At 41.4% G+C, this 288,358-nt stretch overlaps 2 protein-coding genes across 2 annotated transcripts; one reads left to right on the forward strand and one right to left on the reverse strand.

Moving 5' to 3' along the window:
- Window positions 1-16,960: 16,960 nt before the first annotated feature.
- LOC121866042 (mothers against decapentaplegic homolog 6-like) lies at window positions 16,961-48,263 on the forward strand. Its single transcript, XM_042365661.1, has 5 exons — window positions 16,961-16,981; window positions 17,918-17,969; window positions 19,047-19,139; window positions 45,265-45,462; window positions 46,919-48,263. Exons 1-5 carry the CDS (start codon window positions 16,961-16,963, stop codon window positions 47,254-47,256), a joined length of 702 nt encoding a protein of 233 aa, XP_042221595.1. The 3' UTR covers window positions 47,257-48,263.
- A 15,224-nt stretch (window positions 48,264-63,487) lies between these two features.
- Window positions 63,488-139,473, reverse strand: LOC121877179 (proteasome assembly chaperone 2-like). Its single transcript, XM_042382821.1, has 7 exons — window positions 139,305-139,473; window positions 122,973-123,044; window positions 117,103-117,252; window positions 100,147-100,325; window positions 83,729-83,830; window positions 73,702-73,807; window positions 63,488-63,810 (listed from the first exon to the last, which is right to left on the reverse strand). The coding sequence occupies exons 1-7, from the start codon at window positions 139,365-139,367 to the stop codon at window positions 63,733-63,735; spliced, it is 750 nt and encodes a 249-aa protein (XP_042238755.1). The 5' UTR covers window positions 139,368-139,473; the 3' UTR covers window positions 63,488-63,732.
- Between the last annotated feature and the right edge of the window lie 148,885 nt (window positions 139,474-288,358).

The following is a 288,358-nucleotide window of genomic DNA, read 5'->3' on the forward strand; positions in this document are numbered from 1 at the left end:
CAATACTGTATACTTTTTTTCCCGATATTGTCTCCGTTTGATCTATTAACAAGGGTCAGAAGTCACCTACAAGTATTGTACTGTGAGGCCGAGACTTGTTTTATTTGGTTGTGATTGTTGACCTTTTATTATTATTATTATTATTATTATTCATCATCATCATCATCATCATCATCATCGTCATCGTCGTCGTCGTCGTCGTCGTCGTCGTCGTCGTCGTCGTCGTCGTCATTGTTATTATTGTTCAATTTTCAATTTCAATTTCAATTGTTTATTCTTTGATAGAGGAAGCGGGATCCTAGTGCTGTCACTAGGTACCCCTGTACAATGACACCAGAATCATCTGGCAAGTGTGAAAAGTATATACAGTATAAATATTATAAAGGGGCTTACTAAAGCCTAAGGAAGGAAGGATGTTTTATTATTGTTGTGGTTCCTTTTGTTCATCATCATTGTCATTGTCTTCGTCATTAGTAAAGCGAAGAATATATTGTAGTTCTGATACACGGCTTCTCACCAAAACTAACAAATAATGACCTCAGACACGCTAGACCTTTAAATAATATTGTATTCTTTAATCCTCGTAAGAACCTTGACGAGGGGAGGGGAAGAAGGCGACTTGGGACTTTCCACCAAATTTCCCGGGTACCTGGTAAGAGGGGGAAGGGTATCGGAGGAAGGTGGCAATCTGGGATTTCCCCCTTTTTACTCTTCTCTGTTCCCTTATTTTTTTTTTTTAGGTGGGAGGGTGGGGAACGGAGCCTCTAACCCCCTCTTGTAGAGACGATGGAAAGTGGGGGGAATTGGGGAGATTAGGGGGTAATACCTGCCCACTTGTACATTAACCTGTTTACATACATTACACTTACCGTGTTCATTTATCAATGGTTGACAGTGTTGCCAGGTAGGGGCATCAATGTTACCAGGTGGGGACATCAGTGTTGCCAGATAAGGGTATCAGTGTTCCTTGGTAGTGACATCGGTGTTGTCAGGTAACGACATCATTGTTGTGTTGCGAAGGTAACATCACTGTTGCCAGGTTACGACATCGGTGTTGTCAGGAAACGACATCAGTGTTGCCAGGTAACATCAATGTTACCAGGTAGGGGCATCCGTGTTGCCAGGTAACGACATCAGTGTTGCCAGGTAACGACATCAGTGTTGCCAGGTAACGACATCAGTGTTGCTAGGTAGCGACATCAGTGTTGCCAAGTAGTGGCACTGGAGTTACCAGAATTGACTAGTGATGCCAGGTAGGGGCAGTGTTGCTAGGTTGTGATAGGAGTGTTGCCACGTCATGGTGATGTGTTTCTTGCATAGTGGTGATAATCGCCTGGTGGTATTGATAGCGTATATATATTGCTTCACTTGCCAAGTCATGTAGGCTAATGAGACTTGCTAAATGATGCTAGGACAGTAATACCAAGTATACAGTAGATGACACTTGCCAAGTAATGGTATTGACAGTGTTGCCAGATAATGGAATGAGAGTGGTGATAAGTACACGTGTAAACATAATGTAACAGTGTTGCCATAAAGGATGTATCGACATTGTCTCCAGTTATTGAAGTGACAGTGTTACCAGGTAAGAGCTCACAACACAGATGACCTTGAGGCTTAAAGCTGTGTTTTCCTCGCCTCCCTGACCTACTTAAGTTCCATTTTCCTGTTGTCGTTTTTTCTTCCAGAGATTCTTAAAGATTATGAACACACACACACACACACACACTCTCTCTCTCTCTCTCTCTCTCTCTCTCTCTCTCTCTCTCTCTCTCTCTCTCTCTCTCTCTCTCTCTCTCTCTCTCGGGGCAGGAGGAGGGAGGAAGAAGAGGAAGATGATGTTGGGGAGGAGGAGAGAGAGTAGGAAAGGGGATGATGATTATGACGAGGAGGTGGAGGATGGTGATGAGGCAGGAATGGAGGGGTGTGATGGGGCAGGAGGAGGGGATGGGGCAGAACGATGGTGATGTGACGGGCGGTAGGGGTGTGATGGGGCAGGAGGAGGGTGATGGGACAGAACGATGGTGATATGACGGGCGGTAGGGGTGTGATGGGGCAGGAGGAGGGTGATGGGACAGAAGGAAAATTTTTTAACGCTTGACAGTTTATAGAGTGGTGGGGCAGAGGGAGAAGTTGGAGGAGGGAGGGTGACGGAGCAGGAATAGGAAAAGGGTGACGGGGCAAAAGGGCACAGGGTTGGCGCCGCACCTACCCGCCACTGCGGCACCTTAACCACGTCTGGGACACACTCGGTGCCGACGCCCCTCTCACCCGCCCATATAGGGGCTCTGGAGCCTCGGTGGGGGTGGATGGGGAGGACGCAAGGTCAGGTCAGGGGGCACGGGTAGTTGACAGACACAGTAGGATGTAGGAGTCTTGGGGTTACTGAGGGGAGGAGGCAGTTTAAAGGTCGTGGGGTCACCTGGGAGGTGTTCTGAAGGAGGGAGGAGAAGAAGGTTGGCTGGGCGTATGTCTAGGGGGAGAGAGAGGTGATATAAAATCAGGGCATGAGGTAGGAAGGACTGGGGGAGGATGGGGTGACGAAAGGTCAGGTGGGAGGAGGAGGTCACCTCAGGCTGGAGGGACATGAGAAAACAGTTTAAATAGACGGGGAAAGTACCAACCACGACGCGAAAAGACCACCTAAAAAGTTTTAAAGATTCTTAGAGTTTCAGGTTGTTGTCTGGCGCTGGTCAGAGGGGACATCATGAAGTCAGTTCGTGTTGGTAGTTTTGAAGGGGACAAGGAGATGGGGTGGGACGGGGACGAGAGGATAGGAGGGGACGGGGGATGGGACAGGGACGAAGGGATAAGGCAGGGGCGAGGGGATGGGAATGGAACGAGGGGATGGGTCGGGGACGTGGGGATAGGACGGGAACGAGGGGATGGGATGGGGACGAGGGGGTGGGACGGGGACGTGGGGATAGGACTAGGACGAGGGGATAGGACTAGGACGAGGGGATGGAACGGGCACGAGAGGATGGGACGGGGACGAGGGGTTGGGACGGACGGAGAAACTGGTCGAGGATTGGCAAGAGGACGAGATCGAGGGCAGTGAACGGAACGAGACAGGAAGGGACGGTGACGGTGAAGGGGACGGGACGGGGGAGGTGAAGGGGTTGCTGAGTGGTGACCTAAGGGAGGGGGGGCAAGAAGCCAAGGACGCGGCCGCTACAAAAGGAAAAGACGTGGGCGATTCGGTGGGACTTTTAAAAGATGACTGTCGAATCTCTTTTTGGTTGAGTCGTAAAGGATATTTTTGAATCAATGTGTTCATCCTCGTACACCAGATCTGAGGAAGAGTGATGGCGAGATCCGCGATGCGTGGGGGTGGGGGGGCAATAGGGGAAGAGGGTAGGGAAATGAACGTTGTTAGTGGTGGGGACAGGGGGTGATAAACAGGGCAGAGGTACACGCAACGTAAAATAAGAGTGGGATTTGATTTAGTGGTGGGGGCATAGTGTGGGTCAGGAAGGGGGCGATAAAGGGTACCGGTAGGGGATAGTAAGAGCATACAATGTAGTACAGGGCAGAGGGAGGCCAATCCAGGGCAGGAGAGGACGGGCCTTGGTAGGGGAGAACGGGTCGTTGTATGGGAGGACACGGGGAGGATGGGCCGTTGTATGGGAGGACACGGGGAGGACACCGGGAGGATGGGCCTTGGTAGGGGAGGACAGAGGGCAAGGCAAGGGGCGGAACATAAGCGCTGGCGCCAGGGGTGTGTGCTAGAGGCGCCGCGGATTCCGGACCCTCTGCCTTTTTTGTGGAACATTTTGATTGGCGCTGTTGGTTTATATGGTCTTGGGGGTTGCCAGAGATGGTGCTGGAGACTAGTTGAGGAGGGAAAGGGGGGTATGGGGAGCCATTGACTTGGGGAAGGGAGGGTAGGGGTTGGAGAAGAAAGGGAGGTGTGGGGGTAGGATGATGAGGGTAGGGAGTGTGTGCCCTGGGGTTAAAGGAGAGGGGGAGGGTGGGGGGGACTTGTTTAGACGGCATCACGCAGCGAAGTCATATACTGACTATTGATGGTTGATGCGAGTGTTTTGGATGATGGTAATGACGCTGTGACACAGGTTTCACCCGGAGTCAATTAGCTAAAGGGGCCTTGGGTACGGGTGGAGCCGGGGTTCAGTCTCGGGTCACTGTCCGGTCACCTGCTGAATACCTCACTGGGTGTTCCGCGAGATAATCTGGAGAACTTATGGTACATAACTTAAAAATTAAACTTTCTCTCCTCTGTTTACTCATCCAAAATAGGTCCCTTGATAATGACTGTACTCAACTAAGAGTATATCATAAGTGCTTCCTCACGGCATGTGTGTCTCCTACGTCACAGTGTCAGCCTTTAATATCAGTCATGAATGTCAGTCATAGGCACCAGTCACTAGTATATTGGCCACGAGCGTCAGTCACGTTATCAAGCACGAGTGTCAGTTGCGAGCGTCTGTCATGAGTGTCAATCACGTGTGTCAGTCATGCGTGCGTCTCCCTGGTAGGCGAAAAGACGAACATTGGCTGTGACATCCTGAGAAGTGTAGACGTCCTCCTTGACCATTCGCTGTGATACATCATTATAAACAAGGAACTACTCGTGTCAGTGTCAATACAACACCACCACCCATGAGTGTCAACACAAGACCACCCATGACAGTGGTAACACAAGACCACCCATGACAGTGGTAACACAAGACCACCCATGACAGTGGTAACACAAGACCACCCATGACACTGGTAACACAAGACCACCCATGACACTGGTAACACAAGTCCAACGGTAACAGTGTCAACACAACACCACCCGTGACAGTGTCAACACAACACCACAAGTGAGTGTCAACACAACACCTCAAGTGATAGTGTCAACACAACACAACCCGTGACAGTGTCAACACAACACCACCCGTGACATTATCAACACAAAACCACCAGTGACAGTGTTAACACAAGACCACACGTGAGTTTCAACACAACACCACCCGTGACAGTGTCAACAACATTACCCGTGACAATGTAAATACAATACCCGTGACAGGGTAAACACAAGGCCATTTGGCTATGGACAGTGTAAACACAGGTACACGTGTAAACACTAATGCGCGTGAACAAAGCGTCGTGTTAATAATACAAACAAAGAAACCGTGATCATGAGATAAACAAAATATGATAGCGTCATGATCTGGTGTGTGTGTGTGTGTGTGTGTGTGTGTGTGCTGAGAAACAACATCTAACGTGCTTTAATACCAGTGTGAGGTGTGCTGGCTAAATCCTGCTTCCAGGCAAAGACAGACAGACATTACGTATCAGACGCACATTAAAAACACCACCATTAAACATTATTAACAGTAACCTGTGCCTGGGTGGGCTAATGCCCGTAAAAAAAATATATATTTATCGTCTTGCTCGTTAATTGAATCTAACCCACAAGTTTGGAATTAGAGAGTTTAGAGACAATGGTAATCCTTTCACGTTCACCGTCGGCTGTCGCAACAACGGGAGGGAAGGTAGCATTAATAGCACTTATGGTGCTTCTAGTGTAACCTCTGGAAATACCTGCAGCCGAGGGTGGTGGTAGGCGTCACCAATAATATATGCAGTAGTGAATGGAGCGTGGATAGTACCTGTCATTAAAATGGTGGTAGTAGTAATAGCGGTGGTGGTAGTAGTAGCTGCAGTAATAATAATGAAAGTAACAGTAGTAACTGAAGTAGTAATAACAATATCAACATAGTGGGAACAGTAATGATGATAAAATAATTTGGTTAATGTTTGTAATAAAAATATTGTGTAGTAATGGTAGTGGAAGTATAGTAGTAATAAAGAAGTACTTGTTACATCTACAATAAGAAAACCTGTCAAAACAAAGTAGACAGAAACAATAGCACACTATCATTAACACCGAGAGCAGCATTAGCAGCCTCCTCATGACACGCAAGCGGATGAGCGTGACGGACAAGAGAAGAAGACAGGAGCGTGGCGTCAGGGTGGGAGAGATAGAGAGGGGTCGGGTCGCGGGGGTCCTGGCGGAGCTACAGCCAGTATCATCCACGTCGTAGCTCCGAGAGATGAAGTCAGCAGTCCCCGGTCATCACAGCCACCGCGCGCACGCCCCCACCTCACCCCTACTCTTCCTCTCTCTCTCTCTCTCTCTCTCTGTCTCTCTCTCTCTAAACATACACACACTCGCTCACTCACTCACTCGCACGCACGCACACAAGGAAGCATTGCCCACCTTACTGTGGTGTTGTCAGCACGCGGACGGACGCTGAGCGGGGTCTTACCTCAAGCTCTGTGGCAAGGTCATTTGTGGTCTCGACTAGCTTGGTGACGCACGCCACGGATGCTCGCTTCAACCTGTGTTACCACCATATTACTTATGGGTAAAAATATCTCGACATATATGAAAAGTTAAACTTTTTTTTAAGACTCTTGTAATTCTTTGAGACATTGGAGGAAACAGTGAACTTGAGAGTAATGGCAACAGAAGACAGAACAACCAGCAGGTTGAGTTGCGTTGTGGATAAAGCTCAGCATTTCCCGCGTTTCCGGAAAATCTCTTAACTTACTTTTAAGGAGACACATGTCAGGAAAAATCAAATTGTGTAATTGCTCGTGTGTTTTGTGCTCTGGTATTAAGTGTTTGATATATTGGTGTAGAGATAGCTGAAAGGTGAGGGCGGAAGTGCAGGATGGCGTAGGAGAAGAGTCAGTCCACGTGGTTGAGTGGTCACTGGGTCTCCACCCCATACACACACACAACACCCGCTCCTGTGTCAACCCTCATCCTTCACCTCGGCTGACACACACTCACCACTGTGCCACTTTTAACCTTTGAAATTGTAAAACAAAACAAAAAGGAACTCAATTACTCAAGGAGCTTGCATGTCAACGTTTACAACCTACTGTATCTTGTGTCAGTTTGGACGTTTGGTGGAAGGTTTATTTTTGCCGAGTTTAGCCTACGCGTTTACGTATCCCGTTTTCTGTACCGATGCCTTAGTGTGTGTCTGTCAGTGCTAAGCTTAAGGTGGTAAAGAATGTATTTGCAGTGGCCATGGTTTCAAGATGTTTATAATAGCCCCTTACCAAGGTCACAGCAGCTATTTTGAGGACAAACTTCATGACGTCCAAGATGGCTAAGCAAGCCAAATTATTTTCGTCGTTTTTTATCCCACCATTTGAGGCAAGATTTTTACCCACTTGTCGATGTGGGTCGAGGTAGTGAGTAAGCAGATAGAGCTGTCACTCACTCCTGGCAGCCAAGTTGGTCCCACATGACTGGCGAGAAGTGCTCACCTCCCCTCCTCCCAAGTAATGCGTTTAAGTTTCTGTGGCACTGGCGCCGAGGGAGGCGTCCACTGCGTCTGTTGGGCTGAGGGGGGGTGGGGGTGGTTTTGGGCGTATCTGTCGTGTGTGTGTGAGAGAATTTGGATGGTGGGTTGGTTACGCTAGCTAGGGCCGAGCATATTTGGAGGTGGTGAGGATGTGTGTACTTTTGCCATTCGGTATCTGAGGGACAGGTTTGTAATGATTGATTTGTCCCGATATATTTGGTAACTATTTTGAAACACACACAGAACCTTCAGATATAATTTCCTTGAAAACTAGAATATATTACAGAGATCCTTGTAAGGTGCCTCTTGACTGAAATTTAAATGTCTCTGGTCGAAGTGGTAGGTGAGATTTGGAAATGTATTCCTTATCTAAGGAGTTCACTGGTGTCTGAATTCTCAAGCCATCATTTACGTGTCGACACACCTGTGCTGTGTTGGACCCGCCACCCCACTTTCCCATCGTCAACTTCCTGCACACCTTCCCTAGACCACCCGGGCGTGCGGGAGAGGCGGATGTGGGGGGCGCCTATCTGGTAATCTGACATCGGTATCAGTTCTGACCTACGGCGACAATACCTTCTCTTGTTCCTAGTAAATCCTCAGCTTCCCCCACCCCTCCCCCACTCCCTGCGCCTTGATCTTTCCTGATCCTCCCAATCCCTCTCTCCCTTGTCCCCTCCTAAGCCCCGTTTCTCCTCACTCCTCCCCCCCCCCTCTTCCTCCCCGCCCTCCCGCAGAGTGACGTGTGTGTGTGCCGCTCTTTGTCGCTCTCCCGACGAAGGCATCCGGGTGATGTCCAGGTATTGTTCCTGTGTTTGTTGACATTGCCGGCCAATTTGGGTGTAATGTTTGGCCCGGTGGCAGTCTCAGGTTGCCCCGGGGATGAGAGTCGTGTCTGTGGTCCAAGTGGCTCTCGCTACCCCACTTATCAGTCTAGCAAGAGTATCTGAACTCCTCCACTTGCCGTCTCAGGAGAAGTTCCTTTTAAAAAGATGGAATGTAGGTTTATTGGGTGAGGGTAGAAGGTAGGAGTTAGGAAGTAGGATGTCTATTAAGTGGGATGTACAGTAGCTAAAACTATCTGTGCATACTTTGTGGGAAACTAATATGATAACATAGACGATAAATTTTGGTATATGATGGCTGTCACGAGTCACGTAAAATTTCGAAGCATATCGACCCCCCACCAGCACAGATAGTTGTTTTAGCTACTGTACGTAGTAGTGAATGATATAACAAAGGTACTCAAACTATCCAACCAGGAGCGAACTCGTAACAATGGTTTTAAATTAGACAAATTTAAATTTAGGTGCGAGATAGGCAAACATTGGTTTGGAAATAGAGTTGTGGATGAGTGGAACAAGTTACCAAACATCATCATTGACTCGAATGCGCTGAATAGCTTCAAACTTAGGTTGGATGGGACTGTCCAGTATGGGCCAATGGGCCCGCTACAGTTTCCTCCATTCTTATATTCTCATATTAAATAGGAGTAAGGTGTAGGAGGTTGTGGGTTTTATGTATTAGTAGTTTGTTTTGACTGTAATAAACATAAATAATGAAGGGGGAGGGGTAGCGTGGTGTTTGCTGTGAGGGAAGAAGGGAGGGCGTGGGCGTTAAATGGGTGGAGAGGGTTATGGATAATCTGTCTGGCGTCATCTCATGGGCGACAGTGGTTACGATCTGTTTGTATACTGTACATGTTAACGTTATTTGTTTGTTTACATCTGTCTCAGTTTCCGTCGTTAGTACTTTGTCGTATAATGTTTCAGAGCGCACAACACACACACACATATTCTCTGTAACAACAATATCATTTTCACCACTATAACACAACAATAATCCCACCACCACCACCACGACAACAACAATAATAATCCCACTACCACCATCACCGCCGCAACAACACCATCACCACTCTATACTCCAGTCAGTGAGCGGTGGGGGTGAGGGAGGTCATCATCATGTGGCGGGGTACTTGGCCTTCGCTCTAGGCCAGTGTGGCGCCGCGCCTTACCTGCACCTCCTCCAGACTACACTGTTGTGGCTGCCCCGGAGCCCGCCTGCCACCCCTCCTCCCCCTTCTTCTTCTTTCTCTCTCCAGAAAATGTTTTATGTTGAAAAAATTGATAGAACTAAAGCGGAAATTATTTTCCCATTTTCAGGTAACATGACCAAATCTTATTTAACTCATCGTCGATTTTTAGGTCTTTTTCATGTTATTATTTTCCTAATTATTGGCCATTTGCTCCTTCCTCAGTTTTCAGTACAATTTCACCCTGATGTTGATCCTGTAACTAGGTCGTTTCAATTACTCTCATTGCCACTATGACCTAATAATCTAATCTGACCTTACCTAAGTGTTAGATGAATTCTACAGTTGAGGTTTTGCTTGTGTGAGTTGTTTTAAAGGTACCGAGTCTTTTAGGTTCACCTGAAAATTTGGTTCCCTTGCTCATTAGTTTACAGTACACATTACGATTGTTAACCATCCTAACCCTAACCTAGTCTAATGTAATCAACCATAGCCTTATCTAACTTAAAACTTAACTGATCTAACTTAACCTAATCTAACTCCCAAGTAGCGTTAAGGTGTTAAGAGTGAAAGTCCATTTACGTGAAGGATTATTTTTCACTAAGTTTTAGATGACGTGTTACTGAATAATAATAATAATAATCGTGAAAATAATAACAATGAACCTGTCCCCAGAGGTTACATTGGAGAAGTTGTTAATACTTTTCTGAAGTTGTACAGTATATGTTTCGGTTGTTTGGCTTATAAGGTATCGTGTTTGTTTTATCATAATTCACTCACAAATTGATTCTCATTGGTCCATGTGATGTTAAATGCAGCTGTTATGTTCTTATCGATACTCGTACCCGAAACGTCTTATTGGCACCAGGTCCAGGTGATTCGTTTAACTGGGCGTTATAATTTGAGAAATGGAAAAAAAAGATTGATTTATTACATTCGTTACAGTGCATTTTTTCTATTTGTGACGATACAGTAATTATAAACTGTGGTTAAAAAAGTCCGTATACAGTAAGCCAGTCACCTTGTTTTTAAGAGGGAATTGTGAATTCACTGTTGATTATCATTATCAGTACCTGGATGATCCAAGCGGTTGGTTCCTAACTAATGTTAGGTTGCAGATCAGCAGATCACTTGGGGGACCCTCAGCCTACTGAACCATTATCCGTGGGATATTATTATATTATTAAGACAGGAGCTCCATATGAACAATAATTTTATATTCGATTCTTTTAGGGGAACCAATAATAGGTTGGTAGTGCTTGGTGGGGGGTGCGGTTGGCTCGCCCGTGTCGAAATAGTTATGCGGAAGCACTTGAGAAGCGAAGTGGACTCAAGATGTTATGAAATGGAAACGGATCCCGCCATAAGGAAGTTGTGTTGTCTGGATGGGTGGCAAGAAAGGCGGGGGTCAAGGGTTAGGACCTACTTCCCGAACAGGACACAGTGTGTTCGCGGGGCAAATTATATACATACTAAAAAAAAAAAAATTGTGTTGGTACCTGAATGTGAGGCACAAAGAAGCGGAGAGAAAAAGATACAGATTTATTTGGAACTGAGAGATAGGATAAATCTACCAAGCGAAAAAGAGACAAACAACCGGACCACACCAAGATAGAGGAAGGAGCGTTGGGTGGGTTGAGGGGGTGGGGCGGATTAGGGTACACCTCCGGGGCCTCAATAAATACGTCAGGGGGATAATGAAGCGAGAGTATCAGAGGAGAGCTTAACCCCAGATAAGCGGTAGTGGAGCTAGTGATGCGTCACTCCTGTCAGCCCTGCCATCACGGCGCCAGTGATAACGCCTCCCCTCCTCCCCCACCTGCACTAGCATGTCTCCCGACAGTTGTACCTAGCACGACCGACTAGCTACAGTTGCCTGTAGCGTGTCCCCGGCTCCCAACAGCTGCTTGTAACGTATCCCCGGCTCCCTACAGCTGCTTATAGCGTCCCCGGCTCCCAACAGTTGCTTGAAGAGTGTACCCTGCTCCCTACAGCTGCTTGTAACGTTCCTAGCTCCCAACAGCTGCAAGTAGCACGCTACTGACTTTTTACGCGTTGTTACAGTTACACGTAGCTTCAACTGAATTAAGCATGTCTCCTGTTGGTCATAGCTGCACGTAGCGTTTCCTCGGCTAGCGACAGCTGCAGCGGCAGGTCCCGGAAGGGGATGAGTGAGTGGCGTGGGCAAGGGTAGCCTAGCTGCCTAGGTGGTCAGGTAGTGGGCAGGCGGCGGCACGTGGCGACGACAGGGCGCCTCAGATAACCTACACCACCCGTGGGAACAACATTGTCTACGTGGTGCCCACAGCTCACTCGTGTTTACCTTCAAACAAAACATTTATCCCATTTCATGGTAGTCTTTACCCTGGTACAGCACCACCACCCTACCCACCCAGTCCTGTTCTCACTGTGTAAATCCCCCCAGGGTGAGAATTATGAGGCAGGGCGGGGAAAATGGGAGCAGGTGGTGCGCGGGGCAGAGGCTGGGTTATCGGGGGTGACGGCCGGTATGTGTACGCCTCTCCCCACCGACTGACTCCCGGCCCGAGGTCGGACAACTGGCGCCCAACTCTGCCCCGCAGCCCACCCCCAGTCGGCGCCTGTACTCGCTCTGGGCTCACCGTGTGGGCTCTTAGTCTGTCTGTTGGCCAACCGGGGTCAGTGGGAGGCCCTTCGCCTTGGGTCACTTACTGGCTGCCAACACCGAGCTGGAGCAGTTGGCTGGTGGTGTTTGTGTAGATCGGTTGAACGGTTCCCCGCAAAGAACTCGACCTGCGGTTAGTTGGTTTTATCTCTTCCTGAGCTGAGACAGTGGTGTAACTCGGAAATACATAGCCAGTGAATACAGGTTTTGGATGTCAAGTTGTGGTTTATGATATCGTGGGAAATTACTGTGTTATACCTCTTGCAGGGAGTATATAAGAGGAAGAGTTCAGTGGAATCAAGTGCAGTGCATTGTTGACAACTTTGACAGTCGGGCTGTGTTGTGCATCGACGTCAGAAAATGAGCTTGACTTATTGAGAGAAAATTATCATACACGAACAAGGTTAAAATATAAAATTGTGGATAGTTAAAAGGGATTCCCGACTTCAAGATTGTAAATAGAGAGATTTTAGAGTGTGGGTAAGCGTGACACAGTGAAAACGAAGGACGTGTGGAGGTCGAGGCGGCGCTGGGCACAAGCAGCCGCCATGGAAATCTTTGACTGCGTCGACTGTTTCCAGAGCAGACCAAGGCTCCGGGTCCGGCAGCCCCGGCCACCCAGTGGTAAGTATCTCCTCCTGACCTCTTCATTGTTGTTGTTAACCAGCTCACCAGTGGGGGCACCCTGCTCCACTAGCCAGGTACTGGGGAGGTTAATTTTCTTGCAGGTAACCTATTTGTTAATATTCCTTGTACATTGGGATATAAAGTTTAATGTGGTACATTTTAGTATGCGCTTTAATGTATGTTGTTTACAGTATCCTGCATTACACCACGTAAATAGAATGACAATCAAACACACCAGGAAGACTTGTGTGGTGAGATGTTGCTTTAATGATGTCATTCTTCACATTCAGAGTTTTCTTAGAGGGTAAAAGAAAATCATTTATGTACATAGTGTAGTTTTTATTATAAATTTGCATTCATTTATTTATATTTTTTTGCGAAGGAGGAATAAAATAATTAAATATTATTGGCAAAGTTGTGACTTGTGAGTGAATTATTGGATCAAGCAGACGTTGATGATAAAAAGTTTGATGATGGGGAGGATGTAAAAGGGAATAAACATAAATAACGACAAGTATGTAAGGGTAAAAGTGAGATGATTGAGAGAGTTGCACCGTGAAGGGGGTAACGCCAGAGTACTTGTTAATATGGAGTACATGTGGTGATGCAGTGCGTGTGTATGTATTCCTGATTCACCTGACACCCTCACCTACACCCTCCCTTATCCCTCTTACCTTCACTCGCCCCATACCCTCCCCTACCCCCCGTGCCTTCACGCATCCCCCCTCTCCTCCCACTCACCCACTCTTCCCCTCTTGCATACTCTTACACTCTCTTTTCTCCCATCCCCCACCTTACTCACCCACACCCTCTTGTCCCCCATCCCCCCACCTTACTCTTCCACTCTCTCTTCCCCCATCCCCACCTTGCTCACCCCACACTCTCTTGTCCCCCCCATCCCCACACCGACACCACCCACACCCTCTTGTCCCCCCATCCCCCCACCTTACTCACCCACACTCTCTTGTCCCCATCCCCCCACCCTTACTCACCCCACACCTCTTGTCCCCCCCATCCCCCCACCTTACTCACCCACCTCTCTTCCCCCATCCCCACCTTACTCCACCACACACTCTCTTGTCCCCCCCATCCCCACCCGACACCACCCACCCTCTTGTCCCCCCATCCCCCACCTTGCCTCACCCACACTCTCTTGTCCCCCCATCCCCCCACCTTACTCACCCACACTCTCTTGTCCCCCATCCCCCACCTTACTCACCACTCTCTCTTCCCCCATCCCCTGTACTCACCCACACACTCTCTTGTCCCCCCCCCATCCCCCCACCTTACTCACCCCACACCCTCTTGTCCCCATCCCCCCACCTTACTCACCCCACTCTCTTGTCCCCTGACCCTTGACACACCACCCCACCTCTTGTCCCCATCCCCCACCTTACTCACCCACACCCTCTTTCCCGTCCCCCATCCCCCACCTTACTCACCCACACTCTCTTGTCCCCATACACCTTACTCACCACACTCTTGTCCCCCATCCCCCCCACCTTACTCACCCACACTCTCTTGTCCCCATCCCCATACTCCACCCACCTCTCTTCCCCCATCCCCCACCGACACCACCACACCCTCTTGTCCCCATCCCCCACCTTGCTCCTCCACCCTCTTGTCCCCCCATCCCCCACCTTACTCACCCACTCTTGTCTACTTACACCACCCACACTCTCTTGTCCCTGTCCCCACCTTACTCACCCACACCCTCTTGTCCCCCATCCCCACCTTACTCCTGCCCACACTCTCTTGTCCCCCCATCCCCCCACCTTACTCACCCACCTCTCTTGTCCCCCATCCCCACCTTACTCCTTACACTCTTTTCCCCATCACTTACTCCACCCCACACTCTCTTGTCCCCCCATCCCCCCCACCTTACTCACTCGTCCCCCATCCCCCACCTTACTCACCCCACACTCTCTTGTTCCCCATCCCCCACCTTACTCACCCACACTCTTGTCCCCCCATCCACCCACCTTACTCACCCCACACTCTTGTCCCCCCCATCCCCCCACCTTACTCACCCACACTCTCTCTCTTATTCCCATCCTCCCCCTTACTCACCCACACTCTCTTGTCCCCCCCATCCCCCCACCTTACTCACCCACACTCTCTTGTCCCCCCACATCCCCACATACTCACCCACACTCTCCTTGTCCCCCATCCCCCCACCTTGCCTCACCCCACACACTCTCTTGTCCCCCATCCCCCACCTTCCTCTCTTGTCCTCCTCACCTTACTCACCCATACTCTCTTGTCCCCATCCCCCCACCTTACTCACCCACACTCTCTGTCCCCATCCCCACCTTACTCACCTCTTGTCCCCCATCCCCCACCTTACTCCCCACACTCTCTTGTGCCATCCCCACCTTACTCACCCCACACTCTCTTGTCCCCCATCCCCCTTACTCACCCCCTCTTGTCCCCCATCCCCCCCTGCCTCACACCTCCCTCTTGTCCCCCCCATCCCCCACCTTAGTCACCCATACTCTCTTGTCCCCCCATCCCCCACGTTACTCTCTTGTCCACATCCCCCCCACCCTTACTCACCCCACACTCTCTTGTCCCCATGCCTTACTCACCCCCTCCTCTTGTCCCCCCATCCCCCCCTTACTCACCCACACTCTCTTGTCCCCCCCATCCCCCACCTTACTCACCCACACACTCTCTTGTCCCCCATCTATACTCACCCTCTCTTGTCCCCCATCCCCCACCTTGTCACCCACACTCTCTTGTCCCCATCCCCCACCTTACTCACACATACTCTCTTGTCCCCCATCCCCCGTTACTCACCCCACACACTCTCTTGTCCCCATCCCCCCTTACTCACCCACCTCTCTTGTCCCCCACCCCCTTACTCACACACTCTCTTGTCCCCTGTCCCCCACCTTACTCACCCACTCTCTTGTCCCCCCATCCCCACCTTGCCTCACCCCACTCTCTTGTGTCCCCCATCCCCCACCTTACTCACCCCTCTCTTGTCCCCCCATCCCCCCTTACTCACCCACACTCTCTTGTCCCCCCATCCCCCCTGCCTCACCCCACACTCTTGTCCCCATCCTGCTTACTCACCCACACTCTCTTGTCCCCCATCCCCACATACTCACCCCACACTCTCTTGTCCCCCCATCCCCCACCTTACTCACCCTGCCTACTTCCTCCCTGAAGTGCTCCATTGGCAGCATCTCTCCCACCGATATTTTTTATTCCCCAACAAAATCTGCAGTGAAAAAAGTCATAACCTAACCTAACCTGCTTAGCTTAGGATAAGGGTATGGTTAAGGTAATGTTTAAGTCATGATTACGTTAACGTTTGGTTAGAGATTGATTTTACGATTTGTTTAGTAGAACAAGAGATAGTTTACAATATAACTGTGTGCATTTTTAATAGTGGTTATGTTTAGAGTTATGCTATTGCATTTTCCTCCTTGAAATTCTGTTGAGAAAAATGTCGCCTGTCCATACACCCACACTTTCTCCGCCACCCACCCACGTCAATACCCACTTCCCTGTCGTTGCTGTTACTTTTATAATTTTGACTACTCCTCGTTACTACTTTCCTGTCACTGCTACCTCCTACTTAGTGCTATTTCTTTGCCATCGGTATTTCCCTGTCACTTTTACTTCCCTGCCTTCCCCCTCCGAGCAGGGCTGGGCGGGTGTGCGCGTCACGGGCCAGGGGTCAGTGGGACGTTATAGAGTCGTATCGGGTGACTGAGGTCAAAAACTTGTCCCTCCCCACCCTTCCCTCCTCCCCCCCCACTCCCCTTCCTCCCTCTCTCCCCCCTCCCTCCCTAGCGCCTCTGTATACTCTACTGCCGCCACATGGGTACTGCTACCCATGTCATTGCCTAACCGCATTGGTAACACTGCATGCCACCACCATTGCCGAGAGAGAAATCTGTGTCTTTTTCTTTTTTATTTAAGCGGCAAATTCACATTTTCCGTCACATTGGTACCGCTGCGACCGTCACGATCGAGAGGTTGGTAACACTGCAGCCTTCTGCTTGACAGCAAGCTGGTAACATTCGCCCCACACTTTATTTAAGCTTGGTCGCAATCCTTCAATTATATCATTTAAGTGAGACTATTCCTATCCTTTTCACCCCTCCACCACTCTAGTTGTCAGGCTGCTCCCGTACGGTTGACTTGTTATAATACATTTGGCAACACGATCATTCAAGCTTTATATTCCGTGTGGTAACCGAACCCTCTTTACGGCTTTATTACTCGGTCTAGTCAGATGATATTTGATGGTGTGTTTTTTATGTCTGAAGGTGAAGTGCCAAGGAGGGTACTGGTCTCTATACTGTAAAGATGTCGGATGGCGAAAATAAGGTACAAGTTAAATAGCAAGGCCACGGTGTAGTGTTGCTAGGTGACGTAATCTCTTTCACATGTTTTGCCAGCCTTTGGGGGAGTACAAAAAAATCCATAAGTCGGGCATTGGAGTTTTCGACGTGATTTTTTTTTATCAGCCTGGCGTGGGGTTGCTTTGTTCTCGTTGAGAGCGAACGACCTTAAACTGTGACCACACAACCATTGGGCTTGTTTGCTTTGGTGATTGCGCGATTTATTTCGATTCGAGCGCATGTTTCCATTATCTGTGACTGGTTATTTGTGAATTTTGACGAGTGTTGTTATTTTTGCAACGAACTTGTTTAAAGATGTTTTGTGTCTTTGCCATGACAGATATAACCAACGGCTGCTCTTAGTGTTCATCTCCCAAGATTGGCGGGTCATCAGGGATAGAGCCAAGATTAAATACTGTGCAGTTTACGGCCAGGTTAAGATTATTAGTAGGAAAAATGATGTTCATTGAAAGGCTTGGGAATGGACCTAACACTCAAATCTCGCTAAGACGAATTTAAACATTACTTTTCACTTTGACCCATTGGTAGAACGACTTAAGTGGGGTTATTGAACTATTCTCTGTGCCAATTGTTTTGTGTAATGTTTACATTTTGTTAGTAATTGTGCAAAGTTTGGCCTTGAAGAGGTAAGTGTGGGCTCAAGTTAAATATTGGAATACCTGGGATACCAAGCCTCAAGTAGCGGAGAGATAGCCTCGCCACCTTTGTTTACACTACTGGAATTGGCGCCTATGTCAGTTTCCAGGTATAATCAATATTACAGATAAAAATGGGAACGTATTTTTTTACACGTAAAATAAACCAAGAATATCGTAGCAGGTAGTCAGTGAATTGTCGTGTAAATTATTTTTTATTTTACAATGTTGTAATTTTTTAGTGGCATGTATTGTTTCTTCTTTAGATCCCCGCCTCCGCATATACTAGATTCAACGTAGAACTCCTTAGACCAGAAGGTAAGTGAGTACAGTACACGTTGCCACCCACTGTCATGTCGTGCTTTTGTTTATAGCCAGAACCATCAAGTAAGATTGCGTTACTGTATCTGGAAGTGAGAAAAGTAAACCACATTAATACATATCGTCAGCTTTGATAGGTTTTGTTAGTTACAGTTTTGTTGTTTGATCTACTTACGATGTGCTGGCTTGAACAGAAGTCGTCGAACAGTTTGTTCGATCAATTTTTTTGTTTTGCAGGGTCTTTTCTGAGATTGGTGAGTGGATGTTGTGTTAAATGATGTTTTATAGTGCATATCATTATTCGAATTTTTTTTACATCCTAATTTTGGTTTGTTTTTGCACTTGAGTAAATTATCATAATTGTGTTTAATACATAAATTGTATAGTAATAGGTTTTAATCTAGCTTATAAGATATATTATAAACAGGCTACATGATTTATGTAAGTGAGGTTCTTAAGTACATTCCAAGTAGAGTGCTAATAAAGGTCAGGCTATGAAACAAGTGTGATATATGAAGACTTAGGTGAATACTGTGCAACAGGTGCGGAAATGTGTTCCTCCACCCCCTGTGGTAACCTGTCTCCAAACGGCACCGTCGCAGTAGTACTTTATGAATGAATGGAACGACGGACATTATTGGTGGATAGGTTTGCTATAGAGGTACAGTATATGTCATATAGGTTTGCCGTTTGGAAACGGTTGCAAGAGGGGTGTAGAAACATTTCACCAACTGTAGAATTATTATATTTTAATTAAGTGATTAATGTGATTTTTTTTAACAATCTATCATCAGTTAGAAAAGGATAATAATGGTGTTATTTCATGAAATATTCCACTACTAAGAAAACTCAGGAAGTTAGTTTGGTGAACTTACTCCTCCGGAGAAGTGTGTAATATTCAGTCGTAATACTTCATACCGAACCTAGGAAACTGTTAGGTAAGGTTAATACACAGTAATATAAAACTGTGTGATAATACTTTGTACTGAAATTTAGGAAAGTGTAAGGTAAGAGGACTATGTAACATTGTAGTAAAGGTTACTAACTGGGCCATTGTTGGGTTGGTTCTGTCAGATGCGGCGCCGAGCGAAGAAGTGGAGTGTTTGGTGGAGTCGCAGGAGACTGGAGGAACTCATCAGTACGCCACCTACTCCACCCACGGGACTGGTGAGTACACACTCAATACCTTTCCAAAATATAGGAGTCGACTGTACAAGCACCCCCTCCCCTCCCCCTGGTGCACAGCGACTCTGGGTGCCCATTTTTTGACGACAATTAAGATGTGCTAACCGACCCTAACCAAGGTGATCTAATTTAATCAGCCTAAATAATATAAAAAAGTAATGTGATGAGGATCAAACTCACCATGAATATATAATGAGAATTGCCAGTAGGAGGGATTGGTTAAGTGAGGAAAATGTAGCGTGGTCGCCTGTGTCAATAAGAATTTGGTCTTGGGAGATTTTCTAAACACAAGACTAAGTATATCTTATTTATTATATACTTAATAAACACGGTTAACTACTTCTCACGGGAAACATGCATAAGATCAATGCTGTGTCGTTACTGGAGAACAGATTACACTGGTTATGACCGACAATTTACCCCTAAACTTAAAACATCAAATAGGTTGCACTTCCCACTAGTTCCCTCCAGGACCATGACACTACACTGGATCAGACTTATTTGTACCCAGTGGGAGACCCAGCAAAATGGGGGCCTCAGGACCTGCTCTTGTTACTGCTCGCAGTAGGGCAGTGTGAATTGGTTTCTCAGTCACGGGCCCCGTACCGCCACAAATATGAAGGCAAGAAATGATTATCCCTTTGTGTGACGATCTGTGGCCCATTACGATGATATGTCCTAAGTTACTGTAGGCCCATAAATTGTGTACTCACTAGTTACTGATATATGTGTATTGTTTCTGTGGCTTGAACAGCATGGTCTGACAGAAAGTCATTATGGTAAACACAAACACTACTGTAATTTAATCTAAATTCAGATGGAGGATTGTACAGTTTGGTTAAAGCTCATAAGTGCGTTTTTTGCATACCGTATAAAATAGACTCAGTAATTCAGGATAGTGGAGGAGAAATGATCATTTCCTCTTTACATCAGTCAGATGTCCATTTAGTCAATGTCCAGGGTGAATCGCCGTCGTTGCTTATATGTCTGCACCTCGGTCATTATTTATTGGTGTAATACAGTTCTTTACCTTTGTTATCATTACTACTATTAAAATAAATAAATAAATATATATATATATATATATATATATATATATATATATATATATATATATATATAATCAACGACCTCACCAGCCAGGACTCGAACCCTCGACCTACTGTGTGGAACCAGGGAATGCTACTGACCATGCCACAATTATAAGATTATATGTTCAAAGTCCGCGAGTTATTTGGACTAAAAATGATATATATATATATATATATATATATATATATATATATATATATATATATATATATATATATATATATATATAAAACATCTTAACGTGTAATAACGAAGTCTGCTTATTCGAGACAAATCCAGGAAGTGTAAGGTATTTAATTTTACTGTTAAGATGCCACAAATTCGCCAAAATGCCGTAAATATCCTAAATATTTCCGGAGGTCCGGAGGAGGTGAGGTGAGGGGGGGAATGTCATTGCCCCGCTAGTCTAGTTCCGCGTCCTTGGTCTCCCACCAGTTGGTGCTTATACCCACTTGTCTTTGAATATAGACTTCCACCGTACCTTATCTTTGCTGTCACATGAAAATAAAAATGCTTACCACACTGAACACGAAACTTTAGCGCTAAAGTTTACACTATAAAGTTTTCGGGACATTGATCTATATGAACTTGATACTCGCAGGGACTGAAGAGTTGGGGGATACCTACTTGTCAGTTGTGGCCAGGGATCGCCGAAACTGTCTCATTGTGGGGTATCCTTCCAGTGGCAGATAGCCTCACTCTATTTTTCCCTCTGTGCAATTACATTCCCACGTGGGGGTTGCTAATATATATATAAATATTCAAATGGTAAATTTTAAGTAGATGAATCTTAAGCCGTATAGCCTGGTGGTTAAAGTTGGCAAAGCATGATGGGTCTCTGCGGGGAACTAACTCATCCTTACGTAACTGTGAAATACGACTGAAAGCAGTGTACCTTCACGACAGGTTTTAAACTCTGGAACGAGCATATGCTCAGAACCTGCGCAGTTTAGTTTTGGACAAGTTTTTCGCACGATCCCATGACCTGCGCGTCATAAATGGGTGGCATTGTAGATACTGATGGCTGTTCCTGGTTTACTAAGCTCAGCTCAGGATTCTTCAATTCCAAAACATAGGGGGGGTGGGGGTCAGGTGGTGCCCTTGACCGTCGTATTAAGCGGAAGGTCACGAGAGGTGCCCCTTGAACCGGCCTCCCTACGACAGACGTCAGGGAAACCCTTGGAGAGTGAGCACCGCTTTCGAAGATAATGTTGTTGCAACTTGTTCGCTTACTCTGTTTTCCTTATTTCATTACGTATTAGCCAGTATTCGAATGTTGTCAGCTCATTACACGTCGGAGGTAGATAAGGGTAGGGTGAGGGGAAGGGGTGCTGTGGGGGTTGGCTAGGTGAGCTGGGGTGAGGGCGCGCGTCAGCTGAACGAACACTTTCAGACACTATCACCAACGCCGCCAAAGATGACCACTACCGCCGCCTTCTTGTGGCGTTTTGGGTATCGTTCCGCTGAATACTTTCGCAGGATTTTAACGCTTGGAGAGAACTTTTAATACTTCCGTTTTCACATGAAAATATAAGCGTCAAAATCCAACAAAAAGTTGGTATGGTGGATTATATTTGGGAAGACATTTTAATTGTGGTAAACGGGAGTGTTTGATACTAAGCGGAGATGAGGTGGAGCCAGGGCGTCGTGGAGTCTGCCCGCCCACGCACACATGCGCCAAGTCACATACACCAAAATACGCTGTCTCTGTCTTACATTATTGCCTAATGCACCTTAATACAATGTGGCTTTAGGTCAGGTCTCGAAGGGGGAGAATGAATGGCCCTTCAGCTCACAGATGGAGCGCCTGTCTTGCCCTTGACTGTCTAACCTTATCACTGCGCGCCCTGGTCATCACCTAAGCTTGTTAATGTAAACACAAGCGTATCTCGTTTACGATAACTGTAAATACATTTTGCAAGTGTAAACAAAACGTTCAGCACGATGACGAGTAACCCCGTCTCGGATATAAACATTTATCTTATTGTCCGTGAACACGACCTGGTTAGTTTGAAATTGACGTCACACACTCATTTACAAATGCAGTCCCCATAACTGTCCTCTTCACCGCGTCACGTCGTTGTGCTGAATGGATTAAGAAGTAGGAGTCCTGGATTTTTTCATCGAATTCAAGAGGATATCTCATCTTACAGGCTGTCATCTTATTCAATATACAATGTTGTGTTGTGGTTTCTGTGGGATCCGGAGAAAAGTCCCCCAGACTAAAGCCCCCTGGACAAAACCCCCTCAGTTAAAGTGCATAATAGGTTTGGTTAGGCATTGTAGTCTTATAATTTAATAAATGTAATATTTTACATGTCAGAGAAGTGTTCATAAGCTGTAAATAATAAGAATAAAAATAATAATTACATTTTTGTAGTATTATTTGTTCTATGGGGGATTTTGTCCTGTACTGTTTATGTAGCGTTTTTACGAACCTGTAATTAGTCAGGGTACTCTAGGGTAAACAACACCGTGGCAACAACACGGTCATCCGAATCGTCACCGCCATTACCACCAGTAAATCCATTAGCGGTGGCGTTTGCAGCACTTGTGCCACTATCGTCACCAACAGCTACTTTCTTCCTTGGCATCGTTGCCACTATCATTCTAATTTGTTCCACTTGAATGTCACTGATTCACTTGTCTTCCCTTTCTAAACTATCATCGTGAATCACTTTCTCTCAATAATTATCACTAACTTTCTTACCTGTCTTTATTACGATCACTTCCCCCGTCATAACGATCCTAATTATCACCATCCACGTCCTCTTCTTTAATTAGCCCCTTCTTCCCTCCCAACATCTTGTTGACTTCGCCCATCCTCCATATAATGTACTATCTCCATCATCCCTTTCAACCTTCCCCAGCATATCACCACCTCCTGCATACTTCTACCTCCCCCTTCTATTACAACACCACCACCACCAACAACTCCTGCTCCTGCAGCACCATTACCTTCGCCTCCTCCAGTACCACCACCTCCTCCACCATTGCCAGTACCACCAACCCCACACCATCACCTCCTCCTCACCTTCATCATCATCATCATCATGGTGGCGAGGAGGGGCATTAATATCATGTGAGACGCCCCCGGACCAAGTGTGGGGCAGGTCTCACTGGCGCCTGCTTGCCTTTGTTACGAGGCGCCGCGAAGGAACAAGCTAAATATACCAAAATCCTTTATCTTCAGCTCACTTAAGACCCGTCCTGCCCCCCGTTCCCACAAGCAAGCCTCTTGTTGCATTAGCTGTTTTAAGGGGAACACAGAGCCTCGGTGTTCCTTATTTTATGTAGATGACTTTGTTTTGGAATCTGGAGGAGACATGTATGTGATTTTCTATCGGAGTGCGTGGCTTTTTTATGGATTACACACACACACACACACCAGGACGTTTAGGACGTTTAGGATGAGGTGCTCCGAGTTGTGGAGACAGTAAACCTTACGTCGAAGTCATCCATATATATATATATATATATATATATATATATATATATATATATATATATATATATATATATATATATATATATATATATATATATATATATATATATATATATAATTTTTTATTTTTTCATATTCATTTTTTAGGATTTTATAAATACATTAGAACAGTACCTGAATTTGAACCCACCAAGAACACTGTCGTCTCGAGTTTTGCGTCACATCTGGAGAACACTCATTAACAGTATTGTTTAACGGTAGTACCAGCCAATTAGACTCTTGGAAGCATTTGGTCCAGCATCCAATCACGGCCCTCCGGTAGACGTACCTTGACCAATCCGGTTGAGAAGTGGAACAGTAGCCGGGACGAAGGTTGCTAGACGTACATATCCTTGATCTTGCAGCCCCACTTAGATTCTTTAACCTGGAAATATCCGCATTCTCCAGTAGATGGTTTATTTGTCTTTTCTCAAGGCTGGCGGCACCTCCACCTTTATTAAGAGGGTGTGAGGAGGATCCTGGGAATCCGTTGAATTATGAATGAACTACTTTTTTGTCTATTCCGAAAAGCAGCGGGGCTCTGGCTCTGTCTGGTCAGTAACAGTAGTATACTGTAGTTGTGCTCCTGAATGACTTCAAGTGGGTGTTTTCAGAAACGTCCAGCTCAGAACCGATCGCTTGTTGAGGATACAGTACTCTTCTACACACGAATATCTTTCTCCATCAGTTGAAATATTCGTGGTCAAGGCCTTGGGTTTCTATCAGACCGCATCTTCTTCATATAGATAAATTTGACTAAAATAGGCCCATAGAGTTAGATTTTGAAATCTGTGGTGTCTATTGTAGAGGAAGTGTGCCCTTTTGATATGACTAGTCTTACGGCTACATTTTAAATTGTTCTTGATAGAGTGATGAGGTAATTTACTTTTTTGGCGGTGTTCTGGCAGTCCAGATCATGAGTGACAATGGGGTTAGGCTATATGACGCAGGTTTCCGGATGCCTTGGACATGTACACCTAATTGATAGGTAGTTCGCTATGCTCTAACGGCTGAAGTAATTACTAAGTACCAGGGAATTAAAGTGGAGAAACTGGCATCCACTTATGAATAGAACGGTTAATTAATCGTATTCTTTTCAGGAAAAGAAACCGGATCATTCAGGGGTTGGGTAAAGGAGTTTGCGTTGGAAATTCAAGAACATACAGTGTGAACACGGTCTGTATAGGATCTTTATATAGACCTTGCGTGTGATGAAGTCGAGGCTAACTTATACGAACACAGAAAGGACAGACCCGAAAAGTGACGGAGGAGAGTGTAGTATCAGGAAGATGTCGGGAAGAGGTGGCAGGAGGCCGATACTCAGTGAGAGATGTGTGGAGGAATACATAGATCAAGATATTTGTAGCTTAGAAGAGGCAACAGGTTACTGGGAAACCTAGTATTGGATTTCAGTACAAGGCTAGGCTATCACAACTGGTACCACGACTAGACAATCTATCACGGCTGGTAGTGATGGTAGCACACGCCTGGGGTCCGAGTGTAAGGTGTCACATCACATACTGACCAGGATGTAGTGTCTGTCCTTACAAAAAGCGTGCCACGCTTCACTACCTAGTCGCCACGCATTGCAATCTTCATTTGTTTCACGAGGGGGGGGGGAATTGTTTGTCCGGTCACTTTGTTTCCTTTCCGTGCACGCGACAGCTCCCCCTCTCTCTCTCTCTCTCTCTCTCTCATTATCCTTTACGGAAGAGGATGGCTCTTACATTTATTATTTCCTCTTTCCATTTCTCACTTATTTCTCTCTCTTCTCTTTCCTCCGTGCTCTCTTAAATCACTCTTTTATTTTCCTCGCGATTCCGCATCTCGGCTTTGGAATGTCTTTCCCTCTTGCCAAGGTAATATAGTTGTCATATTCGTGATGTACATCTTGGCGGCCCCTACCCCTCCTGCCCCCCCCTCTTCCCTTACCATCGTCCCTTACCTCCCCATCCCTTCCCTTACCACCGTCTCCCACCTCTCCCTTCTTCTCCCCCCAGCGACCTCCGAGTAATATAAGGTCCCTTCCTTTACCTATTTCGCTTCAAGGCCAGACCACCAATCCTATATAATATACCCGAGTTTTATTTTATGCATTAAGGACCCGAATCTCTTGGCTTATGACTAAAACAAAGTAGAGTTGTTCCTTAGTACTAAACTTTTCAAGGTAAATTGAAATGCATTTAACCCATACTTTCACCTTTTCTCGTATGCAGACTCGGCTAAGTGTCTTTGATGAAACTGTCGCAGGGAAAAGTGATGAGGAGTGTATCAATTATAAGCTCTTAAATGCAACAGTGAAACACATGATAGTCCGGAAAGTGTTGGTGTTAGCGATGGCAGGTGCCTTCTGAAGGTATGCAGCAAACTGTCAGTTTCTAATAAGTAGGGCGAGGTAAAGAGCTGCAGTAAACGATTGAGTGGAGGTGACTGGAGGCATTTAGTACAGTGCTACTGTGACTGGTTTAAGGCCAAGATCTAAGACCTTGTGGTGAAGAGTTGTGGTAAAATTTGAAGTTCCAGTGACTTGAGTCCCAAAGTCATGCCTCGGGCGTCTTGGCAAATGGTCAAGCATGGATAATATGGTGTAAGTGGGTGGGCACAAGTCCTCTGGGGAACTGGCCCATTTGGCCATATTAAGGGTCATGTAGGGCAGCCCCCAAGGGCATTCCTCAAGTGGGTCTGTGTTGTCCCTAAGGACCGTGTCATAAGGGCGTGCCGGAGCCGATGACGAGGCAGAGCTACTGGTGTAGTTCTACGTTGGAGATGAAAAAAGTTGGATGCATGTTTAAGATTCTAACTATCTGAGTCAGTGGACTCTTCAGTACCGATTAGATTATTCTAAATTAAAGAAAGACAACTGATGTGTTGGTAACGAGTTTGATGTTTGACATGTGAAAAAGTCAGTTAACTTCCTCTAGTAAAGTTTAAAATATATCAACACAGAAGTAAGACTCGACTTCTTTTTTTTAGGGGGGGGGTAATTTTCAACTACTGTTCTCATATTCCAGCAAAAGCTTATCGAGCTGAACACAACTTGAAGAGATATGCTATACTTGTTGAATTAGGTGATAGAGAAATATGTGATGGCCAAGATGGAAACAATAACTACTAAGGGATTTATTAGAGACAATTGCAACTAAGAGACAATTATGTGTTAGTGTGATCCGACCTGGTGGATACTGTATGCCTGTAACTGAAAACAGGTGACACCGTTCGTTGAGGAGGAGGAAGAGGTCCTTCTGTGTGAAGGTGTTTCCGGTAGTGGCAGGTGACAGGAGATGCCGCAACATCATTGTCACCGTGCCAGGCAGTGGCACAGTCACTCGTCACAGGCCAGCCACATGTTCTTCCCAGAAAGTGCTTGGACTCGCCCTCTAGTTAGATGACTCTTTGCGTCAGGGTGGTCACGTAGCCCATTGAACCTTCAGTCAAGACGGACAGCGATGTGTCTAAAAACGACGATTTATATCATGTATTTTAACACTGTTTTATTGATCCTTTTGGTGAGGCTTTGAGTATATTACTGTTTGTATAAAGAACTTGACTGATGACTTGAAGAATCCTCGCACAGTGTGAGTGACGGGTGAAGGAGCTACATGCCAGAAGGTTACTGCACCCAGCTAGCACCAGGACCAAGCAACGTGTATGACTTCTCTAATATTTTTTGTTCTTCTTTATTCTCCCTGCCATTTGTCAGCTTACCCAGTCGAGCTAGATATATATTTACCTCGTGTGTGTGCACCACCACGACACCCACGGCAGCTTCTCAGTGATAATTCTCGCAATTTGATAATGTTAGAGACTGATGGGCAAAGATGTGGTGGGAAAGGTTGTCATTACTTTAACTCTTCAAAGAGATGGGGATACTGCAAGGGAATATGTACAAGAAAACAAGTCATGTTACACCCCTCTAGCGTTGCGTTTCGAAACCCACGACGAAGTTTTCCTTTTGTTAACTGCTACAATTTAAAAACAAAAAAGAATAACAAACAGCCAAATAAAACCCACGTAAAATAAAATTGCTGTGAAACTAGACTCACTTTCGTACCCATTACTGAAGAGGATGTCTGTGGGTATCGAACCTGTATTGTTTGTTGTACTATAAGTGTCTTTTTATTGTGGGGGTTTAATTTCCCAAGTTGATAATCATGTTGTGATATTTTTCCATAGACATTTGAGTTGACAAGACATGCTCATCTCTATCTGATCTAGTCGCGGGAGTAAGAGAACGTTGTGGAAGTTTACCTACTGTAATAAGTTTCATCATCCTCCGTCATGGCATATCTTTATTCATATACATTCATCCCAGCAGCAATAACACAAATTAAGTTGAGTATTCTCGAGGACTTTTCATTGTGAAGTTAATGGCGCTCTTTGGAGGATGGCAATGTTATGGTCTCTAAGAATTAACAAATGGTGTCCACATCAGAGTCAGATGTCAGCTAGACTCACTAACACTAGCGGGTAAAACAGGATCTGATTATGTTCCCCGAAAGGAGGGTATTTAGTCGTTGCATTGTCCATCTGCCCGTCTGTCTTGCATATAGTGTCAGCTCAGCCTTGGAATCAATGAAGGAATGTTGACGACATTTCACAAAAAAAAAGATAATGCCAATAAGACGGTGTGTGACGAGGAAGGTTATGAAAGTCTGAAAAAATGGCACGGGGAAAAATAGTACAGGGAAGATGGTACAGGAAAAATGGCACAGGGAAAAATATTAGAGGAAAAATATTACAGGAAAAAATGGCACAGGGGAAATTGTACAGGAAAAATGCCACAAGGGAAAATGTTACAGAAAAAATGGCGTAAGAAAAAAAAGAAGGAAAAATGGCACACCTATCAACTAGGAAAAAGAATGCCACAAGATATAATTATTATTGTTTCTGAAGGTCAGTAGACTTGAAGACTCTTCTGGGTATATAATGATTCTTTTTTACATATTTGTTAGTAGGTTATCAAGTTAAACATTTACGCAATAATGCAAAATACACAATAATGCAAAATACACAATACTGATTACATTGGATATGCAGTTTAACAATAAGGTAATACAAAGTTTCAAAGGCATTATTTAGTGTTCGGGCCATGTACGGTCAGATTAAGGGCACCTGATTAACCAATGACTATGTTTTCGTGTCCGCAGGGGTCATTTCCATGCTGGCCCTGTAATTTCGGCGCCGACACAACTCATGTCCCTTGTGAAATCAAATAACCAAATTGCGCCGTCTTGGATCCGCCACTGTTGTGATTTACAGTATTTGTTTAATATGATCTAAATACAATTATAAAAGGTGAAACACAACACGTCAAAGAAAATCCTCCCCAGAGTGTCCACAGCATCAGGTGAAAGTAAAATGAACTCTAAATGAACCTGAGCACTTAATGAACTCTGGAATATTGTGCTGTATTTGTTTGCTGACTTTGGCCAGTTCTGTATGACGTTCATTATTATGGTATGTTATGCTCCGGTATAATAGTTACTTATTTATAATGCTTGTGTTAATATACTCCTGTATAATATTTAAAATATTTATTTTTTATATCTTTTAATAGAACAAATGTAATATTTTGCATGTACCAGGGGGGGAGTGCCAATTTTTCATAATTTGAAAGTTGTGCCATATTTTCCTACATTTATTAGGAATATAATGTCAAAAGTGGGTGTTTTTTTTAATGTGAGGTGAAGAATTCCCCGTTTCACCACTTTCCTCATTCTATAGTTTCACGCGAGCTATTTGCTTCTGGAGACGAAGGTTCAGGGTCACCACACAGTTGGTCGGTGCCATCTCCTTGGTGGTCGCGTCACACCGTCGCCAACACATTATCCTTAGCATGGTACCTTCCCCCCTCCCCCTCACTTGTAAGTGTGTCAACAAGTCCAACTATAATTAGGCAGTCTAACCTTGACTGATATCTTGTGATACCAAACAACATGGTTACGGAAATAGTCCATGGTTTTCCTGGCACCATTCCTTGGATATTAGTGTTATGATATTTTCAGGTGATTGTATATGATTGTTTGGGCTGGTGGTAATCTTGGTGTTGACATGAAAATAAGGTGCAGATTCACGAGGCTTCCTACCTGGCGGGCCCTCGAGTTGTGTATCACTGGAGTTTGACCTTGATGCTGTCTCAACCAGACACCCCGGGTGTAACACACAACCAAGGCTACGATGAATCACATCTTTTACTCAAAAGCTTACATATTAGCAGTACTGCTCAAATCTCACCGAGTCTCTCCTAACATATTGTTGTTTCCAAGATTAATTTGTTTTAAGATAATATATAGCCGGATTCGTTTATGGGTAATGCAGAAAATAAGGCCAATTGTTGTGTATATTTGTTCTGGTTCTTTAGCAGTAATTATATTGGTCCCGTTAATTGACACGCGTTTTGAGGATACCGTGAAAAATATTGATGTATGAGATAGACGGTTCGTTACTAGGGCCCTGGACACACATTAGGAAAGGGTTGCAAAATGATTAACTGGGAGGACAGGAAATTAATAGTTAAAAGAAAGAACAAGAGGTGAAATATGAGCGAGCAAGAAATTAAAGAATATTTGAGGGAAGGAGAAAGTGCAATGTACGAGGGCCAAAGATATTTATCGAGGGGCAATAGATAAAATATATGAGACACGATATAGAAGATAAATGAGCATATATATATATATATATATATATATATATATATATATATATATATATATATATATATATATATATATATATATATATATATATATATATATATATATATATGTGTGTATAAAAAGGGAAACAACAGAGCACCGTTGTTTCCTTTTCCTGTGATTTTATCAAGATTTATCTTATCCACGTTTTCATTGTGGATCTACATGATATATATATATATATATATATATATATATATATATATATATATATATATATATATATATATATATATATATATATATATATAAGGTAAAGTTGCACGGTGGAGATGTGGTGATGACAGTGAGATGGTATGGGTAGAGATGGTGGTGGTGCGGGAGAGAAGTTACAAGACGGCAGTAATCTAACTCCTCCTCCCCACTCACTAGAAGAGCCTCGTACCTCTGCGTGAAGGATGGTTAACTTTACAATTCATTTTTCGAGGCAGGACTCCCAGCATCACTTAGCACGGGGATAAAAACCCTCTTAGCCACACGACGGACGACTGGGAGTCCGTGTTACACGCGCTGTTTGTTATGTTGACAGACACACCAGTAGAATCTCTCCTCTACTGTCGTTCTTAAAATTTAATGTATTTAGGTGCTGCAGACAGCCAAGGTCTTTAAACACCGATGAGTAAGTCTTAATTACTACTCTAAACAACTTAGACAATAAAGAAAGATATACCTTTTTTAATATTACACACACGCACATTTTAAAATTATTAAACTGATGACCAAGTAGGTTTTGTTCTTTCCACAGTATGTACGTTAATAAATAAGGATAAACGTGTATGAAAATATGCACTATAATTATATAAGGTGTGTTTACTAGAATTTTTCTGTTAATGATATTTGTTTGTGGTTGGAGTGATGTGTAAGGCAGGGGAAAGTGAAAGTGTGGGTGTGAAGGTCGGGTCCACTCAGTACAGTATTTTGTGTTGCGTCTCCGGTTGTTGGTTTTTGGTGAGGTCGCCTCCCTCTGGCGCCGACCTGCTCCACTCTTATTATTTACTAGCTCTTTTTCTTCCCCCACCGTGATTGGCGTCAAGTGTCAGGGCGCTGGCGTCAGTGGGTCGGTGGTGAGTATGGCGAGGCAGAGGAATGCCACTTGGCGCCAGGAGGTTGTTGTTTCATTCACGTAGGGGTGGCCTTAACGTTGGCGCCAGGCGGGGTCAGTCGCCTGCCAAAACTGCTACTACGGCCGCTGCGCGTCTCACCTCCTCCAGAGGGGAAGTATGGCTCTTTTCCCCAGAAGCTTTTCATGAGTAAATTTGTTGTGATGTGAGGTTTGTGAAATTAAGGTCCGTGAGTGTAATTGAGTGTAGTGTGGGTGGGAGCGCGGATGACGAGGTTGGCGCCACACGGGTCCCGGCGACAGACAGGTAGCAGGGGCAGCGGCGGCGTCAGTGGCGGCACCCCTGGAAAGCCAGTGTGACGCCGTCGCCTGGATGTCGCCGCTGGTGTGCCGTCACCGTGGCCGCCTGCCGTAGTGAGGCCAGGACGGCGTTACTCCCGCCGGGGCCCTGCCAAGACCTGCCATCAATTTTATGGGGGCGACGGCTATGGTAGTGGCGACGGGCAGGGCGACGCCAGCCTTCCTTTCCCTCAGTTCTGGCGCCGCACCCCCCCTACTCCATCCTACCCCTCCCCCCACACCCTTCAGCCCCATAGGACTGTATTTAATGGGGCGTGCGGTGTCTTGTGTATACAGTCACCATGTGTGCGTGTTTATGCGTGTGTGCCTTTGATGTGGGCGTGGCCTCTTCCTCGGTATGGGCTTGTTTACGTGGTGGTGTCACTAGCCGGGGTCCTCCTGGTCAGCTGCCCGGTCCAGCCAGCAGTTTGTTGACGTCCACACATGCCTTACCCCAGGGGAGGTTACAAGGGGAGGGAAGGGGAGACTCCTCCTCTTGGGACTAGGGGTGAGGGTTGAGAGGACAGTGGGGGAATGATAGTGTTGCATGAAATGTGTGTGGCGACGCAGGGTCAGCTGGCCATGACTCCAGGCGCCACCACCACTACACCCTCCACCACGAACCCTCTACCCACCCACTATCACTTCCCCTACATCCACCCACCACTACCACTTTCCCTACGCTCGCCCACCACCACCATCCTACTTCCATCCGCCCCACCACTATCCCCTACGGGCCTACACCTATCCACCCACCACCATAACACCACCCACCATCACCACTTACCCCTACACTCACCCACCCACCCACCACCACCAGTACCCATCCACCACGACTCACCACTATGTCTACACCCACCTTTACAACTATTACCCTTTGTCCCGATTCGTGAACCACTACACCCACCACTCTCTGATCCATTCCTTAATCCCCCTCTCCCCTCACCGCCCACCGACAATTCCTCTACCTCCCCCTCTTATCGTAGTAACCCGGAAAGCATCAGGATGAAGTGGTGAGAAGGTATTGTGTGTAAATCCCCTGCGCTCGGTTCCTCCAGTCTTACCGTAGTTTAAATCTACCACTCTTCTAATGACCCCGAACCAAGTCCCTCAGTCCCCACCCTCCCACCTCCGACCATCAACCCCCGCCCTCTCAGCCACGACGCTCAGTCCCCTTCCTCCCACCTACGACCCTCAGTCCCCACCCTCCCACCTATGACCCTCGGTCCCCATCCCACCTACGACCATCAGTCCTCACCCTCTCAACCACGAGTCAGTCCTCATCCTCTTACCTACGACCCTCAGTCCCCACAATTTTTTAATTACTATTGTAAAATTGTGGGGACCCCACCCACTCAACCACGACCTTGTCCCTACTCTCTCACCTTACCTTCGACCCTTAGTCCCCACCCCCCACCTTCGACCCTCAGTCCCCCCCCCCCCACCTTCAACCCTCAGTCCCCACCTCAGTCCATCCTGGGCCCTAGGTCCCCATCTTCTTACCTACGACCCTCAAGCCCCCCCCTCCCCACTACTTCCCTCTTCATCGTCGTCTTGTTTCACCGTAATACAACCCGTGTTGTACTGCTTACCTTCCTTGTCATATTTATGTATATCAACATCACTGTAAAATATGTATATACTTATAATATATATGTACAAAAAATAAATAAAATGAATAAATAATGGTGATAACTGTGGTAACTTTCTGATATATTCTTACTGCCGCCATGTTACATATACTATTCCAGATGATACTAAATGTTACATAATAATTCCTTGGGATAAATGTACAGTATATATATATCAGGTGCCTTCAAGAGGGCTTAGCCATGTTAATATTGTTATTATTATTATCGACTCTGTATCTGTGTTTTTCTGACTAAATAAACTGTTTCAATATCAATATCCACCCACTCCACTCCCCTCCATTGTTACCCAAGTGACTGACCTAAGTTGTTTAGCCAAGGAACCGTGTTTAGATCCAAAACTCCGTGGTTGAGGAATAACTGCATTTGTGATACTGTCTCGTGGAAGGTGGGGATTGGGGACGTTTCTTCACCCACCTGCCACAGCAACAGATTAGTATCACCCACAGTAAACCTGGTATGTCTTAACTAGCCACCGAAGCCAGTTATATAGTTCATGGTTAAGCGCACACACACACACACACACACAAAAGGCAATGAGTAGCCCACGTAAACCAGTCATAGATTCATGTCCAGACACTGAAGCCAGTCGTAACTCTTGACTGGACACGAGACATACCATGCTTAAACACTGACTGCAATCTGATGTCAAATGGTGTGCGTACCTTTTCTTGGTTTAAATTTTTAATTATTATTATTATTATTACACCTGAAACTTATGATTTGCCCTGCATTCACAGGTGAAAAAATTCATCTTGGTGTGTTGATTTGGTGAGAAATTCTTACCTTGCACGGGCAGGACATGAAGGTCGAGCTGAGGTGTCGCAGGTACTACTATATTTTGTCTTCAGCCGAAGGTGTTAGTGGTATCTTGTTCTCAGTAGTGATCCATTCTCACCAAAGTGGTACAGTTGTTCCTTCTCACCAAAGTGGTATAATTGTTTCTTCCCATCAAAGTTGTAGAGTTGTTCCTTCCCATGAAAGTGGCACAGTTGTTCCTTCCCATCGAAGTGGTATAGTTGTTCCTTCCCAAAAAAGTGGTAGAGTTGTTCCTTACCATCAAAATGGTACAGTTGTTCCTTCTCACCAAAGTGGTACAGTTGTTCCTTCCCATCAAAGTGGTACAGTTGTTCCTTCCCGTCAAAGTGGTACAGTTGTTCCTTCCCATCGAAGTGGTACAGTTGTCTCTACCTTCAAAGTGGTGATGGCCTCACTGGAGATGGGTCTTTGTGACTCATCCCAACTTCCAGTGTCTGTCTTCTTCCTCCCTCTGACGACCTGCAGTACTGTAGTTTGTTTCCTTTTCCACTTTATTCCCTCTACGTTCTTCCACTTTGTCACCCTCTCTGCTTCACCCCTTTCCAGTTTACCCCTTATGTCTGTTACCACCTGTATCTCTTATGTTTCTTTCTTCATCCTGGACCCCTTCCACATCCTCTCCTTTTTTGTTTTTTGCTCCACCTGTCCCTCCCTTCCCTAACCCATTATGTGCCTCATATGTATCTTTACCCCTTCTGTGCCTTCTTCCCCTAGCCCCCTTGTGCCCCATCTGTACCCCGATCCTTGGTAGTTAGTGAGGCGGCGTCCGTTGGAGAATTAACAAGGTAGGTACAGTCAACTTGTGGTGCACAACACATACATCGGGGCAGTCGCCAGCCCCCTCCCCCTCATTGGCGCCAGTCCCGTCATTACCACTTCTCAACCTCCTCCACCCAGCCCCTTTCTTGTGCCATTTCCCCTTTCTCTTTCGTTATTCCTTTCCGCTACATCCCTTTCTTCCACCTCCTCGTATTTCTCTTGTCCCTTAACGTCTCTTACATAGCCTGTCTCTTATTTTAACCCTAGCAGGATTTGGTCTCCTTTTTATGGTATCGCCTTCTTCACTGCTTTCAATCGTGAATTGTCTCGTAAGTAAGACATAAAATTGAAACGAAAATAATAGTTATTTGTTCAGATTTCCGGAAGGGTATTTGGGAGGATCAGATAGCCAGTGTTAAGGAGGTGAGTCAGACTATACGTGCTTCCGAGTGAATCTTGACATTGTAACTGAACAAGTGTTTGGTTATGAGTGTAGAGATCGCTCATGAAAGAGTTCCATTGAGACTCGAACAATACGGCCAATTCCGCTGCTGGATTGTATTTCACGGGGGGTTAGTGTAAGCTGCTAGCACTGAGTACAGGTTAGCTTGTGGGGCTGAGTTTTGTTATGGCTTAACTCTTACATCATGGCTTATTTATGTATTACGTAGTTGAAGTTTACTCTGAAAGCGTAGCGAGTAACCCAAGTACAGTACTTGAAGCACCGAAAACGGGAACACAAATGTAAACCTGCACATCGTGTGTGTAGCCATGTTTATGTATTTGCCAAATAGCCATCAATTGTCTTAAATCTGTCAGTGTTTATTTATATAAATACAGCAAAGTGTTTGTTTATATATTTATCATGCACTGTGAGTCTGCAAAGATAGTTAGGATAAAAAGCTCAAGCTGGATAGTTTGCTTTAGTGTGTCCTCACTCAACAACGCACGTGGAAACACTTGGTGTTTGGCTGTGTGATTCTTATAGTAAACTTCTCCAATAATATTTATCAATCTCCCTAGTGATGGATGATATTGATGTTCGTGTAATAATTTTGGTGAAGTCGTCGAGTGTTCAGGAGAGGAGGAGCCGGTACAGTACTGCGCACATATCACGTCCATTGTAGGAAGAGACAGTAGTTGCCAATAACCGCGACATTATTTTTATCATCTGACATTAGGTAATTAGTTTCTTTTGCTGTAGTATTATGCACCTTGAAATTTTATCGTAGCCATAATTTGTTATTGTAATATTTTATTGGGTAACAATTTGATGCAACGATGGTCTGGGCATCAAATCTTGGATTACATCCCTGGTACTGCTTGGGCGCTCGCTTGAGTCCTTCAAGAATATTAATTACGAGACGGACAAGACCAGAGTCCCTCTTCCAGTCATGAGGCCCCTCGTCCATTCTTGCTGACACCTAATATTTCTATGTACAAATATTGTCAATAGACTCTTCCAATACAAGATGGTTAAAGTTTCTCAACAGATTACGATGGTTGTCTTAAATCTGATATATCCTTGTACAGTCAAAGAAAAAAGTCGTGTTACACCCCCTAGCGTTATAATCCGAAACCCGTGACGAAGAATTTGAGGAAAGTGACACCGAAGCTTCGAGGTTTGAATCTGAACGGGGGAATTTGACCAAAATTCTTTGTCATGGGTTTCAGAACATATGACACTGTAAGTGTAACGTTACTTTTTTTAAATGACTGTACAAGGACCTGTCTAAGGTCAGGGTTTTCAGTTTCTCACACACACACAAAAAAAAAAAAACTGCCAAACTTTTTAAACTTAGGTGGCATGAATTAAATAGCGAATTTATCCCGTAAAATGTGACTACATTGTATGTTACGTTATTTTGATTATCTGAATTCCAGGTGATGGAAGAGCAGTGTTGAATTATGTCATGTGTCAGCCTCACTGTGTTGCGAATAGAAGATGTGGATGTATTCTTTGACACATGTGTTATTGGTGACAGAGTTGGGGTTGTGCTAGCACGTTTGGGACCCTTGAACATCACAAAAGAGATATGCGAGAATGCTGCATGTAATACAAGATTATATGTTAGAAAATCATCTATAAATTACGCATTGAATATAAACACTGGTGTCATGTTGGTGAATGGATCTAAACTTTGCTTTGACATAATACACTTGCATCTTTCCTGCATTACTTATAAGTGCTATATATGTTATCAGTATTATGAACTATATGCCAATATACAAAAGGAGGAAAGATTGAATGCAAAGGCGGAAAGGACATGAAAGGGAGGAAAGAGGTCAAAGAACTAGCCTAATAGGGTTCAAGGATGTGTGACCTCATCATATGAATCCTGATTCTTAATTCAAAAACAAATAACAAAGTGGGGCATGTCAAAGTATGAATTATAAATATAAAGTGAAAGGCGAGTATAATAAACGTCTTCAGCAAACACGGACAGACTGACAGCAACAACAACGTCAAGACCATCGCCAGCATCACATCATACTAAAGCGTCCTTGTTACTCGCAAATGTCTGTTCAAACTACTGCTTCCCCACACAGCACACAGCTTTACGACAGTGAATCATAGTTAAGGTGTGTTTGACTACACTGTTTATTCAGTAATCGTATTCCCGATGCCTTCAGCTTGGGAGCATAAGTAACAGCATCTGAAAAGCGAATAATAATGAGTGTAGAGTTTTACATTTATATTTCGTCCAGCTAGTATAATGATTAAGCTCAGAAGGTTTTTACAAATGATACTGTGAAAGACGCTATTTTTACTCGATGTGAGTAAATTGGAGAATGTCTGTAAAACAAAATGCATGAAATACAGTATAAAAGATTCTGAAACGTGTGTCTGCTTGCGACAGAGGCGGGATTGTTGAGTGTGTAGTGTACGTGCTGGCTGGCTAGAGCTGGTTCCAGAGAGAGAGAGAGAGAGAGAGTGGATGCTGCTAAGAGAGCTGTCCACCATTCATAGTTTCCAGCAAGTTGTGGACCTGAGCGCTGCTCTCTTCCATTCATGTGGGTGAGGACGAGAGTAGACGCAAGGAGAGAGGAGTACGCATGTGACCGTTTTTTGTCGTGTTTGAATAGTGTGGGTGTACTACATACATACACCTGGAGTTGCTGTATACAGTGCAGTAAAGATAGGTGTGAAATCATTGTATCGTTTTACGCTTGTTTTGAAGAATCAAAGTCCTCGAGTCCATAACTAAGCTGCAAAACGCATGAGCAGAGGAAACTCGAAGAGGCGGGTTAGAGGGTACAGCGGCGGCAGCAGCAACAGCATCGAGACGAAAGTATGCACGCACGAACACCAACCTGGCGCCTCGAAGACCATTTGTGGAGCCACTCGGAGGATTCTACCTAACCTATGTTGACACCGCGGCCTTCGTTAGCTCGACGCCTTACCTGGCTTGCTTCACCCCCGGCATTATTTCTTGTTACCTCGACGCTGTCTTACCTGGGCGTTGGTGGACGCCTTCTGGAAGGAGGAATTTTAACACGTTTAGGTCATAGGGGATAGCTAGAGGTCCTTGTGGACTAAGTAGAAGCGAAACCATGCTGGAAGTCGTAAAAGGATCTAGGTGTCCATACTGCACAGCTTGGAGGTCATTCCACCGTGGTTGCCAAAGGTTACTAGGCTACATTTCCAGGAGGTCATATGGTAATTTCTCCGAGGCCGCGATGATACATATCCTGAAGGCGGCAGTGTAACATCTGCTTGAGGTCGCATCGTATTTCCTGGAAGCCTCAATGTTACACTTCCTGAGGTTCATTACTTTGCATTTCTTGAAGACTATTCTTGATTTAAGTGAAGGTCAAAGAGCACCGAGGCGAGGGTAGTGGCTGGCGTTCAGCTGCTCCATGTAGCGGTTACCAGAGACATTTGGTATTCGTCTGGATGCATCAAATACCATGCCCTTCCAAGAGTGTGTCTCGCCAGGCCTGACGGGTCGGAATGATATACGAATCTCTGGGGAAATTGCCCTTATATTATTCGCTGGCTTTCATTTTCTGGTTTTGTTCGTCATGCACGGTGTGGTGAGGCGGCAATGAATGCACATTAAACAAACAGTAATGTCAAAAACTAGTGATCGTTTTTTCTTCAGTTGTGTGACAATTCAGGGGAACTTAACCAATGACCGTCATTGGTGGTGTAGCGGCTTTTAAAATAACATTAAAGAAAATTTAATTTCCTTCTCTAATTCCTAACCTAGATGTCTGCAAGATGAGAGTATTATGATGTATGTTAACTATTAAAAAATTGACCGAAGGAAATTTCTGAGAAGCTCTGAATGTATATTTTCCATACGTATACGCATTGTCACGTACGCCCGTTGTCATAAACTGCCTGCTATCCCGTGACGCAGGTTTGTGTGCGCCAGGCTAATGACCATGCCTGCTCCTCCATCTCTGGCTCCTGACCGGTGAGACCGACACTTCCCTCAAGTCATGTTTCCCATGTAAGTGGGAGGGAAGTTTCCCTGGGTAGTGGGGTGGCGGCCGTAAAAGGTTTAGTGGTGGCGTGAGGTTGTGAGTCACGTGGCAGTGGTGGTGGGTGGAGTCTTGGAGGCAGCGGCGGCGCCGGTGAGTCGCCTGGTGGTGCTGGTGTCGCCCGCCGCACCAGCCTCTCAACACACATTTCCTAGCCACTTCGTCGGCGTCTCGTATATTTTCGCTTAGATTGGACTCCTTCCTTGCGCTCCTTAATATGTTTATTATAAAAATTTCTTGTTGCATATTGAACTTATATATATTTATTTTGTATGTACAATATTGTAAGATTTTAAGATCGCCGTGTAACATTTTATGTGTTAGTGGTACGTTTAGGGTACACGGTGACAGGTTCTGTAGGCCTGTCTTGCTTCACCGCGATGACTGATATGAGACAGGGTCGTGTCTCAACTGTCTCCTGCACGTCACATTTCTCCCACTAAGAGATTTGATGCCATGTAGATCCGTTAAATTTAATGATGTAAAAATGGAATATTTGTTGATGCTCAGATCTAGATGTGTTCAAATATAGACGAGGCTCTTGCCGTTATTTTGAACAGCATATACGGTGAGTGAGGTACATCATGTTCTGGTTGATAACAACATTGGGTCACCTACTTAAGATACTGTGTTGGCAGAGTACAATTGAACCTCCGGTAGGGCATCTGACGACGTATTACAATTGTCCAAGCATACATAGTTTGTGTCAGACGCCAGTTGGTATTTAGGGCAATGAGTTTTCGTCGGTAAAGGTCATGATTGTTGGCAAGCGAAACTGCCATGCAGACGATAAGCGGTGCTGATCTGAGCGGCATCTCTTTGTGCTAGTGGCCTAGGTATCGGTGTGTGGATGAATCATAGGGAAGGAGCAGACCTGCCATGTACATCATAAAAGTTTATCGCAATCGTGTGTGGCGAGAACAGGTTCATCCCGTCATACAAGGCGCCATTATGCTGTCATGTAGCGTCCGTGTGAGGCTGTTGGCAGCGATAAGTCTTGAAATAGCAGCCTGCCGATGCTGTAAATTATTGTGAGTGTACCTATCAAGACGCGCGCCGTATATATATCGCCTCTATGCTGCAGGAAATTTTGTCAAATGGAATTGTCTTTGTGTTCTTGGATTTTTTCGATTCTAGTTATTTCTATAATTAGCAATGATGATTGTCTTGAGATATTTCGTTCTCTTTCTCTCATTTGGGTTCGTTTGTCTTAGCTTAGTTCTTAGCAACCGGGCAATCAACTTTTTACACAACAGCTTTTGTCAACAAAAGAAAAAAGTATGACGTTCTTGTTATAAATGATTGCTGAATGGACAGCCTAGATGGAGATCACGTCAACCATTACTGAAACAGAGGCGTTTTGTCAATCAGCATGACCTTAATGTGGGGTCCAGCCGTATGTTGAATTAGATCTTTGTATTGAAGTTATAGAACCATACAGCCGAGGTTCCACCCCTAAGTGGAGGCGCCAAGGGAGTGGTGGAGGGAGTGGCAGCCGTGTTCAGCTCTCTGAGTCTTGGCTTGTCCGCTGCTCACCCCCACAGTCTAGACCTATACAAGGAATAGTAGGAATTGATTTATTCAGTATATCACAGTTGTTATATGTTGGGTTCAGGAAATATCCCCCAATCGAACGGAGGGAGTAAACATAGCGTGTTGGTAAATTTGCTTCTTTGTATTGATTAGGTTACTAGTGTTATGGCTTGTTAATTGACAACACAGATTGAAATGATGTCGCTGGGAGGTACTTATATTTATTTTTTTTTCATTTCTAGGTTAACCAAGGTTACACTTAAAGATGTCAGATAACTAACTATCAGGGGCAGTGAAGACGTTTGCCAGCACACGACATAGTGACGCCAAGTAGATAGACTATCACCCGCTTCTCGGAGCTGGGGATGAAGGACGTAGAGATACTCGACATTGCAGACATAGTTGTTGCTGTAGAACCCCAGAAAACTGACAGATACCAGCCTCGGTGATTCCTATGTCCTACCTCACCTCCGTCAGAGATTGATTAGGCCTTGAGACCCGGATGCCTGAAGTACGAGAGGTCTTGCACTTGAACTTACGATACACCTAGTTTAGTCTGTCCTGCTATCCCCCAGAGCCGTTCAAGGAACTCCCCTAGGAGCCGGTGGATGAACGTGGGATAAGTACATGTTCACTAGGGACGAAGCGGGCGATGATGTGGGGAGAGGTGGTGAGAGATCGTCGCGCACCTGGCAACGGTGTCGGCGCCAGGTAGTCGGGGCGGTGTGGACGACAGCCTGATAAGTTTTCACGTACGGTTCCGACGCATGGCTAGGTAAACAACCTGTCGGGGAAAATTAATATAAAAAACACATGTTACCTCGCCTGAATACTTTTCGTTTTGTTAATAATGTAGTTTTGAAGTTCGTAGAAGGGAGGAATGTGTTTGGGTGTGTTTTAAAGAGCTGCATGGCATTGCTTCAGGTATCTAATCAAGTTTATTGAATACCTTGGCTCATTTACGGGACAAACATTCCGCCAGGATATAATGGTTACGTCATCTCTAAACACTTTTAGGATTTTTACACTCGTACTCTATCATGTAAACGAAAACTGAGTGTTGGTTGGCAGATTTCCACATTCACTTTGCTCCTGCATAAACAACAGCACATGCAAACAATGCGAAGTGAGTTGTGTTGTGGCCTTAGCTTGCTTACCGTGCATTCATACAGCCACACGCGTACACTTACACACGCAGAGTCACGCGCACACACTCTAGAATGTGCACAACACACAAACATTCATAGAAGCACTTGCACACAGAGGATAAGTACTTTCAGGTTAGTATGTACAGTATGTGGTGGTATGTGTACTCCAGGCATACATGTCCAGCTTCAGTTTGTAGCACACCTCCATCCAGCGATCAGGGTCAGAATTGGTTATACATCGTTACTGTGTCAGCTCCTATACTTAACAATTAAATATGATACAAGTGTGCAACTTGTGTAAATATAACATGCAGCGTGGTGATCCATTACGTTCCTCGTAGCGAGAAAGCAGTCATTGGATTATGGATAGCTAGTGAGATGAGAATTTAAAACAACATGAAGGATGGAATAGTTAAGCGTGAATTAATTCGTCGGTGATTAAAGATTTGTTGAAAGAGAGAGAGGGGCATACTGAAACTGTGTGTATAAACGAATATGGATGATGGATACTTCTCTGGTTGGCTACTGATGGGCCGAGGTACCCATAACAAGGAACACTAGAGATAACCTGGAGAGGGAATCGCCTGAATGGGGGGTTAGGAAGGTTGCCAGGGGGACAGGTAAGGGAGAGAGGTATAAAACTTGGGGAGGGGGTTTGGGAAGGAGGGGCATATAGGAATCAATTTAGGTAGGGGAGAGGTTGATTACTGGGCAGAACTAGGGGTAGGGGTTGACTAAGGGAACAGGGTCAGTGGGGTTGACTGGGGGTATGGGTTAGTGGGGGCGGGGCTAGCGGGAAGGGTTGAATGGGGGTGGAGTTGACTTAAGGATTGGGACTTGCAGGGAAATTTAGTTTAAGATACAGGGTTGTTTGTGGAAGAGGTTGTGTGCGCGGTAGGTTAGGGTTGGGGGAACGATTGCTGAGGAAGGGCTGTGAAGGGTAGAGGTTGACTGGTTGGACCCGGGTTTGGGAAGAGGGTGGGGTTGAGAGGAGGCGAGACACGGGGGTTTGTGCAACAGTTCCGGGGGAGGGGTTGGCAGGTTGAGGCGACTCATTCATTAGGCCTTGAGTGAGCGGCGCCGGGGAGTCGGGCAGGGAGCTACACGCTGGGCTGATCCACCCCCACTATTACAAAAGGTGGATGGTTGTGACTCGCTCTCTCTCATTTGGTGCTCACCGACAGCCACGGCACAGACAGCGCGGTTGTTGCTCAGTTTTTGCTCAGATATGAGAAAACCGTAATATGCTGCTAGCCTGGACAATACTGTTGCCGTCAGCTACTGACTATTACATAAGCTATGTACTGTTACTTTTATTGTAGCGAGGTTAAAGTGATTAATGACCCGGAGAGAGAGAGAGAGAGAGAGAGAGAGAGAGAGAGAGAGAGAGAGAGAGAGAGTGTGTGTGTGACAAATATGCAGTGAACCTGTTTAATCTTAGGGATATTTTAATTTTAGCGCTATTTGCATTTGATATTGTTAAAATAGTTGTCAAGTTTGACTTCTCCTGAATGGAGGTATAAAATTATAGTTGGTCAGGAATTGTTAAGATTAAGTTGGTATTACAGACAGTATCTGTGGAGGGTGTAAAGGCGTCGAGCTAAGTAGTGCGTAGCGGCCACCGGCCCAGACTTAGTTGATTGACATCGTGTTGATGGCGGGGCGACGCGTTGTATCTCGCCTATGACTTACCCAGGGCAGCTTCCTGGCTGGGGATGCTGGATCGCTCGGAAGGTTTGGGAGGTGCGTGTGGGGCGGCGTTAGCCAGGCTGCTCATTAGGCCTTGAGGCGCGGCGCCGCTCAGTCGGGTGACGGTGTTGGGCCCGCCCCTCGTCCACCCGCTACAGCTACACCATGTGGCAAGAGACGCCCCACCGGGTACACTGTCTGCACCTCTCGCGCTCATCACCCCACTTTAACTTGCCAGGCGTCATGCACAACACACTGACTTCCTGGCGTCAGACACAACTCACTGACTTGTGGTCATGAACCGTTCACCTTGGCTCATATTGGCGTCACTCATCGCACTGCAGTATATCAATATACTGGCCTGGCATATACAGTAGTTGGCGTGATATTGTTGAGCTCTTGCTGGTGTCATCTTAATTTTCCATTTTCTCTCGCTGTTGGTATCGTAAACAGTAATCAATGAGACTCATGGTGTACTCGTTTAAAACTTTATGGACCTAACTAATCGTAGGCCATTTTAGCATTATACATACCGCTTATTCTGTCACTTCATAACCCGCACAATGACTCGGTGAACCTAGTGTCATAGGTCATACTAGTGCTACACATAGCTAAGTCTGCTAGCCTCATACATAAGTCTGCCAGCCTCATACATGTCTTGTCGCAAAGTAATCATAAAATCACCGCAAAGTATAACAGAAGCTTAATTGTATTCATACTCACAACATTGATGCATCGAGCGGGTTGTGTTTTGCTTTACTGTATTTGTTTCCATGTTTCCCAATCTGTGTTTGGGGAACTTCACTCGCCTTACAGGTAGGCCCTATCACTTCCATCCATACCAACAGCTTTCAGAAAGAAGGTTGTAACTTAAACAACCATTTCAGAAACTGATCATTAAGTAATAAATTTAAAGAAATTTGACAAAGGCATAAAATATACTCAGATAATATAAAGGTGTACCAAAATAGATAGAATGGTTGATACAGTATTAAAAAAAAATAAGCAAAATGAAGTTTATAATTCCCTTAATGATGTAGGTTTTCAGTGAAAAAAAAAAAGTAAAGACAAAAATTGTGTTATGTTGCTTTAAGATTTCCCATGGCACATGAATATGGCATGGCTATATCAGAATTTAAAAGGTCTTTCTGCAGATCTTGTTTGTACTGTACTTTATCTTGCACATTTTTTACAGTATTGTACAGTATATGATTGAATTTTTCAAGAACATGACAATTCTTATTTGTTCAAGAGTAAATATCATTATCCACTGTACACAGGTCAAAACTTTAAATAATTCAATGATGTTTGTACAATGTGGCTCTAATGCTCATTTTTTATTACAGGTTCAATTCCTTGGTGCCAAGTAGCATACTGGGAAGGTCGAGAGCGGGTGGGTCGCCTGTACCCAGTATGCACACCTTCCCTCAACATCATGGGTAACACTCCTCATGGGGACGGCCTTTCTTTAGCTTCCCTCTCTGCCCATTCCCACACCTCTCCTTCTGAGCAAGTCAAAAGAACCAGGGAAAAAATTGGCCTTGGTAAGTATTGGTGTGTGACCTCCAAGTGGTTTTTATTTTTTGTTAAGTGATTTTGGAATGCATTTCTAGTGTGTATGCAGTTGCCTAGTTCTATTTTATATTAAAGTGAATATTGTACTGTATTATGTGCTTTGCAGTTTTATTTTTTTCTAAAATCCTCTGTATTCCTTGATCAGCATTATAAAATAAGGTATAACAATCAGAGTACCGTCCTCATATCTGAGGGTTGGCGACCACAGTCCATAAACATTGTTGGGCTGTATTTACCAATTCTCCAAGGTTTTGTATCTCTCTGGGGACCCAGGTTTAATTTCTTTCATCCAACCCAGTCTCTGCCTTCCCTGCCCCCATAGCCTTAACTTTGCCCATTAATATTTGTTATTATTCCCTTATCCCCAATTATATGACCAAAGTATCAAATTTTTCTTATATTTCAAGTATTTCTCTTGAATTTTTTGCTAATCTTCGCACTTCATTTGTTTTAGTGTCAGTGTAGCTTATTTTTAGCATTCACTTTAAACACCACATTTCAAAGGCCTCCTACCTCTCTGTTGTCTGCTGAATGTGTCCATGAATCTGACCCATACAATAGTCCTTGCCATATAAAGCTTTTCAGCAGCCCTTTTCTCAAATTGAAGTTAATGGCTGTTTTTATTGGGTTTACAGATTATTAATTGCTGTTTTACTTGTCCTTTTCTTGTTTTCATTTCTTCTTTACATTTACCACTACAACGACAGTACAACAAATGCACAACATTTTCCTGTTAAAGTTCTCTGTTGCCAACCATAAATTTTATTTTAGTGTTCACCTTTTTCACTAATTTAACAAGTTTTTGTAATGCCTCCATGGTCTCTGATAATAGTAAATTAAAGAAAACGCAGTACTGTACTGTATACAATTTATACAGTATATGATTTTTTTTTAAATTTCATATACCCTGTACTGTATACAGTAATGAGAACCAAACAAGCATAGAAACAGGCTATATTGTATCAAATGACCAAATTTTTAATGTTGTGATATACGTACTGTACAGTACGAGTACGTACTGTACTGTGTTTATAAAAAAGGATTTAAAATAAAAAATCCTACAATTTACGCAGCCCAAAGAAATAAGTGTGAAAAATGTGTGGGAGCAAATTTGCTGAAGGGGATGATGTGTTTTTAGTTTTTCATCAGTCGGAATGATAAGCAGTAAATTCAAATTCTAAAAGTAATCATGAAATGCAGTATATATTATATTAAGGATAAATAAATCTAGGACAATAAAGTTTATTTTATAGTAATGATGTTTTTTTTTTTATTGCCCAAAATGTAGTAATTTACAGCACAGGTATATTGTATACAGTACATTTATAAATGAAGATTTTATACATATTCTTTATTTTATAATTCTTTTAATACTTATGACTTACAGGACAAATTGGAGATAACATGTAATTGTTGTTATTGCAGGTTTGGTGCTGTATCAGGAGGGTGACAGAGTGTGGGTGTACAACCGGGCAGATGTGCCACTCTTCATCAACTCTCCAACATTAGATGGGGGATTACACACCCGCGCCCACTTTATTGTCCACAAGCTTCCTCCGGGACACATTCTTAACATCTTTGACTATGACAAAGCCCGGCTGTATCAAAAACTTCCTGTTCACCCAGACTTGTTGCATGAGGGGCCCATTGATCAGAACGCTGTGCGGATATCCTTTGTAAAAGGCTGGGGGCCTAACTACCACCGTCAAGTGATCACTGAATGCCCATGCTGGTTAGAGATCCTTCTTGTGCCTGCAAGATGATGGCATCACTGCCTGGTGCTCTCTCACTGCCCGCCCAGTCTTGACTCCCTTTGGTTGGCTGCTGGCCGGTCCAGCAGCTCATTCAGTAGGGGCAGCAGAAACAGCCCTCACATTGATAAATATGTGTAGTGGATGTGTTAAACCCACATGTTGAAGCAGCAGGAAACAAAAGCAGCACAAAAGGGGCAGCTTTGATATTGTGTTGACCCAGCCAAGGCTAGTGTGTAAAGTTTATCTGAGGACTGCTGTAACAAGGTGCACTTAGGTCCTGAGGAAAGCATTGGTAATGGATCCTGTGCACCAGGAACCTCTTGACAAGTGTTACAGTGCAAGATATTCAGTAATATTGGGATATATGAGTTATTGTGACTCTTGTCACTGCGCAGAACAATGTAGGTGGGTGTGAATATTTAGTGTGAGATTATTTCAGATTGCAATTAACGGGTCACAGTTTTGTTGGACATTTTTCTGTGGTTATCTTGCCAGTGAATTGGGGCACCATGTGTTAAAAGATTTTTATTGTAATGAAATCTAGTCTGTTTGTTATTTTTGTTACTGTCTCCTATCACTGTCTGTTTTATATTTACTAATACAGTATCCTCAATATGTAATAAACAAAATTTCTAAATGAAGGTTGCCTTTACAAAAGCTAGAATGCTTAGATACAAAATGGAACACCCTGTTTAACTATTCCAATATAATGTAATAAGCTCTTCAAATTTAGAGCTTTACCTCTACCTTTTGTGAATGTGACCAGAATGGCTTTTGTCCACTTAACTACAGAACTCGGCATCTTGCATAATGTTTAGGTGTACTGTACAGACAAATGCCGAAAATATTTTTATATGAACAAAGTTAGTGTGACAGTGAAACACAACACTTTCATAAAGTGTATGATGCTTAGCATATATAATCCTGCCTCTTCTATGCATAAAGGTCTTTGTATGCAATGTGTTCCATAAGAAGTAACAAGAGGCATTGCTTTTAAAATTAAAAAAAAAAAGAAAGGTCAAATTAAAAGTTATATGCTTGCCCTTTGGATCCAGTTCCATTTGCAGCAAAGTAATATGCTACCTAGTCTGTGCTGACTGCATGTGGCATTCTAGCCACACATGGACCTGTGCACACTAGAGTCCATGTCCTGAAGGTGCTACTTAGGAAAAAGGATCTTTCACTCTATTGAAGTACAAATGGCTTCCTTGCAAACCCTGGTGCCCTCATACAGTGTTTTATACCTACAGTATATCCATTCTTTGGAATTCTAAATCTGCACATGCTAATATGAACCAAAATTTCAAGCATTTGGATTTTTTTAAAGCTATTTTTCACAATAATCAATCTTTCCCTTTATGTACAATATTTACTGTGATGTGATTAAAGCAAACATGCAGTAATTTAAACTCTTCAATGTGCCATTTAGTATATATATATATATATATATATATATATATATATATATATATATATATATATATATATATATATATATATATATATATATATATATATATATATATATATATATATATATATATATATATATATATATATATATATATATATATATATATATATATATATATATAATATATATATATATATATATATAATATATATATATATATATATATATATATATATATCTCGATCGATGTGGAAACTTTACCAACAGCACTTCTTGTAGTTAGGAATTCTTGTTTGGTTATCAAATAAGTGCCTATTGTCAATGTCTCCAAATTTTTTAAAGAGTTATTATCGTAGTATGTATTCACCAAATGAAGTGGTTCCACATGTACAGTACAGTACTGCATTGAGATTTAAATTCTCTGTATGAGTAAACATTGGAAGTATTTATTTATACATTAATATACAGTATAATAAACATTGGTATGTCATAATTTGAGGGTACCATAGTTGGCCTAATATCAGTAAACTGTCTTTTTGCCAGGAAGTGCCTAAGCGTTTAACAGGTTTTCACATAGCTACTGTATAATTAAATGAAAGCCTTCCATTCTTTGTTTTAACTTAATTTAAAATAAGCTTTGGGTTAAAGTCTGGTACATCACTTTATTAAATTTGTAAATCTGTGAAATTTGTTTAAGAATTTAACCAACGACTCCTGCAAATCTTTGCAATCCAGTTACATGACAATCAAAAATGTCGTAGTTGTTTTATGAAGTGAATTTAAAGCAGTCTGGAATTCAAGCTAAGGATCTTAGTATTAGAAAACATATTTTCATTTGACAAATTTTTTATAATGTAATGAGAATTGTTAAAACTTAACATAGTTTTGCAAGAATTTTACTGTGCAAAAAAAACAAAGCAAACATTCAGAGTTGTGAGGAATGTTTTTCTAAGATCAGCAAAGTTCAGTAAGTCTATTGCTGGTACATTAATGAGCCTTACATTACTCCAGTTGGAGTGAAAATTTGAATCTTTGGAGTGCTCTCACTAAGTGGGAAAATGGCTGACCCAGGACTGAATTCTCTTTGTACCATTCTGTGATTTTCTGGTTGAATATATAATGTAAAATGGTGAATATGACGATTTAAAAAAAATCATTTAACCTGTTTCTTGTAACTACTACACAAAATTATTTTTTGTTGGAAATACTGACAGTGTCAGAAAGTGTTCTAGGTTGCTTGAGAATTTGGAGCCGGGTTACAGATAAATATTGTGGGAAGGGATGGGACCAAAACATGCAGAAGTGCCTCATAAGGGATAATACAGGGTCATTTGAGGTAGGCTTTTGACCTGTAGCATGTAAAGTTTAACCTTAAATGTGAGTCTAATGTGATACACTTCCAATGGTTATATAGAGTTAAGCCATGGAAAAGAGGATTGTGTGATAGCTGATGGGATGGCTGTTAGGTTTGTAGTTTGGATATTAAATTAGTGTTAGAGGTTAGGAGGTAGGCAGTTCCTTTTAGTGACAGAAGGATAACGGTAGAGTGACATTTAAATGTGATGGAATATCATGGATTTTTTCTGGTACATCAAGATTCTTTCATTCACCATGAAGAAAGGAGCCTTTTGTAACTGGTTATGCATCTTCATGTCTAGGCATCACAATTATGGTGTTACCTGTGTAAGAAGGTAGGGGTAGCATCATCTTGTTAATATGGTGATAAAAAAGGAAGTTATGTGAATAATAGAATGATTGTCATTTAAGTTAATGGTATAAATGTGTTGGCATTGAGTGACTGAAATGGGATTTGTATTTTCTTTCCAATATACTCTAGAGACAGAAGCAAGCATTGCTTTTATTACATGCCAGACTTTCTGGTTATCTGTGAATACTGCAATGATGAGCTTTACCTCTCAACTCCAATATGGCTCCTTTTTTAAATACTGCGTGCAAGCTTGCAAAGTGAACCATATTGAAGTGTGCCATTTGAGGCTATAGAAATGGCCAATCACATGATGTGTTGTTTCTGTCTTGTCAGGATATTGTGCATTTAAATGTGAACATCTCTTGCCATCACCGCAAGATCCTGGATAAGCCCAACACATCCTCGATTGCCGGTGTAGGTGAGAGGCAATACATGTCAGTTATTTACTGTGGCAACCTGACTCCCTTAACCCACCTGAGAGTGACTGGCTGTACAATGTATCCACACCTGTACATAATGTATATAAGAAGTTACTAAAGTTAATTGGAGAAGCACAGGGTGGTTGCTATTTTAGAGGAAAGATATTTCCTGCCTTATATTTTTGTTAACCTGGCAATGCTACCTACCACTGCTTCACCATAGCATACTATGTAATAATTAATATGGGTCAACCATGTTAAGAACATGTACATTTGATTTTTATTAAAAATTTTAGATTATATATATGCATCTTAATCTTTGTGTACCTAAGTGTGTTATGGAATAATCTACATGACATTGATTTTGTCTTCAAAATAATTATTATATTCAACTATTATCAACCATCACACCTGAACTGTACAATGCCAGTTTATGGTGTGATACATACCATTGTGCAATACCATCTGTAGGTGTGATGCTGTGCAATGCCATCTATGGATAAAGGGTTCGGATACTCGAAACTCTTAAGTCAATTACAAGCTTGTAATTGACTTACAGCATTCAAACTTACAAACTGCTAACAATATTGTATAAACCCCTCCATACTCAAAACTATTATGCAATGTTATTAGGGTCAAGCACCAAAGCGTAAAGATAGGAAAATAAATGACATGTTTATTTCCAAATCTTTCTCAAACTGAGTCTCAATATTATGGTTGTCCAAACAGGATCTTTTAGGCTTAAATATTAGCCCAGCATGACCTACCGAAAGAGAATACGTTCAGCCGCTCTTATCCCTACAATCCATTGCAGGGATAGTAAATGGGCTGAAAATATATCCATCCAACACCATGATCACTTTCTTCCTAATCCACACAAGTATTGTCAACATGGACTTATGGTCCACAGACATAATGTTATAAGGATACAGACCTACCTGGCAAGTATCTGAGGCAGGGGATGACCCGCACTTCTCTTCCTGTAAACTCTGTAACTGTCCCAACGCTAACACCCTTCAACACTATTGCTTTGACGGTTCCACTGTCAGTGACCTCCTACCACAGGGAGGGCGCCAACCACTAATGTCACCACCTACTTATTCATAATAATTTAGATTTAATTTTTGTCTGCTACCCACGCTCTGGTGAGTGCTAACTTCCATTGTCCTTAAATCATATAAATATTGTCTTCATATCACAAGTCATAGAATATCCTGCTAGACAGGAGTATCAATGTATTGTGTCTGACCACTTGGTCTTGTGACTAGGCTTGTTGCCCCCTGGGATGTTAAAAACAGAGTTGTAAAAAGCATTGGACTTGTTACTAAAGTAAAAGTATTGTTACATTGGCAAAATGTTACTCAAGTAGAAGTAAAAGTATCCAAATGTCAATGTACACAAATAGAAGTAAAAAAGTATCTCATTCTTAAAGTACTCGCATACTGAAAGTAAAAATTAAAAAAAAATATATATTAATTGTCTCAAACATTAAAATAAATCCACAGTAAATTATAAAAAAATAGTTGACTAAAGATAAAATAAAAGACAGCATTAATCAATAACTGATTCTCAAAATTATGGTTGTCCAATCAGGATCTTTTCGGCCTAAATATAAGCCCAGCACGACCTAACGAAAGTAATATTCAACCACTCTTCTCGCTACAATCCATTGCAGGAATGGCGAACGGGCTGAAAATGTATCCATCCAACCTCACCTAACCTTGCTTATCCACTCATGTATCATCAACATGGGCTTATGGTCCACAGACATAATGTTGTCTCTGCTTGCATTAGGTTAGGATATAAACCTATCTGGCATGTACCTGATGTGGGGAATGACCCGCACTTCTCTTCCTGTAAACTCTGTTACTGTCCCAACACTAACACCCTTCAACACTACTGTACTGTATTGTCTTGACTGTCCCACTGTAAGGAACCTCCCACCATAGGGACAGTCACTAACCACTATATGTCATCATCACCTACTTATTTGTAATAATTTAGATTTAATTCTTATATGCTTCAAGCATTAGGTTAGGATATAAACCTATCTGGCATGTACCTGATGTGGGGAATGACCTACTTCTCTTCCTGTAAACTCTGTTACTGTCCCAACACTAACACCCTTCAACACTACTGTACTGTATTGTCTTGACTGTCCCACTGTAAGGAACCTCCCACCATAGGGACAGTCACTAACCACTACATGTCATCCTTATTTGTAATAATTTAGATTTAATTCTTATATGCTTCAAGCATTAGGTTAGATATAAACCTATCTGGCATGTACCTGATGTGGGGAATGACCCGCACTTCTCTTCCTGTAAACTCTGTTACTGTCCCAACACTAACACCCTTCAACACTACTGTACTGTATTGTCTTGACTGTCCCACTGTAAGGAACCTCCCACCATAGGGACAGTCACTAACCACTATATGTCATCATCACCTACTTATTTGTAATAATTTAGATTTAATTCTTATATGCTACCCATGCATTGGTGGGTGCAAACTCCAATTGTCTCCACATCACAAGTCATAGCATGTCCTGCGAGACATGAGTACCAATGTATTAGTGTATGACTGCATGGTCTTGTGATTAGGGTTGTCGCCCCCTGTGATGTAATAAATGAATTAAATAATAAATATTATGACCAGCATGACTAAACATGCTCACAAGCAGCACAGGCAGGTAGTGGGGTGTTAAGCTTCAGAGATGAGTCATAATGTCAAGAAAGACTTCAGTAGCTCCATTCCATCCCCTAGGCATTCCAAGTAGCTATCAAGCTCCTTCAGTTGAGGAGTTTGTGGACGATTGTTGCCTCCATAGTGACCGAGTCTGATTAGACTCATTGTGAATTGTCCCTCTAATTGGGAGCGTGGCTGTGGTGATGTCACTTTTCGATTCTAACTGATGAGCGGCTAAATTTTTTGTACCACTTAACATCTGGCGGGTCTGGGGGGCAGGCCGGGGGTTACTTAGTTATCTAAGCAGAATTTTAAATACATTCAGGCTTCATATCTAAGATGTGATTATGTAAAGTATTTAAGAATTACAGCCTCTTTGAAATTCATTTTAGGTACAGGTATATGCAAAGAGCAACTAACATCTAATGGGAAGACCAAGCCCCTGAAGGAAAGGTGGGGAAGAAGGTAAGGGATTCAATGGGGAAGAGGGGTTAAGAAGGTAGGCTGGATGAGGTGGGTGGTGAAGGTGCTAATGGACACAAGAAGATCGAAAGGAAAGTCTGCTGTCATGGCCACTGCCATCTGACCTGATCTGATTTCACCTTACCTCACGAGATCTCTAGGTATGTGACCGAGTGGTGTCTTCCCAAACCCACACCGTACCCTTCACGGCTCCACCCACACCATACCCACCATCCACAAAACTCTTTTACTATGGTTAATAATTAATTAATTAATAAAAAAATATATTATTAGTTTGCCACAGACATTAAAACTCTTTGTTTGGGGAATGTAATGTGTAAAGATTTTTGTTTTTTCAATTGTATTGGAGTAAAAGTATTATAAAACCATACTTCAGTAAAAGTACTAAAAAAATTGAGTACTTTTTAAAAAGTTCATTCAGTAAACCCTTGTTATTCACCGTTCAACTATGGGCACCGTAGGGGGAGGTCACACACGCTCTTCGTCCTCTGACCTGACTTGGCTTCAGCATTGTATGAAGCTTGGTACAGGTGTGAGAAGTTACCTTGTGTGCCTTAGTTATCTCAGTACCTCGGCCCTATAAACGTGGACTGTATAATTATGTACCATAACCAAATTGTATTGAGGAAAATACAGCGTGATGTGATACAGTGAAGGTAGCACCCAGTCCCCGCCATTAAGGTTGAGGTCAGAAGTCAGACACTGAGGTGCCAGGCCAGCATTCTGCCCGCTGCCGTCTGCCTACCTACTTCCCTCTTATGTATGGGACTATAGAGGTCAACTTACCTCCCATCATAAGAGGGAAGTGCCTCCCAGCCACCGTTCACCACCTGTGTGCTACACACCACACACACTAAGGATAACCAAACTAACTTATACAGTATTTTGCGCATTGTGAAACAGAGTGTTATACTTAGTGACTTCACATCAGTGTCAATGAGCTACGACCATGTGTAAAGTGGTATTTGTGGGTGTAGTGTAGTAATCAATGTGATAGGTTCTGGCATCTACAGTGCCCTGGTGCCCACGAAGCCTACTCCTGGGCCCTAGCCATGTGGCTCCCAGCCCTCGCTCCGCTGATGGTTGGCGCTTACCACGTGTTAATGATTTAATGTGGTGTCTCACGTGACTACGGTGGTTATACTGGGCTGGTGGGAACAGGAATTTAACAGTAAGTTGGTGAATATTGGGTGTAACTCCTTTCAGTGTTACTCAAAGCACACTTCAAACAACTCAGCCCATTCACACAAGTCCCTGTTACCCGGACACCGCTGGCCTACATATCACCTCTCTGCCCCAGTGTATAAGACCTGGATTACATTTAAATTTAACCATGGCAGGCGTCGACGCCGGGCGGTGCTCTGCTGATGTTCTTGACGAAGGAAACGAAGGAGATGAGGAGGACAGTCATGGCGACACTGAAGCTGGCTTTCATAAGTTTAAGACTTGTCAGCAGAACGCAAAATGAGGACCCAGGGAAGGAAGCAGAGTAGCGCCAATAGGTGCATCCCTCTCATCGCTCCCCAGGTTAACTACATGTGCCTTGCCTTCCCCGAGAACACAACCAATTTGATGAAGATTAAGTGGTTGAGAGCACTGAATGACGAATATTGCACGACTAGGCTGAATGTTGTCATGCCAGGTAGTGCCCTTCGTTTCGTTTATGTAGGCCGAGAGGAGACGGGTGCTATCCAACGCTTCATTGATGGAAAGGTCAGCTCACTACATCTCATTAAGCGAGATGAACCTGTCCGACCCCAAAAAATGAAGGAATACCTTGTCACCCACTTCCCCAAGGGTATTCCCTCCAGTGGCGCTCTGTCACTTCCAGGCGTCCACAGAGCAAGAAGACTTTATAAGGATGGTGCACAACTTAGTAGGATCATCATTGTTTGGAAAAGGAAGGAACCACCTCCTGAGGAATATTGCTTCTTCGGCAAGTATGGTACCTCTAGTAGCATCAGTCGGTGGACTCCCCTGTGGTGTGCTACAACTGCTTCAGGGTCAATCATGTGGCAAAATACTGTCACAAGACAGCTACCTGCGGCATCTGCGCAGGTATGCATAGCACGAGGAGCTGCCCCACCAAGGAAGCTGCCTCTCGGGAAGGGAGAGAACAGGCTTCCCCACCTGGGAGGCAGTGTCCCAGGTGCAGAGAGGAGGGTGTGATGGCCTGGCACCCCGGTTGCCCTGGGAGGCCACCTCCACCGACAACAGCAGTCACACTCAGTGACACCAACACTGCCAGGTCACCTCCATTGCCTGAAACCAACAGCCACACCTCCCCACCCAGGAGGCAGTGTCCCAGGTGCAGGGAGGAGGGTGTGACGGCCTGGCACCCCGGTTGTCCTGGGACCCCGCCTCCACCCACAACAGCAGTCACACTCAGTGATGCCAATGGCAACACTGCCAGGTAACCTCCATCAACTGAAATCAACAGCCACACCTCCCCACCCAGGAGGCAGTGTCCCAGGTGCAGGGAGGAGGTGACAGCCTGGCACCCCGGTTGTCCTGGGAGGCCAGCTCCCCCCATAATAGCGGTCACACTCAGTGATGCCAATGCGGCCGGATCGCCTCCACCACCTGAAGTTAACAGGCACAGTGACTCTCCTTTGTTAGCCAATGCAAGTCAGGTTAAAGCCTGCCAAGTAAGTGTACCAGTGAACAAAGGCAGTGATAGTGTCAGTGGAGCTGCTGAAGGAGCTGGTGCCTCCTCTCATAATGATGCGAACTTGAGGGTGAGTAGCCAGAGCATGACCGATAGTGACGGAAGCATGAATGGGGAGAATGAGCCCCAGACTGCCTGTGTGGTCTCTTTTTTTTTTATAACCCCAGGTCTGAAAACTGTCCATAACCCTGTACTTCCAATATTTTCGGAGGAGGAACTCACGAGACTAATGAAGGAACCTGTGTATAAAAATCCTACTGGAATAAGGGCTGTGAGACGCATTATCAAGTACTCCAGGGGTGATGAATTTGAAACGATTAACTTAATGGTCAGGTTGATCTATGAAGCCAACGCTCGACTCTCTATACTAAGTTCAAGGGGGAACGAGTAACATGAACGCTTAGGTTCATTTCATGGAACATCCGGAGTGTTAACCGCAGAATTAATGACCTACAATGGTTTGTTAAGTTTTTGACATTGATGTAATTGGTTTACAAGAACCTTACACGTCCAGCACCCAGAAGAAAGCTGCACCCAGGATATCTGGGTTTACAGCATACAATAGTGGAGCAGGAAGTGGCCTGCTCATTTATGTAAAGAATGGTCTGGTCTGTAAATGGATCAAAACTCACAATGATGAAAGTATTCACCATCAACAATTTACAGTAGACAACAAACAGTCAATTTTCGCTGTATAACATCTATGTTCGGTGTAATGAGCTGAGAGTGGACGTGTTACCAAAGCCATCAGGTAACAATGCTATGCTGTGTATGGGTGACTTTAACTCTCGTCACACTGTCCTCGGTGATGTCCAGTGCAACTCTAATGGGAGGGTGTTCGTGAATTACATCAATAATCATAATATCACTGTACAGTATACAACACAGACAAAGTGACACATCTGATGGGGGGCAGACTTGATTATGTGATTGGGTATAACCTAGTAGACAGTAATGTCAAGGCTAAGGTCATCTCAGACCACCTAGTCAGTGATCATTATGCAATACTTACTGAATACACTGTTGCTGATGTCAAGTGTGAACCCCATCCTAAGCTCAGAATTAACATCCCAGATAATCTTAAACTGCACTTCAAGGCCTACATCCACAGATGGTATGCTGGATATACACCTGGGTCAGTGGATGAATTTTGCTGTGATCTTGTAAATGTCATTACTACATATTATACCACCTGGGTTAAGTCAAGGGGGAAGGGGGGCAGCACTAAAACACCTCTGTGGACACATGACCCCAACCTCAACAAAGAAGGAGAGAAGGTAGAACAGCTTGCCAACACTTATAAGCAAAATAAAACTAGTGGTAACCTCCTGGCATTCCTCAAAGCTAACAGAGCATTTCATGAACTCAAATGTCAGGTGAGAAACACCTATTGGGAACAATTCTTACAGGGGATTAATAGAACATTCACTCTAGCAGAAGTGTGGAACAAAATTAGAGCCATTATCAAGTCACCCACCCCAGTCCAACTTCATCACAGCCCTGCAGAATATGCTGACATGCTATTAGACCAATGGTCTAGTGTGTCACAAATCACTTCCCTGCCTTCTGACATACAGCAATATCTTAAAACCACACACATTAATAGGGGTTTCAATATTGAAATAGCCTGTTCCCCACAAGACCTTATCAACCAGTTTCCTATAACGCACCACGAACTAACAACAGCACTAATAAAAGGTGAATCATCCTCCCTTGGTGAGGATGGCATAACCAATAACACCCTGAGATTGTTAAATGAGGTCCCTAACCATCCACTGCTTGACTTCTATCAAATGAGCCTCACACAGGGTATTCTGCCTAAGACATGGACTCAAGGAAATATAGTACCAATCCCTAAAGCTAACTCTCCAAACTTCAGGCCCATTTCACTCACATCCTGTATGTGTAAAGTCCTTGTAAGAGATGTTTTCAATCGTCTCATGTTTCAAGTCAAAGACAAACTGGCCCCTAATAAATAATAATAATAATAATAATAAACGGTTTATTAATACAGTTGCAGCCGGTGGCTGAAAATATACAAACTTACATGTGATTTAGACATAATGTCATGCGTTCAATACATTTACAGGGCTGTACAGTACATAAATCAGGAGTTTTTTATTATTTTAACAATAGATGGGATGGTGCTATTCTTATATCTATCAGAGCGGACTCTTATGGACTGAATTTTGTTGTAGTGGCGGACTGCGCGAAGTGGGTGGGGACTGCCGGTGGCAGGAGGTGGCGATGACGAGGAGGGTGCAGTAGTCCACTGCCAAACCTTGCTAGTGCTTGGTGGTGGAGGTCACTGAGGGATGGCATTTCCAGGGTGGAGAGAGCGTTGTTGTAGCCGGAGTAGTCTGTGCCGAGCATGATTCTGCAGGCCCTTTTCTGCACCTTCTCTAGCTGACATTGTTGGGTAGAGTTGAGAGAACACGACCAGGCTGGTGACGCATTGGTTAATTTGGGGAGAATAAAGGCGAAGTAGATAGTCCTCAGCTCTGGCGTGGGTGTCCCAAGTGACCTGAGTCGTTGTAGCATGTAGAGTCGGTACGAGGCTACCTTGATTGTGTTGTTTACATGGGCCTTCCAGTCCAGTTTGTGGTCTATGGTAACACCCAGAAGTTTGGCAGACTGCACTAACTGGAGAGGATGGGCACCCACTGTGACTGCTGGAGCTTGCACTGGAGTGGTGGCGGTATTGATAGGCATGACTAGTTTTGGTGTGGTTGATGGTGACCTTGTTCTCCGTAGTCCATGCCTGTAGACTGTCCAGGGTGCCTTGTAGCGATGAGTAGTCCGGTGAGGTGTTGTCCACTGTAACCCCCACAGTGCAGTCATCCACGTATTTCCACCTGTGAGGAGTGTCTGATAGAGCGTCATTGATCAGGATTAGGAAGCACAGTGGTCCCATCTTCGTCCCCTGGGGAACACCGCAGGTGAGGTGTTGGAATGTGGAGACAGAACTCTGATACCTGACTGCCTGACGACGCTCACTCAGGAAATCAATGAGCCATGAGACCAGGTTGGTGGGCAGCCCTAGTGCAATGGCCTTGTTGATAGCAGTGCAGTGATCAACAAGGTCACAAGCCCTCCTGAAGTTAACAAGGGTAACGGCCAGTGATGTCTTACGTTTCTGCAGGTTTTTGTGCAGGAAATCCAGGAAACTAACTAAGCAGTGTGATGTAGAGATCATCCTCATATTGCCAAATTGCTGTGGATCAATTGACTGATAAATCTGTATGGGTTCAAGCCCGAGTGCAGCACAGACATGCTTTGCAGAATATCTTGTTCACTCAAAAGATAAGACACAAACAGAGAGCATTTGAGCTTGGCATGCCTCAGGGAGGAGTGTTAAGTCCTATGCTCTTTAAAATACTGATGCACAAGCTTATTGCTGACATTCCAGTACAGCCAAATGAGGCTGTAATATGCTATGCTGATGATATCTGCATTATGACACAGACCAAGCTCAGGCTCCAATCCTTGCTGGATGTATTTGCTCGGAGGACTGTGGAATGTGGTCTCATATCTGTTGACAAGACGAGGGTCCTCAATCCTCGTCCTGCTCACCCTCTGCCTCTTCACTTTAACATTAACAGCATGCCCCAGGAACTATGTAGCTCTTATAAATATCTTGGAATTTGTGTGAATGATGCAAACTTTGTCGGCAACCTTTGTGCCAAACTAATGCAGCCATTAAACCCCTCAGAACCCTTGTTGCCAAGGGCTATGGAATTAACATCACTTATGCTCGTACTTTTTATCTTCACATCATTCGTTCTGTAGTTGACTATCATGCTCTCCATCTTGTGATTATTATGCCTAAACAACTCAACAGCCTTGAGGTAGTGCAAAATGAAGCCATGTACATCATTCTAGGATGCCCAAAATCAACCAGAATTGTAAACATGAGGAAAGAGCTTGGGCTGCCCTCCCTATCTGAGAGGATAGCTCTACTTAATACCATGTTTTGTGTCAAAGTTTTGAAGAACAATGGTCCCCAACCTACAGCTCAAACTGAGTTGATGCTCTTTCTACTTGTAAGTAATCCCGACTGTCTCGCTAACCTTCCATAACAGACTCTCTTTGGGGCGTGGCTTCATAAAAGTGTTGCAGATCTCTTGAAACTGAATGTCCCAATCACCCCAGACGAACCCATTAATGCCATTCGTCCTTGGTTGGATATATCAGTTCCTATAAATTACACTCCTGTTGGTAGTAATCACCTGTTAAACACTGATGTAATGAGATGTGTCACACTAGAAACTATTAACAGACACATAGAGAGTACTAAATCGAGTGAATGTTATGCTTTTACTGATGGATCTGTGCAGACAAACACAGGTAGAACAGGCTGTGCAATTGTAATATATAAAGAAAAAGAGATGAGTGTCAAACAAGCAAAGGCTGAACAACTGGACCAGCACAACACAAACTGAACTAACTGGAATCTACTTAGCCACAGACTACCTCAAAGAAAATGGAGGTGGGGTGATATTCTGTGACTCTCAAAGTGCTTTGAAATCAATGAACAGCCCGTCAGGTTCTATGTCTAAAGTTGTATGTGATATTAAAAGAAATGTGATAACTGCCAATGAGAACAACTCTCGTATCGAATTTGTGTGGATTCCGTCCCATGTTAGAATTAGTATCATGACCGTGCTGATAGACTGGCCAATGAGGCATGTAAGAAAGAAAATGTTGACCGTGACCTTGGCCTGTCCAATGCTGTACAGTGAACCCTGTAATGTAATAGAAGTAATGGTAATGTAATAGAAGAAAATTATCTTAAAATTAGATGTCTTTCTCGGATTTGATAATAGATTTGAGGTAGGAATGTTGTGTGCACTAACGCAAAAATTCTGAAAAAAGCAGCCCAAGGACTTTTATTTACACTTGTTACCTATTTTCCACAAACTATTACTGTACTGTATATTTCACACAAAGATTACAAACTAAATTTAAAATGGAAAATACAATACAGTAATACCCCGATTTACGCGGTCAATTGAACCCACGGAGGCCCGCGTAAAACGGGAAACGCGTAAATGGAACAACAGAACATATGGGATTAATTGAAATAGAGATTGGGCCAACCCCCAAAGTCCACTTTTTCAGACACAATACCTACGTTGTAGTAAAAATAACTTCTTAATTTTATGATGGTATGCACACACAATTAATAATTAAGAGAAATATCAATAATATTAGGTTTTTTAACACTTACATTTGTAGAAAAGATGGCTGGTTCCGAGACAGAGGGCAGATTATTGGCCCTCACCTGTATCACTTGTATCACTATCCACCACAGAGGCTTGCAGGGCATCTTTGTCAAACCCCTCAAAGTCCATATAAGTCCATACCCTCACTATCACTATCACTATCACTGACTTGGGCCGGCTGTGGTGGGTGGCAGGTGAAGAACTCGGTAATGTTTTGATGACTGGGCGACCTTGTGCGCACCCTGCCCATGCCGCTTCCCGCGTAAAGTGGGAATTCCGGTTCTGGCGGGGTACCGCGTAAATGTGGAAACGAGTTAAAGAGAACCGCGTAAAGCGGGGTATTACTGTATACTATGTACAATTTGCAATCAAAAACTTTATAAACACTACTAAATGATTAAGAAGATAGTAGCACAGTTTATAATAAAAAAATTATGAAAATTTAGAAGTACAAATATTAATAACAAATGGGTGAAATTCGGTTCTGTACAGCCTACCTGTGACTTCTTTGTTCTCTGCCCTAAAAAGGTGTCTAATTCCTTGCATAGCTTCAAAATTTCACACTGAAGATATATGAAGAACTTCAACAATTGTTCATGACTTATGTTAGGGTCCAAAGGATCTTGGTAACCCATTTCACGTCACAAAGCTTGATCGTTTAAATATATATCGACCAACCCCATCTTGCCTGCTAAAACATAAACAAAACACATCTGCTGTTTATAGGATAATTTTTAAAAGATTACAATTTATCTTTTAAAAATATTTTTTCCATTAAAATTATATTTGAAACCAATTTTCTGAAGTATTCTCTGATACAACAGCTTTAATAAGGATTATCATAGTTTGGAAAGATTATATTGTTTATGCAATCTGGAAATACACAGTGTGCCTGGATTTATTCCGTTACATGAGCTCTGAAGGTCCTGTAAGTTACAGCCTCCAGATACAATGTGTGGCATCACAAGATGGTGGATATTTTGTTTGAGTATTGCTACAGAGAGAACTTACAACCTTGAGGATTGACTTACAGCATCAACTGAGAGGTACAATATTGTAGATACTTTTGAGTATCCAGCCCAAGATTGTAACTCCATACAGTGACGTCTATGAACGTAAACTCACAAGACCCATGTAGTATTGAATAACACCCATAGATGGTGCTGTACAAAGTTACACTTCATACCCATAGGTGGTGCAGTATAATCTGAATTACACCCACTGATGGTGCTATTCTGTATAAAGTTATTCATACCCACAGATGGTGCAGTATAAAGTTCTGAATTACTGTACATCCATAGATGACACATATAAACAAATAGTACTGTACAAAGTTGTCACAACTACAAAAGGAACAGTATAAAGTTGCAAAACACTCTCATTGTCGAATCTGTACACCTGAAATTCGTACCCATACTTGACACCATACAATTATGAATCACACCCACTAGTACTAGTATCCATTAATATTTTATTGCTATTGTAAACGTGAAAAAAATGCATGATGCCTCCTTGGTGTTGACAATGTCTGTTATGTAGGGAATTATTTAATGTTCTGAGGTTTGAGTAGTGTGGCATGTGGGAGAACAGAGGCAAGTGGAGGAAGAGAGAATTACAAAATAATAAGCACAGAAAAATCATGAAAATTTATTTAAGGAATATAAATTCCATCTTACATGAGGAATAAACATGTGTTGAGAAATAGTCGATAAAATTTCTTTATCTGCAAAAAAGTACAACATGAACCGGAATATTGAAATATGTATACAAAGTAAAATTCCCTTAAAATTCATTTATGATCATTACATAATACCTGTACAATTAAGTAAAATAAATGTACAGTGCTGCCTTTACAAAACCAAAATGTTGATACAATACCCTTAATAAATACTGTTGGGTGCTGGGCCTCCAAACATGTTTTTCCAAGAAAATGGTGCCTTCCATGTCGGATTTGTAATCTAAAAGAAAAAGAAAGCAATAAGTATCAGGCATACATTCCCACCATATTCTGAAATGATGAGGGCAGTTTTTGACCTCCACATTGGTGTTTTTGAAAATTTAAATTTCTTGAAAATTCCCAAACTTTCATATTATTCCTAGGTGGTCCAGGTCTTTCTCTCTCTCACACACAGAGTAGTCTCTGGTTATTTCATGACTGTACTTTGTTTAAAAAATTTTTATTCAACTAAATCAGAAATAAACAGTGTTATCTGTGCTATCAAACAGTGTCATGGTGATATACATTAAGTTGGTGACACTTGGTACATGGATTTTGATACCTTAGCTATGGGGTTCTGAAACTGGGGTTCACAAAGCCACAGGGGTACACAGGAGGGTTTCCAGGGGGCACATTGAGAGCTGGCAAAAATCAATATGGAATACTGTACACTAATTTCACCAGATTTTAATTCATGAGGTGATATAAATTTAATGTTATATTTATAATATGGAAAGTACCTTCTCTCCAAGCACCAAATATATTTTAACACTGCCATTCTATTTTGAAATAGTGTTTATGTAGTACAATTCTATATTCAGTGTCTCAGTACTGGGGTACGGGTCGATGATCTGATAACTAGGGGTACCTGGTGAAAAAAAGTTTCAGAACCCCTGTCTTAACTAAATCAGATGATGCCACTAAATCATCACTACCTCATATAAATAGAAGACAAATTAAGAGATCTAACATGCAAGCAGTTCTGCCCAAAGAATTTTTCCATCGCACCATCACCGTTCCTATCATTGACCATTTATTTTGTGAACTTGAAACCCATTTCTTGTCAGCTCAGCTCAGTGGGGTTACTCATGATGCTATTGATTTTGCATATCGTATCACAATTCATCCTATTTCATTACATTATGTAGAGAATAGTTGGTATACTGTAGATATCATGATGATTATCAGGTGCAAGAAGAAAGAATGAAAGGTGCAACTCACAATCAGAAATATCAACTGAACCGAGACTGCTGTGCACGTGCTATTGTGTTCATTTCCAAATACATCAGGCCCAAGGGGGATGATACTTTTTTGGGAGAGTGCACATATACTGAATTTAGAATTTCTTGACTGTGTGGAAGTCTTTGTAACATGGAATGTACAAGGCAACTCCATATTCCTTGCACCAAGTTGCCATATCTTTCCACCATGATACACCATGGCTGGCAGGGTCTCTACTGTCCTCACTGTCTCAGCAAACTCGACATCATCTGGGTTCTGTTTCCTCCCCATCATTGTCTTCATCACCCAATATTAGATCAATGCCACTCACATCAAGCAAAGCAAATCTTGATGAACAGCACTGCTGTCAAGCAAATGCCTTTGCTTGTACTTAGGTGTGGAGGAATGAGGTTGGAATCCATATCAGGGAGTGTGACATCACTTGAGGCTGACATCAAGAGGGCTGCCCTCATCAGAGAGGTTTAAGGACGTGCATCCCTCACAATATCCAATTTTTTTTTTACGGAGTAACTGACCATGAAGCATGAGATTTGAGACAAATACACGCAATTTGAGCTGCCTTTACACAAATATCCCATATAAAGTATTTCGTCCCACCTGGACATTCAAAACCGTCGCAAAAATTAAGAATGTTGAGGAACATCACCCAGGGTTACCTTGGCAAACGTTCAGGAACGTCACCTGGAGTTTAAGGGATAAGCTTGGTTTAGACAATCTTCTTACAGTCTACAAGGAGATTTTTGCCAAAAAGTAACGAAAAGCAAAACAGACCATCTTGTTGCAATTCCTACGGCCTTCCACTTCCATTCCACTTGCTTTTCCTAAACCTTCCACCTTCACCCATGACCCCTCACCTCATCCTCTAGTACAGGGGTTTTCAAACTATGGGTCCCGACCCTTCAGTGGGTCGCGAAATAAATAAATTGGGTCGCAAAATAAAAATGGGTCGCGAAAAAAAATAAGAAAAAAAAATAAAATGGGTCGCGAAAATAAATAAGAAAATAAAAATAAATGCACCATAATTTAGGCTTGGTTATTGTAATGTTCACTCCACAGTCTAGGAAGCGATTGCAAGGAGAGCAGTGTTTGTCTTTGATTTATTCATTTCATATCATTACACTTAGGTTTAATGGGTCGCAATTCAAATTGTTGTTCTGGCTGTGGGTCGCAGTAAAAAAAGTTTGAAAAACACTGCTCTAGTACACCCTCACCACTGGTGGTGTCTGATGAGGGCAGCCCTCTTGATGTCAGCCTCAAGTGATGTCACACTCCCTGATATGGATTCCAACCCTGATGACCCTACAGTTGTCACTCTACTACCACCTCCATCATCTAGTCTACCCAAGCTGATGAATCTGCTTTTATTGGTAAGTACACTGTACACTGGGACAGTTTCAATAATATGCAACTTCAGTTTATGTGAGGGTTTACAGGAAAGCATCCGTAATATATAACGAGGACCTATGTCATCATGACTTTGAATAATTTCATTTGTCTTGAAATCCTAATTACTGAAATTTTTTATGATGACTTTTGGTGTTGTACTGATCACAATAGTACAGGTTAGTTATCTGTAGAGTAGAGGATTTAAATTATTCTCAAAGGCCCATAAAACATGTATAACTAGTTTCTTGAGTCACCCACTGAAATCTATGTTTTCTCTCCTGTCCCAACATCCCGTCCCCCCAAGATAAAACCTCGATAAATTGGACTTCTATATACAGAGTATCGGAATTTGCCTTTTACGTACTCTCCAGGGTACTTTCAGGGGCAGCTCCAGGAATATCAAAGGTGAGTGGGGAAAAATAGCGAGCACAGCGAGCCCACCCAGCTGGGGAGTTTTGAAATCAAGACCAACATTTTGGGCATTTTGAGACCATTTTGAAGCCATGTACACTTGATATTAGGAGATATTCTGAGGCCAATAGTAATTACATTTTACTTAACAAAAATGCCTGAGTACAATGCTACATTAAAGAAAAAGCATTGGAATTTTCTGATTAAAAGGGGGGGGGGGGCAGATCTGGACTCCCACTCTGGACTTGCCCCTCTATTTACCAGAATTTAAAATAAGTCCGGAAAATCGTGCACCAGTCCAGACAGTTTGTGTTCATATGTGTGTGGGTGTCATGTGGCACGTACCTCAGTCTGCGTCCCACATTCATACCTACCACCAGTGCACTGCACCTCGCTAGCTACACTCATTTATAAGCACTTTAAGTGGTTTACTACAAACTTGTGTTACGATGGCTTCCCCTACCCCATCAATGTCTTGTCTCTCTTTTGTAATATTAATTTCGTACAGTTAACAATAAGTATAGTTTGCTAAGTGAAGAGAACCACATACAGTACTTGTACTGTATTGTTTAAATTGTAAATAGAAAATGATTACAATCCAGCTAAAAATTGAAGTACCAAGCAATCAACATACTGCTCTGTAGAAATACCTCAAAATAAATTGTTCCTGAACATCTTAAGTACATCATCTACTTTATCAGTTTTATACATTTTGTTCTGCTTAACCCATAAATGATGGCTAGTGTTTTATGTAGAGTATGCACAGGTATTGTCTTTAATGGGGATAGTGTACAGTGGTTGAATCAGATTTGATAAAGGCCAAACTAGAGCTAACCTAGGCACAGAGATGACACTTCACTTCACGTGTAAATGTGTTAGAGGTGGAGGGGGACTGGCCATTATCACGTTCACCAGCTTGTTTTATTTATTCTCGTATGATTAGACTCTTATGGTGTATGTTTCTTTATAAATAATATGACATATTAAATAATAGAAAATTACAATACATAATTTGTAATTTGACTTCAAAATAATAGGGCAAGCCAAATCAGAAGGTAACCTCTTCCTGACCTCTCACCCCCTCCTGTCATGAAGGTGGGATGGGAAGGTGGGGGGAACTAACCATTGCTGTGTTCCCCAGTTTGTTTCTATTTATTCATTATTATATTCTCATATGATGAACCCTTTATGGAGTATGTTTCTTCATAACTAATAAATAATGTAACAGCAAAAAAAAAGGGTTAAGTAATTTGTAATTTTACTTGAAAATAAAAGGACAAGCTGTATCATTAGATAATCTCTTCCCTAACCTCTCTACCACTCCTGCCGACTGCCGTCAAGGTCAGATTTTGACTTGGTTCTTATTGATTCATAATTGTTGTACAGTATTCTACAATTGCCATCGCCGCTGGCTTCAGGTGCACAGTTCTGGTATTTGTTGCCTGCCTCCTGTACACTTGTTGGCAGGCATGATGAATCTAAATATTATCCATTAGCCCACAGAAGTTTACACTTGCTCATTATTGTTTTTGAAATGTGTGTGGATATCTTTTAAAATTCTAAAAGGCAGAAACAGTGGCTCACAAAATGGATACATCTGGTGGTGAAGTGCGGCTGGTGTGTGACATGGATGATGCAATACACGCTCGTCTTCTGCTATCTTTCTGGGAAGATTACCATCATCATTGTTTTAAATATCTTATCTAAAATCTTACCATTTTTCTGAGGTTGAATGTGTGTCGAACTTAAAGCCTGGGCTGACATTTTTTCAATAATAATCTACATTTATTCAAAGTGTACAATATTAATCACTACACATCCACTCACGATCTTTTCCGGTGTTGGTGGGACACTGATGAGTCAGCTGAGGAGTATTAATCAATATTTAAGTATTCTCATGACTGATCGAAGAACTGTTCATAACAAAAACGTTTCAAAATTGTAGGATCTACTTAGGAGGTCTCCTTCACTTTTGCATGACACAAAATTATCACTCGCCTGACGGACTCATGTAAGGATTTTTCCCTTGCCACAGGCGAATAAAATTGGTCAGCCCTGGTTGGTGACACACTCCTACCCAGTACACATGGAGAAGCACTTCTACTATTTATACTATGGGTAAACATTTTACAGTACGAAACAGTCATATCAGTGAAAGCAGTTATCAACAACCAAATTTACGTCTGATTTTCCATAAACATTCCAGATAAGCAGGGTTATGTTTGGACTCCCATAGATTCGCTTTTTTCAGACTTTCTCATTTTTGGATTGGGGTCTGCCCAATTAGTCCAATTTATTGAGGTTCTACAGCATGTAAATTTAAAATTACGATTGAATGCGTATGTGTAGCCATAAGATATGTATATCTAATGTTAGCTGAAGCATTCAAGATCCATTGAGTGTTATGTTGAAAGCTTCAACTGTATTTAATTTTAGTGAGAATTGTACTATAAACTAAGTATCTGAGCTTGCAAAACTGAGAGATCCACTGTTTTTGCCTCAAGTGAAATTATGAAGTGTCAGCTTGTAACCAGAGTTAGATTTCCTTGATTTAAAGAATGCCGAGAATGTCATGAACACATTGAATGTTAGTCAATGTTCTGAAATGTTGCAACTGACAAAGCAATTAATCATTTGAATACCAGTTCCAGTAGAAATGGCCGCAAGGCCTAAAAGTGTATCCAATCCATGTTTTGTAACTGACTTCTTGTGAACTAGTGAGAGCTCAGATATTGATTAAATTAGAACTGCTAAATTAAGCAATGAATGTAGACCCTTGGCAATGCTACTTGTCATAGAACGATGTGTATCTGAGAAGGATAAACTGTCTTTGAAATCCCGACAGTGTAACCTCTACCTGATATACACTCGGGACATAGGGCCAGCATCTTCCTTCCCTCCTGCATTCCATATGTGTACAAAGAAATGTATATTCCCCTTATGTGTTTGCTCTTAGGACAATTATTTCTTTTACCTGTATTGTATATGTGTGTGTGTGTAGACACACACACACTCAAAACACACACAAATAAATAATAATAGCAAATACTCTCACAAATAATAAGAAACAAATTTATTAAAAGTGAGAGTCTACCCTCAAGTCCAAGCTTTATTACTTTATTAATAAAGCACGGACTTGAGGGTAGACTGTCACAATTTTAATAAATTTGTTTCTGATAACTTGTGAGAGAATTTTCCCAATATTATTTATTTGAATTTGTTTTGTGTGTGTGTCTACACACACATATTTATAATACAGGTTAAGGAAATTACTGTCTCTAGAACGAATGGCTCCCTGTCCCATCTGCAAAAATACCAGCAACTTTAAAACTACCCAGAGACATTATTGGGTACATCCAGAGTGTCATCCGCGAATAATACAGAACCTTGAAATAAAAATCTGCGAATTTGGGGGGCCCCATTTATTCATAATTCACAGCCGAGCGCTGGCTGCCGCAGCGTTTATTTACACAAGAAATGATAAGGCTGTGGAAATATCATTTCAATCTCTTTTGACTTAGAAATAAAAAGATATAATAGAAATATCCATTCAGAAAATATAATAAAAATCTATAAAATAAGAGAAATGAAAAAGTGGAGAGTGAATTATATGTGGGAGGTGTAAGGCAGGGAAGTTGAGTGGAATGAGCTTTCTGCCTCCCATTCCCAAGCATTTGGTGCACCTACAACCTTGTTAATACAACATTATGCAATTTCACCAATATTATCATATTATTTAGTTATCCCCCCGAAAAAATAAAAAATCTTACACTCGACCCCAGCTAAAGTATTATGTGGTATTAAATTCCTGGTGTTTTGTTTACATAGTGTGGTCACAGCAAGCTTGGCACCTGCCTGTCTGGGTGTTGTTGCATTGGTGTAACCCACAGGATGATTATGAGAAGGGAAGGAGCTGTTTATGTAATGCAGAGCTACTGTTTGGACAATATCTATGTGTCACCGTATTTTTTGATGTACAGGTGTGGGACCATTTATCCGGTGTCCCATTATCCAGAATGCTCCGAAAACCGGCTATGCTGTGGCACAAATTACTGTACCGGTATTTAAAATGAGCACAAAAAGTAATTCTCGAGCCAAGCGGGGATATTTCCAACCATTCCTCACCTGCGAGCTATACAGTATGTTATGGTTATCTTTCAACTAATAATTTTGATAAATATTGTACATATATGTAATTTTCTTCATTTTCTTTACTGTACTCAGTTACATACACACTCAATCTTACATACAGAAAGTGAAAAAAATATATATCATACCGCATAAAATACAGTATGTTTCAACTCGCAATTTTGGGTAGATAATGGGCGGATCCAGGAGGGGGGTTACTGGGGGTGTGGATTGTATTCAGGCATTTTTGTATAGTAGAAAGTGTTTTTATTTATTTATTTACTTTTATATACTTTTCTGTCGGGCTCTACGTACAGATGGAATCTCTTGACTGATATTGTGAGCTCAAAAGGGATGCAAGTGCTTCAGTTAAAATCAGTCTCTGACAAAAGATGGTCTGCAAGGTATGATGCTGTAAAGGCACTCAGGGTGAATTCTAATGCCATAATTGATACACTGAACAATTTAAATGACGATGTCACTCAGAACAGTGACACTCGAGCAGAAGCAGAAAACATTTCTACTAAGCTGTGTGAACTGGAATCAGCCTTTCTCTGTGTATTCTGGACTGATGTTCTGGAACGTATCCACCATTTAAATTTATTGATGCAGACTGAGGGACTTCCACTGAAGAATGTTGTAGAACATATGAGGCACTCCGCATTAGAAGGGGGTGAAGCGCCAAATTAAAAAAGCTGAGAAAAACGCATTTTAAGTTTTTTGAAGTTCAAACAACCATAACTTTTTTGTTTTTTAAGCTAGAGGGTTAATTTTCTTTTATCGTGCAGCTCAATCCCTCTCCAAGCGAACTGTGAAAACTGGAAGTTATTACTGTGAATAGTTATTACAGGTGATTGCGGGCACGAACCCAGTGAAAGTTTGAACGCTCGTGCTTGGCTAGCGTACAGCGAATGAGGGTGCGCCAAGTCCGTAGACTTGCATCGTTTTTCCATAGTAAATAAAATGGTTAATTAATGCCTTCCTAAAGAAACCATTGACATGGGACCAGGTTTATTCCACTCTACAAATTTTTGAAGAATTTTCCAACAAGTTTGATGAAAAACGATTGTGCCGTTTCGGCTGCCCAGAACAGACAGATAGACACACGCCTAGTCCTATAGTATATTAGATTTTATCGAGAGTTAAATGAGAATAACTACCCGTGATGTACAGTTGTTTGATCTTCAAACCAACAATAATCACATTTTTCTGCAAAATATTCTTATTATTGTGGGCTAATACTGTAAAACAAGATAAAGATCACCAAAAACAGCACTCATCTTACACCCACCCCCCCAAAAAAATGAAATAATAATAAAAAACTCGTTTGCCTACGAGTATTTATCTTTCCGTTCATATCATGAGCCAAAGATTTATAATATTAAGTATAATAGTGTGTAATAATAAGGAACACCACTACACTCATCCCCCCCACCATTAACCTCTCCCCCCCCAACGTAATTATCCCTGAAGATTGTAATAACTTGAAGTTACGTAAATCCTGAGGAGTGCGTATAACTTTAATGACTTCGTCATAATCACATACTGTACTGATCAGAGTCTTTCTCTGCCCTCTCTAAAAATCACTACACAGATTTTCTATCAACTAAATCATTGATTACTGATGCCGGCAACAGTTCAGTTTCATTATAAGACTGAGTTATGGGCTCACTTTCACTAGCATTCATTGGGTCAGGCTCACTTTCATCACTATCAAGGTCAATACATGTCTCGTCACTGTCCACTTCTACCTCCTCACATTCTGTATGTTCTTGTTGTGATACATTAGTGTCACTGTTTGTGTTACCATTAGACTCACTTTCATCATTTTTATCTTCACTTTCACCATCACTATTGCCGTCAGGGCATGTCACGTAACTCTGTACCAGAACACAGTCTGCAAAAAGGTCTTGTGATGCATAACAGTCACTTTTTGTATTATGAGTATAACAAAATCACTATCTCTATCACCAAGCATTCCTGGGGTGTCCACGTGAGCACTCTCGTCACTAAACACACGCTCAGGAATAATAGGCTCCTGAACCCACACCAGAAGGCCTGGCCTCACTCGAGTCTTGCTCAAATATCGAGCAGATATTGCACAGCTCCTCTCACACTCACGGAACACGAATAACGTCACTGTTACGCCGAAAAGCTATAAAAAATAGCAGTAGAAAGTACACTGAACCTCCTCATGCAAAACAATGTGCCAAAACTAACAAGGAGGCAGCATCTGGGTGCGCGGATTGGCCGAGCAGCTGTGACTTAGCAAGGCAAAATCCATTGTGATTGGCTGCCTCATGGGGTATGGTCCGAGGGAGGCGCGCTGTCATTGGCTCGCGCTCCTCTCGCTCTGAACAGGATGTTGCCACCTTCTTTGACTGTGCGCACAGCCAGATACGTAGCTCCAGGCCTGAAGCGAAATCACACCGTATTTTTGAAGGACTTTCTACCATATTTCAATTTTAGCTAGAGGGTTACACCCAATGCCAACATGTAGAGGAAGGGTGAAAATAGAGATATCCATAAAAAAAAAAAAAAAAGCATTTTGGCCGGGGTGTCGCTTCACCCCCTTCTAATGCTGAGTGCCTTATATGCAGTCTTTAACAGGGTTTCTAAAGATTATTTGCAATGATTTCAATCACTTCGACAAACAAGCTAAGCAGATAATAATAAAGATCCAGAATGATGAAACTGAGCCACATTATATGACTGAACAAGAAAGAAAGGCTAAATGTAAGAAGCAGACAGTATAGACTTATTAAAAGTATCAAAGGATTACAGCTGCAGATATTAAAAAAAAGACAAGATTACCAAAACAGATAAGAAGCACAGCACAATAGCCATGAAGATGTTATTTGTGTAAAGAGAATAATAGCCAGTCAGAATGCAACTATGGTCTCACCATGTGCGAAATTCCAATGCTGTTATTAACAACACAAAAATAATCCATGAATAGTCATACCTGTGAAAGTTTTTTCCAAGCATCAAGGAAGTTGATGAGGACAATAGCATCATTGGTGTTATCTCCTTCATCAACAAACTTGAATAATGTTGTCATTGGGAGGTCACTGTTGAGAGATATAAATACAGATTAGTCAGCATGCTCCATTGTACTGCAGTTTCAATAAAGAAGGCATAGTATTGTATACTGATGACAGTGATGAGTGTTGACTAATATCATGTACAGCTCCTCCCCAACTTACGGCGGGGTTAGGGACCCAAATCCAGGTCGTAAGTCGAAAATGCTTAAATAATACATAGAAAATCTAAAATGGGTGTCTCTTTTTCTTCCCAGTACCAGAAAAACTCTCACTTTTAAGTTTGCCAGCCATTTTAAGGTGAATTACAAACGAAAATTTTGTCTGTGTACTGACGTTGGGACTCAAAAATAGGTAATTTGACAAAATTTTGGTACGACTGAGGCAGGTCGTAAGTGTGGGTGGTCGTAAGTCGAGTAGTTTGTAAGTTGGGGAGGAGCTGTACATAACAGGCATCTCCCTATTTCAAACACTTCTGGGCTCTACCCTGTCAATCTGGCCAGTGTCCACATTTGGTTAATGAATTAACATATTTTATCAACGTTGTGTTTTTTTTTCAGCAACTTAAGTGGGTGACTCAGACAGTACAGAAAAGCAAACTAAATTTTGATTTTTGTTGAAACACAGAGAGAGATGCCTTTTTGATGTCAACACTTGACCTATTTTGTTTTTTACCGATGATATTACCCTTTTTTTGGTTAATGGTAGTTATGTTTAAATACAGATTGACCATCTCTTATCCAGCATTTCATCAACTGGCAACTCCCAATTAATAGCACCATTATAGAAAAAGCATCTTCCAGCCAACTTCACAATTAAACTGCATATTCAACCAACACATAATTGTTCAGTTGGCTACAGAGCCATTTCTACCATCATTTAACCCCCTCACTACTGGGAGGCCACCTTCAGTATTTTATTTGGTTAACGCAAGACAAATGTATTCAGCTCAGAGGCAACATCGTACACAAGGGGTTAATGACATTCATTCAATAATCACCTCATAAAACAAAATAATAATTTTTACCACCATATATGCTGCTAGTGAGGCAGGGAGGGAGGTGGTGGTGTGCCATTAGGCCTAAGTTGGGAGGGGTCATGCATACCAGGGTGTTGGCAGCTCACAGGTGCTGTGTGTTAGTTTATCATGGGGTTGACTGAAAGGACTGGCGTGCAAAGCGTGGCAACACCTCAGTCGGCTCCTTATGTAGTTTTATGCCGGCAACCCACCTTTAGAGCGCATTAGAGCTTAGGGGTAGCACAGATTAAATGACGAGAAAATTCCAAATCAACTTCTACTCCCTTTGGCACTGAGGGAGGGGAGGGGGGCACCACAGGCATTGCCAAGCTATGCTGGGCAGGAAGGTGGGAGTGATAGTCTAGGGCCTCTAGGTCTCGGTGTACATAGTAGGATCTACATTGGGGCATAAAGAGAGCATACATGAGTACTACAGGCATTGCTTCATTGACTACAGTATACTGTAGACACTCAAGTGCCTCATCAAGCTTGAACAAAAGTGAGTGCAATATTATTGTGATTATATTGCCACTGAGGCACTGTCTCAATACACATGTTAAAACAGTGATATCCCTGTTAGCCGGAACAATTGGTGTAGAGCTCTTCGGGGGGATGAGAAATTTCTGGGTAACAAGACGACTCTCTCAAACCTGGAAAAATTCCATATCCCTGAAATTTTTCCAGGTACAGGTATCCCTCGTTAAATGATCGTTCACCTAGCGATATAAATTTTTTAGCACCATTTGTTGTTTAACGGTCATAAATTTTTGGTTTAGCAATCTTCGACTCACTGGAAAAAATTTGGGATGGTAGTCTGAAAAACTGGAGATACTGTGCTCCAAGTGCGCACGTCTACTGTCATCTGTTTATGCTACCCGTGTACTACTAGTTTTAACCACCTGTCATTTGATAGTTGTCTTCTGTGCTTTGCTGTTATCGCTGCGTACATTATTGATCGCTGTGCATCGCTGTTATTGTTGTCACTTTTGCAGGTCATTGAGTACTGTAGAGACTGTTCATATACCCTGTGATATTGTATAAAGTGAGTGAACTTTGTGATAATGTCGGGTGCCCATCAGCAAGTTTTTCAAGCCAAAGTAAGAGCCAACGAGACCAGTCATCACTCTCGCACCCAGCACCTTCCACCTCAGGCATCACCCACTTCAAGCCTAAAGCTCTCATCCTGCCACCCACCTGAGACAGTGCAGACTCTCCAGCCTCATATTCCGACTCTGAGTGACATGCTGGCCCTTAGTCCTACAGTCTTGGAGAGGACACATGATGACTTTGCTTCTGACGTGAGCTTGGCGAGTGTTACTTTACTGTAGTTTATTATTATAGCAAATTCTATGTTTTTTCCTTCATTTTCCCATTTGGCATTCATTTCACTCCACACGGAACATGACATCAAACTGTTGGCAGGTCCCCACTACACTCCCCCTCTCCAATTGTGTGAGCTAACTACAAGTTGAACAATAACATAGCTCACAGCACAACCTCACCCGCTCTGAGTGCTACTGTGTCATCCCAAGGATATTATTCCTCATTATCCCTTGTACAGGATATAATTTCTCATTATGCCTCGTTTAGCAATCATTTCGCTTAATCATCGTTTTTTTAGGAACATATCCCAATCGTTAAATAAGGGATATCTAAAAAGTATTGGGGAAAGTTTTTGGAGAGTCTAAACTAAACATATCACCATGCACGGACAAACACTCTCCCATTACATTTAGACTTCAGGTACAAGTAAATATACTTACAACTTGCAAAAAAGTGTATAAATTTTTATTCAGAGCATCTATTCTAATTGTGGTAGAGATGAATTTGATACTATAATGATCCTGAATAAATTCACTACAAGATGTTTGCAATAAAAGATCCTTAAACAAAATATTTTGACTCAATATAATGATAGGGACTCGGTTGCTTAATGAAAAAAAATATGAAGTGTTGATACCAGTCAATAAAATCAGTTCAAATTAAGTTAGAAACATCTTTTTTTTTTTACCCCAAATAATTCTGAATAGTTTACATAAAAGTCTGGTTAAATAAATACAAAAAAAAAGAAAAAGAAAATACAGGTACAGTGATATCTCCGTTAGCCGGAACAATTGGTGCAGAACACTTCCGGGTATGAGAGATTTCCGGGTAATGAGATGACTCTCTCAAAGCCAGAAAAAATTCCTAATCCCGAGAATTTTCAGGGTAACGGAAAAATTTTCTCGGAAGTTCCAGAAATTGCCCATTACACCATAACTCGAACCTGGAAAAAATCCCTCAACACCGGAAATTTCCGGGTAACGGAAATTTTGTCCGGAATTTCCAGAAAAAGTGTCTGATTTTCATCTCTCAAACCCAGAAAAAACTCCCCCATCCCCGGATTTTTCCGGGTATCAGGAAAATTTTCTCGGAATCTTCCGGAAAATCGTTCCCAAAACCAGCAACGATTTTCCGAGAAAATTTCAATTCCAGCTATAGGAGAGTTCTGGGTTTGAGAGATTCCGGCTAATGGAGATATTACTGTATCCTCCGATTTACGCTGGGGTTATGTTCCTGAAAGACCCAGTGTAAGTCAAAATATCATAAATAGGGAACATTAAATTATGGGGTTCGATGGGATGAGTTCCCAACCAGTCCAACACCCACATGTATCATTGAAAATAAAATTCCTACAACAATAATATACGTAAAACACAATTAAACAACACTCACCACATCCTGGTCGTCATCACATGTCGCCTTTGAGGGAGAGGGGACTCAAGAAGGTGGGGTGGAGATGTCACTCTGACTCACACACAACCCCTGGGAAGTCAAGCTTTACCTCCAGAAACATGATTTTCCTAGGTGTCTTGGCCTTCCCAGACATTTTCAAAGTTACACTGCTCGCATGACAGTCACAAAAATAGAGCGAATGATGATAATGTAAAAACAATGATAGCAGCAGGAGAGGGGTGCAGTGTCAAGACCTCAGCCTCCCCCTACCAGGCCAAGCTGTGGACTTCATTATTATTCTTTTCAAACCTATTATTTCAGGTAGCTAAAAATATTTTTGTTTTTTACTGTTACATACACACAATCATACATACAAAATATGCAAAATAATAATAATTATATCATAAAGCCAAAAACATACAGGGAATAAACATTTCTTATGTGCACTGGGGTCAGCCCTCAGAGTGGGAAGGGGAAGGGGGAGAGGTGAGGGGGGGGATATCTTGGCTGTTCTCTGTATCGTGTCCCAAATGGCAATGCAGTATTTTTTCTTTTGTTTTACAAGCATCCCCCAGGTTACGGAAGGGTTCGGTTCCTAAAAATATTTCCGCATTATGAAATTCCGCAACGCGAAACCATTTTTCCCATTGACTCATTACAGTGACCCCTCGTTTAACGAACACCTCGGTTAACGTAATTTCGATTAACGAACTGCCTTCCATAAGGATCTTCAATTCGGTTAACGAAAAAAAATTCGGTTAACGAAGTTCTTACGAACTGACCTCAACATGTTTTCGCTTGCACTGACCGGGCAACCAGCTTTAGTATCAGTCCTCCAATACATTAATCGGTTCTAGGAAGCTTAATTTCATACTATTTTAGTAAATATCAAGAAGTTTATACTATTCAATAATTTTAAAAGGATTTAATATTCAATTTTTTAGTCATTTTAACAATTATTGAACGCAGGTGGTAAAGTGAAGCTAGTTTAATGCGTGGCATCAGCCTCTTAACACAGCAAACAGGTGTTAGTCTCTCTGTTTTCACAGGAGGTAACATCTTGCTCGAGACTCTCTCTTCAACTAAACCTTTTTCTGTGTTTCCAAGCAAATTATTGGTCATTTTGAAATATATTTTACATATTGACAATATATAATGCAGTGCAGTGTTGATTTAAAGAAAATAATCTTGAATTACACCAAGAGAGCTAAAATTTTATGGGTGAAATGGCGCCATGGGGTGACTTCTCTTCCACCCCAATGCCTTCTCTTCTTCCTTCTCCTCCACCCCCATTCTAAATCCCATCATCATCATCATCATCCAAGAGCCTTCTATGAACACACCTCAAAGTAAGTGAACTTTTCTACCATTTTTTTTGAATTTAGGAAATTTTCGGTGGGCTGGAACCAATTACCCAAAAACCCATTGAAACAAGGGTTTCGGTTAACGAACTTTTCGGTTAACGAACGACCTTCTGGAACGGATTGAGTTCGTTAACGGAGGGGTCACTGTATTTAAGTTGAGAAGCGTTCCAACAGAAATTTTTTAAGGTCCAAAAACGTAACTCAAGCACATATACAGTATGTATGAAAATAAGACATGATAATAAATGCACAAAACACTTGAGGTGGTGCAATCGGGGTTACCTCCTTAAAACATCAAGTTTAATGTCCAACAATGTCTAACTCATTTCCTTTATGGAATCTTTAATCACCACTGCTTTAACTTGAACATGATGATCTTTTTCCACTCATCTTGGATAAGGGTACACCGTAACACAGACATATAACTGAACACAAACTGGGGAAAGAATTTAAGATGATCAGTGCCTTTGTTGCTGTGGTGGCTGCTCCGAACTGGAGAGCTGAGCCACCAGCCAGTGGTCATGTAGCTACCACCAGAATCCACAGGAAATAAATTTTAAAATTTTGGTGAAATTTTCTGTGGAGATGTCACTCTGACTCACACACAACCCCTGGGAAGTCAAGCTTTACCTCCAGAAACATGATTTTCCTAGGTGTCTTGGCCTTCCCAGACATTTTCAAAGTTACACTGCTCGCATGACAGTCACAAAAATAGAGCGAATGATGATAATGTAAAAACAATGATAGCAGCAGGAGAGGGGTGCAGTGTCAAGACCTCAGCCTCCCCCTACCAGGCCAAGCTGTGGACTTCATTATTATTCTTTTCAAACCTATTATTTCAGGTAGCTAAAAATATTTTTGTTTTTTACTGTTACATACACACAATCATACATACAAAATATGCAAAATAATAATAATTATATCATAAAGCCAAAAACATACAGGGAATAAACATTTCTTATGTGCACTGGGGTCAGCCCTCAGAGTGGGAAGGGGAAGGGGGAGAGGTGAGGGGGGGGGATATCTTGGCTGTTCTCTGTATCGTGTCCCAAATGGCAATGCAGTATTTTTTCTTTTGTTTTACAAGCATCCCCCAGGTTACGGAAGGGTTCTGTTCCTAAAAATATTTCCGCATTATGAAATTCCGCAACGCGAAACCATTTTTCCCATTGACTCATTACAGTGACCCCTCGTTTAACGAACACCTCGGTTAACGTAATTTCGATTAACGAACTGCCTTCCATAAGGATCTTCAATTCGGTTAACGAAAAAAAATTCGGTTAACGAAGTTCTTACGAACTGACCTCAACATGTTTTCGCTTGCACTGACCGGGCAACCAGCTTTAGTATCAGTCCTCCAATACATTAATCGGTTCTAGGGCTTAATTTCCTTACTATTTTAGTAAATATCAAGAAGTTTATACTATTCAATAATTTTAAAAGTTTAATATTCAATTTTTTAGTCATTTTAACAATTATTGAACATAATTGAAGGTAAAGTGACTAGTTTAATGCGTGGCATCCAGCCTCTTAACACAGCAAACAGGTGTTAGTCTCTCTCTGTTTTCACTGGAGGTAACATCTTGCTTGAGACTCTCTTCAACTAAACGCTTTTTTTCTGTGTTTCCAAGCAAATTATTGGTCATTTTGAAATATATTTTACATATTGACAATATATAATGCAGTGCAGTGTTGATTTAAAGAAAATAATCTTGAATTACACCAAGAGAGCTAAAATTTTATGGGTGAAATGGCACCATGGGGTGACTTCTCTTCCACCCCAATGCCTTCTCTTCTTCCTTCTCCTCCACCCCCATTCTAAATCCCATCATCATCATCAACATCCAAGAGCCTTCTATGAACACACCTCAAAGTAAGTGAACTTTTCTACCATTTTTGTTGAATTTAGGAAATTTTCGGTGGGCTGGAACCAATTACCCAAAAACCCATTGAAACAATGGTTTCGGTTAACGAACTTTTCGGTTAACGAACGACCTTCTGGAACGGAATGAGTTCGTTAACGGAGGGGTCACTGTATTTAAGTTGAGAAGCGTTCCAACAGAAATTTTTTAAGGTCCAAAAACGTAACTCAAGCACATATACAGTATGTATGAAAATAAGACATGATAATAAATGCACAAAACACTTGAGGTGGTGCAATCGGGGTTACCTCCTTAAAACATCAAGTTTAATGTCCAACAATGTCTAACTCATTTCCTTTATGGAATCTTTAATCACCACTGCTTTAACTTGAACATGATGATCTTTTTCCACTCATCTTGGATAAGGGTACACCGTAAATACAGACATATAACTGAACACAAACTGGGGAAAGAATTAAGATGATCAGTGCCTTTGTTGCTGTGGTGGCTGCTCCGAACTGGAGAGCTGAGCCACCAGCCAGCGGTCATGTAGCTACCACCAGAATCCACAGGAAATAAATTTTAAAATTTTGGTGAAATTTTCTGTTATAAGGCACAGTACTTCCTCTTTATCGACGGGGTTACGTTCTGTAGACGGCCGTCGATAAAGAAACCGTCGATACCGTGATGGTTACGTAATTTTTCTAACTATTATTAGCATATGTTGAATAAATGTACCTTTAAGCATTAATGCGTTTCCTTTACACATAACCTTAAATAATAGTGTATAAATAATAATATAATAAGTGGACAAAAATACTAGCAAACTTACGATTTCATTTATTGAAGTGAACATCGGTCCTTACAGTAAACAATACAGTGTACAGTATATACAAGTCACGCCACTAGTGCCGCCTAGCGGCGAAAGTACAAACAAGGCCCGCAGAGTTCAAATAAAGCCAAAATAAAAATCCGTCTAAATAATCCGTCGATAATCGAAACCGTCGATAAAGAGGGAGTACTGTATTGCAATTTTTCTTTTAAAAATCAAAATAAATTAACCATAATTCCGTAAGGGTGAATACAGTTCTGAACACAGACACATAACTGGCAACTGGGGAAGTGAGCGACCTTCCAACCACCTTGTGGCTGCCACAGAGAATCAACAGGAAATAATTGTTACAATTTGGGTAAATATTTGGGTTAAAAACTGCAATTTTTGTTTAATTAAAAAATTTATCAAAATTTCACAAGGGCGATTTTTTTCCGTATTCCAAATTTCAGGTCATAATTTAAAAAACTCTGTAGCCCGGGATTCCGTAACACGGGGATGCCTGTATTTATTTATATTTTTTTTATTTATTCCTCACATTTACTGTGATTGGAAAAACCTTTTGCTCTGCTTTTGTAACTGTGAAGTGAGCAGTGTAATTTTGAAAATGTCCAGCAAGATGTTGCTGAAGGTTCCTGCATCTGGGAAGGCCAGGTTCTCAGGAAAACCGTATCTCTGGAGGTGAAGTGGCCAGGCTTGATCTTAATCATGTGGTCAGTGTTGTTTAATTGTTTTCTATTTAATAGTATAGGATTTTTTTTCCGATAATACAAGTGTATGTGTCAGACTGGCTGGGAACGTATCCCATTCAACCCTCATCATGTTATAATGAACTTGATTTACAACATTTCGATTTGTGATGGGGTTTTCAGGAATGTAGCCCCATCGTAAATCATGGGATGCCTGTACAGTGGAGTCATGATAATTCACAGGTTAGGTCCCAGGAGATGTCTTCAATTATCAAATTGCAAATTACAGTATTTCAATTAATTTAAATGGCAATAAATAATTAGGTTCCAGAGGCCCAAAATTACAATAACACAGATTTAGTAAAAAAATAGTTTTATATTACATACACAGCACCTTCCTTTCTAAAGATAGAAAAAAAAATCATACCATTCACGGAATCCTCCCAACAACTGAAAGGGGTTAAGTGAATTAATCCAGCATTCAAAGGGTTAATATGAAGTACAGTCATCCCTTGGTTATAGCGCACTTGGTTATCGCGATTTTCGTTATCATGCCTCCATCAAAATCTGCATACCTGCTGTTATAGTGCATTTTTCAAGCCGAGAATTTCGTTATCACGCAGTTGCCTCCAGGTGTTTTTACCCATTTGCTTCACCTACATCTATTGAGGATAAAATCTTTCAACTACAAATTGACAATAACACATTTGCTGTAATCAGACATATCTAAGTTGCCTCAACAATTGCAACCCCAGTTGCAATTTCAAATTCTGTGTCATTACTAAGGAATAACGAAGTCTCGGGTGCACTCTAAGGTTGAGAGAAAACGGAGGACTCAGGCGTCCTGAAGCGATGAGAAAACGGACTCCTCAGACAGGGGATTCAAATAAAGAAAGCATAGCTACATGTTTTGTGGACTACAGTATTGAGCGTACCCTTTTCATCTCTTTGTAATAAACCTAGCCATGCCTGTGTGAGTTTCTGATACTTACCATAACATTATCTATATCTTTAGTGGGTCTAAATGGTCAAAAATGGGAAAATTGGGGTTGGGTCTTGGGTGCCTGGAACCAATTAGAATAAATCCCATAGGTTCTGTACTTTCGTTTTCACATTTTTCGTTATCACGCACTTGGCGCGGTCCCAATGAGGCATGATAACCAAGGGATGACTGTATTTCGCTTATTGTGTTTAGTTCTAGCTTACAATTATTGTGTACACCAAAAATTATCATGGAATACATGTTTTGTAGTATTTTATATTATTTTATTTATATATTTATCTATCTCTTTTTGTAAAGAACATATCTCATAATCTATAATGAAAGTCTATGGGAAAATGTGATCAGATTTATGAAAAATCAATTCACGAAAGGCTTTTTAGGAATGGAAACCTTTTTAAATTGGGGCGTGCCTCTACAATGAAAAAATATACAGTGGGCTACTAAGAGTGTACAGTAGATTACACTTACCAAGTATCCATAAACTGCTTCACAAATCCTGCTCCAGATAAAAAACGATGCTTCATCCCAAATTCATCAGTGCGTTCCTCCATCTCTGAGGCACCAATAGATCTGCAATACATTTATTTTTCACATAAAATAACTGGAGGTACCAAAGATGTAGTTTCCCTGAATATAAACCATATAACACGGATTTATTATGGTTTTAGTCATGCTGGGAGGGAACCGTCAAAATAAAAGGGCTCTTAATTTTATATCCATCAAAAATTCCTTTGTTCATCAGTCTATTTAGACAAATTTTGCACTAATTAGTCGTTAAGTTTTCAACAAAATTTGCACGGATGTTAGGCACTAACTGAAGATACAAATATTGTACTGTAATGTATTGTTAAAAAACCTCTTATATGTTGTATTAATTTTCACCAGAGTTACAGCCATTTACAGACTTCCTTTCATACCAATAGGTCCTTATAAATGAAGCTAGTTTTGCAATTTTCAACAAAATTTAACAAAACTATATATACTGTACATGATGGAACATACTGTATACAGTAATATAGAGTAAACCCTCAATAACTTAGCATTTGATAACTCGGCATGGATATGGTCTCTGAATATATTATAGTATAACCCGGGAAATACTGAGATATATAAAATTATCTGGGAAAATCTCGGCATATCTGGCCACCTGCATTACCTACCATGCCTCTGTGTCACCTAGAATAATGCTTCATTCTTTGCCTGCAGTGCTGTTAAGTGTTACCTTTTTACATTATTAATTACATGTACAATCGAAGACAAAAGTTGTGTCATGGTTTTGTCCGAAGATTAAATATAACTTGTGAAACATTATGAGAGCCCCCTACCACAAGGCAGAGTGCACCAAAAGTTTTAGCCCTTCGGCATATGTTTTCACCAAATTTCACAACACGACTTTTGTCTTTCATTGTACACATGGGTCGATATTTTGTTATTATTTTATTTTTGTAGAAGGGGGAAGTGCCACGATAAATTGGAATTTGGGATAACTCGGCAAAGCCAGAGCCCCAAATGTGCCGAGTTATTGAGGGTTTACTGTAATATTCGTGAGTATAAAGAACTATGCTACTCAAGTAGGAATAAGCGGTTGTGCGGTCACCTTGGTGTAGCATTACACAAGGTGGGATGCGCCATCCCCACAGTCTTTGTCTTTCTTCCATATGCATCAGATGTGTTATGGAGAACTGTGCTTTGTCTTAGAAAAGTACTTATCAACTTTATTCCTATTACAGTAATTTCAATGAGTGGCAAAGGTATGAAGCATTCTGGGAGTGGAAGTGAAGTAAAATGAAGAAAAGCTATTACATTACTACTCTTGAACAAACACTAGATGTGATAAAACTGACCTCCATTGTCAGATGATTCCATCTCCTCCACCACTAGTCTAAAACAACCATCTGCTCTTCTTGTGGTGAGCGTTAAAACATTTTTATAAGTTTATATAAATTTCTTATGGTTAAAAATGTTATGATTTCAAAGGGTTTTATCATTAAAAGCAAGTCAGACTCTACTACATATTATTTCATCATTTTCGTTCTGCACCCTCCTCCATGGCTCCGGTTTCGATAGCGTAACAAAGTAGACTAACACACTGTAACTAGCAGTTTTCCCCCTTTACATGTTTTTATTCTATTAATGAATATGATCATAAAACTAAAACACAGGAATTATAAAAGAACACATAAAAACTAACAATAATATAAGAAACTGTAAAGAAAATTTGTCAGTCATGTTGGTGTTCTCAAACCTATTACCCCATAACCCCTTAATTCCTATTGAATCAATGGTTACAGTGGTCCCTCGGTTAATGAGCACAATCCGTTCCAGCAGGTTGCTCGTTTACCGAAAATCTCGTTAACTGAAACCATTGTTTCAATGGGTTTTGGGTAATTGGTTCCAGCTCGCCGAAAATTGCCTAAATTCAACAAAAAAGGTAGAAAAGTTCACTTGCTTTGAGGTGTGTATGTAGAAGGCTCCTGGATGATGATGATGTGAATTTGAAGTGGGAGGTGGAGGAGGAGAAGGGAGAAGAGAAGGAAGTGGAGGTGGAAGAGAAGCATTTTACTGCTTCTTGGAAGGTGAGTCACCTTCCATGAAAATGTCAGGAACCTCTGGACTGACAGATTCTCCACCATGAACATCCTCTCTCCTTCTTGAAGTGGAAGGCTTAGGGCTAGCATCATCCTCTCTCCTTCTTGAAGTGGAAGGCAGAGGGATAGCATCTTGTTCCCTCTGCCTTTTATTGAAGAAAGTGTCAATTGTGGTCTGTGTTCTCTCCTCCTCACCATTAACTTATGTTTAAAGAAGGAGACCAGTGAGTCCTCAACATGACACAAAGTTAGTTCAGTTTTTTCCACATCTGGGTGCTTCGAAGCCAGTTCCCTGAACTTCTCCAAGTGGTAAATCACATCTTTCAACTCTTTAGTTGACATATGGTCATCACTTTCAATTTCCTCCTCACCACTGTCAGCCTTTACCTGTAACATCTCATCCAGTTGCTTCAAGTCATCAGGAGTAAGTACCTCCTCATGAGACATCACAAGCTCTTCCACATTCTCCTCCTCCACTTCAAGACCCAATGACTGACTAATGGACACAATCTCCTGGTCCAACTCTGTTTCTTCCTCAAATACCTCAAAATCATGGACTACTGATGGCCACAGTGCTTTCCATGAAGAATTGAGGGATCTAGTGGAGACTTCTTGCCATGATGACACAATCAATTTTACAGCCTCCAGGATGTTGAATTGTGTCTTCCAGAACTGTTTCAGTGTTAGTTCAGGATCATTGGAAGTTGCCTGATGACACCTCCTAAACATTTTCTTCATGTACAATTTCTTGAAGTTGCTGATCACATTCTGGTCCATTGGCTGTATGATTGATGTAGTGTTTGGAGGCAAAAACAACACTTTCACAAAGTCAAATTGATACTCCAAATTTCTGGCAAGTTCAGGGTCATGACCAGGAGCATTATCCATGAGGAGAAGAGCCTTTAAAGGGAGTTTATTGGTGGTTAGGTAGCTCTTGACACAAGGGCAAAACACATCAACAGCCCATTCATTAAAGAGCTGTCTTGTCACCCATGCCTTACGGTTGGACTTCCAATAAACGCCAAGCTTTGTTCTTACCACTTTCTGTTGCTTGAACACCCTGGGGTTTTCAGAGTGGTAGACAAGCATAGGCTTCAGTCGGAAATCCCCTGAAGCATTGGCACCAAGCAATAGAGTGAGATGGCTTTTCATGGGTTTATGCCCAGGTAAAGAGGCTTCATCTCTGGTGATGAATGTTCTTTTGGGCATCTTTTTCCAGAACAGCCCAGTTTCGTCCACATTGAACACTTGCTGTGGAAGATAATTTTCTTCTTCCATCAGTTCTTTAAATTCAACTAAAAACTTTGCTGCCCCTTCCTTATCAGCACTAGCAGCTTCACCATGCCTAACAACACTGAAAATGTCACTTCTTTTCTTAAATTTTTCGAACTAGCCTTTGCTGGCCCAAAAATCTTCAAATTCTGTGCCTGAAGAACCAGGTTGATCTGTCTTTAAATGTTCGTAAATCTCCCTGGCTCTTTCACAAATGAATTCAGTAGAAACTGAATCACCTTTCATCTGTTTTTCCCTACTGCAATTAGGGATCTACTTTTAAACACTCTTGTAGATTTGTCTCTCACTTTCACTTCTTTAAATTTGTCTTTCTGTGCAAGAATTGTCGACACAGTTGATATCGACATGCCATATTCTTTGCATAGCGCATTTGTTCTAATGCCTTGTTCATGTTTTTTTATAATTTCCTGCTTGGTTTGGATTGAAATCGCTTTTCTTGATCTCTTAGGCCCCATGCTGGATTTAAACAATGTCAACATGTGATCTTTTAATTATAAACTTGCTGTAAATAAAGAATATTTTCTTTAAAATAACACTGCACTGCGCTATATACTGTATTGTCAATATGTAAAATAAATTTCAAAATGACCAATAATTTGCTTGGAAACACAGAAAAAATCATTTAGTTGAAGAGAGTCTCAAGCAAGATGTTCCCTCCACTGAAAACAGAGAGACTAACGCTTGTTTGCTGTGTTAAGAGGCTGGATGGCGCGCATAAAACTAGTCACTTTACCTTCAATTATGTTCAATAATTGTTAAAATGACTAAAAAATTTAATATTAAACTTTTAAAATTATTGAATATTAAACTTCTTGATATTTACTAAAATAGTAAGGAATTTAAGCCCTAGAACCGATTACTGTATTGGCGGACTAATACTAAAGCTGGTTGACCGCCAAGTGCAAGCCAAAACTTGTTGAGGTCGGCTCATAAGAAACTCGTTAACCGAGGGATTGCTCGTTAACCGAAGTTAAGAATCTTATGGGAGGTAACTCGTTAACCGAAATCTCGTTAACAGAGGCGCTCGTTAACCGAGGGACCACTGTAGTACAATGTGTTTTTTCTATAACGAGGTGTTATTTTGGGAATGCAAGTACAGTGGTCCCTCGGTTAACAAACAATTCGGTTTACGAAATTTCGGTTAACGAATTACCTTCTATAAGAATCTTCAATTAGGTTAACTAAAAAAAATTTGATTCACGAAATCCTTACGGAAATCACGTTTTGTTGTGAGCATCAGCTGATCAGCTGATGGGGTACTCTGCCAATTCAGTAATCTGTTCTATGTTTACATTCGTTTCCAATGGAGTAAATATCAATAAAGTTGTGCTCTTTAATATGTTTGCATGTTTTATGTTAAAATTATTAGTCATTTTAACATTTATTTAACATATTGATAATATATGCAGTACAGGGAACTAGTTTGTTGCATGCCCATCAGATGCGTGAGTAGGTCACAAGGCATCAGTTGAGTTTTGAAACCAGGGAAAGAGCAACTACCTGTATTTTGTTGGTGTCTTGAATATTTTTGCATTTTTCATTGAAATTATTGGTCATTCTGAACTTTAATTAACATATTGATAATATATAGTGCAGTGCAGTGCAGTGTTGATTTAAAGAAAATAATCTTGAATTACACCAAGTGAACTTAAAATTTTATTGGTGAATTGACGGCATCAAGCATGGGTCCCCTGAAAGGTGATTTCTCCTCCATCCCCACTTCCTTCTCTTCTCCCTTCTCCTCCACCCCCACTTCTAATTCCCATCATCATCATCAACTAGGAGCCTTCTACATACACACCACAAAGTAAGTGTACTTTACTGCAGTTTTTTTTTACTATGTATGTACTTTTCGGTGAGCTGGAACCAATTACCCAATATCCCATTGAAACAATGGATTCGGTTAACGAACGACCTTCTGGAACGAATTGTTTTCGTTAACGGAGGGACCACTGTACAGTACCACGTTATAGAAGAACTGACTATACAGTACAATAAAAACATGCTTCAAACTTTACATAAATATGCCCTTATAAGTGACATCTTAGATCTGCAGCATGGGACTGCCAGACACAGCAATGTTACCGTCCTGCAGTTGACAGCTAGACATTTGTTTTCTAATTTATTATTTCCACCACTTGTCAGCTTGCTAGCCATTTCGGCAGTTGGTCTATTCTTTATTATGACCTTCATTGTCCTGTGCTAGTATAGGAAAAAACCTTAGTATGTACCTCTAGAAAACCTGCCAAGTAACACCTTCTCAAATCTGATCTGCGTTGTGAGTTTAATTCCCATGACGCAGTGGGGCAGGCGCAGTCCTACTACTGGTGATGTGTTTATAGATATTTAATATTATTTTACCACCAATTCACACTACATAATGTCTTATAAGCTAATATTAAATACTCTTAGCTCAAGTTCTCCCAAGAGGAAGACACACACAATGACTTAAATATAAAAGTTCTTTAAAAAATTTGATTTTGTTCACCTAAAGTGTACAACTGAAAAAGCAGAGAGGGAAACTACATTACCTTTATACATAGATTTGTCTTCATATATTACCCTTGTTAATGAAATACTGAAGGTTCCCTCAGAAATATGAATGTTTTTCATTTTAAAATACAGTACCTGAGATAAAACTTTTAATCAGGCACACTTGACTAGAATCTTTTAGATGCACAGATGCTTGTAATGAGAGTTGTTTGCATATGTAAAAAAAATATTTCTTTAGGAATCACCCCAAATTATGCATAATGAATACAAAAATAACCTTCCAGTGCTTCATCAAGCACACCTTTTACCAACAAATAGTGAAAGAGGTGAAATTTAGATACAGTATTACTGTACTAAACAACATGAGAGGGAGAGGGGGAAAGGAATAACAGTTGATAATCGGACATGAGAAGGGGAATACAGTGCACAAATTCTCAAGAAATCATTCATTACCACAACTGATATACAGTACAGTAAGGTCTTGTATTTCGCAAGTAATATACAGTAAGATCTCATATTAAGCGCAATTTCATTTCGTGAGCACTACCTAATGTAACCAAGTCTTATATTTGGTGTAAAATATCGTGAGTTTCGCGAGATCCAGCAAGCTAAATGCTGGCCACCGTCTTGAATGACATCACAGCCCTCATACCAGTTACAGTCATTTCTGCTACAACGTGTATTTTGTCAACGCGAATTGGTTGTAACGCGATTGATGAATAGGGAAACACAGTTTGTAAACCGCAAACGTTTGCATACGAATGTTGGCTATAGCGCGATTCCATCCTCGACGTTTTAAGCGTGGAGCGCAATTATGCAATGTTTACAGTTCATGTTCGACATCACATTCAATTGATTCGTGTCTTTTGTTTATGAAGTGTTTTTTGAGAGGTACTCTGTAAAATTCGTTTTTTTTTTTTTTAAATTTAGATGTTACCCATAAATACTGTATGAAATGAATAAGTAAAACCGACCCTCCTTCCATTGGATGGTGAGATCTTCCAACATAGGACTTCAAACACATCTAACGAAGCCCGTGTTGACGTCAGTGCTCGAGGATTCTGGACGCGGGGACAGCGAGCTTTCTTCGACATCAGGATTTTTGATCCCATGGCTGCATGTCACCGTAACCTAGCTCTCGATGCTGCACAAAGGAGGAACGAGAACGACAAGATAAGGGCATATGGGGAGAGAATCCAAAACGTTGATCAAGGCAGCTTCACTCCTCTAGTGTTCACAACCTCTGGTGGGATGGGACCAAGTGCAAGATGTTTCTACGCCAGACTCGCAGAGGTGATCTCCGAACAGAAGCAGCAGCCCAGAAGTTCTGTTACAGCCTGGATGAGATGTCGACTGTCTTTCTCTCTCCTTCGGTCGGCTTTGCTCTGCCTCAGGGGAACGAGAGCTTCTGCCCCAATTCCGACAACTGCTGCAGATATCGACTATGAGGCAACAGTCACTGAATGCTGCATAGATCTGCGGCTCAACTAATTTAACACAGATAGGATAGCTACATATGTATTAGGATATTTAATATTAAGGTAATTAAATGGTGGCGAAGGTGTGGCTAAATAAGTGATGCTTATATTCAAATTAATTGCTAACTTACAAGAACTCTAGCAATACTGTACAAGTTATATTCTCGTAAGTCAAGTCAGTGAAATTTTATGAGCATTAATATATCTTCTGGCGGGGGGGGGTTAAAAGTGACCGCACCACGGGTTGTGCCACTGTTTGTCTACTCTTCATGATACAATATTGTTTAATTGTTTTTCATTAATTAGTACAGATACCTTACTGTAATAATGTGTGATTATTAATACATGTACCCTTCATATACAATACACTACAGTACTATGTATATACCTCATAGGTAAAAAATAATGCCATTCAAAACTTATTTAGGTCATAAGATCCACTTATCCCCATCCCAACACTGGGTGACCTGACGTTACAAAGGTCAGGTTAGTAACGTGACCCAATACTCTCCCACCCAACCTTCATTGCAAGTGTTAAGACATGATTAGTTATGTATTACAGTCATTTGAGTGAAGTGTGTAACAGACACATAACAATCGCCCAAGCGACTAACAAGCCGATCAGTGTTGAAGATAAAAGAAACAGTTCTGTTCACGCCTGTATCATATAGAGCTTTTGTTTTTTTAATATATTTATTTAAACAAACTTATAGATGAAGTATTGAGGATTATTTTGATAAAAATAAATGGTGTGTCTAACAAAATTAGAACTGATTTTACTGACTCCGGTATCAACATTTCTTACTTAAAAAAAAAAAAAGTATGGAATTCCCATCTCTCTATCACAATTTGCCACGCTTAAGTGAGGAAGGGGTAAGGGGGGGGGGGTGGGGTTAGTGGGCATGCGACCCTCCCCGCCCAAAAAGGTCCATCTACCACACTCTTCAGCCACACCCCACCATCACAGCCTCCAACACCACTCACATAACCCTAACAAGGGAATTAAGACAGCAGACATAAGGAGTGAGGGTCTTATTGTGTGACAAATTTATGTGTGTGACTGCGAGTTAAATATCAGCTGTTGGGGAGTGCTTGCCAACACCCATTTTCACAACACCCATTTTCACTCCACCTCTCTAATTACCCACACCGCTCTTCTTTCTCACTTAATATTTTAAAATGTCATGTAATGTAATGTTGAAGGGATACAACTTTGCTCATTTATACTTATACTTATCACAATCTCTCTAAAAATACTTTAGGTTTCGTGTTTATTCAATACATCTTCAGGTCATGAGACCCACTAATCCCTGGCCAAGAATGGGTGACCTGACATTCCATCAGTAGGTCAGTAATATGAGACCACTAATCCCACACCCTACCTCCACTTGACAATGCATCAGGTCAGGTACACGAGACCCACTAATCCCCCACAGCTCCATGGGAGTGGAAAATACCAGTCTTTGCTGTAACACACAGTTTCATTAACGCCCATATCATATAGATTTTTAATTTTCAAATATATTTATTTTACTGGATTATTATAGTAAAGAAATGGAGGTTCTAACTTAATTAGAACTGCATTTACGGACTCCGGTAGCTTAGACTTAAAAAACATCCCCAGCACCCAGAAACATTCTGGGGAAGTGGGCTAGTGTCTGTGTGTGCAAGATGTGTTGTTTAGACACTCAGAAACTTTTCCCAGTAACAGGTATATATTCCGGGGATAAGAAACTTTCCAGGTTTGAGAAAGCCGTTTGGTTAGCCAGAAATCTCTCATCCCCAGGAGCTCTGCACCAACTGTTCCGGCTAACAGGGATAGCACTGTATAGTGGTCCCTCGATTAACGAACACAATTGGTTCCACAGAGTCGTTTGTTAACCAAAAATTTTGTTAACTGAATCTATTATTTCAATGGAATATTGGGTAATTGGTTCCAACACACAGAAAAAGTACATACAAAGTAAAGCCAAAAAATGCGTACGGTAGTCAGAAACAATCCTAAAAATCCCCTAAATTGCCCTTAAATTACTATACTGTATATATAGTCTCTGTGATATTATATAAGATAAAAACTTAAAGCCTACTGTATAACCACCAAACCCTGGCTGGGACGGGGGGTTGACAGTGACATGTTTGACAGTTGGCGCTGAAGGTCTAGTGAAGTATTTATTTGTTTATTTTTGTCTTTTAGATTCAGTTTTTGTTTTTTGCTTACAAAATGTCACAGAAGTGACCGGGGAGAATATAATTTACATTGCTGGAATTCTTATAAGACAGTGATTAATTTGAATATAATCATGCTATAGTTTGCACAAGACAAAAATTTTAGTAATCATTTAGTACATTATTTTGAGTACATGTACAGTACAGCTTTGCCCTTAGGACAGTGTGTCCATGTAAATGAGTAAAAATAAATGAATAAAGTTATATACAGTATATCGAGCCAAAAATATTAATTGAAAAACTTTATGTAGACAGAGCTTGGATGGCTAAATTTTAGAATGACCAATAATTTTAATATAAAAAATGCAAAAATATTCAAGAACACAACTTTCTTGATATTTATTCCACTGGAAACGAATGTAAACATTGAACCAATTACTGTGTTGGCGGACTAGCTGATCAGCTGATCGGCTGATGTGCACAACAAAGCATGTTTCTCCTAAGGCTTTTATTAATCACAGTTTTGTTCGTGAATGGAACTGAAAATCCTTATGGGAGCTAATTCGTTAACAGAAATTTCGTTAATTGAACCGTTCGTTAATCGAGGGACCACTGTATTACTAATTACGCAATCAAAATACGTCAGCAGACAGCCATAGGCAACAGCTTTCCTCAGGAATTTTTCTGAATATTTTTGTAATTTTCCAATTTTCATTGTATTTTCAGCAGGACGCTCCCCTTAATATCATTGGGTGGAAACAATGGGTGTTAGGTGATAAGTACGAATGGCAGTAAGATGGATGTTATGCACATACCTTTCTTTGTACAGTACAATGGTAAATTTCCTGGAAAATATTTACTTATATTATCAGTGATTCTGTACCATAAATTTTCTTTGGGAAGGCATGGCTTCAAGAATTGTACAAAATTGTTTAAAGACTTCAGATTATGAGTGTCATGATTACAGGTGCTCAGCTATGACTGATCATGGCTGAAGATTTTATTTTATTTATTTATTTTCTAATTTTTAATTTTTTTACGGGGAATAGCCCACCCAGGCACAGGTCATCATCGACCCACAACGGGGCCTAGGGAGCAAAAAAATAAAAGTAAAAAGAAAAAAAAATGAAGAGAAAAAGACTATGTTAATCTACACCACAAAGTAGCCAGAACCCAGCTTTTTGAAGCGAGACATTCAAAGAGGATGGAAACACAGAAGAAGGAACAGCATTCTACAGTTTGGCTGTGTGAGGAAAGAGGGATGTACTATCATGGGTTATTCTAGTGTGACCGACGACATCCACACAGAAACAGTGTGCACCGCAGGCAAGAAGAGTGTTACGACATCACTGCCTTACAGGAGGTACACAAGATGCCATATCTACTGAACATTGCCAGTTAAAGTACCTGTATAAGAGAGAGTGAAGCAACATTGCAACGAAGAGAAAGGGAAGAGAGATTATCGACTAAAGGAGGAGAGCTAATACAACAAAATGCCTCTGATTCCACCCTATCTAACAGTTGGACAGAAGAACCACCCTAGATATGAGAAAAGTACCTGTACTCCAAGTTAGGACGTATGAATCCCTTATAAACCTGAAGTAACTGCTCAGGAGTGAAGTAGCTACGGCATCTGTACAGCATTCCCAGCTTTCGGGAGGCAGCTTTAGCAATGTTGTGGATGTGTGGCTTCCATGACATATTAGAAGAAATGGTGAGGCCAAGCATATCTATTTTAAGATTTGGCAAAATGACTGCACCCTGAAATGTGATTGGTGCAAGATCTTCTATTTTGGAAAGTGTAACTGTGTTTTATCACGATTCAATTTGACGCAATTTTTACCTCCCCATTTGGAGATGCTGCAAGATATGCATTGATAGATGAAATGATATCAGCTCTAGAAACAGATCTAGTGTGAGAGTTAGGGGGAAGGGAAAAAATGTGAAGAAGAGTGAAGAGTAGAATCATCAGCATAAGAATGGATAGAATTTGTAGTAGTGTGAAGTAAATCATTGATAAAAAGGAAGAGAGTAGGTGAAAGAACAGAACCCTGTGGAACACTACTATTGGTAGTGGATCAGTTCTCAAGGAAGCTAAAAATTAGAAAACAAAGTGGAGGAGAGAAACTATAAGAGGGAAGTTTAGAAAGCAAAGACTTGTGCCATACCCTGTCAAATGCTTTGGAGATGTTGAGGGCCATGACGAAAGTTTTCCCATAATCCCTAAGAGAGGATGACCAAAGAGGGGTGCAGTAGGAGAGCAGATCACCAGTAGATTTCACCTGGTGAAAGCCATACTGGTAATCCGACAAAAGAGAAAGGCAATCAAAGTGACGGAGAAAATGAGAGTTTAAGATAATTTCAAAAATCTTAAGAGAGGGATGAATTTAGGGCAATGGGGGCGATAGTTAGAGGGATTAGAATGGTCACCCTTTTTCGGAATGGGCTGAACCGAGGCATGCTTCCAAGAAGAAGGAAAATTTGGGTTTTGAGGCAAAGCCAAAAGAGGCGAGTAGGCACAGGGGCCAGAACATGAGGAGGTATTCTGTCTGATCCATGTGCCTTACTCACATCCAAATTGGACAACACACCAGCAACCCTACGAGTGGAGATTATAGGAAAGTGCATAGGTTCAATAGGAGTAGGAGGGGTAGAGTTGGAATCATCTATGTTAGGGTTAGATATAAATAAGGTGCCAAAGAGATTGGCTTTATCAGAGGGAGAGTTGGCTATAGAGTCATCAGGTTGGAAGAGAGGAGGAAAATAGGGAGCACAGATGTTATTACAGATGTTTTTGGTTAAGGACCAGAAGGATTTACTGTATTTTATGGAATATAAGACACACGTTTTTGCCCGAAAAATGGCAAAAAAAAAAATCAACCTGTATCCTATATGTTGTGGGCTCCTGCAAGCTAATGAATCCCCCAGTTGCTGTCTCCAGTAGCTAAATTCTACCTAACCTAATCCCAGAATTAAAAATATGTTATTGCTTACTTAAACACATTATTATTATTTTTAATTGATACATTTTATTGTAAATATAAAAGGTCGATCTAAAACCACTCTGTTCTGTAATGATGAGGATAACCTGAGACTATTAACGACCATATGGCAGACACCCAACTCCTTAAAGGTAGCTAAGCGGTAACCATTTCTGAACTCTTACAAGCATTACAATCTATTAATGCCATACCTGCGAACATTTATTTTTCAATCTACAGTGGGTATGCTATAACGAATCTAATTGGTTCTAGAACCTCGTTCGTTATAGCATTCGTTCGTTATAGGATTAATCCGTTCCAGGCCCGCAAATACAACCACTTAACACTGAAAAAATTCTGTGGAAAATGTAAAAAATACGGTACTTTATATTACCTTAGTGTTGTTCAGCATGCAGGACAGGAGGCAGAGGGGGAGGGGGGAGGAGAGAATTATGGAGAAGAGGTGGAAGGAGAGGAGTCATCCTTCCTTGCCCTTTTTGGTGACTGTCTCACAGGCACTTTGTCTGTAGGTTCTTCTGTTACCCTTTTAAAGGAATCCAGGGTTGGCTGCTTCAACCTTGATTTCTGGACCTTCCAAAAGTAGTTCATAACATTGTCATTAAACACACTGATGGCCTTTTGCACAGAACCAACATCAGGATGATAATCCTCAGCAAGTTTGGACAGTTTGCTCCAGCAAAAAAACGCATCCTTGAGATTTTTGGCTGGAATGATGCGGCTTTCCTCCTTGTCCTCATCCTCCCCTGACTCCTCAGAAGTTAAGCTCTGCTTCAGTGTCTCGTTTTCTTCTTTGTGAAGTTCAAGCAACTCCTCAGTGGACAGTTCCTTACTGTGCTCTTCCACCAACTCCTCAACATCATCATCATCCACTTCCAGGCCCATGGAATTGCCCAGAGACACAATTTCATGAACAACAGCCTCTTCTTCTAACTCTTCGAAGCCTTCAAAGTCTCTTTGAAGCACACATTCAGGCCACAATGGCCTCCAAGCAGCACAAAGACACCTCACAGTAACCTCTTTCCAGGCTGAGGTAATTAAAAAAACAGCATCTGCTATATTGAAGTGACTCTTCCAAAATTCCTTCAAACTAACATCACTGGAAGAAGTGGACGCAAAACATTTTCTAAACAGTGCCTTTGTGTACAGCTTCTAAAAGTTAGATATTACCTGTTGATCCATGGGCTGGATGAGAGGTGTTGTGTTGGGTGGCAAGAAGTGCACAGTGATGAAGTTGAACTCCTCTGGCAATTCAACCATCATATTAGGAGGGTGGGCTGGTGCATTGTCCATCACCAACAAAGCTTTCAGTGGAAGATTATTCTCCCCGAGGTATTCCCGAACACTGGGTCCAAACACCTCAATCACCCACTCAAGAGAATAAATTCCTGGTCACCCAAGCCTTTGGGTTTGACCGCCACATAACACCAAGGCAGGTCTTCCTAATATTTTTGAAAGCTCTGGGGTTTTCTGCATGGTACACAAGGAGTGGCTTTATTTTGCAGTCACCAGAATCATTAGCACAAAGAAGGAGGGTAAGCCTGTCTTTCATTGGCTTATGGCCAGAAGTTTCCTCCTTGGTAATTTATGTACGGCAAGGCATTTTTTTCCAAAAAAGTCCAGTTTCATCACAGTTGAATACTTGCTGAGAAACAAAGCCTCCCTCTTTAATCACATTCAAAAAAATGTCATGGTGTTCCTTAGCTGCTTCCTTATCTGCACTAGCAGCATCACCATGTTTCACAACACTATGTAATTTATTTCTCCTTCTGAAACCAGTAAACCACCCCTTGGTACCCCTAAACACTGGCACATCACTATCACTTGCACTGGGAGTCTTGGCTATAAGGTCCTCAAACAATTGTCTGGCCTTCTCACAAATTTTAGCTTCACTAATGTTATCACCTGCCATTTCTTTCTCCTTTATCCACACTAAGAGTAAATTTTCTGTCTCCTCAATCACATTACACCTTGCTTTGCTAAGTCTAGAGATTCCCTTAGCCACTTGCACAGTTTTCAACTCCTCTTTATTTTCTAAAATCGTACATATAGTCGATTTAGCCATCCCATACTCATCACTAAGTTTTGCAATGCTTGTTCCATCCTCACGTTTCTTTATGATTTCTTTCTTAGTTTCAAGAGTTATAAGCTTTCTCACTCGCTTTGGACGATTCATTGTTACAATTGTACACTTGTATAACAAAATATTTATACAAATAACTCTATTTCCACATCAAAAGACGAAATTTCAACAATAACAGTGGTGCACTGGCTACACAATGAGACAAAGATGGCGCCTGACGCTCTTGTTGTGGGTCGCGGTACAACAATATTCATGCGCCAGGCGAAATAGTCCCGTATTCATCCGCATTCGTTATAGCATTCTCAATTTTATAAGTAAAACCGTTCGTTATAGGAATATTCGTAGTAGGATCCGTTCGTTATAGCATACCCCATTACAAATAACTGATACAAAGGAAGATTTACAGATAACTTTCTTTTCACATTTGCATCTGTTAACATCGCTGGTAGCATTGTAGCCAGGTTAGACCCGTCTCTGTAACCAGGATACTGGGCCAAGCTGTTGTTTTCCAACTCGTATTTTTGGGTATATATACGTAACTCTCTTCATTTATTTTTACTGATATACATGCACACACCATCCTACATACATATTGTGAAAAAAGTAAAAGAAATTATTGTCCTAAGGGCAAACACATAAAAGGAATATACATTTCTTTGCACACGAGTTAGTTGGCTTAGTGGAGGAGGGGGAGGACGGCTGGGCGGTTGGTGGTGGTGGGGGGAGCGTTGTTAGGGAATCAGCGGAGGTGGAGTCGCTGTTACTATGATAAAAAGGGAGTAAAGATAGACAGTATTGTATATGCAGAAGGCGACTGCATTAAACTTTCATTTGGCTTTTATTTTCTGGTTTGGAAATTGAGTATTTTTTGTTGTAACCTATTTATTGGTATTATTTTTAATTATTCTTCACATTTACTGGTACGTACTGTATATATTGTTTTAAGAAAACTATGGATACAGGAGGAAAATACAAAAAAAAAGTTTTGCTCCTAAATACTCCCTGCTAAAATAGGGGGTGCGTCTTATACATGTATGGCCGTGCGTCCAATATGCTTTAAAATATGGTAATATAAGAAGAGTTTGTCAGGTCAGCGGACTTTCTTTTTATAAAATCTGCTTGGCCGTACGAAGAATAGCCTTACAATGATTCCTAAAAGTAATGAAAGGAGTGACTAACAGGAGAAGGAAATAATTTCATAACTTGATACGCCCTATCTCTCTCCCTACATGCAAGAGAACAGGAGCGATCATACCATGATTGTACAATAAAGTGAAAGTTTTGGTAGAAGATGAGAAAAATGCGCTCATACCATCCAGTATAACCCCAGCAAAGCTGTCAGCACATACCAAGGCATCCCGAGTGGAAAAGCAATATTCATCCTAGGGAAAATGTGGCCTCCGATAGTACCAAAATTGGCATTTAGAGGGGGTGGGGAAGGTGGTAAATTCTACACACTTATCATTCACTATTTTAAAATGCAATTTCTTTTATACTTATTATTCACTTATTAAATATTATTGTAGCATTACTTGTTTATTTATTAAATTTATTCACTGTGGTGTGCCAAATTTGTATATTGTACAAAGAAATCCATAACCTATAGGGCATTAAGCCAAGTGTAGCTTAGGTTATTGTAAAATTAGTTATCAACATTCTATTCAACAGGAATTTATCAGAAATGTCTGACAAAGTCCTGATCTCAAGGTTGCTGGATAAAAGAGGGTCAACCTGTTGTACAGGTACTGTACAGTTCAGTACTTTATAACCACAAGACTGTACTAACTTGAGGATTTCTACATCTTTCTGTGGCACCTTAGAGGTGAGGTATCGTAGCTGTGAGCCTGTGATTTGATTGTAGTCCCAGCGTTCGCAAGCATTGCAAGAGGCCAGCATCACTATATCATGAATTCCAACTGACTTGCACCAGGATACAAGCTCGGAGAGAAGGCTGTCTCGCTCACTCTGAAAGTTAATGTGTCACAATGATAAGGTAAATGTAATAAGGAAACAGCCTAGAGTGGATTTATGGGGATGAAACCTCCCTGAAATTATAACAATAGCTCTACTCAGTCAAATTCATAATTCTATCTTGATTTTTTCATATGTAGGGATGTACTGTACAGCGAATACATGGGGGTTGGAGATAACGCTGCGTATCTGAACTGTTTAAAGAAAACCAGTTTTGTTATGTTATTACTGCGCTTCAACAACTAAGGTCTTTAAGCGTATAACAGGGTTATTAAAAGAATATTACATCAACAAGAAAAAATATGAAATCAAACTCTCTAGGTTGAAAATCAGACATATAAGTCTGGTTGTCAACAAGAGTTGTGAACGAGATGATTGTTATTTACTGTAAAGTGTTATATGCAAAAAAAAAACCCACAGAATTTGTACACTGTACAGTACTATAAAGATAAAAATAAGAACAAATAAGTGTAGGAGCATATTGTATGTGGAAGACAAATGTTTATCTGGGAGCAGCTGGGAGAGGAGAGGGAGGAGGGGGGGGGGAGCATGGGTGGGTGGCTCCCTCCCCCTAACTCCCACAAGACTTCTTTAACACTTTTTTTGTAATTCCACCACAATTCTCATATAATTTAGGATCATTTGGTGCCAGGTTGATAAAATATTATCCTAAAAGAATCAGCTTTCCTGAAAAAAGAATCCCACACTGAAAAACATGAGTCATTTGTTTACAAAGAACAAACAGCTGATCGGATTACGACAATGTTTGTCTTCAACACTTAGTAAATTAGCACAGGACAGTTGTGTATTTATCATCGCTTAATAAATACTAATGCAGTGTATTTATCACCACTTAATAAATGCTGTGCTATAGTAGTGTATTTATCACCACTTAAATGCTTTGCTATTGTAGTGTATTTACAGAGTTGTAAAGCAACGAAATAAATTTAATAGAGTACAGGTTGACAATCCTTTATCCGAAATCCTTGGGGCCAGAAGCATTTCGGTTTTGGAATTTTTCGGTTTTCAGAATGGTTAGGTTTTTTTTTTTTTTTATATGTGTATTAGCCCACCCAGGCATAGATCACTGACCCACATTGGGGCCTGGGGGTCGAAAATATAATAAAAATAATAATAATAATTCATAGGTCTAGGTCGTGTTTCTCACTTTTGATCTTTTTTCATTCTTGTATTTCCTTACTGTATTATTATTTTATTATTACAGTATTATTGTTATTATTATTATTAATTTTATTATTATATTTTAATATTATTATTATTATTATTGTTATTGTAATCATTATTATTTTATTTTGGTGTATTTTTATTAAAAATTTTATTTACTATGAATAATTATTATTATTATAATTATTATTACTATTACATTTTTGCCCCCCAGGCCCCGATGTGGGTCAGTGATCTGTGCCTGGGTGGGCTAATAATCCCTGTTAAAAAAAAAAAAAAAAAAAAAACCCACAAAAAAACTTTCGGTTTTTAGAGCTTTTCGGTTTTCGGAATTTCGGATAAAGGGTTGTCAACCTGTACTCTACTCAAGTAATATTTTTGGGTATCTACTTTTAAAAAATTACTAAATTTTTTTAGTACTTTTACTTAAGTATGGTTTTCTAATACTTTTACTCTAATACAATTGAAAAAAAATATTGTTACTCGTTATTTGTCCCAAACAAACAAACAAAGAGTTTTAATGTCGGTGGCAAACTAGTCATATATTTTTTAATTAATTGATTAATTATCAACCATAGTAAACGAGTTGTGTGGGTGGAGCCATGAAGGGTATGGTATGGGTGTGGGGAGACACCACACGGTCACATACCTAGAGGTCTCGTGAGGTGACGTCAGGTCAGGTGCGATAAAAGGCAATGTTGTTTAATTTTCGAAATTTAGAGCTGCAGCAATATTTATGTTGAATACTGTACAGTACTAGAAAATACAGTGAAATCTCCGTTAGCGGGAATAATTGGTGCAGAGCACTTCCGGAATGAGAGATTCCGGGTAACAAGATGACTGTCAAAGCTGGGAAAAAATCCCTCATACCTAAAATTTTTCGCGTAACGGAAAAATGTTCTCGGAAGCCCCAGAAATTGCCCATTACATCATCTCTCAAACCCGGAATAATATCCCTCATCCCCAGAATTTTCTGGGTAATGGAAAAATGTTCTCGGAAATTCCAGAAATTGCGCTCATCCCTGGAATTTTTTTGTAATTTTCCGTAAAATGTGCCCCTTCGGAAAATCGTTCCCAAAGCCGGAATTTTCCGGAAAATTCCGGCTTTGGGACTGATTTTCCGAGAAAATTTCAATTCATGCTATTGGAGAGTTCCGGGTTTGAGGATTCCGGCTAATGGAGATATTACTGTAAATTTAAAGTTGAATTTGATGTTACTTTGGTTGATTAATCATGAGTGAGTCTTCATTTGATATCAATGAGGTAACAAAATATTTTTGGTCCAAGTCATGTAAACCAGACATACATCTGTAAAGGGCTTGAAAGTAAAAGAGTTTTTGTTATTTATGAAAATTTAAAACAAAATGAAAGAATTTGTTCTCTTATTTTCATGTTTTCTGTCTGTCTATATTTTTAACATGTTCCATAATATGGGAAATGGAGTAAAATTAGAAGGAGCACATGAAACTAATATAAATGATGTAACTAATATACATTTATATAGGTACTTGCTAGATATAAAAGCTTTGGAGAGGCATCAGAGTTTTGGCTAGATCACCATACTGACATTAATACCTTATACAGGTAAATATGAAATTACAAAGATAAATTTCAAGTAATCAGCCCGATTAATCGGCCAAAAATCTGATTACCGATTAATTGCAAATTGGCCGATTAGCTACCGACTAATCGGTTCAACCCTACTAAATATAAATGACACATAGCATTACACATGTTTATTTGCTAATCTTTCTATTGAGATTAATGAATTACTGATTCTCAAAATTAAGACTGTCCAATCAGGATCTTTTAATACTAAATCTATGCCCAGCATGACCTACTGAAAGAAAATACGTTCAGTCGCTCTTATCTCTACAATCCATCGGAGAGATAGTAAACAGGCTGAAAATATATCCATCTAACAATATGATCACTTTCTTCCTTATGCACACAAGTATCGTCGATGTGGACTTAGGGTCCATAGACATAATGTTGTCTCTGTCCACATTGGGTTAGGATGCAGAACTATCTGGCATGTATCTAGGGCAGGGATGACCCGCACTTCTCTTCATGTAAACTCTGTAACTGTCCCAGTACTAACACCCTTCAACACTATTGCCCTGACTGTCCCACTGTCAGGGACCTCCTACCACAGGTCAAGCCACTAACCATTACTGTATATGTCACCACCTACTTATTTTTAATAATTTAGATATAATTCTTGTATGTTACCCAAACTTTGGTGGTGCTAACTCCCACTCTCCATCTCACAAGTCATAGTGTGTCCTGCGAGACACGATTACCAATGTATTAGTGTCTGACCGCATAGTCTTGTCGCCCCCTAGGGTGTAATAAATTAATCAAATAATAAATAATAAGCCCAGCCTGACTAAACAGATGATCACAAGCAACAGATGCAGATAATGGGGTGTTAAGATTGAGAGATAAGTCACAAAATGTTGGAAAAGACCTTAGTAGCTCCATTCCATCTCCTGGCCATGCCAAGTAGCTATCAAACTCCTTCAGCCACACCCCTCTAATTGGGGTGTGGCTGTCATGATGTCACTTTTCGATTCTAATTGATGAGTGGCTGAATTTTTTGCACCACTTAACATCTAGCGGGTGCTGGGGAAGGGGGGGGGGTAGACAATGGTACTTAGTTATTTAAGCAGAATTTTAAATACTGTGCACTCAGTCTCACACACATGTATAGATACAGGCTTTATATCTAGGACAGCATTATGTAAATTATTTTAGAATCACATCCTCTTTTAAATTTATTTTAGGTACAGGTAATGTTTATGCAAAGAGCACCTGACATCTAACAAGAAAAGCAAGCCCCTGAAGGAAAGGTGGGGGAGAAGAGAGGGGATTCAATGGGGGAGGGTGGGACTGGGATAAGAGGGTAGGCTGGGAGAGGTGGCTGGTGAAGGTGTTAATGGACACAAGAAGATCAAAAGGAAAGTCCAATGTCATGGCCACTGCCACCTGACCTGACCTGATGTCACCTTACCTCACCAGACCTCTACGTATGTGACCATGTGGTGTCTCCCCACACCCATCCTGACTCCACCCACCCAATTATTTTATTATCGTTCATAACTAATTAATTAATTAATTAATTAAAAAATGTATTATTAGTTTACATGTAATGAGTAAAAAAAATTGTTTTTGCAATTGCATTGGAGTAAAAATATTAGAAAACCATACTTAAGTAAAAGTACTAAAAAAATTAAGTACTTTATAAAATGTAAATGCTTGTAATTACAGTAACTTAGTTTTCTTAAGTAGTTATTGTTCTTATACAAAACTATTCCCCAAAAATTCACAAAGGGCCTCTGTTAAAGATATAATGAAATGCCTTGACTTGTTTAAAGATTTTTTCAACACCCGAGGGATTCTCTGCTGAATTTTCTGTATGGGAAAGAAAAAAAGAAACTGGGAGAAAGGTACAGTACAGTATCTCAAAAAAGTACTGTATCTGCCAGGATGGGTCCGATGACTTCTGAAATGCTACATGCAACTCGTGATGTCCCGGGAGGGTTGGTATGTGTGGCTCTGTGGCATACTGATCCTACTACATTTGGTAAGCGAACATCATATTAATTATATACAGTACCAAAGTAAATCCATGTCCCAATATCTATCACCTGTCGTCTCATAATGTTTCACACAGTGTGCGGATAGATACTTTTTAGATATGTACAGTACAGTATAGTCTGGATTTACGCGGTCAACTGAACCCGTGGAGGTCCGCGTAAAACCAGCACTGCATTAATGAAATAACAGAACATGTGGGACCAATTGAAATAGAGACAGGGCCCAGCCCCAAACTCCACTTTTTCCGACACAATACGTACCTTGTAGTCAAAATAACATCTTAATTTTATGATGGTATGCACACACAATTAATAATTAAGAGAAATATCAATAATATTAGGTTTTTTAACACTTACGTTAGTAGAAAATATGGTTGGGCACACAGGGTTGGTTCCGAAGCAGAGGGCAGATTATTGGCCCTCACCTGTATCACTTGTATCAATTGTATCACTATCCATCACAGAGGCTTGCAGGGCCTCTTTGTCAAACCCCTCAAAGTCCATATTCTCACTATCACTATCACTGACTTGGGCCGGCTGTGGTGGGTGGCGGGTGAAGAACTCGGTAATGTTTTGATGACTGGGCGACCTTGTGCGCACCCTGCCCGCGCCGCTTCCCGCGTAAATGACCAAATTTACCGCGTAATTAAAACATTTTATTCTGGCAAGGCACCGCGTAAATGACCAAACGCGTTAACAAAAACCGCGTAAATCCAGACAATACTGTACATGAAAGAACATTAACTTTAAATGCCATAGATACTATACCAACTTTGAATGTAATAAAGATTTTTTTCTCAAATATCAAAGTTCTGACTTTACCTGTTACAACAGCAACAGTAGAGCTCTTTCTCAACCCTAAAGAGGCTGAAAACCCACTTGAGAACTCAACTGGAGAGGAGAGATTAACCAGACTGAACCTCGTCAGTCCACAGGGAACTAGAAATTGACATGCAAAAATGTATTTCAAATTTTGTGAAATATCGCCCAACAGCAAAAATTTTTCCTATAATTTTGCTAGTATAGGTAAACCTTTATTTACGATATCCCAATCTATGACAATTCATGTTAACGCTCGTGATATATTAAGACCACATTTTTACTTGTGTACAAAGAAATGTATACAGTACAGGTAGTCCCCGACTTACGACTGCTTGGACTTACGTCCATCGGTACTTACGACCTGCTCTGACCTTACGACCATCGGTACATACGACCGCGGCAGTCGTAACTAAAAATATTTTCAAATGACGCACGCATTTTCAATACCGAAATGTTTCTGTCCCGGGCGAGAGCGTGGCGGGCTCTGGTCGCCGCGTGGGTACACTCACTCAGTGGAGCGCTTAGTTGGTGTTTAGCTATCGTATCCTATACTGATCGCGCTGTGAACTTTCGTTATTATCGTATTTAATTGACTTTATAATGACTGGAAAGTGTAAAAGTGAGAGTGCTGGTGGTGCTCCAAAGAAAAGGAGACAGGCAATTACTTTTGAGATGAAAATGAAGATAATAACTCAGCATGAGAATGGAAAAACTGTAGCAACAATCTCAAGTGACCTAGGTGTCTCACACTCGACCATATGCACTATTCTGAAGGACAAGGAATGTATTCGTTATGTAGTGAAAGGAACAACACCTATAAAGGAAACTATAATTTCAAAGAAAAGACAAGGTCCTTTTCAAGATATGGAAAAATTATTGGTGATATGGATAGAAGACCAGATACAGAAGCGTGTACCCTTAAGCCTTCTAACCATACAGGCTAAAGCAAGAAGCCTGTTCCAAAGCTTGAAGGAGCAGGCAGGAGATGAATGTGATTAAACCTTTACAGGAAGTTATGGGTGGTTTGATAGATTAAAAAAACGCTACAGTCTACACAATGTTAAGGTGAGTGGAGAGGCAGCTAGTGCCGATGTTGGTGCTGCCAAAGCTTTTAAGAAGGAGTTAGATGGTTGGTGCTGCCAAATCTTTTAAGAAGGAGTTAGATGAAGTGATTGTGGAAAGGAATTATTTGCCTGAGCAAATATTCAATGTGGATGAGACTGGATTATTGTGGAAGCGCATGCCTGAGCGGACATACAGTTTCAAAGGAGTTAATGAAAATGAAGTTATTTCGGATATTAGTAACAAGATAATGAAGTTAGCTAAACAGCTGGAGTTAGAAATTGATAATGAAGATGTTGAACAGTTGGTTGAGAGTGTAGCAGAAGAGCTCAGTAATGAGGATCTTATTGAACTAGATGCACAGAAAATTGCAGAGGAAGAAGAGAGACAAAATGTAGAAGAAGAACCTGCACCCCCCAAAAAGTTTTCAGTGAAACAAATGGCAGAGGCATTTGCTACAATTAATAATGGAATGCAAATGTTTGATGGCATGGATCAAAATTATGAGCGTTATGCCAAAGTTGACAGAATGACCCAAGATGCACTTGCTTGCTACAGAGAAATTTATAATGAAAAGAAAAAACAAACTGTGCAGTCTAAATTGGACATCTATTTTAAAAAGTCCCCCAGTGCTGTCTCCTCACGCCCCACCAGTGCTGCCTCTTCACTCCCTTAGTTTGATCCAATACCTTCAACCAGCAAGTTTCCACAGCACATAAACCTGTTTGAAGAAAGCGACATTGATGACCCACCCAGCCCTGTCTCCTCTTCTGCTTCATCCAATTAATATAATCTCCAGGTATCCTGTAAATAGAAAATTATGGGGGCCCCGTGTGCATTCAGCTGACTACATTAAAGGTAAGTGCTCAGTCACACTGTATCCATTCCTCATTATTTATCACTTTTACTGCACCTGTATTCCCTTTACAGTATGTGTTTGCCCTTAGGACAATTATTTCTTTTACCTGTACTGTATTGTATATACTGTATGTGTGTGTGTAGACACACACATACAAATAAATAATAATGGGAAAATACTCTCACAAATAATAAAAAACAAATTTATTAAAAATGTGAGTCTACCCTCAAGTCTGTGCTTTATTAATAAAGTAATAAAGCACAGACTTGAGGGTAAACTTACATTTGTAATAAATTTGTTACTGAATATTTGTGAGAGTATTTTCCCATTATTATTTATTTGTATGTGTTTTGTGTACCGGTATGTGTGTGTGTGTCTACACACACACACATATTTACAATACAGGTAAAAGAAATTACTGTCCTTAAAACGAATGGCTCCCTGTCCCAGCAGAGAAAATGCGGGCAAATTTAAAACTACCCACAGACATTCTTCAGTATATCCAGGGTGTCGTACGCGAATAATAGAGGACCGCGAAATAAAAATCCGAGAACTTGGAGGGGCCCCCTGTACGTGCTAATTATACTGACGTAATTATAATACAGTAGTTCTGCTATAAACGATAATTGTGTTCTTGTAAAATATCGTGTTATAGAAAATCGCTGTAATAAAATAACAGGCTTATGGAGAAAATAGGGTTAGGTGCAGATTACTCGAAATCGAAAAAATTTAGTAGTTAGCCTAACACAAAGGATAGCACAGTCTAAATAAATGTTACATTCATATCTAATAATGAAATCATACAGTAAATGTAACACTTTACTTGATGGGGGAGAAGGGTGATTTTGAGGTTGATAAAATCGAGCTTCTCTTCAAGTGTTATATCCTTTCTTTTACGATCATCACCGGGAATTCTATCACCAGAACGCTTCTTGTTGATATTCTTCTTTACTATATTCACAGTTAATACAGTGGGGTATGCTATAACGAACGGATCCTACTACGAATATTCCTATAACGAACGGTTTTACCTATAAAATTGAGAATGCTATAACGAACGAAACTCCTACAACGAACATTATTTAATTTTTTTTTTCTAATTTATTGTTTTTTTATTACAAATATTAATGATATTCTTTATTTCAGGGGTTTAGATGCATATTTATGCACTTTTTTACAATTTTTACAATTTTATATTATATTTTTCAGTGTTAAGTGGTTGTATTTGGGGGCCTGGAACGGATTAATCCTATAACGAACGAATGCTATAACGAACAAGGTTCTAGAACCAATTAGATTCGTTATAGCATACCCCACTGTACCACAAAATTGGAGAAATAGTAAGCAAAAATCGCGTTATACAAATATCGTTCCTAATTCATAAATCGCGTTAGAGCAAATTCGCGTTAAAAAACACGTTATAGCAGAAATCACTGTACACTGAAAATCACTTTATGTGCATTCACATTTATGCAGCGACTTTTATTTCTACCCACAATTAATTCTCTGCGGAAAAGATTCCCTATTATGCGTTCTGTAGAAGAATTGGTGCACTAGTTCTGTTTTATATTAACGAGTGCCTCAGTTAACAAGATTTCGGTTAACGATTTACCGTCCATAAGATTCTTAACTTCGGTTAACGAGCAATCCCTCGATTAACGAGTTTTTTACAAGCCGACCTCAACATGTTTTTGCTTGCATTTGGCGGTCCACCAGCTGTAGTATTAGTCCGCCAATACAGTAATCGGTTTTAGGGCTTAAATTCCTTACTATTTTAGTAAATATCAAGAAGTTTATACTATTCAATAATTTTAAAAGTTTAATATTAAATTTTTTTAGTCATTTTAACAATTATTAAACATAATTGAAGGTAAAGAAACTAGTTTCTGGCGCGCCATCCAGCCTGTCAACACACAAACAAGCGTTAGTCTCTCTCTCTTTTCAGTGGAGGTAATATATTGCTTGAGACTCTCTTCAACTAAACGCTTTTTTTCTGAGTTTCCAAGCAAATTATTGATCATTTTGAAATTTATTTTACATATTGACAATATATAATGCAGTGCAGTGTTGATTTAAAGAAAATCATCTTGAATTACACCAAGAGCACTAAAATTTTATGGGTGAAATAGCACCATGGGGTGACTTCTCTTCCACCCCAATGGCTTCTCTTCTCCCTTCTCCACCCCCATTCTAATTCCCATCATCATCATCATCATCATCATCCAGGAGCCTTCTACATACACAGCTCAAAGTAAGTGTACTTTTCTACCTTTTTTGTTGAATTTAGGCAATTTTCGGTGAGCTGGAACCAATTACCCAAAAACCCACTGAAACAATGGTTTCGGTTAATGAGCAACCTGATGGAACAGATTGTGCTCGTTAACCGAGGGAACAATTGTTTCAGAGCACTTCCGGGAATGAGAGATTTCCAGGCAATGAGACGACTCTTTCAAAGCCGGAAAAAATCCCTCATCCCTGGAATTTCCCGGGTAACAGAAAAATTTTCTCGGAAGTTCCAGAAATTGTCAATTACATCGTCTCTCGAACCCGGAAAAATATCCCTCATCCCCGAAATTTTCCGGGTATCAGAAAAATTTTCTCGGAAGTTCCAGAAATTGTCCACTACACCATCTCTCGAACCCGAAAAAAAATATCCCTTATCCCCAGAATTTTGCAGAATTTTCAGGGTAATGTTAAATTTTCTTGGAATTTCCAGAAAATGTGCCAGATTTTCATCTATCAAACCTGGAAAAAACTACCCCATCCTCGGAATTTTCCAGAAAATGTGCCCAAAGGAAAATCATTACCAAAACCGGAATTTTCCGGAAAATTCCAACTTTGGGAATGATTTTCCGAGAAAATTTCAAGTCCGGCTATTGGAGAGTTCCGGGTTTGAGGGATTCCGGCTAACGGAGATATTACTTTTATATTATATTATCTTTATTTCTAAGCCACATTAGAGTACAGCTCCTCCTCGACTTACGACGGGGTTAGGGACCCAAATCCAGGTCGTAAGTTGAAATGGTCGTAAGTCGAAAATGCTTAAATAATACATAGAAAATCTAAAAGGGGTGTCTCTTTTTCTTCTCAGCACCACAAAACTCTCACTTTTAAGCTTGCCAGCCATTTTAAAGTGAATTACAAAATATTTTTTTGTCAGTACACAGCGCAATCACTGACGTCGGGACTCGAAAATACGTAATTTGACAAAATTTTGGTATGACCGAGGCAGGTCGTAAGTGCGGGTGGTCGTAAGTCGGGGAGGAGCTGTATTTAAATGATTTTTCTACAACTTTTATAGCAATAGTGTTCCAGAAATGGTTGTGAAATGTGGCACAGTGTGTGTGTGTGTGTGTGTGTGTGTGTGTGTGTGTGTGTGTGTGTGTGTGTGTGTCTACTGCGCTGTATCACGGGACTCGGCTGGAGTGGTGAGTCAACTATTGCACACACTTCCACTTTCCACACAAACACCCATGCTCTTCATATGTCTTAGTTTATAGTTCTATATTATATTTTATAGTTTTATATTATATTATCTTTATTTCTAACCCACACTAGAGTAATGTAATGATTTGTCCACAAATTTTATAGCATTACTGCTGACTTTTAGTAGTTGTGAAACATATCCAAATTTTCCCCATAAGATTAAGTACAGTATTCACTACGTATATGCGGATTCCCAGTATGTTGTGTTGTCGCAGAACACAACCACAGCACAAAGCTAGGGTCAGGTATACATGTAGAGTGGTCCCTCGGTTAACGAACGGTTCGATTAACGAATTAGCTCCCATAAGGATTTTCAGTTCGATTAACGAAATCCTTACGACAAACACGTTTTGTTGTGCGCATCAGTTGATCAGCTGATCGGCTAGTCTGCCAATACAGTAATTGGTTCTTGTTTACATTCGTTTCCAGTGGAGTAAATATCAAGAAAGTTGGCCTCTTGAATATTTATGCATTTTTTATATTAAAATTATTGGTCATTCTGAAATTTAGTTAACATATTGATAATATAGACAGTACAGGGAGCAGTTTTTGTGCGCTCATCAGCTGATTGAATCACTCAACGTTGCTTTTCAGTTTAACTTTGTTTAGTGGAGTGAACATCGATTTTGTCGGTCTCATGAATATTTTTGAATTTTTACATTAAAATTATTGGTCATTCTGAAATTTAGTTAACATATTGATAATGTACAGTGCAGAAATTATTATGAAATATGAAGAAGGCATTAGAACCAATGCACTCTGTAAAGAATATGGCATGTCATCATCGACTGCCTCTACAATCAGCTGTTTGATATGTAAACAAAGCAGCCGGGAATATGACATACATACCTCAAAGTAAGTTAAAATATAGTATTCTATTGTTTTTTATTTATTATTATACAGTAGACTGTACAGTATAGTATTGTATCTAGTTTATATTTAATGTTTTGTTAATTCTATTACCGGTATACAGTACTTTGTATGTACTGTATACTTTTTCTGTGAGTTGGAACCAATTATCCAATATCCCATTGAAATAATAGATTCGGTCAACGAAATATTTGGTTAATGAACGACTCTGTGGAACGAATTGTGTTTGTTAACCGAGGGACCACTGTATACTGTATGTACTTTCTGGATGTGTACCAATAAAAATATATGTACTGTACAGTAATTCTGCGATTTTTTTATCACGGTTTTGACCATTCGCGTGTTTTTTTTATTAAAAAATTATATATACCGGTACTCCTCAACTTACGACCACCCAGATATATGACCGCTGCAGTCATAAAATTTTTTTTTCAAATTACGTATTTTCGAGTCCTGACGTTAGTGATCGCGCTGTGTACTGTACTGACAAAATTTCCATATGTAATTCCCTTTTTCCCTTAAAAATGGCTGGCAAGTGTAAAAATGAGAGTTTTTGTAGTGCTGAGAAGAAAAACAGACACCCATTTTATATTTTCTGTATTATTTTTGCATTTTCGACTTACGACCAATTCAACTTAAGACCTGGTCGTCGGTCCCTAACCCCGCCGCAAGTCGAGGACTGACTGTGTATATATATATATATATATATATATATATATATATATATATATATATATATATATATATATATATATATATATATATATATATATATATATATATATATATATATATATATATATATATATATATATATATATATATATATATATATATATATATATATATATATATATATATAAAATAGCCTTTAAAAACAAAAATTTAAATTTCGCGCCATTTTCGATATTCCCCTGTGCGGTGCGGCAAACACACGCCACCCTTTCCCGCCTCAGACATCCGCTGCTCTGAGAAGCCTCAGTCCACACGTGCCTACCGTACTGCGAATGCTACTGTGATTACCTCTTCTGTTTGTCCTCCCACGTGCATTCCACATGGCTCCGGGACGTAAGTCAGCCTCATCAAAGGCAAATATTACTAGCAAAGACTCTAAAGTGACCAAGAGATCAAGAATAGTGATGACCTTAACGGAAATAACAGTTTTATTGGACAAGCTCAGAGGTGGTATGAGCTATGACTCGAGATGTGGTGAAGACTGACAATTCATTTGTGTCTTTTGTCAGAATACAAGTCTTCAAGTGGAGGAATGTGGGTGGAAGAGGACTGGCTGACTGGCATGACTGCGTGAGGGCGGGCAGACGCCGGGACAGCAGGGAGAGGCTGGCAATGCGGGTGTTGCTGACCTCAGCGAAATAATGTTTTTTTTATTTGCTTGTAAACAAATTTTTTTTGTATATAACTGGGTTTACGTTTTTCCATTATTATACTACAATATGATTAGTTTCAAATAATGATGTTAGTACATGCCTGTACAGTGCCTCAGTGAGATCACCGGGCCGTGAGTGGAGAGCAAGGAGTGGTTAAGTGCATGACATACCTGAGCTGTTTGGTGGCCACAGGTACAGTGATTCCTAAAAGAGTATTCGCGGTTTTGGCTTTTCGCGGGGGTTTCAGGAAAGCCTCCGATAACGACGGTTCTAATAACGACGATTTATATTTAAAACCCTGGTTAATTTAGGACCCAATTCAATTTACACCTTTATTTTATTCGTATTTACGAAGAAAATAGAAAAATTAAATCAATTACATTTTCATATAAATAATAACTAAATCCCAATATGTATTATACAAATATGCATATACAGTACATATATATAAAAACCAAAACACGCCTTGCGCATGAATGCTGCCGGGCAGGTGAGTGGTTATGCCAGCATCACTAACATAAACAGTTGCACTTTAGTGGCATTTAGTTTTCACGTATCTGAACAGGAGAAAAACTTTCTTAGGTATCCTACGGCATTTTTGTGCCCCTATTCAACATGAACAAGAGAGCAAGTGATGGTTTAAAAGCTAAAAGAAAGTGTATAAGCTTAGCCGAGAATCTAGATGTGTTAAAACAATATGAAAAACGTGAGAGGTCTGTTGATATTTCATGCGCTTTGAAGATGGCAGAATCAACATTGAAAACTATCTGCAAGTGTGAAGAAAAAATGTAAGAAATTGCTCAATTGATGAAGAGAATGTTCAGGAGCTATTAAACAGTCATGGAGAAGACCTAACAAATGAAAAAACTAATGCAACTTGAACAAGAATATGATCGGAGCACAAACACACCAACAAATTACCCCTACCTCACCTTCTCACAAATTTACGACAACATTGGCTGTGTCCATAAGTTTTCGACTTTTCCACCATTGGTGAGTATAATTTTTGTTTTACATTCATAAACATATTCCTATGTGGAGAAATAATGCTATGTTTTCATGTGGTGGTGCGTAATCCATTAGTGGTTACTTCTACTGTACATTAACCCCTACGCCCCCAGGCTAGGATGCCGCTGGCCGTATCCCCCAAACGGGGTAAATCGAGAAAATTCAACTTTTCCCAAAATATTTTTTAACCTTTTTAAATGATAAAACAATAAAAAAGAAGTAAAAAAAACTATATATTGATCTGCTGGAAACTTCCCTGGGGCCACAGTGGCGAGGGACATAAGGGGACAGTGTTGTTTTGACGGCCAGCACTCGTGGTCACTACGCACTTACCGGCCATTTTTTTCTTGCCTTTGTGTCCGGGATGGCCAGTAATGCATATATTTACTGATCATAATACTTATTTCCCATAAATAATTCATTTAGAATATTTTATTGCATTATTTTTCATAAAAAGTGCTCGGCAACACACAGGCAGTCTGTCTGGCTGTCTTTGTGTTTGGTAGAGCAAGTAATGAATATAAATGATTATCGGAATAATAATTCCACAAATAAATACCCTGTACATTTATAACATAATCATGGCATTATTTTCCAGTAATACAGTACAATACTACAATACAATTACACTACTTTTAGCAATATTACTTTGATACAACTTGATAAAATGGACAAACAATGAAAATTAAACAAACAAAAGTAGGTACAGTACAGGTGCTCCTCTACTTAAGAATGTTCAACTTACAAACTTTCAGAGATACAAACATCATCACTGAGGGGGGTTACCTGCCAGAACAGGTGTTTAATGTGGATGAGACTGGATTATTTTGAAGGAAATTCCAGATAGAACAAACCTTACCTTAGAGGAGAAGAGTGAGCCAGGTTTTAAGGTTGTATTAAAGGGTATAGCTGGACTAAATCTCCATAATCTTTTCATTTTTTACAATATGTTTGGTATCTACAAGAGTAAAGTTGGACTTACAAACAAGCCTCAGGAACATAACTCGTTCGTAAGTAGAGCAGCACCTGTACTTACATTCAGGAAGCTTCCCTGTGGCCGAGCGTGTGGCGTCACAGGCAAATAGTCACACTGGAACGTAATAACCCACGCTGGGCATACAAACAATGCCGCGAAAAGGAGAGCGTTCCGGAACGTCAACTGGAGTGTAGGGGTTAAATAACATTACTGTAATTAAAATATTTTTTTTTACATTAATTTTACTACAGCTATAACCAGGGTCTTATTTTCTTCCATTTCATATGTAGAACCATCGTCATGGGTATGAACACAAACGAAAACAATGCCATCTCGTCTCCTCTTGTGTTTTAATATTCTACGTATTATTAATGAATAACTGCATTGTTCATTTCACATACATAAACATTAATTCAATCAAAGAGATATTCAGTCATAAACGATAATGAATCTTTTGTACATATTCTTAATAAGATAAATGACGCTAGGCTTCCACGAGTGCTCAAATACATACGTTGTCGTTCCACTATCTGTCTCTCACTTTTTTCTTTACCATCAGTGGTTACTGCTACTGTACATTAAACAACACTAATTAAAACATACATATTCTTCTTACATTAATTTTACTACAGCAACAACCAGTATCTTATTTTCTTCAGTTTCAGTTGGAGAACTGCCATCCTGGGTGTAAACACTGTCAACAACAATGGCGTACAATCTCCTCTTGTGACCATATTATTATTATTATTATTATTGATTTACACTGTATAAGGTGCATTCATAAACATTATTTAAATATTATAGCTTTAATTTTTCATGAATTTTATTGTTTTTTTGGGAAAAGGGAGCAAAATTCCACACAAAAGATATGAAAAGGTCACACTAGGAATGCATCTCATTATTATTGCTTTATTTTAATGGTAATTAATGATTCACCTCACACTACAATATTGGAGGGCATATTACTGTCAATATTCGAGGGTTTACTGTATGTAGTGAACAACAAGGGGCCCAATGGGCCTTGAGGCACTCATCTGAGTATGTCATTGTGGATGGTTTATGGTCATGTCAGATTTTTGAAAGGGTGTAACTGTAACCCAAGGAACACTTACACTTTAAATCAAATAATTCTGACCACTAAATTTGGATGAAATGGTGCTTTGTGTATTTAGCATTTTTAGTAATGACAGCCATCTAGAATAGTTTGAAAAAGTGAACACAGTATTTTGAAAAAAATTCCCTAAAAGGCAAGATACTGTACAGGTATTAACTCTTTAAAGAACAGCGGCGAACTTAAGATTTTTATTCTGGTTAACACCATATGATTTTAGTCAGCTGAGAAAAATGCCTGCCCTCTAAAGGGTTAAGTAAGGCATTTATTTCTTCCAATTGGAGAGTACAGTATCCTTTCCTCTATTCTCTTCTAGATGTACTGTACTGCTCCATCATTCTTTTCCATAATGTTGGAAGGTCCCTTTCTAACAAAGTTATATACGTACATAGTACAGTACAGTACCTTGATCAAGGGGGCTCTGATCTGCATGATAACAAGAGAGCAGTGAGACACAAGATGTAGGTCTGCACTTGTGACAACATCATTGCTGTTTGGATCATATGGATCACCTCCGACAAGTGGATAAATAGCAGGATGGTGTACTATACCAATCTGAAAAAAAAAAGATACTGGATTAGAGTATCTGTTTTGATAATGTATGGCAATTATTGGTAATTAAGTAAGACCCCTCTAAGTAAGACTTCTATAAGTCGGAAACCTCCATAATAAGTCAGACACACTCTGTCTTTGGAGTGGCAGTTGGGAGAAGAGTCAGCTCCCACATGTTTGTGTTGTGACCACTGGTCATTGTTTTTTATTATATTATTTAGTGCTTCCTTGGTGTATTATTATGTCATCTAAAGCAAATAAAGGCAAAACAACACCACTGAGGACCACTGGGAGAAAAGGAATGGTGCTCAGAACTCTACTAATTTGAAAAGAAACTGATGATATTGTAGTGGACTTCTCCCCTACAACTGCGTAGCCGCAGCCACCAGCTGCTACCATCTTCCCTAGCAACCAAACGAGCGGCAAGGCGGGGGCGTCACCAGATGTCACAGTATCTTAGCAACGGAACCAAAGACCGGCGACTTTCTCGGGTTTTCCCAACATGACTCATAGATGACTCACGGCTGCTGGGTATATAAACTCTGTCTCTCCATTGAGACTCATTCTGGCCTCTCTTCCTGAACAAGCAACACCTCCTCCTCCGCCGCTGCCTGGCGGTCCTCGCTCCCGCCAGCGAGCATGGCGACCCACCAGCTGTCCTTCTCTGAGCTTCCTCACCAACCAGCTCTTTCATTCTGCTCTCGGTTCCTGAACACGCAACACCTCCTCCAGCAAGCTCCTCGCTGTCCAGTTTTCATTCAACCAGGAGGCCAGCAACAGGCAACATCTTCTCTAACGAAGCTCCTGCACATTTACCTCCTTCAACACGCTACTCACCGAACGTCTCTACTGAGCAGCTCCTCACCACACGGCACCTCCAGCACCAGACTGTCTACCATATAACTTATATTATATAAGAAAACCACCTTAGAGTTTCCATCCATCCTGAGTGCTAGGCAACATTATACCACGAATTTCTACAATATGATACAGAATTGATGGTGGGTCTCCATGAATATTATTATCTACCAGGTTTAAATGCATACTTGATATAAGTACAGTAGACTCGCAACTTATGCAGGGGTTATGTTCCTGGGACTCCGCGTAAAGCCGAAAATCACGTTTTGTTGTGAGCATCAGCTGATCAGCTGATGGGGTAGTCTGCCAATTCAGTAATCTCTTCTATGTTTACATTCGTTTCCAATGGAGTAAATATCAATAAATTTGTGCTCTTTAACATTTTTGCATGTTTTATATTAAAATTATTAGTAATTTTAACATTTATTTAACATATTGATAATATATGCAGTACAGGGAACTAGTTTGTTGTACGCCCATCAGATGCATGAGTCGGTCACAAGGCGTCAGTTGAATTTTGGAAACAGTGAAGAGAGCATCTATTTTGTTGGTGCCTTGAATATTTTTGCATTTTTCTTTGAAATTATTGGTCATTCTGAACTTTAGTTAACATATTGATAATATATAGAGCAGTGCAGTGTTGATTTAAAGAAAATAATCTTGAATTACACTTAAAATTTTATTGGTAAAATGACGGCACCAAGCATGGGTCCCCTGAAAGGTGATTTCTCCTCCATCCCCACTTCCTTCTCTTCTCCCATCTCCTCCACCCCCACTTCTAATTTCCATCATCATCTTCAACCAGGAACCTTCTACATACACACCTCAAAGTAAGTGTACTTTACTGCATTTTTTTTTTACTTTGTATGTACTTTTCGGTGAGCTGGAACCAATTACCCAATATCCCATTGAAACAATGGATTCGGTTAACAAAATTTTCGGTTAACGAACGACCTTCTGGAACGAATTGTGTTCGTTAACCGAGGACCACTGTATATTCTTTTTATAAGTGTCTTACTTATCTTTTATATAAATATATAGATAATGAAGTAATTACAGTCAGTATTAAGTTTCTCTTATTCATTTATTGATATTTTACTCATTTTACTAGTAAAGTTATTTACTGTAAATGAAAGGCAAGAGTATTTTTAGGATATTTTTTTATGATTATTTAAGTATTAATGGACAGTTTTTCTAAGTCATCGTCTTGGGACATTGCCGACTTGGCGGAACATTATAACAGCGATTCAGATACTGCTGATGATATTAATGTCACTACTGAACAAATAGTTACAGTAGATTCACATGAAACACAGGTGCAATCCAAGCTAGACATTTCTGTCAGTAGTAGTGAAATTTGATAGAACACTCAGTTGACGATTTAAATCGTAGAACCCTAAGGTCAGGTAATAAGTATAATACGTCGCTTGATTACAGGCAAGTTCTCCTTTCTCCTACCCAGAAAGACAATGTGTCAGACAAATTTTTATTACCTCCTCCTTTAACTGATCCTCAAGTTAGGATTAATTTGAATAGCATAGCTACTTCTAACACCGGCATGTCTACTAACCCTTCTAACGTTATTCAGGTGTTACCGCGTGGCGATTAGGTCTGGGATTTTACAGGGGAAGATGAATACCGGGTAACCACATTTATAACAGCATGTGAGGATACCATTAAAAATGTTCAGATCACAGGAGATGATGAGAAGAAAGCATTTGTTCGCTCTCATATCAAACAAGGTAGTTTTTCAAGTGAACATTTGGATGCCAGTGGTCTTGCTGACCCGAGGTATGAATATTCCAAAAGGCTCTAATTGGTATTTTTGAGTCTGGGCCACAGCAAGGACAATTACATTGGTTGTTTAGTTGGATAGATCGTAGAACAAGTGCGGTTCGCGCAGAAACTCCTATGAAGAGTGTCGCCATTGCTGGTGATGTCTGTCAGGATCTTCTTGCTAATTTTGGTGTCACCGTGGTTTGAGGATGATGGCAACATGTTTCCAGAGAATGTTTCCAAATTGATTGAACTAGTGGGTTTTCTTGTGACAGTTCGAGACCCTATATATTGTCGTGCATAGGAACATGAGTATGCACCAACTGATCTGATAATAGACTACAGGTACTCAAATAAAATTGCTCTCAAGTCAGCTAGTACTCCACTAGCTAGGACAACTACGTCTGTAGCACCAATGCAACAACGAGATCCTAACAACTTAGGTAACATAAGTTAAACAAATTTTAGTATGTACCCATTGTAAGAAGAGGTCATACAGTGGACTTTTGTTACCAGCTCCAGCGTGGTGGTGTCAAGAACAAAGAAAAGAGACATCCAACCACCAACCCACATCAAAGACATGAACCACCCAAAACATATGCTGAGGCTGCAAAGACTACGTCTGTGACAGAACATAAAGCTGATATGTGGTGTGAGCACCATTAGTCTGACTCTCACAACACAGATGACTGTATCACTATGCAAAGATTTCGGAGCATAGACGCAGGATCACCCCAGGTAACACGGCAGCGTACAGTGCGTTGTCATCATCACAAGACTTAGGGGGAAGACCAGCGCCCAACAACACTTCTGTGGCATTCTCGTTAATAGCGGAGCTCAACCAAGCGGAAGTGTTGTCAATTCCGGCGATAGTTGGGTCTATCAAGTTGTCTCTGGATATTGATACGGGTGCGTGCGCAAATGTATCAACTTTGGCATCCTATCGAGAGTTACAACCTACAGTGGATTCCCTAACCGAGATATTTCATTTCGACCTACTGACACCGATTTCGAAGGAGTTTCCGGGACGCAACTGAATATTGCAGGAATGGTAACTACCGCTACGCTTTTCTAGACGTGGTATTTCCTTTTATGCAAATTTTTATGTAGAACAGGAATTTAATTTACCAGCTGATGGGTTAATAGGTCTACCAACTCTTAGAAATTTTTTTATAGATGTTCGTCCAAGTAATAATTCTATTACATTTAATGGAGTTTCCTACAATGCTATGCACAATTCTGCACCGTTACTTTCCGCAAGGTTGGAAGTGTCATCCACCATGCCCATTAGGAGGAAGGTGGATAACGAGTCAAAGCGAGCTCAAGACCTCGCAGACTCACTTTCCCAGCGTGATTATAGCAGCAAAAATTGGAAGATTGTACCTGCAGTATTAATGGGTACTCTCCAATATCAGAATGAGGAAATCACCACAGCCACTGTTGTTTTACCTGACGTGTGCACGGGGACTGATGTACTATGTCTTACGGAACATGCAAGGTTAAAGGCTTATCGTGTGAATCAGCATTGAGCACGATTCGACCTGGTGGTTTAACAGAAGCTCTAGTTCTTAACAGAACAGGCACTCTTAGAATATTGAAAGAGGGATGTTATTTGTGTGATTTTCTAGTTTATCATAACAATGTTGCACCACAGCCTATGCAATTCCCAATTGGTAGTATTTCTTCTCCACTTGAACAAATTTGACATGAGAGGATAGATCAATATCACCACATGTTAAGGTGATTGATCATCCTCAAGGCAAGACTAGACTTTTAGAGCTGCTTGCCGACTACAGAAACATTGTAGCTTTACCAGGGGAACAGTTGGGGCACACAGATCTAACCTCACATCACATATCCTTAAAAGAGGGCACGAATCCAATTTACATACCAGTTTACCAACTACCCCATAGCCAGCGCACTGTAGTTCAGGACATGGTTCAGGTTATGTTGAATGAGAAGGTTATGACACATTCTAAATCTCCTTTCAATAGTCCTTTAAAGTTTTTAGTTCCAAAGAAGGATGGCGGTTGGGGCCCAGTTATTGATTTTAGGTGCGACAATGAAAATACTGTCCCAGATAGGTACCCCATGCCTGTCTTGAGTGATATTTTACAGTCCTTAGGCAAGGACAATGCTGTTTTTAGCAATTTAGATTTGCTTAGTGGTGTATTGGCAAATACCGCTCGATGAAAAATCGCGAGAGGTTACTGCTTTTAGTACTCCTATGGGCCATTTTGAATTTCTACGGATGCCTTTTGGTCCCAGAAAAGCCCCACTGACTTTTCAAAGGATGATCAACACATTGTTTGCTGGATTGATAGGTACCAGTCTGTGTTTACTTAGATGATCTCATAGTAGTCAGTAAGAATGTCGATACCCATCTTGTCAAACGTGAAGTGTTACAAAAACTTTCTACAGTAAAAAGTTTTAAAATTAGTATAGAATTATGTAAATTTAAGTTGTTTTATGTAAGTGATGTCTGAAACTCACTGCAGCATATTTGCTGTACAGCAGAGGCTGCTCTTGAAGTTGCATTCCATTTAGATACGCCACATGTAAGTAAATACAAAAATTATGTTTGAGTTCCATTTTTCTATTCACCTACATACCAGTATTATATAATCACAAGTCTAGTATAAAAAAGGGTGGAAATAACAAAATACTGTAAAGAGGTATAAAATAAATTCAGAGTACAGTTATTATGTCTCCCAGGTCATGCAGAGATTGTAGTAGCTTGGATTTAAAATGCCGGGGCTGGTTCCCATGGAAACGGAGACACTACACAACAATTCCTAAAATTCAGCCAACATGAGACTTGAGTTGCCAGTTCACATGATTTTAGACATGATTATCTAGCCTTTTCAGCAAAAAACAGAAATTAACATTTTGGTAACCAGAGGAAAGTATCTAGGTTTATTATATGGAAACAACATAGGGGTCAATGAGAATTCATCCAACAAATACTTTTTCAACAAGTCACTTGTCAAGCAGGACATTACTATATATACAAAACAATACTGTATAAGAATATTCCTCATGAACACAAGTGGTGATATAGTAAAGTAAAATACAGTACAGTAATGTACCTTCTTTGTGGGTAGGTTGGTGATGAGGAGATCCACAGCAAGCTGACCTACATTTCCCACACATACTGATGGCTGAAAATATAGATTAAAACAACAGTTAATTACGCAGAATTAAAATTCCATTACTGAAGAGTTCATGGTGATTTCTGTAAATGTTAAGTTTAGCTCAGCCTAGACTTCCCATGGATGTGTCTTAGGACCGTTTTCTCAATCGTCATGCCCAATGGTGACCATACACTTCTGTAGAGCGAGGTCATTCAAGAACGTGCTTCGGGCAATACAATGGGTCAGAATCTCCACGAACTGGGCAGGGCTACCACACATTTCCAAATCAGCTGGATGGCTCATTGTTAACACAACCCAGGCATTGAGAACCCCAAGAATATTCCCCCCACCCCCTGAAAAAAAAAAAATATATACTTATATATATATATACAGTTGGGTCTCACATTACGCGGTTAATGTAACCCAGAGGGTACCGCGGAAAGTGAGGAACGCGTAAAGTGAACAACATAACATATGGGATTAATTGAAATGGAGTCCAGGCCGATCCCCAAACTCCACTTTTTGACGACACATAACTATGTTGCAGTAAAAATTTTATCTTAACTTTATGATGGTATGAAAAAACAAGTAATATAGAAGAGGTTAGGTTAGGAAAGATAAAGGTTAACATAGGAAAAATAAAGGTAAGGTTAGAAAACTAAAAATTATGTGGAACACTTACGGTAGTAGAAGAGATGGGTCGGCATACGGTGATGGAGGCTGGTTCCGAGGCAGAGGGCAGATTACTGGCCCTCAGGTGAATCACCATTACTAGGTGAATCACCATTACTAGGTGAATCATCATCACTGTCACTTACAGTTGTCAGGGCTTCCCTGACAAATCCCTCAAAGTCAACTTCACTGTCACTATCACTGGCTTGGGCTGGCTGTGGTGGGTTGCGGGTGAAGAAATCTGTTATGCTTTGCTGACGGCTGGCGTTGATGTTGTCGTGATACACCTTGATGTACGGCTCCATAGTCTGCACCAGCCGGTTATGGAAGACTTCATAGCGGTCATCGTCATTGTCGCGGGAAAGGAAGGACTTCATCTTCTCTGCACACTCCATGGCACCCTTAATATCACTATGACTTAAATTGTGTTCTTCGGAGACTGATGCACCTTCTTCCTCCTCTTCACTGACGTGTTCTTCTTCCAACATCTCGTCGGCAGTCACTTCAGGATCTCTGATCACCTCCAGGATGTCGTCGTTGGTCTCGGAGAAGCCTGTAACTGTAACAGTCTGCGCAGCTTCTCTGGCAAGGTCCACTGCTACTGCAACATTCTGAACCTCACCAGTCACAGATTGACTCCTCCTCTCACCTGGTATTCCATGCAACACATGTCTCCATGTGTGACGAATTGTAGCAATAGACAGCTGATCCCATGACTCCACCAAGATGTCCACAGCTTTCTTGATGTTAAATACTCTCCAGAATTGTTTGAAGAGTATTTTTTGCTGTTCTAACCGTTGTTCCTCATCTTCGTCGCTCTTGCTATCGGTGGTGGTGTCACTCAGGTCACGCAACTCTTCCCTGGTGTTGGTGTAGTCGTTCAGGAGCTGGAATTTTTTTGTTGAGAATGCAGCTTTCACATTGCAAATCAGCTCCTGGTCCATGGGCTGGATTAAAGACGTAGTGTTGGGAGGAAGGAAGACCACTTTTACGTTGGGGTGACGATCTAACAGTAGGGGCGAGTGTCCTGGTGCGTTGTCCAGCAGCAACAAAATATTAAATAGGACATTCTGTCGCTCACAGAATTTCTTTACATCGGGAACAAAACAGTCATCAAACCAGGAGAGGGACAGTGTAGAGAACATCCATGCCTTACGTGCTGTCAGCCAGTGGACATTTAGCTTGGTCATGTCCATGCTCTTGTAGGCGTGCAGCTTGCGGGCTGTGTGGATCACCGATAACTTGAGCTTACAGGTACCGGAGGCATTGGTGGTAAACAGGACGGTGATGCGTTCCTTCTGCATTTTCCGGCCCCGAATCCTGCTGGCATTCTTCACAACGAAGGACTTGGAAGGTAGTTTTTCCAGAAAAGACCAGATTCGTCCATGTTAAACACCTGGTCGTCACTGTACTGTCCTTCCTCCATAATCTCACGTAAAAACGGAGGAAATTCCCGAGCCGCAGCACGATCAGCACTCGCTTCTTCACCACCAATGTTTATATTGGTGATCTTGTCCCGGATCTTAAACCTCTGTAACCACCCAGAGGAAGCAGTAAAGGGTTTGGGCTCTGAAGTTCCCATCTTTCGTGCCACTGCCATGTACAGTTCACGTGCGTAGTCCTTCACAGAGCGCGTGTCGACCGCCATGTTCCGTCGCGCCTGACGCACCAAGTACCTCACAAGTAATTTTTCTGTCTTGAGAAGCACCTGGTTGTGAAAATACTTGATCATAGAAGCACCTGTAGACTTTGTGATCTTCATGTGCTCCTTTATCTTGGCTGAATCCTTCTTTATAGTCCGGATCGTAGATTCGTTCACGCCATGCTAGCGCGCCAAATCAACCTGCCTTGTTCCTTTCTCCAACTCTTGGATGATGCTATACTTCACCTCGTAGCTTAAGGAACGTCGTGTCTTCTTTGGTTTAGTGCCGCTGGGTCCAGGTAAGGAAAGGTTTTTCTCTGGGGGTGGTGGTCCGGCGGAAGCCATTTTACGGAACAATGGATGCGCGATAACACGGAGTGGCCTTGAGGGATGAAACTGTCGCGGCTAGGTCAAGCGTCGTCTCTCCTCCCTCCCTCCCTGCCCCGGGTGGACACGTCATAATACTTTAAGCCAATTACAGCTAGCAGCAGAGGAGGGTAGGGATGCATGGCCAATCACAGGTCTGATACGTCATATGACGTCAGTGATAACGCAACAAAGACACACACTGCGCAACCTTACCGCGCCGCTTGCCCAAGCGGAGGGAGGAGGAGGGAGAGGCAGGCAGGCGGGCGGGTGGGTGGCGCGTGGGGCAAATCTAAAATAGCGTCGGGCCGGACACTCTCCGCGTAATGGCGTTCACGACCTTCGCCGGAGATGTGAGCATGTTGAGTTCTGGCAGGCACGCGTTAGCGGTGAAAGCAGCGGAATCTTGGACATGTGAGATTGACTGTGTGTGTGTGTGTGTATATATATATATATATATATATATATATATATATATATATATATATATATATATATATATATATATATATATATATATACTCTATATATATATATATATATATATATATATATATATATATAATACAACTCCCGACTTACGACCAACTCGACTTACATCTACCCGCACTTACGACCTGCCTCAGTCGTACCAAAATGTGGTCAAATTATGTATTTTTAAGTCCCAAAAATAGTACACAGACAAAATTTTCATCTGTAATTCACTTTAAAATGGCTGGCAAGCTTAAAAGTGAGAGAGAGAGGTGGGAGGGATAAAAATGCCATTTTTCCATCTGAATACAGTAGTGATAATGACAGTTTGGTGAAATGCATAATTATTGAATCATGATCCTTCCTACCCTGTCAATCTTGACCCCCACCACAAGTGGGCAGGGCTTTGAAGCAGAGGGAAAATGTGGAACTAAAACATAACTAGATGAACCTAACCTAACATAATCTGGGCATTGTACTGTAATTACCTACTAAGTAATTCTTCTGCAAACACTGGCAAACACTTTAGAGTCAAAACCCAGCACCAGCATACATTTAGGTTTGCAAGCTGGTGCTTGCAGAATAATGGCCAAAAATATTCCTCTAAGTTGCTCCATCTCACAAGATGGTTGTCTAAAGTATTACCGGAGTGTGAACTTGTATACAGTAAAGCAGTGGTACCCAACCTTTTGTAGGCTCTGGGCCACATTTATCATTACAAATATAGTGGAGGGCGCCAAAACTTTGAGTCAACATTTAAGAAAAAAATAAATCATATATATACTGTACAGTTACTTTCAGTTTTACACGTCTAACTGTTACCAGTTAGATACACTGTATATTTACTCTTAGAGAGAATGTGTATTTACCCCAGTGAGAAAGTTGGCTCTCTCTCTGAACCCAGTCTGGGGTAAATATACACACGTCCTGTACACGACCAATAGACTCAGGACAAACGCACAGTTCCCCTCTCTCTCTCTCAAACTATAAAATTGCATCAAGTTATTACATATTTTCATTAATTTCACTCTTACAAACAATCCCAAATAATTCAAAATATTCTAATGAACCCTTGTGGGCTTCATAATGTGGTTCTAGGCGCCTGCTAACTACAGGATGGGGACCACTGCAGTAAAGGCTTTATTGAATAAATACTGTACCTAGCTAAATATTCCGTAGTAACCATGCACAGATATCTATACAGTATTTATTTGCACAGTACACTATACAGTATAAGGAGACAGAGGAGAGATTTTTTTTTACGCTATAGAGTTTTTGTCAAAATGTATATTTTTTTTTTTTATTTTTTTTTTCAATTTGACAAAAAGAAATGTAATTTTGATCACTGAAAGTGGGTAGGGCTTTAAAGTAGAAGGATATTGAAGGGTAAAAACTCGTAAAAAACTGACAAAATCAAACCAAACTACTGTACTATCAAATATCGGTGTACATACAGTACATACCTAACCTAACCTGACCAGAGAAACCATTAAGCACATGAGTATCACGTGACATCAACACTTCTGCTGATTGGCTGAGTAAGAAGTAAAAATGTATATATCCCGCGAACTAGTACTCTCCTAAATAAAAACGAGGTAATAGTGGGAAAAACGTTTATCACCGGAAGAAGTTTAAAGAAATGGTTTATTTTTCCACAGATCTTGTTTAGATGACAGTAAGTGATAAAAGTGACACGGCAACCTTTTCCTTTAATTTTAAGTATTTTTCCTTTTTTTCCCACCACTGATCTTATGGTAGTAATAAAATGTCTCTACTTGATTTGTAAGTGAAGGAATAAATTATTTACCGTAAAAATGACTGCAGCAATTCTCCTGCGGTGACCAATGCCCTGGTGCACTCTGTGCAATAGGTTCAAAACTTCTTCAATGTATACAGGATCAGCATCATATGGTTGAGATTGAATTCCATAATAGGGGTTTAGATACCATATATTTTAATTTTGAATTGCATTGGATTTGAAGTCAACTCTATGTTCCTAGTACTGTACAGTAACATTGTTATTCCACAAGAAATATTGCCTCATGAATGCAAGTATGGTGTCGTCTACAGAAAATCAATGTTATCACAAGCCATCTGTTTCTTGAGGATCAAGACCATGTTAAAGACTTAATAATTATGTTGTCATGGACTTCGTAGAAGTGTCTAAAATGTGGCAGGGAAGGGACATTCAACAACCGACATTATTTGTTTCAGTGTAATACGCCACCTCAATGTATTAGGTAAGTTCCTTCTGTTGTTAGGGGGTCCAGGTTAGGTTAGTTCTGCACATTGTCATATAAATTTTCTTATTAAGTACAGTACCCCACAATACAGTAACACTTCTAGAAAGTTTGGTGCAATTCTGTATGCTCTTTTGGGTGATAACCGTTTTCTCCACCTTTACCAAAATCAAAAGGTAAAAATAACTCAAAAAGGTTGACCACAATAACAATGAACAAAAATGGGTTTTTCTAGTGTATTTTGTGATGTTTCAAGCTAATCTGACCTTCATTTATGTCGGAAATGAGCAGTTATGGAGATATGACATTCCCTTCCAACAAATTGGATCATACAAAGTAGGCAGGGTTTGGAGTAGAGGAAAATTGTGGGCCAAAAACACGCAAAAAACTGATGAGACTAAACTTAACGAACCATCCTAACCTGAAAAACCAGAAACAGCTGACTTAACTTCCTATCCAGATGCAGAAGGGTAAAATGATGCCACTTGAATGAGAAATTAAATACTGAAACACAGAAGGCACAGTGAGGAGATTTCTTTGGCATGGGAACTTTTTGTCTTTTAGTACAAAACCAAAGGTTCTTATCTTGACCATCAGAACTGCACTTTCCACACTTCACAGAGGCTGGTAGAATACTATAAGCTATAAAAATTAATGACAAATAAAAATCAAAACTCTGTGCATGCTCGGGAGTATCACGACATGGAGACTTACGGTTATTGGCAGGACATAGCCATGTGAGTCAGATGTAAATGGCATCTCCCGCCAAAATGTACTGTCTTAAGTGAAATCGAAAGTAAAAAAAAAAAAAAATATACAGTACAGTTGGGTCTTCATTTACGCTGTCAATTGAACCCGCGGAGTACCACGTAAAACGAGAAACGCGTAAATGAAATAACAGAACATATGGGATAAATTGAAATAGAGACTGGGCCGACCCCCAAACTCCACTTTTTCCGACACAATACCTACGTTGTAGTAAAAATAACATCTTAATTTTATGATGGTATGCACACACAATTAATATTTAAGAGAAATACAGTCACCGGTTAATGTCCATTCAAATAATGGACTCAACTCCCCCCTCCCTTCCCACGCTCGCTGGCTCCTCCCTCTCTGAGAAATGTTTGGGTGAAAACAGAAGGCTTACATTTTTAGTAATAAATAATACCTCAGACTTAAGTTAGGATAATATAATTGACATTGCTGGATTCCTTGCAAGACCAGGAATATTTTAAATATAAACGTCATATATTTTGCACAAAAGATACAATTTTGGCTCTTTGTAATCAAAATTCTTACTTTATATCTAAAAGTTGTATGTCTAATGCAAATTTAATGATGTTTATATTTAAAATAATCACAATCTAATAAGAATTCCAGATATGTAAATTATATTCTGGCCGGGTAATTTGCATGAATTTTATGAGCTAAAACAAATATCTTCAGTAAATAAACAAATTATACTTCACCCAGACACTATCTGTCAATCAAAATACCCCATCTCCGCTCCACCCCTCTTCCCACGCTCGCTGGGTCCCTCCCTCTCTCCCTCCCTACCCCCCACCTTCCCTCCCAACCAGAGAAATGTTTGGGTGAAAACAATAGGCTTACATTTTTAATAATAAATAATACGTCAGACTAAAGTTAGGATAATATAATTGACATTGCTGGATTCCTTGCAAGACTGCCAATAATTTGAATATAAACGTCATATATTTTGCACAAGATAAAATTTTTGCTCTTTCTAATCAAAATTCTTACATTAGATCTAAAATTTGTATGTCTACCCCGGTAATGCAAATTTAATGATGTTTATATTTAAAATAATCACAATCTTATAAGAATTCTAGCAATGTAAATTATATTCTGGCCGGGTAATTTGTATAAATTTTATGAGCTAAAACAAATATCTTCAGTAAATAAACAAATTATACTTCACCCGCGTAAATGACCAAATTTACCGCGTAATTAAAGCATTTCATTCTGGCAAGGCACCGCGTAAATGACCAAACGCCCAAACGCGTAAATCCAGACTCAACTGTACTATATAAATTTATGACAGAAATGTACAGTATAGGAAGAAAGTATTTTTTGGGGGGGTAATGGTAGAGGAGACAAGTAATACCCAAAATGCTTTATGGAATTGCACCAAAATTTCTGTGGATGTATTTGCATGATACTAAATATAAAATGGAAATGACAATGAACAGAACCTAACAACCCGACCTAAGCAACGTAACTTTACCTATCTTGCTAATTGGGGGAATCTGCCCTCCTGGGTAGGCACTCTCCCGCTAGACGCTAAGGGTCTGGCCTGTTACTCACCTCACTGCATTTGACTGCACCACACATAATTAGTCACAGCGAGCTTACTATTTGAGATAAAAAGGTCGGATTTGTCGCATTTGCATTGTAAGTAAATTATCCACAAACAGTTTTATTCAAGTAATCATGATAAATAATTATTTTTATACATAAGTGAGAGTAGAACACAATATTTTTGTTTACACTTAACCTTTAGGCCCCGGGTGACGTTCAAAAACGTCCGACCAGCGAATGTCATGTGACTTTCCAGAACGTCCGCCTATTTTCCCGCCAATTTATTTATTTATTTTTTATATACCACCTTTGTTATTTCATGTGATTGCAATACGAACCTTATTTTGTTATAAAGCACATATACAAATATTAAGGAAAAATAGTTATAGAAGAAAAGTTGTGAAAGAATTAATATTTCACCCAGGTGAGGTATCAGGAAGCACCACAGTATCACTACATGGTGCAATCTCCTTGCACTTTTTACGTTTTCCCACCCCTCCATCCTTGTCAGCAACATTATATCCTGGGGCCTTTAAACACAAACAGAGAATGATGTGGTGACCTTGGAGTGCAGTCTACAAAGTACCAGATCATAATGACGTTGACAAATGTGCATTTTGCGTATCTAGCGTTAATATGCAAACATAAATTTTGTTATTTTAATTTTTTACTTCGTACGCTATTTTGCATATGAAAACACCAAGAGTGTTAAACAGAAAGAACTTACTTTGATATCAAGTGTCAATGAAAACACTTTTCTTCAAGCGGCATGGTGTAATTTTATGTTTGATGTGGACATAAGGGTATGATCAGTTGTTGCACTGAAACACATATTTCTTCTTCACTGTCAGTTCTCTGCTGCAGAATGAACACTTACACATCTTGCCAACTAGTCCTTGTTGAGAGATGAACTCTTGGAAATGGTCTTTATCCTCCACAAGCACAGATAACTTGAGATACATTACCAAACATAAGGTGATAAGGAAGCCATTGAAAAACAATACAGCTTCTCCCTCAGTCGTCCTTGAGGAAGAACAATAAGTATACAGTACAAGTAACATCTCTGTTAACCGGGACAATTGGTGCAGAGCACTTCCAGGAATGAGAGATTTCCGGGTAATGAGACGACTCTCTCAAGACCGGAAAAAATCCCTCATCCCCGAAATTTTCCGGGTAACGGAAAAATATTCTCTAAGTTCCAGAAATTGACCATTACATCATCTCTCAAACCAGAAAAAACTCCCCATCACTGGAATTTTCCGGAAACGAGACCCTAGGAAAATCGTTCCCAAATCCGTAATTTTCTGAAAATTTTCGGCTTTGGGAACATTTTTCCGCAAAAATTTCTATTCCGGCTATCAGAGAGTTCAGAGTTTGAGGGATTCCGGCTAACGGAGATATTACTACAGACATACAGTTCACTTATTAACCAATGCTACTTGTAAGGTACAGTATTGGAAATGAATCAAAACCAATATTTAACAAGATGTTCCTCATCATTTTTAAATAGTAGTATAAGTTTAAGAACCTATTGCACGGAAAGAAAAATAAAAGGTAAAGGTGGAGCTGACCGTTAGCACCTAAACGCCTTTATATGTATATTTTTTCATATTTCCACATAACTTGTTCTTTGGATGATAGTAATTAATAAAATTTATATGAAAACTTTTTATTTTAATTTTAAGTATTTTCTTTACTTTTTCCCTTTTATCTATCTATGATAATAAATCACTTGTAATGGGCAGGGCATGACGATAAGGGAAATGGTGGGGTAAAAACACGGCCAAAAATTGATCAAATGACACCTAAAACCAGGCCTCTACTTGCTTTTGTATGTGAAGAAATTTAATATACACTGTAAATTTTCACACCAAACATCTGTTGTCGTCTGATCGTAAATAAATAAATTCTGATTCCAGTCTCTCTAAAATTGTCAATAAATGACAGAGTCTTATATCGGGTTTATTACTACCTTAAATATAGGCTTTTAATGGCCTGTTGTTTTTTGGCTTCACTATCCAGATTAGAGAGTCTATGACCAGTGCAAGTCTCATTTTTTTTTTTTTGGTAATGATCAAGGAGATAATTAGCAGCAGAAGGACTTTATGGAATTGCACCATATTTTCAGGAGATGTTGTTTGAATGATACTTGTCGACATGTAAAAAGGTTAAGAATCGCTTTTGAGTTGGGGTCCCTCCTCATCTGAACACCCAATATAACACCCATCACCTACTAAACACCGCAACCCCGAATAAGGTAAAGTTTTTAGTTTTAGGATTTTTAGAAGTTAGGAAAGGTTAGGTAAGGTTTTCAAAGGTTTCTTTGGTGCTATTTTTAGTATTTTACCCGACATTTCCCTTCTACTTCAAAGCCCAGTAAATTTTCTTGGTAGTTTTGTCAAATATTGCCTAGGATTTTAAAATTTAAATAACGATCTTATAATTTGCGAAGTCAGTTTATAGATTGAATGTTACTCAGAATGATGAGATACAGTGGGGTATGCTATAACGAACGGATCCTACCACGAATATTCCTATAACAAACGTTTTTACCTATAAAATTGAGAATGCTATAACGAACGCAACTCCTACAACGAACGCGGATGAATACGGGACTATTTCGCCTGGCGCATGAATATTGTTGTACCGCGACCCACAACAAGAGCGTCAGGCGCCATCTTTGTCTCATTGTGTAGCCAGTGCACCACTGTTATTGTTGAAATTTCGTCTTTTGATGTGGAAATAGAGTTATTTGTATAAATATTTTGTTATACAAGTGTACAATTGTAACAATGAATCGTCCAAAGCGAGTGAGAAAGCTCATAACTCTTGAAACTAAGAAAGAAATCATAAAGAAACGTGAGGATGGAACAAGCATTGCGAAACTTAGTGATGAGTATGGGATGGCTAAATCGACTATATGTACGATTTTGAAGAATAAAGAGGAGTTGAAAACTGTGCAAGTGGCTAAGGGAATCTCTAGACTTAGCAAAGCAAGGTGTAATGTGATTGAGGAGATGGAAAATTTACTCTTAGTGTGGATAAAGGAGAAAGAAATGGCAGGTGATAGCATTAGTGAAGCTATAATTTGTGAGAAGGCCAGACAATTGTTTGAGGACCTTAAAGCCAAGACTCCCAGTGCAAGTGATAGTGATGTGCCAGTGTTTAGGGGTACCAAGGGGTGGTTTACTGGTTTCAGAAGGAGAAATAAATTACATAGTGTTGTGAGACATGGTGATGCTGCTAGTGCAGATAAGGAAGCAGCTAAGGAACACCATGACATTTTTTTGAATGTGATTAAAGAGGGAGGCTTTGTTTCTCAGCAGGTATTCAACTGTGATGAAACTGGACTTTTTTGGAAAAAAATGCCTCGCCGTACATACATTACCAAGGAGGAAACTTCTGTCCCTGGCCATAAGCCAATGAAAGACAGGCTTACCCTCCTTCTTTGTGCTAATGCTTCTGGTGACTGCAAAATAAAGCCACTCCTTGTGTACCATGCAGAAAACCCCAGAGCTTTCAAAAACATTAGGAAGACCCGCCTTGGTGTTATGTGGCGGTCAAACCCAAAGGCTTGGGTGACCAGGAGTTTATTCTCTGAGTGGGTGATTGAGGTGTGTGGACCCAGTGTTTGGGAATACCTCAGGGAGAATAATCTTCCAGTGAAAGCTTTGTTGGTGATGGACAATGCACAAGCCCACCCTCCTAATTTGATGGTTGAATTGCCAGAGGAGTTCAACTTCATCACTGTGCACTTCTTGCCACCCAACATAACACCTCTCATCCAGCCCATGGATCAACAGGTAATTTCTAACTTTAAGAAGCTGTACACAAAGGCACTGTTTAGAAAATGTTTTTCTTCCAGTGATGTTAGTTTGAAGGAATTTTGGAAGTCACTTCAATATAGCAGATGCTGTTTTTTTTAATTACCTCAGCCTGGAAAGAGGTTACTGTGAGGTGTCTTTCTGCTGCTTGGAGGCCATTGTGGCCTGAATGTGTGCTTCAAAGAGACTTCGAAGAGTTAGAAGAAGAGGCTGTTGTTCATGAAATTGTGTCTCTGAGCAAATTCCATGGGCCTGGAAGTGGATGATGATGATGTTGAGGAGTTGGTGGAAGAGCACAGTAAGGAACTGTCCACTGAGGAGCTGCTTGAGCTTCACAAAGAAGAAAATGAGACACTGAAGCAGAGCTTAACTTCTGAGGAGTCAGGGGAGGATGAGGACAAGGAGGAAAGCCGCATCATTCCAGCCAAAGATCTCAAGGATGTGTTCTTTTGCTGGAGCAAACTGTCTAAGCTTGCTGAGGATTATCATCCTGATGTTGGTTCTGTGGAAAAGGCCATCAGTGTGTTTAATGACAATGTTATGAGCTACTTTTGGAAGGTCCAGAAATCAAGGTTAAAGCAGCCAACCCTGGATTCCTTCTTTAAAAAAGTAACAAAAGAACCTACAGACAAAGTGCCTGTGAGACAGTCACCAAAGAGGGCTAGGAAGGATGACTCCTCTCCTTCCACCTCCTCTCCATAATTCTCTCCTCCCCCCTCCCCCTCTGCCTCCTGTCCTGCATGCTGAACAACACTAAGGTAAGATAAAGTACCGTATTTTTTACATTTTCCACAGAATTTTTTCAGTGTTAAGTGGTTGTATTTGGGGGCCTGGAACGGATTAATCCTATAACGAACGAATGCTATAACGAACGAGGTTCTAGAACCAATTAGATTCGTTATAGCATACCCCACTGTATATCAATTTCACGCATTAAAAATTCAGAATTCCATGGTTGTACGAAATTGAAATACTGTACAGTAATACCGTAATTTCATGTCTCTACGTACTTTGTAGAAGAAATAAATTACCGTAATTGTGGTGCCATCAAATCTCCCATAGTGACCATGTTTTGGTTCACATTGTCTGCGATACGGAGGCTTCTGCGTTATTTGATTACATGTCAAGAAATGAATGACAATCTCAGGCATGCTCTTATCATTAGAGTATTTTAAAAGAGGTGACATTTACTAGAACCTAATAGAAATGTACCTAACCAACTAAAGAAACCTACATAACCTTACATAACTTCCTAGCCAAGGCCATATTAAATAGAAAGTTTTTATTTTGATATCTGGTGCCAATGAAAGCAACTTTCATGAAGCATCATAGTGTAATTTACATTTTTTGTGGATATGATAATACACTTGGATCAAGCGGGTCGGTTGTAAACAAACAGATGACACTTGGTGGCTTGAAATACTTTTCAGTGGAGTATTTTTGGTAAATAGTTAATTTCTTCACATACAAAGCACGTCGAGACACCATTTTAGTGTCATATGATCAGCTTTTCACTGTGTTTTACCCAGTAATTTCCCTCATTCTTCATGATCTACCCACTACAGGTGAGTAATGCTCATAGATAAAAAAAATAAAATAAAATAAATGCTTATACAGTGGTCCCTCGGTTAACGAGATTTCGGTTAATGAGTTACCTTCCACAAGATTCTTAACTTCGGTTAACGAGCAATCCCTCGATTAACGAGTTTTTTACAAGCCGACCTCAACATGTTTTCGCTTGCATTTGGCGGTCCACCAGCTGTAGTATTAGTCCGCCAATACAGTAATCGGTTTTAGGGCTTAAATTCCTTACTATTTTAGTAAATATCAAGAAGTTTATACTATTCAATAATTTTAAAAGTTTAATATTAAATGTTTTAGTCATTTTAACAATTATTGAACATAATTGAAGGTAAGGAAACTAGTTTTATGCGCGCCATCCAGCCTGGCAACACACGAAACAGGCGCCAGTCTCTCTGTCTTTTCAGTGGAGGTAACATCTTGCTTAAGGCTCTCTTCAACTAAATGCTTTTTTTCTGTGTTTGCAAGCAAATTATTGGTCATTTTGAAATTTATTTTACATATTGACAATATTTAATGCAGTGCAGTGTTGATTTAAAGAAAATAATCTTGAATTGCACCAAGAGAACTAAAATTTTATGGGTGAAATGGCACCATGGGGTGACTTCTCTTCCACCCCAATGCCTTCTCTTCTCCCTTCTCCTCCACCCCCATTCTAATTCCCATCATCATCATCATCATCATCATCCAGGAGTCTTCTACATACACACCTCAAAGTAAGTGTACTTTTCTACCTTTTTTGTTGAATTTAGGCAATTTTCGGTGAGCTGGAACCAATTACCCAAAAATCCACCATTGAAACAATGGTTTCGGTTAACGAGTTTTTCGGTTAACGAGCAACCTTCTAGAACGGATTGTGCTCGTTAACCGAGGGACTACTGTCATTAGAATAAAAATTTGTCACCTCTTTTAAAATATTTATTATAATGATAGGAACATTGTGGAAAAATTATTGAAATTGAACAACTCCTTCTGGTGGTAGCGGTTCCCACATAAATTACCGTTAATGATTTACATTGGATTGAATTTGTTATTTTTTTTCTAGAGATGTTGTTTAGTTGATAGTAAGAAAATCGAAACAGCAATGCACAGGTTAGTAAATTAGGTGAGGTTAGGTAGTTTAGGTAAGATTAGGTGAGGTTAGGTTCTAATAGGTTCCATGCATAGTCGTTTCAATTTTTTATTAATATTGATGAGATATCCGTTGCAGCCGAATTTTTTCAATGGATCTTTCTTACAATATTTTTATGCTCGATTTTGTCCTCCACTCAGTGTATATTTACGAGTCGCTCGGACCAAACGGCTCTACTTCAAAGCCTTGTCCACTTTGAACAAGTAATATGGCTGATAATTTTATCGGCTAAAATACTCGAAAAATATAAATATCCGACAGAAATGCTGTAGAATGAATAATTTTTAGTTTAGCTAATATGGAGGACTTCACAGCTACTTACCCCTGTCTTAGTAGCATTAAGTTCATCCACATGCAAGTGCTAAGTCATGCTAGGTTAGGTTAGGTTTTGTTGGTATTATATTTGTGATTTACTCGAAAAATTTTTTTACAACTTTTTCTGTTAAGATTGTTGAATGGGGGTGATCGGCGGAAATAAATATCAAACTGGTCCGAAACTAATCAAATACCATAGGAAAAAAATATTTCTAATATCAAAAGAAAGACCGGTGCCAGGCGGAAATAAATATCAAACTGGTCCGAAACTAATCAAATACCATAGGAAAAAAATATTTCTAATATCAAAAGAAAGACCGGTGCCAGATGTAAACAAATCATAGCAACACATGTAACTGAGCAAATCTAATACTATTGAAAAATTAATATCTCGGCTATCCTTAATTTCCGGCGGAAATATCATAGAAAAAAAAGTCTTAGAATTGTCTAAACATTCCGAAATACATATTAATAACAGCGAGAAAAAGACAGGTGTGCAACTAAAAATTTACAAAGGTCCGTGCATGGTCACTGAGGAATATTAACTAATACCAGTAAATTTGGACTTCCACCTCTCACTCTGTTAGAATGTCAAAAATATATTTTTCTTGTGTATTTGTGTGTTTAGACCGAATATGACCTTCATTTCTGTCGGAAATTGGCCGTTTTTTTTTATCGATTTTTTTTTCGTGAGACGTTTTTAAAAAAAAATTAATGGCTAAGCGAATAAAAAATACACAAAAACACACTAGAAAAACAAAAACCAAACCAAACCAAACCTAACCTAACTGATGCTCACCATATGATGGAATCACCTATTTCCTACCTTATTGGCCTGGAGACCAGGTTCTTGTTCGTCGTTGGATTCTAAGATTCTTAACAACGCCACATATGTTGGTCTTTGCGATATTTACATTGTCTTGCTCTTAGGACACTTTACTGAGGTTGGAAGAACACCATGCAATCGAAAAAATGCAATAGTTTCTTCGGTTTTCCCCAAAAACTCGCAATCAGCTCCATATAATTTAAGTGACACCCATCGCAGACTTCCATGGTCGGAACTGAACTTGAATTTCGAAATATGAGACCCAAAATAAAACTCGAATTTGATTGGGCCAAATATGCCGCGAATTAAACACAAAATCATTTTAATTGGTTGCAAAAAAAAACCGCTTTTGATTGGTCGCGTTCTGTGTATGGGAACGCATGCACATGATGATTTATGAAAGAGACACACAGGAGACATGCAGTGTGAGAGGTGAGGTAGGCGATAAATGGCAGAGGATTAATGGAAGAATATCGAGAAAATTTTGGATTTGCTATCTCCGTTATCATACATTTGCGACGGTAATGTAATAGATGAAAATTATCTAATAATTAGACGTCTCATTAATATATGATAATAGATTAGTGGTGGGAATGTGGAATGTATAAACACAATAATACCCTAATACCTACCGTGAGTAACTGGCGAGGAGGATGCAGTAGTCATATCACTAAGTGACAACACATACCAGTGCCTCCGGTAATTATTATTCTTTGAAAAATCAGAGGCTGCGTAGTCGTAAATAATTATCTCAATATAAAGTTCCGTGCATGGTCACTGGGGAATATTAACGAATACCTAACATGAGCAACACATAGCAGTACGGTTACAGTCTTTCTCACCCGTTACCCAATTTACTTACAAAAACAAGAGCAAAGTAGAACACCATTACTAACCAAAATTAATGTATGACCGGTCAGATTCCGATGTTCATCGTTCTTATTTGGAATGAAGAGCATTTCTCTAAACACACCGTACGAGTGTGCGAGTGACAGGTTTGTTTTGGAGGAGTGAGCGAGGGCCCGTTTAATGTGTGAGCGGTTTAGTCTAAGGACTGCTAAAATACTCCTGACACAATTTTATTGAGTAATATATATGATAAGTTATTCTATATTATATAGTATTCGGGATATTTAAAAAATATTATTTTAGTCACATGGGTATTAAATTAGCTTTATTTATTGTTTGCACGCCTCCTGTTCATTACGGCTAAGGCAGCAAGCAGGGAATGTAGAGTAAGGAAGCTCAACTCCTTTAATTTGCCTATATTTTTCAGTGCAGCCGTTTGCTACGCTATCTAGCGCTGATCGACGTAACTAAAGCAGTATTCATAGAAAACTAAAGATGCCGTAAATTGGGTTAATTATACTAACCTTTGACGTATTTATATATTAATATATTTATTTATTAATACTTAATTTATTCATTCATGAAGAAAAACTTACCTCTTTATCATTTGTAAAAATTTATTCATTCCAAAAGGACTGAAATTACGGTCTCGAGCATTTTTTCATGGTTAAACACAATTTTTACAACATAAGAACATAAGAAAATAAGGAGTCTGCAATAGGCCGGTTGGCCTGTGCATGGCAGCTCCTGTCGAGAGTTACTACCACTCTCTATCATCCATGAATCTATCTAGCCTCCTTTTGAAACTTTCCAGAGTTCCCGCACCTACTACAAAGTTGCTAAGCTTGTTCCACTCGTCCACCACCCTATTTGTGATCCAGTTTCTTCCTATCTCCCTCCTAAACCTAAACTTATCCAACTTGAATCCGTTGCTCCAAGTCCTATCCTGCTCGGATATTATAAGAACTTTATCTATATCCCCTTTACTGATTCCTTTCACCCACTTAAATACTTCTATCATATCTCCCCGCACTCTTCGTCTTTCTAGGGAGTGCAAGTTAAGTTTCTTTAACCTATCCTGATATGGAAGGTTTCTAAGTCCCGGAATCATTTTTGTCATTCTTCGCTGCACCGACTCTAGTGAATTTATATCCATTCTATAATAGGGGCACCAGAACTGAACCGCATAATCGAGGTGCGGCCTGACTAGCGGAGGAGGTGGTGTTGCTTGCTGGTGGCCGTGGGTAGAAAAAGGGTGGTCACAGCGGTGTGAGGTCTTATAAGGCGGGGGTAGGCGTGGATTGATAGTTGACCCCCGCTCCGTCAGGTGGCGCTGGAGGCTTAGGCTGGGGAATTCGAGAAAGTTCAGCTACTCAGCGACAAACAGCACTTGTAGGGGAGGAATTCACTACAGGGTATCCTCTGGCCTAACTCATTAAAGCACAAGAATGCAGACACCACGCTGAATATCATAACTAGTAAAGTGACCCATTGAATCGATAAATATATACCCAAGACCAAACCCAGTGCCTCTAGGAATACGAGGGGATCCCTACACATGAACCATGCAGAGTATTGGGTTTTATATCTAGAAGTGTAAGTAATAAGAGTGCAGAGGTCTTAGTGCAACTATATCTTGCGCTAGTCAGGCAGCACCTCGATTATGCGGTTCAGTTCTGGTGCCCTTATTATAGAATGGAAATCAATTCACTAGAGTCAGTGCAGCGAAGAATGACGAAAATGATTCCGGGACTTAGAAACCTTCCATATCAGGATAGGTTAAAGAAACTTAACTTGCATTCCCTAGAAAGACGAAGAGTGCGGGGAGATATGATAGAAGTATTTAAGTGGGTGAATGGAATCAATAAAGGGGATATAGATAAAGTTCTTATAATATCCGAGCAGGATAGGACTCGGAACAACGGATTTAAGTTGGATAAGTTTCGGTTTAGGAGGGAGATAGGAAGAAATTGGTTCACAAATAGGGTGGTGGACGAGTGGAACAAGCTTAGCAACTTTGTAGTAAGTGCTGGAACTCTGGAAAGTTTCAAAAGGAGGCTAGATAGATTCATGGATGATAGAGAGTGGTTGTAACTCTCGACAGGAGCTGCCATGCACAGGCCAACCGGCCTATTGCAGACTCCTTATTTTCTTATGTTCATGCGGCGGTCGACAAAGTTAAGAAGAAAATCCAGAAATTCAAGACGTGGGTTGGGTCAAACGATGAGCAGGGCAGGAAGATGTATACAAGAGTCAGAAACCAAGCAAAGGTTATAAGGGCCGTGCCTCTTATAACATTTTTCTTTACTCTAATACTTATAACCATTGGTAGCGTGACGAGAGGAGGCTCGTGGGTATATGTAATGATAGTATCAAGTAAAGGGGAAGAAATAACGGTAGATACTGTAGGTAAATAATAGACACAATATACAAATACAAATTTATTTAAACATTAATATGGAGGTAGGAGAAAGAATATATGTACCAACAGACGAAATCTGGTACTATGCCCTCAGGCTCAACATACTCACACCACTACTGGGTGGACATACTCAATAACACAAACTCTTACAGTAACTTAGCACCATTAAGACCAGGGGCAACTGCCACTACCACACTCAGTCGTCAGGAGTGATACTCAAGCACCCGCCATGGGATCCTGCCACAATGGGATACTTCTCAACGATCTCTGAAGATCCCAGTGGAATAACCCCACCACACAGACAGCCCTACTGAGTTAGACACTCATCCACCAATGATGGGGGCTGGTAGTTGTGTGTGGCTTGGTGATCCAGGGTCACCTCGCGGGCCGAGCGTTAGGGTCAGACGAGCCAGCTATGGGGCCCATAGGTAGTCTGAAGTGTCTGACGGTCGGGTCTCACGAAGGTAACTGATCCTACTGGACCTCGGACATCTCCCCAGACATAGTGGATACAACATCCATGCTACAGACACGGCCAAGGCTGCGTTAGGGACCTGTATGGGTGAAGGGGCGAGCACTTACTAACGGTGACAACGACCACGTTTCAGGGGACGTTAAAGACGTAAATATTACTTCATTCAGAGCATATCAACTACGTTACTGTAACACTTGCACAATCAACTATTAATTGGGTCAAATCACGTAAAGAAGGGCGAATTACAACACAGAGTGGAATGACCTACCTGTATGGGTGAAGGGGCGAGCACTTACTAACGGTTGAAATGCCCGCGGCACCCTCACTCAAAATAGGTTAGGGAGTCCACCTACTTCTATTTCGATGAATTAATTTACTGTACACTTTGACGTTGAAACTGAGACTATGAACTCAGTTTCATTCCCTACTATTATCTTCACTAACAATGCTCTGCCTGAGCTATCAAAAGCAAAATTAAATTGATTACAAAGGGTTGGATGGCAACGGGTCCCAACATACAGCGTCTTGCTACGAAATCCGCGGATTATATTCAAAGTTCCCTTTAGATAAAGATGGCCTATCGATGACGTCATCAAGGAAACAGAGAAAACGGGGGACGTTTCCACTGGGGGACTCAGAAGGTTTTGTGGACGTTTGAGCGTAATATGAATCTTTAAGGTTTTCAGGTTAGCCGTCATCACGATCATGACAAAGTAAAGTGTAGAAGGGCTGAAAAGGAGTTCCAGTTTCATGGTCACAATGACTGCTGGTCTGTTTGAACCCTGATGATTCATATTATGCTCCACCCCCGCAAAACATGTGGATAACTGGTGAGCTATCCCTAGGAAGAAACGCGTTTTCTCTGGCTTAGGTGATGTCCATTTTCTCTGACTTCCTGAAACCAACCTATCTATAAAGTAAATTTGAATGTGAGAGAGAACACCATTGTTTTGAGTCAACTTAGATATGTTTGATTACAGTTAAAGCATTCAAGATCCTTTATGAGTGATGTTGAAAGCTTCAACTATCTTTATTGTTAGTAACACTTGTCAAGTAAGTGAGCGTCGAGTCTGCCAATACGAATGGCATATCATGATATCGTCCTTGGGGATAGCCATGAGTTTCCAATTGCTACTGAAGTTTAGATTATTTTGATTCCCAAACCTCAGAGAATCTGATATTTGCAGTTTGATTATTGTCAGTTGTATATTTAAGAAAGTCATTACTCTCCTGAAATGAACACGTCGAACTCCCAAGATCTCAACGTATACCCATAGAGGCTCCTTATCTAGAAATCCCGCTGAGTTTGTGAAACTAAGGTTAACAGCGTGTGTATTTGATACCGATTTAACCTTTTCCTGGCAAGTTCAATCTCTGAATAGATTATAAAAATAGACATAAGAAATTCACCTGACCCATGACACTGATTTTCATAGTTGAATGTACAGCGACTGAGTTGAATCGAATTTCTGTCGTTTGTGAGATTAGCCCTTCTGGCATGCCTGCGCAAGCATGAGTTGCCAGATGCCCATACATAAACGAATGCACGAGGAAGACTCACACGCTCGTGACTCTTCCTCAACGCATCTCCAGGTATGTGAATGATTGTTTTCCGCCACCATGTAAAGTCAGTTTAACTCACTTGAATTTTGTGAAGATCAGTGTTCATGTTTTAACATAGTGAAATGATTGTGTGCCAAGTATAATTAAAGTAACGTAAGTATCGTTGCCAGACGTATGTTATGCATAGTTGAAATTAGACCATTTTAACACACTCGTGACTCTTCCTCAACGCATCTCCAGGTACAGAGTGGGTGATAGCTGAATACCCAGCAACTACCAGGGATCGGTAGCTGCATACCAGCTTGAAGGATAACGATTGAATTGAGCGAGTCTCGCACCCTGGGAACTAAGCCCGCGGGATGAACTTCTCAGTGTCATACTGCAATCGACCTAACAACGTTCTTCGTTTGTTGGTGTGACACCAGTGTGATACCCTGGTGTATTCCTCACAGTTACAATATAGGGGCCAAAAGATGATTGTTGTACCTGATTGGGGATAACTAGCAGAAATATAGTTATCTCATGTTGAGTATTGAACCCATGATTATGGATGTTACCAGTAAAAAAGTTGTTATGGGTTGTGAGTATATTTCGTATGTACTACCAACTGAGTCTATAGTGAAGGTGCCATTTTTAGAGTAAGTTAGGGGTAGCATTTTCCTCAGTATCTACCTTTATTCTTGTCCAATCGCTTGATACCAGAATTGCAGAGCCCATGTGCCCAAACCCTCGCCATGCTACCACAGGTCAGAGGTTATGAAGTAACTATATGAAATGAAATAATTAAATAGAACAAATGGAAATAAGAAAAAGAGAGAATATAAGGTAAGGAAAGAAAGAGAAAACAAACCCAGGCGCTCCCGCCCTTATAAAAGAGGCTGGATGCAAGCGAGGTCAAGTCAAACCTAAAGGCGTTTTACCGCGTTGTAAAGTCGAAATTAAAAACGCGAGTAGGAGTATCAGACCTGAGGCTTGAAGATGGTAGTTACACAGACTCTGACCAGGATAAAGCTGAGGCATTGAACAGCTTTTTTTCCTCGGTGCTCACAAGAGAGGATGCGATTAACCTTCCTGCGTTTGAGGACAGACGGTTCGACACAGCACTGACCCACATTGTGTTCACTGTTCACAGAAGAGGTTATTAGGAATAAACTCTCAAAGCTAAAGGTCCATAAGAGTCCCGGCCCTGACATGATGCATCCCAGAGTGCTAAGAGAGTTATGCAACGAGCTTGCCGAGCCCCTGAAGATCCTGCTTTGTAAATGCCTGTATGATCAAAAGGGCCCAGTGATTAGAAAGTGGCTTATGTGAGCTATCTTCAAGAAAGGCGATCGTCACTCCACGAACAACTATAGACCGGTGAGCCTGACCAGCATAATATGTAAAGTACTTGAGAGTATTATCAGAGATGCCGCAATGGAACATCTTCTACGAAACATCCTTGTAAAGGATTGCCAACACGGTTTTATGTAGGGGCGCTCCTGCTTAACACAATTGCTCAAGGTATTGGATATTTGGACCCATGTTCCGGAACCGGGTGGTAATATCGACAATATATACCTAGATTTTGCCAAGGCTTTCGACAATGTACCCCACGAAAGGCTGAAAATCAAACTGGAAGGGTATGGAATTCGGGGAAATGTCCTTGCATGGATAGAAGACTTTCTACACGACCGCAAGCAGTGTGTGGTGGTTAATGGCACGAAATCATCATCTGTACCTGTCACAAGTGGGGTACCACAGGGCAGTGTATTGGGCCTGCTGTTGATTGTTTGTTTCATAAATGACATGCCTGACGTTGTACACTCCTCCATACAAATGTTTGCCGATGACGCCAAGTTATTTCGGGAAATCAAGAACCATGTGGACTGTGAAGAGCTGCAGAAAGATCTCTGTGAGCTCCAAGAATGGTCGAAGAAATGGCTGCTGAGATTCAATGTCACGAGGTGTAGGAGGATGCACCTGGGGTGTACCAACGGTAAGGAGGCGTATCATATGTCCCAACGGGATGAAGACACTGCACTATTTGAGACTGAATGTGAGAAGGACCTAGGTGTGTATGTTTACAATGAGCTGAAGTTCTCGGGCCATTGCGAGGAGAAGGTAAATCAGGCAAATAAATTATTGGGTCTTATAAGAAGGTCGTTCAGATATCTAGACGGTCCGTCCCTCGTAACGAGCTTCAGGAGTGAAGTGTTTCCCCATCTGGAGTACTGTCACCCGATCTGGTCCCCGAGATATGCTAGGGACTGTCAGTTGGTTGAAAATGTTCAAAGGAGGGCCACCAGACTAGTGCCTGCACTTCGGCACCTCAGCTACCCTGAGAGATTGGAGAGCCTGAACTTGCCTAGTTTATACTACAGACGGGCAAGGGGCGACCTAATTGAGGTGTATAAGCATCTCAAGGGGCACTACTCAGTCGGGTGTCCTTACTTGGAGCTGGCGGACGCTCGCCCCACAGGGGGTCACAGTTCAAGATTGAAGAAGCCGCAGGTCCAGAAAACTGTGAGGGCAAACTTTTTCGGAGTGAACTCTTAGAACAATCTACCAGAAAGTGTTGTGATGGCACCGAGTGTGATCTCTTTCAAGGTCAGACTTGACCAACACTGGAGCAGGTTCAGGTACGTTCAGGAGCCGGTGCATGCCCAGTACTTGCCAACAGTGCGTAAGAGAGACGTGACCGATCGCCCAGCGGCTAACGAGCCGATCAATTGGTGAACAGGATAAAATGAAAAAATAAGTAACAGAGACGTGACCGATTGCCCAAGCGGCTAACGAGCCGATCAGTGGTAAAGAGGATAAAAGTAAATATAACAAAACACAATCTTTGTTGCAAACGACACTCACGCGATGGTGGCGCTATCTATCATTGACTGACCCAACTACTAAGTGATTTGATGCTATTTTTCTTGCGGTACGCAGCTGTATGGGGAGTCGAGCTTCCTTATGCTACCTTCCTTGGCAGCAAGCCTCCAGAAGAGGTTTTAACACTAAGCCAAGGTCAATGTAGACAGGTCGGACGGACAGCGGTCTAGTTTACGCAGCACGCTCCCTCTGCGCAGTGACGTCACCTGAACTGTAGCTGGCAGGCCCGCTCCCTCTCTCTCTCTCCAATAGTCTGTCTATCTTTATAGTATCATCATCATAACTGCATTTCCTATATCCTGGTATGGGGGGCTTAGCTGGATGATGGCTGCTCGTGAGTTGATTTATGTGGTGAGGTAGGAGCACAGGCTACATCGACACATCTTGGCTTTCCCTTTTCCTGATATGGTTGTGTAGGTAGTTGCAAAAACTGGGGAGAGGTAGAGTTGCAATGGACTACTGATAACCCAGTTTGTTGGGTTTCGCCTTTGTAACATGTCCATTTTGCATTGTCTTCGTCGGCCGGTGTTGCTGTTGGGTTCCCATGTTGGTCACCTCTTCCGCCTATTCCACCGTTGGGGTCTTACTGGAGCTCTGTAAGCATCTCTGCCTGATGAGGGGCTCCACCGCAGCTTTTTTTCGTTTGGGGTTTACGCCCGTAGCCTTGTACCTACCAAGGTTAATCCACAAGGCAGCGGGGCACTGCTTGATAGGCGCCAGGGAGTGTCCACATGCCAGTGGGCTTATGCACCGTCTCTCTGGGGCCCACTGCTGCTCCAACATCCCATGCTGGTTTAACCTTGGGTCGCGAGGCACCCAGTTACCGTGTAATTTTTTTACCTTAAGGGGGGATGCAGGAGAAGGACAAAGAGGCACAACAGGAGGCTGTGGTGAAGAGGCTGTTTACTGGCAGGGGAAGACTTACTCAAGGCTACTTCCCAGTTCACCACGAGGGCTAGACAGTGGCCGTAGATAAAAGCGAGAGGAAGCAGGCAGTGTTTGCACCTTAAGACTAACAAAATGTTGCCACACTAATTGCATTACACCACTCTGTGCGAACACACACACACACACACACACACACACATACACAACATGATACAGGTCACAGCCGAGTAGCTCCTCACCCACCGAGTACATCCAGTACCAGGCACTCACGACTCCTCCACTTCATTACTTTGTTTTAACGGTTATGTTTGGTTTTTGCTTATTGTAACATAGGTGATTATCTTTGTATATTCACCTATAGGATCAAAGCTTTTGTTAATTTTAGTGTTTTTGCTCTGTATGGTTAAATTGAAATAAATATTAATAATTAATAAGTCAATGGTTTGTTGTCCAATGTATTTTTCTCTCGCTCAGTGTACTTATTGATTGATTTATTTTATTTTATTCAACATATTGATTTTTTCGAAGTCATTGTATTTAATTTTAGGACTTACAGTAGGTCTGATTAAGAAAAGGGAATTGTCCAAACGTTACCAAATAAATGTTGCTGTTTATCCATACGTTGGTGCTGTGGTGCTGTTATTCATCCTTTATATATAGTAATACCCCGCTTTACGCGTTTTTTTTCACGTGTTTCCACGTTTAAGCGGTACCCTGCCAGACCCGGAATGCTCACTTTACGCGGAGAGCGGCTGGCGGTCATCTTGCGCTGCGCCATTTTTGGATTCAAACCTCCCGCCATCTCTACCAAAAATATTTTTCACATTTATTATGCATAAACATTGTAAACATATCTATGTGATTATTGTAGTATATAACATATATTTAATGTCTGGACAGATTCCCAAGAGTTATGCATATTAATGCATAGATTTTGTAAGCATATTTATGTGAAGTGACGTAAAACCACATTTTTTGGGTTTCAATTAACCAATAGTCATGCCTACAAAACAATCTTGGTGCTCTAAGTGCATGTATGTGTTAAATAACGAGTAACTGATCCACATTATTTTGGTATATAAAGAAATGAAAAGCAAGTACTTAGCCATATGGATATAGTTACACGGAAGAAGGGAAATAAGGATGAACCATGGTTTTGATGGAAACAATGTGCTCTGGGACGATGCTCACAATGACGAATGGGAGAAACCTCTTTATGAAACATCTTACCTACTAAGGATGAAGCTTAATGTTGCAGAACGCACACACACACCGATAGATATAAGAATAGCACCATCCCATCTATTGTTAAAATAATAAACAACTCCTGATTTATGTACTGTACAGACCTGTAAATGTATTGAACGCATATCATTATGTCTAAATCACATGTAAGTTTGTATATTTTCAGCCACCGGCTGCAACTCTATTAATAAACCGTTTATTATTATTATTATTATTATTATTATTATTATTATTATTATTATTACACACACACACACACAGTGCAACTTTGTGTGATGCGTTGTCTGACTTGGGGTGGCTTTGAGCGAACCATACACTTGATATTACAATTTATGTATCCTTCCTGTCCATGATTTACAATAATAACTGTAGGTAAAAAGTTACAATATTATACTAATAACACTATCATGTATTGATACTATGACTAGTTACCAAGATACAGAGCACCATGAACATAACATGATAATGATAGTGAAGCCTGGAAGGGTTCATATTATAACTTGTGTGTTCGTGAGTATGTTGCCTCGTGAGAGTTACTGTGGGCCTCCATGTGCCCACATGGGATGGTCAAAGTATTACACTATAAGTGTGTCAAATGAGGAGTGACTGATCCACATGTAATTTAAGGTTTTTGAAATATGTAGTTAAATTAAACACGATTTTTCATATAGTTATGCGAATGATGGGGTGTGGTGGAAGCATCGTGGTCTGGCACACACACACAAGCGCTGTAAACGTTGTGTGGACTCACTGGGTGGTTTGGAAGTGTTTATTTCCATTCATACTTTCGTAACTACAACCTATGGTAATTTTTCTTCGTGTTCATATATAATGAAGATAATGTAGAGTATAAAATGCCATATACAATATTTATACATAATGTCATCTATACAGCCGTACTATGACTGTGTGTGTTCGTGCGTGTGCTGCCTCGTGATAGTTAGAGTGAGCCCCCATCCAGAAAGGACACTGTACTAACCTCCAGCACTGACCCAGGTGGGCTAGAGAATATGGTTTCCGAGTGTATGTACGTTTGTGAGCCCATACAAAGAGATACTAGACAACCAAAGAGAATTGACAACTGGCCACATATCAGTGTCATGTACCAGCCGTAAGTGTCACGTTTTATCTGCCAGAATGCTGTTCCTGAGTTTGATATTTTACTATAATTTTTTGCTCTCACCTTAAGCTAACAGTATACGCAATTATCTCTTGGTTTACAGTATGCGCTATTGTAATGACCACGGTCATACACGTCAGTTAACTTAAAATCAGACGATTCATATTACGCCCAATAGCCCACAAAACATGTAGCTACCTTCATTTGAGTCCCCCGTCGGAGGAGTCCGTTTTCTCATTACTTCAGGACGCCTGAGTCCTGCGGTTTCTCTCAATCTTAGAGTGCACCCGAGACTTCTTTATTCCTTAGTAATGACAGAATTTGAAATTGCAACTGTGGTTGCAATTGTTAAGGCAACTTAAATATATCTGGTTACAGTTGGAACATTCAAGATCCATTGTGAGTGACGTTGAAAGCTTCAACTGTCCCTATTGTTAGTAAAACTTGTCAAGTAAGCAAGTGTCGAGTTTGTCAGTATGAATGGCATAGCCTCATATTGTCCCTAGGGATAACCATGAATTTCCGATTGCTACTGAAGTTATATTATTTTGTTGCCAAAACATCAGGGTATCTGATGTTTGTAGTATATTTAGTGTCAGTTGTCTATTTTAGAAAGTCATTAATCTACTGAAAAGATTCTGTGAAACTCAAAATCTCCAAAACCTACCCCATGGTTTATGGTTTATGATTTTCATAGCTAGGTGTACAGCGACCAATTTGAATAGAAGGTCTGTTGTTGGTGAGATTAGTCTTTCTGGTAGGTATGCGTGGGCCGGAAGTGCCCCAGGCTCACGTATATACGGATGCACGAGGAAAAATCACACATTCGTGACTCTTCCTCAACGCATCTCCAGGTGTGTGAACGATTGTTTCCCGCCGCCATGTTAAGTCAGTTTAACTTAGTCGATTTTGTAAATATCAGTGTTCATGTTTTAACATAGTGAAATAATAATTCAAGTAACGTAAGTGTCGTCTGTATCGTTGCCAGATGTATGTTTTGTATAGTTGAAGTTAAACATTCACACATTCGTGGCTCTTCCTCAACGCATCTCCAGGCATAGTTTGTGTTATCACCACTACCGAGGTGCGGTAGCCGCCTATGGGCAAGATGGTTCTTGAAGGATGTCTTTAACATGGCGAGATTAGAATCCAAGGATGAGATTTCTCGGGAAACGCCATGAGGAAACACTGCAACGAGTCTACTCCCCGGGACGCTCCTTGCGAGCGAGTCTCAGCTTGGCTGTCGGTGTAAACAACTCCAGCAGTCCCGCAAACAGTGGACTCAGTCTTGTGACTGTTGTCCGTCCATTAATCTTGGCTATATGTATTGAGCAGGATTGGTGTCTATGTTTGTGGATTAACTAGCAGAAATATAGTTAACCCAGGTTAAGTATTGAACTCATGAATGTTGGTGTTACCAGTGGTCCTGTTGTTATCGGGCCATGTTGTTTCTTCCGAATTAACAGGATGTGTTTGATATTATTTTAATTTTGGATTTTGTCGAGTGTGTTATGTATTCATCTGAATTGACAATGAAAGAATATCCTGAGTGTAAGGTTGTAATCAAAAAATGGTTTATTTTGCTATTAATGTAAAGTCAGACCTAAGGGGTCCAGTCTGGTCTGAGTGAACTTAATTAACATCTTATTCACTCCATATGTTAATAAATATTAAATTAATAAACTACGAGTATCACCACTCTATTCCCTTTCACACATTGGTTCTCAGAAAATAATACTTGTAACTCACGTGCCTAGAAACTCGCTAAAAAGTTACCTAACAGTTCCATGAGATATGTTATATTCTTATAAAAGTCTGGGTGGTGGCAGGCTACCGTGGTAAGTATAGTAAGTGTTGTAATAAGAATAACATGGTTTCCCAGACTAATCCATGGTTTAGAATATAACCAGAACAAGATATATACTTCTAGAGAGAAAGACATAGAATATGAAATTATTAAACTATGCACACCAGAAAAGATTAATATAAAAAGATAGACCTGAGTAAGTAAATAAGAATTTAAGAAAGAAGAAAATAAGTATATAGATATAGAAGAATAGTAACTATAACTAAAACAGGATACTTATTGAAGAGAATAATTATTTGAAATAAGTATATGAATAAATCGGAAGTACAGTATAGTAAGGAAAGACGCGACCTTACACTCTCATCTCTTGGCTATCATTCTGTTACTTTAGAGACTGTACTCACGAAATGACCTAAATAAGGCAACTTTTTTAAGACATTAGTTTTTGCCTTTTAATGCAGTAAATATATGCAGTAAATATAACAGCAGTTACAAAAGTAAGTTACACGTACCTAGTCTTTTGTATTTCTCGCTCACATTAATTGGAATCTAGTTATTGATACAGCGTCCATATACCATGTTCAAAGGGCAAAGATAAGAGTAATTATCCAATCATTTCGGCATTTCTGTATCAGCTTAATTGTTAATGTAGGTTATGTATATAAGCTACTGTGCCGAGTAGCAACCTTGTATGTAAGCTACTGTGCCGAGTAGCATCTATGTATGTAATTACGTGGCAACACTGCACGTGTTATGTGGCAACATTGCCCCGAGGCTGCCATATGGCAATGCAGCCTCAGTCTGACTCTGTGGGTCGTGCATGTCACTTCATTCGCACGTGGCTCACTACTTGTATCTCTCCCTATCCGTTAATAAATGGACTTCAGTGTTGCCCTGTGTTTCCCTACCCATCACTGCCTTCTTCAGGGAACACTTGGAACCTTGATGGCGCAGTGAGTAGGATCTGTGGACTTACAAGTGTTGTGAACAATGCCTGCCGGTGATGTGCGCGTCGGCTCTTCGTGTGTTGTGTTGTGTTGCGTTGTGTTTCGCTGCCACGTGCAGTGTTGCGCCGTCACAGTGCGTTTAGTGATGGTGGCAGTGTTAGTGTCAGTGTATTAGTGTGTCTAGAGCTGAGAGTTGAGCATTGGCCTGTTTTTTGTGGTACCCACGGAGCACGCAGGCGTATACCCTTCTCGTGTGACATCCGGGGAGACACTAACGGTCTCACCTCCGAGGCGGCTCCAGCCACCCGCATTAAGGCCACCACGATCTGCTCTCTCAGACACACACACACACACACGTACGCACGCACGCACTCACTCACGGACAGAACAATGGACTCTATGGGTTATTTCTGCGCTGTTTATGTCATATATATGTGGTTCGAGCTGATGAGGCGCCACTTTATATACAAAACAGCGCAGTTCACGCATACTAAGATGGGCAGTAAGAAGGGACAATGTCAAGATGGGAGACACGACTCCCCACCTTCCTCTCTACTGGGCACAGATGGAGCTTATGCGCCCACCGCCCCTCATCCTTCACCTACAGTGACGGACATTGCTACAATTCTGAAGTGGATGGACGACAGGGACGAGAGACACAGAGAGATGGAACTTCAGAGGGAGGAGATACGAAGAGAGGAGGAAAAGGGGCGCTTTGATGCAATATTGGTGACCCTGACGCTAACCCATCCTCCCTCACTCGCAGGTAGCGCGCATGAAGGTGCCAATACCCTCCTTCCTCCACCACACCAGCGTCCTCCAGGCACTCTTGCTACTCCAACAGCTCCCAAGGCATCGGTTCAACCCCAACCCGCCCTCTCACCAGACGTCACGTTTCAGCTTTTTCACGAGTGGAGGCGGCGGTGGACAGATTACTCCAAGATGGTGGACCTTGATAGCATGCCTCCAAACAAACAGCTCATCCAACTGCGGATGTGTTTGTTGCTGGAGACCCAGAGAGTTTTGGAGCACACGTTGCAAGTGCCTCCCGACTCTACGTCTTCAGTGACGGATGTGCTCGACCTTTTACAGGAGCACGTTAAAGGTCGGAATAACGAGGCTTTGCGTCGCCACGCCATCACCAGCTGCAAGCAGGCGGAGAATGAATCCTTTGACGACTTTTTTGTACGTTTGAAGAGTTTGTTGGAGGAGATCGACGTCTGCAAGCCGGGAATGTGAGGAAGCCTGGATCAAGCACGGGATCTTGACAGGTGTCAGGCAAGAAGAGTTGGTGCAGCGACTCATCCCCCTGGACGCTTCCTCCACACTCCAGGTGGTAGTGACTGAATGTCGGTCATACGAGGCCACCAATTCCGCCACCTCTGCCTTACGGGCCCCTCCTGCTGTGAGAGCTATCTCACAGTACAAGAAGGGTAAGAAGGCGGCCAACAACGTGAAGGCTGCCGCACGTTCTTCCATGCCTCCGCCTAGTGCTTCCTGTGGCTGCTGTGGAAAGCAGCATGGCCCCAAGACATGCCCGGCTGCCGACGCACTGTGTCATGGATGTGACCGTAAGGGCCACTGGTCTAACACAGACAGGTGCCCTGCATGAGACCACAAGTGTCAGGCCTGCGGTCGCTATGGACACTACGACAAGTGCTGCCGCCAACCCAAACCCAAAAGCCCGAGACGAGGAGGAAAGCAGCGCACTTCCCTCGGGGTGGTTTGCACGCAGCCCCCTTCAGATGGCCCATGCAGCCCCAAGCAGCAGCTGAGTCACATCAGAAGGGTGGAATCGACCACACGCCCCAGGGCTACCCCTTCCCCTCCCATCCGCGTCGCCGTCACACACGGTGATGTGTCGGGTCACATCGAGGTGATACCGGACACCGGCGCTGATACTATGGTGATAGGCCTGAAGCACCTCCAGAAACTGGGCCTCACCAAACGCGACCTGAGACCACCGCCGCAGCTGCAGTACTACAATGCGGACGGTTCCCAGATGCCGGATGCTGTGGACTCCTTTCAAGCGGAGATTACCTACGGCGACAGGTCGTGTCACGGATGGTTGGACGTGCAGCCTACTCTCGCTACACCCTTGTTGTCGTGGGAGCACTGCAAGGAGTTAGGCGTGGTGCCCAGAGACTTTCCCGAGCAGATCCCAGCTGCTCGTTACACCGCCAGCAGGGTGCGTGAGTCAACGAACAATGCGCCTGGCGCTTCCGCACAAAGCTGCCCAGAAACCGCGTCCACTCCCGCCCCGCCTCCACCCAAGTCACTGCTGCTTCCTCTTCACAGCAAGACGTCTCCTTCAGCCGCAAGGGCCTACTTCCTAAAGGAGTACTCGGAAGTGCTGGTGACAAAGGAGGCCCTACGGACCGCGCCACTGAAGGCTATGGCGGGTCCGCCTATGAGGATACACCTGCGGGAAGATGTGCAACCGTTTGCCATACACACTCCCTGGTTGATCCCCCTCGCCTTCAGGGATTCAGTCAAGAAGGAACTGGATTCCATGGTGGCCCAGGGTGTCATCGTACCCGTTGGTGACGACCCGTCCCTTTGGTGCCACCCTCTAGTCGCTGTGGCTAAGACTAACGGTCGAGTGCGGATTATTACCGACTTGTCTAAGCTTAACAGCCAGGTGTCCCGTCCCACCCACCCTTCACCCACACCTTTTGCAGCTATATGGAGTGTGGACCCGAAGGTACGGTACTTCTTGACGATGGACGCCCTCTGTGGTTACTGGCAGTTCCCACTGAAGAAGGAGGATCAGCCACTGACCATCTTCATCACGCCTTACGGACGCTTCCGCTACTGCCGTGGCCCTATGGGATTCGCTGCTACGGGGGACGCCTTCTGTCTCCGTGGTGACATGGCACTTCAAGGCGTGACCAACTGCGTGAAGGTAGTGGATGACGTCTTCCTCTACGATGAGGACTATCTGACGCATCTTCGCCGCATCGACGAGGTACTGACCAGGTGTAGGACGCATGGCATCACTCTGAATGCCGAGAAGTTCGTCTTGGCCGCACCTGCAGTGTCTTTCTGCAGCTACCGACTCTCAAGGGATGGCATTGCTGCGGACCCGGGGAAAGTTCGCGCCATAGCGAACTTTGCCAAACCTGGCAACCTTACGGATCTCAGGTCTTTCATGGGCCTGGTGAACCAGCTGGCAGAATTTTCTCCTGACGTCTCCGCCGCTGCCGGGCCTCTCCGCCCCCTGATGAGCCCCAAGAGGACTTTCACGTGGACCCCTGACCACGACCTCACCTTTCATAAGGTGAAGGAGGCCCTGTCAAGTTCACCTATCCTCGCTACTTTCGACCCAGCGCTCCCCACCGTCCTCCAGACAGACGCCTCGTGCCTGTACGGGGATGGTTACGCCCTTCTCCAGGATCATGGTGGAGGAAAGTACCGGCTCGTACAGTGTGGCTCTCGCTTCCTCATCGATGCTGAGTCTCGCTATGCTACCATCGAGCTGGAGCTGCTGGCAGTGGTATGGGCCTTATCGAAGTGCAAGTTTTACTTGATTGGCCTACAGCACTTCGACCTCATCACAGACCACAGGTCCTTGGTCCCCATTCTTAACCACTAGTCGCTGGACGCCATCGAGAATCCCCGCCTCCAGCGCCTGAAGGAGAAGATTTTGGCCTTCGTCTTCACTGCGGCTTGGCATGCAGGTAAGGAGTTGTGCATCCCGGATGCCTTCTCCCGCTCCCCAGTCAGCCGCCCGACACCTGAAGACGAGATGCTCAGCACCGAGGACGGTTTCTCCATCAGCAACATCGTCACTTTGCAGGCCGTACAGTCCCTCGCCAGCACCCAGGCCTCAGTGTCGCCACCCGATAGTGATCTGGCCCTTGAGGAACTACGGACCGCGGCATGCGACGACCCCTCCTACACTCAGCTCTTGGAGAGTGTGAGGACTGGGTTCCCTCGCGACCGTTTTGACCTCCACAACGCCCTACGCCCGTATTGGAAGATACGTGAGGACCTCTACGCAGATGGGGACCTCGTCCTGTACGGTGCCCGTGTGGTCGTCCCTACAGCTCTCCGTCGTCGCGTTCTGGCCCGCTTACACGACAGCCATCGTGGAGCAGAGGCCACCAAGCGCCGCGCAAGGCAGGCTGTGTACTGGCCCGGCATTGACGCGGATATTGTCAATACGGTCCGTGCCTGTGAGCCGTGCCAGATCATGCAGCCCAGTCAACAGCAGGAGCCCCTATTGTGCGACGACGAACCCACCAGGCCCTTCGAGTCCATGTCGGCTGATTTCTTCAGCACAGCTGGGAAACATTTCCTAGTTGTCGCGACCGACTCTCTGGCTGGCCTGTCGTGGTAATCTGTGGCTCGGACACGACGTCCACGGCCACCATTCGCCACTTCCGGCACCTCTTTCGTGACCTGGGCGTCCCCGTACATCTGCGGACGGACAGTGGGCCACAGTTCACCAGCCGGGATTTCACAGGATTCCTGGAGCGTTGGGGAGTCCGCCGCAACATGTCAACACCCCACTACCCACAGTCAAACGGCCACGCTGAGGCTGCGGTCAAGACAGTCAAGCACCTTATCCTCAAGGTGGCCCTTCAGGCAACATAGACTGTGAGGCGTTTGACAAAAGGACTCCTGGAGTTACGTAATACTCCCACCCACACAGGACGCTCTCCTGCCCAGATCATGAATGGTCACCCTCTCTGCCCTTGCGTTCCTGCATACGCCAAGGCCTTTGCGAAGGAGTGGCAGACCAGAGCCGAGAGCTGCGACCGCCGCATCGCTACACGTGCCCAGGACGCCAAGGCTCGGTATGACGACCGTGCTCTCCATCTTCAGCCGCTGGAGATTGGTGCCCTTGTCCGCGTCCAGGACCCGACGACGACACGTTGGGACAAGGTGGGCATAGTGATGGGCGTCGGCCGGTCGCGGGACTACAAGGTCAGGATGCCGAGTGGCCGTGTCTGGTGGAGGAACCGCCGCTTCCTCCAGCCAGTCCCAGCCCCTGCTGCTGGCCCCCCTGACCGAGGACGAGTCCCCTACACCTCACGAGGATCCGCCCCACAGTGCACCTCGACGCTCGGAGCGACTTAGGACTAAGAAGTCCGCTCAAGACAAAGACTATGAGCGTGATGGGGGGAGGGAGATGTAGGTTATGTATATAAGCTACTGTGCCGAGTAGCAACCTTGTATATAAGCTACTGTGCCGAGTAGCAACCTTGTATATAAGCTACTGTGCCGAGTAGCCTCTATGTATGTAATTACGTGGCAACACTGCACGTGTTATGTGGCAACATTGCCCCGAGGCTGCCATATGGCAATGCAGCCTCAGTCTGACTCTGTGGGTCGTGCATGTCACTTCATTCGCACGCGGCTCACTACTTGTATCTCTCCTTATCCGTTAATAAATGGACTTCAGTGTTACCCGGTGTTTCCCTACCCATCACTTCCTTCTTCAGGGAACACTTGGAACCTTCAGTTCATATTTTTTTCTTCGAATTATCGAGCTCCTCTTCATTAGGTACTAACTTGTGTGTGTAAAATATTCACAAATTAACTCTGTTTTTACTTTTGTTAATGTTGCTCATTATCCACTCTGCGTATTACAGCACGCTTAGTTGGTGTAGGTAGGATCAATATTGCCATAGGTTAACTAGATTGTGATTGGTTGGGGCACTTAAATATTCATGTATAAATCGGGAATTTTTGTGACACTTCCAGAAGACAGCACTTACGAAGCTGACGACGAATATATACAGTATGAGAGAGAGAGAGAGAGAGAGAGAGAGAGAGAGAGAGAGAGAGAGAGAGACGTTTGTAAGATATGGCAGGCGGTGGTATTGCTCTCTGCCACAAGATGGCACTTCAAATACAAACTCTGGACAACAACACACCCGAGTGGTTGGAGGAATGGTCTTCCGAGTGGTCCTGGATAACAATGCGGCGCTTCTGACCTGTGTGCTCACTACCGACCACAGTGGCAAGGACGTGGCACTCTAGACTATTTTATAGAGCACCTCGACGAGCTCCTCACCACATACCTGTACAGTACAATTGCCAGCATGGGTTGATGGTCGGAGACCTAAACTATCACGTAGTCTCGAATGCCTATAAGACTTACTTGACGTTCAGGGGCTGGTAGACCATGTTTACTTCCCAACACACATTCAGGGAGGCACTTTGGACACCGTTACATCAGATCTACAGAGCGATGCCATTTCTTGCATTCAGATGGAACAAGTAGGAACCTCGGTTCACTTCGCTGTCCTGTCTCGTGTGTGGCTGGTCAGCGCTCGAGATGAAACTACTACACAACGAATACGGCTGTGGGGCCGAGCAGATTGGACATCGGTGAGCAGGGATTGGGATGTCCCAGAAAAAAAAAATGTATCCCTCACTGCCAAGATCACTGAGCTCCAAGAACATTATGTTCCTGTGCGAGAATACCAGATAACACCCAGAGACCAGCCCTAATTCGGCTATACTGTAGGTGTCACCTCGCTGCTGACGAAAAATACAGATCCTGTAAAAGGTACAAACGTGACCCTACTCGGTATAACATGAGCCTCCACCGAAGAACTTGCAAGCAGATTGGCCATGGAATAGGGCGCAAAACATGGTGCAAACTAGTGAAAGACAAACAAGGAATTATGAAGCAAGACACAGCTCCACCTCTTAATAAACCAGATGGAACAATTGCCTCCAGCAAACTCCTAAAGGCAGAACTGTTAGGGAGAATGTTCAATGGACTGTCCCGTGTCCTGACAGAACCCAGCATCAGCTTCTACCTCTGTGTGATGGCCAACTAAATCATATACAAGTCCGCCAAAGAAAAAATAAAGAACTTGACGTTGCGAGTCCTTGTGTTTTACGAAAGTGTGCCACCGAACTAGTACGGCATTAGGGGCCTGTCCCACAATTGGTTTACCTCATATCTGTCCAACAGGATGCAGTATGTCTGCTATAATAACCACCAATCTGACTCCTCGCCAATCTTGTATGGAGTCCCCCAAGGTTCCATTCTCGGTCCAGTACTGTTTTTGTTGTACATAAACGACATAGTCCACGCCAGCTCACTCATAAAATACAACTTATTTGCAGACGATAGTAATCTCTATGCCAGCAACTCAGACCGCCATTCCTTGGTGAGAACTATGAACACTGAATTAACTAAAGTCGGGAACTGGGTAATACGTAATAAACTGACCTTAAACCTTGAGAAAATCCACTACACGATCTTTCACAGAAGAAAAAACTTACCTCCAGACTTGAATCCCCTATACCTGTTGATGAGAAACTTAACTTGAGAAACCACATACAAGCCATTCACAGTAAAATCAATAAACAGTGCAGCATCATGTATCACACTGGACAGTCACTCACTCTCACAGCAATGAAAGAAATCTACCATGATCTTGTTTACCAACACCTGATACACTGTCACTCACTGTGGGGGGCCTCTGGCTCTTCAAAAGCACAATCTCTGGTTACTGCACAAAAGAGAGTTGTACGGACAATGACCTACTTGAAAAAAAACAGATCACACAAACGAAAAATTTGCTATATTGAAATTTTTAAAATTCGAGGATATTGACACTTACTGCTGTGCCCTCTTTGTTTACAAATCTATCAATCACTTGCTTGACAATAATTATTTCCAGTTCCGGAATAATCAGAGATACAAATTAAGGCACCCAGAGCTACTAAGACAACCCCCCATGTGCTCCTCTCAGTCCCAGACCTCCATAAAATATCATGGTGTGAGGGTGTGGAACAACTTACCCCCACACATCCGAGCAAAGACTACGCTCCCTTCCTTTAAATCATCTCTAAAAAAAATCTGTTGTCGAAGAATTAATATTTCTTGTAACACTTACTATATTTACAGTACCTGCTTTTATTGTACCATCAAAACCGTTTTATCGGAAATTATCATGAAAATAAATAAGTAATTACCATTGCAATAAACATAATTGCCAACTAGACAAAATCTTGACAGCTTGTTCAACCTTATTACTGTACAACCCAGGTTGTACTGCTCCCCCATTATACTTATGTTTTTCAATTCCACTGTAATTTATATGTATATATATATATATATATATATATATATATATATATATATATATATATATATATATATGTGTGTGTGTGTGTGTGTGTGTGTGTGTGTATTTACAAATATATAATAATAAAAAATAAATATAATAAATAATAAAATAAATAAATATTGAAGTGATAACCGTGGTAACATTATGAGATGTACTTATTACCACCATGCTATTGTACTATTCCAGACGATACTAAATGTTACGTAATACTTCCTTGAGATAAATGTATAGTATATATCAGGTGCCTCAAAGAGAGCTCAGGTTCTCAACTGGCTCAGCCATGTTAATATAGTTATTATTATCCACTCTATATCTGTATTTTTCTGGCAAAATAAAATGTTTCAATTCAGAACTAGCAGGTTCATTAACGCACGTCTTCACTGCATGTATTGAAGAAAACACCTGGCTCTCCAGGCGAGAGTATTTCCGGTCTATAAAAAGAAGTCAAGGTCGGATCCCCAAAACTATCACCCCATTTCCTTTCTTTCCATAATAAGCAAACTATTTGAAAGATTGATTGCTGATGAATTTTGCGGCCACCTTGATAGGTGCCTTACCTGGCCGACCTACGCCTCCCACCACGCCAGGTCCCTCATAACACCATCTGAGGGAACTACTACACCACGTGAGTTCCTCCTAACACCATCTGGGAGGGAGTTACTACACTACGAGTTTGCTGTTCAACACCTACATTAATCTGTATGTTCACTGTATGTTCCTTTACCTTTCTCTAATGAAGGCTTTTGTTAAACCACCAATGTATGTAATAAGTCATTTATGTCCAATGTATATTTTCAGCCTTCGGGCTGCAGAATTTTTTTCAATAAACCGTTAATTATTATTATTATTATTTATTACTATACAGCGGAACACAAGGACGGTGCTCTCGGGCCAGCAGCTGTACCTCGGTCACTTGCCAGCCAGAATCAGAGGACCTTCTCCGTCAGGTTATGGAACCTCTTCACCGCCACCATGGATGCCAAGCAGAAGAATACACACCAAGTAAAGGCAGCTACTCACCGCTGGATAAAACATCTTCCAACTCCTTTAAATATATTATAATCATAGATGTACAATTAATACCAATATATCATTCATGGAGGTTAGGTTTTGAAATAGGTTTCTTTGCCCAAGTGACCTTTAACCTGTTAAGCTGTAATTCGGAGAGAGAGGTACGCTTTCAGCAGACAAGATATCCTAACAATTCAACAATATCTTTGTTGGAAAATAACTTGAGGATCATTCCAGAATTTCTTTCTCAGCACAGCACTGTTTTTGGAGCACGCGTGCGGATAAGAGACGCAAATAGTGTCTCTATGGAACCAAAAGCCATTACCATGTAAACTGCGAAACTTGAAGGTGACCTGCAAATAATCAAGACAATTCGCGTGGGTTGGAGATATACCTGAACATTTACCTTAAAGGTTCACAGTTGACACAATGATTTTTCGTCTCAATATGTCTACTTTACCACTGACTCATGTGTACACAAACAGACTGTTAAGACTGGTGTCGTTTCAATTTTCATCTTCCTGAAATGACTCCTTGATTAATCCTTATGTGAATGTATGATTTTTTCTTGTCATTCACCGTAATTAATGAAGAAATATTAATTGTTTGGTCTAGGGCTTATAGAAGAGTTTTCACTGTCTCATATAAACTGATTATCTCACAAGGGAGTATTTTCTTAAATCAGCAGTTTCAATTAAAAAACAACAACAATCATCTGAGATGATGTGGTGAAAGCATTACACGACCAAGAAAATTAATATTTGTTTCACTACTTTCTGTCCTTAGAAAGTTTTTTTAACTCTATATTGTTGTCTATATACTTTTGATATTGTAATTTTTTTTACTTTAAGGGGGTGCAGTAGAAGGCTTCACCCACTTATCCATTCATACATCCATCCAATTATCCATCCATCCATCTGTCTACTATACACTCTTCTCTACGTAATATCTCCAACAACTGGGATCAGTCGAACGTAAATAACTAAAAACGCATATCATTAACTTCTTGATCACAATGCCACCCAGTACATATGTATGTCTTAACCTTCTAAAGAGGAACAGGGTGGTTTTTGTGTGCGTGGGGGCTGGGGTTGGGTGGGGTGGGGGTAGGGGTTGGGTGGGATGGTGGGGTGGGGGGTGAGTGTCAAGAACAACACATGGGCTGCACCAGGTATACTGTACTTCGCCTTTAGTTCTGTTACTATAATACCACGTATGCATTAAACATGTGTGCGACCAAAGCACCTCCAACTGCCTCCAATCCAAAACACGGTGTAACATTTGTGCGAGTACCCCAGGTCAGTGTATACCTGGGTGAGGCGCGCAACCGCCTGCACTATACACGGTGTAAAAGCAGGCGGGCCACCAGTGGTACTGGTGTTTTACGAGGGACCCGTTCTTCGCACCTCATCTCAGCGCGGTATTACACGCGGCTGCGGGGGTTTGACAAATAAATCTAAAGATCGACAAATGTACATGTACCCAGCGGGGTACATGTACCCTGGTAACCTTCTCACTTTTCACTCTGTGTGTAGTGCAGGCAGTTGTGCGTCCCAGCCTGGGTTCATTATTATCGATCCGGGGTACACGCACATTTGTCGATCACGGTGTTAACTCTATATAACAGTGTTACTCCATATACCAGTATTAACTATAACACGGTGACCATTTTATAACGCAATGAGAGAGAGAGAGAGAGAGAGAGATTAGTAACGACGACAGCAAAAATAATAATAATAATAATAAAAATAATAATAATAATGATAATAATAATAATAATAATAATAATAATAATAATAATAATAATAATAATAATAATAATAATAATGTGTAATAATAATACAGTAATAATAATAATAATATTAATTATGATGTAATAGCACCTTTGCTTTATATAAATATTCGCCCAAATGAATAACACCAAATATTCATCCAAATCAATAACACCAACTTATTCACTGAGTTATTCAACAAGGACTCGGTTGATGACGATTATTCATGGCTGAGCTTGTAACTATCACAGAGGTCGAGCTCGGTCAGTTGATGAATCAAAACATTTCACGCCTCTTCATATCCTCTCCCACGCTTCGTCCTGTCACCCTTCTGACGCCCGGAGGAGGAGACATGCTCGGAGAGTGTATCAGATCATTACCACTTTCGGGGGGGGAGGGGGAGCGGTGAACAGGCAACTCAAATGTTCTCTCAAAATGTTTTCATAACAGTTCCCTGGAAAGAATTCATTATTTATTCTCTCAAAAGTCTAGATATATATTTGTGCATATAACTGCTTCGACAATAAAAGAAAAAACAGCAAGAAGTGTTTACATCAAGCCCTGCCACTTAAAGAGTTCCCAAACTTATTTAAAACAATAAATGTGATACCAAAACCGCTATCATAATAATAATAATAAAATAATAATAATAATAATAATAATAATAATAATAATAATAATAATAATAATAATAATAATGCTAAAAATGTGATCCATGATAATTCACAAGTGGTCTTGTTGGCTGCAATCCCCATTTCAGACATGGGCGTGAGATACTGGCTACGACCCGGGCACTGATTCGTATTCACTGTCTATACACTGTGGTTTTTATTCTGCTTCAGATTGTAAATGTTACTTACATTTCAGACGTGAATTGATATTAAATCCACGCACTGGTTTCTTGGTGGGGAGGATTTTTGGGGGTTGATATTTTGACCGCCAGACAGCTCAGTACAGAACGCCAGGCCACAAAGAAATATGAAAAACAAGTGAGGCTTACATAAATAAATATCAAAGAAATTCAAAGGGAATGCAGGCAGGCCAAGGAAGATGATTTAGAAAGAAAATGCAAGGGGATAGAAGATGATGCTAGAAGGCATAATTATAGGGGAATGTACAGAAAGATTAAATAAATGAATCATAAATAAATAAATAAGAAATGAAAAAAAAAAGATCGAACTGCCAATTCTGGAAACAGAAGTTGAGGCAGCAGTGAGCAAAATTATAAATGTAGGGTTGATCTGCTTCCAGTAGAATTTATAAAACAAATGGGATAAAATGCTTGACTAAAATATGTAATTCTGCATACTTCAAATTATCCGTTCTCAGTTTAGAGGAATAAGTTTAATAAGCCATGCCTACACAGTTTTATTAAACATAATGTTAAGTAGATTAAATAGACAGTGAGTTATCTGAAGATCAAATGGATATAGAAAAGGAACTAAAGAAGCTATTAAGTTGAAAATTTTGATTGATAGGGCTTTAGAGGTGCAAATAAATTTCTACATATGTTTTGTTGATTTTGGAAAAAAACGTTTGATAAAGTAAAAGAGTACCGTTCTTGCCTCGCAAGCGAGATGTCGCGGGTTCGATTCCCGGGCCGGTTGAAAGTTGTTTGGACACACTTCCTAGCCCTCCTTGGTCCCTGTTCACCTAGCAGCAAAGTAGGTACCTGTTGTAAATCGAAAAGTTGCGAATACGTATTCAGGGAAAGTTGTTGGAGCTTCCAATAACTTGCTGACAAAAACCTATGACTCTTCAGGCTTCTACGCCCTTGACAAAAAACCTATGACCCTTCAGGCTTCTACGCCCTTAACTCATGAGACATAAAGGTGAGCATGAACTTAGCATGCTTTCCAGATGGGCGTTGTAAGCGCTTCTGCGCTTCACCTTGCATAGGTTTAGAAGTTCCCCCACAAAAAAAAGCACTAAAAGTTAATGGTAAAGCAAAATCAAATGTATACTTTGCAAATGATCCTGCTCTTATCACAGATAGTGAAGAGGCATTACAAAAACTCGTTTAACAGATTAATAGAAAAAGGTGAAGAATATTGGTTAAACATTGATGCTATAAGAACGAAAGTAATGGTTGTTTCCAAATTCAAAATAAATACTAAAATACCAATTATGGTAGGCAACAGGGAACTTAAACAAGTGGAATTTTTCGTGTCTTTGGGAAGGAACATTAGCTGTGATGGTAGATGTACAGAAGAAATCAGGGCAATCAAAAACAGTATTTAATAATCTATAAGATCTAATGAAAGAGACATTCATTTCAATTTGAGGAAAAGGGCTGCTGAAGGCTTTATATGACAAGGACTATTGTATGGGTCAGAAGCGTGGACACTTTGCAGACAACAGAAAGATGTTGAAGGACTTTGAAATGTGTTGCTATAGGCGAATGTTAAGAATAAACGACACTGACTGGCCAAAACTTTAAGAGAAATATTTGAAATGTACAGAAAAGGAAAAATGAAATACTTTGTTCACATAATTAGGGATGAGGGGATAATATTAGAAATATAAATGGGCAAAGTTGAGGGTAGGAGGATCAGGGTAAGGCAGAGACTGGGATGGAGGAATGGAATTAAAAACTGGGTCCCCTAGAGATACAAAACCTTGGAGGATTGGTAAAACAGCGCGAGAACGTTAAGAGTGGAAGGCTGTGGTGGCCAACCCTCAGATATAAGGACGGTACTCTAATTGAGGTGATGATCAAGTAATTAAATAAGTAAGTAAGTAAGTAAGTAAGTAAATAAATAAGTAAGCACGTAAGTAAGTTTTTTTACGGGGACCAGCCCACCAGGCACATGTCATCGACCCACAACAGGGCCTAAGGGGCGAAAAAATAAGACTAAAAAAGAAATAAAATAAAATGATTATATTAATCTACATCACGAAGATGCCGGAAAACCAGCTTTTTGAAGTGAGACAGATTGTAAGAGTAAGGAAATACAGAAGAAGGCAGAGTATTCCACAGTTTGGCTGTGTGATGAAAGAAAGATGTACTATAACGGGTTATTCTAGTGTGACCGACATCCACAGAGAAACGATGGGCACCGCGGGCATGTAAGTAAGTAAGTAATTAAGTAAGTATGTTTGGACGTATGTACCCCAACGAAGGTGACATCCTTAAAAACGGATATCATTGTATCACAGCTGGATGACCGTTATACTCGATTCGGAGTGACAGTTAACTTTTACCTTTATCCTATGCACCACTGATTGGCTCGTTAGCCGCTTGGGCGATCGGTCACGTCTCTGATTACTTTTCCTTTTCATTTATCCTCTTCACCAAAAGATTGGTTCGCTAGCCGCCCGGGCGATAGGTCACGTCTCTGTCACGCACTGTTGGCAAGTACTGGGCATGCACCGGCTCCTGAATGTACATGAATCCTCTCCAGTGGTGGTCAAGTCTTGTCTTGAAAGAGCTCACACTCGGTGCCGTCACAACACTTTCTGGTAGATTGTTCCAAGAGTTTACAACCCTCACTCCGAAAATGTTTGCCCTCACAGTTTTCTGGACTTGCGGCTTCTTCAATCTTGAGCTGTGACCCCTTGTGGGGCGAGCGTCCGCCAGCTCCAAGTAAGGAGTAGTAAGTAGTAGTAGGGTGTACATACACAAGCTACACATATTCATTCGCGCACACACACACACACACACACACACACACACACATACATATACAAATACACATGCATGCATACATATACAAATACACGCACACACATACATACATTCACATATACACATACACATAAATAAATACATATACACACATACACTAGTTAATTAGTAGAGAAGAATCTATAGCAAGAGACTGTATGTGTTATGATGAGGTTATAGTTAGGTTGGTTAGGTTAGGTAGTTGTGGTTAGGTTAGGTAGTTGTGGTTAGGTTAGGTAATTGTGGTTAAGTTAGATAGTTGTTGTTAAGTTAGGTCAGCCAGCTATGGTTAAATTAGGTTAGATTATGATAGTTGTTGTGGTTAGGTTAGGTTAGGTAGTTGCTTTGGTTAGCTTAGGTAAGGTAGTTGTGTTGCCTTGTAAAAAGATATGAGGCAGAAAAATGAGGTACAGCCGCACATAGGCTTAAGGGGACCTACAGGGAATATTGGGGCCTGAGGTGGGAAGGGTTCACCCTTTTAGTGTTTTTGTCCCCTTTGCCATTTTTGGTTTTCATCTTTTTTGCCCCTTTTTTCTTTTGCCTTTTTTTGCCTTTTTTGTCTTTTTGTACTTTTTTTTGTCCTTTTTGCCTTTTTTGTCCTTTTTGCCTTTTTTGTCCCTTTTGCCTTTTTTTTACTCCCTTTTCTCTTTTTTCGTTTCTCTTTCATTTTTGCATCTTACCCTTTTTATCTTTTTCCTTTTTGCCAGTTCTACTTTTACCCGTTTTGGAACCTTGTAACGATTTGAAACTTTTTATTTTTGAGCTCTTCTTGGTTTTAAAGGCGCCCTGGAGCTGCTTATGTTCTGTTTTTATTAGTCTATTTATGGGTATTTGGGTACCATTTACTGACGTAATTGGGTTGTTTCTTATAAGCCATACGTTTATTATCTTTTTGGTGGGGATGGCATTAGTGGATGTTGGGCAAGGTAACTGAGTTTGTTTCCTGCAAGTACATGTAAACTGGTACTTTCGAGTGACTGGGAAACCTATTACCTTGTTTGGTCTCCAGCCATGTCCAAACACCTGCATTCTGACCTTCTTGAGGTGTTTATTTAACCAACAGCAGGTACCGTCCTCGTGGTGAGAGCATTTATTTCCGGATCTTTGGGGCATAAACCAGTCATTCATAATGGTTTGTTGAGGAGACTGTCTGATTGGATGATGGACGACGTACCCGATTTACCTTCCAGTAGGCATACCGGTCCTTTCTGGTGACCAGGACTCGCTTCTTCTGTGGCATACGATCTGGTCTTGTCCCCTGCATGTTGGCCTTAACCAGATGTTGGTTCAGGCAGCAGCGGATATCGTCCTGGCCGTGAGAGTGTCGAGGATTTTGGTGGTGGTGGAGGACGACCTCTCTTCCTTCTTCTCGCCCTCCTTCTCGACCTGCCACCACGCTGCGACGAGGACGAGGAGGAGGAGGGTCGTCATCCCCCAAGCTGATTAGGCTGTTCTGCTGCAGCATCAGGATGGAAGAATTTAATTTGATTTGGGATTTTGTGTTGGTGGCGTTGGTTGGGGTCCACAAGTCCTGCGTGTCTTCTCGTCCCCTCCAACCAACACCCATAAAATGAGCCCCGGAAAAAAACACAACATAATATTGACCAGAAAAAATGTAAAAAAAAAAAAAAAATGGAGGATATGAGGCAACTTCTTTTAATCTCGTCTTCCATCATTACCAAAAGAAGGGATGGTGTGGTGGTGCAAATTTTAGGCCACGATAATCTGAACTTATTTATGTTGTGATTTTAAACACAATTCATCATCACCATTATCATCATCATCGTCATTAAAATAATAATAATAATAATAATAACAGTTGTAATAACGATCATCATCATCATCATCATCAACGCTTACGGCCATATACAGGTGTGTGTGTGGACATATAGTACTAATGTTGTACTGAATATGTACTACTAGTGATGAAGTGAACATGTTGTAATGTGTACCAGAGATGTAGTGAACATAAGCAACTGTGTTGCAGTGAATTTATAGTAATTTTGGTTTCTCTCCCCCACTTTGTTTTCTCATCTCTAGCTTCCTTGAAAACCGATCCATGGCAGTTGTTGTCGAGGGATCGATTTCTCGCTCTTTCTCTACCAGTAGTGGCGTCCCACAGGGTTCTGTTCTTTCACCAACTCTCTTCCTTCTTTTTATCAATGATTTACTTCACACTACAACTAATTCTATCCATTATTAAGCTGATGATTCTACTCTTCACTCGCCCTCACATTTTCCCCTTCCTCCTAACTCTCAAACTTAGATCTGTTTCTAGAACTGATATCATTACTTCTTTCAACGCGGATGTGTGCAGCATCTCTGAATGGGGAGGTACAAACTTGGTTAAGTTCAATAGTAATAAAACTCAATATTTACCAATTACACCTTGTAAATTAGACGATCTCCCACCAATTACATTTCAGGACGCCATCCTCCCAAATTCTGAAATAAATATGTTAGGCCTCACCATTTCCTCCAATATGTCCTGGAAATCACACATCCTTAGTATAACTAAAGCTGCCTGAAAGTTGGGAATGTTGTACAGATGCCGCAGCTACTTCTCTCCTGAGCAGTTGCTCCAAGTATATAAGGATTCATTCGTCCTAACTTGGAGTACTACTCTCATATCTGGGGTGGCTCTTCTTCTGTCCAACTATTAGATAGGGTGGAATCAAAGGCATTTCGTCTTATTAACTTTCCTCCTTTAGTCGACAATCTCTCTTCTCTTCGCCGCAATGTTGCTTCACTCTCTTTACAGGTACTTTAACGGGCAATGTTCAGTGGATTTGGCATCCTGTGTACCGCCGGCAAGACGTGGGTTCGTAACACACGTCTTGCCCGCGGTGCCCACTGATTTCTCTGTGGATGTCGGTCACACGAGAATAACCCGTTATAGTACCTCTTCCTCACACAGCCAAACTGTGGAATGCTCTGCCTTCTTCTGTGTTTCCATGCTCTCTAATCTATCTCACTTTAAAAAGCTGGTTTTCCGGCATCTTCGTGGTGTAGATTAATAGTGTAACCTTTTTTTTCTATATTTACTATTTCTTTCCGTTTTTTTTTCGCCCCCCCAGGCTCCGTTGTGGGTCGTTTGACCTGTGCCCGGGTGGGCTAATTCCCGTAAAAAAGAAAAAAAGAAGAAGAATTAATGTTTCAATGAAAATGTACAGTCAACTAAAAATGCACTAACCCCACCCTGGGTCTCGTTGCAATTTTACCTGGCAATACTTGGTAAAGTGGATTGGTGGATCTATTTTCGGCTGTATAACTGTCAGGATAAATGTTAAATATACCAAAGGTAACTACGAGACCCATTGGAAATTTATATTTTTTGAGTATTCTAACTGATAAAATTACCAACAATATCACTTGTTAAAAGTGGGCATGACTTTGAAGTTGAGGGAAAATGTGGGGTAAAATACTAAAAAGACAAACATTAAACAAACTTTTGAAAACCTTTTCTAACCTTTAAAAATTCTGAAACTATAAAAAGTTTACCTTATTCATGTTTTCGGTGTTTTAGTGTGTGATGGGAAGGTTTTGAAAGGTTTGTTTGGTGTTATTTTTAGTATTTTACCCCCACATATTTCCTTTTACTTCAGAGCACAGCCCACTTTGAACAACTGATATTGAAGGAAATTTTTACGTATCATCATTGGGTATGACTTTGCTTGGGAGATTGGTATCCCTGCATCCCCTGAGCAACGCTCTTGTGCATTATGCAGAAGACCCGACAGCAGCACCCTTATCCACTACCTCCTAAGATGTCCCCACACACAACGCTTCCGTGACTCCTGCTGGACCACCACTCCACGACCCCCTGACGGAGACACGATGATCCTCCCCATACTGGCCAGATATTTTGTAAATAATATTGATTATGTGTTAAAGGAATATCCTTTCTTCCTTAGGCTTTAGTAAGCCCCTTTATAATATTTATACTGTATATACTTGTCACACTTGCCAGATGCTTCTGGTGTCATTGTACAGGGGTACCTAGTGACAGCACTAGGATCCCGCTTCCTCTATCAAGGAATAAACAATTGAAATTGAAATTGAAGGAAATTTTATCGGTTAAAATACTCGAATAATATAAATTTCCGACAGAAACGCTACAGAATATTTTTTCTCTTTCTCCTTATATAAGACTCAATATATAAGAAGGTGTTGGCAAATTCTAAACATTTACTGTATAGTTGCACTAATGCTACAGTGAACACATAGAACTAGTGTTATAGTGAACATATAAAACTAGAGTTGTGGTGAACATGTAGTAATTGTGTTGTGTGTGTGTGTGTGTGTGTGTGTGTGTGTGTGTGTGTGTGTGTGCGCACAGGGTTGTGTAATGCGTCTAGTGTGGCAGAAAAAGATAAATGATCTTAATTACATACTCAACACCCTATGAAGAAGGAAATATTCTAGAATTGTACACGTAAATTTGCTTAAAACTTTTCATTCCAGGGATAGTGAGTCAGACGTGGAGAGTAGTCCCAAGGAGGTCATCCATAATTCCAAATTAAATACTTCTGATAATATCCAAGAAGTTATTCTTCCTCTCGAGAATTCCACTATATGCAAAAGCTTGCCCCCTCACTTGTTGCCCTATTTACCACACGAACAACCTAATCAATTGGCAGATTTATTAAGAAGTTTTCCTCGAATTTGTAGAACTATTCCTGGAGTGTGTACCCAGGTCCAGCATGACTTCAAGATAGTTTCTGAAGCGCAACCTCTGAAACAAGAACCTTACAGAGTCAAGCCACAAAAGCGACTACGCCAGGGGGAGGCCGTGGAGTACCTCATAGACCACGACTTAAAAAGCTAAGTGACAGTCCATGGGCTTCTCCTTGCCTACTGGTCCCAAAGGACGACGGGACTACGGGACTGATTGCCTCTGCACAGACAACAGAGCCGTAATTCGTTTCTCAGTTGACGACTCTTTTCCTCTGCCACGCCTGGACAACGACAATAATACAATAGGCACCGCAACGTACATTAATAAGATTGATCTATGAGAATACTACCAGGTTCCTCTCACTCATGATGCTCGGAACTTCTTGGCGTTCGTCACACCTGATGGTTTGTGAAAATATGAGTTTATGTCTTTTGAGCTTAAGAATGCTCTTGCCACCTTCCAGCGTATGAAAAATAAGTTCACTAGAAACTTGGAAGGAACCCAGGCCTATTTGGGCGACATAACCGTAGTGGCTGATACCTGGGAAGAACACCTACAATATCTTTTCTAACAACTGCAGTCGGCAGGACTCTTCATCAAACTGGCCAAATGTGACTTTGCCTGAGATACAGTTAAAAATTTATGACACATAGTTGGGAAAGGCAAGACAGATCCTCGCACCACTAAATTGGGAGTCATTCTCAATTTTCCTATTCCCCAGACAAACGAAGCCTCCAACGATTCTGAGGTATGGCTGGTTTTTACAAGAGTTTTTGCAAGAACTTTGCTTCGGTAGCTAAACCCCTCACCGACTTCATCTCTCCAAAAGCACCCTTCACATAGTCATATGCCAGTCAAGAAGTTTTTGGAAGAATCAAGTCTCTCCTTGCATCCGCTCCAGTATTACGGGCTGCTAATTTCGATCGACACTTCATCTTACTTGTGGACGCCTGTGGTTCAGGGATAGGTGCTGTCTTACTACGAACAGATCCAAAGATGCATCTCCTCCACCCCCATCGGTTACCACTCCGGTAAGCTGTTGTCTCACCAAAAACATTATTCAACAGTCGAAAAGGAAACTCTGGCACCTTTACTTACATTCCAGAAATTCAAGTTTTTCTACACGACTCTCCTCACCCCACTGACGTGAAAACTGATCACAATCCAATAACCTTTCTACATAGAATGACGAATTCTAACCAGCGATTTGTGCGGTGGGTTGTGGCCCTGCAAGAATATAATTTACCCGTCTCTCACATCCGTGGGAAGGACAAATTTCTGGCTGACACCTTGTCTCGAGGACCAGTGATGCAGTGTGACCAGGATCGTGTCCTCTGCAGTTCAATCCATTCTGAGCTGAGCCGTCAAGATTTTCTATGGAGGGGAGTGTCACGTATCTAGAAAGCATCAACACATCGGTCATGGAAAATTCCTTGAATCAAGAGAGCTCAGCACATGAGCTGCTGCCAGTCATCGTTGCTGCTTCCTCCCCCTTCTCCTCACAAGATATTGCATGGCACGATATTATGACCCACTCATCAATTAGAATTGAAAAGAGATGTCACCACAGCCACGCCCCAATATGAGTTGATAAAAAGCTCATTTACTTCCTGATTCTCCCAACTTAATATAGAAATATCCTTGGTTGATGTCTCATCTACATTTTCCAAGAGCTGTTCGTCTGCTGGTCTACCCACGACTCCTCGTGTGTCCAACAAACTTTTCGGCTCATCTGTCATGCTAAGTCTTAGTACTTCTTATATTTCGTCTTAGGGTCTTGTTCAGCCTTAGTTATACCAGTGTGGGAAAAAGGTAATCAAAGAGCTCCCTAACTGAAACGCTGATCTTAGTGACTTTATTAAATACCAGTAACAAGAAAAACTTACCTATATATATATAATTTTCATACATTATATACTTATATAATTCGGTCGCCAATACGTGGGAATCTTAATACAACTCTGAAGTGTATCAATGATGTAAATATATACGAATGTGACTTTCGTGCTAGAATGCAGAAACCTCCCCAGTAACTCTTATAAGTTATTAAATAATGTTACCCGTGCTTGAGTTGTACTTAGGTTATAGTTTAGTTAAGACAAATGTGTTAAGTTGAAGTTCTGACCTGCATCTACGCCACTTGGTTATTCTTTTGTATATAAATAAATTTTAAGTATAATAAGAAATTATCACTGTTTGTTTTAACTATCCTCTACCATACTGCTTTGATAACTACTTAATTAATGACTATTAATTTGATTACACTATTACCTTGTCTATGGTTGAAACTTCAGATTACCATCTTACCAAGTAATCATATATTATTACAAATCATTAAAACCTCTAGTTAACAGTATGATGGCTTTCGAAAACACTTCCAATGGAACAAAAAATGCAAAAAAATAAATTAGCGAAGCATTCATTAATCTAAACCCCTCACATTGGTGTAATTTGTTCCTAAAACTCGAATACTATCCCAATTTTAAGGCGCGTGCTAAGATTCAAGTAAACATATTGTTTTTCACACACACACACACACACACACACACACATATATAGATATATATATATATATATATATATATATATATATATATATATATATATATATATATATATATATATATATATATATATATATATATATATATATATATATATATATATATATATATATATATATATATATATATATATATATATATATATATATATATATATATATATATATATATATATATATATATATATATATATATATATATATATATATATATATATATATATATATTTCTTGTGCTGTAGAGGAGTCAGCTGTGCTATTTTTGTGTTATAGAAGAGATGACAGTGCAGTTGCTGCTGAGATACTAAGTTATGTTGTTCACAGTGTTCTTTTTATGCCTCAGACGTGTTAAAAGGTAATGTCCTTATTTTTCATATGTGGGAAAAGTTCTCTTTCCTAATACAGTATACGTGTGAACAAATCTTTTAAAAATATCCTCTTAATGTTTCATAACAGGAAAATATATCTCAAACATGTGAAAATGTCTTCTTTTCTGTTCACAAGCGTGCGAAGATCACAAATACAATCATCCCCGAAAACATTAACATAAACACACACGAGAAAGCAATAGCAATATTTAACAACCATTTACGCTACACTGCCGTTCTATATGTAGCTTCACCACGTACTGTACCTCTAATGAAGCCAGTCACCCATAGGAGCTTCATAATGGTGCTGCCGGAGTTCATTAAAGTCCAAGTTAATGGATTTGGGGGATATGGGTGGCATATTGGCCATAAGGTCGTGGCTGTTAGGAACCCGAGAGTCCCGGCATGAGTATTGGGCCTCGATGATGTCAAACCTCTAGCGCTACAGAGATGAAGGGGACATCTGGGGGAGCAGCCAATGTAGTGTGTAATCTGCTAGGTATTAAGATTTATTCCGTCACAATTAGTTAATTAATGTTAATCTATAATAAAAATAATAATAATAATAATAATAAAAATAATGGGAGACCACTTGCAAGTTTATTGATACAATTATCTCCCTGTGTATCAGGTTTTCTCTGTTTATCTCTGTCTGTCTCTACACTTCTATTTCCTGTCACAGTGCATTTTCCATGATTCAGCTTCTCTCTCCCCCTTCTCCCTCTTTGCTTCTCTCATGTTATCCATGCTTAGTTATTCCCAATCTCTGTCTACCTCTCAACTTTCAACTTTCCCATCTTCTCATTCTCCTTCTCTTCATAACGCTCAGATAAACACCAGTTCTGTCCTCTTCAAACACCCTGATCGTCTCCTAGATGAAGCACAGATTATTTTTTTGTGTGGGTGGGGGGTGGGGGGGGGGGGCTGTACTTGACGAGATGACAAGACAAGCACTGAGCGGACGCAACGAAGACCCAAAAGAGATACAGGCGAAGTTGTCTTTGACTCTTTGTTTCGATGAGTAAATAATAAAATAAAATTTTCGTCCTGAGGGACTTCAAGCCAGACGGCCATTCGCTGCTGCCTGCCTTCTAGCTTGAAGATAAAATCCACAAGAGTTGGTCAGGAGTCCCTGGAGGCGCGAAACGATGTATTGTGTGTTGGACACCGTGACAAGAGCCGTTAATACTGTGGTGCAGCTTGCTAGCATAGCATATTTTTAAATCCAGGATTCAGGCTCGATCACTTGTGGCTGTGAAGTACCTGGTTGGGTGTTGTAAATTATGATGTGTGCATTTAAGAGTCGGATTCCGTTATTCTTATCTTAATATCCTTGGGACGACTCTTTTGTTCGGGAAAATTTAACTCGTCCACAATGCGGACAGGCACTTAAAACACACACAAACAGACGCAGTAGATCTACACTTCATATATGATACTTCAGCATTTGATGTAAGACATTATTAAATAAAAACAGCCATCAATTACTGCGGTACAGGGGGTACTGATGTAAACAAGATATACTGACAACATCACGCCATTTCTCTCGGCAATTTTGCGGTTGGTGCTGGAGTCTCGTATGTGTACCGCACCTGGTGCTGTTAATATTTTATTTAGCTATATCCAACGTGTAATAACCATGAAATACTCACACCATGCGTCTGGTTCACGCTCCATAAACTAGATAGATGGTAATTTCTTAGTTGCTCCAGACGCGTCCCATTTGCTTAAATAATAATGACAATAATAAAGTTGATAGTGAAGGCGATAGTGATGACAATGATAATGATGGTGATGATGATGATGATGATGGTGATATTTATAATAGTAATAATGAAAATGATTTCTTCTCTCTGAGTAAGTGAAGATTTCACAAAGATAGACAAATACTGTAGACAGACAGATAGAGAGAGGGTTGGAAACTCAACAGACAGACAAATACATAGAGCGACAAAAATATGAGGAAAAAATGTGGTAAGGTGTAAAGCTGACTAATATAGCGTTAGGGGAGATAGTCTACTAACCATTTGTGTTAGGGTCACCTCTCTGCTGAATAGTCATCTCGTGTAAGTCAATTTAAATATTAAAAATGGCGTTGTTTTGTGTATTTCCTGGTTAAGATTATATTCATTGAAAAACATCATTAAAGATGGCCACCAACTTTAAAAAATAAATAAATAAATAAAACATAAAACAGAGTTCGTGCTAAACACGCTTTCAGCCACACAATTTATCAGAGAAAAATCACAAAACAAGAACACTCTCTCTCTCTCTCTCTCTCTCTCTCTCTCTCTCTCTCTCTCTCTCTCTCTCTATCTATACCCAGTACCTACCTACCCACCTGCTTGTTTGCCTGCCTGCCTGCCTGCCTGTCTGTCTGTCTGTCTGACTATCTATCTATTGTGATATCCCTCCTTGCTATCCACAACATTGAGGAAAGGCAAAGTTGACAAGTTTAAATAATGAGCGAATAATCTAGGCCGGGTTGAAATACGTGGATGCAGCAAGTAAGGAGCACACACACAAGAATTAAGCAAACGGAGTAATTTAATAGCATTTATACTATTAAGAATTGATTAATATAGTTAATTAGGTACATTACAAAACACAAGTAAAACACAACTATCGGTTATCAAAACACACCAGAATATTACCTGATTATTCTTACTTTAAACATTAAATAAGCATACTATATACAACAACACAAAAACCTGATAGAACTGGCAGCTCAGGGGCAGCATACTCAAAAGCATTTACGGGACTGTATCTCTTTGTTTACCCCGTAACTGGAGTTACAGTCTTCAATCGGTATACTCAAAACAAAAGGCGTTTATTATAGATGCAAGGAATAGCTAAAGCATTAACTACTCTGTCTGCGCAAATACCTTGATCAGGCGTTAGTGTGTGTGCAGCGCCCGAATAGCTAACAACCAATCAGCAAGTTTCTCCATGGCAGCTTATAGAAAATATTTTGATTAATATTGAATAATTGGGGGCATGTAAGGTAATAAAAACTGTGATATAATAATAAAAATAATTCTTTATATGGTATTATATTGGATAGGACCTAAATCAAAGCATACAGCGTGAAAGAATTGAAAAGGATCGCGCCTAGTTGAAACTTGTTTTGGCTCTTGCCTTTTTTTAAGTGGGCATTGTCAGATTTCATTAGCCGTTGGTGACTTTGGTGTAACAATATTGATAATTACTCAAATGTGATTGAAACTTTAATATCAATGCTCATTAGATACTTTTAATAAGGGTGATCAAGTTGATTATAGTTCTGTAAGTGCAAAAATTAAGACTTAAACGAACCTGAAATTCGTCGTATTTCGTGCATAAATATGCGAACACCTAGCCGCGAGAGGCAATATATGAAGTGTGGTTTCAGAGTCCGGGAGAAGTTACCTTTATAACAGGTCTGATTTTTGGTGTTATTCTTATTTTTTGTTGACTGATTGACTTTTTTCCCTTTTTGTCTTTCTCACCATAATTTTCTATATATTTTCTTCACTATTTCTTTCCATATTGTGTCCAAATAAGAGTTCTCCTAATTTTATTGTTTTCTGAAGACTGTGTTGTACAACAGTTATTCCCAAAGTGGCTAGCAGACTGTGTAGGGTTCTCTTGAACCGTTCCACCATACCATTTCCCTGCGGGTGGTATGCCGACGTCCTGATTTTCTTCACCCCAAAGGTGGCACAAATTTGTCGGACCAGTGCACTGCCAAAATTTCTGCCCTGGTCGGTCAGCAATCGCTCAGGGGCACCCACTGCCAGGAAGATTTGATTCACCAGGATCTTTGCAATCGTCGAGGCTTTCTGGTCTTTGGTGGGAAAGGCCCAAGTGTAACGACTGTATATGTCAATCATTATCATGATATTCTCCATTCCTTGCCGCTTGTCCAGCAAGCAGCTGGGGTTTTTGGGACTTCATCTTTTGCCACGCCACACCTTTCGCAGCTGGCTATGTAGTCCCGCACCGTTTCTCCCATGCCTGGCCAGAAACCTCGCTCCTGCACCAGCGACAGAGTACGATCTCGCTCCTGGAGCCCAAACTCGTCGTGACAGGCTCTAATCAAAGCCTCCTGCAAGGTTGGAGGTAGCGCTGGCACCTCCCTCCATAGATTCTTTCCTTCCGGGCTTCTATGCCAGACAACCTCTTCTCTTACGATCAGGGATTGCCTCGCTCGGTACAACCTGCGGAAGTCATCATTTTGGAGCTCTACCTGTACCTCGTCCTCCGGCAGCTCTCCTGCCAACCATCTTCGCATTTTGGTAACATAGTTTATGCCTTCTTGCTCCCTACGCAGCCCATCTATCGTCCACAGTTCATTTCTTCCTGCCCCATTCTCCTCTACGACCTACATAGCTGTATACTCTTCCTCACTATCTTTCTCCTGTACCGTCGGGATCCTAGATAGAGTATCCGCCACCGTGTTGTTTTTCCCCGGCTTGTACTTGATAGTGAAATCAAACTGCTCGAGATCAGCATTCCACCTACTTTCCACGGCACCTAGCTTAGCATTCTCTCGGTGACTAAGTGGGTTATTATCTGTATAGACAGTGAAATGTTTCCCGATAAAATAATCCCTGAATTTGTCTACTACCATTTGAGTGCTAACATCTCTAACTTACGGGAGCTATAGTTGGTCATGTTTCGTTTTGATTTCCTCAGGCCCCGGCTTGCATAGCACACCGGATACAGCCTGCCGTCCTTCCGCTGGGACAGTGTCATGGTCACGTTGACTGCTGATCTATTTAACTAATGATTCTTATTAAACTCCACGACCGCAAAACATGAGTGGGTTAGCGACCCCTGAGAAGACGTGTTTTTCCCTATAGATGCTACACTTGTGTTTCCCTCCCAGTGTCCCAAGACAGTTATCAATGCGTTGTTTATTCCACTTTCTCCTGGGAAGCTCAATCTTGAATTAGTCTGTGTATATGAACTCAAGTAATTCGCCAGACCTTTGTCAACTGAGGGTCATCCTTGAATGAGTAACAGTAGCGTGAGTAGCGATCACTAGCAACTCAGGGATATATATACCCAGGGATGAGGCAGGGTGAGCGTCCCCTGACGCCGCTCCAATGTTTCTCCAGGTATGTTTATGTGTAGCCATTCAGTTTGATTCAGTCAATTATAGTGAATATCAGTGTTCATCAGCGTTCATGCTTTAACAGTTGAATTGTCATTCACCCAGTGTGAGAAGTAATATAACGTAAATATGTCTGTCGTCTAGACAAGAGAGTTGTTTGTGTTGTCATGCTTCCCAGTCCGTCCCCTGACGCCGCTCCAATGTTTCTCCAGATCTCATTGTGATTCTTGCATCGCTCAACAACTGCCCCGGATGTAGTAGGTACCCAGCAGGGATCATATATGAAACGATGGCACCGATGCGGCCTGATTAATGTGCTCCACTGCCTCGTTGGGCCAGAACCCAGACTCGCCATGTGTCTGGCTACCACACACAATAACAACGGTCGTGAATCTCAGTGTTCTACCCTGGGACGCACCCTGGAAGTATATGTCCACAGAGAGTGTTGTAACATGTATGTTAGGGATAATTAGTTGGATATAATTATCCCATGTTGGGTAGTGGACCCAGGTATCTCCTGATGTCATTATTAACGTGTATGTTGAGTAAGGTCTTGTAACTGTACTGAGAAGTACCACTTGGATGTTGAGTAAGAGTAAGAACTAAGATAAGAGAAGTAAGTAAGATGAGGGTGGTGTAGAGGTGTTGGAAAAAACACGCGCCCTCACAACAGCACCGCGCCTAGCCCACTAAAACATGTGTCTGTCTCTAATATAAATTCCTGAGGAAAATCTGGGCAGGCCAGCACCGGTATCTGCGTCACCCTGTCTTTCAGCTTCTCAAAAGCCTGTTGTTGCCCTTCTCCCCACTCACTATTTGCTCGATCCTTAGATTTCCTATGCATCACTGCATGCAGTGGGGCAGCTATTTGGGCAAAACCTTAAACAAATTTCCTATAAAATGATGCGAACCCTACAAAGGACCGCACATCTTTCACCGTCTGAGGGACTGGCCAATCTTTTACTACCCTAATTTTCTCTGGATCAGATGTGATGCCTTCAGCTGACACCTGAAATCCTAAATAGCTTACTTTGGAGGCCATTATTTCACACTTCTTAGGTTTAAATCTTAGATTATTCTCCCTCATCCTACAAAACAATTCTCTCAATCTGACTACATGCTGATCTATTGTGCTTGAAAACACCATCACATCATCAAGGTATACAAGCAACGAGGAGAAGATCTTATCCCCTAGGATCCGCTCCATGTACCTCTGAAAGGTTCCCGGACTATTTGACAATCCCATTGGCACTCGCTTGTACTCAAAGTGTCCGAAGCTTGTGCTGAAAGCAGTCTTAGGACGGTCTGAAGGCTAAACTTCGATCTGGTGGTATCCAGCCGCCAAATCGAAAGTTGAGAAGAACTGGGCCCCCTCAGAGATTCTAGCATTTCATTTATCCTAGGCAGAGGAAACGCATCGCGTACTGTGACCTTATTTACTTTACGATAGTCAATGCATAATCTCAGCGTTCCGTCCTTTTTCCTCACTACTACAATGGCGGCAGAGTACGGACTCTCACTATGCTGGATTACTCCCTCATCTAACAGCTGGCTAATGTGCTGCTTCACCTCTGGTATCTGGTTTGGAGGGATCCTCCGGTATGGCACCCAAACTGGCCTGTCTGTTGTCACTGGGATCTCATGCTGAACCCCAATGGCCGTTCCTATGGGCTGGCCCTCTCCTTCGAAAATATCGCTAAACTCTTCTACTAAACCTCTAACTTTACGCTCTTGTTCCTCAATCATGTTCTCCGTGTGCACTTTGACCTCAGTCCGGGTATCCTGTTCGACTGTCCTCACATACACCTCCTCAATGGTGGCTGCCTCGACTTCCGTCCCAGAAGCCAGCTTCCCAATCCGCCAATTGCCCCTCAATGTCCTGGGTCAAGCCTCTCACCACTCTCACAGCTGTCGGCAACACTATCACATCCTCAGGCATCCAACCTTCATCCTCCATTGTTAGGGGCTCAATCGCTACTTCCTTGCTAGCTACCTGGCTTAATGAGGGGGACACATACTGACAGCAACCGAGTACTCCGGGGAGGGATGGTTGGTTTTTTCCTTCTCTCCGTCGAACAATACCCCAGACTGGTGGCCTCTGCCGCACGTAGATGCCTAACCTCATTCAATCTTCCCACTGGGCGGTGCTTCTGGTTTCCCTGCACAAGTGGTACATGTGGGGCCAGAACTCCGCAACCTCCCCCAGCACATTCATACCCAACAACCCAACATGCAATTGCCCCTTACCCCGGGTCTCAATCCCTGGACACACCAGCAACCCCACATCTGTAACTTCCACCCCACATACGACCATAGTGACCCGAATACACCCCACACACGGCACAGAGGACCCCGACGCTCCTCTTACCCGTACCTGAGTGGGCTGCAACAACACGCCTGCAGGCTCCAGCTCTCTGCGGTAGAAGTTTTCATCAATTAACGACACTTCTGCTCCAGTATCTGCTAGACCCCACATTTCACGACCTACGACCAGCACCGAGACCTTGGGACACTCTGCTTTCAACCTCAAGGTACCTTCTGTCATGTTTAAATTTGTCATGCGGACCACGCTTGATCTCGGGTCCGCTCTCTCCTGGTTCGTAACATCGCCGGCGTAATCTATTTGTTGGGCCATGAGCGGTTGGCGGGGACTGCCTGGCCCTGGCGGTTTCCCGACCGCCAGTTCCGGCTATCACTTCCAGTCCGATACTGGCCATTGGCCACATATCCCCTTGGGGCGTTCTCTCCTGGTCAGTACCTGTTCCTGCAATGGAAACTGCGGTGGCTCTCCTGTCCACACGCGTAGCACTTCGGTGGGTTCGGGTTCCCAGCCTGCGGACCGTTTATTCCTCCCTTGGTCAGTGCTTCCTCACTCAAGGACTCTCGTTTGTTTTCTGCCTAACTCAGCCCCGTGATCCACTCATCTAGACTGGTGTGGGGATTTTTCTGAATCTCCTCCGCTAACCACACACGACTTCTTTCCTCCTTTAGTCCCCGAGTGATAGCATCTCCCAACAGGACAGCATCATATTTCTGTCCATGGCTGCCCAATTCGTCGTTTAAATCGAGCATAGCATCATAATATTCAAGGAGCGTTTCGTCGCTCCGTTGTTTCCGGGTTACGACCCTGTGAATGGCGTCAAATGCGCCAATCTGCTCCCAGTATTGCTGCGCCAAGTAGCTAGTTAACTCGTCTACCGGTTCCCAATCTCTGCGTGCATTGTATACACGATCTGCTGCAGGCCCCGCAAGATGCTTTATTATGAATTGTATTCGACCGGCTTCGTCTCCGTCTATCAGCTTGAGGGTTCGGTCAACCTCTCTTAGCCACTTCCCTATCTCGGACCCTGCGCTACCATCGAACTTAGAAATGGTCAACCCGGGGTCGCAATTAACTCCCACTATAGTATTGTGCTTCTTCATCTCATACATTGTCTCTTCATGCTGTGTTTGATACCGTGTCTCTACCCTGTCTAGTGCATCTCCCAACTGAGCTAGGTGTTGTCGATGTTCCCCCTCTAACCTTTCCACTTGGGCCTGATACCCCCCTAAACTGCTGCAATTGTGTATGATACTCCCCAGTAACTGTTGCGCGTATGTCCCAAACTGCCCCCTGACTTGATTCACCCTGTCTCACATTCCCCTGGACTTTTCCTTACTGTTCAATACGTTCCTCATACTCTCCCCAGTTTTCCCTCTAACATTATTCCACGAACTCCTCCCTCAACCGCACCAAACCCCGGCCGTCTCTCCTCTCCAAGAACATCCGTACCGTCAACCCCAAAAGCCCATCCCGAGGCAAGCATGAGTAGAACTGGGGTCACACACTCTACCGTTTCCAGCCAATCCATGATTGCATATTATCCCAACCACAGAACTATCAGTCACGAATTAATAACTACGCTCTGCTACCAGTTGTAACCGGTTGGAATTCTCAGAGAAAAACCGAACCAGCACAAACACAATTATTTAAAAAAAAATTTCTCCGTGACCCGTGGAAAGATAGCACCTGTAACTGGGGTAAATGAGACGCACTGTAAAAGAGTGACACTTCTATTCCCTCCGACACTACAAACACAATCATTAATGGTACACCAACATTTGCGCACCTCTTAGCATGGCTTAAAACACTGCACTGGGGAACAAAGATTATACATGAGATCAAAAATAGGTAGAAATATTAAATACCTTACGAGAAACTACTAGGAAACAGTGCTACTTACACCAGAATGAGGAGCTCACCTGAAACAGTTCCTCGTTATGCACTTAGGGCAGTCAACAAAATAATATCAGTCACTGAAATAGTATAAAAATATTAAGAAATATTAACTACACACATGGATCAATAATAGCCTGCCTGGATGACCCAAAATACTACAATCCTAACTGTCCAATAACCCGAAAGGTGTAACTACTAACCAAGGAGGCCGGCATTTACAAAACCCGAGAAAATCACTCGTGACCCATCAGGCAGGCGGGTGCTCCTGTTTTTGTCAGTACTTTCTCTAGATTTCAGGAGTCATGAATGTTTTTCTCCACAAATACCCGTAACATGCTTTACATAGGTTCCGAATGCACCAGTACTTTTAAGGCACTACAAGCCCTTCACTTTGGAAGGAACTCTTACGTCTCACGTGTGAAAATCAACCATGAGGAGCATTGTTTTCACACTGGACTTGGTAAATTCTAAGCACACCTACCACCATTTCCCGTAACATGCATCACACATATGCCCAGAGTACACCCATACTGGAGAGATAAACTGTCTCTAGTACCCACTAGACTGCCGCAGTTTTACACTCAGTACACCCATGGACAGGAAGAGAGCGACCTCAGGTGAACCCTGTCCAGCTGAGGGGTTCTATTTTCCCGTTCGTATAGGTTTTCACTAAACTGACTGAAGATATGGGTGTTGTGAACCCAAGGTGGGAAGATTTGATGATCCAGAACGATCATCAACCAAGGGCGGATGCTAGTCCACGAAGTTAGCTGTCAGGGGCACTAGTTCACTTCAGGACGTCCCAGCAAAAAACCTCCTAACCAGTGACAAAGACGCTCGATCGTTCCAACCACGCTCAAATCCCTTCAATAGCGTCAATCAAGTGGGTTCTTCAGAAACCATGCAACCCTCTGTTAGCTGAACTTCTCTGCCCTATCTAAACCCCTGTCTGAGATCGAATAAACTTACTTGCGACACTGAAGACATGTGCACGCAACGAGACCAGACCACGTGATCGTTCCTCCCGGGTAAACGCGCAGAGAAGAGTCCTCTGGGCTGACCGGTTTCTGGGCAGGCCCGAGCGCAGCGGAATGCCCCAAAGGCAAGCCGGCATAGTGACGTCATCTTTCACAAACTAAATAGCTTTTTTGGGACACACGTAACATATTAGACTGAAACGATCTACAATAACTTTAAATTTAATAATAGTCCCTTTATTTCATGAATCGCATCCATTAATTCGATAAGTACAATTTTATATAGGCCTAGTTCAGAATGCTTCCACTACGCTTGAGGTAGGCGTTGTTGGCGCTTACCCAACCTGCCGTGGATTTGGGTGACTCAGCTTGCTCACTGATGGTTTTTCTGTCTTGCATATCAGTCATTTACGTACATGTTCTAACGTCTCTAAATATCACCCAAATTTCTGAATATTATACACACACACACACATATATATATATATATATATATATATATATATATATATATATATATATATATATATATATATATATATATATATATATATATATATATATATATATATATATATGCCGCTGGCAAACAGAAGACCTAAACCTGATATACTGACCCTGACTCACCACAATCCTGATGAAGTTACGATCGTGGCTCACCGCAATTTCCAGTCCCACCACAGTCCAGTTGGCAATTCTTATCATTCGCTGTTGGAAACTCCGTGTCAGAGTTTGTCAACAGAAACTTTAATTGGTTACTTAAAATTCTGAACATTTTTGCAGGCTGCAGTTTACGTGGAGATTAACCACCCGAAGGCGTGACTAAGGCTGTGGGGGATAATCTTGTGGCTGAAGTTTGTATTTATAAGTTCCTGAAGACTTTTCAGAGAGAGAGAGAGAGAGAGAGAGAGAGAGAGAGAGAGAGAGAGATTGTGTGTTCTTGTTTTGTGATTTTTCTATGACAAATTGTGTAGCTGAAAGAATGTGTAGAAAAATATAATTTGTTTTAAAGTTTCAAAGCTAGCGTGCAATCTTTGTTGATATTTCTTGTTGTCATCGCTGTCTATGCGTTTCTATCTCTGTCTGTCTGTCTGTCTGTCTGCCTCTCTATCTGTTTGTTTATCTGTCTGTCTATTTGTTTATCTTTGCGAAACCTTCGCTTCCTCATAGAGAAGAAACCTCCTCTCACTCAACGCTGACACCCAGTGGAGGAAAGCACTGTAACCACCAGGGTTTCTGCCATCTCAGAAGTTTTGGAGCAATATTTAGGACAGTACTACAAACCTCGACCTCTCAGCTTCACGACTCCTGGGAGTTGAACAAACAAAATGACTTTTACTTTAGTCAGGCAGCGGCACTCAGAAGTGTAAACCCTTTGATGTTTACAGGAAACATTCAGGGAACTGTGACACCAGCGCTACATTCAGTGTTGCCTGAATGTAGTCAATGTAGTTGACAGAGCTGTTTGAGTGTGGTGGTTGTTGATAAAATTGAATGAGTGTGGTGGTTGTTGACAGTGTTGCCTGAGTGTGGTGAATGATGACAGTGTTGCCTGAATGTGGTGGATGTTGACAGTGTTTCCTGAGTGTGGTGAATGTTGACAGTGTTGCCTGAGTGTGGTGGTTGTTGATAAAATTGAATGAGTGTGGTGGTTACTGACAGTGTTGCCTGAGTGTGGTGAATGTTGACAGTGTTGCCTGATTGTGGTGGTTGTTGACAGTGTTGCCTGACTGTGGTGGCTGTTGACAGTGTTGCCTGACTGTGGTGGTTGTTGGCAGTGTTGCCTGACTGTGGTGGCTGTTGACAGTGTTGCCTGACTGTGGTGGTTGTTGACAGTGTTGCCTGACTGTGGTGGTTGTTGACAGTGTTGCCTGACTGTGGTGGTTGTTGACAGTGTTGCCTGAGTGTGGTGGTTGTTGACAGTGTTGCCTGACTGTGGTGGTTTTTGAGGGTAGCCCAAACGATTACCGCCATTCCCGTTTCATCTATTCATACTTAACGGTAATGCATAGATACATTTCTTATCCTTTATGGTTAAGTTAGGGTACGTTATCTTACGTTAAGTGGGTTAGGTTACTTGTTAGGTTAAGTTGGGCTAATTTGAGTTTGGGTAGGTTAAGGTGGGTTCATTTTGGTTAAGTTGGATTGGGTTAAGTTGGGTAAGAGTAGGTCAGGTTAAGATGTGCTATATTAGGTTAAGTTAGGTTAGGTCAAGTTATGATGGATTAAAATAAATCAGGTTGTTTTGGGATAAGTTGAGTTGGGTTAGGGTAAGTTAAGTGGTGTTAGGATAAGTTAGGTTAAGTTAGGTTAGGTTAGGTTAGGTTAGGTTAGGTTAGGTTAGGTTAGATTTGTGGGAAGGGAAGATAGGTAGACGCTGCTGTACCCATCACATTACAGTGTTCACATGCCCAGACTGGACACATCCGGGTGATGAATGTGACCCCATCACCGCCGAGGGTTTTGTGCATGTAAGCAATTTTCATGATTTATTTATGTAACTCATAACGTTCATGAGTTAATTTAAACATTTTGTTGGAATATGACGTTGTTAATTGATCAATTAATCTAACCGGCGATGTGGCAAGAACTATAATGAGGTCATACTTCAAAACTAATTATATGTATAACTTTCTATTAATTCTCTAAAATATCTATGTATAATAAATGTGTGAAACATCAAGGTACAGCTCCTTAGAATGTACTTGTACACCTGGACCTGAAATTTCGTACTAATACAGTTTATTTTATGTGGTTAGGTTAAGATAGGTTAAAGTGGGTTGGGTAGGGCTAGGATGGTTCGTTAGGGTTGGGTTGGGTTGGGTTGGGTTGGGTTGGGTTGGGTTAAGAAGGTTCGGTTAGGTTAACAAAGTGTATTTGATTAAGGTACGTCAGGTTCCGTGTCTGTGTTTGAGAAATTAGTGCCCCCGCCCCCGCCCCCCGTGATGAAGTCTGAGGCATTCTCCCTGTTGTGTCGACCACTCACGTTTTTTTCACTTACTAACATTTTCCCCTTGATTTATCTATTTTCACCATTTGCAATATTTTTGATATACAACTTCCCCCTGTCGTTATTGCACACGTGCCGGAGATTTATGTCCTGCTTGTTCATAATATTTTTCAGAACGAATCTCTCAAATACAGAAACACTAAAGCTGTTGTGGGGATATGACGTCATTACGCTTGTCAGCTTCACTACTGATGTGTATTTCTGCCTGATGAGTTAAAATTATTTTTTTATTTTTCTTCCGTTAACTGACATAGATTCTGACCTTTACCGTGATTGGAAAAATTAACTGGGCAGACATGATTCATCAGCTTGTTAACTTAATGTTTTATAAACAGCCAAAAATTATTAAACAAATACTTAAAACATTTATTTTTCTGTATTGTCAACTATCTTTTCAAATCTTCTCTTAGGCGTCTATTGTTTTTAGTATAAACAACTTATGAACACCTCCGTTTGGGTTCGTTTCCTCCTACATCTGAATCTATAATTTTAGATTGATAAGGAGAAAAAAAATTATTTCAATCAATTTAACTTTATTCTGTTACAGTATAAATGACCTAATCAGTGATACTCCTTGTCATGGTCCCTTATGCCACCTGCAGGCAGTTCCTCCTCAAGCGACAGGAGTAAAAGAAGTCTTTAAATTAATAATGTATTCCTATCTCTCACGTTTTCACCCAAAGAGAAAATACCACCGAAGTGAGAGTATGGGAGGAATATGGGGGTTGAGGAGGAGTTGGAGGGACATCGTCAGCCCAGGTACATAAATAAAAGTGGTCTGTGAGTTTGTAAGGGAGAGACTAATGTTTGTGACCTCGCACTCTCACATACCAATTTATGGCCAGGGTATTTTAATCTAGTACCATACGTTCTAAAGACGACACACTATGTGGCCTCGAGGCATCCATGTCCACGCAGAGAGCAAGACACGCCTCGGGAAAAGTGGCTTCGGTTACACCAAGTCCATCCAAAATAAAATAGAACATACACGACCAAACCCAAGCAGGAAATGGGTCCTCAGCCGACATATCCACTTTTTTCGTGAATGAAGTCACTCAGCCACACACATACCAGCACTCAGTGGGATTAGATAACCGGGAACCACCTTGTGCACACAGATCCTAACAACATTTAACTTCTGTTCATAGATCTTTGCTTACTACAGTATGAGACTACATAAACTACGCAAAATATACACTAATGAAAGCTACCCACAAGTATTTTGTATTTGAAATTTTGTTCGAGTATTCAACCAATATGTTTCATGGACTCGATAATTTATCAAGCTCATCTAAGAGTTATTGAAATTGAAGGGTACACCTACCTACAGTACTTCACCCCTGGTAGTCTTGTTTCATGATTATTTTCATATTTTTAAGTCAAATATTAGTTGGATCATTAGTTCATAGCCCTACGACTCCTTGCCAGTATCAGGGAAGTACTCTATGTTACGACGACTCATTATTCCGAAGCTTAGGTTAAGTTAGATCAGGTAAAGTCAGGTCGGGTCAAGTTTGGTTAAGTTGGTATCGGTTAGCCAATTCGTCGAGGTAACTCTCTCCACCCTTTAATAAAACAAAAACATAATTGACTCTAAATTTATTAACTCTCACCAGAAATTTATATTCGAAGGCAAGAGTTATATCTAGTCTCTGTCTCCCTCACCCCCATCAAGAGCAGTCACACTTAATAGACAAGGATACGGCAAGCGCCTTTAGAATCTCGTCCTTGATGATGGCATGTGGATATGTTTCAAAATTGTTTATTATATTACACAGGGTTGAGAGAGAGAGAGAGAGAGAGAGAGAGAGAGAGAGAGAGAGAGAGAGAGTAGCGCTTACTGTAATGATAATGAATTTTTTTCTATTACGAATATAAAATTATTTTCGTTATCATAATATTTCCGTCACTTAAGAACACTCGTTATCTTAGGCTGACACACAGTAGACATTCTAAGATAATGCAAAAAGTTAAATCTATAACTCCACTTACAGTTTACCTTCTCACTGTATGTCAGTCCAGTACGATAGCCACTCTGCTACTGTATATCCGAAAATAAAATAAAATTATAATAGGGCTCTAAACTTGACCAACCTAGCCGTCTTCCTAAGAGTAAGAGACTTACAAACAAATAGAAGGAGGAAGCAGAAATAAACACATAAACGTACAGGGGAAGCAGAGACACAAATCAACAGATGAAGGGAGAAGAAAGACACAAACAAAGAAAGAAACGGAAGGAAATAAAATACACAAACTAGCAAGCAAACAGGAAGCAACTGTTCAGTGGTTCTCGCTGATGAATAAAACAGGAAAAAAACAACCAAATTAATCTTTTTGGGGCGTCACGTTCAGGTTGGACAAAAATACATCATGTGAACGAATGATTTTGACGTCCAGTTTACTGTAATTATGTGATTAGCGGCAAATAAAAATCGTCAACTGAATTACACAGCTGAGACCGTCACAAAGAGGAAACGGGCTCCAGCACGCAGGTGTGTTGTTCTCTTCCCCCCCCCCCACTGTTTTTAATTTACAACCTACTGTTTGTTGTTTTAAAGGCATGGGGTTTTTTATAAAAAAACATTAGAGTATTACTATTTTTTATTGACGTTGTAAAATTGTACGATGAAAAAATGTCCCAGGTAAATTAGGACAGCGAATTTTTTTTCATCCATATTTTTTGAAATCTATAATACACCGTCCCGCGTTCAGTGATGAAGATGTGACTTGTTACTCGACCAGGTCAGACGGCCACTAGACACTCAACACCTCAATAAACTTTAATTTACACTCATTAACTCTCTCCTTCAGGTGACTGCAGGTGTCCCTCCCCGTCACACATCAAATCTCTCCTCAGCAAAAGTGTAAAAATGAAACGGCTCTTCGTCTCCACAATAACAAGATCTAAGGGGCCAGAATGATATATACCGTTAACTCCATGAGTACGATGTCAACTCCCTGACTATATTGAATTAACCCTGTGGGGAGTGCACTGCTCTCTACCAAATGATCTCCCAAAACCTTTGAAATATGTAAAGTAGATGTGATTAGATACGAATACTTTTCAGCTAATTCGGGACCCCGATTTTAGCAGGAAGTACTGTATGTCTTCACTGACAATCACTGTCACAATCACTCATAATCAATCACAATATGTCGAAAAAATACTCTCACAACTACTGCCAAATCACACTCACTATATATAGAAGTGCAAATGCACGATGTAATTTGACTGGAGGGTGAAAGAGCAAAAAAAAAACAAAACAATGAGAACCACTGTCTAAGCCCCTTGAGTCAACCCCCTTAATGTAATGAAGTAGCTCATTGAGTAAGATATCTTAATTCCATGAGTACGATGCCATTCCTTAAGTATAGGTATTGCATAATAAATTAACCCTTTGAGTAAAAGATCTTAACCCCTTCAGGACTATACTTTAACCCCCTTCAGTACAATGACCCTTGAGTAAGATGTCTTAAATTTTGAACAAGATGACCTATTGCCTTAAATAAGTTACCATTGTACTCAGGGGGTTTAGTTATAGTACTGAAGTGGTTAATACCTCACATATTCATTCATTAATGGTACAGTAATTTGCAGTAAATCGCCGAGAACTAAACAGGATGAAGGAGAGAGAAAATGTATGGAAGGACTGAAGAACTGAATAAGACATTGGCTCTGGAAACCAATTGCGGGTAAGTTTGATGTATTGGATAATAAGGAAGTTCTACTCTGTAACATTCAAGATGCAGTAATACAAAGCAGTAAGAAGAGACATAGTCAACAGCTGAAATTTTATTATAAAAAAACCCCATCACTTCTGAAGGCCATTTTTGCGATTTTTTTTCTTTTTGTATATGTATGTAATATTCCAGCGGATGAATAGTTATACAGGTATTTTATAATCTATGCAATTAAATCTAAAACACGGCACCACCTTCACTTCACTAAACAACGGCTAGAGGAAAATGTCGAGAGGGAGGGAAGTGTTGCTATCTTCATTCTTTTTTACGGAGGAGGAATAAATCAGTCTCCCATACATCATGTTGACAGAACACTTTCCTACCGTGGGAGAAATTCATAAGCAAACACTATCAGCTGGTAGACGCCCTTTAGACTCGCGTTCTTTGACAAACACACACATACAGTACAGTACACACCCTAGCCTCAAGGTACGGTACTACCTGTCACTGTTATCTCATTACTCAAAACTCTGTTAGCCAAGGAAATGGAACAACAAAAATGTGCTATTATGGATATACATTTACAGTTGCACCTTTAAATCAAGTACCTGGGAAGAACATCTTTCCCACATCCACCACATTCACTCCAAACATTAATATATACAGTCATCCTCAACCATTTACCACCATTTTGTCTACTCATATAACTCACGAGCGATGCTACAGTGCCATGAAGTCATCGTAAAGAGTCCTTTTTAAGAAATACGACATAAAAGCTCTTTAAGGATAAAATGTGTGTGTGTGTGTGTGTGTGTGTGTGTGTGTGTGTGTGTGTGTGTGTGTGTGTGTGTAGCGTTGTTCATTCTGGCTGGTGAATAGGGTAAGGGAGGAGAGGTAAGTAGTGTCGTCGACAAGGGGATAATACTGGCTCTTAGTTGTGCCCAGGCGGCCTCACCTTTATATAAACTAAATCTCAGTTAATACCCTACAGCCCTCCCCAGTCTCTCGTAATGCGCCTGTCTGCACCTCTGCGCCTTTCTACTTCTCTCTGCGTCTCTCTTTCTCTCTCTTCTGTTCGTAACAAAGTCTTACTCTGGGTGTCAGGTACAAAGGCAGAAGCGTCTCCGGGGAGGCTGGCCTCCTGGTGTTCCGGGCTTCTGTGTTTAGCCCTCCCATATGTTTATGTTGGAGATATTGTGTAGAGAAGCTGTTGTCTGGCTACTTCCGGGATATGGAGAACGAGTCTCTGTCATCGTTTATAGTGATTCTTTTGGTTTACCTTTAGGTTTAATATTGTGACAGACTTTATTGGAATAGCCCAAAGCCCGTAGAGTAGCATTCCAAAATAAAGTTCAAAATGTAGATTAGTCTCAGGTAAGAGACAACACGGTAAAACTTCAAAGTTACTTTTACTGACGTTTTGATAAAGTTACACCATTAAAGGAGATGAGGATAAAAACAGGAGTGAGCCTTGGATGACTAGCGAGATATGAGAATCTATCAAAAATGTAAATTAACTCATGGATTTGGTAAAAAGAAAGGTACGATGGTGAAACACAAAATATTTGAAATGTAAAAAATAAGGAGAGATATAAAGCAGGAGCAAGGTAAATACTTAAAGAATGAGGTTAAGGAACAGATAGTATCCCTCGAACACAGCCGAACCCTAAGAGAACATTCTAACATTGACTTACCTACAGCATTAGTAATAGACTCGATCATGCTGTATCTGAGGGAGTACAATATTTCAGCTCTTCTATATAACAGTTGCCTCATTGTTATTCAATAAATTACTATTTACCTGAACCAATTACAGTGTGAACGCTGTGTATCACAAGAAGTTGTACTGAAACATTTAAATAAACAAAACCTCCACAAAATCTCAGGTCTTTAAGGGATAGTTCCTCTGTATTACAATCACCAGAACACATATAAATAGATGAAAATATATAGTTTGGTTGTCAGTTAATATAATTTCAAAAGCAGAGCGGACGGGCAGGATGTAATTTTCTGATTTTATTATATAAACTTAAAATGTATATACTGTATAGGCATGAATATATTACAAAAGTTTTTCGCCCATTGTTTAATGTGTCACCTGAATGTTAAACCTATGAATAAACCACCTGTTATCGTATTATGACTTGGTTTAATACGATTTCACCAACATCTGCCATTTTCCATTACGGGTGTCTCAGAAGTTCCTTACACTTATTTATGTCATAATCAATCTGGGCTTTATGAATATATAAATTTGTTCAAGAAAAATGATAGTTAAAGTAATTATAAGTGTATTAGCATCTTCAGTATTTTTTGTGAAATGTTAAAGTAAGTAATGTTTGTTTGTTAGCTTAAGTAGAAAAATTCATGAATAACAATATTCTCTACAGTTACCAACCAAGTTTTAAGGGTTCACATTCAACTGACAACTGTTTAATTTCATCTCACTGGAAATTACAAAATAAATTTGACACAACGGATCATGATTAACTATGTTGGCTGGTTTACGTATAAGAAAACAAATTGTTAATACCGATTATCAGCCTTCTCGATAACTACCTGAGTACTATAAAAGTATTTCTTGGGACCTTTACTATTTCTGTGCATTTGCTGTGACCACGAGCACTAAATGTAAAATTTCGTTGTATTCTGATGACAGCCCACTTAGCGCCAGGTAAAGATCCAAAGGATAAAACTAACATGAGTTCATCTGTAGGCAATGGGTGACGGAGAAAAAATAACCCAACATCTTGGGAAGAAAGGGGACCGGTGGTAGAAGTGGTAAGGTTCTTGCCTCGCAAGCGAGATGTCACGGGTTCCATTCCCGGGCCGGTGGAAGTTGTTTGGACTTACTTCCTAGCCCCCATTAGTCCCTGTTCACCTAGCAGTAAAGTAGGTACCTGTTGTAAGTCGAAAATTGCGAATTCGTATTCAGGGACAAGTTGTTGGAGCTTCCAATAACTTGATGACATAAAACCACTGACTCTTCAGGCTTCTACGCCCTTAACTCATGAGACATAAAGGCAAGCATGAACTTAGCATGCTTCCCTGTTGGGTGCTGTAAACGCTTCTGCGCTTCACCTTACACAAGGGTGTAGGGGAGTGCCCCCCGAAAAAAAAAGAAAAAAAATCTTGGGATGATTGAAGCAATTTTTGGGGGATCACAAAGAAAATTTAAAAGAGTACATCTTACTACAAGGTGTGATAACGAAGTAATTGGAGGAGTTGTTGTTGATAATAAAAAAAGTAGTGCCAGGGCAATATTTCTTTACAGAAAGGCCAAATGCCAGTCAGCTGAAGCTCAAAGAATCTTATGTTTAGCTCACTGTCATTTGGATTAATATTGTTTATCTTGATACTCTACCTTAACATAAAGCCTAACAGACAAACTACAAATAATTAAAAAAAATATGGTGAGGTTCATCTTGAATGTGGTTACTTTAAGCGTGTTTAATGTGGCAGACAGAGTGAACCAGTTAAAAGTTAAGTCAACATAGATCTGAATTAGCAAGGCACCAGGGGGCAACGGATCTGGTGTATTCAGTCATGAAAAAAACCCAACTCTTCTGTACAACTGTAAAATTTAAGAATAATATTCCTAACCACAGAAATTATTTTAGAGGATCAAACAATTAGATTAATGAATTGGCAACTCAACTACAACTAGAGCTACCAGAAGATTCTCACATAAACTTCTTCATTATTTAAGTAAATATACGAACATTTGGAAACTTCGTATGACCTTAAATAACGATCAAATGCTTATTATGGTACAAAATGGTGCCGCTGATTTGTTTAATATTTATCCTGACAGTGATACAGCCGAAAATAGATCCATCAATCACAATCACTATTACATACAGCTTTACTTTACCAAGTACATGTATTGCCAGGTAAAATTGTGAGCGCGAGACCCAGTGCGGGGTCAGTACATCTTTGGTTGATTGTACATTGTCTTTTTACCTGCACCGTATATTTGTACCACTAGACTGTCTTTGTCCATTGTATACTTACGCCGTGTCTGTGTATATTGTGCGCATACCTGTACTTTCTATGTACACTTGCAATGCCTGCATACACTGTGCACCTACACTGTCTATGTACAGTCACGCTCAAAAGTAGGGCGCATACCCCCGCCCCCTCCCCCCACTGATTGCGGTTCTTCCTATTAGTGAGGTGAGGAACCAGGGTGTCATCATGGCCAAGAAATTCCTGTCGACAGTATCAGTCATGACGTAGGTAGTCTGACATTATAATCGCTTAAAGGAGTATATATTTCAAGAATTTAATAACTACTTTTTGTTCGTTTTGATAATAAACATCAAAGATAATAGTACTTTTATTGCAGGCTGGAATGCTAATTGAATAAATTACTCATGTAAAACGTTCACCAGTATTATATCATAAGCAGCGCTCTTAATTTCCCTTCTCCAGTGTCTGTGGAGGGTTGAGGACCTGTGTGTATGAAGAAGTTGTGTAGAAATGACTGAGCGATCGTGTGTGGAGTTGGGTGAAACGAGGAGTGAGGGAGGAGGAGAAGGAGGAGCCGAAAGTTAATTATTCACTTATAACAAGGCGAAACGTGCTACGACATTTTTCACTATCTAAATATTCTTATTTCTTCTATACTTAGAGTGTTCTTCCGTAAGACAAAGCTGTAGCTTGTTCTTGTCGCCTGAACTACCATATCGAAATGAGTTCGACTGTTACCACAGTAGGATATCACCAGTTTCTAACAAATGGTTTCAGTTAATTACAATTAGTATTTAATTTTTCTTAAGTGTGTATCTGCATGCGTTATCTGTCAGATTTGACAGTTTAAACCACACTCAAGCTCGTTAAGTCCAATCTGTCCAATTTCATCCACCTGAGAAATAAAACAGAGGCCCTCAACGTCAGGTTCCATCGCTTACGCGGTGAAGACATCAACGGAGGGCGACCCCACGCCTGGTGGCCCTGGAGTCTGCCCGCACTACAACAACCCAACCCGCGACCCATCTATGTCCGCCACAGTGATCCACCTTAGATTAAAACTTAGATGGTATAAGTTCACATTTAACAAGTCACAATCTAGTGAGTCCATAACGTAATAAAGTATAAGATTTTAATAAACAGGTAATTGTAAAATCAAACTAGTCATTGTCTACCAAAGTAACCATTGTGCAACCTCATCCTAAATCCTAGATGTCGTCACCTCTGTTTAACTCATTAAACTCCTTTTCCAACCTTGCCCCCCCCTCCGACTATACAATATGTCGTGACTTCTCTATCCCTCATGTCTGGCTGTGCCTTGAGCCCCATCATGCCTTCCATCCTTTCCCCACCTTAACCTAAAAAAAAAAAGAAAAAAGAAGGGCCAATAGGCCCGCTGCAGTTTACGACAATCTTATGTTCTTATGTTTCGCCTTATGATTAGTGAACAATTAACTTTTGGCTCCTCCTCCTCCTCCCTCACTCCTCGTTTCACCCAACTCCACACTCGATCGCTCAGTCATTTCTACACAACTTCTTCATACACACAGGTCCTTCAACCCTCCACAGACGCTAGAGAAGGGAAATTAAGAGCGCTGCTTATGATATAATACTGGTGAACGTTTTACAATGGTAATTAATTCAATTTGCATTCCAGCCTATAATAAGAGTACTATTATCTTTGATGTTTATTATCGAAATGAAAATAAAAATAGTCATTGAAATATATACTCCCTTAAGCGACTATAATGTCAGATTACTTACGTCATGACTGATAATGTCGACAGGAATTTCTCGGCCAGGACGACACCCTGGTTCCTTTCCTCACCGTTAGGGGAAACCACGATCAGTAAGGGGGAACTGGTTGAGGTATGCGGCCGACTTTTAAGCGTGACTTTGAATTATATACTTACGCTGTCTATGAACAGTACATGCTGAACCACTGTAAACTTGCCTGACGATTCAGTGAATAATATTAAATCTCTGGTAACAGTCGGGTTTTTCCGGGGGTGGGGGGAAGACTGGAGACTTATTAAATATGGAGCTCCTTCAACAGCGTCCCTTACTTGCTTAAAACTGGGGTTTAAGAGTGTAACTTAAGAGGTCGTAAATTCATCTTTCGGAAGAAAACCCTCTGAGCATCAGGTACCCAGGTTTAGGGGTTCGTTGACCTGTCTGCTGGGCCCGAAGATTCTCAGGTCAAGAAGTTCTCAACCGGTCTGCCGGGAGAAAGGGCAGGCCCTCCATTGTCCAGATCAAGAAAGCGCAGAGGAGATCCTTATTAAGATGTTCACCTGGCGTGCCTCCGGTTCGACCCACGGGAGAACCTCAGAGTATTACAGGTATTGTGCCTCACCGGAGTCCACACAGTAGGAGGCACAGCAGCACGGAGCCTCTCACACCAGGAGGTACGGCACAGAGAGAGCGAGAGAGAGAGAGAAAGAGAGAGAGAGAGAGAGAGAGAGAGAGAGAGAGAGAGAGAGAGAGAGAGAGAGAGAGAGAGACCATAAACCTCTCAGTTTAGTGTAAGGTTCCACAGATCCAAGTTTTTTTCATGTCGCCCCTCATACACACATTTATATATTTTCCTCTTATTGTCTATATTTCACCCTTTCTCTTTTTTTTCTCCCAGGAAATTATTTACTCATACTTAATACTCAGATAAGCGACTTGTGGTCTTAACCATATATGTCCTTAACAGTAATGTAGCAATACTTACTGTGACCATAATTCAGGAGGGAAATTATTTCATATTGCACACATTGGTTTCAAGGCTAGCATTCATTTTATATATATATATATATATATATATATATATATATATATATATATATATATATATATATATATATATATATATATATATATATATATATATATATATATATATATATATATATATATACAGTATATATATATTCACGACGAAAAAAATGATGAATTGTAATTGTGCTTTTTTCAAAATTTCATATAAAATGATAAACTCCCACTTTAAGTAACTGGGGTCCTCGCAGAAGTGTGAAGTCATTCTTGGCTGATACTGTAGAAGATAATAAGTATAAGAAGTTCATTTATTGTTTACCCTTTTAATAACTTGTAATTTTAAGGTTCAGCCAACATAATAAATTTACTGAGATACCTTTATCCACTATGTTAATTTCTGTGGGTCTCGGTGTTATGTATTAAAAACTCTGATGGCGTCATGTTTCAAGTGAGAGATTTGAAAATCTTTCTGTGAGTTCTCTTGTGGGTTTTAAGTGAAGAATATTCTTATTTTTTAACGATTTATCCGTTACACGGACGTATCAACTATGGTGAAAAACTTGGGATTGCACAGGACTTTTATTATTCTTGGCAAAGGACAAATCCATATCCAGTTTCAACCGTGTTTTTTTAGGTACTATACTCGCACATAAAATGGATCAAAAGTTCGAATTAATGGAATATTCTTAATTGGGCCTCAGCTACTGGTCTCTGGCACGACGTCACACAGGACAGCGATAAACAATTAAAAGACTTCGTAAAGATTTAACGCCCAGCTGGGAGTAAACGTTGACGGTGGACATAATGTTGACACGGAACCTTCCTATAAACTTTCAACAAGCTGAATCCTTAGCCTCATAAAAATTTGATTGTTTCCTTGTTTCTGTTCTTGGGATATATCTAGGTGGTTTACACAGACAATTTACTTTCATTGCGGGTAAAATGAGTGAGAAAAATAAGTCAAATTCTTCTTTTCTAAATCTTAAACGTTCCAAATATAATACAAAATAATGGTATATAACATCTTTATAACTTACAGTAGGATGGGTCTATTGGAGACTAACATGGGTAAGTTGGGGACTTTTCCGACTGGTATGTTCAGCGTTGTCAATCCACACTCTCCGCGAGTGCAACGTGGAGTGTACACGGTAGGTTGAGACGAGAATATTTTAAAACAGTTTTATTTATTTGGCTCATTCCATGGTTCAGCAACATTGATACGTTACATGCATCTTCATTTACATAATACTCTCATATATTATTGTTGTAATATGGGCGCTTTTGAGATTATATACATAAACCTAGGTCAGTCACAGAGGGTTTGCCTCTGTCTTTATGAAACATTTGATGTAAATTTAGAAGTCGCAAAAAAGTTATAGCAAGTGTCTAAGTGATTTGCCCCACGCCCTCTCCTATCCAGTCAACACACACACACACACACACACGTACGCACGCTCAAATTCTTGACAATCATAGGACTAATAATTTAATTAAGTGCAAAGGCAAAAATTTGACATCTGATAAGGTAACACCTTTTACGTTACATTACATAAAATTAATGATAAATTGAAACTTTATAATCTCATCTAAAACCTCTAGTAATAAAGAGAAAATAATATAGAATATTAACCAATAGCGATTATTTACTCATAATCTTCCACTATATAATGATTAGAGAATTGTTTGATCAAATAGAGCATAAAAAATTTAAATTTTCAATTATATGTTTAAACTAGACACTGCAAAGCCACAGCTTCCCTCCTATCAGATTACCCAACGCCTTATAATAATAGACTACAACCCCAGACGCCAACAATGACTTTATATCAACAATCTAGAAACTGACATATTAGAATTTGGAGTATTATATATTTCAATATATGCAAGTTATACATCTATTCATATTAAAAAAAAAAGCGGGATTTTATATCAGACTATGAACTCAGCTTTTGTCTTATGCATTAACCATAATTTGGTGTTTTTCGTAACAATTTGTATTATATTGATATTAGTAAAGTTGTTGCTCTTGGTCTGTTTTACCATGTTTCATATGTTGCCTTTCCTACATTTAGACTAATAAGCTTCCTTTATATATTATTCCATTTATATTTTTCCAACAATAAATAATAAGTTCTTTGTGCCTGATATGCATATATTACCTCACATTGGCTTGTCTCACGCATGTATATATTAATATAAATGTTATCAATATTCCTTGTAATCTCTTCTGCCAATAAACGTTTCAATGGTTTCAGTGCATATTCAGTATAAGTATTGTGTAAAATGTATATACGAAAATATGTTCGTGATATGTTGTCTACTCACATTCCGTTATTTTTCCTATTGCTTTTTTATCACTATTGTTCACTAGTTTGTAGTCATAAACATGGGATCCATAGTCTTAAGATTAACACAGCATCCAGACACCTAATACCACGTCCAGCATCTTATACCGTGTCCAGACACCTTATACCGCGTTCAGATACCTAATACCTCGTCCAGACACCTCATACCGCGTCCAAACATCTAATACCTCGTCCAGATACCTTATATTGCGTCCAGGCACCATTGCCCTGTGCCCACCCTGTAACCACCCGGGCACAGGTCATCGACCCACAACGGGGCCTAGGGGGCCAAAAAAATAAGAGTAAAAAGAAATTAAAGATAGAAAAGAAAAAGATTAAATTAATCTACAACATGAAGATGCAGGAAAACCAGCTTTTTAAAGTGAGATATTTTATGAGTATGGAAACACAGAAAAAGGCAGAGCATTCCAAAGTTTAGCTGTGCGTGGAAAGGAGGATGTTCTATAACGGGCTATTCTAGTGTGACCGACAGCCACAGAGAAACTGTGGGCACCGCGGGCAAGACGAGTGTTTTGAGCCCTCGGACTTGCCGGCGGTACACAGGATGCCAAATCCACCGAACATTGCCCGCTAAAGTACATGCCCGTTAAAGTAAAGAACATTGCGCCGAAGAGAAAGGAAACAAAGATTATTATCAACTAAAGGAGGAGCGTCAATAAGACGAAATGCCTTTGATTCCACCCTTTCTAACAGTTGGACAGAAGAAGAGCCACCTCAGATATGAGAGCAGTACTCCAATTTAGGACGAATGAATCCCTTATAAACTTGAAGCAACTGCTCAGGAGTGAAGTAGCTACGGCATCTGTACAGCATTTCCAGCTTTCGGGAGGCAGCTTTAGCAATGTTGTGGATGTGTGGCTTCCATGACATATTAGAGGAAATGGTGAGGCCTAGCATATCTATTTTAAAACTTGGCAGAATGATTGCGTCCTGAAATGTGATTGGTGGGAGATCATCTAATTTGGAAAGTGTAATTGGTAAATACTTAGTTTTATCACTACTGAATTTAACCAAGTTTCTACCTCCCCATTCGGAGATGCTAAACAGATCCGCATTGATAGATGAAATGATATCAGCTCTAGAAACAGATCTAGTTTGAGAATTAGGGGGAAAGAAAAAATGTGAAGAAGAGTAAAGAGTACAATCATCAGCATACGAATGGATAGAATTAGTCGTAGTGTGAAGTAAATTATTGATAAAAAGAAGGAAGAGAGAAGGTGAAAGAACAGAACTCCGTGGGACGCCACTATTGGTAGAGAAAGAGCGAGAGGACGATCCCTTGACAACAACTGCCAAGGATCGGTTCTCAAGGAAGCTAGAAATTAGAGAACAAAGTGGGGGGGGGGGGGAAGAAACCATAGGAGGGAAGTTTAGAATGCAAAGACTTGTGCCATAACCTGTCAAATGCTTTGGAGATGTCGAGGGCCACGACGAAAGTTCCCCATAATCCCTAAGAGAGGATGACCAAAGATGGGTGCAGTAGGAGAGCAGAGCACCAGTAGATCTCGCCTGGCGAAAGCCATACTGGTGATCCGACAAAGGAGAAAGGCGTTCAAGGTGACGGAGAAAATGAGAGTTTAAGATAGTTTCGAAAATCTTAGAGAGGGATGAAGTTAGAGCAATGGGGCGATAGTTAGAGGGATTAGAATGGTCACTCTTCTTCGGGATGTGCTGGACCGAGGCATGCTTCCAAGAAGAAGGAAAAGTTTGGGTTTTGAGGCAACTCGAAAGAGGCGAGCAAGTACAGGGGCCACAACTTCAGCACACTCTCTCAGAACACGAGGGGTTATTCCGTCCGGTCCATGCGCTTTACTCACATCCAACCTGGATAACATACCAGCAATCCTACGAGTGGAGATTATAGGTAAGTGCATAGGTTCAGCAGGAGGAGCATGAAAACTGTCAGGCATTGGGGTTATATGGTTCCGGGCGAGTTGAGGATTCGTTCGGAACACTTTCCAATCACAGAGCATCGAGCAAATCCACCAACCAATCACAAAACAGCTAAAAAATCCACCAGCCAGTCACAGAACAGCTAACAAATCCAATAACCAATCACTGAATAACTGTTAATTCGTAAACCAGTCACAGAACATCAAACAAATCCATCATCTATTCACAGAACACCTTGCAATTCCATTGACCATTCACAGAACAGCTTTACATTCCAGCAGCCAATCACAGAACAGCTAGGAAATCCACCAGCCAATTACCGGAGGTGCGCTGTGATTGGCTGATGGTTTTAGAAGCTGTGCTCACATTGGCTACTGGATCTGAGATCTGCACTTTCTTTGGCTGCTGGATCTGGGAGATGCACTCTCATTGGCTTCTGATTCTAGGACCTGTTGGATTTGGCAGCTGTCCTCACATTGGCTGCTGGTTTTCGGAGCTGCACTGCGATTGGATACTCGGCTGGGAGCTGCGCTTTCATTGGCTGTTCTATGATTGACTCTGGCCGTGGTTATTGCATGCTGCTTATGTATATAACACGAAAAGCGCCTATAATACATCATTTAATCTACGAGAACATTTTGTAAAGGAAGAAGCATGTAAAGTGTCAACGTTGATGGACAATGGGATGAGTAAAATTACATCAAGTTGTTTTGAAATACTCTGGTCCCAGGCTACGTTGTGCACCTCATGTCTCTCTGAGTAACTCAGATGTGCCAAATCAAAATTGTTTGAACAATACATATCTTACTTCCGGATGACTTTGCAATGATACTGGATTAGGAATGTTAACTATTATTTTTGTACATTACCTATATGTTTAATGTGCTCTACTGTCAATATACTTTAGGTTGTGTGGATCTTCTGTACCTGTTCATCGTGGAACCAGAAGGTGATGAATACACATTCATGTTATTTATAATAAATGTGTTTACCAAGTTTTTGGGAAATTTTTTTTTTATAGCAAATTACTATATTACAGCAGGAACCCGCGGGACTTACGCAATAATGGTGGGATATTTATATATTAGACCAATCATAATACTGCGTGGCACATTACCCCGCCCCCCCCACCCCGACCCCCTAAACCCGACCACAACCCCCTCGCCCCGACCCCAATTTCCCTACCTTCGACGCCTACCCCCCCTGATATGCCCCACGACCTTATCCACTCACTGACCTCCCGACCCTCACCCTTCACCCCCCACCCCCTGATCTATGCACCCCTGAGCGCCCTATATGTTAAAGGATGATGTAAGGAACGTTAAGATTAATTCTTTTATAGCACAGTATGTCATTCTCTGATTTTACTAAAAATAGATTGGAGACGGAGTGGCAATAGTGCAGCAGGAACGTGGCACCGCCGGAACAGAGGACAAACATCTCAATAGAAAGATATAGTTCATATGTTTACAGCTGTTATATTTTAGTGTATTTTGTTCTACGTCTTTTAATGACTAATATACTACTATTAGCGGGTAACAGGGTAACGTGGTCGCCCAGAATCTCCGCCTACAACTGTGTGACGTCAATGAGGAACTGTGCTATGATACCGGTACGCTACATAACTAAATTTTTGTATCTATGGGTAACAGAAGTCTCTTATCACGAAAAAAATATAACTGCAAATACCACCTCTCCAGGATCGCTCACTGGTCCCCAGGTAGGGTCGTCCTCTACACTGATGGTTCTGTTGACCCCGCTACAGGTAGGGCTGGGGCTGGTGTCTACATCTCCCGTCCTCATGCCCCTGAGCCTATCAAACTGTCTCTCAGAGTTTCTGACGGGGCATCCTCCACTCAGGCTGAACTAATAGCCCTCCTTGCTGCCCTTCTCGCTGAGAAAGAAACAGATGGTTTCTGCCCCTTGCTTGTCTGCTGCGATTCCAGGTCTGCTCTCGACGGGATCGCATTTGGATAAGGGGAAAATAAGGACCTCATCCTCCGAATACGAGGGTTAACATCCACACTTCAAGATGCAGGCCGTCCTGTGACATTCCTATGGATACCTAGTCATGTCGGTATCTTGGGGAATGAGGCAGCAGATGACCTTGCCAAGACTGGCTGCAACAAGGCCACACCTGACTACGTTGTTCCTCGAACACTCTTACAGATTAGGACCCAAATCCGCCGCAAACAGAGAGAAGCTCGGGAAGCAGCCATCCCCCTGGACTCCCCGCCCACCTGGTACGATGTCCTCCGTAAACTTCCTGACCTCTCGTACGTCTACGGGAAAGGGTCGCGGAAGGGGGACGTGATTGCTGCCCGTATCATCATTGGGTATGACTTTGCTTGGGAGATTGGTATCCCCGCATCCCCTGAGCAACGCTCTTGTGCGTTATGCAGAAGACCCGACAGCCGCACCCTTATTCACTACCTCCTAAGATGTCCCCACACACAACGCTTCCGTGACGCCTGCTGGACCACCACTCCACGACCCCCTGACGGAGACACGATGATCCTCCCCATACTGGCCAGATATTTTGTAAATAATATTGATTATGTGTTAAAGGAATATCCTTCCTTCCTTAGGCTTTAGTAAGCCCCTTTATAATATATATACTGTATATACTTTTCACACTTGCCAGATGATTCTGGTGTCATTGTACAGGGGTACCTAGTGACAGCACTAGGATCCCGCTTCCTCTATCAAGGAATAAACAATTGAAATTGTAAATTGAACTTTTTAATTTTTAAGATGATGTGTCCCCTCCTCACAAAAAAAAGATAATAAAGGCAATGTACACATTGTACAGTCTAATTCAAGATTCTTCGAACACTGCTGGAGACAGCTGGCAACTCAAGGGCGTTTGTTTACTATAGCACGTAGTATAATATAATACGAAACAACAAAGCCCAACCATTAATTAAGCAACGGGGAACTAAGTAACCAATCACCGATAACCTTTTACATTCATTCATAATTTTGACTACGTGCTATAGTAAACAAACGGCCTTGAGTTGCCAGCTGTCTCCAGCAGTGTTCGAAGAATCTTGAACGAGACTGTACCACTGAGCCCATCATATTGCCAGCATTTGCCTTATGCATCACAGCACACGCCTGCAAGGAGGTCAGAAAACTGCTATACCGATTTTCATGAAACTTGGTGATAACATCTCTTGGAATCCTTAAGTGTTTGTTTTCAATTTATTTTTCAGATCAGGTTACCCAAAATTAAAACAATAGCAAAATAACGGCAAGGTGGCAGTTGGCACTCTCAGTTGCCAACGAAGTTACCTTACCCCTTTTAGGGTTTTTTGTAAGTTATAATAAAGCCAACTGCACAAATCCCATGAGTGTAATAAAGTGTAATAATTGTAGACTTATCACCAACGATTTTCATGTCCCCCCTCCCCCTCCCCGACAGACAAGAAACACCTGTTCGTGTGTTTTTATATTAGATTAATATATTGATGCTAATGTTCAATGTAATTAAATGCATATATTATTTATTTGGTCATGAAAAGCATCAAAAAGACACAGTATTTAGATACTCCAGATCATCTCTTCTCGAACCTCGATTAGGCGAATACTTCGGATTCACTAGTCGATGCTCCCGGGGTTCGCACCTCTCGTAGAGGGTGATTTGACAACGCTAAGTATACCAGCAGTCTTTATGACATTCTTAGGCTACACCATAGTAAAAGCTGTTACATAAAAACAATATTTCTCCTTTACAGCTGTGCCCATCTTTCTACATGCTATTGAAACGCTGCTGTTATTACTTATTAAAGCGCCACCTGTTGAGAGTGACCAACTTTTCTCATGTGATTTATAAACGTACCTCAACAGAACACTATTATATACCCAACAACACACTGTGCCCCGCCAGATCACAGTTATAACCCACAACATAATGTCCTACGAACACATCTTCAAGTAATTCATAATATAATGTACAGTATCTCATTATATTTAGTGAATAAATTATGCAGTCCTTGGTGAGCAATTAATGGTGAGTTTCAGTAAGTAACAGTGAGTAGCTAAGTGTCGATGGTAGAACAACCCTTGGGAGGAACCTGGTACTGTACACTCGCTGAACGCTAAGAGGCAAGGGATCAGCCCCTACCCAGCCATCCTACACCATAGTGGGACAGGTTTGTAAACATGAGAGAAAAACTCTATCCCCCCCAACACACACAAATACGAGCGCATCTAATAATTACTCGGGGCCTTCGGAGAGGTTTATAAAAATAAAACGACTTACAACTGGTCCAGTGGTGAGGCCACACTTTATATAATGTATAGTATATCCCCGGCATCCACAAGCCACCCTCGCAATATAGGCTGGCAGCCCCTGAAGGTCCGTCCGAGTTTAATTGAATCGCTTAATTTCAAATATTTGCATAGTATTAAGAAGAACTCGATCTGCTGTGTGGTAATATAGTGTATGAGAGGTGTACTAGTTAAAAAAATAGAGAAATGCAGTTCTCAAACGCCTTAATCTTTAGGATTTAGTTTATTACCCGTTACCTGTGATGCCAAAATCTACCAGTATTTACCGGAAAGCTAAGAACATCCACAGTGTAAGCCAGGTCGAGTTGTACCAGTCAAAGTTATATTTCTTGGATGTGGCGAACACCTTTCTTGAAGCACGTTCAGTAGCGACACTAAACGAGATATTCCACATAATTTTTTTCTCTCCAGAAATGGGATGAATCACACTTACGGCTTCCGGTCTGTATCATAGTCCACTAAATCTCTATGAGGTTTTCTCGTAAATCTATCCTCATTTTATTAGCACTATTTTTGAAGAATAAAAATCAGGATTACATTAGTCCAGAAGCGCACACGAATAACAATACAGCTACTGATAGTACCAATGGCTTTCCAGCTCAAATTAAAGTGTGATTCAATCATGTAGATACCAGTATACGAGCCGACAAATGAATGCATTTATTGCTATCGATTCGTTTGCGGAACACATTCTCTGACCAAGCAGGTGGGCAATACTTATGTTCACTTAACTTTACCCTTGTTTATTTCGCAAAGAATGTATATTACAAAATTATCTTCAAACGATGCAGTAAGTAACATTCTCCTTCCATCTTCACTTTAAGAGACGAATATCGGAATTTAATGTTGTTATAATGTTATTAGTGACCTTCAACAACGAAGGTCTTTAATCACGTATTAACGTTAGCAATTCACTAATTCAACAACGTGAAAAATTATGAGAGACAGAACTCTCTGTTAGAAATGAAAAGTTTGGTGGAATGTTATTCCAGATCACCTGGTGTATATTCAGTCTCTCGGGGCATTATATATCATAAATTTCTACTAATCAGTAATCAGTCTATCTATATATCTACCTATCCTTCTATTTACAAATCTATATATTTAGTTATAATACATTAATTTATATAATTTTACCAATTTACATAATTACTGACTCTTCTCTAGGGGTCGTTGGTTCGATCCCCGGGCACTCCCAGTTTACCTAGTTACAACTTGGTGAAATGGATACGGTCGAGTGCAGTACTGGCCATGCTACCTCCTTGTGTACCGAAGGCTTAATATACCATAATGATAACCATTGTAATGGATGCCACTGCTACCATTGTTATGAGAGCTATACTCATTATGAAGATATAGTGAGAATTTTTAGTAAGAGGATTGCAAAGTGAGGAAATTGGAGCATGGCCGTGTGGGTGTGTCATTACAATAAAATACGGTCTTGGGTGGAATTCTTTAAAAACACCAGGCTAAGTACAAGTTACTTATTAGGTAACTAAATAAACACATTTAATTACTCCTCACGGGGAACATGTGCAAGATCAATACTGTGTTGTTACTAGTGAACAGATTACACTTTAATTATGACCGACAATTTACCGCTAAACATAAACATGATATGGACACACTTCCTACCACAGTAGTTCCTTCTACGGTCGCCGCACAGTGGTCCCAAACCCAGAAAATATGGCCAAAACCTCAAATGAACAATTTTAATAAAAATAATTCTGAAGATAAGCAGATTTGGGGGTTTATAGCACCACCAAAAATTATGGATGTGATGCATAGTTTTCGGTTTAAAGTAGCTGCACTGACTGTAAATGCGTGTTTTGGGTTCTGGATACCTCTAGCAATGCGTAAAATATTTTTATATATTATTTTCAATCAGGTATTGCATGTGGGATACAAAGAAAAAGGCATTAAATGCCATATGTTTCATATTCGTTGCATAAAGTTAACTATGAATTCCATCGAGTTCCATTACGAGATGCATACCATTGTGTAGTGGAATATACATATATAATATTTCAGTAAAGTTACGATCCCAAAATGTCCCTAATCGTCAAATAATAGATGTTGAAAACATAAATTAGCATTGGTACAGACTTGTCTGGTTTGATTATTGTGCCATAACTCTGTTTTCTTTGGGTAGGTTCATAATCTGTAGTGAAAATTTTCTTAAAAGAAAAGTATACCAATACTTTCTGAATCTGAAAAAAACCCCAACTCAAACGTGCTTTTTTGTAGAGAAGGAAAATCACCCGACTACCCGTTTCCATCTATGGAGAAAATATAATAGTTACCCTCACTTAAATCAACACCATAGAAAATGTTCGAAGGTAAAATTTAATGCAAGACTAAGACCCCCACATGCAAAATATCAAGGCAAAGACACAATCAAGACTTAATGAATTGACTTTTAGCGATGTCTGACCCTATGGTAACCAGCTACAGGAAATTGCACATGTACCATTGACAAATAGCCTGATGTGTGGATGAATCTTCCTGAAAGTGAATGAAGTCAACCTGCATATTGTATATAATATTTTAAGTATAGTGTGAATGAGAGTGTGCATTATTTGTTGTTTGTAAGTGAGCATAAGTTATGAATCTTAATAATAATGAGTGTGTGTTTGTGTCTGAAGTGTTAATAGTGTGTGTGTATCCTATCTGTGCGACTGAACAGCCCTTTTGGGTAGCCACTCTGCTCACCCCACATGGGGAGGGGGCTAGAAAAGGTGCCCTAAATATAGCCTGCTTAAAAACCCAACCTGACTGGGCACCCGCACCCAGTAAGGTCATCCTTATGCGGTCGAAAAGATCAAGATCTGTTTCAAAAATGTATTGTGATTCATCCCTCCTCACTGCTCATTTTGAGTAACGTCGTTAATAAACGAAGAACCGTTATGATTAGTGTGTTGAGTAAAACCATGCATGTCTCAGTGATTTATTAGTTATCAGCGAAAATGTATTGTGATTCATGTGATCCCTGGTTAGTTAGCTAGGAAGATAGGTTATTGCTTTGAAAGTGTAACTGCTCATTTTGAGTAACGTCGTTAATAAACGAAGAACCGTTATGATTAGTTCTTAATTCCCTTGTGTTGAGTAAAACATTGTCATGCATGTCTTTGGTATTATGCAGTGATACAGTACGCCATAAGAAATAACATAGTCCTATATCAGCCTTCCTCTACCGATCCCCCCCCCTCCCAGTCTCCTGTTGGTGTGTGAGGGGCCACAGTAGTCCTACATTCCTCAACACCCCTCACTTGCCCTCCTCCCTCAGTCTCCCAGTCTCTCCTTCTACTCCACCTCCTCTATCTCACAAAGAAGATACAGAGAACAAGGAATAAAAGATATATGAGAAGTAAAAGAGAAGTAAAGAAATAAATAGAAATAAAGAATAGAAAAGGAAGAAAATTTTTTTTTTAATTATTTTTACAGTCATTATAATACAGTGTGCTGTATTCACACTGTCCCTAACTGGCAGTCATGCCTATGGGACCCACTTTCATTTACTCTCAGTCAATGTATTTATCATTTGCCTACCCATTTTTTTATTGATAAATCCAACAGCCTAACTTCAAATATATCAAGTGATTTGTAATTCAATTTAATAATGTATCTATCACCTGTATTTATATATGCATATAACAATCTGTCTACCTATTTATGTATCTCTTCACCTTTCTCACCATTTGAAAGGCGTAACATCGAGTGTATTCATTGATAGAGATGTTCCTCATGCAAGACACTGAGAGACTTGTTCACTGAGCAACACGCGCACGTAATCATCTTCTGATGGGCGAATATTAAGATCAAATGGATATATTTCACGTTTGACTATTTTATTCGTCTTCATTTATTCTTATTAATGGACAGGGACCAGGTTACCTCCCAGTTTTCTTTGACTGTTTTCTATGACGTGTCAATTTGCATACTGCAACAAGAACGAAGATGGGCAACTCTTCTTTGTCCTCTTTGCCCAGGACTACAGAATTACAGGAGTGACCTTCTTTCCATCACTTACCAGACACTCGCAAGCATCGGCTAAATGGATACCTCTTGCCGGATGTATGGAATCGCAGACGACGTGTTTTATTTATGACACAGACGTAATCGTATTTATGTTCGTATCTCATAGGATAGGTAACTTGGCTAATGGAATCCTAGTCCACTGTTAGAAATATCTGTGCACGCATAGTACCAAAAAAAAAATAATAAAATAAAAATCGTAAACTATTAAAAACACGACGGTTATTAATGATAACTAATTATATTAGTAAAATATATATCCATTCTTTCATTGTGTAAAGCAATAATATAACAGACATGATCACATTCCCATACCACACAGGGGACAATACCAGCTTAATGACGTTCCTTTGTGCTTATAATGGCGATCCTCCTCTTTAGCCTCCAGCTGTGTGGGTACAAAACTCTCGTCCGAGGCTTCAAGACGTCTTCTCTGCTCCAAGAAAAGTGAGAAAATATTTTTGCCTTCTCTCGGTCCAGAATTCTGTATACAGGTTCGTAAGGAATGTGTGGAATGTATCTGGGTTATTTTACGAGCACCCGGTGTTCCAATTTCTTCACTCTCGACCGTTTCATCAAATCCTGAGCTGAAATTCCTGGGAAGTGTTAATTAAGGGCACTGCTGAACTTCTTGTAGACGAATTTCCAGTTCGAGGCGAGGAAAGCTCTGTGCGTTTGTCCGCTAGGGAGGGTGGTGTAGAGTTAGAGCGCTGGGGATGAGCTAGGGAGTAGTTCTGAGGGGCCTTGTGTCATTGAGGTACTCGTTTCACCTCCCAGCGTGGCTCTGAGTGGCGTTGTGCCATTCAAGTGCTCGTCTCACTTCCAGTGTGGTTCTGAGTGGTGTTGTGTAACTCAGGTACTCGACTTAACTCCTACAGGTAGAGCGGTTTTGAGTGGCGCTGTGTCACTCAGGTACAATGATCATCCTCTCACTCAGGCTTGAACTCAAGTTATTCTGATCGCCAGAGACTTCAAGTAAAGTTTAATTACCCGGTACAGGTTACTGTTGCTACTGTTGTCGTCACTACTGCTGTTGCTTTTAGTCTCCCTCATCTTCCACCTCCCTTCATCGTATCTCCCTCTTCGCTTTTCTTCCCCCACTTTCCCATAGCACCTTCTTTTCGTGGCTCATTGGTATCTAATTTCTCACTAACTTAACCTTTTCAAAGTTGACGTAACCTGGTCGAACCTAACCTAATTAAAGCTGATTTAACTTAATATGACATACCCTAATCTAAACCACCCTGACTTGACCTAATCTATCTTAACCTGACATAGATAATTAAGTCCCCTAAACGATTATGGAATACCCGAGATAAAATATTTACGAAAACAATGTTACAAAATACCTGGTAGAAATTACGCACCTGATCAATATTACCAAATATCTAATGCAAGTTATACGCATCAACGACGGCACAAGATGAGTCAGAATATCATCTGTATAGAAAATACTAATTTCCGATGGTATTAATTTCCTAAGCCGGTATCATCCGCATATTTTTTTTAATCTGGAACTAGTGAAGTAATTATGATGAAGAGAGAAAAAATATCACCTAAGAGGAAATAGAAATGTACTTGTGATTATTGGTGAAGTTTAGTGGCAATTACAAGTGTGGGGGAGCTGGTGGTAGAGCGGTACCGTTCTTGCCTCGCAAGCAAGATGTCACGGGTTCGATTCCCGGGCCGGCGGAAGTTGTTTGGATACTCTTCCTAGTCCCATTCGTCCCTGTTAACCTAGCAGCAAAGTAGGTATCTGCTGTAAGTCGAAAGTTGCGAATTCGTATTCAGGGACAAGTTGTTGGAACTTCCAATAACTTGCTTAGACATAAACCATTGACTCTTCAGGCTTCTACGCCCTTGACTCTTCAGGCTTCTACACCCTTAACTCATGAGACATAAGGCAAGCATGAACTTAGCATGCTTCCCTGTTGGGCGCTGTAAACGCTTCTGCGCTTCACCTTACACAAGGATGTAGGGGAGTGCCCAATAAATTATGTGTGTGTGTGTGTGTACACCGGGTGGATACTCCTTCCTAGTCCCATGCGTGCCCTGTTAACCTAGTCAGCAAAGTAGGTCATCTGCTGTAACTTGTGTGTGTGTGTGTGTGTGTGTGTGCAATATAATGTAACATGAAATAACATGAATGCGATACAAATGATATGATATATGATATAGCATGCCACGTAGGTCTTACCCTTGACCCAAGGTGTAGTGTGTGTGCGTGCGTGCGTGCGTGCGTGCGTGCGTGTGTGTGTGTGTGTGTGTGTGTGTGTGTGTGTGTGTGTGTGTGTGTTTTGTCTTAGCCTGCTAGTGCACAGCCTCTTCGCCATGAAGACACTTGCTGTGCCTCCTCGTGACAACACACGGTAACTGGGTGTCTCGGGGCCCAGGCTTGACCAGCAGGGGATCTTGGACCAGCAGTAGGCCCCAGAGAGACGGCTCATAGGCCCACTGGCACGTGGACACGTCCTGGCGCCTACCAACCACTGCCTCGCAGCCTTGAGGATTGACCTTGGTAGGTGTAAGGCTATGGGAGTAAACCCCAATGAAAAATCTGCAGTGGAGCCCCGCATCAGGCAGACACGCTTACAGAACTCCAATAAGACCCCATCGACGGAATAGGTTGAAGAGGTGACCAACGTGGGAACCTAACGACTACACCGGCAGATGAAGGCAATGCAGGATGGACAGGCTACTAAGGTGAATTCCAAGAAACTGATCTATCGGCAGTCCATTGCAACTCTCCCTCTCCCCAGTTGTTGCAACACTTACACCACTGGATCAAGTAGAGGGAGAGCCAAGATGTGTGGTTGCAGCCTGCTCTCCTGCCTCACTATGTAAATCAACTCATGGACAGCCATCATCCAGATCATCATTTCTCATCATCATCAAAACCCCTTTAACCCCAAAAGTCCTATGGCAATGGACAAGTAGTGACGGGGATGGGCAGAGATGACTGCAAGGAGTCTCTAGTCACAACTCTGCACTTGGGAGGCATATATAAGATGGTCGTTTATGCACTGTGATTTAGGCAGCAGTGCAATCCAGTCCTGTCTATGCGACTGAGCAGTCCTTTTGAGGACCCACTCTGCTCACCCCACATGGAGAGAGGGCTAGAAGAGGTGCCCTAAACATAGCCTGCCTAAAGAGCCAACCTGACTGGGCTACCGCAACCTGTAAGGTCATCCTTATACGATCGAAAAGACAATTATAATCACAGAACCAAACCAAAACAAACTATACACCTCTTATGGTCGCTACATGGAATGTCAGGACCCTTCTGAATACTGGCACAAATGAGCATCCTGAAAGAAGAACTGCCCCTTTGGCATAAGAGCTGGCTAGGCATAACATCGACATTGCAGCCATTAGTGAGTCCCGGCTCCCAGACAAGGATCGACTCACAGAACGGGGGTCTGGCTATACCTTTTTTTGGAAGGGTAAGCCTGCTGCGGAGAGAAGCCTCATTTATGGAAGTAGCTTTGCCATCCGCCAATGCATCCTACATAGGCTAACTGAAATGCCTGTTTGGAACCCACGAGCTCCCCATGATGCTCTAAGCCCCACTGAATCACTCACACCATGCCTTCTTCATCAGTGCATACGCCCCAACACTGGATGCAGAGGATGACATCAAGGAAGCATTTTATGCCGAAGTTGACAGAGTGCTAACCTCTATCCCCAGAGAAGATAAGATTGTGTTCCTAGGTGACTTCAATGCCAGAGTTGGCAGAGATGCTGACATTTGGCAGGGAATTATAGGAAGAAATGGACGAGACAAGTGTAATCACAATGTGGCAACACCCACGATTCAAACAATGACATCTCATTGACTACATTTTTGTCAGAGAAAGAGATCGCCGAGATGTCCTCATCATCCAAGCCATGCGTGGCTAAGACCACTGCAACACTGATCACTGGCTCGTCAGAGCTAAGCTCTCGCTTCACGTTGCCCCAAAACGGCGAAGGCAACAAGCCTCCAGAAGATGATTTAACACTAAGCGTCTGGAGGATCCAGCAAAGAGACCCTCGGCCAGATCAAAAGAATACACTTGGACTGGTTTGATGAAAATGACCCGGAAATCAATGTACTCGTCAATGATAAACGTGCTGCTTTAATTGACTAGCAGAACAACCCTTGGTCTCGAACCAAAGCTTATACCTTAAACAAAAAGAAAGTGGCGGCCCAGCGCGAATTTCGCAGCCAAAAGAAAGATTTGGTTTAAAAATAAAGCATGAGCAAAGTAAAAACTAGCACATCACCACAAGATGAGCGAATTTTTTAATTCCACTAAAATCTTTTATGGAACAATCATTCATGGCACAGCCCCCTCCCACTCGTTCAAAGGTTACTCTCAAATTAAAGATGAAGAAGGCATTATTCAGCGCTGGAAAGAGCACAACCATTCGCAGCTCAATCGAAACACTGATGTAGATATCCTGACTACCCTGCAGGTTCCCCAGCAACCAGAAGTGACCCACCTCAGCTATCCTCCACAACTGGATGAGGTAGCGACTACCATCAAACTGAAGAAAAATAACAAAGCCATAGGGCCTGATGGAATCGCAGCCGAGGACCTCTGCTTACCAGCTATCTCCACTCTCTCCTAGAGAATTTATGGGGAAAGGAGGAAATGTCTGATGCTCTTAAAGATGCCTTCATCGTCAATATTTATAAGGACAAGGGAGACCGGTCATACTGTGGCAACTACCGCGAGATCTCGCTGCTGTCCATAGCTGGCAAGATTATCGCCCGAGTTCTCCAAAACAGACTTCTTCCTTAGGCAGAAAACTTCTTCCCAGAATCTCAAAGTGACTTTAGACCATCACGTGGCACCACTGAGGTGATCTCTGCTGCCCGCCAGATACAGGAAAAATGCAAAGAACAGCGTTGTGACCTGTACATGGCCTTCATCGACCTAACCAAGGCCTTCGACTTGGTCGACAGGGAAGCCCTCTGGTGGACCTTCAGCCGTTTTGGCTGCCTACTAAAATTCATTGCAATTGTGAGGCAACTCCACGATGGCATGAACGTCAGTGTCCTTCACACTGGCACCCAGTCTGAGTTCTTCCCCATTCAAACGGGGGTAAATAAGGCTGTGTACTGGCACCAACTCTCTTTTTTATTTTCTTGGCTGTCTCCCTTACTCGTGTCTGTGCTAATTTAGTTGGCGGGGTGGATTTCGAGTACTGGATGAACGGTCTTTTCAACATAGACGACTCCAGGCAGGAACAAAAGTGTCCGCAGCTTCCATTACTGAACTTGAGTATGCAGACGATAACAAACGAAGAACTGCATAGGAGAGCCAACATCGAGGCAGTAAATGTAGACATATACAACAAAGCTAAAAGAATGTGGGGACAAGTAGAAGAGTTAGAAGCTGTAACTTACTGGCTCGATAATGAAATAAAAAGAAGAGTGAGAGAACATTTATGGTTCAGATCGAGCAGAACAACAGTAAACAACCCAGCACCAACGCCAAGATAAAACTAACAACCTCAAAGTAAAAAAATAGGAAAAAAAATGCATAGAATGAATAGCCAATTAAAACACTGGCAACACAAAACATGAACCTTTTCAATTAAAATAAAAAAGATAGGACCAACTCCTTGCGAACCAAAATAGCAAGTTAGACCCTACACCACTTCCTTGCAAAAACCTTTCCTATTTTTAACAAAAGCTTCAATTAAAAAGAAAAAAAAAGAGAGTGACTAAAGGACACTATCCTTGGGCTCTCCAATCCCTTCCTGTTGCTTTTCCTCCCACCTTCATTAGTGCAAAACATACGATGCTCAGCTGGCTCCATAAGGAACCTGGCCAGAAGTCATCACATTTTCATTGCAATACTGGCTACTTCAATGACAAAACACGAACGAGAAAAAAGCCAAAGGTCTGAGAGCTAGAACTTAAATTACTAGTACAAAAGATCAATAAAGATTTTTTGAAAACTGTACAACATATCTGGATGAGCCCGGATACCTTTACTCTCCTACTTTCCTTCAAACTTCCCCCTCATTTACCTTCTCCTAAAACCCACCCCCTCCCCCCAAATACCTCCAAGGTACTTCCAACCCAAACCCCCTCACCCTCCCACCCAGCAACAAAGAATAGCCCCCCCCCCATCCTTATCTGCAGGCATCAAGTCAAGTCAATCCTCACCCTTGTCGCTCACACTGAACGCGATATACAGGAGATCCTGAACACCTATGCAGATGCTTATGCACACTTCGGCCTTGAGGTGAATGTACTGTACGTAAAACTCAGATTCTCTTTCAGCCTGCCCCTGGTTCAGCCACACCTCCACCATCCATCCAGCTTAACGGTACTACCCTCTGGAATGTTAAACACTTTCATTATCTCGGCTCTCACCTGTCCACCCTCGCGGACATCGATGAAGGTGGTTCAACTACGGATCAGATGTGCATCACAAGACTTTGGCAGGCTCTTTACCTGTGTCATCAGCTGTAGGGAGCTGAAATTATCTACAAAGTTCCATGTATATCGAACAGTGGTTCTCGCCACCCTGCTAGATGGCAGCGAGCCATGGATCACATACAACAGGCAGCTCTAGGCACTTAAAAACTTTCACCAACGTAGTCTGCATTCCATCCTCGGAGTTCGTTGGGAAGACAAGAGAACAAACGCCAGTATTCTTGCTGACACCAACTGTAGGAGCATCGAGGCTACCATTATCCTGAACAACGACGTTGGGCTGGTTATGTTACCCGCAAAGACGACAGTAGACTGCCAAAGCAGCTACTTTACAGTAACCTAACGATAGTAAACGTAACGCTGGTAGGCAAATGCAAAGGTATAAGGATAGTCTTAAGACAAACCTGAAAAAAGTGTCAAATTCACCCCCTCACCTGTAATGCTTAGAGGAGCACCACACGAGAAGGTGTCAATACTTTCGAGTTTGCCAGACTGACACTGTATACCAAGGCAGACAAGCGCCAACGCTGGAAAGAGGATGCCGCCCCCCCCCTCCCGCGCTAGATGTAGCCCTCCACACGTGCAACATCTGTGGACGACATTGCCAGAGCTCCCCAATGAAGGTGACGTCTCTAATAACTCATATTATTATCGCATTGCTGGATGATCGTCATACTCGATTTCAAGTGACAGCAAAGTAGTAGTAGTAGTTTGTGTGTGGTGTCTGTGTATGGTGAGTTTGTGTGTATGTTTGAGAGAGAGAGAGAGAGAGAGAGAGAGAGAGAGAGATACTTGTTCTCACTGTTTCAGCACGTTTAGTACAGCTGGCTCCACCGATGAGTTTACCACTGAGCATTGCCAGTCCTCTCTCTCCCTGAGGTCTGTACCCCCGAACTCGGAAGTGTGAATTCGAAGCATTTGCTAGTGAGCAGGAGGGAGAGCGAGGGTGTGTGTCGAAGTAGTTTTCTTTCTTTAGGGAGGAGACGGGATACTAGTATAGGGGTGAGGATAGAAAATGTCCATCAGTTGGAAGAGATTGCAATGCTTTGAAAATAATGGCGGGGTTTCCTCTGCCATTACATATAAAATGTTGTGCCATATCACGCACATTGTGCGTGGACCAACTCAGCCCAACCTGATCCTGGTCCGTGATTCTTGGCTTCCTCCACTCACCCCTTTGGATGTCACTAGTCCTCGCTTTACGGGATCACCAATCGAACTCACCAACCCAGCCCAACCTAACTCACCAATCCAGCCAAACCCATCTCACCAACCCAGCCCAACCTAACACACCAATCCAGCCAAACCCATTTCACCAAGCCAGCTCAACCTAACTCACCAATCGAGCCCAGTCCCATCCAATTCACCAACCCAGCCCAACCTAACTCACCAACCCAGGCCAGCCGAACCCACCGACCCAGGCCAACCGAACTCACCAACCCAGCCCAACCTAACTCACCAACCCAGCCCAACCTAACTCACTCCCAGCCCAACCTAGCTCACCGACCCGTACAAGTGCCCTACGTCTTTTCAGAGATGGTGAGGTCAAGGATGAGTCCAGCGGGGTGATGGTTGTGAGACTTGGGGGTAAAACACAGACTTCTGTATTCGGGAAACAACCGCTGGACCAGCCTTGAACTCATCACCTCCGAGAGCAGAGGATACCTAATCAAACGTAACATAATGTAACCCAATCTCACTTAACTAACCTAACTTACCCTAACCTAACCAACCTATTTAGACTAACTAACCAATTTAAACTAACTAACCAACCTCACCTAATTAATGTATTATTTAGTTATGATTGTAAACGACATATTAAATGTAAAAAAACAAACAAATTTCTATATAAGAACTAATAGCCATTCAGTTATATATTGTATATGAATAAAAAGCAAAACCTTATCGATATTTGTCATTTTAATGCCCAGTAAAATGATTATCCCTATTTAGTATGACACACACACACACACACACACACACACACACATATATAAAGGGATTCCGTTTGACATGATTGTGCTTTGCTAAGTAAAAACTATTTAGTAAACAAATAAATAATTATACAGTTAGTTCACCTGTATATCATGACATCCTGTTTATATCATCAACGCTGTCCTCTCACTTTCATTGACTTCAACTTAGGTGTCTTGAAGTCTTTCGTCTCCATCTTCTATCTGTTATGTATTCTGTTTCAATACCTTCTCAGAATACTATCATCATTCGGCTCTCCTAAGACATGTTTTGTAAATTAAAACATATTTAAAATATATACCTATACCATTTATGTCTTAAAGTAATAATTCCATCATGCTGCCTGGGTCTGATGAAACATTTGACCATTAACAAAAAATAAATCTTTTTAAAATGCACTTTGAAAGAGGATTTTTTTTTCAAGGGCGAGTTTTTCAATGTCAACCCCATCATCACCCTACATCTGCCTATTGAAGGTCGGACACATCTCTGCGGTCTATAGGACAGGTGGGGGTGAGGTGGGGGTGAGGGTGGTGGAGGGAGAAGGTGGTGGAGGCAGAAGGTGGTGGGGAGAGGGGGTGGCGGGAGATGGTGGGCAGGGGAGAGGGTTGTGCGGGGGGTAAGTGGTGGTGGGGTGAATGAGAACGGGAGTGATATAGAGAACAAAAGAGATCAATTTGGAGCATCACAAAGTGTGGTAATTGATTGTCAACGTCAAAGAGTCTGTCATTCGGTGCTGCCTTTGATGAACCTGCGGCTCAATCATCACCTCGGCCCAGAAAACCCGGTGGCGTTTATTTGGCATTAGCTTTTACCCCGTCTCTCTCTCTCTCTCTCTCGTGTGTGTGTGTGTGTGTGTGTGTGTGTGTGTGTGTGTGTGTGTGTGTCCACTTATACGCTATTCAGTATACGTGTGATACATCTGAAGAGTTCCTCCCGCGGCAATGGGAGCCCTCTTCTCTCTCTCTGATAGCGGAAAACAAAGTTACTCTGAGCAGCGTAAAGCACCACAGAGCCACATGGACAGTAAAGTAGACCGTGTAGTATAGCATAGAGCAGACAGGACCACATGAGGGCATCAAAGATATAATGCAACGCTCATAGAGTCATATGGAATAACCAGAGACCCACAAAGCGATGTACAGAAACGTGCTAAAGGTACACGTGCTGAGGTACGCTATAGCTTCATAGTTACGCTAAAAGCACACAGGTGTATGGTAAAGGCACACAAATGTATGGGAGAGGCACATAGAAGTACACAAAGGCCCACAGAGGTACACAGAGGATGAAATACAAAGGTTCCGGAGGGGGGAGGGGGGGCAAGGGTAGCCGGTCATCGCTGGCTTTCCCTGGCTGATACGGAACTTGAATCACGGAAGAAGATTGAAGTCTGGGAGAAAAGTGTGGTAGAGAGACGCCAACCAGATACGATTGTACCTCCACCTCCTGCTATTTGCTGACAATATTGGCGTGGGAGGAGTGGTTAGTGGTGCTATTGGTGTGGAAGTAGAGCAAGGACGGATCCAGGTGGTCGAGGTAGTGTGTCAAGTAAAGCGAGGCTTAATGCCAAGGAGTTTAGGAAATTTATTATTTTTTCTTTAAAAGACACGATAATATAAATTGTCTGATATATATATATATATATATATATATATATATATATATATATATATATATATATATATATATATATATATATATATATATATATATATATATATATATATATATTATGAAGAATAGGCACACAAAAGGTATACCATCACATCAAAGGTGAGTTAATGGGTTTAATTCCTGAAATAGTACATGAAACACCTTTTGACCCCTTTATCTACTTCTACAATTAAAGTTAACTACACTTTGTATCGGAAAGTACTTCTACCTATATTTATAGATACAAAATATTAGTGAAAATTATTGACCTGCAGAATATGTGTTTTGGCTGTTTCAGAATTTATATTTTATGGTAATATCCCATTCATTAGTTTCCCATTATGTTTACTTTGTATATGTTATATCTATCTACAGATAAATCACGAATAACCCACAAAGGGGAAAATTACGAATGTCATAATTGAAAACAAATATATGTTAATAAACATATATTTATAGGCCACTCATTAAAAATAAATAAATAAAATAATTAAAAAGTTTAACTTATTGGCCACTTAAACAGGCCACAGATTCAATGAATTCCCGAAGAACATGACATAAGGTGCCTGCTCACTGTGGCTAAGAGGTAGATTACCTGCCCCTGACTATTGGGTCACTAATGCTGGTACTGTACATTAATAACAAGTGGCCCATATAAACATCTATTCGGGAATGTGACATTTTCATAATAATTATGATGGAAATAGACAAATATAATCCTGAAAATACTGATGATTATGAATACATCTTAAGTGTAGTCGATAACGATTGTGATGCTAAATAAAATATTGTAATCGATTACGATTACAACTACTGTATATACAAAAGAATGACCATTTATGATTACGATTACTTGAACAAATGTAATCGAAGTTGATTGCGGATTACGATTGCCCTATGTCTGGATAGTAAACATTCAGTGAGTGTGTGACATTTACAGAGTAGGCGAACTGGGAACTCAGGTGCAGACGAAATGGGATTTTGGCAGTAGACTAAATGGGAGTAAACAAAGTGGGTATAATTTGGTTTAGGAAAACTACTCTCATATATTAATAAACACATTAGGCATGACATAAAGACAATACTATAGTAACATACCAGCGACCATGAATTCATGAGTTAGATTGACAAATTTCGAAAAGTTCCATATGGAGGGTGACACGAAGCATCTTTACGAGAAAAACAGGGAAGAAATCTGAATATGAAAAGTGCATTTCCTGCACTCAATTTGCTTTATTTTTGAGGTAGAAACAAAATTCTTTTGTATAGCCTAAATTATTAATTAGGTAACTTGTGAACATGGACTCATGCTCTCAACTTTTACGGGTCTTGCAAACCAGTGGAGTAGAATGGGTCACGATTACTGTAAACTGACGATTATAATACATCAGTAGTGTTTTATTTGATTAACGCTGATTAAACACACATAAAAGCCGTGACAATATTGAGAGGAGGAGGAGTAAGGTTGGTGCTGGTGGAGTTGGGAAGATTGGGTAGCTATTTGTGTAGGAGAGGGAGATTGAATGCACTGTTGGTGAGAAAGCAAAGTTTATTACTGCTACTGGCGTGGGCAAATTTTAAAGGCGCTAGTGATGTGGGATGGGAGAATAAAGGAGCTGGTGGCGTGAGAGGAGAGGATAAAGGAGTTGGTGACGTGTGATGAGAGAATAAAGGAGCTGGTGATGTGGGATGAGATGATAAAGGAGCTAGTGACGTGGGGAGAGAGTTTAAAGGTGTGGGAGGAGAAATCAATGAAGAAGCTGGTGACATGGGAGAAAGAAGTCACGTGTCAGGATGATGAATACACACGCCTTCATTTTCCAGAAATATCTGCTCAAGTCCACTAATCATGGCCATTGTTGCTTTAATTAATCCACTTACCTGCGGCAGGTAATTTAGAGCGGGGCCTCACTGCCAGTTATCCGCCGGACCAGAGATGTCCGTTAAATTATAGCGGGATTTTCTTAAGGTTAATGACGAGCTCATGTCAACTTATGTATGGCAATTGTAAGAGTAATACTGGTATATTTCAGTATTTTTAAGGATGTAATAAACACACACACACACACACACACACACACAACCAGTGTTGAATAGTGGTGAACAGTGCTTAAGTCAGTGAAAAACAACTCGGCAGTTGAGTCTTACCCAAGCTAACCTTCACATATTGAGGTCCCAGGTACCCAGTGATAATTCCCCTGAGACTCCACGATAGAGAGGCCTGGGACCACACGTCAGACCACGTGGTGTCCCCATGATGCGACGACACCACGTAGTGAATGAGGTGCTACAGCACCATGTGAAGTTCCTCATAACACCATCTGTGAGGGAATTACTACACCACGTGATGCCCCTCATAACACCATCTGTGAGGGAATTACTACGCCATGTGATGCCCCTCATAACACCATCTGTGAGGGAGTTACTACACCACATCAGGCCCCTCATACACCATCTGTGAGGAAATTACTACACCACATCAGGCCCCTCATAATACCATCTGTGAGGGAATCACTACATCATCAGGCCCCTCATACACCATCTTTGAGGTAACTACAACATCATCAGGCCCCTCATAACACCATCTGTGAGGGAATTACTACACCACGTGATGCCCCTCATAACACCATCTGTGAGGGAATTACTACGCCATGTGATGCCCCTCATAACACCATCTGTGAGGGAGTTACTACACTACGTGTCTGCTGTTCAACACGTCAGCTTACATGATCTTTGTGTGTAAACATTAATCTGTATGTTCACTGTATGTTCTTTCACCTTTATCTAATGAAGGCTTTGTTAAACCACTAATGTATGTAATAAGTCATTTGTGTCCAATGTATATTTTCAGCCTTCGGGCTGCAAACTTTTTCAATAAACCGTTTATTATTATTATTGCTACTACTTTCCTGTCACTTGGAATCGAGTATGACGATCATCCAGCGATGATACAATGGTATGAGATATTAAGGATGTCACCTATGCTGGGTAGTTCTGAAGTGAATAAAGAGGCCAGTACGGGACCGGCAGAGTCGTTCACAGATGCTGCACATGTGGGGGGCTGCATCTAGTGCGGGAGGGGCGGCGGCAGCGTCTTTCCGGCGTTGGCGCTTGTCTGCCTCGTTTTGCAGTCGGGGTACCTCGAAAGTATTGAACCCTTCTTGTATGGTGCTCCTCCAAGCGTTACGGTGTGGAGTAATCGTGTCCCAGGTGACGGGGTCGATTTGGCACTTTTTCAGGATTGTCTTAAAACTATCCTTATACCTTCTCAGTTGCCCGCCGGCGTTACGTCTAATATTCGTTAGATGACTATAAAGTAGCTGCTTTGGCAGTCTACTGTCGTCCATGTGGGTAACATGGCCAGACCAGAGTAGTTGTTCATGTATAATGGTAGCCTCGATGCTCCTACAGTTGGTGTCGGCAAGATACAGGCATTTGTTCTCTTGTCTTCCCAGCAAACTCGGAGGATGGAACGTAGACTACATTGGTGAAAGTTTTCAAGTGTCTTGTGGTGCATCGTGTATGTGACCCATATTTTGCTGACATATAGCAGGGTAGGGAGGACCATTGCTCGATATAAGTGTAACTTTATAGATAATTTCAGCTCCCTACAGCTGAAGACACGATTTCGGAGTTTGGCAAAGGCTTGACATGCACATCTGATCCGATATTGAATCTCATCATCGATGTCCGTGGTGGTGGACAGGTGGGAGCCCAGATACCGAAAGTATGTAACATTAGAGAAGGTAGTACCGTTAAGCTGGATGGATGGTGGAGGTGCGTCTGAGCCAGGGGCAGGCTGAAAGAGAATCTGAGTCATATGTACCTGTACATTCACCTCAGGGCTGAAGTGAGCATATGCATCTGTGGAGGTGTTCAGGATCTCCTGTAGGTCGCATTCAGTGTGAGCGACAAGGGTGGGGTCGTCTACATACTGAAGTTCAGTAATGGAAGCTGCCGACATCTTTGTTCCTGCCCGGAGTCATCTTAAGTTGAAAGACCCTTCATCCGGTACTCGATGTCCATCCCGCCGGCTAAATTGGCACTGGCACGAGTAATGAAGGCAGCCAAGGAAATGGAAAAGAGAGTTGGTGCCAGTACACACCCTTATTTAAGCCCCATTTGGATGGGGGAAGAACTCAGACTGGCTGCCATTGTACAGGACACTGCCGTTCGTGCCATTATGGAGTTGCCTCACAATGGCAATGAATTTTGGTGGGCAGCCAAAACGGATGGGGGTCCACCAGAAGGCTTCCCTGTTGACAGAGTCGAAGTCCTTGGTTAGGTCGATGAAAGCCATGTATAGGTCTCGACGCTGTTCTCTGCACTTTTCCTGTAATTGGTGGGCAGCAAAGATCATGTCAGTTGCGCCACGTGATGGTCTAAGGCTACATTGAGATTCTGGCAGGAAGTTTTCCGCCTCGGGAAGAAGCCTATTTCGGAGGACTCGGGCGATTTCTTCCTTTTCCCATATGCTCTCCAGGTGAGAGTTGAGACGGCCGGTAAGGAGAGGTCCTCCTGCTTTATACACCTAGGCTGGGAGTCCATCAGGCCCTGAGTATTTGTTATTTTTCATCTGTTTGATGGCAGTAGTTACCTCATCCAGAGATGGAGGATAGCTGAGGTGGGTCAGCTCTGGATGCTGAGGGACCTGTTGGGTAGTCAGGATATCCACATTGGTGTTTCCTTTGAATAGTGAATGGTAGTGCTCTTTCCAACGCCGAAGGATGGCTTTATCGTCGTTAATTAGGAAGTTACTGTCAGTTGAGCGGAGGGGGGTTGGGCTATGAGTGATTGACCTTTAAACTGTTTTAGTGGAATTGAAAAATTCGCTCATCTTGTGCTGAACTGCAAATTTTTTTATTTCACATGCTTTATTGTTAAACCAGTCGTTCTTTAAATTGTGAAGTTCGTGCTGGACCACCGCTTTCTTCTTGTGGAAGGTATCGGCTCCGGTCCGAGACTGAGGGTTGTTCTGCCAGTCAGTTAAAGCAGCACATTTATCATCAACGAGTACTTTGATTGCCGGGTCATTGTCATCAAACCAGTCCTGGTGTACTCTTTGGATCAGGCCCAGGGTGTCTCTGCAGGTTTTTTTCATGACAGAGTCCAAAATATCCCATTCGGCAAAGGGATTTGGGTTGTTTGTTGTCGGGTTGTTTATGAGTCCATGCTCGAGCTGCTCTCTGAAAGCATGTGCTACCGCTTAGTGTTAAAATCTCTTTTGGAAGCTTGTTGCCTTCGCCGCTTTGGGGTGATGTGATGGGATAGCTTGGCTCTAACGAGACGATGATCAGTGTAGCAGTGGTCTGAGCCACACATGGCTTGGGTGATAAGGACATCTCGGAGATATCTTTCTCTGACAATGAGGTTTGGATCATTTGTGTTGGACGACCCCTTGAACTTGTCGGCCTGCCTAAGCAAGGTGTTGGTGATAATGAGGTTGTGTGCAGCACTTTTGCTGAGGAGGAGTAGGCCTAGTTTCTTTGCCAAATGTCAGTATCTCTGCCAACTCTGGCATTGAAGTCACCAAGGAGCACAACCTTATCTTCTCTGGAGATAGATGTTAGTACTCTGTCGAGGTCGGCATGAAAGGCGTCCTTGATGTCATCCTCTGCATCCAGTGTTGGCGCGTATGCACTGATGAAAAAGGCATGACGTTAGTAATTCAGTGGAACTCGGAGCGTCATGAGGCGCTTGTTGATCCCAATAGGCATTTCAGTTCGCCTGTGTTGGATGCGTTGGCGGATGGCAAAGGCAACTCCATTGATGCGGTTTGTCTCCTCAGTAGGCTTACCCTTCCAGAAGAAGGTATAGCCACAGCCCCGTTCTGTGAGTTGACACTCTTCTGGGAGCCGGGGCTCACTAATAGCTGCTATGTCAATGTTATACGTTGCCAGCTCTTTTGCCAAAAGGGCGGTTTTTCTTTCAGGATGCTCATTTGTGCCAGCACCCAGAAGGGTCCTGACATTCCTTGCAGCGACCCATAAGAGGTTGTATATTTTTGTTTGCTTGTTTGGATTCGACCGTCATAAGGATGACCTTACTGGGTGGAGTTGCCCAGTCAGGTTGTTTTTTTTAGGCAGGCTATGTTTAGGGCACCCTTTCTAGCCCCCCTTCCCACGTGGGATGGACAGAGTGGCTCCTCAAAAGGACTGCTCAGTCGCACAGACAGGACCGGATTGCACTGCTGCTTTGATCCCAGTGCATAAACGACCATCTTATCTGTGCCGCCCATGTGCTGAGTTGTGACTCCTGGCAGTCATCTCTGCCTGTACCAGTCGCCAAAGGACTTTTGGGGTATAGGGGTTTTGATGATGATGAGAGGAATGATGAGCTGGATGATGGCTGCACGTGAGTTGATTTATGTGGTGAGGCAGGAGCACAGGCTGCAACCACACAGCTTTTCTTAATCTAGTGGTGCAAGTGATGCAACGACTGGGAGAGGGAGAGTTGCAATGGACTGCCGATAACCCAGTTTGTTGGGTTTCGCCTTAGTAGCCTATCCATCATACATTGCCTTCGTCCTCCAATGTAGTCGTTGGGTTACCATGGTGGTCACCTCTTTCGCCTATACCGCCGTTGGACTTCTGTATGCAAGTCTGCCTGATGCAGGGCTCCACCACAGATTTTTCGTTTGGGGTTTACTCCTGTAGCTTTATACCTCCAAGATTAATCCGCAAGGCAACGGGGCAATGGTTGGTATTTGCCAGGACGTGTCCACATGCCATTGGGCCTATGCGCCATCCCTCTGGGGGCCACTGCTACTCCAAGATCCCCTGCTGATCTAGCTTGGGCCCACGAGACACTCAGTTACCGTGTGTTGCCACAAGGCGGCACAGCAGGAGTCTTGATGGTGAAGACGCTGTTTACTGGCAGGGGAAAACTTATGCAAGTTGCTTCCCTGCTTGCCACGAGGGCTCACAAGCAGTGGTATCTGAAATTGACAGGAAGCAAGCAGTGTTTGCACCTTAACTCTAACATAATGCTGCCACACTAGATGCATTTCATCCCCCTGTGTGTGAAACCCCCCTCCCCCTCACACACATACTACATTTCTTAGGCAGGTAATATTTAGGGCACCTTTTCTAGCCCCCTCCCCATGTGGGGTGAACAGAGTGGCTCCTCGAAAGGTCTGCTCAGTCGCACAGACAGGTCCGGATCTTACTGCTGCATAGATCCGAGTGCACAAACGACCATCTTATCTATGCCGCCCAGGTGCAGAGTTGTGACTAGAGACTCCTTGCAGTCATCTCTGCCTGTCCCCGTCGCTATTCGTTCATCGCCATAGGACTTTTGGGGTTAAAGGGGATTTGATGATGATGAGAAGTATGATAATCTGGATGATGGCTACGTATTAGTTGATTTATGTTGTTAGGCTGGAGTGCAAGCTGCAACCACACATCTTGGCTCTTAATTTTCCTGATCCAGTGGTGCAAGCAGTGGACTGCCGATAGCCCAGTTTGTTGGGTTTCCCCTTAGTAGCCTGTCCATCTTCTATTGCCTTCATCTGCCAGTGTAGCCATAAGTTTCCCATGTTGGTCACCTTTTCTGCCTATACAGTATTTGGGGTTTAACTGGAGCTCTGTAACCATACCTGCCTGTTGCGGGGCTGGACCGCAGATTTTTTGTTTGGTGTTTACTGCCGTAGCCTTGTACCTACCAAGGTTAATCCGGAGGACAGCGAGGCTGTGGTTGGTAGGTGCCAAGACTTTTCCACATGCCAGTGGGCCTATGCGCCGTTCCTCTGGGGCCCATTACTGCTCCGAAATCCCCCAGTTACCGTGTGTTGGCACGAGGAGGCACAGCAGGAGTCTTGATGGTGAAGAGGCCGTGTACCTCACTAGTCGACAATCGATCCCTGGACTTCTGCATTTGAACAGGTATCCCTACCACCGCACCACAAGGACAACAAAAGCAATCCTAGGCTTTGTTACATTCCACACAAAGACTGTTTATCGTGCTTGCCAAGCGCCGTTAACCTCCTTTGGGGATTGCCCGTGCCAATGATATATATATATATATATATATATATATATATATATATATATATATATATATATATATATATATATATATATATATATATATATATATATATATATATATATATATATATATATATATATATATATATATATATATATATATATATATATATATATATATATATATATATATATATATATATATATATATATATATATATATATCTTGATAAAATTAGACGAAAGCTAAGGTGCTCCGTTGTTTCCATTTTCATTGTGATTTTATCAAGATTTATCTTATCCACGTTTTCATTGTGGATTTACATGAAATATATATATATATATATATATATATATATATATACGTAATATTCAGAAATTTCTCTGTGATATTCCGAGACATTAGTGCATGGATAACCAAGATGCTGTTACGCCGAGTCATTCTAAGCCACGTGACAGGTTGTCCAAGAGCCAACAACGCCTCTCCCAAGCGGACGGAGATTTCTGGAAATAGGCCTATATAATATTAAATGTAATCTACCGAATCGTTATGGACGCGAATCGTGAAATTAAAGGACAGTTATTAAATTAAAAATTATTATAGATAGTCTCTCAGTCTAAATATGTTACGTGTGTCCCAATTAAGCTATTAGTTATGCGGAAAAAATGTCACGTAGGCCCAGGTTCTCGCCTTGAGGAAGCACAAGGCTGGCTGACCCTCAGTTGAACGACAGCACTCGAAGAGATAGGGCGGTCTGCGCATTCAGACAGGACAAAACGGTCACGTGGTCTGGTCTCCTGTGTTAAGACATTGCAGTATACAGCAACAAGTAAGTTTATTCGATCTCAGACAGGGTTTAGATAGGGCGGTGATAGAAGTTAACAATAGCTAACAGTGAGTTCATTGCAGGGTTTCGGCAGAACCCACTTGACTGGGATTGATGACTGCCGTTTGACGACTTCTGTTGACGATTGATGATCAGCGATAGTCCCGATTGGAACGATCAGAGCAGGCTTGTCACTGGTTAGCAAGGTTTGAGCTAGGATCTCTTGAGTGAACGAGTGCTCCCGACAACTAATACTACGTGGGACCAGTATCAGCATTGGATGATCAGTTCTTCCCACGTGGGTTCACAACACCACGTGTTTTCGGTCAGTTAGAAGTATTATCTACTGGACAGAGTCACCTGCTGACGTTCTCCTCTTTTCCCGTCCATGGATGTACTGAGTGTAAACTGAGGCAGTCTGAGTGAATGGACGGTCACACACTGAGGCCAGGAGTCTAGTGGATACTCAGAGACACTTTTCTCGTCCCAGTATGGATGTGTTCTGAGCTTGTGTGATGCATGTTAAGGGAAAGGGTGGTAAGGTGTGTAAACTTTCCCAAGTTTAGGCGTGAGAACAATGCTCCTCATGGTTGATTTTCACACATGAGACGTAAGAATTCCTCTAAAAAGTTGTGAAGGGCTTGTTAGTGCCTGAAGAAAATAAGGGTGCATTAAGGACCCATGTGTAAGACTAAGGAGCATGTTTTACGGGTATTAGTGGAGACAAACATTCATGACTCCTGAGTTCTAGAGGAATTACTGAATAAACACAGCAGAGCCCCCGCCTGCCTGATGGGTCATGTGTGATTTTCTCGGGTTTCTTGTATATGCCGGCCTCCTTGGCAGACTAGTAGTTACACCTTTCGGGTTATTGGGCAATCAGGATCGTAGTAGTTGTGTGTCACCCCAGGCAGGCTATGATTGATCCATGTGTGTAGCTAATAATTTATTAATATTTTGTATACCACTTTCTCAGTGATTGATATTGTTTTGTTGAGTGCCCTCCAGGCCTGTTCATTGTAGAGTTAATAATTTCTTAATACTTTCTATACCATTTTCTCAGTGATTGATATTATTTTGTTGAATGCCCTTAAGGCCTGTTCATGTGTGTAAGCAACATTTTTTAATACTCTGAATTTATTGTTCTCTAAGTTTCTACCTGTTTTGATATCATGTATAACTTTTGTTCCCCAGTGTAGTGTCTTAAGCCAGGATAAGAGGTGTGCATATGTTGGTGTACCATTATTGATTATGGATGTAGTGTAACGTTTCCCCGGTCACAGTCATGGGCTAGTGGGCCGTGGGTTCGAATCCTGGCGGGTTGAGGTGTTGATTGTATGTAGAAGTCCGCTGGCTATTGGGCTAATGAAATATATATGGATCCTCGTGTTTCGAAGCCGGATTTGGTAAAACGTTACTCTGACCACCTACGTGATACGGGTAGTCCCCATTAGAGGTTCACGGCGCCATAAGCTCGTTGAACAGGCTTTGTGTGAAATATAACAAAGTCTAGGACTGCTTTTAGTATCCTGGTGGTCCAGCGGTTAGCGTTCCCCGGTCACAGTCATGGGCTAGTGGGCTGTGGGTTCGAATCCTGGCGGGTTGAGGTGTTGATTATATATATATATATATATATATATATATATATATATATATATATATATATATAATATTCAGAAATTTCAGTGCAATTTCAAATGCCGCGCCATTGGCGATACTGAGTTCAAAGTCGACTGAGGGAGGAGCGCTCCTGCATGTAGTGAGAGCTTTTGGAACTAGGCCTATACGATATTAAATGTAATTTACTGAGTTAATAGGGACGCAAATCATGAAATTAAATATCAGTTATTAAATTGAAAATAATTATAGATCGCTTCCCAGTCTGAAAATGTTGCATATGTCCTAATTAAGCTGTTAATCGTCTGGTAAATAAGTCACTCCTGAAAAGCGTGAACCAGTGAGCGAGCGTGGCTGGGGAGTTGTGAGCAGGGCTGTCGGAATTCCCCACTCTTGTTTATCGAACACGCTGATTGGTTCAAATCCGGTACTTCGTCTGTTAATAGGTAAATTGATGACGTAGTCGGTAGGCCGTGACGTCACTGCTCCGACTGTCGGTAAATTACCGACTATAGGAAATATGCTTTTTCATGGCTAAAATACCATATAGAATACACAGAAATAAATTGTGGATGTATTTAAATACCTTACCTACATTTTACTAGCAATATTTTAGCAGAACTAAAGTAATACAAATTACAATTGATAAAATACAAATCTAATGTGATCTCATATAACACTCTGAATGGTGTTTATTGTTCAGGAATTTATAAAACTAATGACAGGAACAATGAAATTCACTGAGTATGAGGACTACTCTAATATAATTACTGTATCTGGGATCTTCGTTACCCCTCACCACACATTCTATTATAGAAAATCGCAATATTACGTCATGGACTCATGTTCTCGCAAAAAATCACAACGTGAGCAGTTGAACCAATCATCGTGTTCTGTAAACAAGAGTCGGAAATCTCGTCAACCCTGGTTGTGAGAAAGGTCAAGGACCACCTCTGTGCTGTACCCAGGAGAGATGGATCGCGTGACCTGGTTCCTTCGTTTATTTAACATCAGTATTAACAAGTAAGTTTTATTCAATCTCAGACAAAGCTAGATAGGGCGGTAGGAACAAACGGTGATGTGAGACAATAGCTAACAGCCCGGGTTTTTCAGGGTTCTGTAGACCCCACGCGGTATGATAACGTCCACTGGCGGTATGAGACACGAGTGGTAAAGCGAGCTGTATGACTGTCCACTGACCTGGGTTTGAGCCACCTGTTGAGTATGGTGAGAGTTGGAGTGAACCCAGCTGTCTAGGTGCCCAACTAACGACGTGACGATCGTTTGGGGTCATCAGCTCTCCTCTACCTCAGCTCACAATACCACATATCTTCAAGCAGCTTAGTGAAAACCTTTTACTAATGGGAAGCTAAAGCTTCTCTCAACTGTACAAGGTCTGATTGGCTCACTCCCTTCTGTTTCATGGATGTACTGGGGGTAAAGTGAAGCCATCTGAGTGATACAGGGTCACACACTGGGGCCAAGAGTCCAGTGGAACTTAGAGGTACATTTCCAAGGTTGAGAAAGGCTGGTTTGGGCCATAAACTACGGGTGCCTGTTGGTTGTGCCTTAAAAAACTACGGAGTGCAGGTGGAATCTATGTGTTAGGTTAGGAAGCATGGTTCACGGGTATTGGTGGACTCAGTAACTTCTTAATAATAGTGATAATATTTTTGTGTGTAGTTAATACTATTTTTTCAGTTACTGATGTTGTCTTGCTGTGTGTAGTTTATATTTCTTAAATAATGTTGATAATATTGTTTTTTAATGTCTGTGTCACTAATTGAAACCAGAGAATGAGGGAACTGTTTTTCAGATGAGTTTTCTCCCTTATGTTGTAAGTGATACTGTGGTTTAGTTCCTTTAATACATTTAATATTTCTTTATAATTTCCATCTCAGGTATAACCTTTGTTCCCCAGAGTAGTGTTTAAGTTAGGTTAGGAGGTGTGTATCTGTTGGGGTAATATAATTTTGTTGAGTGCCCTTAAGGCCTTTTCATGGTGGATTTAATAATTTCTTATTTTATTACCATTTTCTCAGTGGCTGATATTATTTTGTTGAAAGCCCTTAAGGCCTGTTTCATGTGTGCAAGCAACACTTCTTAATACTGTGAATTTATTGTTGTCTAATGAGGCATTGTCTTGAGTTTCTAATAATTACAAAATCATGTATAACTTTTATTCCCCAGAGTAGTGGTAAGAGGTGCACATATGTTGGTGTACCATTATTTGATTGTGTCTGTAGTGTTGGAGGGAATATAAGTGTCTAAAATTTACAGAGTGTCTCATTCATCCCAATCACAGACGCTATCCTTCAACGAGTCATGGAGAATTCATTTTGTTAGTAAATTTAAGTGTTCTTGTGCTGGTTCGGGATTTCTCTCCAAGGGGGCGCTTCTACTGCAATTACCATCTAATAATATTTAATAAACCCCAAGTTAAGTGAGAATTAAAGGTCCAGTAATTCCGACCGGTTACATATATATATATATATATATATATATATATATATATATATATATATATATATATATATATATATATATATATATATATATATATATATATATATATATATATGTATATATATACATATAAGAACATTAGAATGGAGGAAACTGCAGCGAGCCTATTGGCTGATACTGGGCAGTCCCATTTACACCCAATTCCTATTGCTCATATATCCATCCAACCTATGTTTGAACCTATCCGGCGTATTCGAGTTAATGATGATATTTGGTAACTTGCTCCACTCGTCCACTACTTTATTTCCAAACCAACGTTTACCTATTTCGCGCCTAAATCTAAATTTGTCTAATTTAAAACCATTGTTACGAGTTCGCTCCTGGTTGGATAGTTGAGTACCTTTGTAATGTCCTCTTTGTTTAGCCATGACTTCCATTTATACACCTCTATCATATCGCTCCTCACTCTACGTCTCTCGAGGGAGTGCAAATTAAAATGCTTTAACCTGTCTCTGTACTCAGGCTTCCTAATGCCAGGGATTAGTCTTGCCAATCTCCTCTGAATTCTTTCCAAGGATTCTACATGCATTCTGTAATACGGTGACCAGAATTGAACTGCGTAATCCAAGTGAGGTCTCACAAGCGCATGATAAAATTTTAGGAGGACCTCGCTAGCCTTGTAACTAACACTCCTTTGTATGAACCCAAGTACTTTATTAGCCTTGTTTCTAGCAAATACACATTGTTTACTTGGCTTAAGATTCCTACTTATCATTACTCCTAAATCTTTCTCGGAGTCGGATTTCTCAATAACATCGTTGTTCATCTGGTTTCCCTGTTTACATCTCCTATACTGAGTACTTTACATTTGTTCACATTGAATTTCATCTGCCATTTTTCAGACCATTCGATTAATCTGTTTAGATCCTTCTGTCGTTTTGCCGAGTCCTCGTCAGATTTAATTACACGCCCTATTTTAGTGTCATCAGCAAATTTACTTATGTTGCTGTATACGCCGATACTATGTTGTTTTATGTATATAATAAATAATAATGGTCCAAGTACTGAGCCTTGGGTAACTCCACTTGTGACGTTGTTCCAATCTGATTTAGTGCCGTTAATGCTCACTCGCTGTTTCCTGTCCTGTAACCACGCCTTAATCCATTTCAGAATACCTCCTTTAATGCCACGAGCCTCCACTTTTCTTATTAGTCTTTCATGGGGGACTCTGTCAAAGGCTTTGCCAAAGTCGAGATATACCACATCATAATTGTGCTCCTCGTCCACTGATTCGAAAACAGATGAAAAGAACGTTAATAGATTAGTTAGACATGAACGCCCGCTTGTGAAGCCATGTTGGGAATCATTGAACAACTTGTGCTTCTCCAGGTGATTTCACATAGAGTTTGAAATGATTACTTCCAATAATTTGTCTACAATTGATGTTAGACTGATTGGACGGTAGTTAGAGGATATTGATCTATCTCACTTCTTGAAAATCAGTAATATATTGGCCATCCCCCAGGATTCTGGTACTGCACCCGTTTTTAAGGACACGTTAAACAACTTTGTTAAGGGCATTCTGAGCTCTTCCTTACATTCCTTTAATACTCTGGCAAATATCTTATCGGGACCTGGTGACCTATTTTCTTACTAACATCGTTACTAGTCACTACTATCTTGCTTAATTTATTTTCTTCATTATCTCTGAATAGAGTCCGTGCCTGGGGTATCATGTTTAAATTTGCGGTGGTGAAAACTGTTGAAAAATAATTATTCAGATTATTGCTCATTTCTTCGTCGTTCTCAGTTAGCTCACCGGTATCTGACTGTATTGGTCCAATGTAATCTCGTGCTTTAGTTTGATACTTTTAATAGAATCCCTTGTGGTTTGACTTCACCTTCCTTGCTACCTTCAATTCATCATTCCTCTTTGCTTTTCTTATCTCGGTCTTAACCCTACCGGCCAATACCTTATAATAATCTCGGAGGTAAACTTCACCATGATTTATTCTCCTACCTACTGTATAACCTTCCTTTGTCCAATATTATTCTTTAAATAATTATTTATCCATTTAGGGTCATTGTTGTTTGATTTGAGTTTTATGTATGGTATATTGTGCCTTTGTGCATTAAGTAACTCAATATTTAAATTATTGTGGAACTCGTCAATCTCAGATCTCGTGATCAGGTCATCCTCAACCGTCAGGTCTCCAGGTAAGGTGAGGTCGCCCTCTCTGGGTACATTGTGTGAGGTCACCTCATGTTAGGTCATGTAATTCACCCCCAAGCGTAATACCCCTTCTCTCAGCTGCCTCTTCAAACTATCAAACTTTGCCCTTCTGAAATCTGGGACTTTAGTGGAATTTTCCTTGCGGCTGCCCTGAAATTCTAATTGGAATCTTATTTCTTTGAGATTGCTGTTAGCAAGTTCGCTCCCTACCTCGACATTACTAAGGAGGTTTTCTCTGTTTGACAGAACTAAATCGAGTATATTATTACCCAGGGTGGGTTCGGTTATATGTTGGCTTAGGAAACAGTCCTAAAGTTAAAGTCGCCTACTATACAGACTTTGCTATGTATGGAAGCCCTGCGCATTTCATCCCAACTAAGTCGCTCATTAACTCTATCAAGATTAGGAGGCCTGTATATTACTCCTGTGATTAATTTTTCCCTACCATCGTTTAGTTCTATCCAAATTGTTTCTGTATTCCGCTCAGTTTTTTATTTATTTATTTATTTCACACTTCAGATTATCCCTGACATAGATTGCTACCCCACATCCTTTCCTAATCTGCCTATCGGTATGGAATAATTTGTAACCTGCAATTTGGTATTCGACAGGTAACTCACGTGAGTCTAGGTTTTTCCATGTTTAGGTGAATGCTATTATATCGATTTTTTTGGTATATACCTATGCCCTGATTTCATCCATTTTGTTTTTTCATACTTCTACTGCTTGCATAGTAGACATTTAAGTTATTCGTGTTCTGAGTCCTCTCTGTGTCGCATTTATGTTTTAACTCCCTGCCTAATTTAGTTTTGTCATAATTCCTAGCACAATTTCCCTGTAACCTTTCACTTTGTTTACCCTCTCCCACTGCGGTCTCCTCAATCCCTGTGCTCATATGTTCTCCTAGCAGTTTAAAGACTTCGACATCTTTTGAACCCTCTCGAGAGAGCCAGCCAGGGTTGCCACCCTATCCGTAGGCAGATGCACCCCATCCCTAGCATAAAGGTCCCTTCCGTCGTAAAAGTTGTCCCAGTTGTCAATGAATGGGATTCATATTGACTTGCAATATCTGTCAGACGGCCGTTGACACCAATTGCCCTTGACAACCATTCATTGCCAACTCTCCCTCTAGGCAGGACACCACATATGAAAGGGATCCCTCCCATAGACCTGACACGTTCTATAGCTGTCTTGAACTTATCAAGAAGCTCCTCACTCCTACACCGGCCAATATCATTGCCTCCTGCACTAAGGCAGATAATGGGTTTGTTCCCATTACCAGACAAGATATTGTCCATCCTATCAACTATATGTGTTATATTTACTATTATATAATCTAGTCACCTTACCCTGTGCTGTTAAGGTTTTAACTGTTATTATTTGTTCAAGCCCATCTTATTTCTTCATTTAGTATTGTAACAAGCATTCTTTCTCTCTAACGACCATCTGCATCGTTAAACGACCCACCTGCTGGTTTTGGGCGGGAATTGGCCCTATATATAGTGGTCCACCAACTGACGGTGTTTAGTTCAGTCCTCTTGTTATACAGTTCACATCCTTTGAGTGACACTCGTCACCTGTTACTTATACTTAATTTATTTGTGTTGTTCCTGTCGCCACTAATGTGGTATATCTATGTGAGTACCTATTTATGTCTCTATTTATGTCCATCAGTATTTCCTTAGTTACATTTAAGTAATTCAGAGTTGTTTCACGTTAGTTAATTTCAGTGTTAGTATTTATATGTTTATGCAGTGTTAACGTAATCCAATGCTTTATTTTTATTTTGATGTTTCGATATTTAGTATCATTTGTGTCTTAAAAGTTTCGATGGTGAATCAATTTGTTGTGACAGCCTACGAGGCTCTTTATTGTGTTAATATTTAATTAATTAAATTCTTAAAGGTTTACTTTATTTATTTTTATTCCCTTTTAATTTACTTCACTTTTTTTTGTTTGGTTACGCCTAGAACCTGGATATTTAAGTAAATTAAGAGACGCGTAAATAATATATATATATATATATATATATATATATATATATATATATATATATATATATATATATATATATATATATATATATATATATATATATATATATATATATATATATATATATATATATATATATATATATATATATATATATATATATATATATATATATATATATATATATATATATATATATATATATATCAGGTAATCCTGAAGCCAAAGAGTTAAATAACTTCAACAAATCATTCAGGACAGATAGTGAGGTCCGGGCAGGTAATACTACCCACTACTAATTAATGCAACTTGCTGAATAATTAATGTTATCAGAACATGAAGCTCCGGCTAATGTAACATGCAAGGTTGTTGCAACACACCAGAATATATCTGTCGTGTTGCACCGATCACAGGAAACCAGAGTTCTCCCACCCCTATTCCTCCCCTGCTCCCCCACACCCTCTTCCCCCCGAGCTCCCCACTGCTCCTCCCCCTTTTCCAACCATCATGCTGTGACCTATTTATACCTCAGCTGGTGATACTGTATGTAAACAACATCTCATAATTCATCAATGCTTCCATGTAATACTGCTTCCATATAACACTGCTTCCATGTAACATTGCTTCCATGTAACACTACCTCCATGTAACACTGCTTTCATGTAACACTGCTTCCATGTAACACTACCTTCATGTACCTCTACCTCCATGTAAGACTGCCTCCATGTAACACTACTTTCATGTAACACTGCTTCCATGTAACACTGCTTCCATGTGTAGCACTGCCTTCATGTAACTCTACCTCCATGTAAGACTGCCTCCATGTAACACTGCATCCATGTATTACTGCCTTCATGTAACACTACCTCCATGTAACACTACCTCCATGTAACACTACTTTCATGTAACACTGCTTCCATGTAACACTGCTTCCATGTGTAGCACTGCATTTGTGTAACTCTACCTCCATGTAAGACTGCCTCCATGTAACACTTCCTCCATGTAATACTACCTCCATGTAATACTACCTCCATGTAACACTACCTCCATGTAATACAAACTCTACGTAGCAATGACAGAGTCAGGTTAAGATAAGGTGAACAACCTAAGAAAAATAAAGTTCAGTCTGTCAGCGGGTCATGTGAGGTCAGCTTACTGGCTGATCATCACGATAGTGACTCTGATACTGGTCACTATTGATGAGTTGATTAACATATTGGTGAGGAGATGAAATGGAGGAAAATTTTGTCAGCAATGCCAATATTTCCTGAAAAAAATACAGTGCTTTCGTTTCCCGTAAGAAATCTATTATACTGAATAAAGTAAACAGTTCAAAATTAGATAACTGGTTGCTGGCTCCTGAAAATTTCGGAGGTAAAAGTCATTACTAGTCTCAGGTGCCATAAAACGCTATAAAACATATCTTATTGTTTCATTTTTGTGGTAGACGGCGAGAGTGATGCAGAATAAATAATATTACAACAAACACTATGTTGTGGGAGTCTGCATAACTCGGTACCAATATTCCTATACTGATGATGCTGGTGTTGTTTCCCTGTATGTACATTACTCCTTCATATCTACCTATTTTTTTTTTTTAGGTTAAGGTGGGGAAAGGATGGAAGGCATGCTGGGGCTCAAGGCACAGCCAGACATGAAGGATAGAGAAGTCACAACATATAGTCGTGGGGGGAAAGGTTGGAAAAGAAGTTTAATGAGTTAAACAGAGGGGGACGATACCCCTTGTTATACATATAACAGAGTTTGTTGGCTAACTAAGCTAACCTAGGATTTAGGATGAGGCTGCACAATGGTTACTTTAGTAGACAATGAATAGATTCATTTTATAATTACAAGTTTATTAAAATCTTATACTGTATTACGTCATGGCCTCACTAGATTGTGACTTGTTAAATGTGAACTTATATCATCTAAGTTTTAATCTAAGGTGGATCACTGTGGCGGACATAGATGGGTCGCGGGTTGGGTTGTTGTAGTGCGGGCAGACTCCGGGGCCACCAGGTGTGGGGTCGCCCTCCGTTGATGTCTTCCCCGCGTAGGTGGTCTGGGCTGTGAGGGTCGTCCAGGAGCTTGTCCCAAACCTTCTTCCCTAGGCGATGGAACCTGACGTTGAGGGCCTCTGTTTTATTTCTTAGGTGGATGGTTTCCACTGTCTCCTGGTAGGGTGGCGCTTGGCCACTAGCTGACCTCAAACACTTGTTTTGGAAGCTCTGTAGTTGTTGTAGTCTAGTCTTCCCGAGTGTGACGAGTGGTATATGTGGGTACTCCAACACAGGCCTCACCAGCGCCTTGTACAGGTGAACTTGTATCTTCTCAGTCATCAGTTTAAAACTTTTTAATTTGGCTGCGGCGACTTTGGCTTTATTTAGTCTGTCCTTCACGTGGGAAATGATGCCCGTCCGAGAGATGATGAGGCCGAGCAGCCTGCCTTGTTTAGAGTACTCAATCTCTTCGTCGTCGATCATCAATGGCGCCGGCTTGAATTTGGCTATGGGTATGACCTCGAATTTCGTTTTGTTTGCTTTTATTTTCCATTTAGTCTCATACTCCGAGATATCCTCTATTGCCCGAGCAGTGAGTCGCGCCATCCTTGCCGTGGACCTTCCTGGGCAGGTGACGATCTGTGTTACATCGTCGGCATACATGACGTACTCGCTGCCGACGATTGGGGGTGGCAGGTCAACCGTGTAGAGTGTGTAAAGGGTTGGTGAGAGACAAGAGCCCTGAGGCACGCCGCTCGAGAGTGAGAATTCTTCTCCAAAATGTTCTTGCATCTTGATCTTGCATATTGACCTTGATGCCTTTCTACAAAACTCACTGGGTTACAGTAACCCAAACTGTATGTACTCACATTAGTCTCCTGACTCTCCTGAGTTTAGCTCTAGATGCCTGCTATCTCATTCCTTTTCCTTAATTAGTAATAATATCAGCAGTATTCTCTTCACTTAGAAACCTATATAGAGCTGTGTATATCTTTTATTGCCCACAAATTTGATATACTTGGGTTCTGTGAGACCAAACTCACTAACGATATTGAACATTTGTATAACATCCCTAATTATACTAGACACTGCGTCAATACATAACAACAAAGTGGTGGTGTTGCGCTATGCATTATCGGCGCTTATCTCTATTATCAGTTCAGAGAGGAAACTTTGCTACATTACAGGAGATTTCAACTCTGGTCGACTAAAATCAGAGACAGCCACCTCAGGAATTGGCTTTTTTGCTACCTGTCATTCAACATAATAACCAAATCCACCAGAGTAACTGCCACCTCTGCCACTGTGATAGATCATATCTGGTCTAACAACACTCATAACAAACTTGCAAGTGGAATTATTGATCTCGGATCACTTCCCAGTTTTTGCCATGTATAAAGCGGCCACAAGACCTGAAAGGTCTAGCAAAGTCACAGCGAAATAAAGAGACTACTAAGCCAACAATATGCTCTTGTTCGAAAACAACCTAATGAATGCTAAATGGACCTTGTCTACGCCTCCGACAACCAGAACGTGATCTGCCGCAACTTCTCTTGCATCTTCAATGCTTTGTTTGATGAATGTTTCCCCTCAAGACAAAGTAAGTAAAAAAATACATCTATCTCCAAGCCCCATATTGCAAGTGGAATTTAGGCAATGATAAAAGAAAAACACAAATTCCAAAGAAAAATTGGAAAAAGAACCATAACTTTTGGTGTTGCGTACCTGAGTATCTGAAAAAAATAGTAACACAAGCAGTTAGAAATGCCAGACGTAGCTATTATACAAATAAGCTCCAGTCAGCATCAGGCAACAGTACAAAAATCCCTGGCGTATCATCAATTCTATCCAAAAGAGGAACACTCAACTTATGGCTCCCCACTCAGCTTTTACGATAAATGATGCAATTGTAACGGAACACTCCCTCATTACCATCCATGGGGAATTTACAGCTTACCTGCGAAAGAGACAGCAAAACGAGTCGTTCTTATCCTTTATCACAACAAAGGAATAATTGACCACAAGCAAGCATCATTAAGAAATTGGTTCCCTTATTACTGCCGGTTCTCTTACACCTCTAACTCTTTCACTCGTGGTGTCTTTCCTGATAAAATTAATATTGCTAAAGTTCACCCAGCATATAAAACAAATCTGGTGATAAAAATCTTTTCAAGAATTCCCGTCCCATATCAGTCCTCCCAGCCTTAAGTAAGATACTGGAGAAGTTAGCATGTAGTAGACTAAACTACTCCAGCAGTGACAATAACATTCTTACAGATTATCAGTTTGGATTTAGATCTAGAAGGTCAAATGAGAGTGCTCTGCTGTTCTTTACTAATGACATCTTGAACTCCTTTGATGATAGTCAGTTCGCAGTCGGAATATTCCTGAACCTCTCTAAAGCTTTTGATGCTATCGACCATACCATCCTCCTGGCAAAGCTTGAACATTACGGCGTTAGGGGCTTATCCCACAAATTATTTACCTCGTATTTGTCTAACAGGAAGCAGTATGTCTGCTAGAACAGTCAACAATCTGACTCCTCGCCTATTTTGCATGACGTCACTCAAGGCTCCATTCTCGGCCTAGTACTGTTATTGCTGTAAATGAATGATTAAGTCCACTCCAACATATGATGCTTGTATGCCCCCCCAAAAAAAAAAAACAATAAAAAAAAACACTACACAATCTTTCACAGAAGGAAAACCTACCTCCAGATTTGGACCCCCTATACCTTGGTAATACAGTCCTCAACCGTGAACAACGTACTAAATTCCTTGGAGTTGTTGAGGATAAACTAAACTGGAGAAACCACATACAATTCATTCACCGTAAAATCAATAAAACAATGAGGTATCCTGTATCACATTCGTCAGTCACTCACTCTTGTAGCAATGAAAGAAATATACTCTGACTTTGTTTACCAACACTTGATTCACTGTCATACACTAAGGGGGTCTCCGGCTCCACTAAAACAAAGCCCCTGGTCACTGCCCAGAAGAGAGTTGCATGGACAATGACCTTCTTGAAAAAAAAAATGATCACATAAATGAACATTGTTAAATTGAAAATATTAATATTTTAGGATATTAACACTCACTGCTGTGCTCTATGTGTTTATAAATCAGTGAATCACTTGATTGATAATAATTATTTCTAGTTCCAAAATAACCAGAGGTAAAACTTAAGACACCCATATCTAATAAGACCCCATGCTTTTCCTTCAGTTCCACACCTCCATAAAATATCATGGTGTGGTGTGGTGTGGAACAATTTACCCCCACCCATCCGAGCAAAGACAACGCTTCCTTCCTTTAAATCATATCTTAAAATATATCTCTTTTCTAAGTATTAATATTTTTATAACACTTTATATATTTTTTTTAATCTCACATTGGAAACCATTGTATCATATATTGTCACGTTGATGGAAATTACCATTGAAATGATTCTATATTTTTCCCTCTAGCTATTATGATCCTGACTGTGTCTGTCTGTCCTTTGCTTCATTCAAACACTACTCATGTTGTATCATTTCCACCCACTTATCATATTATTGTAAATCAACTATACTCTGCTGTAAAATATATATATATATATATATATATATATATATATATATATATATATATATATATATATATATATATATATATATATATATATATATATATATATATATATATATATATATATATATATATATATATATATATATATATATTATATATATATATATATATATATATATATATATATATATATATATATATATATATATATATATATATATATACTGTATATTATAGTGTCCCAGAAAAATATCCCTGCCTCCCTCCTTCCTGCCTGCTCCAATGTAGATCCACATTGGAAACGTGGATAAGATAAATTTTATAAAAACCACACAGGACAAGGGAAACACCTTAGCATTCGTCTTTAATTATGACAGCATTCTAATATGTATTTACTAACACCATGTTACATGTAGTAATCCAGATGATACTAAATGCTATATAATAAATCCTTATTATAACTGTACAGGTTCTCATTTGGCTCAGCCATGTCAATATTGCTGTTACTGTCCATTCTATCTGTATTATTTGGGGTAAATAAAATTTTTCATTATCAATATCAATATTAATTAACCTGGCCCCTACAACACAAACACCGACTCTCCTAAAACACAAACACTGACTCTCCTAAAACACAAACACCGTCATTCTTACAACAAAAATAATGATTCTCCTATAACAGAAACAGAGACAATTAGCATTCGAGTCTACTGCAGACCTCTTATCGTTGGTCGGTCCTACAACACAAACAAAACACTGACACCAAACATGTCGAACCTGGGAATGGGCTTTGGGAGGTACTCTTAGCCAAAGTACGTCATCAGCAGGAATGACTTGCCAACGTGACATAAAACTTGTAGAAAAATGGATATGTAAATTGATACTTGAGTCAATCGCCAGGTTGATAAATGATGATTTAATGAATTCATTTAATTTTCAACATCCATCTAAGTTATTGGTTATACTATGTCATAACCAATCAGTCATTACCTTCAGTAATAATAAGATAGGATCACAGATACGGGCAGATAATTGCACTTACATTTATTTGTCAAGCTTCCATACAATGATTTACAATTTGCATGGATATATGGTTCACTCACGTTCACGCTGTAATAAAATTAATCTTCTAAAACAGGGAATTTTCAACTTGGGGACATGTGGTTACTCTACTATGGGTGTGACTTAACAGAGCCTTAATTCTTCAAGTGATACATTTACTGCCAGCCTGGATTGCTTTTGTTGCAACCAGGCTTCATCACAAGAACTTCTTCCCACGGCCATAACAACAAAAAGGTACTCTGGTTACCAACATAGTCTCGCGTCACTGACAGTCACTGTGGACGGTTGTCGCGGCAAGTAGAACTAGTAAGCGTGACTTGAATTAACCATTAGGTGCATAGACCAGCCTGGATTGTTTTTGTCGCAACCAGGCTTCCATCGCGATATTTCCACGGGATAACAAACCCAGGTTAACACACTTAATCTCGTGTCGATCACGGTCACGGTAGACGTGTCGTGCAGGAGAACTCTGTAAGCGTGAATTAATTAACCATTTACTGTAGGTTTGATAGGCCAGCCTGGATTGTCTTGTCGCAACCAGGCATCCACATGATATTTCCACGGGATAACAACCTAGGTTAACACACTTAGTCTCGTGTCGACGACGGTTCACAGGACGGAGTGGCGGTGGAGGACTCTGTGTGGTGTGGTGTCCCGCCCCCTTTCAGGAGGGAGAGGATGGAGACGACGTCTTAACTAACCCATGGCTCAGATACTACTTAAAATGAGGTTTTTGGGTGTGAAGCGATGAACAGTACAACACTGTTTCACTGCCCACCCCCTAAAGGCTGGCTAACATACACTAATTGAAAAATACATGTCCCAGTTATATTCTCGCCGGGCGTCTTATCTCTGGTAAAACAAATTGGAGTTGGTTGCGTGGGTAAGCCTAACGCAACCCATGACAGTGTGGATGCGTGTTTTAGAGTGATTAATAGATATAATATCCATGCCCCCTCACAACAGTTTTCCATCGAATGTTCACGCCTGGAAAGGTGGGGACTATTAGGACATAAGACACTTGACTCGCAACTGTGCAAACTACTACATAAAGTCTTGCCTAAACTTAAACCAAATAAGAGCAACTATGAGGAAGGCGTTTCTCTCTTTCCTTAAGTTCTGGTTTAATTACTCTGTCAGCTGGCCTTGAGATGGAGCTATTAAAATATCTTTAAAGGTTACACAATACTAAAAAAAACAAAAAAATTAATAACCCCTTTAACAACTAAACTGATTTATGTTTTATCACGTTTAACTAACATGATACTGTTTTTGTAACCTCTATTTCACAGTTAACAAAAAATATATTTGTGAATAAGACAGAATAAATAAAGGAAGAATCTAAAAGAAAATAAATAATTCTATGAAGAGGGAAACACTGCAGCGATATAAAAAAAAAAAGTAAAATACAAATTATATGGAATGGTTTAAAAGGAAAGAATAGAATGTGTAAAGAGAGGAACAGGAAAACAGTACAGACGAAAATACAAAACACGTGATACAGTTTAAAATAAATAAAGAATTACCAACAAAGAAGCAACGAGGAAAATAATAAAGAATAATACACAACAAACACGAGACAATTTAAAAGTAGAGAAAAAAGTTGAGTGAACAGGGAAGTAGGGAGGATGAGAAAGAACAAGAATGGGGGAGAGAGAGATGAGATGGGGTAGAAATAGCACAGGAAAGTGAGAATAAAAATTTAAGTAGTAGAGACATGTAAGTGAGACGAAACAGGTGAACGAGAGGGGAGGGAAGGTGTGAGTGAGGGGAAGTGTTGAGGGTGAGGGGAGGAAGGAGGAGGGTAAGAGTTGAAGGTGAGGGGAGGGAAGGTGAAGGTAACTGTTGAAGGTGGAGGAGGAAGGTGTGAGGGTAAGGGAAGTGTTGAAGGTGAGGGGAGGGGAGGTGTGTGAGTGAGGGGAAATGTTGAGGGTGAGGGGAAGTATTGAGGGTGAGTGTAAGAGTTGAAGGTGAGGGGAGGGAAGGTGTGAAGGTAAGTGTTGAAGGTGAGGGGAGGGAAGTGTGTGAGTGAGGGGAAGTGTTGAGGGTGAGGGAGGGAAGGTGAGGGTGAGGGGAAGTGTTGAAGGAGGGGAGGGAGGTGTGTGAGTGAGGGGAAGTGAGGAGGTGAGGGGAGGGAAGGTGGAGGGTGAGGGAAGTGTTGAGGGTGAGGGAAGTATTGAGGGTGAGGGTAAGAGTTGAAGGTGAGGGGAGGGAAGGTGGAGGGTAACTGTTGAAGGTGAGGGGAGGGAAGGGAGGGTGAGGGAAGTGTTGAAGGTGAGGGGAGGGAGGTGTGGAGTGAGGGAAGTGTTGAGGGTGAGGGGAGGGAAGGTGTGAGGGTGAGGGAAGTGTTGAAGGTGAGGGGAGGGAAAGTGTGAGGGTAAGGGAAGTGTTGAGGGTGAGGGGAGGGGAGGTGGAGGGCGAGGGAAGTGTTGAAGGTGAGGGAGGGAAGGTAAGGGTGAGGGGAAGTGTTGAGAGGGAGGGAGGGAAGGTGTGAGGGTGAGGGAAGTGTTGAAGGTGAAGGAGGGAAGATGTGAGGGTGAAGGTGAGGGGAAGTGTGAGGGTAAAGGTAGGAAAGACGTGAGGGGTAAGGACAGAGAAAATGCAAGGGAAGATGTCACTTATAAGTAGTATGTCGCAGGCAGCTACCAAACAGGGAGGTACTACCGCTTGGGAAGATACTGGAAGCATAATGTGTTGTCTAATGGTAGACCCTGCTGCCATATGGCATCACGGAAATTGTGACCAAGTTCCAGGTTGCTGATCTGACTTTCTGCCGCATTTACACACAATTGCAGGGTCTTTAATTGTTTTCTTACGACAACACAACATACATGTATTGTTTCTCACTTTTGACCTTTAATTTTGTATTTCACACACACACACACACACACACACACACACACACATACACACACACACACACACACACACACACACACACACACACACACACACACACACACACACACACACACACACACACACACACACACACACACACACACACACACACACACACACACACACATTATTATTATTATTATTATTATTATTATTATTATATTATTATTATTATTATTATTATTATTATTATTATTATTATTATTATTTATCATTTTCGCCCCAGACCCGATGTTAGTCAGTGACCTGTGCCTGGGTGAGCTAATCCCTAAAAAAAAAAAAAAACCTTGATGCGTAGGAAAGTGTTAAGTGGGGTTCCCATGTTTGGCCACGGGTGCAGCACTCTCAGGGATAGTATAGATTCTAGACGATATTTATATATACCAGGGTTATCTGTGATTACTGTCATTAACCAACAAACAATGCCCATCCTGTTCTTGAGTAGGTCAATGTCGGACTTCTAATACACCAGCTTGCTTTTACCTTCAAATAACTTCTCTCTACACCTATCTTACACTAACTAACTCCTCTGAATACTGATGTCCAACTACTCTCTCTCTCTCTCTCTCTCTCTCTCTCTCTCTCTCTCAAATAATTTCTCCAGACACTCCAAAGATCTTCTGCTTCACCTCACACCAGCAGGTCGAGCAAGTTCTCTCCTTCATACCCTGTCACTTTCGACACCGTGTATGATCCTTCTGTTTTATACACTCGAATATTTTTCCCCTGTCTTTCTGCCTGTCTTGTGGGGTGTGTCTATTATTCTGTCTGTCTGTTTCTCCATCCTTCATCGATCACATCTAGTCCTCGCTGATCTTCTTATTTACCAGTACAGTATATAACTCTGTTCTCTACACTATCACTCACCACTACAGCCATACCTTTCATAGCTGACACCGCCTCCTCTCCTTCCTTCTACGTCCCTCCACTTTATTTACCCTCTCCCCCTCCCTCTACCTTATATTTTTTTCTTTCCTTCCTCGTCACCACCCGTTCTCCCCCCCCCCTCTCTCTCTCTCTCTCTCTCAGCACCACCCCACTCCCTTCTCAGTACCTCCCCTTTCCTCCTTCCTCTTCATCTCCCATTCTCTCTTCCTTCTTAGCACCTCCTCACCTTCACTCCAAATGGTCAAGTGGCTTCTACACATCTGCCAAGGAATTTTTCAAGATATGTGCAGTAATCCTCACCACTAACAGTATAACTTTGAGTTAAGAAAAATAAAGGACGTAAAACAGAGACTCAGTGGAATTTCAACGCCATTTTAGCTTCGTTTTTTCGTGCCATATCATAAGCGAATCTTTTTAGAAGCGTTCTCACATAGACAGTCAAGGTGAAATTATCACTTACGAATCCTTGAGAACCCGGGTTGAGATGATGCCTCTGTATAGTATGGCTTCAATAAGCTAATTACAGAAGAAGGGGTAATATGGGCCCTATCTAGGCTGTAGTCTTGTTGGTAGGTCCTAATACGCCTCAAATAAACTATAATAAAGTTCCGCTGAGGTCTATTGAACTTCGGCTCTATTAGGATCAATATTTCCTCCTAATGGTTAGGTTAGGTTGGGGTCTATTAGAGCTGAGGCCCAATAGAGCTTCCCAATTTTAAAGGAAGGACCTATTAGAATTGTCGCTTATTAAAACTTGGGCCAATACTAACTGAAACCTATCAAAATAAGACCAATGAGAACTGAGACTTACCACAGCTAGGATCTATTAGAATTGTGGCCCCATTCCAACTGGGAGGAGGGGGGGGGCTACTTGACGCAGTCAGACGCTACAGTTAAATACAATGCCTCCTGCAATATTCCCAGGGTTACAAATGCGGAAATTATACTTGCTAAGTGTGAGTGTCTGGTGCAGCGCTGCCAACACCCACAAATGGGCTCTCAAGATGTGAGTTACTGAGTTTCATCAAATAATATATGCTATTCTGAGTGACTATACAGTATGTGCTGAATAAACGTCAGGGGTGACTCTCTCTATATATCCCTTCCGTTTCTGTCTGTTTGTCTGTCTTTTTGTTTCTTTTTCTCTTTTCGTCTCTTTATGTCTAAATTATCTTTATCTGTTTACAAGTTTTGTTTTTAACTTGGGCAAATTAAAGGTTTAATATAAAGTTGGATTCATAATGAAAATATCATTAGTAAACTATATAGTGTATATCGACATACTAATTTTTTTTTCCACAGACAGACCGACCAACCGACCCATCGACCGATGTTTGTATTCAATGAACCGTTCGGAGTAATGTGGATACAACGTACTGCAAAAGGAGGCAGTGTGACCGGCACTACTCTCGATTGCTTTCATCACTTCCCTAAATGTCGAGTAACGTGACCATTTACTGTAAGATGTACTGGGTTTGCTTTGGACACTAGGCCGTCAGTATTTCCAAAGGAACTAAAAAGAATCCCTGGTCAACATACATGGATACATTGCATTTCATAAGGAAGACAAGCTCTCTCTCTCTCTCTCTCTCTCTCTCTCTCTCTCTCTCTCTCTCGCAAAAATAAAATCAATGGTCTCTATTTTGTTTAAACGAAACATTAAGCTCTTTAGCCTTCAACTATAAAAATGAAATAGAGAAAACTACAAATAAACTGACAGACATAGACAGGCGTACCTCATGAAACATTCTGATAAAAGGTCAAGTGCCCGAGACGAAAAGAACTGAACCAAGATTATTTTCACTGGAATGCGGAAGTGACGAAAAGATGTGAAAAGAAGTGTAAACTCCACAGTCTTTGTCTCGACCCACTTATGTGGGCCAACACGGAAGTTCTTGACTCTAAGTTGCTGCCTCTGTGTGTGTGTGTGTGTGACTGGTTGTATACTGTAGAGGTGTAAACTGTAGTGATAAGCGATCTGGTAGATTCTGTAGAAGTTGTTCTCTATATCTCGCCTTGTCTCTACTTCCTTTATTCACTAGGCTTTTTTGGTTAGGTGTGCGGGAGAAGTCAAATATTTGGTGTATAGAAATATGACTATCTTCGGGGAATTAGTTATACAGGATTACAAGCAGGGTGTCTATGTTAATCGCCACCTTCCGTTCAAGTCTAATCCATACCCTCAATCCGTTGATTAAGTAATTCACGCTCTGAAATGACGTGTGCTGAGACTAAGCCTTGGTTAGGTGGCGTGATCTGGGTATGTGGTTAAGTCTGGCTGTCATCAGCAGATGGAAGGAAGCCGAACCCTGACATTGTAGTAAAATTATACAACATCCATTTGAGCAATATGTACCTGTGCGCGTGTGTGTGTGTACGTGTGTGCACGCGCTCGTGTCCCGGAAATACTCAGTTGTTAGTTACCAAATTCCTCCCTTAGTGTCTTCCTTTTTGTATGTTTCATATACTGTATTTTAAACACGAACTGAAAGATCTTTAGACTCACTTGAGGGCGTGCATGATTTGCGAGCGTCGTGTACGTGGTGTGAATTGTATACGTGGTGAGGGTCGTGTAATGTGGGCCGTGTACGTGATGAGGTTTGGTATACGTAGCAAGGTGCAGTGTAGTGTACAGTACGTACAGTAGTGTGGACCGTGTACGTGGTGAATGTCATTTAAGTGAAGTGAGCGTATATTTATGTGGCGAGTGTACACAGCGATAAGATGATCCACGAAAACAACTACTTCAGGGACCAACTTCAGAGAGATGCTAGACGGTGTTAAACGTTCAACATTATCACTTAACTAGTACTAAGTGAGCCTAACAAGTTGAGGGTAGAGTTCTGGTGTAATTTGGGTGCCATTTTGGAATTAATTTCTACACTTTAGCTTAGGAAGACCAATTAGTTGGGTTGCTAAGATGAATTTACGATGGCAATATATATTAACTTAAGAACTTTAAAAAACCGGGGCCAGGTATTTACTTCATCTTTTCTGAGGTATATTATCGCATTATGCTCCTACACAGATCCCAGAGAATGATATTTTAAACTAAAATTCTTTATTCAGGAAAAAACCCCACACAGTTTGAGGAAGGTGTCCTAAAGTATATGCATGAATACACATAACTTTAAAAACTACGGGATTTGCACAAAATATATAGAAAAGTAATCAGCCAGCGTTAACATGTTCTCGTTCACAAAGTAAATACGAGCAATTAGCAGATTACTGTACATCGTTTTATAACTCTTGTAACGGGAAATAATAATTATGACCTTTTTTTTCTATAATATTTACCATCTGAAGTTAATTATACATCCTCAGGGTTAATAGATTACATTTCATCACATTAAACTACTGATACGATTATTAAATATCAATAGTCACTGAGATTAATCAACAGTCTGAGTCCGTGTATAAAATATATTAGGTTTACAGGGAATTTATTCGTAAAAAGCAGCACCGAGGAAAGGCGGAATTTTAGATCTGTTTTATTTCATTGAACAAGTTTAAGACATGTATACTTTTAAATTTTTTCACTTAATCTCTTATCAGATAAATTGAACAGCTTTAGTCACTAAAATTTGCATTCCTAAATACTATATAAAAAAATCTTTTGATTACTCTCTAATGTTACCTTCATATATCAAAGCGACGATTACAACACTTTTCTCTCTTTTTAATAACGAGGTTCAATACGGTAGGTCAAACACTTGATATTTTACAGTAAATAATTATTCTCTAAGCCTGATGAAAAGCGTGTAGTAAATTTGTGGTAAATAAGGACCTAGTTTTATTTTTTGAAGGCCAATTTTTTTTCTTGAAGCGCGTGAGTGTCTGAAAAAAAATGAAGGAAAAAAATCGTAACACAGGATACATTTTTTTTAAAGGTGTCTAAAGCAAGTGGCCAGATTAGGGTTTAATGTGGGTTTTATTTGGGGGTCACTGAAGGTTGAAGCTTAATTGGGTTCAATGAAACACTATCGAGATTCACTAGTTGTATTGTTAGGGTTCATTGAGGTATCATTGGGGTTCACTGAGACATCATTGAGGTTCACCGTGACATCATTGGGGCTCACTGAGACATCACTAAGGGTCACTGAGACACCATTGGGGTTCACTGGGACACCATTGAGGTTCACTGAGATACCATTGGTATTCACTGAGCCATCACTGGAGTTACTGGGACATTTTTGGATTTCGACCTTGTGGTACACTAAAACGTTCTAAACCACTGCAAACTAAACAAATTTTCACTACTGGGAACATCGATTATTGGAATTGCTTTTTAAGTGTTTCCAAATGTAGAAGGCAATACGTGAGTAATTGAGTGGGACTCGGAGCGCCATGAGGCGCTCGTTGATCACAACAGGCATTTCAGTTATCTTAAGTAGGATGCATTGGCGAATGACAAAGCCAACTCGGTAAATTCGGTTTCTCTCCGCAACAGGCTTACCCCTCCAGAATAAGGTATAGCCTGACCCCCGTTCTGGGAGCCGGATTCACTAATGGCTGCTATATCAATGTTATACCTAAACAGCTCTTTTGCCATAAGGGGGGGTTCTTCTTTCAGAACACTTATTTGTGCCAGTATCCAGAAGGTTCCTGACATTCCATGCGGCGATCATAAGAGGTTGTATAGTTTGGTTTTGCTCTGATCAATGCTTATGATTATGTTTTCGACCGCATTAGGATGACCTTACTGGGTGCGGTTGCCCAGAAAGGTTTTTTTTTTAGGCAGGCTATGTTTAGGGCACCTTTTCTAGCCCCCTCCCCATGTGGGGTGAGCAGATTGGCTCCTGGAAAGGGCTGTTCAGTCGCACAGATAGGACCAGATTGCACTGCTGCCTAGATCCCAGTGCATAAACGACCATCTTATCTAAGCAGCCTAGGTTCAAAGTTGTGACTAGAGACTCCCGACAGTCATCTCTGACTGTCTCCGTCGCCAATCGTCCTTCGCCATTGGACTTTTGGGGGTATAGGGATTTTGGTGATAATAAGAAGTATGAGGAGGTGGATGATGGCTGCGTGTGAATTGATTTAGGTGGCGAGGCAGGAGCGCAGGCTGCAACTACACTTCTTAGCTCTCCCTTTTCCTGATCCAGTGGTTGCAAGTAGTTTCAATGACTTGGGAGAGGAAGAGTTGCAATGGATTGCCGATAGCCCAGTTGTTGGGTTTCGCCTTAGTAGCCTGTTCATCATGCATTGCCTTCATCTGGCGCTGTAGTCATTGGGTTCCCATGTTGGTCACCTCTTCCGCCTATAACGCCGTTGGGGTCTAACTGGAGCTCAGTAAGCATATTTGCCTGATGTGGGGTTCCACCGCAGATTTTTCGTTCAGGGTTTACTCCCGTAGCCTTATACCTACCGAGGTTAATCTGCAAGGAAACGGGGCAGTGTTTGGTAGACACCAGGACATGTTCACATTTTTAGGCCTATGCGCCGTTCCTCTGAGGCCTTCTGCTGCTCCGAGATCCCTTGCTGGCCTAGCATGGGCCCACAAGGCACCCAGTTTCCGTGTGTTGCCACGAGGAGGCACAGCAGGAGTCTTGATGGTGAAGAGGCTGTACACTGGCAAGGGAAGACTTATTCAAGGTTGTTTCCCTGATCGCCACGAGGGTTAGCCAGAGGTGGTAGCTGAAAGCGAGAGGAAGCAAGCAGTGCCTCCACCTTTACACTAACACAATGCTGCCACACTAGACGCATTACACCACCCTACACACACACACATGCACGTACGCACGCACGCACACACACACACACACACACACACACTGAAGTTCACCTGGTCATTCACTCACATTTTTTATCTGTGATATAAAACGCAATGTTAAAAGTGACATCTTCGTTAGCAAACTTTAAAGCTCCTCCTTCCATTATTTTATCCCAGTCATTTTCTGTCTTTATGAGAAGAAATGAGAAAGAGAGATAAAATGAGAAAGAGAGAAAGAATGATATACTCAACAATTCTGATTTCTGACTGAAAATGATTTCAAGCTGACGATGAACGCGCAGGGACCACCCGCTGAATAATCGCACTGGACTGTTTTCGTCCTCGCTGGGATTACACAATTGTTATCTTTCATCAGCGGGCACTAAAATTCAGTTTAGATAGACGACTTAACGCCAGAGAGACTCAAGGGACGGTTTGTAAGCCTCGTTTCTTCTATTTACTTCAGAAGCATATCGACGTATTCCAACGCAGAGAATCAAGTGTTTATTCAGCCGTTTCATAAACTGTCCAAGTCCTACAGTGCTTTGTTCTTCGTGGTCTCTTAGTCTATAAGTCAGGGTACTGTTGTGTAAGTTAGGCATGTAAGAGGTACTGGTGGAATTTCAGTGGGTTGTTTCCTATGAGTGGTCTTCTCTTTGTTGGTCATCTTTTGCGTTTTTCAAGCTACTGTTCTCCTTTTGTTACCTTTCGTTACTTTCTTATTACTGGCCTGCTCTTGTTACTTTCGATAGGCTACTTCCTGACTCACATATTTCACTGGCTTACTTCACGAGCCACTTCTTATACTAGGTTACTGTACTAGGCATTTCTTAACAACAACAACAAAATCGCCCTCCTCCCAAAAAAAAAACCCACGAAAATTGGTAAAAAAAAACAATTTCTTGAATAGAACAACCATAATTCACCTTTTGACCTTTCAAATGTAATGTGTGACCTTGCCTTCAACCTTCAAGACAGGTTCAAAAGTTACAGAGCGGACAGGAACTGAGGTACAAAGGAACCCAACCTAACCTATCGTATCTTAACCTAAAGTAACCTGACCTAACCTAAAGTAATCTAGCTTAACCAAACTGAATCTAACCTGGCTGAATCTAACCTAATTTTACCTAACCTAACCTTATGTAATATGGCCTAACCTAACATAACTAACTTGATCTGACACAAACTAACCCGACCTGACCTAAAGTAATCTAGCCTAACTTCACATAACTTAACCTAAGCAAATGGAACGAAGAGTAAATGTCTTTGGATATGACAAAAACGCTCTTAAAACGGTTTACAATGACAAGAATTCAAGGCGAGTGTGTGGGGATAGGGAGGTTGTGGCGGTGATGGGAGCCGAGCTGAAAGGTGTGAATTAGAAGAAGAAATAAAGAACACACTCCCTAGGTGTTTGTCTTCTGGGAGGGTTACCAGCGAAGAGAGAAAAGTGCTCATACATGTTCTTCTCATCTTTAATTTAGAAGGCAAACTTTGCACGTGTTGGTGAGGCTGTGACTAATGCATGAAAAGAAAGAGGAGTGAATAGTCATGTTCTCTAGAATTTAAAAGACAAACTGAAGACTGAGGGTAAGAATATGACGGGCATATCAGTAGAAAGAAGCTCACATAGTAATTTCTTCTTCAATCTACTTGACAAACTGAGAATGTGACGGACATTTTGATATAAAAAAATAAAAATAAATTCTGCCAGTACAGGTGAGGATGAGATTGGGACATAAGGAGTGAAGGAGTTACGCATTTTCCCCTTCACTGCTCACCTCTCACATCTCAAGCTCTTCCCTCTCGTTCCTCACTTCTCAGGTCTCACATCCTGTCCTCTATACACTGACCTCTCATCTTGGCCTCTATACACTGACGTCCCATCTTGGCATCTATACACTGACCTCCTATCTTGGCATCTATACACTGACCTCTCATCTTGGCCTCCATACACTGACCTCACATCCTGTCCTCTATACACTGACCTTCCATCTTGGCATCTATACACTGACCTCCTATCTTGGCATCTATACACTGACCTCTCATCTTGGCCTACATACACTGACCTCTCATTCTGGCCTCCATACACTGACCTCTCATTCTGGCCTCTATACAATGACCTCAGATCCAGTCCTCTAAACACTAACTTCTAATCCTGACCTCTATACATTGACCTCTCATCCTGGCCTTGTTACACTAGCCTCTCATCCTGGCCTCCATACACTGGCCTCTCATTCTGGCTTCTATACACTAACCTATTGTTCTTGGCCTCTATACACGGACCTCTCATCCTCGCTTCTATACACTGACCTCTCATTCTGGCTTCTATGCACTAACCTATTATTCTTGGCCTCTACACACTGACCCCTAATACTAGCTTCTATACACTGACCTCTCATCCTGGCCTCTATACACTAACCTCTTATTCTTGGCATCTTTGCAATGACCTCCCATCCAGTCCTCTATACACTAACTTCTCATTCTGACCTCTATACATTGACCTCTCATCCCTTCCTCTATACACTGACCTCTCATCCTGGCCTCTATGCACTGACCTCTTATTCTTGTCATCTTTGCAATGACCTCCCATCCAGTCCTCTATACACTAACTTCTCATTCTGACCTCTATACATTGACCTCTCATCCCGTCCTCTATACACTGACCTCTCATTCTGGTTTCTATACACTAACCTATTATTCTTGGCCTCTATACACTGACCTCTTATTCTTGGCCTTTATGCACTGACCTCTCATCCTGGCCTCTATACACTGACCTCTCATTCAGGTCTCTATACACTGACCTCTTATTCTTGGCCTCTATATACTGACCTCTCATCCTGGCCTCTATACATTGACCTCTCATCTCTGGCCTATTAATCCGTAGTGACCTCTCGACTATAACCTTTCAACTTAAAGCTGATAATCTTAACATCAATCACCATTGACCTGACATGACCTGACATAACCTAACCTAAAACCTAACCTAACCCAAAACCTTATCTAAGCGTAACGTAACGTAACCTAATCTAAAGTGACCTAACCTGAGGCATTCTAAGAATCTGGATATTCCTGGATATTTGTAAAAAAAGACTATCGACTGGAAGGTGGCAGACAGGAGTTGCACCCAATACATTATATAAACAGTCCACCAGGTGAGCGTCACACCCACCACACCTCATGGCTTTATTACAACACTTGATCCCGGCCACCTGTTGCTTTACCTGGATATTAAAGTGATGCCTTAAACATACACTCTGCCCGACCCTTAGTGTTGGTGTCATCGTCGTTGCTATAGTCGTCGTCCTCGTTGTTATCATCATTGTCGCTATCGTCCCATTAAGTTTCTTCCTTATGCTCATTTCTTTCAACGGACGAGAGAGGGTTGTCCAAGTTATAATTTTTCGTAAATTAAAAAACTTCTTCCCAAGTCAAAATATGTTATTGTTTCACGAAAAAGTTCTGTCAACCGTCCTGTGAAGCTCCGTTCACATTTACACATTTCTATACACAAGCATAAGCACAATTAATGTACTTAAGGCCACAAACTACTACTACTTTGCTGTCACTCGGGATCGAGTGACAGCTATGATACAATCAAATGAGTTATTAAGGATGTCACCTACGTTGGTGAGTTCTGAGATGACTAAAGAGGCCGATGCGGGACCGGCAGAGGTCGATCACAGATGTTGCACATGTGGGGGGGCTACATCTAGTGCGGGAAGGGCGGTGTCAGCGTCTTTCCGTCGTTGGCGCTTGTCTGCCTCGGTATGCGTTCGGGCATACTCGAAAGTATTGACACCTTCTTGTGTGGTGCTCCTCCAAGCGTTATGTTGTGGAGTAATCGTCTCCCAGTTGAGGGGTCGATTGTGGCACTTTTCAGGTGTGCCTTAAGAATATCCTTATACCTCTTCAGTTTCCCGCCAGCGTTGCGTTTACCATTAGTTAGGTGACCGTAAAGTAGCTGCTTTGGCAGTCTACTGTTAAACATGGGGGGTAACATGCCCAGTCCAGCGTAGTTGTTCCTGGGCTTCTCTGTTGACCGAATCTAGGCATTGGTTAGGTCTATGAAGGCCATGAACAGGTCACGACGCTGTTTTCTGCACTTTTTCTGTATCTGGCGGGCAGCAAAGATCATGTCAGTGGTGCCTCGTGATGGTCTAAAGCCACATTGAGATTCTGGGAGGAAGTTTTCCGCCTCAGGAAGAGTCTGTTTAGGAGGACTCAGGCGATAATCTTGCCAGCTACGGACAGTAGCGAGATCCCGCGGTAATTGCCACAGTATGACCGGTCTCACTTGTTCTTATAAATATTGACGATGGAGGTGTCTCAAAGAGCTTGGAAAATTTCCTCCTTTTCCTATATATTCTCCAAGAGAGAGTGGTAACGGCTGTTGAGGAGAGGTCCTCCTGCTTTATACACCTCGGCTGGGATTCCATCAGGCCCTGAGGCTTTGTTATTTTTCATGTTTGATGGCAGCAGCTACCTCATCCAAAGATGGAGGATAGCTGAGGCCAGCTCTGGATGCTGAGAGACCTGGTGGGTAGTCAGGATATCCACATCGGTGTTCCGGTTGAGCAGCGAATGGTAGTGCTCTTTCCAGCGCTGAAGGAGGACTTCTTCACCATTAATTAGGGAGTTACTGTCGGATGAGCGGAGGGGGGCTGCGCCAGGAATGACTGGCCACACAAATATACAGCCACACACACACACACAGACACAGACACACACAGAAATGAACATGAACAGACAATCCCACGCAGCCCTGGCAGGAGAATTAACCCATGAACAATTTAAACAATGAGTAACTTCAATACTTTTATTCATTTTACATTTATGAATTATAAAGTCAACAGTGCAACAGCGGTTCCAGCTATCTTTTTTACTTGAAGGTGTGACATAAAGAAAATACATTGTGATACAACAACAGTCAACATAGCACCACAACCACAAATGGTTCGTGTGTTACTGAATAGTATTGTGTTATGTGTTATTTATATCTCAGGTACTGTACAAGAGCCAACACGCTGTGTGTTCCTCTGCACGGGACGATTGCTTAGATAAGGGTTCTGAAACTTTCTTTCGTCAGGTACCCCCTGAGTTATCAAACTATCGACCCGTACCCTATTACTGTGGCACTGAATATAGAATGGTACTACATTAACACTAATTCAATATAGAATGGCATTGTTAAAACATATTTGGTGCTTAGAGAAAAGCTGCTTTCCGTATTGTAAATGTAACATTAAATTTATAACACCTCATAAATTAAATTTGGTGACATTAGTATATTCTATATTGATTTTCGCCAGGCCTCAATGTACCCCCTGGAAACCCTCCTGTGTACCCCAGTCTGAGGGTCTCTTCATTTAGTAGAAACATCAGTTGAATTTAAACCTTATTTGTATAATTGTCAGAAAAACACCTTAACCAAATAATATTAAATATTTTTCACTTATCTGTTGATTATACAGCGTATATCTTACCCAGGTATACTTTGTCTGGCAGGTTCCTCCACCCACTCTCTCTACAAAAATATTATTACGACGTTTGTTTACGCTTGGAAATTAGAGCATAATAAAACGCTACCTGTTGACCTTGGCAGTCAGCCTGGTGTGTCTGTGCTAACATCACGGTGACTCGCTACCTCTAACTATAACCTGATGTATTTGTCCGTTTAATTCTACATTCCCGCATATACACAGTTTTAACGAAACATTCAATAAGTTAGCTATATAGTTGTCTCGTCACCATGATCATGAGATATTCACACGAGCCAACATTATGTATTATATTGTGTGTAGGTAGGTTCTCTGCCTCTCTCACCAATACATCATCCACAGTGACACCAGCTTTGATCTAAACACAGCCGGGGCCACGTATATCATCAGGCATCAGAACACCGAGTTACTGATAAGAAACGAAACGTATTGTCTTGAGGTTTTAAGAAAACTGAGCGATTTATTACTAGACTGTATCTTGCTGTCGAGGTGTTGGACCTGTGAGTGTGCACCTAGACATGAATGCCATTCTCTAGACTTGCAAATAAAATGTAGAATAAAAAAAAACAGGGAGTGGCAGGAGACGATATCTACTGTAAGTGTAGCCAGGAAAAATATACCAGTTTTTCCTTAAACTCACAATTAATAACCGATATTTTTGCAAAACAGGGATGACTGTTATTATTGCGCATATATATATATATATATATATATATATATATATATATATATATATATATATATATATATATATATATATATATATATATATATATATATATATATATATATATATATATATATATATTAAACTCGCGTAGGTCACAATATATGGGCTTAGTTAAAAAACAAACACGGATGAGAAACCAATTAACAAGTGATCCGATTTTGGTCATCAGTCAGATGGAGCGACGAAAACCATTTACACGCAGCTTCTCTCTCCCTGTGTGTTGTTGCATTTTTACGGTTTTTTCTTTTGCCGCGACAACAACACCTGAATTAACCATTAAAACATTTACTCTGAAATATATTTTAGTAATTTAACTATTACACTGGGATTAACAATTCTGTAAATAGGCTTGGAAATGGTTAAATACATAGGGTGATCTCTTAGCTAATGTAATCGATTACGACAACAGTACATATCTCACTTATTATTACTATTACAGTCTAGATTACAAGAATGTAATGTAATTTATCATACTCATGATTGCATGACATGTAACTTATATGAAATTCAATGTACTCCAACACTTACAGTACTACAACATACCCGGCACTACAACACATACGGTACTGCAATACACACAGTACTCCAACAAACTGTACTCCAACTCACACACACAAACATTATATATATATATACATACATATATATATATATAAAATATATATATATATATATATATATATATATATATATATATATATATATATATATATATATATATATATATATATAGGGTGATTCAACAACGAGTGCATTAAATTGGAGGATGAAATGTTTTGTTTGGTAAATAATTAGGCACCTATGCATGCACTGCTTTATCTTCTCAGCGGTAATGCGGCGATGACGTCTCGTCCTAGGATGTAAACAGCCAATCACATTGACATATTTCAAAACACTCCGCAGCTAATGGCAGGATCGACACTGATGCTCATTGTATGCTTATGAGCCGTTCCGTATGGGCGGCTGCTCTCACGTCCACAAAAAGTGTAAAACTATGCCATATCATAGAAATTTTTTTTTGTTTATTATACCGGGGGTCCACTAGGAAGTTAGGTAGGTTTGTTTGGTTAGGTTGGTGAGGTCTGTCTGCTTCTGCCGCTTGTTTTTCTTATCAACTAAGGTTAAATTAGGTTTACTTTAGAAATTACCACTTTGTAACACATTTGCACAAACTACGACAGTGTCCACTATAAAATGCCGTGAAATTGCCACGTTTTGAAGTCGTTTTCTATGAAAAATCGGCGGCGGGTCAGTCGTCAACAATTACCATTATTACTACTATTAATACTACTAGTATAGCTCCTCCTCCTCTCACTAATATTACTATTACTACTATTGCTCCTCCTCCTACTACTATTACTATTACTGACATTAACACGGGCTTCGTTGGATATGTTTGAAGTCCCATGTTGGACATTCTCACCGTCCAATGGAAGGAGGGTCGGTTCTAACCTGACATCACGACAGATTTCCTTCAACATATTTGCTGTGAGATCCCTTACTTCGTCATGCCCCATGCATATGAACCCCCTTTCTTGCACACCATGGCGTGATCGACGTCATAGGAAGAGCCACATACGCATTGGGAGGGCAAACCTTCTACTGGCCTACCGTATCTTAGAGCACTACCACCACTACTACCATTTACTTCAATGTGATATCACCGATTTTTCACCAATTAAATAAAAATTAAGTTGTCTGTAATACACTACGTCTCTCACGGCTAGGACTCAAGATGTTAGCAGCCAGAAGCAAGAAGTAAAAGAAAAAATGTTTGGATCTATTTGGAAATTGGATATCAGCACCATGTTGGTCACGGTGGCAAAGTGCTAAAAGGTTGGCGCTTCCATATGTTCCAATAACAAGTCCGTATACCACCTGCCCATTCTGACTGTCTTCCCCTCCTCCTACTTCACCACCACCACCTCACACCACCTTCCAACTCCTCTTCCTTCCCCTCCTCACACCCCTTCCAACAAATCCTCCTCATTTTCTTTCTCATCCTCCTCCTCTACTTCATATCTCCACTACCTGCTCGCCCTCCATCCCTCACCCACCTTACGTCTCATCGTAAACTTCTCCTCTCGTCCCTGTAACCCTCACCCATGTCACGTCGTCACCTTCTCCCCTCTTCCCAATAACTCTCACCCACGTCACATCGTCACCTTCTCCCCTCGTTCCAGTAACCCTCACCCACGTCACGGCGTCACCTTCTCCTCTCGTTCCAATAACCCTCACCCATGTCACATCGTCACCTAATATTCTTACGTCACTCTCATCTTACCTCTAACACTCTCCTTCCTCTTCCTCCATTAACACCACAAACAACTTTATTAAATGTTCACTAATAAAGTTATAAGTTAATTTACCTGGAGAGCAAGTAGGAGTTGTGTAAACAAGAGGGGAGGGAAGTAGTGGTGGCGGCGGTTGTGGTGGCGGTGGTGATGGTGGTGGTGATGGTGGTTGTGGGTGGTGGTGATGGTGGTTGTGGGTGGTGGTTGTGGGTGATGGTGGTTGTGGGTGGTGGTGGTGGTGGTAATGACGGTGGTGTTGGTGGTTGTTACACGAATGACCGCCACGTCATTCACCACTACAGAGAACGGGATATATAGCTGCCCTTCGAAACTTCGAAGATAGGAACTAAAACTGAAGCAATTAGACGAGGTATAAGAATTTGAAGCTTAGAAGAGATATATGAAATTGGATTGACTCATTTAGGTGGTATATAAAACTGGGAGGGTGCAAGTCAAACAAGCACTCAACAGAACAAAGAAGAAAACACGAGGCGACAGCAGCATAGGACACCAAACCCTTAAACACTTACTCCCAGAAAGAGTCACAGCCATCACATACCTCTACAACACTCAACTTGCCACAGCCATCATGATCCAAAAACCAGGCAAAAACCACACAGAACCACAAAACTACAGACCCATCAGCCTCCTAGAGTTGTTGGGCAAGACATTTGAAAGACTATACAACCAGCGCCTCAGGTATCACGTCGAAGATGAAGAACTGCTCTCACACAAACAGTTTGGATTCAGGGCACAACACTCCACAAAGGATGCAATGAACCTAATCACGAATTACCTCCACATGAATAAGGGACTTTACAGAACAGCACTCATCACCAAAGACGGACAGAAAGCTTTCGACACAGTTTGGCAATGCAGACTAAAATATGTACAAATTATGCACAAATTTCAACCTACCCAAAAAGTCACAGCATCTCATAATTATGCAACTTCCTAACAGACAGACAAATACGAATTAAATTCAAACACGAAAACTCAGACTACTTCCTGCCTTACGCAAGGCTCAGTCCTTTCCCCAACACTATACATACTTTACACTAATGACCCACCTGATCCCATACATACCGACTCACTGACCATACAGTACACCGACGACCAAACACAATTAGTCAGACACGGAACAGGACTAGACTACCTCACACGTACGGAACTCGAACAGGCCACAAAACGGGAACTCAAATGACGTTAACAAACATATTCCATCAAATCACAAATCACCTACTTTGGCACAAAAAGACATCAACCTCGCCAAAAAATACCTAATCCCATACACCACCAACCCAGGACCCATACCTATAAAACAGACAAACAGAGTACTAGGACTGACATTCGACGACTTACTACTACTACTTTGCTGTCACTCGGAATCGAGTATGACGATCATCCAGGTATGATACAATGATATGAGTTAATAGGGATGTTACCTAGGTTAGTTAGTTCTGAGGTGACTAAGGAGGCCGATAAGGGACCGGCAGGGTCAATCACAGATGTTGCACATTTGGGGGCTACATCTAGTGCAGGAGGGGCGGCGGCAGCGTCTTTCCGGCGTTGTCGCTTGTCTGCCTGGTTATGCAGTCGGGCTAACTCGAAAGTATTGACACCTTCTTGTGTGGTGCTCCTCCAAGCGTTGCGGTGTGGAGTAATCGTCTCCCAGGTGAGGGGGTCGATTTGGCACTTTTTCAAGATTGTCTTAAGACTATCCTTATACCTTTTCAGTTGCCCGCCAGCGTTACGCTTACTATTCGTCAGGTGACTGTAAAGTAGCTGCTTTGGCAGTCTACTGTCGTCCATTTAGGTAACATGGCCAATCCAGCGTAGTTGTTCATGGATAATGGTAGCCTCGATGCTTCTACAGTTGATGTCAGCAAGAATACTGGCATTTGTTCTCTTGTCTTTCCAGCGAACTCGGAGGATGAAACGTAGACTACGTTGGTGAAAGTTTTCAAGTGCCTTGATATGCCTTCTGTATGTGACCCATGTCTCACTGCCATATAGCAGGGTGGGGAGGGCCACTGCTCGATATATGTGTAACTTTGTAGATAATTTCATCTCCTTACAGCTGAAGACACAGTTTCGGAGTCTGCCAAAGGCTTGAGATGCACATGTGATTCGACGCTGAATCTCTTCATCGATGTCCGCGGTGGTGGACAGGTGGGAGCCGAGATACCGAAAGTGGGTAACATTAGAGAGGGTAGTACCGTTAAGCTGGATGGATGGTGGAGGTGTGGCCGAACCAGGGGCAGGTTGAAAGAGAATCTGACTCTTACGTACATTAACCTCAAGGCCGAAGTGTGCATACGCATCTGCGTAGGTGTTCAGGATCTCCTGTAGATTGCGTTCAGTGTGAGCAACAAGGGTGATGTCGTCTGCATACTAAAACTCAGTAATGGATGCTGCCGACAACTTTGTTCCTGCTTGGAGTCGTCTTATGTTGAAAAGACCCTTCATCCGGTACTCGATGTCCACCCCGCCGGCTAAATTAGCGCTGGCATGAGAAAGAAAGGGATCCAAGAAAATGGAAAAAAAGAGTTTGTGCCAGTATACACCCTTGTTTAACCCCAGTTTTGATAGGGAAGAATACCCTCACCATGAAACACCACATCACCACGAAGGCAGGAACAGTTTTGCCATTATGCCACACTGGTGCGTGACATAAAAACCAACACATTTTCTATGGCTTATGTTGATATTTAGAGAGTGGATTGTTGGTGTAACAAATTCATTTTGTTATAGCGAGTGAATATCACATCTAATGTGATATGCCTCACTACGTGATACAGCCATTAAATATTCATTTTTGTTGGTAACAGAACAGAGGTTGTTAAGTCTGATATTTACTTTATAAACGAAAAATCCATTATACAAACGAAAAACCATTCATCACCACCAATTATCCAGGAAAACCAAACACCTCCAAAGCTCACTGTCATCTTCACTTGTATATTGCGTTTGTAAACTATTTATCATTGCTTGAGATGGAGTAAACATCACACAGCAACCTTGGGATTTTACAGCTTCAGAAACTGAAATAAGGAATTAATGATGGTATCTGTAAGCGATTCCTTGTGTCTGTTTTCATTAAAGTAATTTTGGTGAATAACCTTTCTACATATGCATTGGATGTTGGTAGTGACAAAACCTGCAATGCAAATGTGGAAAAAAAAGTAAATTGATGTGATCCCTCGTTATCGGTCGTTTGTCCTAATTCCCATTAAATTCTACAAAAAATTCCACATTTATTGTCTCTCATTTCTGGTGGTAAAGGAGTGGAATCAAAGTTTCTCCACTCATAATCCAATGTCTGCATATCCCCGTCATAAATACGAGGCACAGTCTTCACTAAATCATGTAAAAATGGCATCGCAGTCCTGGAACAAAGTCTAAAACTTTCTTTTGAGATAAAAATGAGCACATATACCACAGTTTATCATTGAAATCAAATCTTTTCTTCAACTGCATGCACATAGTAACCATAAAGGTGCAACAGCTACGTCACACATCATCTACCATGCCATGATTTTGATACTCCTCAGTCTGAAGCAACCCATGCACAGCTGAGCCCAAGAAAATCTGATTAATTGGTAGGTGGTTGTATTTATTATAGGGGTCAAATGTCGTAATGTCTGCCTTTTGCACCAACTCGGGCCGCAAAAATACCTTAGTAAATTCTTATGTAATTGCATTATGGTTTCATAGAGTAAATGAATTGTAGGGTCTCCCTCTGGAAAAGCGGGGTATTTTTTGTATATGTTAGCAAAATAAAGCTTAAAAAGTTGAAATAAAGAAAAACCCATCTGTCACCCATGTCTTTAACAATTAAGTCCACTGACCTCAACCTCACGACAGAGAGCAGACTGGCGCTCATTTCGTTGTGATGTCGAGTCATGGAATCTCTATATTTCGCTCAAATGACAAATGTCAATAGCTATATCCTTACTATAATTAGGCCAATATATCAATACACCTTCTCAGTATATTTTGGTACACAAATTATGAAGGGTTATTGTCATATTTTACATACTGTATATGCTGATGTGTGGAATTGGTTCCACAGTGACGTGGAACTAGGTCCAACAGGTCCACATCCGTAAGCTATACGTGGTTGTTCTCCACACGAGCAGACGATATTGCACGAAACGGCAACGCGAGGTAGGAATAGCACAGAAAGCACACACAGGCATACAAAGATTCAGAAGTTCAACAACAAAATCCAAATCACACTTATACAAAGCACTATTATACACTATTACGCACCCAACACACTCCGGTGAGCACCGATGTTCGTACCCAGCACACACTGGACATCCTTCACCACGAACGAACACCTAAATGAACACAGCAACATTCCACCACCCAACACATAATAGAGACTACTGGGTGACACATGATAGAAAATCTCCTAACACCCACATTGGCGAGAATACTTTCACGACACCATTCCTCACTGCAGATACAGAAACAGAAACCCCTCCATACTAAACAGACCCAATGCACCGTACCCACCTCCTCTATACTAAAACACAGGGCAAGAGACACGGCCAGTATCCGGCGGTCTGGTGCACCCCAAAGATGGGATGAACCTTAATTTCTGGCAAGCACACTGCTATGCAAGCATGGGCGCCGTTCTGGTAGCTAGGTTGAGGCACCAGGCATAATCTTGGCTAGCGACCTCGACCTACCACTCTCTACCCCAACCACATGGTGCGGCGGCTCAGGCAAGCACCCTACACTGTAGGGTGAACCTGGCTGAGGCCACATTTTATAGAGGGCGGCCTACATCCTCCCTTCTGTACTCAACACCAACAGCAATAATACTCCTATATCTGCCTCTGGGCGGCCTGAAAACAAATCCAGGTATACACGACATCAAACCGCTCTGAATTCAGATATTCTCCTCTTTCCACTCCACTCAAACTCTGATGGTGCAATAACAATATCGTAACCAATGAGGTTTATACTCTTAAAAAAAACTCTTCGACTACAGTATACCCTCATTCCTCCATGCTACGAATAATGTAACATTTCAAGATCAGAAATTTAAAACTTTTCCTCTCCAACTAACTCCGTTCCATATTTGGCATAAGCTAAAAGACTGTAATCTTCACATGTCACCAAACAACTCTACTACGAACCTACTTCTTCCTTTTCTTCTGGGCGGGGCCTACCGGGGTTCTTGTCCTGGGCTGAGGCTGTGTGGGTCTCGTCGCGTCGGTTGTGCTGCTGGTGGTCTGTTACTACAATCCTATAGCAATCAAGTATGCTGTGTCAAGCAACGGCATCTATTTCTACTCCTACTACTCGCTTCCATCCACCTGTTTTATTTCCACTGAACCTTTTTCACCCTTGTCACTTGGGATTTATGTATGTATGTATGTGAAAATCGGGAGAGGCGACCGGTAGACGAGAGAGAATAGACCGCCACTGGGGTTCTCTCCATATTGACGTTGGTTACGTAAGTTGCTAATTAGTGAATGTTAGGTTTAGATATTGGAAGAAGAAAAGTTTAGTGAGGTGCAGCCTTACTACTTTGCCTGGCGACCCTTTAATATTTACTGAATTGTATTGAAGTGTGGTGTTAAGAGTATGTATAGATGTTGTATACGGGATTATGTTAAGGATATAATTATAAGGTGTTGAATTAGTGATTCTTGTGTTTTGTTTGTATTTTTGTTATTATAATTAAACGTATTGTGATTGTTAGTTGAACTTTATATATCCCCGTGTTAAAATGCAAGGATTTGGAAAGTAAGTTGTTCCCTCCTGTAATCCGTTGTCTGGTGGTGGTAGAGGTGGTAATAGTAGAAGGAACAGCGGAGGTGTATGTTTGTGTTTCTCTGTATATGTACTGCCCTTTTCAGTTAATTTCCCCCTCGCTAGATAGTTCCACCTCAGTCAAATTTGTCCTTTTCTTTCTCCTCCCCACGTAAAATAATGAGAGCTGGCACCCCTTCAACTCCCTCCTCACATGTACTTAATTTTGGCAGTACACTTTCTCTTCCTCTTCACCATGTACTCAATTTTGGTAGTACATCTTCCCCTCTTTCCCCACCATGCACTCAATCAATGGGACGGGCAATACATCCTCCCACTATCACAAATTTCTGTATAGAAAAGTACAGCCCACGCACGCACGCACGCCCGCACACTTGTGTCCTGACCACCGGAGGGTCAAGAACTATTTGGAACTGCTGCGGCAGTCTTCAGGACCAATTGTTGGCCCATACCCCAACTCCCTCCCCTCAACCCCTCCTCCCCACCGGTCAATTAGAAAAATCCCACCAAAAGTGTTACAATTTCGTTTCGGAAAAGAGTGGAATTACTGTTGAACAGTGTTTAGGCCAGTTAAATAAATAATATATAGCAACAGCTGAGAGTCATGGCTAAGTTGACCGTCGCACCCACCTCTTCTGACCAGGCGGTATAGTGTTAATCAGTCCACCCTGTGAACAACCGTAGGTCGACTTTAACCCTGACTATTGCTTGTTTAGTTTGTCATATTTTGAGTGTACTTTCAAGCCCATTATAACATCATAGAAGCCTGGGTGGACATTGGAATGAAATTGGAAAATGCAACAGTATGAAAGCTTCCTCCAGAATTTTGAGCATATGTCTCCTATTAGATTAAATTAATTTTACGTTTAATGTAATCCAGACTCTTGTGTTGTCCAAAATTCACAGGAACTGTACTTAAAACAGCATCGCTTGTGATTCTGAAACGATGTTGAAAGCACAGATTGTGGAAAGACACGGAAGCAGTGCCGGATTTTGACCTGTGGAGGCCCCCCTCATTATAACTACCCAAGAGGGTGGGGTGGCGAGTGAAGCGAGCCTAAACATCTGGGAGTTCCGGGGGGGCGCTGTAAGCCCCCGGGAAAATTTTGAAATTCGAACACTTCTTTGGAGAATTTTGAAGCCATATGCAGTTATATTGAGGAAATTAGAACACAGCGCCCTGATGGCATTCGTAATGGAAGTGATAATGAAAAAATATTTTATTTGTTTTTTAATCTCAATATCGTTATTCCATGTAGTTCATTTTTAATCAATATATGTTTGTGGAATTTTAAATATATTATTAGCAACACAAACAATAGCATCCATTAAAAATATACGGTTCATAGGAAAACCAGGTATTCATGAATTTCAAGGAGTAGCTAGCCTAATTTTCATCACGCTTCTTGCTGAACATAGTTTTACGTGATGGAATAGATAAACATGAATTTTAAAGAATGAAAATAAAAAAATCCAAATAAGTAAACAAATAAATAAAATATTGTGATATGTGGAGGCCCCCAGATTGTGGAGGCCCCTGGGCAAGCTGCCCACTTTGACCACTCATGAATCCGGCCCTGCACGGAAGTAAATTGTTATTGGTTGTGAAGTCAACATATGAGTTTGTTACTAAGGCGTAATTATGTGGGTCACCGAAAAAATTGTTGACCTTCACCAACACACATGACTGGAATGTTGTGGTCGTCCCTTCCCGCCACCACCAGGCTGTGTCGAGTACTCAAAACATGTCTTGTTCAAGTGTCAGCAGGAAGTCTGACATAGACCACAATGTTACTTTACTTTTATCCTCTTCGCCACTGATAGGCTTGTTAGCCGCTTGGGCGATCGGTCACGTCTCTGATGACTTTTCCTTTTCATTTATCTTTTTTACCAAAAGATCGGCTCGCTAGCCGCCCGGGCGATCGGTCACGTCTCTGTCACGCACTGTTGGCAAATACCTATACTGGGCATGCACCGGCTCCTGAATGTACCTGAACCCGCTCCAGTGTTGGTCAAGTCTTGTATTGAAAGAGCTCACACTCGGTGCCGTCACAACACTCTCTGGTAGATTGTTCCAAGAGTTTACAACCCTCACTCCGAAAAAGTTTGCCTTCACAGTTTTCTGTACTTGCGGCTTCTTCAATCTTGAGCTGTGACCCCTTGTGGGGCGAGCGTCCGCCAGCTCCAAGTAAGAACACTCAACTGAGTAGTGACCCCTGAGATGCTTATATACCTCAACTAGGTCCCCCCTTGCCCTACTGTAGTATAAGCTAGGCAAGTTCAGGTGCTCCAATCTCTCAGGGTAACTGAGGTGCCGAAGTGCAGGCACTAGTCTGGTGGTCCCCCTTTGAACATTTTCAACCAACTGACAATCCGTAGCATATCTTGGGGACCAGATGGGGTGACAGTACTCCAGATGGGGAAGCACTTCACTCCTGAAGATCATTACTAGGGACGGACCGTCTAGATATCTGAACGACCTTCTTATAAGACCCAATAATTTATTTGCCTGATTTACCTTCTTCTCGCAATGGCCCGAGAACTTCAGATCATTGTTAACATACACACCTAGGTCCTTCTCACATACAGTCTCAACTAGTGCAGTTTCTTCATCCCGTTGGGACATATGATACGCCTCCTTACCGTTGGTACGTCCCAGGTGCATCCTCTTAGACTTCGTGACTTTGAGTCTCAGCAGCCATTTCTTCGACCATTCCTGGAGCCCACAGAGGTCCTTTTGCAGCTCTTCACAGTCCGCTTGGTTCTTAATTTCCCGAAATAACTTGGCGTCATCAGCAAACATTTGTATGGAGGAGTGTACAACGTCAGGCATGTCATTTATGAAACAAACAAACAGCAGCGGGCCCAATACACTACCCTGTGGTACCCCACTTGTGACAGGTACAGATGACGATTTCGTGCCATTAATCACCACACACTGCTTGCGGTCATCTAGAAAGTCTTCTATCCACGCTAGGACATTTCCCCGAATTCCGTACCCTTTCAGTTTGATTTTCAGCCTTTTGTGGGGTACACAGTCGAAAGCCTTGGCAAAATCTAGGTAAATATTGTCGATATTACCACCCCTTCCAGAATATGGGTCCAAATATCCAATACCTTGAGCAATTGTGTTAAGCAGGAGCGCCCCGGCATAAAACCGTGTTGGCAATCCTTTGCAAGGTTGTTTCGTATTAGATATTCCATTGCGGCATCTCTGATAATACTCTCAAGTACTTTACATATTATGCTGGTCAGGCTCACCGGTCTATAGTTGTTCGTGGAGAGACGATCGCCCTTCTTGAAGATAGGACTCACATAAGCCACTTTCCATTCACTGGGGACCATTTGTTCATCCAGGCATTTACAAAACAGGATCTTCAGGGGCTCGGCAAGCTCGTTGCTCAACTCTTTTAGCATTCTAGGATGCACCATGTCAGGTCCGGGACTCTTATGGACCTTTAGCCTGGACAGTTTATTTCTAATACCCTCTTCTGTGAACACAATGTGGGTCAGTGCTGTGTCGAACCGTCTGTATGATTCAGACCAGTAGTGTTCACAAGTGTCAGCAGGTGTCCTGACATAAATCACAACTAGTGTTCAACTAACCGCAACTGTTATTACCAAAACTAAAGTTTTCTCAACGTAACAATGTCGAGGTTGTTAGCCCCTGTAATATTTTCATGTGCTCCACAAGTTGTATTGTATCTTCCTCACTTTTTCTTGCGTCCGTGAGTGTCGAGGGAGGGAGATCACCCACCACCTTACTGTATACATAATTCATCGTCTTTCCACGAACTGCACCAATTTTTTTTCTACTAACACATATTATTTTGGTCTATATCTTTTTGATCAGAATTAGTTTTTTGAGGAACTTAGAATTTTGTTTTTCCAAAGGAAACAATCACTGGGGTTCTCAAACTGGGGTTCGCGAACTCCGAGGGGTACGCAGGAGGGTTTCCATAGATACACTAATGGCTGGCGAAAATCAATATAGACTATACTAATTTCACCAGATTCAATTCACGAGGTGATATAAATTTAATGTTATATTTAATTTTTCAATATGGAAGGTAGCTTTTCTCCAAGCACCAAATATGTTTTAACACTCCCATTCCAAACTGAAATAGTGTTAATGTAATCTATATTCAGTGTCACAGTAATGAAGATATGGGCCTAGGGTCTGATAACCTGGGGGGTACCTGGCGAGAAAAAGTTTGAGAACCCCTGTAGGAAGTTATACCGACATCAGGAAAGACGCAAATATTTATATTTCTAGATTCTGTAAATAAACATAATTTAAACCACAAAAGCCTGCAGTGTGAGACTTAAGGCGGCGCGGCACACTGGGTACTTTTCCTCTCAACATATTGGGTCAGCATAATCCGGCCAGCAAAACAAAGAGGCGTGTTGGACATACTGGGATATGTTGTTACATCTGCCTAACCAAAGACTATATACGAAAGATAGGAAAGCTTGTACGAAAGCTATTGAATTAACCGTGCGCCGCAAAGCCGGAATCAGCACCCATCTATTGGCAAGGCCCCCAAATAAAATCTAGTCCGAGGGGGGTGGGGTCAATCTCAAACGCCACCCTGCTTCTTGTGTTATTATTCATATCCTACTCGCTGCGGTGTTAGGTCCAACCCGGGATAAGTAAAGGCCGCGTCCATAGTCCATTTATTGGTGAAGATGACAGGGAAGGGTGGGGAGCAAAACATATTCTCACACCGAGACGTCTGAGCGGACCAGCCCGCGTGGCCAAGTTCCTGTTTACAGTGGTGCCAAACCGGCACACACCCCAACATTCACATATTGTGTTAATTATGCATTACCTTATACTCGTACACTCAACTGTTCCTGTTGTCGAGGGAATCGCTGAAATATAAAAATAGGATAAATTCTTTTGGATTTTCCGCACAGGAAACAGGTGAGAGGCATGGGTGTTGTACAAACTTGGCGCAACCGAAGTTGACGACGTTCTCACCGATACCAACGCCATCTGCCTCAGAGGCCATTACTACACGCACACCCAAAAACTCGAGCTTTCCTACCTTTCGTATATAGTCTTTGTACCCAACCCAACAAAAACAACAAAGCGTCTAGACAAGGTTCGCCATGGATCCCGTTACAGCAGTTGAGGCCTTGCAGGATTGTACTACAGTTCTTCAATTGCTGAAGCAAGTGAGGCGTCTGTAAAAGCTAAAGAAAAGACAATGGGTGCGTCGTGAAGTTTGTTTACAAGTGGCGGCGGCTGGCTGGTCCAAGACCATGAATAATTATTTAATAATACTAAAGAATTTTTAAAGTAACGATAAAATAGAAACATGTCATCGGCTTATGTGTTATATTTTAAATTATTATTGTTTCATGGTTTATTTCAATTTTTACTTAAATAATCAACACCTAATAAGAAGTACATTTGAGTACTTACCTGGCCAGCAAAGCTGCTAGCAAAGCGGCCAACATGTTGGGAGGAAAGTGCCAAGTGTGCTGCCGCCGCCTTTACTGTTTAAATTTTCGAAACTCAAAACGAACTTCAATGTTTTATTTGCTACACTTTCACGCCTGATACAAATATAATTGCTCTTTTGCACATGATAATTCAACTTAATTTATCGGGAGTGAATTATTTTTCTACTACTGAGAGCTGTGTAGTATAGGAAGATAAAAAAGAAAAAATCGTCGCTCAACTTAATCTAACCTAACCCAACGTAACCTAATCTTATCTAACATGTAGCAAAATATAATAATCCAACCTAATGTAATCTAATCAAATCTAACATAACGTAACCAATATAATCAATCCTAACGTAGCCTAATTTAATCCAACCAACCTAATGTAGCTTTAACTACTCTAACCTCAACGTAGCCAAATTTAATCAACCTATTCCAACTTTAACTAACCAAACCCCTCAATAATCCTGAAATTGGTCTTTCAGGCTGGTGATTGATAATGTGAAAACTGATTGTGAAGGACTACCAACAAGCGAATTAAGCAATAAGTCGACTGGCTGGTGAGATGGTAACTGACTGGTGGGGCAATAAATGACCGGTGAAATACTGATGTAAAGGTGGTAGACATAGGATGACTGGTGAAGGAAGATAAGATAGGCCTGTGGTGAAGGGGAAGGTGGGAGGTAGGCCTGTGGTGAAGGGGAAGGTGAGGTAGGCCTGCTGTGGTGAAGGGAAGGTGATTTAGGCCTGTGGTGAAGGGGAAGGTAGGTAGGCCTGTGGTGAAGGGGAAGATGATTTAGGGCCTGTGGTGAAGGGGAAGGTGAGGTAGGCCTGTGGTGAAGGGGAAGATGATTTAGGCCTGTGGTGAAGGGAAGGTGAGGTAGGCCTGTGGTGAAGGGGAAGATGATTTAGGCCTGTGGTGAAGGGGAAGGTGAGGGAGGGGCCTGTGGTGAAGGGAAGATGATTTAGGCCTGTGGTGAAGGGGAAGGTGAGGTAGGCCTGTGGTGAAGGGGAAGATGATTTAGGGCCTGTATGAAGGGGAAGGTGAGGTAGGCCTGTGGTGAAGGGGAAGGTGAGGTAGGCCTGTGGTGAAGGGGAAGATGATTTAGGCCTGTGGTGAAGGGGAAGGTGAGGTAGGCCTGTGGTGGAGGGGAAGATGATTTAGGCCTGTGGCGAAGGGAAGGTGAGGTAGGCCTGTGGTGAAGGGGAAGGTGAGGGAGGGCCTGTGGTGAAGGAGAAGATGATTTAGGCCTGTGGTGAAGGGGAAGGTGAGGTAGGCCTGTGTAAGGGGAAGGTGAGGTAGGCCTGTGGTGAAGGGAAATAGATTTAGGCCTGTGGCGAAGGGGAAGGCAGGTAGCCCTGTGGTGAAGGGAAGGAGGTAGGCCTGTGGTGAAGGGAAGATGATGAGGCCTGTGGGTGAAGGGGAAGGAGGTAGGCCTGTGGTGAAGGGAAAGGTGAGGTAGGCCTGTGGTGAAGGGGAAGGTGAGGTAGGCCTGTGGTGAAGGGGAAGGTGAGGTAGGCCTGTGGAAGGGGAAGATGATTTGTGGCCTGTGGTGAAGGGGAAGGTGAGGTAGGCCTGTAGAAGGGGAAGATGATTTAGGCCTGTGTGAAGGGGAAGGAGGTAGGCCTGTTGAAGGGAAAGGTGAGGTAGGGCCTGTGTGAAGGGAAGATGATTTAGGGCCTGTGGCGAAGGGGGAAGGTGAGGTAGGCCTGTGGTGAAGGGAAGATGATTTAGGCCTGTGGTGAAGGGGAAGGTGAGGGTGAACCTGTAGAAGGGGAAGGAGGTAGGCCTGTGGTGAAGGGGAAGATGATTTAGGGCCTGTGGTGAAGGGAAGGTGAGGTAGGGCCTGTGGTGAAGGGGAAAAGGTGAGAGCCTGTGGTGAAGGGGAAGGTGAGGTAGGCCTGTGTGGTGAAGGAAGGGAGGTAGGGCCTGTGGTGAAGGGAAGATGATTTAGGCCTGTGGTGAAGGGGAAGGTGAGATAGGCCTGTGGTGAAGGGAAAGGGAGGTAGGCCTGTGGTGAAGGGGAAGATGTGATTAGGCCCTGTGGCGAAGGGGAAGGTGAGGTAGGCCTGTGGGTGAAGGGGAAGATGATTAGGCCTGTGGTGAAGGGGAAGGTGAGGTAGGCCTGTGGTGAAGGGGGAAGGTGAGGTAGGCCTGTGGTGAAGGGGAGAGGTAGGGCCTGTGGTGAAGGTGAGGTAGGCCTGTGGTGAAGGGGAAGGTGAGGCAGGGCCTGTGGTGAAGGGGAAGATGATGGTAGGCTCTGGTGAAGGGAAGGTGAGGCAGGCCTGTGGTGAAGGGAAGGTGAGGTAGGCCTGTGGTGAAGGGGGAAGGTGAGGAGGGCCTGTAGAAGGTGAGGTAGGCCTGTGAAGGGGAAGGTGAGGTAGGCCTGTGGTGAAGGGGAAGGTGAGGTAGGCCTGTGGTAGAAGGGGAAGGAGGTAGGCTGTGGAGAAGGGGAAGGTGAGGTAGGCCTGTAGAAGGGGGAGAGGAGGTAGGGCCTGTGGGTGAAGGGGAAGGTGAGGTAGGCTGTGGTGAAGGGGAAGGTGGGAGGTAGGCCTGTGGTGAAGGGGAAGGTGAGGTAGGCCTGTGGTGAAGGGAAGGTGAGGTAGGCCTGTGGTGAAGGGGAAGGTGAGGTAGGCCTGGTGGTGAAGGGGAAGGTGAGGTAGGCCTGTGGTGAAGGGGAAGGTGAGGTACGCCTGTGGTGAAGGGGAAGATGATGCAGGCCTGTGGTGAAGGGAAGATGAGATAGGTCTGTGGTGAAGGGGAAGGTTAGGTAGGCCTGTGGTGAAGGGGAAGGTGAGGTAGGCCTGTGGTGAAGGGGAAGGTTAGGTAGGCCTGTGAAGGGAAGGTTAGGTAGGCCTGTGGTGAAGGGGAAAGAGGTAGGCCTGTGGTGAAGGGAAGGTGAGGTAGGCCTGTTGAAGGGGAAGGTTAGTAGGCCTTGGTGAAGGGAAGATGAGATAGGTCTGTGGGTGAAGGGGAAGGTTAGGTAGGCTTGTGGTGAAGGGGAAGGTGAGGCCGGTGAAGGGAGGTAAGTGTCTGCCAACACCTAACAGGTGATAATGTTACCAATGATTTTCTTCCCCAAGAGGATATTGGTGTGTCAGGAGAGGTGGAGGACTAGTGATCTATCGTCTCACCATAAAGCATTGTGATAAAACCTTAATATTCTTTTCACGTCCGTCTATTGAGGGTGAGGGTGAGAGGTGTGTGAGGGGGGGTGAGGAGGTGGGGGGTGTTGTGATAAGTGGCGGTGGTAGTATGGTGGTGAAGGGAGGATGAGCAGATACTCTGAGAGAGAGAGAGAGAGAGAGAGAGAGAGAGAGAGAGAGAGAGAGAGAGAGAGAGACCTACAATCTAAGGTTCATCATTAGGTATCACATTACACCTGCTAAAAGTAAATAAATACGTAAATTATATATTTTTTAGAATATTTCATAGTGCGGTAGAATAGTGAAAAAAACCTCGTGCAGAGCAATGTCTGAATTCTTCGGCTGTATTTTTTGGTATTTAGATTAAGCAGATATTAAATTCCAGCTTGGGAATATCTGTCCCTGTCAGATATTATTTTTAAAGTAATTTTTAAATAAATTTTCGTAATTGCCTGTCAGCGGTCTAGTGTAAATACCGTATTCCTGAGTATAATATTTTGAGAAATTTCATAAAATATTGTAAAGAAAATATCTGGAATTCGAATAATATTGAAGAAAAAACTTTTTTTATCTGATAATCAGTTTTGGTTAAGTTCCTGGAATATGTTAGCTTTCATCGTCGTGTTATGTTATATATGGTATAAGGATGAGTAAAGTCAGAAGGCCAATAAAGATTAATCTCATCGTTAAACAACCACTATCATCAATACCTCACCCACCGACCAACATCTACACTCACCATCACCATAATTTCTACGCAACAGCAACAACCACCACCATCAAAACTTCACCCACTGATCAAGAACTACTACCACCATCATCATCATCATCATCATCTTATGCAACTACCACAACCACCATCATACATCATCACCATCACCACCAAGGATAACCACAATAACCACCATCTCACCCTTTAACTACAACCACCATCACCACCAACCACCATCACCATCATCATTCAGGTAACTTATAAACTGACCTCTAATGGTTTTCTCGTCTCTGTGATTATGCTAAAGCCATATTGGATTTCGTTTAGTGCAATATCTTTATATTTACTCTCTCTCTCTCTCTCTCTCTCTCTCTCTCTCTCTCTTTTTTTTATATATATATATATATATATATATATATATATATATATATATATATATATATATATATATATATATATATATATATAATTTTGAGAAGAGAACGAAGGAAACAGAGAGAAACATAACAAGAGCGAACATGAAAAAGATTAGTAATAACCTCTCACACACATATTTTTAAACACCGCAATAATTTACAAGTCTTCATACAGAGTCTCTCTGGGTACCGAATTGTCATAATGATAATGTTAGGTATAACTCGCATTGGCGTACCTTATTTATCACTTTCCTGCTATTTCCTACAATATTGACATTAAATATTGATGGAGGCTACAGCGATACTGATATCTGTCCCCAAACTGTCATATGTTAGTTCTTATTAGCTTGTCACTTGCTCCAAATTGTCATAAATTAACTATCAATACCCTGTCACGTATGATGACTCAGAATAACGATTACATAATTTAAGACAGAGAAAACCAGTTTTCTTTTAAAAAATTTTCATTAAGGGTGAAATAAGATGATGACGTCAAAGTACCAAATTAAAGCTTTATAATTTCAGCCCAAAAGCTTCTTAACCTTATTTCATTCTGCTGTCATATGAACGTATCTAAAGTAAGAGTCTCAAGTGCAATTTTGATGCTAATATTTTGTACGTTAATGTTAGGTTTCAGCAATGGTTATATTGGGTTAGGTTGAGTTCAATTAGGTTGGGTTTGGTTAGGTTGGGTTGGCTTAGGTTAGGTTGGGTTGGGTTAGGTTGGATTGGGTTCGGTTAAATTTGGTACAATTGGACTAGGTTAGGTTATGTTAGATTGAATTAGGTTAGGTTAGTTTGGGTTAAGTTTACTTGGGTATGCCTTGGGATCGATTTGTGCACGAAACGACCTGTATACACCAAGGGGGTTCAAAATACACAAGCATCAAGGTTTGAACTCAAATTACCCCGCAGCTCACGTCAAGGTGAATGACTTTTTAACCCTGCAGTTCCTGAGAGCCGAGGAGGCGCGTGTATTTATACTGTTATTCATTTAAATTCCGAGGTTAATACTGTACTATATCACTGTGTTAAAAGCTGAGGTAGGAATTAGCATGACGTCTCTCATATATACTGTATATATATATATATATATATATATATATATATATATATATATATATATATATATATATATATATATATATATATATATATATATATATATATTAACCTCAATATTGGATGTTTATAGTCTAAAAACTTTTTTGTATAAGTTAAGGATATCAGAATGGTCTCCCGCAGAGTTAGTGAAACATACACATAACCAACCCCTTGAGTATAAACCATGAGTTTGTTGATTACATAATATATTGTAGCTCCTCCAGTAGAATATTTTAACCCCTTTTATACGAAGATAAATTCCCTTGGGTAAGAGTACATAGTACTCAAGGGTAAAGTCAATGTACTCAAAGTGTTAAGTTGTAGGTTTTTCTAAGGTTAATAGTTCTCCTCTTGGAGAGACAGTGTCTCAGGGGTCGGGGGAGGGGTGATTGGCGTAGGTGAACCAACACTGATGCTTCGTACTACCTAACAAAAATATTGATAAACATATACGATAAAAGTCGAAAATGCTTTACCAGTTTCCATATCACTCATATTGAAGGTTTCGTACAACCACCAAAGCGACTTTTAAATGCAATTTGATATTCCCTAAAGGATGCATTCTTGGTGTAATGTTCGACAAGAAATACGCGTTTTTCCACAGTGACTGAGTGAAAACCATTAAACGCCACTGACGGGTCACCTGATATATCATGTGATAACTCTCAGGATCATGTCACGTCTTTCTATAACATTCGACTACATTTACATATACTATAAGGATCCTAACTGATATTGCGCTTAGTGCATGGGAATTATTTAGGGATAAAAAAAATCACCCTTTATAGGCCTATAATGAAGAGTAAACCAGCACTTGGTAAGACCTCATGATATATTGGACAGCGACACTTCCTCCGACACCAGTCAATCAAAAACAAATGAAACATAGAGTCGGACACGTACACACAATGTTGATAATTAAAATCAAGATCAAATAGAGATTGAGTATGAATCTAAGTCACGAGAACCAAGCGCATAAACAACAAACAAACAATAAAACACGAAAGAGACCAACGTTATAATGCAGTTGGTTAGCCACTCTATATCACGAAATATTAAAACGTAGTAGATCAGTTGACCTCTCGTTGGCTTCATTTAGTTTAGATTGTCCGATGATGGTGGAAGTGTCTCCGACACTGTCGCTGTCCAATATATGATGAGGTCTTACCAAGTGGTGGTTTAAATGTTAATTATTTATTTCCGCTTCCCAAAGGATATATATATGTGTATATATATATATATATATATATATATATATATATATATATATATATATATATATATATATATATATATATATAAAGCGACACCCACACTATAACTACGCCACAAGACACAACAAGGAGCAGCTGGCCAGACGCGGGTGTTAAATACAATGCCTCCTGCAATATTGTAAGCGTTGCAAATGTGGGAATTATACTTGCTAAGTATTGGTGTCTGGTGCAGCGCTGCCAACACCCTTGACCTGGCTCTTAACATCTGAGTTATTGTTTTGATCTTCCGGAGGCTGATGACGACACGATGGTCGTATTAATAGTCGGCGAGTGGCTTGTACTGACTCTCTCTCCCTCTTACTTTTCTTCTCTATATCTTTTGATATTTCGTTAACTTTCTTTCTCTCTGTGGCTCATTCAACTCCCATTTCTTTTATTACCCCATTCATTCATTCTCTTTCTTTTATTTTTTCGTTATCTTTCTCTCTCACTCTTTGTCCTATCTCTATCTTTACCTCATTCTTTCCCAATCTCTTTTTCTGTGTGTATCTGTCTATTTCTGTCTCTCTTAATCTATTATTCATTGACTCACTTTAATTCTCTCTCTCTCTCTCTCTCTCTCTCTCTCTCTCTCTCTCTCTTCCATATCCCTCTCTATACAGTTTTATACCCAAATTTGCCTCGCTACCATGTCTAGACTTACACCTGTACCAGCACACACACACACACACACACACCTGGCTGTAAACTGGATTACGAAATACGACTGAAATGTTATATCTGAGAGTCGGCTTTACCTGGCAGGCACGCCCAACCTAATGTTCATAACCTCTTATACTCCCACCGCCTCCCATAGTCACACGCACCTATACTACTATCATCTCCCACAATCACACACACTACTACCATCTCCCACAATCACACGCACTACTACAATCTCCCACAATCACACACACTATTACAATCTCCCACAATCAGCCTCACTACTACAATCTCCCACAATCAGCCTCACCAACACTGAATCTCCAATAACTGATAAGTCTTGCTGTTATAGTGTTTCATTACCTAAGCGTTCACAGAGCTTACGAAGGATTTGGTTGCCTGCGTGAGAGAGAGAGAGAGAGAGAGAGAGTTTGACATTAATTTTTTCTCTGTTTTCTTCCTCTCTTTCTCTTTATCTCTTCCGAATTTTGGTCAGTCGTTCATGAGATCAAAAGTAGAAAAATCAAGGTCACATGATAACGGGTATAAAGTCAAGTTCAAGGTGGGAGGTTTAAAAGTAATCTGTGGGCGACTTTTACTATTCAGATTAAACTCCAGGTTTTAATTGAGAGAAAGCTTCTGTATAACTTATGACCTGTTTGAGGAGTTAATTAAGTCGTCCTCGTCAAGTACCGACCTGGAGACGATCTTTCATTCATACCGATCTGGAGATGATCTTTCATTCATACAGACCTGGAGACGATCTTTCATTCATACTGACTTGGAGACGATCTTTCATTCATACCGACCTGGAGACGATCTGACAGGAAAAGTATAACTAATTATCAAGTGTAATAAGACTTAAGATGATTTCTATTCTATTGTATGTGTGTGTATGGTGAACACCTTGTTTATCGCTACACTGTTTAAGACACTGCTACCTTATTGGAGGGGAGGGGGGGGGTGTGTGATCTGGATACTGTTGTAGGCTGTGACTTGTTCTGGTGGTGGCAATGTTGGTTCCCCCTCTGGTGATGGTGGTAGTGGTGGTATATGATGGTGATGATGGTGGTGGTAGTGTCACTGTAGGTTCCCCTCTCTAGTGTTGGTTGTAGTTGTGGTGGTGTGGTTTTACTGGTGGTAGTGGTTTTAGTGGTGGTGTTGATGGTTTTAATAGTTGTGGTGGTGGTTCTACTGGTGGTAATGGTGGTTTTAATGGTTGTGGTGGTGGTTCAACTGGTGGTGATGGTGGTTTTAATGGTTGTGGTGGTGGTTCAACTGGTGGTGATGGTGGTTTTAGTGGTGGTGATGGTAATGGTGGCGGTGGTGGTGATGGTGGTTCTCCCTCACTGCCAGGGTGTGCTACTAATGCAAGAGATAAAACATTATCATTTTCGTCAACTGATTACAAGATCAATTAATTGTGGTCAGTTAACTGATATTTGATAATGCAATAACAGCTTTCTTGAGCTAATTGGATTCGAATTGATCCATTACCTGAACTTGGATATAAATTAATTCGTTTGAGGATTTCGTAGGATTTCAATTTGGCCATGAATGTTTTATGCATAGACTCAGTCAACACCTGCTGGCTCCCTGCAGTGAGTTGGAGAGGAAGTGCATGTGGTGAGATGCCTCGTGGTTCCTCGATGCAACCAATATTCTTAATTTGTTATCTGATTCCTGTAGTTTGTCGCGTATACTTGTTTTACTTGATTATGGTAACACATCTGATTCTGTATTTCAAGATCAAATCACAAATTTCGTTTGAATCTTGTGATTTATTGTCTGTCATATCCGGGCTAACTTTATATTCTATTCTGCAAATACATTTTTTTTACTATTTAAACGCAATTGGCAATTTGAACGAGGAATTTTAATGTCTTGTTAGGCTTTTTTTAATTAATGTCAGTATCCTGTTTGTTGCTGCCTGTCTTCCAGTAATTGTTTCAGCATATTTCTATATTTAATGCCAGCTCGCTGGACACCTTTTATGTCATAGATGACATTCTTAACTCGTTTCACACTACTGCGTTAAAATTTGCTTTTACAATTAATGTAGGAGTGTATTATATACTTCGTGTAAACACACCTACAATTGGTGCCACGCGTTAAGATCTGGGTTAATGCCTAACGCACACGTGTGTGTTAGCCGGAGGCAGCCCTGTAGTGCACATAAAAGAGGTGTGTGTGTGTGTGTGTGTGTGTGTGTGTGTGTGTGTGTGTGTGTGTGTGTGTACGTAATTCTCGTCTCTACATAATGGATGACTACAGCGTGTTTTAAAGTAATCGAGATAGTGTTAATGGACAGCTCCCTTCCCTTCCCATCTCTCCAATCCCTCCATATAAACATTCAAAGGTTGGAGCAGTAGTGTTAAGTTAGGCAGTTGGCCCTAACAACAACACTTCATCCCATGTGACAATGTTTATGTGCATGTGACCAACACACCATGATTACTTGGTCTTAATAAGAGGTCATCGGGACACTTTGGCAAATATACTGGATTGATGAGCTCGCGAATCTTCATTTCAGTTAAGAGTTTGTATGTAGACTTCAGATGAATCTGCATTGTTTCTCTGGCAGAGATCCTCTTTGAGGTGGACATGAGACTAGCTGATTTTATCACACTTCGATGGATCCGAGAGTTCGAATTAAAGTCCACATGTGGCACCGATGCCAATAAAATCACTCACTGACCCCAATGTTATTTTGTCAACGGAGGCGACAACACCCAACGATCCGGCACAAGACAGCCGCCAGTTTTATAAACCTGGGATCAATATACCTCAGAGTAATCCCAGTCAATATGAAACTCTAGATACTACACTAATCAACACTATATGAGTTAAGGAGTGTTAGTGTGAGCCCCAGGAGAAGTGCATGTGTGACACAGCATGGAAGCTGCACCCAAGTTATCTCTGTCAACGACGCAGTGTGCCCTGCATGGCGGGATATGCTCGTCGACTATTCATTATTGCGCGATTTATCCTAAAATGGAACTTTATTATGAAAGCGTAATGAAATTCCTGTAAAATACGTAACTAACCCACTACCCTTGTCTAGTAAGAGAGCAGAGGCACATCACCAGGTATTGACAAATTTCTGGAATGATCAAAATAGAGAGCACAGTCAAACTACAATTTAAAAGCCATTTAAATCGTAACTTTTGATTTCAGTGACCTTTGAGTTACCCTCGTGATACCTTGCGGGATATTTGTATTAGCGCCGGGAAGACGAAGGACCTCCCACAAACCGGTAGTAAGCGCCTCTATTCAAGACCAGAGCATAACACCTTGGACTACGGAAAGAAGCCAGATGGAGTGTGATGCCAATTCTGTATACTCTTTCTAATGCTGACATTAATCTCAGTTGATGATGTCGAACTTAAAGATGATGATTTTGAACTTAGATAATATTAATGTTTCAGATGATATATTAATCTTACAGACGATGATATCATCTTGCGATAAATAATATCATATTAATCTGGCCCGGGGAACTAACGGTGCTTCCCGACGCCATATAAGTGGCCGGGGCAACGTGTGAGGCGCGGCTGGTTGGTTCCGTGGCAGCTTCACTAAACCTTGATTAACAGGTGTTCTCTGTGACCTGTTCTGGATTTATTGGTCTCTCTGTCTCTGCCTCTGTGTGTGTGTGTGTGTGTGTGTGTGTGTGTGTGTGTGTGTGTGTGTGTGTATATATGAGAGAGAGAGAGAGAGAGTTGGTATCCTAGTTATCATAAGTTACGAATCTCTGCTAAAGGAATTAAGTCATTGTCAAAATTACTGAGGAAATACAAAAACCCGGCACATTTTTCCTTTTGCAAACCCCTGATTGTAAAACCGATGATCCCCGAATTGTTTTTTACTGCCGTCATGCCAGAATTGTCAACACAAAGAATAGATTTTGTTGAACGGTGTCTCAAGACCCTGGCCACCGAAGCATCCTACTGTACACTCACGCGCCATAGTTTCGATGCACCCTCTACCCTTACTCGATGGAAGTCGTAGCCTTGGCTTCATACCGAACGACTCCCTCCCCCCCCCCTCCACACCCATCGTTCAGTGGTGCAATGTGGTAGCTCGAAGCTTCGCTGGATTGTAGGAATAGCAGTTCGTGATGTAATATTTGAGAGAATATATGCACGATAAAGGGTTTTTAGTAACTTCACAACACTTTATTTACCATCACTATACAAGAGGGACCGTTCGGTTTGCAGCCCTGACTACGACTTCCCTCGAGCCAGGCGTAGGGGTAGAGGGTGCATCGAAACTATGGCTCGTGAGTGTACAAACATTAAACACGAAACAGGCAATTTCACCAACAACATAATATATTCACACACTGCTTCTCACATTCTCTTTATTGGATTAGTATCTAGGACACACACTTATTTGGTGACCCCATAACTAAAGTTCGAAGGTCAGAGTTCACATGTTTGATATTCAGTTCGTGTATATCTTTAAAGAGAAACCTTCTATAGCAATTCAACCTGTTGTGCCTCGAGTTGTGTAATAATAACTAGTCCTCGTTCTGTTTAGTAGGATCCTAAGTCTTGAATACTAGTGCATCTAACACACATCTGGGCTGTGTTCAGTTGCGTGCTACATCCTGTACGTTACAAGATTTCGGAGCGCATTATGGTGCAAACTGAACACTTGTGACACCTTCGCTCACTACATAAACAAACCTGGGTGGCTACTAGGGTACGCTTATCATGGTGTGGGGCTTGGCGGTGTCCTGCGGGAATAATGGCTTACTATATAACGGAGGATAGGTTCTTTGGAGCACACTTTCAAAACCACCGCTGTCTGTGATCAGAGTGAATAACTCCATTAAAAAAAAATGTTTTTCATGCCTAAATCGTCAGCGCGTATTTTCGGAATCATCTAAAATTATCCTTTAGACAATTATTTTGTTTATTACAATGCCGTAATTATGTGGACTTGCGTCTTTGTAACACTTACTGCAGGTATGTTGTGTGCACATACTTCTTGGAGGTCGGTAAATATGAAATCACCGCCACTGCAACGATATGCTTCTCCTCCAGTCGCATCTTGTTTATAAACATCTCGACACTACGGAGGTATCCACCTCCGCGAACCGTAGTTTTCGTAGTGCTACGAAAACTTCGAATCGTCGACTACGCTGCCGTTTAGTTGAAAAGGCAGTACAGTACTGTACTATGAACGCTACGAGTCGCGCATCTGAACACAGTCCTGGCCTGAGGAAGGACCTTTTCAACCTCTACTAAACTTCCTCACCAACTAACAACTTACATGACCGTTTGTTTTGAGATGAGTCTAGACCGCATTACAAAAATAATATCATGAGCTTTGAAGACATTATTGTTTCCTGTCCTCACTAAAGCATAAGTCAGATCTCACTAAGATATAAATAAAATACAGGGGAGACCGTCTTCTACCAGCTGGCTTACAAATAGATTAACTTTGGCCACTGAAAACTAGACTTCCATAAGAAAAATAATCGTCAGTCAAATGGCATTTCTCTGTTTTCCTCGAGGAATGTTGACCTCAAACACGCCAGTAACGGGTTGGATATGGCAGCTACTGGCATGAACATACACACGTCACAAGGTTTCGGGACACACTGACCTACTACAATACGCAATGCTTCTCATACCCCATCACTTAAGCGCTAGTAAAACGATGTATATTTTACTGCATAAATATAGCAAAATCGTCATCTGGAACGGCCGAGTGAACACGCAAATGATGACTAGAATTTGTAAACAGTAAATTGAACAATAATCTGGAATTCACATATTTTGGTCCACATTTAAAATAAATTCACTAATACAAGGAAATAATCGTGTACAAGACTTAAGATACTAGTAACCCTGGTAGGTGGCGTAAGTAAAAAAAAATCACCAAAGTCAGGTAACAGCAAACTAAAACACGAGAAAAGATTGGACCAATACGGTCAGATACCGGCGAGCTCACTGATAACGACGGAGAAATGAGCAATAATTTGAATAAATATTTTTAAACAGTTTTCACCACTGAAAATTTAAACATGATACCCGAGGCACCGACCCTATTCAGAGATAGTGAAGAAAACAAATTAAGCGAGATAGTAGTGACTAGTAACGATGTTAGTAAGCAAATAGACAAACTAAAGCCTAATAAGTCACCTGGTCCCGATGAGATATTTGCCAGAGTATTAAAGGAATGTAAGGAAGAGCTTAGTATGCCCTTAGCAAAGTTGTTTAACATGTCCTTAAAAACAGGTGTAGTACCAGAATCCTGGAGGATAGCGAATGTAATACCTATTTTCAAGAAGGGGGATAGATCACTATCCTCTAACTACCGCCCAATCAGTCTAACATCAATAGTAGGCAAATTACTGGAAGCAATCATTTGAAACTCTATACGAAATCACCTGGAGAAGCACCGATTGATCAATGATTCCCAGCATGGCTTCACAAGCGGACGTTCTTGTCTAACTAATCTATTAACATTCTTTTCATCAGTTTTCGAATCGGTGGACGAGGGGCACAATTATGATGTGGTATATCTCGACTTTAGCAAAGCCTTCGACAGAGTCCCCACGAAAGACTAATTAGAAAGGTAGAAGCACATGGCATCAAAGGTAACATCCTTAAATGGATTAGGGCGTGGTTACAGGACAGGAAACAGCGAGTGAGCATTAACGGCACTAAGTCCCATTGGAGCAACGTCACAAGTGGAGTTCCCCAAGGCTCAGTACTTGGACCATTATTATTTATTATATACATAAACGACATAGATATCGGCATAGACAGCAACATAAGTAAATTTGCTGATGACACTAAAATAGGACGTGTTATTAAATCTGACGAGGACTCAGCAAAACTACAGGAAGATCTAAACAAATTTTTCGAATGGTCTGAAAAATGGCAGATG

This window comes from Homarus americanus, unplaced genomic scaffold, assembly GCF_018991925.1.
Source record: "Homarus americanus isolate GMGI-L3 unplaced genomic scaffold, GMGI_Hamer_2.0 scaffold51859, whole genome shotgun sequence".
NCBI lineage: Eukaryota > Metazoa > Arthropoda > Malacostraca > Decapoda > Nephropidae > Homarus > Homarus americanus.

What these genes read in the sequence shown, in the direction of transcription:
- LOC121866042 (XM_042365661.1), top strand. Translation starts at nt 16,961, where the DNA reads ATGTCGGATGGCGAAAATAAG. An exon ending in TGTCGGATGGCGAAAATAAG is followed by an intron (nt 16,982 to 17,917) that starts GTACAAGTTAAA and finishes TTTCTTCTTTAG; the next exon opens with ATCCCCGCCTCCGCATATAC. An exon ending in CAGGGAAAAAATTGGCCTTG is followed by an intron (nt 45,463 to 46,918) that starts GTAAGTATTGGT and finishes TTGTTATTGCAG; the next exon opens with GTTTGGTGCTGTATCAGGAG.
- LOC121877179 (XM_042382821.1), bottom strand. Translation starts at nt 139,367, where the DNA reads ATGCTCTTCATTCCAAATAAGAACGATGAACATCGGAATCTGACCGGT. An exon ending in CCGGTCATACATTAATTTTG is followed by an intron (nt 123,045 to 139,304) that starts GTTAGTAATGGT and finishes CTATATTTTCAG; the next exon opens with CCATCAGTATGTGTGGGAAA. An exon ending in CTTGGAAAAAACTTTCACAG is followed by an intron (nt 63,811 to 73,701) that starts GTATGACTATTC and finishes TTTTTCTTTTAG; the next exon opens with ATTACAAATCCGACATGGAA.